Below are 274012 nucleotides of genomic sequence, written 5' to 3'. Positions count from 1 at the left end.
GCCCGCTGTGGGTGCCCGCGGTCGCATCCTCACCGCCCGCGGGCCTCGCACCGCGCGCCCGCAGCTGCCACGCCGCACCACCACCGGCACCGGCGCGCCGCAGGGGGCTGGGACCTCCCGCCGCCCGCGCCCACGTCGCGATCGCTCGAGGACCTCAGCTCGTGTCCCCGCGCCGCCCCCGCGCGCAGGCTCACCGGGCCCTCCCGCCACGCGCGCAGGTGCCCGCACGCCGCGCACTGGGGGCCGCCGCTGCCCGCCGCGCCCCACCGGAGACACCGGGGCGGGGACCTGAGTACCCGCCGGGGCTCGGCGCACTTTTCCAGCCTCGAGTCCGAGGTATGACGCGGCCTGGGGGGCCCCGCCGCCCCCTCGGTCAGCGCAGGCCACAGCCCGAGGGAGCACGCGGGGTGGACAGGACCCGCACGGGTTGGGAAGGAAGGAAATGGAACTGGCCGGACCCCGCCTGGAGCAGCGTCCTGCGCCCCTCGCTATGGGGGCACCTCGAGCCGGGGGGGATTTGGTCCCTCAAATCTCACCCAGCCTGGGAACAAGGGGATAGGGGTCTTGGAGGCCACTGGACTTTTTTTTAAACCCGACAAGGGCTTTTTAACGTCACCAGATGGGGCAGGAGGTGGTGGGGTCACGCCACGCCCGCGTCACTCCCCCACGCCTGGGGCCGTGGCCCCCACATCACTGTGCAGCTCCCCGGCCCCAGCCACGCCTCCGGGGAAGCCCGTTTTTAACCTTTCATCCATCGGGACTCAAAACTGTGAGACGCGTTCGCCAAACTGTGACCCCAGACCTTGGTCCCCGCCACACAGAAACCCCTGACCCCAGACTGTGACTTCCGACCCCTAAAAATGGTCATCCGACCCCAGACTGTGACCCCTGACCCCAAACTGTGACCCGAGCCCCAGACCGTTCCCCGACCAGACTCTGTCCCTCGACGTCAAACCGTTTCCCCCTCCTCCTTTTCCACCCGCGGTAGCTTTCCCCTCTTTCGACCTAGCACACGCCCCCAACGGAAGCCCCGCCTCCACTGCCCCAGCGTTGATCCCAACCTCCATCAGGCCAAAACTTCCCACCCTGTCGCACCTCACTACCAGCCCCAGGTGCCACTAATCACATGCTCTCCAAAGCCAACCCTTATTTGTGACCTTTCAGTGAAGACCCAGCAGACCCTCAAAAGCCTCCTCTTCCCAGATCTCCAGCCGGGTCTGGAGCTGGGTTGTGGAAGAGAGGGGTCTGGGAGTCCACACTTATCACCAACCTCCCTTCCCACTCTCCTGTCCCATATTGCAGTGTTTGGAATAAACCATGTTTTTATGCCTCCTCAAGCCCAATGTGAGCTCCGTGTCTGTCTCTTAGTCCCCCTCAAGCTTCTCTGGAGGAAATAAAAACAGAAGAGTCCCACAGAGGAAGAGGGTGCAGAAAGAGAATTCCGGCAAGAACAGAGACCCTGGAGGGGTGTGGGAGGTAAAGACTCAAAGAGGCAGTGAGAAAAGACCCTAAGAAGAGAAGGGCTGAGAAGGGGTTGGGGTGGAAGGAGAAGTGGGACAGAGAACTGAAGAAAGATCTGGGATCAAAACTTTTTTAGGATCAAGTCTAGGGTCCCATTCCTATGGCAACAGGTAATGAGGCTTGCTAGGTTCTCAATATCCTGTTCATGCAAGTGAGGAGCGTGTCTATTATACCCCAGCCAATCCACATATCTTGAATTCCGTTAATCTCACCAATGAGAACCTATTTCTAACATGTCATTATGCCAATTAGCCAAACCTCTGGTGCTGATGGGCAATAAAAAGAGCGGAAGCACTTGTAATAGCTACCTCCAGAGGGTGGACTTTCTGATTAAGTGCTTGCTGACCAGAGCTGCAAGGTGAACGCCTGGGGAGGCAACTGCCTGCCCCTAGAGGGTAGATTCAACCAGCTGATTTACACATATCATCCTGTCTACACTTAACCATTTTGAAGTAAATTAAAGCCTTCATAACAAGGAGAGGAGAAGAAACCGGCTTTATGGGTCCTCAGGAAGCAGAAACCTAGTCTCCTTGCCAGTAAGGGCTCTTATTTGCATACACGAATAATTAATTAGGTGGAAAGAAGGGGCTGGGAGTCAAAGGTGGAGGAGAGAGTCGCGGCTTGGAGCTCCTCTAGTTGATGAGGAAAACAGGCCTCCTGCAGAACTACAACTCCCAGGAGGCCTTGCCGCTGCTCTGCGGCAGAGCGCCCCAAAGTCATGGGGAGGGTATACTTTCCCCGGATCTGCAGGCCTCGCTATCCAGGCCAGGACGCAGTTACCTTAGCTTTCCTTCACCCCTCTCCCCATTGCCCTCTCTAATTGGTGAACGAGGAGGTTTCCAAGGTAACCGCGCAGTAGGGAGGATCCTCACAAGAAGGGAAGAGAGACCCGGAAGTGACGCTCTTACCTCGCGCCGGCGGCGGGAGGTTCCAAAGATGGCTGCGCGCAAGGGTCGGCGGCGCACGTGTGAAACCGGGGAGCCTATGGACGCCGAGTCCCACGACGCAGGGTCCAAGGGCCCGGCCCAGGTCTACCTACCCGGCCGGGGACCCCCGCTGCGCGAAGGAGAGGAGCTGGTCATGGACGAGGAGGCCTACGTGCTGTACCACCGAGCACAGACTGGTAGGCCTGGGCACCTGGAATCCTGGATCCTGAGGAAGGAGGGGACTGGAATCCTGGGTCCTGAGGGGGCAGTTGGTTCTGAGCTTTTAACTTAAGAGGCACTCTGAAAGAGAAGATTGGGGTGTAAGAGGGTTGACATCACACTCAAGAGGACTGAGATCCCTCTGTCCCATCCTAATTTTCCAACTTCTCCTTCCATCCCCAGGCGCCCCCTGTCTCAGCTTCGACATAGTCCGGGATCAGCTGGGAGACAACCGGACCGAGCTTCCGCTTACACTTTATCTGTGTGCTGGGACCCAGGCCGAGAGCGCCCAAAGCAACAGGTGAGTAAGACTGACGCTTTCCCAGGACCAGGGACCTGAGCCTCCAGCTCCCTCTTCCTCAGGACCTAGAAGTCAAGGTTTCCAGCCTCCTCCCACCCTTCTTACTAAGGATCCTGGCACCCGGTGCCGCATTCATGCCACACCTCCCCCAGATTGATGATGCTTCGGATGCACAATCTGCATGGGACAAAGCCCCCGCCATCCGAGAGCAGTGACGAGGAGGAGGAGGAGGACGATGAAGAGGATGAAGAAGAGCGGAAGCCTCAGTTGGAGCTGGCGATGGTGCCCCATTATGGCGGCATCAACAGAGTTCGGGTAAATACAGCACCAGCAGCCTGCCCTGCGTTTTCTGGAGCACACCCCCGCGCACCCACGCCCTTCAGCTCTTAGAAAAGCACCTGGCACATAGTTTTTTTGTTTTTGTTTTTGTGTTTTTGCGGTACGCGGGCCTCTCACTGTTGTGGCCTCTCCCGTTGCGGAGCACAGGCTCCGGATGCACAGGCTTAGCGGCCATGGCTCACGGGCCCAGCCACTCCACGGCATGTGGGATCCACCCGGAACGGGGCACGAACCCGTGTCCCCTGCATCGGCAGGCAGACTCTCGACCACTGCACCACCAGGGAAGCCCTGGCACATAGTTTTATATATTATAGTAATTGTCATTATGTGCTGGATGCTATAAGGTGTTTTTTTTCAGCAAACATCATTTGTACTAAATTTATTATTTATTTACTTATTTATTTGGCTGTGTTGGGTCTTAGTTGCGGCACACGGGATCCTTCATTGTGGCGCGAGGGCCTCTCTCTAGTTGTGGCGTGGGCTGTAGAGCACGCGGGCTCAGTAGTTGCAGCAGGCAGGCTCTCCAGTTGAGGCGCGTGGGCTCTGAAGAGCAAGCGCGGGGGCTTAGTTGCCCCGCGGCACGGGGATCTTAGTTCCCCGACCAGGGATCGAACCTGTGTCCCCTGCATTGGAAGGCAGATTCTTAATAGAGGGGTATTTTTTAATGTTCTTTTCTCTTCTGTAAAACGGTGAGAGTCACAAAGCTTACGTGATGGGGCCGGTGTGAGGATAAACTGAAATGACACAAAGCGTTATTTCAATAACTGAAAGTTATTCAGGTGTCTAGAAACAGCACTTGGCTATAACTTGAGATATATGTTTTCTGTTATTGCTCAGGGACTCTTGTGGGCTTGGGGGTTACTTTTGTGCTTCAGAGTTACAACCCCTTCTAATCAGGTTGATGTGAGAATTAAATGAGATGCTGTGTGTATAGTACTTGGAGCAGTGCTTGGCGCATAGTTCTTGAGAAGCATTTCCATTAAAGTATTACCGTGTCTCGGGTACTGTTTTAGACCGTGGGGAGTTAACGGGTTGCAAAAGGTCTCTGGCTCCTTGAAACTTACATACCAGTGGGAAAGGGAACAAGAAGAAACTAAGCATATGTGTGTATGTCCAAAGATGCTAAGTGTTGTGGAGAAAAATGAAACAAGGTAAGGGAGTTAGAGTCTTCTGGAGTGGGGTTGCCTCTTTAAATAGTGTGGTCAAGGAAGCATTCACTGATAAGGTGCCATTTGAACAGAGACCCGCAGGAAATGAGGGAGTGAGGCAAGGATATCTGTGGGAAGAGGTTTGCGGGCAAGGAAATAAGTGCAAAGGCCCTGGGGCGTACTGAGGAGTTTTGAGGGAAGCTGGGGAGAACAGTGCTGAATGGATGAGGGGGAGAGTGACAGGGTTTGGCAGGTGGGCACAGAGGAGACATTGTTTAGGGCCTTGTAGGCCAGTGTAAGGACTTGGCTTTTACTTGGGGAGAAACTGGGAACCGTTGGAGGGTTTAGAGTGAAGGATGGCAGGGATCTGACTTGTGTTTTAAAGGGATCCCTCTTACTGCTGTATTGAGAATAGACTGCAGGGAGGCAAGGGCAGAAGGACAGTCCTGTGAGGAGGCCAGTACAGGAATGCAGGGAAGGGTGACTTTGGTAGTAACACGAGTGACAGCAGCAGAGGTACTGAGGAAGGATTGGAAGTGTGGCATTTTGGGTGGAGCCAGCATAGGTGGTGGGTGTGAGGAAGGAGAGACAAGTGGGGAATGAGTCCTGCCGTTTGGGGCCCAAGGTGGGACCTCCAGGGAGGAGTAGGTGGCAGTGGGCGTTTAGGAACTTGGCTTTGGCCTTGTGATGTCTAAACAGTCAGTTCGATGTGAGCCTGGAGTTGAGGAGAGAGGTCAGGGCTAGGGGCTACTGGAAACCTTGAGGCTGAACAGGATCTCCTAGTGAGCAAAGGTAAACAGGCAGAGAGATCCGGAGACAGGCCTGTGAGCAGCCTACATTTAGACAGTTACAGAGACCAGGAGCCTGAACACACTTCCGGGGGCTTGTGGAATAACAGCCTCGATTCCTGGGAGTCCGGAAGGAGTTTTGTCCTCCCCGCACCATCATCTCTACCGCAGGGTGGGGAGTTGTCCCGGGTACCAAACTGCTCTTGCAGGCCCTGATTCCATTCCCGCAGAGGTTTCTGGGAGTTGTAGTCCCAGCCCTGGGTGGAGGGCGGGTCTGAGGAGCTGCAGTTCTGGTTCTGGGGGATGTTAGGGGCTGTGCTTGCCACCTGGAGCCTCCTGTCCCTCTCACCTCTGCTCCCCTTCTCCCTCCCCTCCAGGTGTCGTGGCTGGGTGAGGAGCCAGTGGCTGGGGTGTGGTCAGAGAAGGGCCAGGTGGAGGTGTTTGCACTGCGGCGGCTTCTGCAGGTGGTGGATGACCACCAGGCCCTAGCGACCTTCCTCCGGGACGAGCAGGCCCGCGTGAAGCCCATCTTCGCCTTCTCTGGCCACATGGGTGAGGGCTTTGCACTCGACTGGTCCCCTCGTGTGCCTGGTGAGTCCCTGGGGTGTGCAGTTAGCCCTGAGGGCTGGGTAGGAGCAGGGTCTACAGCAGGGGTGGGTGCTAAGGTGGGAGTGAGCTGTGGCCAGGCGGGACAGGGTCGTGTCCTGACTCCCCTTCGCAGGGCGCCTGCTGACCGGTGACTGTCAGAAGAACATCCACCTCTGGACGCCTACGGACGGCGGTTCTTGGCATGTGGACCAGCGGCCATTCGTGGGCCACACACGCTCCGTGGAGGACCTGCAGTGGTCTCCAACCGAGGACACGGTGAGGGAGGGCCGGGGGTCTGGACTCCTGTCGTGGGGAGGGGGGCAGGTCCTAATGAGGGGGTCACTAAAAGAGAGGGTAGCCCACCACTGGACCCCGGTCTCCAGAGTGGGGCGGGGGTGCACCAGCTTGCCTCCGACTCTGCCTGGTCCAGGTATTTGCCTCTTGCTCAGCCGATGCCTCCGTCCGCATCTGGGACATCCGGGCAGCCCCCAGCAAGGCCTGCATGCTCACCACCGACACCGCCCACGATGGGGATGTCAACGTCATCAGCTGGAGCCGCCGGGAGCCCTTCCTGCTCAGCGGCGGGGATGACGGAGCCCTCAAGGTCTGGGACCTGCGGCAGTTCAAGGTACTGTCCCAGCTGGACACCTGGGGCGGGAGAAGCCCCTGCTACCGGAGGCCACTAGGATTTGTGGGTTTTCCCTCCTGAGATGGTTTATACACGAGAGCTGGGAAGGCTCTCTGAATTGGGGTCCAGATGAGGAAACAGGCTCAGCGAGAGGAAGGCTTGGGGCTGCTGTGGAGTCGCTCCCTCTACCATCTGGAGATCTGACACGAGGGAAGGGGCTGGGTGGCGGAGACTACGGTTCTCATCTGCCCGCAGGGAGCCATGCGCCGGCCGTGCTGCCCAGGGACTCAAGGGCTTCAGAAGACGGTCATTTTTCTTTCCGTGATTTTATAGCTGAGAGCAGAGCCCAGCTCACTCATTTTGGGAGGGGGAACTGAGGTCCAGAAAGGACAGGAGCAGGTAGGATGTGACCACCCAGCTAAGCTTTGAGTCTGCAGAGCTGAGAGGGTCTCCAGGCAGGAGAAGTTGCAGCTCCTGGCCTCCCTCCGGACAAAGCCGTGACTTCATACACCTCTGGGCCTTCCCGGGATTGTCTTTTTACTCCCCCCAGTGTAATGAGTTCTACAGAATCAGCCCTGGGGAAGTTTCTAGAAATGGATTCCAGCCCCCCAGGCAGGTGCATGGCCAGGTCACAGGGCCAAAGTGGATTGGCCACTGGAACATTGGAACCACTTCTCCAAATGAGAGAGACACCAATCCCCACCAGCACCTCTGCTTTAGTAAAAGTGTCGTTCTTTACCTCAGCTCCCTCTGGAGCCTGGGAGTCATGCCGCTGCCCCCTTTAAGGCCTTCTAGAACCAGCGGGCAGAGAGCACTTGCAGAACCACGCCTTCCTTTTATAGGGAAGGAAACTGAGGCAGGCCCAGGGAGGAGCAAGGGTTGGGGTTTTGTGGCCTGGAGCTGGGAGGGGCTTCTTTGCAGGTGAAACCAAACTCCCAGCAGCCCCTGGGACATCACAGCTTTATTACCAGCTGTACTTTGCGCTCTGTCCCTTTCGGAGAACCTGCGTTTGTGGGGGGCACAAGGGGTGGAGCCCTGGTTGAACCCTAAGGCTGGAGAGGGGTGGGAGTCTGTGCCTGGGTCACCCCAGGCATCAGGCTGAGGGACTCAGAGGCCCTGACTCCCATCTTCCCATAGTCTGGCTCCCCGGTGGCCACCTTCAAGCAGCATGTGGCCCCCGTGACCTCAGTCGAGTGGCACCCCCAGGACAGTGGGGTCTTCGCGGCCTCGGGTGCAGACGACCAGATCACACAGTGGGACCTGGCGGTGGAGCGGGACCCCGAGGCCGGCGACACGGAGACTGACCCTGCGCTGGCAGACCTTCCCCAGCAGCTGTTGTTCGTGCACCAGGGCGAGACGGCTCTGAAGGAGCTGCACTGGCACCCGCAGTGCCCTGGGCTCCTGGTCAGCACCGCCCTGTCAGGCTTCACCGTCTTCCGCACCATCAGCGTCTGAGGCCAGCCAGGCCGCATCTATCTGGCCCTCCACTTGGGGACTGAAGGTGAAGTTAATTCTCCTGGAAGGGACTCGTTCAGATCCGTTGGCCAGCGCTTCTCCAGCAGGACTTAGTTTGGCCCATCGGCTGCCGTGATGGATTCTGTCTGACTTACTGTTTTTTGAAAGGACTCGGTTTGGTCCGGTGCCCCCCTTGCCAAAGGATATGGTTTGATCCATGGCTCTAAAACTAGGGCTTGGTTTGCTCCCACGATTCCTCCAACCAAAGGACTGGGTTTGACCCATGGCCCTATAAGACCAGTGGGTTTGACTCTGGTGACCCCTCTTGCCCCAAACCTTGGTTTAGCCCAGTGACCCCCTCCCCCGCCGACCTGTCAGAAGAATCCGTTGGCTTTTTCCCTGACGGGCCTGGCGTGGCCTGTGCTGCTGTGGACACTTAGTCAGCTGCAGCACTTGGCGTGACCCTTTGACCTCTCTGCCACTGGCCTCCCCCAGGGAACTCAGCTGCTTTACGGTGGATGGACCGAATTCAAGGAGTGGGTTCCTCCAGCAGAAGTTGGCCCTTGTCTTCCTGCCAACTGGGTTTGGCCACGACTTCCCAGGGAGAGGCCGCGTGGGGCCTTCTCCCCTCCTCCCAAAGGCAGGCACCGTGCAGTGGGGAAGAGATGGGGGCTCCTGAGGGGCAATAAAGGACCAGAATGAGGCCTGGAGTGTGTGAGACTCGTCCTTCTGCCCGCTGCCTCATGAGGAGGAGGGAGGACCTGGCCCCCGGCTGTCCCTAGGCCACTGGGTCCGACCCCCAGCCCATTGGGTGCTATAAGGTCCTGCCTTCCCGATGTCTTATTCCGTCTGGAACTCACTCTAGGTCTCTGGGGGGGGATCTCAGGTGTGCCTCCCAACTTTTTAAGGCTTCACCTCAGGCGGAACGCCCCCCGTGTCTCTTGTCTTTCCACCACTGCCCTCATGATCGCTTTCTCACCATCTCTTTGTTCCCTCATCTGTGTCCCCATCTTCCCGCATCTCCTGGCCCCCAAGCTCTGTCTCCATGCCCCCTCCCGCTGTGTCTTTCCTCTGCCACCGCCTCCTCTCCAGCCTGCTTGGGCCGAGGCCCAGCCGCCCTGCCTGGCCGTCCTCCCTGGCTCCCCCTCTGCAGCTCGGAGCTGGCCCCACCCCCTGCCCCCCCTCGGGCCAGGCCTCTGATCCTCCTGTGGACACAGAGGTCGGCACCCGGCACAAGGCCCCTGGGGCCGAGGACGGGCCGCAGCACCTCAGCACCCGCAGAGGCTCGCGTCGGCCCGAACAGAAGAGCCCCCGGCAGAGGGCATGGGGGTGGGCTGCCCCATCAGGTACGTGTCTCCGCACAGAGCCCCAGGGCCGGGGTCCTGGCTCGGAGAGCCGTCCCCGCCCCCAGCTTCCTTGCTCGGGGATCTGCCCCGGCACCTGCAGCCCGTCCTCACCGTTCCCCACTCAGTGACACGTTCCAGCCCCAGAGCGATCTCCCCCGCCCAGCTTCACTCCCCCCAGCTCTGAGCCCACCTCCGTTTTCTGCCTGTTTTCACTGTCTCCCCCGTCCCCCCCCATCCTGCGTCTCGTCTCGTCCCATCTCTCCCCCATCTGGCTCTGTCACCACAGCTCCTGTGTCTCCACTTCTCTTTGCTCGGTTGCTCCTAGGCTGCCTGCCTCTTTTCTGTCCCCCTCTCTCTCCGGGCCTCTGTCCCCTCTGGGTTCCTGTGACCCCCTGGGGGGGGTCTCCGTCCTTCCCTCCATCTCAGGGCTGCCCCTCCACACTCGCCCTCCCTGCCCATCTCTGAGCCTCTGTACCCTCGTCTGTCTTCAGTCTCCACACCACATCCCCTCCTGTCCATCTCTGCCCTCCAACCTGCTGCCCAGACCCCACTAGTGAGCGGGGGGTGGGGGGCTTGTGAGGGGACAGCCAGGGTCTCAGGGAGCGTGTGAAAGTGCTTCTGGGCGGAGGGGGGGTGGCACCTGGGGCGGGGCTTCTCAGCCCCAGATTAGACAGTGACTTTGACGTGAAGTTGATGCATCTTAAGCCCCGTGTCGCCTTTATATGGAAACATTAAGCTGCTCTCCCAGGTCAGGGGGAGGTGGGGGGGAGGACTTCAGGCTCTGGGTCCTCTTCTCTGGGGTCCTGCCGTTGCTGGTGGGAGGTGTGTGTGCCCTGAGGCCGAGTCCCATGTGCTGCCTGTGAACTGGGCCGCGTTGGATGCAGACAGGACCCCCCCAGAGGTGAAGGCCCCTCCTGTCTGCTTTATGAAATGGACGAGATCACATCTGCCTCACGGGGCTGAGGGTGGCACAGGAGGATTTAGGAAAGCAGAGTCCTGGGTTGGAAAGGCTCAGGACCAAAGCAGCAGCCCACCCCTGGCACTTTGTGGGTCTGGCCAGGTCTCTGAGCCCACTCCCCAGCCTGTGAACCGGAGTGATGATCCTGACCTCCCAGAATCCTGAGCAGCCAAGGTGAGCGGCGGGGTCTGGTGGAGTGCAGCGGGCGGGCTGCAGATACCTGGTGAGCCTGGCAAGGCCTGGGACATCGGTGCTCAGGAAATAGGAGTGTGCGATCGGGTAGTCTGCGGTCCGGTCTGTCACTCAGGCTTTGGCACCGAGAAGGCTGGATGGGAGTTCAGGGTTTGCTGTTCCTTGGCTGAGGGACCTGGCACAAGGGATGGACCTCAGCGCCTCAGTTTGCTTTACTGTGAGAAGCAAAGCCCCTGCATCCAAGGGTCCCTGCATCAGAGATGGGTGACTGTGTGTGAGGAGGCCCCTCCGGTCCCCCACGGCCCCTCCCCCATCATGTCATCAGGTGGCCCCTGAGAGGAGACTAGTGCATAGTGGGGACTTCCAGGCAGGAGAGGGCTGCAAATGTCGAGGTCAGAGCCTGGATTCTGACCTCAGACCTGCCCCCTTCAGCGACGAGCCTCAGTTTCCCATTTCTGGAAGAACGATCTCTAATGCCCAGAATAGTTGACGCTGAAAAAAAGAGAGTTGGGGCACATCATGGGTGCTGAACACAGCCAGGCGCGGTCCACTCTGACGTGAGCCTCAGCTTTGCCTCTGCAGTATGGGCCTAAGAAAATCCCACGTGGCGGAGCTGTCTGGGTGGTCAAGGACAGCAAGTGCAGAGCTCTGGGCAGGGGAGTGGGTACCTGTCGATGTTGAACTTGACATCAACTAACAACTCGCTTTCCTTGGAGTGAGTGCCCCCAGCCCTGCTAAGAAGCCCATGAGGATCCCCAGAGCCTGGCACAGGGGGCTTATAGCACCTAGGTGCTTGGTAGGTATTGATGGAACTGATGTGCAAAACATTTAACCCCTAGCCCAGACAGGTCCTGGAAGTCCCTCCACCACAGGGCCAGATGTTAACCCTGCAGCTGCTGGAGGGCAGTGAGGTCTGCAGGTCCATGCCTGGCCCCTCCCCTCTTCCTCTCCCTTCTCCTAGTTCAGCTGCTAAGATTCCCTCCATTTCTCAGATGAGGCAACTGAGGCTCAGAAAGGGATGTGACTTGCCACCAGTCATATAGCTAGTAAGTGCCCGAGCTGGGATTCAACCTACAACTGCCTGATTCAAAAGCCCAAGTTCTTTCTTCTGGATTCCTCTTCCTTTCAAGGTTTTTTTTTTGTTTTTTGTTTTTTAAATCCCCATTCCACAGATGAGCAAACTGAGGCTCCAGAAAATGAAGCCAGTGGTCCCAAGGCACACAGTGGGTCAGCAACTGAGTCAAGGTTGAGCCCTGGGTCTATATGACTGAAAGACCGTTCCTGACCTTGATGAAATCCAATTTCCCCGTTTTACAGCTGAGGAAACAGGTTTAGAAAGGTTTCCCCACGATTTGAGAGCCAGGGCCAAGCCTGGGTTTTACTGTATGTTTTTGTTTTTTTGTAACAGCTTCATTGAAATATAACCCACATACCATACAATTCACACATTAAAGTGTACAATTCAGTGTTTTTTTGGTATATTCAGAGTTGTGCAACCATCGCCACAATCAATTCTAGAACATTTTCATCACCCCACTAAGAAACCCCATTCCTCTGGCTATCGCTCCCCATCCCCCCATCTCCCCAGTCCTGGGCACCACTAGGCTATTTCTCAGTTTACAGATTTGCCCATTTTGGATATTTCATATAAATGGTACTACACGATATATGGTCTTTAGTGATTGGCTTCTTTCACTTCGCATGGTGTTTTCAAGGTTCATCCATGTTGTAGCATCTATCATGCCATTTTTAAAAAAATTACTGGGTAGTATTCCACTGTGTGGATAGACCACATTTTATTCATTCATTCATCAACTGATGGATGTTTGGGTGTTTCCATCTTTTGGCTATTGTGAATAATACTGCTATGAATATCTGTGAACAGTGTTTGTGTGGACACTTTGTTGTGTTTTGGTTTTTATTCTTAATTTTTGGCTGCACTGCATGGCATGCGGGATCCTAGTTCCCGGACCAGGGATCGAACTTGAGCCCCCTGCAGTGGAAGCACAGTCCCAACCACTGGACCGCCAGGGAAGTCCCCTGGACACTTATTTTTAATTCTCTTGGGTAGATACTTAGGCGTGGAATTGGTAACTCTTATGTTTAACCATTTAAGGAACTGCCAGACTATTTTCCACACCAGCTGTGTAATTTTACATTCCACCAGTAGCATAGGAAGGTGCCCATTTCTCCACATCTTTGTTAATGCTTTTCTGGTTTTGTTTTTTCTAATTTTTATAGCCATCCTAAGTGGGTATGAAGTGGTATCTCACTGTGGTTTTGATTTGCATTTCCCTGATGGCATAATGTTGTCAATTATCTTTTCCTATACTTATTGACTATTTGTACAGTTGACCCTTGAAAAACATGGAGGTTAGGGGTGCTGACCCTCTGCACAGTAGAAAATATGAGTATAACTTTAGAGTTGGTCCTCTGTATCCATGGTTCTGAATCCAAGGATTCAACAAACTGCAGACCATGTAGTACTATTGTAGTATTTATTGAAAAAAATCTGTGTATAAGTGGACCCTTGCAGTTCAAACCCATGTTGTTCAAGGGTCAACTGTATATCTTTTTGGAAAAATGCCTATTCAGATCCTTTGCCCATTTTAAAATTGGGCTTTTTCTTATTGAGTTATAAGGGCTCTTTATATGTTTTAGATACAAATTTCTTAGATACGATTTGCAACTATTTTTTCCCATTAGTGGGTTGTCTTTTCACTTTCATCTTAGTGTCCTTGGAAGCACAAGAGTTTTTAATTTTGATGAAGTTCAAGTTATCTTTTTTTTTCCCTTCTGTTGCTTGTGCCTTCTGAGCTTTTGAGCTGTAGGTGACCTCAGAGCCCGGTCTCATCTCTCCAAGCTGGAGTCACAGCAGCAGTTACCACTTAGTCTTTTTTTATTTTATTTTATTTTTTTTGCGGTACGCGGGCCTCTCACTGCTGTGGCCTCTCCCGTTGTGGAGCACAGGCCCCGGACGCACAGGCTCAGCGGCCATGGCCCACGGGCCCAGCCGCTCCACGGCATGTGGTATCCTCCCGGACCGGGGCACAAACCCACGTCCCCTGCATCGGCCATCGGACTCCCAACCACTGCGCCACCAGGGAAGCCCTTTTTTTTTTTAATTTTTAAAATTTTTATTGCAGTATAGTTGATTTACAATATTGTATTAGTTTCAGATGTACAGCCGTGATTCAGTTATATATGTATAGTTTTTCAGATTCTTTTCCATTGTAGGTTATTATAAGATATTGAATATAGTTCCCTGTGCTATATAGTAGGTCCTTGTTGTTTATCTCTTTTATATATAGTAGTGTGTATCTGTTAATCCCAAACTCCTATTTTATCCACCACCCCCACCTGCCCCTTTCCCCTTTGGTAACCGTAAGTTTGTTTTCTTTGTGACCGCTTAGTCTTTATTTTATGAGCATGGACTCCAGAGCTGGACTGCTAGCACTCAAATCCCAGCTTATTTCTGTACCTCTGTTTCCTCATCTGTAAAATGGGGCTGATAACGTCTACATTGTTGAGGTTCAAATATCTAAATTTATGTAAAGTGCTCACAACAGTGTCTGGTGCTGTATAAATGTCCGCTCTAGTTACTGTAGTGCTTGCTGTAACACAGTATTGCTATGGCTATAGTTGTGTTCCTGTTGTTGCTACACAACCATCTCCTATAGTATTACCATCAGTGTTTTTGTTTGTTTGCTTTGGCCGCGCTGTGCGGCCTGCGGGATCTTAGTTCCTCGACCAGGGATGGAACCTGCGCCCTTGGCAGTGAAGGCGCACGGTCCTAACCACTGGACTGCCAGGGAATTCCCCCACCAGTGTTGATGCTGTACTGTTCTGATTTTCCACCCATTTGCCAGATGAGGCCACTAAGGCCCAGGGAGCATGATGGCCAATGAGCTCCCCCATTTCCGGCAGCCCTGACGTGGCTGCCCGTTTCTTGTCCCCGCAGGTTCGGGGCGCCCGCCCCCCGCTAGGCCAAGTGGAGGGGGTGTCCCCGCCCAATGGGCCTGGCCAGGGCCCTGCGCCGCCTGAGCGGCGCCCTGGAGTCGGCGAACAATCGGGCGGGAGATGAGGAGCAGGCCGGGCCCGAGTTGTGCCGCAACGGGTGGGCGCCAGCGCAGTCGCAAGTGGGGCGGCGCCGCGGGCGCTTCGTCAAGAAGGACGGGCACTGCAACGTGCGCTTCGTGAACCTGGGCGGCCAGGGCGCGCGCTACCTGAGCGACCTGTTCACCACGTGCGTGGACGTGCGCTGGCGCTGGATGTGCCTGCTCTTCTCCTGCTCCTTCCTCGCCTCCTGGCTGCTCTTCGGCCTGGCCTTCTGGCTCATCGCCTCCCTGCACGGCGACCTGGCTGCCCCACCGCCAACCGCCCCCTGCTTCTCGCAGGTGGCTAGCTTCTTGGCCGCCTTCCTCTTCGCGCTGGAGACGCAGACGTCCATTGGCTACGGCGTGCGCAGCGTCACCGAGGAGTGTCCGGCCGCCGTGGCCGCTGTGGTGCTGCAGTGCATCGCCGGTTGCGTGCTGGACGCCTTTGTCGTGGGCGCCGTCATGGCCAAGATGGCCAAGCCCAAGAAGCGCAACGAGACACTGATCTTCAGCGAGAACGCCGTCGTGGCGCTGCGCGACCGCCGCCTCTGCCTCATGTGGCGCGTCGGCAACCTGCGCCGCAGCCACCTCGTCGAGGCCCACGTGCGGGCCCAGCTGCTGCAGGTGCGAGACAGTCCCGGCGGGAGACCACGCCTCCTGGTGGGCGGGCCCTTTCACGTGTTCGGGGGGTAGGTGTCCTGGGGGATGGTGGGAGTTGTAGGTCTAAGGGACAGGTGTGCGTGGAGCCTGGAGGGGATCTGGACTACAATTCCCAGCAGCCTCCTGGGGGCAGGGCCCCTTCCTCCCCACCTTGTGGGCTGAGGATGGCTCCCCGAGATGCTGTAGATGTAAACCCAAGGGAAAGGTCTCTGATCATTTCTTCCTGGAGGCCTAGACTTCAGACAGATTTTGAGACTTATGGAGCTCCCTGTGGATTGAGGATGGGCCCTCTATCGAATTGTGGGAAATCCAGACCTGCGAGGTCCACGCCTGGACGGTAAAGGCTCTGAACTACAATTCCCAGAAGCTTCTGGGGGCAGGGAAATTGCCCACCTGGGGTGGTCTGAGGAGGCGTTGTAGTTTTGTGGGTGGTGTAAACCACGGCTCAGGTTTACGATTCTCAGCAGATATTGTGGTACAGAGAGAGACCTGTGACTGAGGCCAGACCCCTATGGGCTTGTGGGAGATGTAGGCCCGAGGACGGGGTGCAACTCAACTCACACCTGCAGAGTCAGGGAACACAATTCTCCATGGCCTCTGGGCATCATTTGTGAGAGACTTCATTCCCCACCTCAGGGGCCCAGACTCTCCCACCAGCCTCCTGCTCAGAGAAGTACAGGGCAGTGTTTGGGAAACTCTTGAATTTTAGCGTCTCACCAAACAAACAAAAACAAACCCAAAACAAACAAAAAACTACAATTCCCATTGGTCCCTGGGGCAGCGACTCCTTCCAGCGCCCTGATGAAGGTGCCTTAGAATTGTGTTTCTAGAATTGTGGTCAAACCGCCCAAGCAAATTCTGGGGCAGCAGCTGCCCTTGCCTTGCAAGTAAAGACATTTAAGAACTCTGGTCTGGGGCTGGACTGGGGTGAGAGGGAGGACGGGGTTGTGGTGGGAACTACAACTCCCAGCAGCCTCTGGGGGCTCTCGGAGACAGTGGCAAGAGAAGGAGTCCCCAGCCCCCCACCTCTGTCTCCTGCTTGACTGAAACACCAGGATTCACGACCAGGAGGGACACTGTCTCTCCCAGAAGTCTTTGGGGTGCTGACATGGCCTGGGAAATGGGTATGGAACCAGTGGGTAGATGGGGTGAAACTGCCAACACCTGGCCGGGGCTTAGGCCCCCACCCCACACAAATACACAGACACACAAGGGGATGGAGGCAGTTGGTTTGGGGGTGTGGGTAGATAGCCCAGAGGCCAGCCTGAGGCAGTGGTGAAACATAGGCTGTTGGACCTAGATTGCCATGCTGGTTTATCTTTCTCTGGCCATATATTGAAAGCCATTTCTCTATCCCTCTCCTCCTTCTCCAATTGCTGGTTGGATGTCATTCTTATCTTCTGTTGTCTCTTTAACTCCGTTTCTGTCTTGCTGATTTCTGTGGGTCTATGTGAATGTCATTCTGTCCCTCTCTTTTTCTCTCCCCTGTCTTTCTCGGATTTCTTTCCTCAATCCCTGTCTGAGTCTCTGGGCCTCTGTCCTCTCCTCCCTGGACCTCCATCTCCCTCTCTCTGGGTCTCTGTCCTTCTCTCTTTCTGGCTTACCATCCCCCTCTCTCTGGGTCCATGTTCTCCCCACACCCCAACACCTACTGGTCTCTGCCCTCCTCTTTCTCTGCATCTCTCTCCCCTCCTCTCGCTGTCTCTGTCTCCATTTATCTCTCTGCTCCCTAATGTCTGTCTTTGGCCACTCGCCTTTTGCTACAGCCTCGCGTGACCCCGGAGGGTGAGTACATACCGCTGGACCACCAGGATGTGGACGTGGGCTTCGATGGTGGTACCGATCGCATCTTCCTTGTGTCTCCCATCACCATCGTGCATGAGATCGACTCCGCCAGTCCTCTGTATGAACTAGGGCGCGCCGAGCTGGCCCGGGCTGACTTTGAGCTGGTGGTCATTCTTGAGGGCATGGTCGAGGCCACAGCTATGACCACACAGTGTCGCTCTTCCTACCTCCCTGGTGAGCTGCTCTGGGGACATCGTTTTGAGCCGGTCCTCTTCCAGCGTGGCTCCCAGTACGAGGTTGACTATCGCCACTTCCATCGCACTTACGAGGTCCCAGGGACACCCGTCTGCAGCGCCAAGGAGCTGGACGAACGGGCAGAGCGTGCTTCCCACAGCCCCAAGTCTGGCTTCCCCGGCTCTCTTGCAGCGTTTTGCTATGAGAATGAACTTGCTCTGAGTTGCTGCCACGAGGAAGAGGAGGAAGAGGAGGGGGATGCGGCAGAGGCAGAAGACAGGGCTGCCAGCCCCCGAGTACTCACACCAACCCTGGCGCTGACCTTGCCCCCATGATACAAGCTGGTACCCCCCTATTTGTACCCCTTTCCCAGAGGTAGCAAGATGGAGAGATTGGGCCCTCTCCTGGGATGAGAGCAGGTGTTTCCTAAGACCAACAGGCCTGCTGGGTAAATTATTAGCTGGTGATATTCTGCCACATCTAGTGGACCTACCAATGAACATACTGGACCTTAATTCCTCTGAATTCTGTGCTCCCTCCTGAGACCCCTTTGTCAGCCCAATTCCTGAGTCTCCCCAGAGATAAGGGATCCAGAATTCTAGGCCACCGAAGAGGCAAGGACTGGTATTTCTAGATTCCTCTAGGTGGCTGGTTTGGTTTGTCAAGCAGGATCATGAAATGATCGTACAGCCCACCTCCAGGGGAAGAAGTCATCTGTTCTCAAGCAGCAGCAGAGATGAAGAATTTGTTGGTCTGAATTGACCTAAGATTCAAGGGACTGTTTCTTCTCGACTCAGCCAACCACATAGCAAGTCATTTTTTCTAGACGACCTAAGGAGGGAAAGTTATGGAATGCCCCAAGAATTCAAGACTATATTGATTGACCAATGACAAGGAATGTTGACTGCAAGTCAGGAAAAGACTTTGCGGTTGCAGAAAACCCCAGTGTTGAGATTCTGTGAATACAGATTGACCACAGAGGCAAGCACTGGGGATTCTAGAACAGCTGTGACCAGAGATTGGACTACTCCAGAAACTAAAGAGTTATGTTTCTAGAATGCACAAAACAATTGGAGAGTCTGTGGGTCTAGAAGGACTAAAGTGACAGATTGGGAGTTCTTGATAGGCGATAACTCCAGACCACTGGCTCTAGAACATCGAACCGAGGGGGAGCATCAACGCTCTACATGATCCACAGGCTTTGTGTCTTTTTTAAGTGCCATTCTAGAATGTCCAAAGGAATCAAGATTCTGTGGCTCTAGATTGATCACAGAGTCAGGGAAGGATTGGCAATTCTGATGTCTGAGGTGTGCTGGTTGCAGTTTGCCCAGTGGAGTGGAAACTCTCAATGAGGATAGATGACTGCTTTGTGGTTCTGTAATGCCAAAAGGAATCAAGGCTCCAGGGATCCAGAGTTGTCCGTTATCAAAACCCGGAAGTTCTAATCAGCTCCTAGAACTTGGCAGTTTGAGGAGGTGGACTCGGGACTTGACGGGCAGCATTGCTGGGCTGACCTAGAAGGTGAGGGCTCGGGTGAGACCCTGTGGGTGACAGGGCTAGTTATTGGGCAAGGGAAGGGAGAGGCCCAAGGCTGGTGAGTCTGCAGTGCTCTGGAATCTTCCACCTAGTGATGTGTGTCTATTTCTTAAAGATGTTATACATATGTGTATTATATATATATAATATAAATAAAGATATCTATCTATTTTTTCCTGTGTTCCTACAGTAGGGTTAGAAATTGAGCTTGAATTAGTGGAATGGAGCACTTTACAAAGATCCAGGAAGCTTTGCTCTAGACCCCAGCTCTGCCTCAACTAACTGTGTGACTTTGAGCAAATCACGCCCTTCTCCTCATCTCAGTTTCCCCATCTGTAAAAACGAGGTATTGGAACTTGAAGTTCGCCAAGGGCCTTTCCCCGAGGATGATTCCTCACTTCACTGAGCGTTGGATGGGGGTGAGGGTCCTAGAGATACCCTAGCTCTCCCTGGTGCTGGAATGCCTGGTCTTCTGGGGGCAACAGGGGTGGGAGATGCTCTCAGAGGCCAGGTCTGAACCTGGATGTCTGAATGACAGGGCAGGCAAGGGGGAGGGAGGGTTGTGGCTCAGGGCCAGAATCACCTCCTCTCTGGTCGAGCTTGGGGGCAGGGGAAGGAGGAGGTACCTCTGAATGTCAGGGGAATGTATGTATTTAGGGGGAGACTTGTCCCCCAGATTAGATCATTGGGAGCCCTGTGATGGAATGGTGTGTCTGGGAGTGTGCTTCTGGGGTACATACAGGCCCTTGGGTCTGGCCCCTGCCCATGCTGCTATCTACCTAAGTGCCCAGCAGGCTAGAAGCCAGCCGCAGAAGGAGCCAGTGCCAGGGAGGACACGTTCCCACCCCTGTGTCCCAGGACTGAGGGCAGGCACTGTCATTACCCATCAGCCTGCCCCAGTGCTGCATCAACCCAGGTCCCCCTTCTGGTTTCCCCACCTCCCTTTATCCTGAAGAATCCCCACATAATAACCGGATGGGATTAATTAGCTGGCTGCTACCCCAGCTCAGGGTGGCTGGGGTAGGTATCGGGGGCAAAGGAAACCCAGGCATGAAGAAGGGTGTTAAGTTGGGGGTGAAGGGACAGGAAAAGGGTTCTGTTTGGAAGGAGAGAGAGTGGGGTCAGGGCTGGTGCAACCTGGGTTCCTGCTAGGGAGGGCAGAGCTTGAGCCACTCATAAAGGTCACTGAGGGGATTAGGAGGCTCCGTGGCTAATCTGTCAGCTTAACCAGGTCCTGTCCCGGAATGTGTCCCCACCTGCCTAGCTCAGGGAAGGCGAGTGAGGACCAGGCCCAGACACCACCTCAGACCTGATAAGGGACCTGCCCGTTTCGGGGGTGCCCAATATCTCCTTCCGAGCCAGACCCCTGCACGCGCTTTGCCTGCAAGGAATGGGAATGAAAGGTGGGGGAGGGGAAATGTCCTCAGATGCGAGAGAACTTGGAGAGGAGGGAGGATTTTAAGAGCAAGAGTATGAGAGGAGGGGGAAGCGAGTCACAGAAGACAGAAAGGACTCTGAGAAGAGGGAAGGAATCAGAGGTGGGAGGATGCTGAGGAAAGGGGAATTGTAGCGGAGAAGGATGCTAAAATAAGGGGAGGACTTTTGGGGAGAGAGAGAGGAGACTGAGAGGCAGCCTGAGGCAGGAAGGCGGAGCCTGTGCTTTCACTGTATTTGGCCTTCCTCTGTTGTCCCGTTCTCCACGACTGAGACTAAAAAGCGCAGCATTTGGAAGAAAAAAATAAGTCTTTTGTTTCACCACTCCTTGACTCTGAAGAGGCTGAGGTGGATGGGGAGGTCAAGGGAGCGGGTAAGAAATGGGTCTGGAGATCGGAGGAGCCAGTACCCGGAGGAAGGAAGCCAAAAGAAAGCTGAGCCAAAGCTACTCCCGGTTGCGTGGCAACCGCTGCAGTCAAAAGCCAGCTGGGCCGGCTAGGAGGTGTGGCTCACGGAAATAACCGAGGGTCGTGGCCCCGCCCCCTGGCAACAAGCCCAACAAAGGGCCGCCCCCTAGCAACGTATTGCTAGAGGCGGGGCTCAGTTGACCTGGTATCCTAGGGCCCAGAGCCCTTGCGCAGGCGTAGTTCTCTCTGCTTCTGCTTAGTCCCACCTCCACGCAACTCCTTTCCGAGGCTTCTCATTGGTAAGCAAGCCAGCCAAGAGCCTTCTTTAGTTTCTGAGGCGGGGCCCGGCCCCTGCTCGCACTTCGATTGGCCCCACAGACCGTCTACCTCCGGCCGGACATTGCTACGTCTACTCCTTGCGCGTCTATTGGCCCTGGAGGACGATTCTTCGGTATCGGAGGCGGAGCAGACGAGAGGGCCCGCCGTGGATTTGGCGGTGTCAAAACGAGGGGCGGTCCCTACTGGCGGGGAGGTTGGGAGGCGAAGGGAGAGTCTTTTCAGCGCTGAGGACTGGCGCTGAGGAGGCGGCGGTGGCTCCCGGGGCGTTTGAGCGGGCTCACCCGAGCCCGCGGGCCAACGCGGATCCAGGCCCGACCGGCGGGACCGCCCCGGACTCCCCGCGGGCCTTCCTAGCCGCCATGGAGGACGGTGTCTATGGTAAGTCGGAGAGGGGCGGGGCCGTCTGGGAGCGGATGGAGCGTTTCGGCCCCAGCCTTCTGCCGCGAGCGTTCTTCCCGGCGCGCGCCCTGCGAAGCTGTTCGGCTCCGTCGTCACTTCGCTTTTGTGGGGCACGGGACGGGCTTCCGGCGGGGCAGGAGAGTGGGGCGTTCCAGGCCATTGTTTGGGCCGAGCCTGTTTCCGGTGGCAGCGGGAGGGGGTGGGAGCGGCGGAGGCGAGGCCGGGGAGGAACCATTCCCTCTGGAGGGGCCGGGCGAGCCCAGTGCCTGCTGGGAGAGGGGAGGGGGCTTTTGGGGACGCTGGGGTGAGGAGAGATCTTGAGGGCTACAGATTCCGCTAAGGCGGGGACGGGGGCCTTCGATGCCCCGCCCCCTTCCTCAACTCTTGCAAGCTGTCATCAGCTTCGCCTGCCATAGTTACTTTCCATGGACCCAGGAGTCCGGACACCCAGATCCACAGCTACCTCGCCAAGAATGGAGGCAGAAAACCAAGGCCTCAGCCTCCTTTCAAGTAATGGACCGAAGTTCAAGCTTCCAGCCCTTTTTTCCCCACAGACCTAAGAGTTCAGGCTCCCAGTCCCCTTCTCCCCTAGGACTAAAGAGTCTAGGTTCCTAGCCCTTCGTCCCCTGGACTGAGGAGTCCAGGCTGTACCCCGTCTTCCAGTAGACAGGAGGCTGGACTCTCATTCTCCTCCTGCCCCCGAACCTAGGAGCCCTGTCCTCCCCCAGATTTCAGAAGTCCACGCTCCCAGTCCCCAGAACTGACCTCCTACCCCTGATCCCCTCCTCCAGAACCCCCGGACCTGACTCCGGAGGAGCGGATGGAGCTGGAGAACATCCGGCGGCGGAAGCAGGAGCTGCTGGTGGAGATCCAGCGCCTGCGCGAGGAGCTCAGCGAAGCCATGAGCGAGGTGGAGGGTCTGGAGGCCAATGAGGGCAGGTGAGGGCTGGGGCAGGGAACCTGGGGGTCACGAGGCCAGGCCAGGGCCAGGGATGCCCAGGCATTGACCCTCCACCCTCCGTTCTCTGTCCCTGTAGCAAGACCTTGCAACGGAACCGGAAGATGGCAATGGGCAGGAAGAAGTTCAATATGGACCCCAAAAAGGTGCTTGGGGCCACAGCGCTGGGATCAGCCAGGCAGACATCCAGACGGGGGATTCTGGCATCTCTGTTCAGAAGTATGGTGCTTAAAGGTCTACCTTAGGTGCACGGACGTGGTCCTGATCCCTGGATTCAGATATTGGCTGCATTTGTTCCTGGGCTGGAACTTCCGCCCGGGGGGGTCTTCTTCCCCTTTTTGCTCATATTCTAGGGCCCACTTCTGTTGTCACCTGGAGTCCCCAGGGGGAGCTCGATTGAGTCTGGTAGGGAATATGGACAGAGATGTGTACAGAAGAGTGTTGACGAGTGCCATGACAGAGAGAGAGAGAGGTACCAGGGCTGTGGACACTCAGGGCAGCAAGCCTGGTGGCATCAAGGAGGGCTTCCCTGAGGAGGGTATATTCGGGTCAAGTTTGAAGGATGAGTTAGTATTCACCAGGTGGAGGAAAGATGTTTGTTCGTTCATTCAGTCATTCATTTTACACCCATTTCCTGAGGCCTCCCTCGGGCCTGCCCCTCTGCTAGGCAATGCTGAGGACCCAGAGAAGAGTTTGACCTTGCCTTGCCCTCAGGGAGCCCCTAGACATGGATACCATGATCCAGAGTGAGATAGCCACAGTGGTGGCCCTCGTGGCATCAGGAGAGCCTGAGAAAGCCTTAGTCCAGCCTGAGGCTTGGCCCTCACAGCCCTTGGTGGACTGCTGTCTACTAACAGTTTCCAACTTTATTCTTCTTGTCCAAAGCAATGGTAGTTTGTTCAGTCATTCAGCAAACATTCATGGAGCTGCTGTTCCTTGCCAGACCCTGCTTCCCGCGGGGGGGGGGGGGGGGGGGGGGGGGCTGGAATTAACCAGGCAAAGGCAGAGGGAACAGTAGATGCAAAGGCTAAGACGTGGGACGGATGGTATTTAAGGACCTGGGAAAAGCCTGAAAGTAAAACTCGGCCCCACTCCGTTGAGGGTGGGGGTGGCTTTGGAGGCTCTGGTTTCTGAGGATGTGGGGGGAGGGGCGTGGCTTTCTGAGTACCCAGCCCTGAGACCCAGCTCCCACCCCCCAGGGGATCCAGTTCCTGGTGGAGAATGAACTTCTGCAGAACACACCCGAGGAGATCGCCCGCTTCCTGTACAAGGGCGAAGGCCTGAACAAGACGGCCATCGGGGACTACCTGGGGGAGAGGTGAGACCTGCCCCCTTCCCCCCCCCCGCCCCCCCCCCCCACCTCCTGCTTGGCTTCTCACCTCGGCCCCATGCACCCAACTCCTCCCGAGAAGAGGCCCTGATAGATCAGCCTTGTGACTGGATTTTGACAAAATGGGCTGACAGGAGTCTGGGGGAGCCTGGGACCTTCTGGGGAACCTGGGAACCATCTGTGAGCGTCTGGGGGGTGTGGGACCTTTGTGGACATGTGGGCAATGTGGGGACCTTCCATTTAGGTCTGGGGACAGTGGAGAACATCTGTGGGTGGCGTGGGAGCGTGAGAATGGTGTGTAGACAACTGGTGTGCATGGGAATGATGTGGACCGCTAGGAAGTGGGGCACGGGACGGGCTGGGATGCTTAGGGATTGTGTGGACATCTAGGGTGTGTGGAACTTTCTGGATATCTGCAGTACAGAGACCGTCTGTGGACATCTGGGGTGCATAGGGACTGTTTGGGGAGTCTGGGGGTCACCTCTAGATTTCTGGGGATTGTCTGTGGACATCTGGACTGCATGGAGATGGTCCGGGTATCTGGCATTGTGGGGATCGTTTTGTGGACATCTGTAGTGCACTGGGATTGTCCATGGACCTATGGGGGATGGGGGACCATCTCCACAGGGCATCTGTGGAACCTGGGGCTCATCGGAGAGAGGTGATGGCCAGCAGAGCACGTGTTTGCTGCATTTCTCCCCACTGAATAGAGGTCCAGCCACACCAGGGTTCTCGAGGCAGACAGTCCTCCCAAGAGCCTTCTGAGTTTCCCTGCCCTGGTGCCAGGCCTGTGATGGGGGCTTGGCCAAAACTTTCACCGGCTACAGGGGTAGCCTCTGTGCAGAAGAGGGGGCGCAGCCTCCCCACTCCTTCGCCTCCTGTCCACGCCCACCTCCCCACGCCCCTTCCTGCACGTGACTTTGTCCCTGTCCTCCCAGGGAAGAGCTGAACCTGGCAGTGCTCCACGCCTTCGTGGATCTGCATGAGTTCACCGACCTCAATCTGGTGCAGGCCCTCAGGTGAGAGGGACGAGGCTGGGAGGGCAGGAAGGTGCCTGTCAGGGCTTTCTTTCCAAGTGATGATCCCTACTCAGCACAAAACAGCAACAGAAATTAGGGAATGGATTGCCTTTACATGACACCAAAGTCCACGGTGGGGCTTCCTCCCGGCATACCTGTATCCAGGTGCTCAAATGCTGTCAGAAGGACAACTTTCTCCTTCTCTTGATTGTGCTCCCCATGGTGTGGGCATTGCTCGCCACAGACCCTCCTCCCACATGATAGCAGAAGGCCCTAGCAACCATCAGACCCGTTCAGCAACCTTAGTAGAAAGAAGGAGGGTGTTTCCATATAAATCCACCAAAAGTCTCATGGCCGATGCTCAGTGGTCAGATTGGCCACAAGCGTGGAGCTCTCATTGGCCAGTTCCTATCACGGGGACTGAGAGTGGGGAGCGGGTCCTGCCAGTCCTGGCATCGACACCCGGCCCCTCTCTGACGCAGGCAGTTCCTCTGGAGCTTCCGCCTCCCTGGAGAAGCCCAGAAGATTGATCGGATGATGGAAGCCTTTGCCCAGCGCTACTGCCTGTGCAACCCGGGGGTTTTCCAGTCCACAGGTGGGGGCGCAGGCTGCTGGGTCCTGGGGAAGGAGGGAGCTGGGGGCTTGACCTCTCGGGTCCTGGGGGCCCATATGCCCCAGTCATCACCCCCTGACTGTCCAATGCAGACACGTGCTACGTGCTGTCCTTCGCCGTGATCATGCTGAACACCAGCCTTCACAACCCCAACGTCCGGGACAAGCCGGGCCTGGAGCGCTTTGTGGCCATGAACCGGGGCATCAATGAGGGCGGGGACCTGCCTGAGGAGCTGCTCAGGGTCAGGCCCCCCCCTCCCCCTCCCCCAGCGCCCTCAGCCCTGTCCCTCTTCCTGCCGCAGACCCTCCTCCCTGCGGGTCTCCTAGTGCCTGAGCTCCCCACCCGGGATCATCGTCTCGCCCGTGGACAGCGTGGTCATGCCAGCATGTCCATTTCTTTCCTCTTTCTCTCTCTCTGGCTGGCTGTCTTGTCTCTCTCTTTCTCTTTTCTGTCTCTCTCTGGCTCTGTGACTCTTTCAGGGTCTTGGTGTGTCCCATTCTCCACCTGCCTGTCGGTCTCTCTCAGAACCTAGCAGCTCTTCCTATGTCTGTGTTTCCACATATTTTTTTAATCTTTCCTCCTCTTTCTCCTCCCTGGGGCTCCCTCCACTCTTCTGCCTTCTGCTTCCCTTTTCTCCCGGCCTCCTCCCTCCCTGCACCATCCCATCTGCCGTCCCACCCATGGTCTCATTGGCTCCCTGGTTGCTGGAGCCCCCTCCCCACTGCCAGGTAGCCCTGGGAGGGTCCCAGGAGCCTGGGATTGCTGACCATGCCTTCGCCCCTCAGAACCTCTACGACAGCATCCGAAATGAGCCCTTCAAGATTCCTGAGGATGATGGGAATGATCTGACCCACACCTTCTTCAACCCGGACCGGGAGGGCTGGCTCCTTAAGCTGGGTACGTCCCTTGCTGACTCTGCTGGCTGCCTCTGCAGGGGGGAGGTTAGTGGGTCCCAGGCTGTGGACTCAGCTTCTCACATACCCGCTATGTGACCTTAGGCCAGCGATTCCACCTCTCTGAACCTCAGTTTCCACATCTGAAAAATGGGCCGAAAATGAGTTCAGCCCTGTGTGCCGGGCCCAAGCCCAGGGCCGGGCTTGTATTCAGCGCTCCCTCACCCCTTGTGTTCACCCATGCATGTTTACGGAACCCCTTCTTTGTGCCAGGCCCTGGTTTAGGCACTGAGGACACAGCCGAGAACCAGATCGCCCAGTCCCCATCTGGGGGGAGAGTGTTCACTCGGGATGCTCTCAGCTGTAGTGAACAGAAAATAGCCCAAGGGGTTGGGATGCCTGGGAGCCTGTTACCTCACTTGGAGGGAACTCCTGGGGGTCCGAGGCAGACCGACTATGACACTCTTGCATTTATCCCCATGGTATGTTACCTCCTTATCAGCCCAGTAGCGTAGTGGCTGTTCTAGGGGCGTCGTACCTCCCCAGAACATCTCCCTTAGTCAGAAAAGAGCCTGCAGAAATGAGGAAAAGGGTCTCAGAGTACCCCGGTGGACTTCTCAGCTGGTTGGATTGGTTCCTGGTGGGGGGCGGGGCCGCACCCAGGCTGGCTTAGGTGAATCGGGAGCCCCTGGCCCCGATGGGGTGGATGGGGCAGGGGCCAGCGACCCTTGGAACACGTGGCACCGGCAAATTCAGGGTTAGTTAGCGGAGGTCTGACAGGTACAGCTGGCTGAGGACTGGAGTGGTTCTCAACCCTGGCTGCCCAGAGATTCACCCGAAAACCGCAATGGCCAGTCCACAGACTTGTGACTGCTGGGGGCAGGATAGGCCATCAGTCATGTTGAAAGCTCTCCAGGTGGTTCCAGTGCATGGCCCAGGTTGAGAGCCATTGGCTCGGAGCTGGGCCTGGTTGTAGTAGGTGCCCTGGGAGGGTCAGCGGTGGCTTTTTTTTTTTTTAATTTGGCTGCGCCAGGCGAGCTCCTTAGTTGCGGCATGCATGTGGGATCTAGTTCCCTGACCAGGGATGGAACCCGGGCCCCTTGCATTGGGAGCGCGGAGTCTTATCCACTACACCACCAGGGAAGTCCCAGCGGTGGCTTTTTAATGGAGGAGCAGTGAGTGACTGCCCCAGGGAGACAGAGAATCTGGTGAGGAATTATAGTCCGGCGTCGACTGAAGGCAGCCCAGACAGTGGGAGGGCCCAGAGGAAGCTTCCAGCCTGGCACAGGGTCAGGGCAGGACTTTGCTCCGTTCACATCTCATCATCCACACTGCCTCCCCCGCCGCATGGAATTCTGCTCCTAAATGGAGGAATCGCTTCTCCAGCCACAGTAGCAGGTCCCTGGTGCATAAAAAATGCGAACCACTCCTTCCAGACAACTTGCTGGGGTGGAAGGATTCCTGAATCAGCTCCGAAGGAGGTCTGCGGAGTCTGGGAGGAATTTAGATTCTTCAAGGAAGGCCAAATGGTGCCCCTGGCAGTGAGTGGGTGGGAAGGAAAAGCAGGAGGGGCAGCTTCCTGAGGAACTGGTTCTCTTCCAAACCGCGCCCAGCAGTAGGAATCCTGCCCATTTCTTGGATGAGGAGATTGAGGCTCGGTCACTGTCCAGCAGCCACTGGGCAGAGGTGGCCTTGGACCCAGATCTCTGACCAGAGCACGTCACAAGGTCATTAGAAGAAGGCACCTCTTAAACACTGAAATACAGGAAAGGGAATCTGTGGTGGCTATATTCACAAAGGTGGTTAATAGAAGTCATTATTACTGCAGTTTAATCCTTGCGGGATCATAGGGAGCCCAGAAGCGGGTCACTTGGAAGCAGGAAGGTGTGGGCTGGAGTGGGTCTCTAGACTGGAGTCCACAGAGGGCAAGTGGTTGTCCTAAGGTCACACGGCCAGTTTGTACTGGTGCTGACATGAGTCCCCAAGCCCACCTTGGCCCACCGACTGGGGGTTTTGTCTTCTGCCTCGTGGGGATGACTTCCCTACAGAGACATCTTCACCGTGGCAGTGGAAGGCCCTCCTGGCCTGGGATACACGCTAGGGGGTGGGCCGGAGCTGGGCACTGGCGCAGGAGGTGCTCTTGGCCGCCTCAGTGCGGTTCAGCATCCTCAGCCTTCCGGGGTGGGAGAGGGTCAGGCCATTCCTCCCTCATGTGGATGTAACTGGTTTTCTTCCCTCTCTCTCCCTCCCTCCCTCCTTCTCTGCGTGTTTCTCTCTGCTGTTTCTGTCAATCTCTGTGCCACCCCCTGCGCATCCCTTCCCTCCCCAACCCTGCGGCTCTCGGGGGCACCCCATTCTTCCGCCTTCCCTTCTCGCCTGGTCCTGCCTGCTTTCTCGCTGTCTGCCCCAGGAGGTAGGTACAAGGCCGGCCCGTCCTTGCTCCCCGACATGACACAAGGGGAGGGGGCTGCCCTGGCCTCGGGCCTATAGCTGGGGGGCTGAGGGCCCTGACCCGAGTCGACAGACAGGCTTAGAGAGTGTAGAGCCGCAGGCTGGGGGTGGACCGGTTCCCGGGGCCCCGACATCACGCCTTGTCCTGCTCGTCTTCCCACGCATCGCTCTGTCCGAGGCCCTGACAGCCCCACCTTCCCTGTGCTCGCTCTGTCTCTCACCCCCCACCCGCCCCCGTCCCCGCCCTCCCAGAGGTCCCATCCCCCTGTTGAGCCCAGGCCCCCTACCCCCCTTCCCTTCCAGGGGGCCGGGTGAAGACGTGGAAGCGGCGCTGGTTTATCCTCACGGACAACTGCCTCTACTATTTTGAGTACACGACGGTGAGGGCGGGGCCAAGGGGCAGGGGGCCGGACTCCCGAGTCTGCGGGAGGCAGGGGCTGGGGGGTTGGGGGGAGACTGGAAGTCTGAATCCGGTCAAACTCGTTGTCTCAGGACAAGGAGCCCCGAGGAATCATCCCCTTGGAGAATCTGAGCATCCGCGAGGTGGACGACCCCCGGAAACCAGTAAGACCCTCCCTGTGCCCCGTCCTGCCGTGTCGGGGGGTCTCCCCTGTCCCCAGGGCTGGCTCTTCCCAGCTGCCCATCGTCTCGTGTCTACCCAGAACTGCTTCGAGCTCTACATCCGCAACAACAAGGGGCAGCTCATCAAAGCCTGCAAGACAGAGGCAGATGGCCGGGTGGTTGAGGGGAACCACATGGTGTACCGGATCTCGGCCCCCACGCAGGAGGAGAAGGACGAGTGGATCAAGTCCATCCAGTGAGCCTGCGCCCCGGAGTCCTTGGGGAGGGGGTGGCCGGGGGCCCAGGCCCCTCGGCCCTCACCCTGGGATCCCGCCCCTTCTGCAGGGCCGCCGTGAGCGTGGACCCGTTCTATGAGATGTTGGCTGCGAGGAAGAAGCGGATTTCCGTCAAGAAGAAGCAGGAGCAGCCCTGACCCCCTGCCCCCAACTCTATTATTTATTACGGAGCTGCCCTGCCCGGGTGGCCGGACCCCCGGGCCCTGGGGCTGCGGATCCCGGTTCCCCGTTTGGAAAACTCGTCTCCTCTAGCTCCTCTTTCATTATTTGTAATTAATACGCTGTTGGTAATCTTATGAATTATTTAACCATTCGCGGCCTGCGGACCCCTCATCTCTTGGGGTTGGTGGAGCTGGCCTGGTAACGCGTGAAGAAAGGGTGCTGTCCGTGCAGCCGAACGAGCCGGGCGTCTCCTGGATGGCTCAGTTCTGGTTTCACCCATAGCCCGCGGGGGTGGAGTAAAGGAAGAAGTTTAACTGGGTTGGCGTGAGCGTTGTATTAGAACTGAAGGGTGCTGAGAATGCAGGTATGCAGAGCTTCCGGGGCGAGGTCTGCCATTCATTCTAGACATTACTTGACAGCCAGGCGCCGGGCAGACACTCATCCCACCTTTGCTCTCATGGGCTTGTGGTCTTTGAGGGGCAACAGATAATATCTGATCGGCTGGGCTAGAGGTCAGTGGTGTCGGGAATAGGTTGGGACCAGTGTAGGTGGGGCGGGGCTTTGGGGCCAAGAGGGTGGGACTCTGGGCCAATGGAACCGGGTTTCTCAGCCACTAGAGGATCATCCTTTGGAAGACATTTTACACCACGCAGGGGTAGTGCTGAGAACCGGCATTTTTATGACATCTCCTTTCCCGGGAATCTGACCGCTTGCAGAAGTGTAAGGACCGCATTCTTTGAGGGTGAAACCTTGGGGGGTGGGGTACCCTTGAGCCCCAGGTCCAGGCTTGTCCCCCTTTGCCTTCCAGCTTGGGGTGTGCGTGGTGTCCCCAAGGAACAAAAGCACGTGGATCCCGAGAAGGGTGTCGGGAGACCCCGTCTCTCTCCTACGTCCAGATCTGCAGCTGAGGAGGATTTAGTACGAGAAACCACAACTCCAGACAGGCCCAGGACCAAGCCCCTGCTGCAAGGGAAGCCTGTCGTCCCAGGGCGTGCCTGAACTGCAGTTACCCTCCGTGTCCCCAAGGGATCTAACTCCTAATTGTTGAGTGCTGCCAGTGGGGTGTGGAAGATCCCGGGTCTCAGGCGTTGACCCGGCCCCGCCCTTGGCCACAGACATCAGCGGGTGTGAAAGCTCCTAATCGCTGTAACAACTCCAAGGTGGTGCACCCAGCCCTCCCGGGAGACTGCCAGACTACAATTCCCAGCAAGCTATGCGGCGCTGGCCGCGCCACTGTCGGGAGAGCCATTCTGGAGGTCTCCTGGGAAATGTAGTTTCTTAAGACTCCCATGTTGGGTTTCCCTTCGGCTGATCCCCTGCCCCCCACTTCCTCAGGTTGGGAAACAAGGCCCTGCCTGACCGCTTCCACCCCAGGGGCTGATGGGGAATGAAGTTCCCAAATGAGGAGATGGAATTCCCAACTCCTCAAAAATTCCACAGAAATGGAGTCATTGACCCAAGAAAGTCATGGGAAATGAGGTCCTGGGTCGATGGAGGGTCCCACCACTGTCTCCCCCTGTGTTGCTCTGCTCCATGGAATGAACCCATAGGTACCGAGTGCCTGTTGTGGGTAAGTAGCTGGCTCAGTGGAGATGCCCCAGAAGAGCATTCCAGGCAAAGGCAACAGCATGTGCCAGGGCAGGGAAAGGCACATTGTGTCGGAGTAGCTGACAGCATGTTGGTGTGCCTGTACGGTGCTGGTGGAGTGGGGCTGGGGTGATGGGAAATGGAGGAAATGCCTGGGCCCAATCATTTGGGGCCTGGACAGCCATGTTAGGACTTTGAATGTCCTCTTAGCTGATGGGAAGCCATCCAAGGTCATGACACAGGAGAGTGATGTATTTGGGTTGATGTTGCAGGAGGGGGCCTTTGGCTGTTGCAGGAGAGTAACTTGGAGGTGAGCAGGGGCAGTAGCAGGGAGGTAAGTTAGGAGGCTGTGCTGTCATTCTGGTGTAAGAGGGTGTGGCCATAGACTTGGAGAGACCCGGACCCGCAAGAGTCCTCTTGGAAGAGGAGCCAGCAAGACTTGCTGAGGGCTGGGTCAACTCTGGGATTCTAGCTTGAGCAGCTGGTGAATGGCAATGTCATTTACTGAGATGGCTAAAGAGGGGATTTATGGGGGGAGAAATCAGTGGTTCTGTTTTAGCCAAATTAAGCTGGAGATGCCTGTGGAACATTAAAATCAGACTCCAGTCTCCTCAGAATTGTCCTTCAGTTTTGCCCCCAATCCGTCTTCTCCCCAAGGATGGAGAATTCTGGCTTTCAGCTCCCTCCTCTCCCAGGACCTCATACTCCCAACCCCCTTGTTACGGGTTGAACCATGTCCCCCACAAATCCATATATTGAAGTCCTAACTCCCAAAACCTCAAAATGTGATCTTATTCCAAAATAGAAGCATTGCAGATACAATTAGTTAAGACAAGGTCATTAGTGTGGGCCCTAATCCAACTTGACTGGTGTCCTTATACAAAGGGACATTTTGGACACAGAGACACACATGCAAGGAGAGAAGGCCATGTGATGACGAAGGCAGAGATCGGGGTGATGCTTCTGCAAGCCAAGGAACACCAAAGATTGCCAGACAGCCACTGGAAGCTAGGAGACAGGCCTGGAACAGATTCTCCCTTAGAAGGAACCAACTCTGCCGACACCTTGATCTTGGACATCTAGCCTCCAGAACTGACACAATAAAGTCTGGTTTAAGCCACTCAATTTGTGGAACTTTGTTACAGCAGCCCTAGTGAGCTAATACACCCCTTCACCCTCAGACCCAGGAAGTCCAGGCCCCCAGCCCCCTCCTCCCTCAGACCCAGGAGCCTAGGCTCTCGCTGCCTAACCTGGCTGGGTTCCATGCAGCACCCACCCTGGGCAGACATGTTACAACATCAGTTCAAGAACCACCAGATCTATCAGAAGTGGCAGTAGGGGACAGAGGCAAAACCTAATCCTCTCATTCGCTCTTTCTCCATCGCCCACAACTTACATGTGACCCTAATGCTCTCATCATCTTAATTCCTAAGCCAGGAGTCCACACAGCATCCCAGCTGGGTCCCCACTCCTGACCCCTCCCTCGTCCCTCATCCAAACTGCTTCCTTCATATACACAAATGAATCTGGTACCAAGGTGACGGCGGGTGGGGGTGGGAGGAAGACAGGTTGAAGCCAGGAGATCAGAGATGCAATGACAGACCCAGTCAGAAGAAAAAAAGACAAAGATGGACACAGAATCAGTCAAGAGACCAGGACAAACTGAGAAAAAGAAATCGAGACAAAAACCCGTGGCAGAAAGACATAATAGAGACAGGAAGGTGACGGGGACACGCAGACAAGGAGAAAGAAGTAGAGATGGGGTGATACTCAGACGAAGAAATAGATGAGAAGAAAGAGGCTGAAGACATGGGATGGGAAAACAAAGACAGAACTGGGACCGGGTGAAATAGGGAGATAAAGGGACAAAAAACAGAGAGAAATTTGAATGGAGAGGTTCAAGTAGGGGGAAGGCAAGAGAATGTCAGACAGGTGGGTGGTCACATGAAGAAACAGGTAAACTGAGGCACAGTTACCATGGGCAGGGAGATAGATTCTGACCCTCGAGGCAGAGGGTCTGTGCCTCGAGGCACAGGCAGTGCCGTTCTGAGGTGTGTGGGATGTGGCCATGATCCAGTGTGGGTGCTGGCAGGTCATTTCTGAGCATTTTCCTCACCAGCACTGGCCCTGGGACAGCTTCTGGCCACCTTGCAGAAACCCAGCTCTGACCATAACCTGCCACCTTCCCGAACCCTCGCCGGCTCCTCGTCACCTCCTGAACTGTAAGTTGAGGCTGCAGCAGAAGTTGGTGATGCCGACACCAGACTGAGATCCAGAGAAGCGGAGAAGCCGGGGGTCTCGCTGCCACACAGGCATTTCTGCCTTTCTGAGCCTCGATGTTCCTGTCAGATGGGGCTGTGAGGATGGCCATATCTCCTGGACAGCACCCAGTCCCTGCAGCCTCCCCTCTTCATCTCCCGAAACACACACATGCCCCACGTTCCTCCAAAAAGTTGTTTTTTGTCTTTTTTAAATAATGTGAAAATGCCACGCGAAGGTTTGAACCAGAGGCCCCTCCAGGGGCCAGGCTGGGGTGGGAAAGGGGAGACGCGAGATGGGGGGGTCCAGGTCCCTGAAGCCTTCGGCCCCTGTCTGGGGCTGGGAGTGGGTGAGGAGGGGCCTCCACTGTGCAGAGGGGCTCCAGGCCCTAAAGAGTTCAGTTCAGTTCCGAGAAAGGCGGCTCTCCAGGGAGGGGTGAGGGGCGTCCTGCCTCATTTGGCACCGAGGGGGTCAAGGGGCTCAGGGGAGCCGTCCGGGGGGCTGGGGGGCGGAGGGCCAGGGCCTCCTGTTTGGCACATGGTGGGGGAGGGGGAGGGCCCGGTCTCGGGGGCCTCCCCGGAGGCGGCGTCTGTGGTGGTGGCAGTGGCTCCATCGTCCACAGAGGATTCTACTCTCAACCCCTCTTCTGGGGGTGCAGGGGGGTCAAGTCTTCGGGGAGTCAGTTCTCCACGGGGCCTGAGGATGGAGGGAGAGGAGAGAGAAATGGAATTACTGGGCAGAAAGGCTCATGGCTTCTGGCTTGCCGATCGGAGTGAAAACCAAGCCCTCACCATGGGGAGCGCCCCACCTGATCTGCTCTGTCCTTTTTCTGTCATTTACTCCCGCCCCCGACTCACTCTGCTCCAGCCACCGTGCTCTGCTTCCTTGCTGTTCCTCCAAGCACAGTCCCACCCCAGGGCCTTTGCACTGGCTGTCCCAACTGCCTAGCATGCCCTTAGCCCTTCCCATAGAACTCAGGCCTCCGTCGCCATGCCCCCTCTTCAGGGGTCTTCTCCGGGCCATTCTCAGTCAAGCAGTCGTCCCCCTCACCCCCCAAGGTCATTCTATCTCACTGCACTATAGTGGGGGGAGGGGTTGTTTGTTTTTTTTGGTGGCGCCGCATGGCTTGTGGGATCTTAGTTCCCCGACCAGGGATTTCACCTCGGCCGTGAAAGCACTGAGTCCTAACCACTGGACTGCCAGGGAATTCCCTTCCACTATAGTTATTTTCTTTCACATTTCTCCTCTGGGATAATCTCAGTCATTGTCTGCTTGCCCCTCTAGACTGGAAGATCAGAGAGGATGGGACTGCATTTGGTCACTGCTGCATCCCCAGCACCCAGTAGAGGCCCTGCAGAAAGTGCCGTCCCACCAGACTTTCCCACCATGATCCCTTCTCTCCCGGCAGAAGGAGAGCCTCCCACCCATACAACACATCCAGAAAACCAAGGTCTGTGGGGTGGAGACTCTCAACCAGGGCTACCCACCGGGCACCCTCCCACTCCACCTCCCACTTCTCACCTGAGTGGCCTGGGTCAAGTCATTGCCCTCACTTCCAGTCCCTGAGCCTCAGTTTCCCTCCCTTTAAATGGGGAGCATGACCCTCGTGTCCTTTTCAAAGGAGTAGGGAAACTCTGGGATTCCTGGCATCACTCAGCACCCAGGGAACGTGTGTGAAGTGGGCAGAGCCACCCCCCAGCCGTGGTCTTGAAACCAGCTCAGCAGCTTCCCAGCCCAGCTGCGGAATAGCTAAGGACTGAGTAAAGGGATTTGCGATTTTGTGTGATCGGGCCCTCCCTCTCCTCTCCAGGTGAGCAAAGGTGAAGTCATCCTGGATTGCTGGCCCTATGGGCCTCAGCCCTGACTCAACACTTGGCTGGTGTCCCCACGCCCTGGAACCCACCTCACCCTGTCCTCTGGGGGGCCTCTGAGAAGACCTCTGGGAGGAAGTGACATTTGGGGGTGAAATCTGAGGATGTTGCCAAGTGAAGGGTCAACCCTCAGCCCATCCCTCCTGCCCTTGACTCTGTATGTCCTCTCCTCTCCCCCTTGGAGCCTTGCCTGGCCTCCTCCGCAGCCTCCCTGCCTCCACTGGCCCCCACAAGGCCCAGGAGAAGTCTTCCTACACCCGGGGCTGATGCTGCCCCTCCCCAGCTCACACTCCTCCCGTGGCTCCCTAGTGCCCCCAGGACAAAGTCCCCACCCCTCCGCTTACCCTCAAGCCCTGTGGGGTCTGTCCTGCTCTCTCTCACTTCCCACACCCACCCCCCTCCACCCAACTCTGCAAGTAACCTCCAGACACACCCGCTTCCCTTCTGTTCCATGAATCAGCCAAGCTCTCTCCTGCCTCAGGCCCTCTGCAAGCTGTCCTGTCTTCTAGCACGCTGTCCCCTTCCCCTTCACCTAGTTAACGACAACCAACCCTTCAAGTCCCCGGTTAAAGGACCCTTCCATCACCGAGGACACAAAGCCCTTTCCTCTTGTCATCTGCTTTCTCAGCAACCCTGAGTTGGCACTTATTCACTTACTGTGGGACTGTGGGGCAGTGCTGTGGGTAGGGCGGAGGGGGGGCTCATTGATCTTGCCCAGCATGGAATCCCATGAGCCCAGTACAGCCGATGCAAGCATCTACTTCATTAAACGCAGTAACAGCTACCAGTTAAAGACCACTGCAGCTTGCAAGGGGACGATTAAGCCATTCAATCCCCTTAACAAACTTAGGAGTTAGATCCTGTTATCCTCCTCGTTCTACAGAAACTGAGGTACTACAGAGAGGGAAAGCGACTTGCCCTAGGTCACCCAGCCAAGAAGTGGCAGGGCCAACACCTGAACTCGGGCACAGTGTAGGGGAGCAGGTATGGAGTCCCCCCTGAAAAGAGCCAGTTGCACCTTCCCTCTACTTAGTTCTGTCCTCTGGGAACACCTCCACCCGCCTGGCCCAGTGCAAGCCCTGTATGCAGGGATGTTCTCCTAAGGTGGTGGTGAGGATTAGCATTATGGCGTAAGTGAAACGCAAGAAGGGTACCTGACAAATGCTGACTACTGGAGTGGACACAGACTCAGAGGCCAGGCAGCCAGGGTTTGTGCCCCGGCTCCTCATGCCTCTCTGTGCCTCAGTTTTCTCTTCTGTAAAATGGAGATGAGACTAGAATACACCCCATGGAATCATAGGGAGGATTAAATGGGGTAAGATGTTGCAAGCACATTCTAGGGTCTGTGAGAGTGCTTGCTGTTATTGCTATGGTGCTCCCTGGCCATGTCCTCTCTGCTCTGGTTCATGCTAACCAGCTTTGAGCCCCCTGGTTTCCTCTGGCTTCTTGTCTGCCTCTGATCAACCTATGCCCCCCAAAGGAGATGGGCTCAAAATCCACCAGGTACCAGACAGGAATCTTAGCACAAAGATGGGGCAAAGATCGGAAAGAAAAAGAAAGTAAGAGGGGGAGGGAGGGAGGGAGGCAGGGAGGGAGGCAGGGAGAGAGAGAGGGAGAAAGAAAGACAGAAAAGAAAAGAAAAGAAAAGAAAGAAAGAAAAGAAAGAAAGAAAAGAAAAGAAAGAAAGAAATGATTTGGGGCTTCCCTGGCGGTCCAGTGGTTAAGGGGGCGCGGGTTCCATCCCTGGTCGGTGAACTAAGATCCCACATGCCAAGGGATGTGGCCAAAAAAAAAAAAGATGGGCAAGACTCAGAGGGGATCCTTACAGAAGGGAAACTGAGGCTCAGGGAAGGGCGTGATTGCCCAAGCCCATCTGATGGACACCTCTTGGTCTGAGGGGGTTCCAGAGGTGGGTGGGGTTTCACTGGTGAGCAGCCAGACTGAGAGAGGGGAAGGAAGAAACTGGGAGAGAGGCAAAGAAATTCAGAGAGATGGGGACAAGAAAGTGGGAGAGACAGATGGGGAGAGATTGGCAGACGTGGGGCAGGACCAAGGGTCTGAAGCACGATACCTGCGGGCCGGGCGTCGGGGGCCCGGGCGGGGGGCCCCGGGGTCTCCAGCGCAGGCGAGACGGAGAAGCGGGAGAAGCACAGGGGGGGGCCTGGAGGGGGGAGGAGGGGGAAATCCTCCGCCCACTCGAAACTGCCTCCTAGCATTGGGGACGGGGGGGGGGTGAGGAGGGAGAGGAGAGGAGAGGACGCGGTCAGACCCTCAATCACTTCTTCAGCCCTCCGACCCCGCCCCTCAGCAGGCCCCGCCCGACGCTGCCCTTCCCATAGACCCCGCCCCCAACTCTGCCCCGCCCCGGCCCTCACCAAAGCCGCTGTCGTTGCTGGGAAACCCATCTCCGGGGGTGGCGGAGTGGGGAAGCGTCGGGGGCGCTGGGGGCGTTGACGGGTCCGTGTCCCCCTCGGGGGGGCCCTGGACACTCAGCTCGTTGGTTGGCGTCTCCTATGAAGGCATATTAGGGGAGGCAAGAGGGGGCGAACCGTCACATCGCACTCACTACATCCCAACAAGCAACAAACCCCGCTAACATTTCTGGGCTTCAGGCATCCCAATTTACAATCGCTCTCTCTGAAGATCCCCTAATCTGCCTTCGAAGCCTCAGGCCAGCTTTAACCTCCCCCGGCTTGAAGTTCCTCCCCCGACCACGGAGTCCCGCCCACAGCTAAGCAGTCCACTGCAGGAATTCTCTCCCGGCTCCTTAACGCGCTGCCTCCACGGAAGCCCCTAACCCAGGACTGTCTCCGTAAGTCCCGTCCCGTCTCCATGACCCTTACTCACGTCCTAGATCTCGGCCACAGGCGTCCAAGTGCGGGCCCCACAACTACCTGCTCCTATGGTCCTCCAAACCCTTAACCCATTTTGAGCATCTCCGGACCCTCCCGCGAGCCCCTAAGCCCCGCCCTCTGAAGAGGCCCCGCTCCAGTTTGTTTCAGTGCCCTAGGCCTCAGCTCTTGACCCTGTTCTCACTCATCTCAGAACCTTAGTATGCCCCGCCCCAGGTTCATCTAGACACGGCCCCAGTCCACAAGCACTACACCGCCCTGTTTTTCTCTTCAACAGTAACCTCTCAGGCTAGTTACTTTTAACACAATCCCCAACCCATCTCTCTTAGCCCCGCCGCAGTTTATTAGCTGTGTCCTATCCCTGAACCCACTACTGCACTTAGTATCTTAACACTACAAGCAGCATCTCTTTAAGCCCTACCTGCAGCTTCTCCATGGCCCACCCCTAGTGGATAAGATCCCCTCCATCCTGAGCCGGCCCCTCGGCCTCCACAACGTTAGAGCGCTGGTGCAGAAACCCCATCCCGAACTTCACTAGGCTCCGCCCCCACCATACAGACCACGCCCTAATCCTCTCACTTTCTCCTTAGCCTCTGACCACCAGGTACCGCGCTTTCCTTCCGGATCCGTTCTCACCTCCAGGCCTCTCCCTAGCCCTCCAGCACCTTCCCCCACCCCAGGCCCCACCTCTGCTCTGGACTCGGCCCTTCCCCTGGCCCCGCCCCATCCCCAGGCCCCGCCCTCACACTCAAGGACTCATCCTGCCCTATTTCCCTAGCCAGTCTCTCCCCAGGCTCCGCCCTCACCCTGCAGGCCCCGCCCCTACTTGAGGCGCGGCCTTCCTCCAGGCCCAGCCCCATTCCCTGGCCCCGCCCTTACACTCAAGGCCTCATCTGGTCCTTCAAGTCCCGCCCCATTCCCTGGCCCGCCCTCACCCTGCACACCCCGCCCCCAATCTGGGCGTGGTCTTCATCCAGGCCCCGCCCCTCCCTAGACCCAGCCCCGGGGTCCTGCGCGGGGGCAGCCCACCTGGTCGAAGAGGTAGACGGTCACGTCCCCGTGGAAGGAGACCATCTTGCGCTTCCTCTCCAGCTCGCTGTCCTCGGGTTCGTCGGCCCCGCGTGGAGACTTGAGCAGCCCCCGCAACGGGCGGGCCGCGTCCGTGTCGGCGCTGCTCACCACGACGGGCACCGGGGCTGCCCGCGCTCTCCCGGGGCCCCGCGGCCCCGCCAGCGCGCCCGCCGCTGCTGCCTCCTCGTCCTCCTCCTCGTCCTCGTCCTCGTCCTCCCCGTCCTCCTCCGACGGCCCCGACGCCCCCGCCCCGCCGGCCTCCCCGCCAGCTGCCCCGGCGTCCACGCCCTCCCACGGGGGTCGCCGCGGGCCCGGCCCCGGGAACGGCGTGAGCGTGAGCGGCGGCAGCGCCAGCGAGAGCCGCGAGAGCTTGGCTGCGAGGGGAGACACCCGGTGAGCTCCTGTTCCTGGGGAAACTGAGGCATGCCCTCCCGCCTAACTCTGTGTCCTTAGGTAATCTCAGCCACAGTCTGGGCCTGTTTCCACCCTTGTGAACCAAAAGGCTGCACTGTTTCCACCCTTGTGAACCAAAAGGCTGCACTGGGAGTCTCCAAGCAGAAGGGTAGCGGTCTTCCCCCTACTCCAGTGCTTAACCCTCCCCGTGGCTCCCCAGTTCCCACAGCACAAAGCCCCAGTTTCTCCCGGGGCCACGAGGCCCGAGTGCCCTGGCTGTGCTGACCTCTCCTGGTTCTGTCCCCACCTCATTCTGGCTTGACCTCCATCCAACCATATGGGCCACATCCCCATTCCTCCCACCTCTGAGCCTTTGCATAGGCTGTTCCCTCTGCCTGGAACTTCCTTATCTAACTCAAGTCCTATTCATCGTCCAGCTCTGTCTGGACTTTCAAAGCCTTTGGAGATCTACCAAGAGGTCAGGCCAGGCAACCCGCTCTGCACCCCATAGTACCAAGCACCTCGCCTTCCTAGCGGTTGATCTCAGTATAGAACTGTAATTCTGTGGCAGTGTGATTAATGTCTGCCTTGCCACAGAACAGAAACTGAGTTGGGCTCATTCTGGCTGTGTCCCCAAACCCCAAGCACATAGAAGTACTCAGTCAATATTTGTGAATAAATGTTCCCTGCTACACAATGTTGACCAAGGTACTTTCTTTCCCTTTTTGGCACTCAATCGCCAGAAAATTGGGGTGTCTAGCCATCTCCAGGTCCTTTCCCTGCCCTAAGACTCCTTGATCTCAGCCTGCTGGGGGGGAAGGACTTCAGGTCCCTGGAGGAGGAAACCTCACTTCAAATCCCAAGCCTACCCTGCTCTCTTGCTGTGTGTCCCTGGGCAAGCAGATCCACCTCTCTGAGCCTCTGTTTCCTCACTGGTAAATGGAGGGGCCACTCATTCCTCCATTACTGCATAAGTGAGCTGTGTGCCAGGCCCTGTGGGGGGCGATGGTGGGGATGAGAAGAGGGTCAGGGCAGGGCAAGGAGAAAGATGTATGTGGACCGAGTCACTCTCCACCCCTCATTCACTCAACTCCAGCTTCACCAGCCTTTTGCTATTCCATGAACATGCCAAGTTAATGCCCATCTCAGTGTCCTCTACCTGAAACATCCTTCTCCCAGATGTCAACCTGGCTCACTTCCTTCATGTCTGCTCAGAAGTCACCTCCTCATTGAGGCCTTCCCTGACCACCCATCTCAAGGTGATGGGGTGGAGTGGGGCTTTATAGAGGAAGCTATCAAGGGCTGTGGATACCCAGAGGAAGGACAGGGTGACAGTCTTTCGAAATCAGGAAGGCTTCCCAGGGAAGGGGGAATTTGAGTGGGGTCATGAAGGATGAGTAGGAGTTCACTGGATTTAAAAAAAAAAAAAAGAAAAGCATGCTATTCCCAGTCTCTTCGCACCCAACAACACCGACCCACCCCACCCCCGCTTCAGATCCTCTGAGGCATCTTAGTTGCTCATCCCCTGTCATTTTCATGCTGCCCAGGGTCTTTCCTGACACAGCTGGTTGCAAACTCCCCACAACAACCTTGAGGAAGTGGTAGTTTTCTAATGCCATAGGTTTGAGGAAGGAAGGTTCTGTGCTCAGTCCCCTTCCTGACCTTTCCCTCTTGAGCGTCAGGCTCCTCTGGCAAACAGAGATAATAACCCTTCCCTCAAGTGTGGCTGTGAGGTTGCCAATATAAAACAGGCCCAGTCATTTATAACTTTCATACCAGTATTTAAGGAAATCAGGCCTCTGGATGATTCCAGTGGAACCACAGTCCCTATGTCCACATCTAAGCAGGGGCTGTGTATTTTACTCTCCATTTATCTTCTCTTAAATTGTCCCCTCTCTATGACAAACTATTTCCTGTGTTCCTATCAAAACTCAGTTTCCAGAAAAGGCCTTTCTACTAGGCTTTCAAGCCACCAGTACTGGGGTGGGCAGGGCAGGGTCTGAGGCTCCCTGGGTCTCAGCCCTGGACAGCTCAGGGCCTGGTGCACAGGAGGCCTGGCACAATAAATAGATGCCTCAGCTTGTTGGAAAGTTTAAACCAGAGATCACGCACTGGCAGCCCAGCCCACAGAAAGGCTTTTTTTGAGTGGTTTCAACCATTATACACCCAGAACTCTGGCTTAAAGGGGGAAAGCAGCAGATTTGGCAACACCAGGTGGGCATTCCTGAATGGAGCTGAGAAGTAGCTGCATTTCCTCCCCAACTCCTACCCCACGTCTCCCAGCTCTCATTCATTCATTCATTCCCACCCGTCATTCATTCCCTTATACTGTCTGACCCCTGTGGGCATCTGAGTTTGCATCCCCTAGTTGACGTGAATTGTGATGTAACAGCAGGTGCTTAGAAGTGCCAGGCGTTGGGCCAAAGGCTTTGGAAGTCCTAACTCATTTAACCCTCACAGTCCTATTAGGTAGGCGCTATCCTTGTCATCCGTTTTTGGCAGATGGGGAAACTGAGGCACAGAGAAGGTCATCTGTCCAAGATCACAGCTAGGAAGGGGCAAAGCCAGGATTTGAGCCCAGGGAGTGTGGCTCTAGGGTCTGCACTTGTCACCATCAGGCTGACCTGTCTGGTACCTGGGAGCCTGAGCTTCTCAACTGCACCCTACATCTTGGAAGGAGCTGGGCCTCGGCCCCCAACCGCGCTCCCGTGCTCCCAGCAGCCTGCTCACCTTTGATCTGCTCGCTGTTCCCCTGAGGGGGTCCCAAGTCCAAGAACAGTCGTGGCATCTCGGGGCCCTTCCTCTCGGGCTTGGGGGGGTCCCCGTCTTCGTTGGGTGCTGTGTCTCCGCCGGCTCTGCTGTCTGGGACCCCGGGCTCTCCCTCGGAGGCTGCCTCCGGCCTGGCTCTCTGGGGCGCTGGCTCCGGCCTCGTCGGCTGTGCTTCCAGTGGCGGTGGAGGCGGCTGTGGCCTCGTGCTGTCGACCCATCCGGCCTTTGCGTCCACGCCGCTTCCGAGGCCGCCGCCGGGGGCCATCCCCATGCCCACTGGGGCTCGGACCCCACTCCCGAGGTCCAGCCTCCCAGCCCCGGGGGCTCTCGGTGCCCCCCCAGTCTCGGGGGCTCTCCTCTCGGTCCCGGGTTCCAGCACCCCGCTCCTGAGGGCTGGGCCAGTGGGGCCAGGGGCTGTCTCCCCGCCGTTCAGGGCCAAGACCACTGCGCCAGGTGCCAGGGCTCTCTCCAGCAAGGTCTCTGGGGCTGGCTCCCCGTTCATGGGGGCTGGAGCCCCACTCTCGGGCATCTTCTCCCAGGGCCCTGGGGCTCTCCAAGGCCCAGTCTCTGGCAGCCTCTCCGGGTTCCTGGGGAGTCTCAGGCCCCCATTCTCTGACACCTCCTCGATCTTTGGGGGTGTCAGGCCCCCATTCACCAGCACTTGCTCTTCTCTCGCCGGGGACCCCAGGCCCCCATTCTCCAGCACTTTCTCCTCCCTCCTTGGGGGTGGCAGCTCCCCATTCGCCAGCACTTGCTCTTCTCTCTCTGGGGACCCCGGGCTCCCATTCTCCGCCACCTTCTCCTCGACGCCCAGGGCTCTCTGTTCCCCGTTCTCCAGCACTGTCACCCCGTTCACGGGGAGGCTCGGGCCCTCTTGCGGGCTTGGGGCTTGCTTCCCGCTGTCCAGGACTGTGGGGCCCCTGCTTGGGCCCGGGGCTTTCTCTCGGTTCCCGGGGCCTCTCGCCGCCCTCCTGGGCCCTGTCTCGCGGGCGGCTGCCCCCTTCTCCCCCAGGAGCTTCCTTGTCACGTCCTCCCGCAGGGACATCAGCAACTGCTCGGTGCTCACTTGAACTACGAAGGTCGGCTTCTCCCGGGCCCCCGGGAGCGGGAGGGGACCCGGGTCTGGGGGTGGCCGGGGCGCTCCCGGGTCGGGGGGCTCGGGGGGAGCCCGTGGTCGAGGGACCCCTTCCTCCTCTGCTGCCCCCCCACCGGGGAAGGCTCCCTCGGGGGAAAAAGGGGTCTCGGTCTCGTAGCCGCTGTCGCCCGGTTTGGGGCCCGGAGACGACAGGCCTGAGCCGGGACTGGCCACGGCCGAGGGGGGGTCGGGGGACACGGCCGGGTCCGCGGGGGCCCGAGGAGGTGGCGGCGGCGGGGGGGGAGCGGGAGGTGGCCCCCGCCCGGGGTACTGGGGCGCCGCCGCCCCCATGAGGGGGTCCAGAAACTCGGGGGGGGCCGAGGCGGGGGGGTTCAGGGGCAGGTCGGCCAGGGAGCCCCGCTCCGCCCGCAGGGACGAGTCGTCCTCGGGGGGATGGGGGCAGCCAAGAGCAGGGTGGCCGCCCCAGCCGGCGACGGCGTCCCCCCGCTCCAGGGGCAGGCAGGAGCAGGCCCCCTCGCGGCTGCACAGGGGACAGGGTAGGGGGCCCCGGCGGCTGGGGCCCCCCCCAAGGCTGCTGCTGTCTTCCCCCGGGGAGCTGCCTTCCTCCTCCTCCTCCTCCTCTTCGGCCCACGGGGTGGCCCCCCGCTCCCCCAGCACCTCGGCGGGGTCTCCTGCCAGGGTCTCCCCGGCGCCCCGGCCCTCGGGGTCCCAGCCGCTCAGGAGGAAGCTGCCGGAGGCTGAGGACTGGGCCGGGAAGGGCCGGGCCGCCGGGAAGAGGGGGGAGGCCCAGGTCTCGGACACCAGCTGGGGGACCTCGGGGGGGGCCTGGGGGGCCTGGGGGGCAGGCACTCCTGGGTCCAGGGGGTCCCAGTCATTGGGGAAGAGGGGCTCTGGCGGGGAGCCATGCTCCTCGAGGCGGATGTAGTATTCGCTGCTCACGGAGGGGCTGCGGGCGCTGATGACCGGCAGCACGCTGGGCGTGGACAGCGCCTCGTAGAAGGGGTTGGAGGGGTTGGCGTGGGGGGCCGGGGGTGCGGACGCCGGCTGCCAGGTGGGTGCCCCCCCGCCCCGACCGGCCCCCCGCCGCGCCTTCTCCCACAGGCACTCAAGGTTGAGGCCACGGCTACTCTCGGTGACCGTGAGCACGTCGTCCGGGTCAGCCCCAGGGAAGCCATCCAGAAGGGGGAACGGAGAGGACAGGGTCCCCGGGCGGGGCACGCTGTGCTGCGGGGGCCAGGGCCAGGGGAAGGGACCATCTCGGGGGGGCGGCGGCGGCGGCGGGGGCCTTGGGGGCCGCTCGGAGAGCAGGTAGGTGAGCTGCAGTTGCAGATCAGAGGCCGAGGGGCGCTGGGCAGGCGGCCGCCAGCAGGACTGCAGGATGTCGTACCTGGGGGAGGGGGAGGAGGCAAGAGTGAGTAGGGCAGAGTCCTGGGGGGGGGGTCACTGGGGGTGGGCAGAGACCAGGAGAAAGTGGGGGGCAGAGACCCAGGGAGAAGAGGACCAAGACCCAGAGAGAGGGGGGAACAGAAACCAGAGAGAGGGAGACAGAGACCTAGAAGAAGAGAGGACAGCAAGGCACATGTGCAGAAATGAGGGTTAAGGCGGCCTTCGCGTTTGGGTTACAAGTTGTGGAATCAGAGACAAGCAAGCAGCAGGGGTCTTCTAGGGTTGGAGAAACTAGGTTCAAACTCCAGCTGTCACTCCATGCCTCAGTTTCCCCATTCCAAGTAGTGGATGCTGGCGGAAGGGGTGGGGACGTCCCCACTCCATTCTAGGGCTGGCAGCAAGTGGTGCAGTTGTGGATGGGGGAGAGTGTGAAATGACGCGGGGGATTCTGGGATCATCCTGGGGTGGGAGGTGGAAGGTCAGGGGTCCGGGGTCAGGCCCCGCCCTCACCAGTAGTCCCCGTAGGGCAGCTTGAGCCTCGGCCTGGCTAGCTTGACGTGCTGCTGACGGACGACGAAGGCGAGGACCTCCTCGTCTGATAGGTGGCGGTAGGGCTGTGCCCCAAACTCAAACAGCTCCCATAGGGTCACCCCTAGGGACCTGCGGGGAGCAAAGGGCAGAGGAAGGTCAGAGCCCTGCCCTGACGGGCCAGGGGGCCTCCCCTCCAGGCCTCAGTTGCCCCATCCGTAGAACCTGTGACCCTTCTGCCTTCCTTGCCCTCCTCGGCCGCCCCCCGGCCCGGGCCCCTCACCAGATGTTGCTCTCACGGCTCTGGTCCACCACCATGAAGGTCCCGTGCAGCTCCCCGAGGAGCTCGGGCGCTGCCCAGCGCAGCGGGATCCACAGGCGTTCGGGGGTCAGGTAGTAGTCCTCCTGGGTGTGGGCGGCACGGGGCGCGGTCAAGCAGGCCGGGACGCCCCCCGCCCCCTCCCAGCTCTGATGGAGGCCAGCCCTCACCTTGTAGTTGCTGTGCGCCAGCCCGTAGTCTCCGATGCGCACGGTGAGGTCGGAGGTCAGCAGGCAGTTGCGCAGGGCCAGGTCGCTGGGGGCGGGCGAGGGGGGCGAGGTAAGAAGGGGGTAGCTTGGGGAAGCCCGCCCCCCCTTCCTAGACCCCGCCCACTTTCCCGCACTGCTCCCCTTCCCTCTTCTTTTCCTCCCTCCTCCTCTCCTACCTTGACTCCTCCCCCTCCCCTGACTCCTCCCTCTCTTCTGTGACCCCTCCTCCCTTCCTGACTCCTCCTCTACTCTCCTGACTCCGCCTCTTCCCCCTGACCCTCCTGGGCTTTCCCCCCTTTTTGTGTCTCCCACTCAGGCCTCCTTCCATCCTTAAACCCCTCCCCTGTGGCCTCACCATCCACCCCCGTAGCCTGGCCTCTTTCCCCTAAGTAGTCCCCTCCCCCCCCATTCCTCCCGGTGGCTCCCGGGCTGCCACCTGTGCACATAGTTGTGGGAGTGGAGATGTGCCAGCCCGCGGGTGATCTCCAGGCCCATCCTCTGCAGTGTCCGCAGGTCTCGAGGGGGCAGCTCAGGGGACAGGCCCTCGGGGGGCCGCTGGGCCCGGAGGTAACGCTTCAGGTCCCCCTGGGAGAGAGGGCAGGGAGGGGTCAGCACCACCGCCCCCTCCCAGGCACCCACACCAGGCAATCCGAGGCGAGGATGGGATGACCTCTGCCCTCAGTGGGCAGCCCCCTCTGGGCCTCAGTTTCCCCTGCTGCTCAGAAGCGCACAGGAACAGCACCCACCCACCTCATGCGCTAGTTCAGGGTGCACCACCTGGGGAGTGAGGACTCATCTACAGAGATGGCAGTGCTTGTCACAGGTGTGGCTATGATGATGATGATGATGTCATTGCTGCAGATCCCTAGGAACTGCCCTGAGCCCTCACCCCGCCCAGCTCCCGGCTCTGCCTCCCCTGCCCCAGACCCTCACCAGTTGACAGAACTCCATAATCAGCAGAAAGGGCAGTGTCTCCACGCAGACGCCCAGGCACTGAAGGACGTTGGGGTGCTGCAGGCTCCTGCGAGGGGAAGGGGGTTGCCTGGGTCAGGAAACAGCCCCTTCCATCCCACCCCAGCTCTCTGTCCCACCCAAGCCTCCCAGCAAAACCAAACTGTTGCTTCAACCTCTTTGGTCTCAGTTTCCTTACTCCTTTCCCACATCCCCACCTCAGGACCACCCCACTGTCTCCCAGTCCCTGAGCCAGACCCCCAGGCACCTCCTTGCCCCTCCTTCTGGCTCACCACCCCCTCAGCCTTTCTTCCTGCCCCCTGACTCTTCCCCCTCCCCTGCCCTCCCTACAGCCCCAGCTCAAGCCTCCTCACCTCCTGGACTCTCTTCTCAGCCTCCTGCCGGCCTCCCTGCCTCCAGTCTCTCCCTTCCAGTGTGTCCCTGACCTGATGCCCACCTGCTTACGACCCTCCATGGCTCCCTGGTACCCTGGGACAGAGCCTGGCTCACTCCTCGGTCTTTCCGGCCCCTCTGCCTTCCCCAGTGTCATTCTTCACGCCTGTGTACCTCTCTCCAAACGCACAGGTGCCTGCTTAGGCTCCAAGCCTTTTGCATGTACGCTTCCCTCTGTGGAGAACACTCTCCTCTCATCAAAGTCCTCCTCATCCCTTAGTTTCAACATCATTTCCTCAAGAATTGTCACTGTCCCCTCCAACACTGGGGGATACCCCTCTTTTATCCTCACATTGTGGGTAAGAGTCAGGCTTGGGGGTCTGAATCCGGTCTCCTTCTTTCCCAAGTGTGTAACCTCACAGAAGTCATTTCACCTCTAGATCTGATCTAACACGGGAGCCACCGGCCATATGTGACAACTGAGCTCTCGAAATGTGACAGAGGTAGCTGAGGGAAGACATTTTGAACTTGGTTACATTTTACTTAAGACGAATTTAAATAGCCATAGGTGGCTAGTGCCTGCCAGCACGGGCCTAGAGAGAGACAAGCAGGGAAGCAAGTAAAAGGATGAAGTAATGACAAACTAGGATACGTGTTATGCAGAAAATACACAAGTTGATGTGACGGAGCATTCCAGGGTCCTCCTTAGGTGGGGGAGGGAGAGAGGGAGTGTGTGTGTGTGTGAGTGTGTATGTGTAAGGGAAGGCCTTTCTGTTCTGAGACCCAGGAAGGGCAAGGGTTCCCACCATCTGAAACTGGGGCTGGGTGAGGCAGGAGGGATATTCTAGACAGAGGGAACAGCAGGACGGCGGTCCTGTGGCAGGAAAGAAGCTGGCATGTGGGAGGGTCAGTGGGGAGACCGCGTGGCAGGGGGTGAGAGGGCTGGTGGCAGGAAGGGAACAGGGCTTGTGGGCTGTAGGGACCAGTGGGATTTTGTCCTGCAGGCCGCAGAAAACCATGGGAGGTTTCAGAGGAAGGGGCTAAGAAAATCTCTGGGCAAAGCTCACTTTTACAACCTTCTGATAAGAGGTCCCCGTGTATGCGCCCTTTCCATGACAGGGCACTCACTACCCCACAGGGCATTCATGTAACAAATGTTTATTTAATTCTTGTCTAGAAGCCCTTAGAGTGGAGGGGAGACCAGGCAAGGGAGGGACAGGGTCCTGCCTTCCCAGACCTCCCAGTCAAATGGGGACAGAGGTGGGAGGACCCTGGTCTGTGATTCTGATTCTGTCCTTCCTCACGCACAAGCAGGGGCCTGAGGAAGGGAACCACCATGAGGTACCCAGTGCCTAACACAGGGTCATCTCGCATCCTCTCAGCTGCCCTCTACATGAGGCTGCTCAGCCTTCCTGGACTCACTTTCCAGATGAAAATACTGAGGTTCAGAGTGGAGAGGGGCAGGTCTCCAGCTCAGCTTCTGTGCTGTCCCCTCGCCTTCATCACACTGCCTTCATTTCCCCAGCTCTGTCCCAAGGAAGAACCTGAGGCTCAGGGAGGGAAACTCTCTGGACTGAGTGGCACAGCCAGGAAAAGGTAGATGGACGATTCGAATCCAGATCTGACCCCACACTGCACTCCTCCCACTTCCCAACGTTACCTTCCTGAGGCACAAACTCAGATATTTGGGCCTTCCGAGCCCCACATCCAGCGAGAAGTACCCATACCTGTACGGCTGTGCTTCTGAGATGAACTTGCGCTGCTCCAGGGGCCCTGCGCTGGCTCGGAGCTCCTTTACCACCACCTGGGCTGGGGTGTAGTCCGAGAAAATCTCTCCCAGGATCACCTGATCAAGGGGGACCCAGGAGGCAGCGCCTGTGGTTTCCCCAGCCCCATCCCAGGGACCACCCTCCACCCCACCGTATGGCTCCCATCTTCCCCCTCTTTCCAGCCTCTTCCTTCAAATCCCACCACCCTCGTACTCCCACCAGACGCGGGGTTAGAGACTCACAGGCCCAGAGTCCGATGGACGCAGGGACGGGTGGAAGGATGGACAGACGGACGCGTGGAGAGCCGGATGGCGAGGCGGAGTGGTCAATGGAGTGAGGAGGGAGGCGCTGACCGACAGGTGGCGGGGGGATGGAGTGGACGGGAGTGGGTGAGAGGTGAACAGAGGGGAGGGCAATGGGTGGGCTGAGGGGGGCAGGGGGACGAGGCAGGGGGCAGATGAGTAGTGGTGGGAGCAGGGGGGATGACACAGAACAGGAGCATCGCCCTGGATCGTATGCACCCTCCGCCGCCCACCCCCAACCCCACTTAATTACCTTCCCGAACCAGCCACTCCCAATCTCTTGCAGGTAGCTGAGGTGCTGGCGGCTAAGGCCCAGGGGGGTGGTCATGTCTGGTGGGGGGCAAAAGGGAGAGGCACCTGAGCCTCTCTCCCCTCCCAAGTGCCAACAACACCCCTCAATTCAGTGGGGACTGGGGTCAAAGCAGACACAACAAATCTCTTTTCATTGGCTGCCCCAACATTCCACGATGGGATCTCTGCCTCCTCATTGGCTGCCCACAAGTTTCCAACGTCCAATCTGTCCTTCCCTTTGGCATCCCAAGCTCCTATGACATGACTTCAGCCTGCCATCGGCTACCTCTGACATTAAGATCTAGGCTGACCTTACCATTGATTGCCCCACAAGAATCCCCAAATCTGGTTGTGGATGAAGCAATGGCTTCTACCAAGATGTTCTCTGACTTCCTTCAGGCTGCTTCCAAGATTCCGGGGCTCCCACCTCTGCCTTTCCCCTTGGCTGCCTTGGGCCTCTGCTCCCTGTTCCCTGAGGGAAAACTCTCAGGGCCTTCCACCCTGTCCCGTGGGGCCATGAGGCGCTAGTCAGGGTGCGGGGCAGTACCTGAGTGTGATGGCTGCGGGGCAGGCATCGGCAGGGAGACCTCGGCCAGAGGGAGAATGTAGACATCAGGCAGCGACTGTGAAGAGGAGGTCTCTTCGGCGGGGGGAGTGTACTCTCCGGAGCAATCCTCCCCTTCTGGGTTCTCAAACTCCTGGGGCCGGGAGGGGGGAGAGGGGGAGAACACAGGGCTGAGACATGCCATGGTCCTTCTCATCAATACTATCCCCATCTTTCTCATAACTGCCCCCCGATCCCAGTCCAATTCCCATCCCAAGGCTCTGGACCTTGCCATAACTTCAGGCCTGAAGGGCTCTCAGACTCGCTACGCCGCTCCCCCTCCTACCACCTGGATTGAGGGGGAAAGGACTTGCTGGCGTCTTCCTCCCGACCTTGAATCCCCTCATGCACCTCACCTTGAAGCCGACATCGCCCCGTTTGCAGCACAGACAGGTGAGGAGGAGGAAGATGAAGGCCAGCAGGCCAGAGCAGGAAATGAGGACCACGGCATAGGGAGGAGCCAGAGGGGCCCGGCCCAGGGCGAATCCATCTGTGGGCACAGGACTGGGCTGGGGTCCCGGCTTCAAGGCCCTGGTTCCCGGATTCCTTGCCCCTCCTCATCTAGCTAGTCTTCACTACAACTCCCATGATGCTCTGCAACCAGGGCCCCTTGGCAGAGGAGCCGGATGGCCCAGGGCATTGTGGGAGTTGTAGTTTGGGGCCTTCTCAAGTGGTTGGGTTGGGGGTGGGGTCCCTCCTCTCGCCCCAACCTGGGACTCCCCCCCATCACCTCACCCCCAGGCTTGGATGAATTTCAGTGAGGACTGAGGGAAGGAGGAGTAATAGTGGAGCCTGGAGCTCTCAGAATTTAAAATACGCTCCCACAACAGCCTTCTTACCCCCTGTTTGGGGAAGAGGATGAGCCCCCAACTGCAGGCTGGGAGAAGATTCTTGCCCCATGCCGGAACCTCCTAGTTACGGGGGTTGAGGCTTGTTTCTTTTAGGGACGCTTGGAGCACACACATGTCCTCTGTTCCCAACCCAAACCCCTGAGAAGGCAGCTCCGCAAGCCTTGGGTCTCCCCCAAAGCTAGAGACAGCCTCCAATGCTGTGTCCCCCTTAGAAACAGTATTCCTCTCCTCTGTCCCCAATTCTCCCAGAGGCCCTGTCCTTCCCCGGCTCCCCGCACACACCTGCACACATGCGTGTGCACACACACATGTTGCCCGAACGGACCCCCTCCCCACCCAGCCCCCAGCCTTCCTCCCACAGGCCCTGCTAACACAGGCACCGTCCCCGCGGCTCCCCAGGCCCTGGCTCGCTGCGGGAAGACGCCACACAGGTGATGGGGCCAGAGCCCCGCAGACAGACCTCCAGGGCAGGCCGGGGTGGGGGTGGGGGCCGCTGGACAGCCGGATGGCCGGACAGACTTACCTGGGTGGGCCGGGGACGCCAGGCAGCCGGCGGTGGAGACGGCCGCGAGGAGGATGAGGGCGCCGGGGGCAGGCATCTTGTCGAGGATGGAAGGGAGGTGGAGGTGGTGGCGGCTGGGGAGGAGGGGGGGGCGGGCCCTCAGCCCCCAGCCATGGGGACCCGCGCGACCCTGGCCTCCCCCCAGCCCAGGAGAGGGGCAGGAGACTCAGGACAGGGGGAGGGAGGGGCTGCTTACTGGCTCAGGTACCCCCCTCCCCCTCTTTGAAGGGACAGACAGATGAAGGGATGGAGAGGCGGACAGAGGAGAGGAGCTGGGGAGCCGGGGTTGCTGGGGGGGAGAGGGTAGGATGGGGGGGAGAATGAGGGCCCCGCCCCCGAGGGCAGCCGGGATTGGGGGAGCAGAGAGCCTGTCAGAGGAAGGGTGGGAGGAGGGAGGATGGAGGGAGGATGGAGCGTCGTCATGGCAACTGGCTCCCCAGTAGCATTGGCTGCCAGGAGGGAGGGGAGGGGGAGGGACAGACAGGGACCAGCAGACCCTTGTGTGGGGGGGACACAGGGCCCACAGTGCCTGGCCTGGACACTGCTGTGACATGCTACCAGCAGGGACACGTGTGCTCCGCGCCACGATGCAGATGTCAGGCAGGCACACACAGCCCACACGCGGCTGACACACGTCGCAGAGACCCTCATAGACAAGCACATCACATACAAAGGTGGACAGCTATCGGCAGACGGGGACACGTACACGTCACACACAAAGACGCAGGGATGATAGGCTGCACTAAGAACGCACAGGCAGGCCGGCCCCCTGCACAGATGCACCCGGCCACGCAGGAACGTCAAATGCATCACAAAGACCCACACATGCCACAGACAAAGTAAAGCCCCAAATCCACAGACACACACGCCACAGACAAAGATCCACACAGACACCACGGTGACGTGTCAAGGTACAAAGTCACGAACACAGACATTCCACAGACAAATGGGCAACAAAGAAGACCCACAGACACACGCATCACATACACAGATAAACACACACACATGCACATCATACAAATACGCAGACATCACTTGCACGGAGACATACACGTGACACACACTAACACAGACACAAGTATACCATGCACGAATATACACAGACACACAGCAGATACATGGAGAGACCCGCACATCACATATGCAGCTACACACACACAACACACACACATATATAGATACAGATACATCAAAGACACACACGTCTCACACAGACCCATTTCACTCACATGAATACACAGAGACACATGTCACACACCCAGATACACATGTACAAGCACAACTCACACATGGATATAGATGCACGGCACATTCAAAGACTACACAAAGCTACAAAAGTCACCTACAAAAATACACATAAATATATTACACTGATACATACATATTACATACACATATACACAGTGACACACATTTTACATACAAGAAACACACAGAAGCACACACATTGAACACACAGATACACACATTGCGTACCTCAACATACCTGGGCACACACATCACAGATGTACACAAATTTCACACAAGGTTACAAAGACACAGTACCCCACCGTGGTCACATATCACATACGCACAGGCATACAGAACACATACAAAGATACACACAGACACACGCATCACAAATACCCACATTTCCTATGAGGTTACATAGCCATTACACAACATAGGCACTTGCCTCATACAAAAGATACATGATCATAGTTTATTTATTTATTTTATGAGCATTTACTGCACGCCAGGCATTGTTCTCAGCGCTTTACACATATTACTTTTAAATCCTGACATCTGCCTCCGAGACAGGTTCTTTTATCATTCCCATCGTACAGATGAGGAAACAGGCACAGCGAGGAGCAGACATCTGCCCCAAGGCAGCCGGGAAGTGGCAGATTGGGGACTGGAACTCGGTCCGTCAGGGACACAGACAAAACAGACAAGGACGCACACATCACGTGCCAGGCCGCCGCCGTCTCGGGGTCACCCTCCCCCACCCCCGCCCCCGCACAGCACCCCGAGCTGCAGACACACCGGAAGCACGGACGCCCACCCTGCGCGCGGACGTCTCTGTAGTCAGTGAGCCCCTGCGATGCGTCCCTCCCGGCTGAGGCTGGGCGGGAGCTGCGCATCTCAGGCGCAGTCTCACTACACACAGCGGAGGCGACCCAGACACCCCATCCCCAGAAGGCCCACCCCCGCCCCCCGCCCCCAGTAGGGGTCGAGGACCCACCGGGTCCAAAACGCGCAGCCGGCGCGCTCAGAACAGGCGACCCGAGGGGAGGGGGAGGGAGAGAGGTTCAGTGAGGCTCATTGGAGAAACTGAGGCAGGTTCATCAAACCAGGAGGGGTGGTAGGGAGGGGGTGCCGGGACCAGGGCTGCAGGGTGGACTGACCATATGCAGGTAAAGAGTACGGAAGTGGGGGCTGGGGGATAAGGAAAGATGCAATTATCTGCCAGGGTGGCTGAAGGGCACAGACCCTGGAGAAAGCAGAGGCTCATGGGAAATGTAGTCCCAGCCCTGAGACTTGTGGGAAATGGAGTTCTGGTTCATCCAGAAGGGAGGCTCGGGTTAATCGTCACCTTCACCCGCCCGCGCCCCACCCAGAGGAAGCAGCGGGTAGGTGAAGGTAGCAGGAGGCGGGTCACAGCTGCCTGAGTCTTTGGAAATGACGTGGGCAGAACTCTTGAGTCCTAGGGAACGGCACAGGTGGGGTTGAAGTCCTAACTCTGTCCCTGGTTTGCTGTTAGTTCATTTATTCACTCAACAGACGTTCATTAAACCCACTGTGCTCAGCCAGACCCTATGCCAGAATTTGGGGGTGCAGCACGGAAGAAGTCAACCCCTTCCCTGCGTTGACTTTGGGTGTGGGTAGGTGCATGTCACAGGGACTTGTGGAAAGTCCTCTAGAGTTTTTCAAACTAAGAACAGTAAGCCATTACCGAGGGCTGGCATCAAGCTTTTGGGTTGTGACCAAAGTTTTTTGAAAAATAAGATAGAATAATCTAGAACATCTGGAGGAAATATATATATATATATATTCCTCCTGCCCCCCCTCCCCCTGCTCCTCCATTGGTCACAGGAAAAGAAACAAGAGAGTACACGATAATAGCTGAAATACCATCTGAGAGAAAGTGACATGAAACTGAGGCCCGTGGGAATGAGCCAGAGAAAAGGAGAGGGAACAGTGTGTTTGGGCAGAGGGAACTGCAAGTGCAAAGAGGAAGGTAGGAGGTGGCTATTGGGGAGGGGGAGGAATGAGCACAAATATTTAGTTTGTTCTCATCGCAGGCCAGGCACTGATGCACACCCGCCCTCACCGGCCCCTTCCTAAGATGGAGGCAGACCCAAACACACCAGCCTCCTATTCACTTCTTGAGGCCTGAAGGGCTGTCCAGCCTCAGAGCCACCCCCAGTGCTATTCCCTCTGCCCTAGTACTCTTTTTTTTTTTTTTTTTTTTTTTTTTGCCCTAGTACTCTTTGCCTTGCTCTCCTCCTACCTCTTTCCTTCCCCTCACAGATCTGGGCTTTACTGTCACCTTTCAAGGAAAGCCTCCCCTGACTCCTCCCCCAACCTAAATTACATCCCTCCCATCCTCTTTCTTATTGCATTTAGCACTGTTAGAAGTTGCATGTCTGTGTTCCAGTTCCAGGGAAGTCCAAGAACTATACAATTTAAATGGGTGAATTGCATGGGATGTGAATTTTGTCTCAATAAAGCTGTTGAAAATTGCTTCAGAGGGCTTCCCTGGTGGCGCAGTGGTTGAGAATCTGCCTGCTAATGCAGGGGACACGGGTTCGAGCCCTGGTCTGGGAAGATCCCACATGCCGCGGAGCAACTAGGCCCGTGAGCCACAACTACTGAGCCTGCGTGTCTGGAGCCTGTGCTCCTCAACAAGAGAGGCCGCGATAGTGAGAGGCCCGCGCACCGCGATGAAGAGTGGCCCCCGCTTGCCACAACTAGAGAAAGCTCTCGCACAGAAACGAAGACCCAACACAGCAAACATTCTTGGGGGCCGTCTTGGAGGCTGCCTGCTGCAATCTGGGACCAATATCACATGGGGTGCAAATGACTGAAAATTATCCAGCCCTGTTTGTCTGTGACACTCAGCTTTCAGACCTATGGCTGAAATGTTCCCAGTGGCCAGTGACACTCCTGACAACCCCCGGGGGACCTGCTCTTTTCCCGTGACCTTGATGCCCTTTCTACATCCATCTGGCTGTCCCCATGTCATCTGGCTTTGAGCTTGTGTGTTTTCACGTCTGCTATTAATTTAAATGAGGCAGAGTCTACCCTCTGAATGCAGAGAATGAAAAGTTGTGGGTTTTGGGCTTCCCTGGTGGCGCAGTGGTTGAGAGTCCGCCTGCCGATGCAGGGGACACGGGTTCGTGCCCCGGTCCGGGAAGATCCCACATGCCGCGGAGCGGCTGGGCCCGTGAGCCATGGCCGCTGAGCCTGCGCGTCCGGAGCCTGTGCTCCGCAACGGGAGAGGCCACAACAGTGAGAGGCCCGCGTACCGCAAAAAAAAAAAAAAAAAAAAAAAAGTGTGGGTTTTATGTACCTTTAGTATAAAGGGAAAAGAGTACCTGCCTACAGTGCTCCATTGGTTTGACAAAGGCACCTCGTCAAGTATGCCTTTCAGGAATTCAGAGCTGGCAGTCAAAACATGATTAGCAGCAGATAGGAGAATTCAGGGGCATGATTACATTGCTGGGTGGGGCTGCAGGGCAAAAGGGCCCCGGTTTTGTTTTGTTCTGTTTAAATCTGGTGCTGGATAATTGGTGTGTGTACTTAGAATTAATTCATGAAACTGTTCACTTCTGAAATGTGTTCTGTTACATATGTACTTGGTAGTCCAAACTTTATAAAAAACTTTATTGCCAGGGAAGCAACTTATCAGATAAGATAACTCATTAGTGTCTCAAGTTTTTTAGAAACAGACGTGCCTGGTGGTTATGTGAGGCAATTATACTCCAATAAAGATTTTTTTTTTTTTTAAAAAGAAGGGCCTGGTGGTTAAGAGCCTGGGCTGTCTGCTTTTGAATCCCTGCTGTGCCACCAAGGCTGTGTGGCTTTAGGTAAGTTACTTAACCTCTCTGACCCTTAATTTGTATATCTATAAAATGAAGGTAATGCCTTTCGGGCAAAATTGCCTGAGATAAAGAGAGGAAAGCATTTAGTAGAATAGCTGTCACAGAGCAGATGTTGAATGCAGGATACCACTGTTTTGTTTGTCATAGTTGTGATAAACGGGTAAAGAGATGGAAAATGCAGAACCACTATGCCAATAAAAAATGGTCAAAGGACATGAACGGAAAAGTCACAAGGCAGAAATACAGTGGATTACAAGGCTGTGGAAAAGCATCTACCCTCAGTATTAATTGTCTTAATGGTACGTATTGCTTTCTGAAATGCCCTATCCACTTAGTTATTTACTTATTTACTGTTCATTCATCTCCCCTCCCTTCATCCACTAGAATGAGTCTGTTTTGTTCATTGCTGCCTCTCCAATGCCCAGAACTGTGCCAGCCTTGTAGCAAGTGGTCAATAAATATTTACTGACTCAATGAATGAATATAGAAATGAAAGCAAGACTGAACTTTCCCTGACCAATAGTCAAGCTCTAATAAAATTATAACATTCAATAGGGAAGATGTGGTGACGCAAACTCTGCCTTACTGTGCTTATTGTAAACAAGTGGAAATTATTTTAATCTTTCTAGAAACTGAGTTGGCACTCGTACCCAGTAATTCCGTTTCTGGGACTCTGCGGGAAGGAAATAATGTAAGATCTGCACAAGAGTTTGTGCACAAAGATTTTCTCTGTTGCATTATTTGTATCAGTAAAAAAAAATAGGTACAAAAGATATTTATAATACATTTATATATTTATAATAATAAGCTTTAGAGGAAAGGCTCTGTAAATCATGGAATAGCAATGTTATGGAATATTATGCAATCATTTTAAATGAAAGGGAAACATGTTTTTGCGATATATTAAGTAAAAATAAGCAGAAAGTGGAAGTGCTGTGTAATGTATTCTCAACAAGAAATGGAAGAAAACGTTTCAATTTTAAATTATTGGAAGTCCCCATAGCCAATAATGGGGTCAGAATCACCAGTGGTTTTGCTTTTCCATCTTTTGCTTATCTGTAGTTTCCAAATTTTCTACACAAACATGGATGCGATGTTTTTGGTAACCACAAAGAAAGAAAATCATTTTCAGAGAGAAGTCTTTACTTCCTCTGACCAGTCAGGGATTCAGTTCTGGTGATGGTGGAAGGAATCCAAAATGCAGAAACAGCGCTGGGCACACACATAATTATCCCAGAGAAAACCTGGCAATGAACCAAATGTCCAACTAGAGGGAATTGAGGAAGTAAATCATAGTCCACCCAGAGAAACCTAGGGAGGCATTAAAAGTTATGTTTATGAAGAACCTGAAGCAGCACGGCAAATATTTGTGTTGAAAACCGTGTGTAAAACAGCAAGATGTAAAATGACACGTGCAAAAAAGAAAAAAGAAAAAAATGACGTATGTAGTATCATCCCCTCTGTGTGTTTGTATATGCACTTATGTGCGTGTGTGTATATATATATACACATACCCACACACATGTATACATACATAGTGCTTTTTATATACATACACACATACATAACATAGAGGCACAGAGGGGATTTTATATACACACATACAGAGGGGAATGAACATATATATATAATGTATATATATATAATGTAAACATAAATGTATATACATTTTTATATTATAATTTTATATTATAATTTTATATTATATTATTATTATACAAATTTATATTATAAATTTATATTAGATGTTTGTAGATTTATATTAAAATTATAAATTTTATATTTATATAAAATATTCATATGTATATATGAAATTAGGAGACAAAAACATGATGTTAACAATATAATTTTACAAAGATAAAAGCTTTAAAAATAAATATGTCAGAAAATGCCTCCTGGTTATTTTTTGGTGGAGGACCCCGGGGGGTTAATCTTGCCTCTTCAACTTTATAGAGAAAGTCCCTTGGCCACTCCACGTCTTTCCTGGGGGACAAACTCTTATTTTTTTAAAAATAAATTTATTTATTTTTGGCTGCGTTGGGTCTTCGTTGCTGCCCCCGGGCTTTCTCTACTTGCGGAGAGCGGGGGCTACTCTGCACTGTGGTGTGTGGGCTTCTCGTTGCGGCGGCTTCTCATTGCGGCGGCTTCTCATTGCGGCGGCTTCTCATTGCGGCGGCTTCTCATTGCGGCGGCTTCTCATTGCGGCGGCTTCTCTCGTCGCGGAGCATGGGCTCTAGGCGCACAAGCTTCAGTAGTTGTGGCGCACAGGCTTGGTTGCTCCGCGGCACGTGGGATCTTCCCGGACCAGGGCTTGGACCCGTGTCCTCTGCATTGGCAGGCGGATTCTTAACCCCTGCGCCACCAGGGAAGTCCCTCCAGGGGGACTTATTCTTGTCTGTAGGATCAACCGTCTCCTCACGGTTTTTTTTCCCCTAGGTATTTCCCGCATATTTAAATCTTCATAAATATACATTTTTGTAGGGTTTTTTCCACCTAAACATTGTATGGCGTCCTGGATGAATTGTCCTGCAACTTGCTTTTATCACTTAATAAGCCTCAGAGAACTTAATCTATCACCAGCACCATCTTGCGATTTTAACCTGCCGCATCGCATTTCATAGAAGGGCGAGTATCAGTTTATTTGATTATTCCCTTATTGGCAGCACCTAGGTGGTTTCAAATGCTTTTGCTGTGACCAGCAACAGCGCAGTTAACATACTTGCACATCCTGCCGTGGGTTAATGTTCAAGTACGTCTCTAGGGAGATTCCAAGAAATGAAAATGCAGGTTGGAGGGGCATGAAACATGAAAAGGTTCAGGGGCCATACCAGCGGCCCTCCAGGAACACTGCCCTTTCCTCTTCCTCCTTTTTTGTAATTGTCCGATTTTCCATTTTAAGCCTGTGTTTTCATGAAAACAAAAATAAGGTGTGATTTGGAAGAATGCAATTTGCACTCCATTTTCTGGGAACAAGTCGAGGCTATCCCTAGACTGATGGACAAAGTTCCTCTATCCCCCTCTGGTGACTCCCCAGTGTGTTGAGTGTGATCTGGTCCTGTCTCAGGTCTGAGGAGGGGGATTCAGGTCCCAGACACATTGCCCCAACTCCACCCACAGAGAGGCTCAGAGCAGAGTCTCAGGAAACGGAGATGCGGCTGGGGCTGTGTCTCTCCTTAGGTTCCAGGACTGGAGTCCCTCAACCACATTGCAGAGGGGCAGTAGGTGAGAGGGCAGGACCCTTGATTCCAGAGTCTGGGAATATCATAATTAAGCTTGGTCTCCCCAACCCATCGCTGGTTCCCTGCTTCTCACTCAATCTTGAAAAAGACCAGCTCATTAGTTTCCTATTCCTGTTGTAACAAATCGTCTCACACTAAGTGACTTAAAACAACACACATCTATTCTCTTAAGAGTTCTGGAGGCCAGAACCTGAGGAGAGGGTCGTGGGAACCCCCGATTTATAGCTGGCTGGTTGGAAGTACAGGTGACCTGTGACTGGTGTCTGAAGTCAGGCCAGTCTTCTGGGACTGAGCCCTTAACCTGTGGGGTCTGTGCTGACTCTGGGTAGCTGGTGTCAGAATTTAATTGAATTGTTGAACACCCAGTTGGTGTCTGTAGAATTGGTTGGTGTGGGGGTGGGGGTAGGAATATATATTTGGTTCAGAAGTATGAGTAGAGAACGTTTTCCTTTACCCCTTTTTTACTCACATTAATATAAAATATTTCAAACTCAGAAAAATCAAAAGGATTATACACTGAACATTCCATACCCACCCTTTATATTCATTGTAGAATTTTCACTCCATTTGCTTTATGGCTTATCTTTCCACCCACCTTTTTTTTTTTTTAATTTATTTTTGGCTGCATTGGGTTCTTCGTTGCTGTGCGCGGGCTTTCTCTAGTTGCAGAGAGCGGGGGCTACTCTTTGCTGCAGTGCATGGGCTTCTCATTGTGGTGGCTTCTCTTGTTGTGGAGCATGGGCTCTAGGCACGTGGGCTTCAGTAGTTGTGGCTCACGGGCTCAGGAGTTGTAGCTCTTGGGCTCTAGAGCTCAGGCTCAGTAGTTGTGGAGCATGGGCTTTGTTGCTCTGTAGCATGTGGGACCTTCCCAGACCAGGGCTCGAAACTGTGTCGACTGCATTGGCAGGAGGATTCTTAACCACTACACCACCAGGAAAGTCCCTCCATCCACTTTTTAAAAAATTAATTAGTTTGTTTATTTATTTATTTTTGGCTGTGTTGGGTTGTTCATTGCTGTGCGCGGGCTTTCTCTAGTTGTGGCGAGCGGGGGCTACTCTTGGTTGTGGTACACTGGCTTCTCATTGTCATGGCTTCTCTTGTTGCGGAACACGGGCTCTAGGCATGCAGGCTTCAGGTTGTGGCACGCAGGCTCACTAGTTGTGGCTTGCGGGCTCTAGAGCTCAGGCTCAGTAGCTGTGGTGCACGGGCTTAGTTGCTCCGTGGCATGTGGGATCTTCCCAGGCCAGGGCTCGAGCCCATGTCCCCTGCATTGGCAGGCGGATTCTTTTTTTTTTTTTGCGGTATGCGGGCCTCTCACTGTTGTGGCCTCTCCCGTTGCAGAGCACAGGCTCCGGACGCGCAGGCTCAGTGGCCATGGCTCACGGGCCTAGCCACTCCGCGGCATGTGGGATCTTCCTGGACTGGGGCACAAACCCATGTCCCCTGCATCGGCAGGCGGATTCTTAGCCACCGTGCCACCAGGGAAGCCCCCTCCATCCACTTTTTAAACTGAGATATAATTCACATATAACATTGTGTAAGTTAAGGTGTACAATATGATGATTTGATACATTTCTGTGTTGCAATATGATTACCACTGTATCGCTAACTAACATCTCTATCACGTCACTTGATTATCATTTCTTTTTTGTGGTGGGAACAATTAAAATCCAGTCCCTTAGCAGCTTGGAAGCTGATAATCCAGTATCTTGTCTGTAATCACTCTGCTCTATGTTAGAGCTCCAGGACTTATTTACCTACTAGTTGCAATCATTTGTTTCAAGTCAGATTTATTGAGGTATAATTTACGTAAAAATCATACAATTCCATACAATAAAACACACCCTCTTAAATTACATGGTTAAACATTTAAAGTATACAGTTGAATGAGTTTGTTTCCATTTATTTACTTACAGCTTAATTGATGTATAATTAACATACAATAAACTGCCCATATTTGAAAGTGCACAATTTGGTAAGTTTTGACATATGTGTACCCCTGCGAAGCCATCACCACAGGCAAGATAGTGAACACATCATCACCCCAAAAGTTTCCTGTGCCCCTTTGTAATTCCTCCTTCCTACCCAACTCCCCCATCCCCAGGCACCCATTGACCCGCTTCCTGTCACTCTAAATTAGTCTGCGTTTTCTAGACTTCTATATAAATGGAATCATACAGAATGTTCTATTTTTTGTCTGTCTTTTTTCACTCAGCAGAATTATTTTGAGGTCTGTCCACGTTTTTGTGTGCTTCAGAGGTTCATTCCTTTTTATTGTTGAGCAGCGTTCCACGGTCTGGCTCTGCTACGCTTTGCTCGTTCATTTGCCTGTTGATGAACGTTTGGATTGCTTCTCGTATTCGCTTATAATAAATAAAGCTGCTATGACCATTCACGTCTGGGTCTTCCTATGGACGTGTGCTTTTATTTCTCTTGGGTAAAGACCTAAGAGTGTAATTGCTGGGTCATATGATAAATGCAAATGTAACTTAATAAGAGTAGGGAGGAAAAACATTTCCTCCATCCTAGGTTCTTTTGGCTGGTCCAATCGTTAAATTCAATGAACACAAATCAACAGGAGAAAAACCAGTTTAATTCTGTGTGTACGGGAGCCTTACATAGACGTGACGGGCTCAAAGGCAGTCAGGCAATTAAGGCTTATGTGCCATCCTGAGCTAAGGAGAAGCGGGTAGGGGCCGGAGGCTTCAAAGGGAAGGAAGGTAATTCACGGGAAGATGGGAGATGTTTGGTTAACATGTTTGGAAAGACAATGGGATACAGAAAGGAATTTGAACAAACAGGCCCTGGCCGGCTCCCCCCAGCTTCCACACTTACTCTTACCCTTTGTAGTTATCTCTGGTGATAGCTTTCTTCCTGGACCAGGCTCCCTATCTGAATTCTTTTAGACAGTTAAGGAAGAGGTAAAAAGCATTTCTTGGGTCTGTTGGGCCTCGATTTTCTTCAGCTTAAAATAATCTACATACCAAAGTGGCACATTCTGGGGCAGCCTGCCCTGAAACTTCCTTGGAAATTTCACATACAAAAAGCTGAACGGGTAGAACATTCCATTATTTCATTGAATGAATCTTTTAGTCTTGAAAATAGGTCAGTTTGATTAAACAGTTGTATCTCGTTTTTAGGAGGTGGTGGTACAGCTGGGCTCCCAAAGTTAGGCCTCTACTGCATGAGAAATTGGGTATTTAATAAGGCGTTTCTATGGAAACAAAAGAAAAACCATGGTTAATGATTGGAGAAGATTATAATCCCTGTTTCTGAGTTCTGAAGTCAGACAATTGAGAAGATTTCTACTTGTTGGGCTCAAAGCATCTTCAGATGGAGTGGGGACAGGCCGTGGCAATCTGACAGGTTTTCTGGTTTGTAGCTTGAATGTCTCTGGTGATCTTTCTGTGTGGTCACATTGCTACAGGCCTGAAGAGTGTCCATATGTGAGCTGTTGTGGTTTTTATATTAAGTTGTCCAACTTTAGTTGGCATGGCTTTGGGAAAAGGACAGTTTTAGTCTTCAGTGATTCCAAGTCAGAAGGGTAGGAAGAAAATTGGAAATGTTAGTGTGGAGAGTAGTCAAATATTGGAGGAAACTAGATGAGTTCAGGCTCTAGTTCAGTGTACAGGTAGAAAACAAAATATCAAAGACAATTAATAGAACTAGAATCTAATATCCACACTTGTGTATTATAGTGTCTACTGAAATATAATTTTTCTCTCTACAATCACTCTCATTTCTATCAAAGATAACCATAGTGAGGGCTTCCCTGGTGGTCCAATGGCTAAGAATCCATGCTCCCAATGCAGGGGACCCAGGTTCAATCCCTGGTCAGGGAATTAGATCCGACCTGCTGCAACTAAGAGTTTGCATGCCACAACTAAATGATCCCTCACGCAGCAACTAAAGATCCCGTATGCCGCAACTAAGACCCAGTGCAGCCAAATAAATAAATAAATAAACAAACAAATAAATAAATATTTACAAAAAAAGATAACCATTGTGGCCTCTCCCGTTGCGGAGCACAGGCTCCGGACGCCCGGACGCACAGGCTCAGCGGCCATGGCTCACGGGCCCAGCCGCTCTGCGGCATGTGGGATCTTCCCGGACTGGGGCACGAACCTGTGTCCCCTCCATCGGCAGGCGGACTCTCAACCACTGCGCCACCAGGGAAGCCTTCATATTGGACTTTTAAAAGCCTCTCAAGGCTAGGAAGTCAAGCCAAAGACTTACCATCAGACTTTGCCTGCCAAACTTATAGATTTGGGTCAATTCCTCTCTTCTCAGGGTCCCCAGAATAGCCTGAGGTTCCTGCCCTGGCCAGGAAGTGACCTTCCTTACTCAAGGCAATACCAACTAGAGGTAGAAAATACCACACTTCTGCAACACATATATATAGACACACATGACCATGCAGACAGATGCAGAGACCTCATAGCTTCTATTTTAAACTTTCAATCATGAGATGGGTATTTGTGGAGAAGATATTTAAGGTTTTGTTACCAAACCAGGTTTGTTTGCCTGACACAGAGCAAGACAAAATGTTGAGATGCTGAGGTTTCCCTCAGAGAAAGAATTTATTCAGGAGGCAGCCAAGCGAGGAGACAGGCGAACAAGTCTCAGACCCACCTCCCCAAAGGTGAGGGGCTTGAGATATTTATGGAATAAAGGAGCAGGGTGGTCTTGGGAGTGGGGAAGTTTACTGGAGATAGAGAAAAGTGAGATAACTGGTGTTCCGTGCAGGCATATCTGAGTCACATGCTTCTTCATGGGATGTATGTTAAAAAATGGAAGTGCTTAGCATGATGTGAGGGTGGAGTTTTTGGCTTGCTGATGTCAAAAAGTCATTCATCAGACACCTGCATAGGCCCAGTTTTAGGGTCAATGGTCCCAACCAGCCGGCTCCAGGTTGAACTAGACACAGCTGACTCCAAGTTCCTGGAAAACAGCTCCAACAAACATCTTATTGTTTAAGCTATGTGAAGCTTAGAGGGTATGTAATTTATAACAAAATAATTAAGGCAAGCTTGCTCAGTGAAGGTGGGCTACAAGCAAAGGGGTTTTTAGCAAGCTGTAAGAAAGTCTCAGGAATGTCTGCTAACACCTAACTGTGTTAGCACACATGTTCAGGATGGATTATTTAACTCTATGGGGCATGGGTTTAGTTTGTTTTTTTGTTTGCTTGTTTTTGTTTTGAATTCTAGATAAAAATTCCTGGAGAAGTCTAGGTAAAACATTTACATCTCAAAGGCACAGAGGAAGAATGCAAGCACTTCCTAGAAGGGCTCTTGTTCCCTTAAGGCCAGAATTTTTACAATATTTATAAGCCTATTGAGATAAGTGGGGAGACTTGGGGAGTGATAAAATGGGTAAGTGCTCTTTGAGTTGTGTTTGGAGCCTCACCTCTGATACCGTAAAGACTAGATTTGTAAAACATGGACAGTTTTTTAAAATCCCTTGAAGAATTCTGTTGCTGCCAAAATGACATCAAAGAACTGATAAACCCATTCACCTATGTTGGAATGTTTTTCTTTCTCTCTGGAAACATTTAGCTTAGGGGAAATGGCCAAAAAGATTCTATCAGTTTCTGAATGTCAGCTTCCAATTTGGCCAAATTTCTGATCATAGAGTTATGAAATCCTCGTCAGGTTTCATCTGGGACAAACAGTAAATATTTGTGGCAGTATTTTTTAAATTTTATTTATTTAATTTATTTATTTTTGTCTGCACTGGGTCTTTGTTGCTGTGCGCGGGCTTTCTGTAGTTGCGGTGAGTGGGGGCTGCTCTTCGCTGCGGTGCGCGGGCTTCTCATTGCAGTGGCTTCTCTTGTTGCAGAGCTTGGGCTGTAGGCGCAGGCTCAGGAGTTGTGGGGCATGGGGCTAGGTGCTCCGCGGCACGTGGGATCTTTCCGGACCGGGGCTCGAACCCGTGTCCCCTGCATTGGCAGGCGGATTCTTAACCACTGCGCCGCCAAGGAAGCCCCTTTGTGGCAGTATTGAAACTGTGCAACTCAGGTGGGACTTGAACCCACGGTCCGCGACTCGAACCCAGCCAAAACCCAGATTGGGACTTGAACCCATGGTTTCCTTAATTGAAGTCACACACCTGGTCTCAAGACTTAAAAGGAAGCTCAGGTTCTTGATGTCTCCTTGTGGAAAGAATTCAGTGAGAGACAAAGTGATAGGTAAGAAGTGGATTTATTTAAAGAGATACACATTTCATAGACAGAATGTGGTCCATCTCTAAAGGCGAGAGGCCCCGGAATATGGGGTGGTTAGTGTTTACGTGCTGGGTGATTTCACAGGCTAACGAGTGGCAGGATTATTTCAGCTATTTCAGGGAAGGGGTGGGTCGCCACCCATTTTTTGGCCTTTTATGATTGACCTCTGAACTGTCTTGGTGCTGGTGGGTGTGTCATTTAGCATATGCTAACGTATTACAATGAGCGTATAATGAGGCTCAAGGTCTACTGGAAGTTGAATCTTCCTCCATCTTGGACCTAGTTGGTTCTAACCAGTTTACGGCATGTCCTATGGCTACGTCATTCATTTAAAGGTTGTGCCCTGCCCCCTTCCCTCCTGTTTCACTATTAAACAACCCATGGACTCAAGAGGCATCCTCAGAGTATGTACAAGATGATACCTTCACAAGTTCTAGAGTCAATCCCAAAGATAGCCAAAAGGAAGAACTGACAATGTGTATGTTCCAGACGGGCAGAAAGCCAAGCTAATTTCCTAGGACACAAAACAAGACAACCAAGAAGGCAGTAAATATCCCTGGGAGAGAAAAGGACAGTAACCCATGGGTCCGGATTTGGAAAGAAAGTGGCAATATGAAATTTTATTTTCCTCTCTTGACTGGGCACTACAAGTAGAGATTCAGGATGATCTTGGGTGGCTTCAGCCTGCAGTGGTTGGAAGCAGGAGTTTAGTTCCCTGGCCAGAGACTGAAGTCAGGCCCCGGCAGTGAGAGTGCTGAATCCTAGCTACTAGACCACAAGGACCAACAGCCAGTGACAAGGCTCTGGCCCATCAGCTTTGTAGAAACGAATTTCCACAAAGAGATGGAAATTAGTGAAACAAGTAAAGTGTTTATTAGGAGGAAAAAGAGTACAGTATGTGTGAATAGGCACACACCAGCGGGCTCAGAGAGAGAGTCGAGCCCTCGAGGTAGTTTGAATCATTTATATGGGGCATTTCTTCTGGGTTTCCTTTGGGCAATCATCTTGCTTTGTCTGGCTCTGAGTCTGTATTTGGTGTATCTCAGGGTCCTCCCATGTGTGTGTGTACATCTCAGCCAAGATGGATTCTAGCAAAGAGGCCTATGGGTAGGTGGACATCACTTACTATGGGGTGGTGCCCTCTCCCTTTTTGACCTCCGAGGAGCCTTTCTATGCATGTGTAGTTGGGAAGGTCTCCTTGACCTTGAGAATGAGAAATATGTGGTCTCCTTATCTCTTATCTGGGCAGGGCTCAGCTCGTCTCTCCTGTTATTATCTTCATCTTGGATTATCTGTCCACAGGGTACAGACTCCAGCTGCTCAGCCGGGGGCCCATCTATCTCCTGCCTCAAGGAGAACTAACTCTGGGAATTCCCTGGTGGTCCAGTGGTTAAAGACTCAGGCTTTCACTGCCATGGACCAGGTTTCTATCCCTGGTCGGGAAACTAAGATCCCACAAGCCATGTGGTGCAGCTAATAATAATAATAATAATAATAATAATAAAAAGCAAGTAAGGAGAGCTAACTCTGGTAAGAATTCTAAACCTTAGTTGTCTTCTGCTAGTTTTCCCAGAATCCCATCTGCAGGCTCCAGTAAGCTACCAGAAGTTGGCAAGGTTTTGTTAGGAGAACCACTGACAGAAACTGCCTGCCCTGGACAGCCATGATAATAATCACTTGCATGGGTTATCTTAAAACAGGAGGTCCTGGTAAGGAACGTGGAACTAACAAGCTACCACCAAGTGGAAGAATTCAGGAAAGGTCAGAACGAGAGAGGAGACGCCCGTCCCTATGTCCTACCAGCCTCCCAGAATCCTTTTCGCCAGAATCCATCTTGGCTGAGCGCAATGCACGCGCCACCAGGAAGGACCCTGAGTCGGAATGATTGGCCAGAGACAACCGGGAAACTAACCCCATTGCTGAAACTGTGCACCTCAGATTGAGACTTGAACCCACGTGGCTGGGACTCGAACCCGGCCAAAACCCTGACTGGGACTCAGAACCACAAGGCCAGGACTCGAACCCGGCCAAAACTCAGATTGGGACTCGAACCCACGTGGCCGGGACCTGGCCCAAACCCACGGTCTTCCAACTGAGATCACACACCTGGTTTCAGGACTTAACGAAGCTCAGGTTCTCAACCTCTCATCGCAGAAAGAATTCAGTGAGAGACAAAGTGATAGGCAAGAAGTGGATTTATTTAGAGAGAAACACACTCTACAGACAGAGCCTGGGCCATCTCAGAAGGTGAGCAAGGCACCAGGGTATGGGGGTTGTCCGTTTTTATAGGCTAATTAGTGGGCGGAGTATTCCAGCTATTTCAGGAAGGGGTGGGGATATCCAGTAATTGGGCCACCGCCCACTTTTTGATCCTTCTGGTTGGACTTGGAACTGTCATGGCACCTGAGGTGTGTCATTTAGCTTGCTGATGTGTTACAGTGAGCATATACTGAGGCTCAAGGTCTAGTGGAAGTCGATTTGTCTGCCAGGTTGGACCCATTTGGTTCTAATCACTTTATGTCATGTCCTCCGGCTATGTCATTCTTTCAAATGTTGTGCCCTGCCCCCTTCCCTCCTGTTTCATAACCTTAAAACCTGAGACTGTGATCCACGTGGCGGAGCCGTTCTCCTGGGTTCCCTTACTATGCTGCTGTCTGGCCAGGCACCCCTTTCCAATAAAGTCTCTTGCTTTGTCAGCAAAGAGACTTTGTGTGTCCTTGGACAACTCATTTCTGAGTGTTAGACAAGAGCCCACTCTCAGGCCCTGGAAGGGGGTCCCCCTTCCTGCAACAGTTTTCCATTAATTTTAATTTTAGTCTCCCCTTGGCTGTTTAAGGGAATAGCAGAGTAGTTCACCAGAAAATACCTCAGAGTTCCATCAACTCTGGGAGGCGCCCATACGGGGACCGTCTTTTGAGGGTAGATACGGGAGCATCTGTAAGGCAACGAGCTTGACAGACTTTTGTTTAGCGTCTTGTAGTCTCTCTAGAGTGGACAGACAATTCAGACAGAGGATTGGTAGAAATGAAACCGAGCAGAGCTCTGAGGGGCCCTCCTGGGTACAAAAGCCCCTCTGTGTCCCCCAGTCCTTGTTTGTAAAAAGAAAAAAAAGAAAAAAAAGCGGGCTTTAGACTCCTAGGCCTTCCCTTTGCTCCAATGAGCAGACCAGCAGGTACTGATTAGGGAAGTGACGGAATGCAGAAACAAAGGAAAAACAGTCAAGAAACAATAGTTCAGTGATAAAACAGAGCCCTAGTTCCTCCTCAAGGGATATACATAACAATCTGATACGTATCTTTGGGTCCTGCAGGAAGTAAGGTCCCCACCCAGGTAGAGGATGGTAAGTATTGAGACCCCAGACTGGTTGGAACCAGAAGGTTGATGACGGTAATGCAATGAGTCTTCTGCCCCACTAACAGAGCAACGAAGGTTGAGATGACAAAAACACCTTATGCCCTGGGACCCCTTATGATAAATCCCCCAAGAGCCGGCATAACCAAACAAAGAGCGCGCTGCTGGTGACTTTGTGTCTCAGAACCGCAGGATATTTGACTAGCCACCAAGATGCTTGCCATACATGCACTTTCCGGGTGGTGGACCCCAGAGAGAATATTCTCACTGGTCACAACGCTAAGTACTCAAGACGTAGAACGAGACAAAAGGAAAACCTCATCGGATTTTCTTTTTTTTTAATTAATTATTTATTTATTTGGTTGTGCCGGGTCTTCGATGCGGCAGGTGGGCTCCTTAGTTGCAGCACATGGGCTCCATAGTTGCGGTATGCGGTCTCCTTAGTTGTGGCATGTGAACTCTTAGTCGCAGCATGGATGTGGGATCTAGTTCCCTGACCAGGGATCGAACCTGGGCCCCCTGCACTGGGAGTGTGGAGTCTTAACACTGCACCACCAGGGAAGTCCCTGATTTTCTTATATGTACATAAACAGGTTTAGCTAAACCTTGGGTTTAATACCTGAGAGGGATGTGCCACTGGGCTGGGGATTGTGTGGCATCTTAAGGTCGGATCTTAACAAAGGGCACCGCGAAACAGAGGAAAGCTTCAAGTGAGCTTTATTAGGGAGCGCTCCCGGGCGAGGGTTGGGCAAGATTTTATAGGGGAAGAAGGGAAAGGGGTGTGGTGAATCTGGGAGGGCGCAGGGTATTCCTTATTTGGTGGTCTTTTCGGGTATCCTGGGGGACCGTTAGTCCCGCCCCTAGAAAGGCGGCAAGGCTGGGCTGGTTTCAAAGTCCCCAGGTCAGTTCCTGGAACTGGGTGGTCCGGAATGTCTCCAGGGCAGTTTCTGGAACTGGGTGGTCTGGAATGTCGCCAGGGCAGTTTCTGGAACTGGGTGGTCCGGAGAATTTCGTTCTGATGCACCCTGTGAATCTGATTGTGTTCCCCTGCCTCGGGCCAGTTGGCCTTATACATAGCTCACTGCACGGAAATTTTCTTGAGGTTGATGGGTGACCTAGTGTTAATCTAACCCATTCTGTGACCAACTTACCCTAACACAGGAGTCTTTGAGTTAGGTGGCGAGTATTCTAGTAGCTTTTTTTTGGCTGCGTTGGGTCTTTGTTGTTGCACGTGGGCTTTCTCTAGTTGCAGTGAGCGGAGGCTACTCTTCCTTGCAGTGCACAGGCTTCTCATTGCCGTGGCTTCTCTTGTTGGGGAGCACGGGCTCTAGGCGCATGGGCTTCAGTAGTTGTGGCTCACGGGCTCAGTAGTTGTGGCTCGTGGGCTCTAGAGCGCAGGCCCAGTAGCCGTGGTGCACGGGCTTAGTTGCTCCACGGCATGTGGGATATTCCCAGACCAGGGCTCGAACCCGTGTCCCCTGCACTGGCAGGCGGATTCTTAACCGCTGCGCCACCAGGGAAGCCCTCTAGTAGCTTTTAAGTGCTCAACCCATACCCACCAATTTCACGGCTTTAGCTTGCAAGATGTTCCTTAGCAACAGCCTTTATCTCATGTGTGCATTAACCCAGAACTAAGTTTGCCTAAAGAGACGCTGGTCTGGTGAGAAATGTGACCTCACCAGTCTGTGAGGCTGGCTCAAACGGCGGGCTTATCGGGCTTATGCCCAGGTTTTCCTCCTTATGACAAATGACACAACAGACAGAGGCAAAGAAAAACAGTGACTGTGGTGCTCCAAGGACATGGTGCTTCAAGGACAACCCTGCCTGAAAATGTTACACCCACTACCGGACTCTTAATCGCCCTCCCCATCATGTTGTAAAGGCTACGAAATTCCTGAGCCCACTTGGGCGATGCCCACCTGGGCAACGGGACCTATCCCCAATAAGGAAAGGCATCTGGCCTGTCCCACTCTCAACCTATAGAAGGAAGGTATATGTGCCTCGAGCAATCAGTAAACAAAATTTTCACCTCGGACCATTCTTTTGTTTTCTGGCTATAAAACCTGATCAATAGCACACGTTTGTGCTCGACTCTCCCAGGTTCCTAGAAAGTAGGCCCGCTGTTCTGGCAGCGACCCTTCCCTCTAATAAAGTCTATCTCCTTTACATTCGGCCTGGTGTCTGGAAATTCTTTTCCAACCCGCATTCGGACCATGACAGTGACCATTTCTGGGAGGAAAAGGATAAATAAAAACCAAGAGTAAGTGTAACAAATCTTCACCAGTCTCTATACCCAAGAAACTAGTTCCACAAATATTTTCTCCTGCTAATCTAAATTTAGAAATTAAAAAAAAGGAAAAAAAAAAAAGATCCTCACTGGACCTTCAGGCAGAGATCTGGGAGACTGACATGGTAAGAATTCTTACCTTCTGCCGGATTTCTTTCATTCTTTCTTTCTTTTTCTTTCTTTCTCTTTCTTTCTTTCTTTCTCTTTTTCTTTCTCTCTCTCTCTCTCTCTTTCTTTCTTTCTTTCCTTCTTTCTTTCTTTTTTAATATTTATTTATTTAGGCTGCTCTGGGTCTCCAGGTTTTAGTTGTGGCGTGCGGAATCTTTTAGCTGTGCCATGTGGGCTTCTTTGCTGCGGCACGCACGCAGGATCTAGTTACCCGACCAGGGATTGTGCGTGTGGAGTCTTACCCACTGGACCACCAGGGAAGTCCCTTTTTTATTTTATATATATATATATATCCACTAGTTTGTTGTGTTTTTAGATTTCACATATAAGAGATATCATAAAGTATTTGTCTTTCTCTGTCTGACTTCCTTCACTTAGCATAATGCCCTCCAAGTCTACCCATGTTGCTGCAAATGGCAAAATTGCATCGCTTTTATGGCTGAGTAGTATTCCATAAACCACATCTTCTTTATCCATTCACCTGTCGATGGACACTTCAGTTGCTTCCATGTCTTGGCTATCGTAAGTAATACCCTTCTGCCAGCTTTCTGTGCAAGGTCCCAGGATCTCTCAGCTATAGGAGCCTCAGAGCAAGCAGGAGCCAGTCAGTGAGGTTTGTCCCTTCATGATCACCAATTATAGGGAAGGAAAAAAATCTCTTCTACCCTTCTGGGTTCTTTTGGCTGGTCCAATAATTTAATTGAATTAAGATAGATCAACAGGAGAAAAACAAATTTAATTTTGTGTGTACGGGAGTCTCGCATAGACAAGAGAGGCTCAAAGACGGGCAATTGAGGCTTAGATGCCATCCTGAGCTAAGGAGAAGGGGGTAGGAGCCTGGGGCTTCAAAGGGAAGGAAGATAATTCACAGAAAGATGGGAGATGTTTGGTTCACAAAAGTTTGCCATGCCACGGAAAGCCAGTGGGACACAGAGGAATTTGAACAAACAGACCCAAGCTAGTTCCCCCCAGCTTCCATACCTACCCATACTCTGGTCATAGTTCTTTTCCTGGACCAGGCTCCCTATCTAAATTCTTTTTTTTTTTTTTCCTTTAATTTTCAAGTACTTGGGCCTCTCACTGTTGTGGCCTCTCCCGTTGCGGAGCACAGGCTCCGGACGCGCAGGCTCAGCGGCCATGGCTCACGGGCCCAGCCGCTCCGCGGCATGTGGGATCTTCCCGGACCGGGGCACGAACCCATGTCCCCCGCATCGGCAAGCGGACTCTCAACCACTGCGCCACCGGGGAAGTCCCCTATCTGAATTCTTTTAGGCAGTTAAGGGGGAGATGAAAAGGTCTTGTTCGGCCTTAATTATCTTCAGCCTAAAATAATCCATGTGACAAAAAGCAGCACATTGTGGGTCGGCCTACCCTGAACCCCATCCCTGACAAACTGTTTTCCGAACTGGCTGGAATATTTTGTACCGCCTCTAGCAGTATAGGAGAGCTTCAATTACTCCACATCCTGGCCAGCTCTTGGTCTTTTAAATCTTAGCCATTCTAGTGGTTATGTAATAGTCTACCACCAGTTCCAATTCCAATGTGTGGGTTCCCCCGCACCCCACCAAGCAATTCTCAGACACTAACTGGGTGTTCTACAATTCAGCTCAGTTCTGACACTGTCTACCTGGTGATAGTGTCAGATGCCACAAGTTCAGGATTCAGTGCTACAAGATCACCCCCCATGCCCACTTCAGACACCAGTTGAAAGCCTAGACTGCCACCTGTGCTTCAACTAGCTGATCAGAGGTTTCAGTGACCCTTCCTTGGGTTCGATTAATTTGCTAGAGCAGCTCACAGAACTCAGAGAAACATTTTACTGACTAGATCACTAGTTTATTATAAAAAAATGTAACTAGGGCTTCCCTGGTGGCGCAGTGGTTGAGAGTCCGCCTGCCGATGCAGGGGACAACGGGTTCGTGCCCCGGTCCGGGAAGATCCCACATGCCGCGGAGCGGCTGGGCCCGTGAGCCATGGCCGCTGAGCCTGCGCGTCCGGAGCCTGTGCTCCGCAATGGGAGAGGCCACGACAGTGAGAGGCCCGCGTACCGCAAAAAAAAAAAAAGAATGTAACTCAGGAAGAGCCACATGGAAGAGATGTATAAGGCAAGGTATGGGAAAAGGGCATGACGCTTCCAAACTCTCTGTGAGTACATCACTCTTCACAAACTTCCACGTATTCACCAACCCGGAAGTTCTCCAAAGCCCATCCTTTTGGGTTTTTATGGAGGCTCTTTACATAGGGGTGATGGATTCAACCATTGGCCACTGGTCATTGAACTCAACCTCCAGCCGCTGTCTCCTCCCACAAGGTCAGGGCTTGGATGAAAGTTCCAACCTTTCAATCACATGATTGGTTGCCCTGGCAACCAGCCTCCATCCTTAAGTGCTTTCCAAAAGTCACCTTATTAACATAAACTCTGGTGTGGTAGAAAGAGGTTTATTATGAGTATTAAGACAACTTTATCATTCTTATCACTTAGGAGATTCCAAGGGTTTTAGGAGCTCAGTGCTGGGAACAGGGACAAAGTGCATATTTCTTATTATAAATCACAATATCAAGGTATATGATAATCTTTTGATGCATTTCAGAGTTGCAGAAAAGAGTACACTCACATCTAACCCTTCAACAAGTATATCATTAACTAGGGCTCAGTGTTCACAGTTGTATTTGTCAGAACAGGGTGAAATTTACATAATGTGAAGTGTACAAAACTTAACTGGAGTTTCAAGAAAAATCTGACTTGTGTGACTCTTCCCTTTTGCTGTTCGCAATCTGAGGCACTGAAGAGCCTGGCATCTTGTCCTGTTTGGGACGTCCCACCTCCCGGATTTATCTCTCTCCTTGTAGATTTCTTTAGCTTGGACCCTCCCACTACCGCCACCAGTTTTGGGGGGAAACTGGAAGTTGTGTCTGGAGTAGGGCTTCTCACCCTTCCCCAGTTGTGACAACTAAAAATATCTCCAGACGTTGCCAAACGTTGCCAAGCACCGCCGGGCTCAACATTTGTGTTGTGAATTCTTCCTAGTTTGTTCTGAGAAGAGCTGTGGGTTCCTGGTGGTGAGGGCGGTGGGTGGACAGGATCCCTCCTGCAGGGACCACCAACCAACCAACAGGAGAGACAGACAGTTACACTAGGATTCTGGATCTTCTGACTTAGCCTGGGGAGTGGCTTTTAAAAAGTGTCCAGAGGATTTTGATGGGCAGCCAGGAGGAGAACTGGTGACCCCGAGCTACTATTGATTAAGCGTTGATTGTGGGCCAGGAAATGTGCAAAAACGTTTTTCTCCTCCAGCCCCGTTCACGCCTTAAGGTAACAGCACGGGCTGCCAGATTCGAATCCAAGCTGGACAAGTGATGTTAGCCCTCTGTGTCTCGGTTTCCTCATCTGTAAAATGGGCTTAATAATAGTGCCGGCCAGGGGACTTCCCTGGTGGTCCAGTGGGTAAGACTCTGCACTCCCAATGCAGGGGACCCAGGTTCGATCCCTGGTCAGGTAACTAGATCCCACATGCATGCCACAACTAAGGGTCCACATGCTGCAACGAAGATCCTGCATGCTGCAACTAAGACCCCGTACAGCCTAAACAAATAAGTAAATAAAGAAATATTGCCTTGGCCAAAACGTTTGTTCGGGTTTTTCTGTAACGTCTTATGGAAAAACCCAAACAAGTGTTTTGGCCAACCCAATAAATAAAAGTGCCGGCCACCTAAAGTCATCACAAGGATCAAAGGAGGATCTGTGTAGATCTCCTGGCTCTACCCCAGGCACTAAGTGCTACATAAGGGTTTGACAGATACATTAAAACTATGATTGTGTATCTTGGTATCACAAAAGGGTGTCCTTGTGCCTTGGCAAGGCGTGTCGGTTTCCCTGAGCTGGGAGAGAACCTGCCACACCACAGGGGACCCAGCTGCCTCCATCTCTCCATTCTGCTTGAGAGGCACTGTCCCCCCTCCGAAGCTTTGCCCTTGCTGTCCTCTTCGTCGTTTCTTCCCTTTTCTCTTCTAAGTGCTTGCTCAGATGTCACCATTTGGGTTTGAAATTGCAATTCAACTCAATTCCCAACCCACGGTCTCCTAGTCCCCCCCACCCCCGCTTTCGTTTCTTCCATAGCACTCTACTGACATGTTTATTGGACAGCTCTCCTTGCAGGGCAACCACATACCGTTATTAAGACTGTTCAGTAATATATTAATATTTAAAAAATTTCATTTGAGAAAGGGAGATGTGTCTTTTTCTAATTGACACAAATAGATACTAGATGCAGGGGACACAGGTTCGAGCCCTGGTCCGGGCAAATCCCACATGCCGCAGAGCAACTAAGCCCGTGCGCCACAACTACTGAGCCTGTGCTCTAGAGCCCGTGAGCCATAACTACTGAGCCCACGTGCCACAACTATTGAAGCCGGCACGCCTCGAGCCCGTGCTCCGCAACCAGAGAAGCCATTGCAATGAGAAGCCCGCGCACTGCAACAAAGAGTAGCCCTGCTCGCCACAACTAGAGAAAGCTCCCACGCAGCAACGAAGACCCAACACAGCCAAAAATAAATAAATAAATGTATTTTTAAAAATGGGTCTTCCTAAGCTAAAATCAAGGTTGTTTTTTTCTGGAGGTCCTAGAGGAGAATACGTTCCTTTGCCTTTTCCAAATTCCAGAGGCCGCCTGCATTGCTTGGCTTGTGGCCCCTTCCTCCATCTCCAAAGCCAGAAGCATAGTGACTTCAGTCTTTCTCTAACTCTGACCCTCCTGCCTCCCTCTGTCACTTGTAAAGACCCTGGTGATTACACTGGGCCCACCCAAATTACCCAGGGCCGTCTCCCCATCTCAAGACCCTTAACTTGATCACACCTGCAAAGTGCCTTTTGCTGTCTGAGGTCACATATTTTGGGTTTTGTTTTGTTTTGGCCATGCTGGGTGGCTTGGGCTTGTGGGATCTTAGTTCCCTGATCAGGGATGGAACCCAGGCCCCCGGCAGTGAAACCGCCGAGTCCTAACCACGGGACCACCAGGGAATTCCCAACATATTCTGGGATTAGGAGGTAGGGTCACTGTTCCGTTTTTGTTCCCACTGTATCCCCAGTGCCTGGAACAGCACGTGGCACAGAATAGGCCCTCTGTAGGAACTGCTGAATGAATGAATGGGACAGAAAGAGCAGGAAGGGCAGGATGGACGTTTGGTGGAGCGGGTTGTGTGGGGACTGAGGGTCAAGGAGGAAGTGCTAACCTCAGAAGGGAGTAGGGGCAGTGCCTGTTGCCCCGGGCAGGATGAGGGAAGGAGCAGGGATGAGCTGGACAAGCAGGGCAGGCAGGGCAGGAAGGAGGCGGAGAAATGAAGCAGCCACTGGGGCGTCCTGTTCTCCAGGACGTGAGCCTGCCTTCCACCCACCTACTCACCATCCTCTCCCTGGAGCTGGGCCCAGGCCTCCCTGGGGCCGTCTTAGGGAAGGGAGAGAATGTGGGGCGTAGGTCACGGGGATGCCCAACTGGCACAGCTGGTTTGGCCGGTCCTGGCATCTCAGCAGAAGAGAGCCCTGGGGACAGGGGAGGATGCTGCTAGGAGCTCCACCAAAAGTCGCGGGGGAGGGGCCGCTCCTTTGTTCTTGGATCCATCCCTGTGGACCCCAGACTCCCATACCTAACACCCCCACCCCGGGAGGCTCACTTGGCACTGTCCGTCCCAGCCTCAGGAACCAGGAACCTAACCTCTCCATCCCTAACCTCCTCCTCCCCCAGACCCAGGAGTCCAGACCCCCGGCCCCTCCCCCCTCAGCCCCAGGAGTCCAGACCCCCGGCCCCTCCCCCCTCAGACCCAGGATCCAGACCCCCGGCCCCTCCCCCCTCAGACCCAGGATCCAGGCCCCCGGTCCCTCCCCCCTCAGACCCAGGAGTCCAGACCCCAGCCCGAGCATCCCTCTCCAGTCTCTGTCCACCTCCAGGACCCCAGAGTCAGGGTCCGCAACCGTCCACTCCCCGGAGGAGCCGAGGTGTGGCTCCGCCCCCGCCAGTCCGGGCTCCAGGAGCAGGGTGGGCGGGGCGCCTGCGTGCGTGCGTGGGGTGGAGCTGGGTCTACGGTATCTGCCCTGGGGCAGGCTCCTCCATGGGGATGGAGTAATCGGGGTGCGGAGCAGAGAAGGAGGTTTCTGCAACGCTGCACACCCCGAGATGGACCCACTGATTAGAGGGCTGGGGGGAGGGAGCCGTGCCGGCTTGAGGTGTCAGCTGCCCTCTTCCCACCCCACCCAGCATGATTCTTCGTTTCCTTCCCAGAGAGGCCCTTGGTAGCCCTGGGGACAAGGGCACCCTCCGCCATCCATGATCCACCCCTTCCCCAGGTCCAGATGTCTAGGTGTCCCAGTTTCCTCTCCGTCTGGGTCACAGGAATCCCAGCCCCCATCCCTTCCTCCTCCAGGACCCAGGAGTCCAGGCCCTCAGCCCCTGTACTGTCTTCCTTCCTCATCCCATTCAAAGTCCTTGTTCCCAGCTCCAGGATTTGGGAGCCCTACCTCCAGCCTCTGCTCTCTGGGGAACCCAGCCTATAAGCACCCTCGCTGGCTTTTCAAGGAAAGGTCGGGCTCTGGAGGTGACAATGGCCCCGACTCTGTGGAAACATGACCTCGTGACCCAGTGACCTTGCTTTGCCCATGTCTGAGCTCCAGGAGCAAAACGACACATCTTGGGGCTTCCTGGAGCCCAAGTGGGGAGCCTGGGGGGGAGGCCAGGGAATTGGCATGGGGGGCCCAGGACTGGGGTGGTCGTGGCACACTTGAGAGCTCCCCATCTCTGCCCTCGGCCCTCAGCCCCAGCGGGGGGAGACCAGTTTCTGCTACCCTTTCACATTCAGTCCCTGAGGCTGCGGCAGAAGGGGGCACTACGTGTTCAGTGACACATGCGGATGACGTGTTCATCTTCCTGGGGGCTCCCAGGAGCGGAGGGCATGTCCTGACCAGCCCAGCCCAGCCCTACCTGGCGTTGCTCCCTGCGCCCTTAAGCCCCCAGGGATGGGTGTGAGTTCCCACCCATGGACCCAGGAATGCGCCCTATCCCTGGATGTCCCCTCTTTGGACTAGAAGGAATACCTCCCATCTGTCTGCCCAGCCTCTATGCCTTTGCCCCACCAGGCTCTCCATCTGGATGCTTTCTTCACTCAGGTCACTCACCTGGTGTGTTCCCCTACTGGGGCAGCCTTGCCCCTGGGAAACCATCCTCTTCCTCCCCAAGAGACCCGTATCTACAGGCAGGTTACCAAGCAGACAATGTCTCCCAGGCCAGCAGAATCAATTCAACTATTATGCTAGCCACGTGTGTCATTTTAAACTTTCTAGTAACCTCATTTAAAAAAAAACAGTGAGATTAATTTTAGAAATGTGTTTCATTTGATCCAATATATCCAAAATATCATCATTTCAACGTCATCAATACAGAGATTACCTGCGACGTATCTTACATGCTTCTTCTCAATTCCGATGCTCCGTTTCCCAGGGTTAAGTGAAATACAGTCTTTCCAAAGCATTCATGTTGTATTTAAGAGGAATTACATTGCTTCTGTTTTTAAAGTTAAATTTAAGTTGATTAAAATGAAATGAGGGCTTCCCTGGTGGCGCAGTGGTTGAGAGTCCGCCTGCCGATGCAGGGGACATGGGTTCGTGCCCCGGTCCGGGAAGATCCCACATGCCGTGGAGCGGCTGGGCCCGTGAGCCATGGCTGCTGAGCCTGGGCGTCTGGAGCCTGTGCTCCGCAATGGGAGAGGCCACAACAGTGAGAGGCCCGCGTACCACAAAAAAAAAAAAAAAAAAAAGAAATGAAATTGGAAATGTTCATTTCCTCGGTTACAGGTGTCACATTTCTAGTGCTCAATGGTACATGTGGCCAGTGGCTTCTGTGTTGGACAGCACAGCTCTATAAGCTGTTTCTACACACCTGTCTCATTTGTGGACGCAGTGCCAGGTCCTGATCTAGAGGAGGCTTCCCCAGATATTAGTCAGAGGGGTGGATGGATGGATGTTTGGAGGACAGATAGACAAATGGATGCTGAATGGAGGGAGAGATGGATGGAAGGAAGGACAGCTAGATGACTGGATAGATGGATGGATGATGAATGGATAGAGGGTGGATGGTCAGATGGATGGATGGATGGACAGTTGGATGGATGGATGGGTGGATGAGTGGATTGATAGGTGGACAGTTGGATAGATGGATGGATAGATAGAGGAATGGATGATTAAACAATCCCTGCTCCTCCCAGAACCTACCCACCCCCGTGGCGGCTGGCACTGGGTTTCCCACTCTCTCCTTCCCAACCCTTCCAATTCTCTTCCCTGTCCCCAGATGCCTAGGTTCCCCCCGCCAGATCCATTTCTGTGGGGTCAGTGGTCTCCATTACTGTCCCTCCCCTCCTGTCTCTGGGTAAGATGGTAAGATGCTACTCTGGTACCTTCTGGTTCCTCTTGCCACCTCCTTAGGAGTCTGGGCCCCTCTCCATCTATAATCAGGCTTTTCATCTCCCCATGCCCACGCCCATGTTCCGAAGAGACTCAGCCAACTCCTCCATCACCAATGCAACCCGTCACTCATTCCCCATCACCTGTGACAATTCACGCATTCCGTCAGCAGTGTTTATGGAACATCTGCCACATTCCAGGAGCTCCGCCAGGCACTTCCCTTGGGATACAATGGGAGACAAACAGATAACAAGCCCTGTCTTCATGGGGTTGACAGTCTGATGAGGAGACAGTCAACAAGACCAAAGATTAAAACATTGAGAATGTCAGATGGTGATGTGCGCTACTGGAAAAAACAAAACAGGAAAGGTGGGAGGAGAGGTTGGTGGGCAAGCTCGGAGGAGGTGAGACAGGGCAGACTTGGATAAAGGGAGACAGTGAAGCTCGCAGGTGTCTGGGGAACAGCATGTCAGACAGGGGAGCAGCAAGTGCAAAGGCCCTGGGGCGGGAGCATTGTGTATCTGGGCCCCCTTATTTTCTGGTCCCTTGCCCACTCTGGCACAGCCTCCAGGCCTGCCTTCTCCCTTAAACATCTTCCTTGAAATTCTCATTGGGTCTCCCTGGATCTCCTTGTTTCCCAGGGCTGTGCCCCCAAGTTCCCCCCGCCCAGTCTCCCTCAAGGATCTAGGCATTCTCTACCCCCTAGACTCTCCCTCTCCTCTGGAACTTGAGACTTCTGGCTGGCACACATGCTCTTCCCCTCTGGTTCTGTGGGGCCCCTGGGGACGGGGTTCAGGAGAGGTTCCCACAGGAGGGACAGGGCAAGGTTGTCACCGCCTCAGAGCTAGGAACAAAGGATCACTGAAGGCAGAACAAAGGTCAGGCAGTCCAGGACGGAAGGCCAGGCGGGATGTCTCGCTCAACCTCCCACAACCCCAACGTGGGAAACCCACTCAGCCCCAGACAGAGAGAGCTGGCACTCTTGATTTTCCCCCCTCCCTGTGAGGGAGCCCTTTTCACAGATGGGAACATCAAGGCTAATACTGTAAGTGGCTGAGGCATGGGAACTCCCTGGCGGTCCAGCGGTTAGGACTCTGTGCTTTCACTGCCAAGGGCACGGGTTCCGTACCTGGTGGAGAACTAAGATCGCACAAGTCATGCAGTGTGGCCTGCCCCCAACCCCGCCAAAAAAAGTGGACAAGGCAGAATTCGAACTCAGTTGTGGTGGTGTGAGGTAGGGGGAGGCTCCTCACATCACAACATCCTAGAGATGGGCCTTTGGGCAGATAAACTGAGGGGGCGTGATGCCCCAGGACATTTGTCTTCTGCCTGTTTTCGGAGTGAGGGTGGGCAATGCTCTGTGACCTTGGGCAAGTCACTCTACGTCTCTGAGCCCCCTTCTACACTGATTACATGAGTCTGACATGCCCCACCCCCCTCACCTACACAACATGGCAAACTGTTAATTGGTCAGTAAATAAGAGTTGTTTTTTTTTCTTTTTAAACAAACTTTTAATTTTAGAGTAGTTTTGTTTGTTTGTTTTTGTTTAAGCCCATTTATATGAAGATCAAAAGCCGGCAAAACTAATTTGTGGTTATAAAGGTCAGGATAGTATTAGCTTTGGGGAAATATTAATTAGAAGGGCATAACGGAACCTCCTAAATAGAGGTGTTTTTTTAAATTTTATTTTATTTATTGTTTATACAGCAGGTTCTTATTAGTTATCTATTTTATACATATTAGTGTATACATGTCAATCCCAATCTCCCAATTCACACCACCACCACCACCCCCCGCCACTTCCCCTCCCTTTTGGTGTCCATACGTTTGTTTTCTACATCTGTGTCTCTACTAAATAGAGTTTTAAATGATGATATTTTTGTATTTATTTATCCAACTGAAATTTCTCTGGCACATAGTAGAAAGATGAGAAGTTTCTAGAAAGAGTCTGTCAAAACGTTGTTTATCTCTGTGGGTAGAAGGCAGGTCCCAGGTATGCTTATTTTCTTTCTGGACTTATTGGCTCAGATAATTTTTTTTTTTAAAACAAGATACACACATTCTTTGTCCTATAAAAAGCAGTCATGGTTGAGAGTGGTTGAGAGTCCGCCTGCCGATGCAGGGGACACGGGTTCGTGCCCCAGTCCGGGAAGATCCCACATGCCGCGGAGCGGCTGGGCCCGTGAGCCATGGCTGCTGAGCCTGTGCGTGCGGAGCCTGTGCTCCACAACGGGAGAGGCCACAACAGTGAGAGGCCCGCGTACCGCAAAAAAAAAAAAAAAGCAGTCATTTCTGGTGAGATTAGGTTTGGGGACCAGATGCCAAGTGTCTGAAGGGTCAGGAGACCAGCAGGTGGAGAGGAGCTGGGTTTGGGTGGGGGACAGAGCAGAAGGGGACGTGGGCTTTGCGGAGCCTCCCGTGTGTCAGATTCTCCGCAAAGCATCTGAGAAACGTCTCATCCGGTCCTCACAACAGCCCGATGACGTGGGTACCATTTATGGGAGGAACTGAGGCCCGGGGGCTGATGGGACTAGTTTCAGGCCGCACAGCTGGGAGGTGCTGGAGCTGGGACTCAGACCAGGCACTGTGAGTTTCAAAGTCCCACACCAACCAGCTCTGGCCCTTATCTGTTGCATTTCTGTATCTCTCTGTGTCTCTCAATGTCTCTCACTATCTCTGACCCTCAGTGTTTCTCGCATTCCTTCAGCTTCTCCCTGTCTCTGTCGCTCTGCATGTTTCTCTGTCTCTTCCTCGTTCTCTCTGTGTCTCTTGCTGTCTCTAACCCTCTCTCAGTGGCCCCCTCTCTCCTGTTTGTGCCCCTGTGATCCTGGCTGCGTCTGTCCCTGTCTTTCAATCTGTTTTGACATGTGCCCCTTACAAGTGTCAGCCCGCCAGGGCAGTTTCTGTCAGTCTGGTTCCCAGCAGTGTTCCAGCCCTTAGAACAGCGCCTGGCAGACAGGAGGCGCTCAATCAGTATTTCTTGAATGGATAAAGGCATGAATGAATGAATGAACTCTCTGAGATGAGACTAGCTCTTTGATCAGATGAGCAAACTGAGGCTCCAGATGGGCACAGACATGCCCACAGCCACCAGCACGGAATGTTCCGGTGTGGGATTGTCTCTGACCCCCTGGACTCTGTCCCCAGCCACTGGCAAGATGCCCAGGAGGTGCCCATCACCCCTCCTCTACACCCTCAGAGAAGGGTGGCTCCCTCCTGGCCTCTCCCCACTGTCGGAGGCGTGGGTAGCAGCTGGGAGAACCGGCTGGATGCTGCCCCTCCCCTTGGGCGTGGAGGTAGGCACCTGGCGGGCTCCCTGCGTGGTAGACGCCACCGCCACACACACCTGCTCCCTGTGCCATCTGCTCCCAGCGCATCCTCCTCTCCCCACCCTCGCCCTCCTGCCATGGAAGAGCCTGCCGAGCCCGGGAACCAGGCTGCGTGGGACCCCTATGAGAAAAACATCTCGGAGATCAGGTGAGGCCCAGACCTGGGCACGTGCCGGCAGCGCCCCCGGAGGAGGTGGCCTGGGGGAAGAGCCAGGGGCCTCTGCAAAGGTGGCCCCCCGCCTCCTGGAGCCTCAGAAGCGTCTGGGCTGGGCTGGCTCGTCCACCCTGGAGTGCGGATCCTTCCTGCGAAGGGATTCGAGGACCCGGGCTGTGCTGAGTCACCAGTTGGGATTCTTGGGGTGTCTTGTCCGTCTCAGGGCCTTAGTCTCTCTGTCTGTCAAAGGGGTCCAGAAGCAGTTTGTCTGCCTGAGGTAGGACTGGATGAGAGAAGGGGCTTGGTGCATGGCGGTTGCCCGGGAAACAGGGTGGCATTTTGTACCCGCTTTCCTCCCAGACACAACCAAAAGCCCTTCAGATGGGGGTGCTTGCCCTCAAGGGACTTCTGTTCTGTTTGCGGGGGGGAGGATGGGAGAACAGAGGTGGACTGGGTTTGGATACAGCTGAGTCTCAGAGTCAGAGTCTGTGGCCCTGGAGGACTTGGGGACCCAAAGGATGGGTCTCCAAGACAGAGCTTTCCCTACCTCAGAAGTGTGACTCCTTTGTTCCTAGGAATGAGTCAGACACTTTTATTGTACCCACTTTCCAGATGGGGAAACTGAGGCTGAGAGGGAAAGTGATGGGACCATGATTACACAGCCAGAAGCAAATCTGAACCCTGTCCACCTGACCCCAAAGTCTGTGTTTTCCCCGCTCTTCCACAGCCTCAGTGATACCCCCTCCCCACGGCTCCATTTCTCAGAGGAGAAAGTGGAGGCTCAGAGAGGGCAGGCAGCCTGCCCAAGGTCACACAGTGAGCTGTTTAGATGATCCCAGCCCTCCATATCTTGCATTCTGCCAGGCAAGTCTCTCCTGGCCTCCCGAGCTCCTCCAGCCACCCCTGAATGTACTGTTCCAGGCTCGCCACTCCCCTCCCTCACCCTCATGCCCCAGACTCCAGAGACGAGCAGTTAAATTCTGCGTGTTGTGTGACATAGACAAGCCTCCTGGGTCTCTGGGCCTCTCAGGATGAGAGTGGCTACCAGGCTGGTCCCAGCTCTGTTGGAGGAAACTCCCAGCATTCTCTCTTCAGCATTCTTTCCTTTGGGCCTCTGGGTTCTGCCATTTCTCCCTCCTGAGATAAACCGGTTCCCTTCCTGGGTTCCCTTCCTGGGTTCCCTTCCTGGGTTCCCACATCTAGGAAGCCTTTTCTTCCCACCAGGCCCTGGGAGCCAACCTCTTCTTTGCTCCCGCACAGTCAGTTGGCCATAAAATCCCCAGCCCTTGCTCAGTGTGTGACCTTGATTCAGTCATTTGGCCTCTCCCAGCCTCAGTTTCCTCATCTGAAAAATGGGAGTGAATAACCCTCACCTATAAGACACTTCTGGACCGAAATTCTGCAGCCCCCTGGGAGGTGGCTTAAAATCTTCTTTTCCATGAGCTTCTGGAATCCCCTGGACCCAGAAGGATGCCTCTCATGAGGGCCCTTAACATCCCTTTTGGACTCTCTGCTGCAGGCCCCTCAGACACATAACGTCCCCAGCATTGTGTGGGAACTCAGTGGCTCCCCAGAATTATTCCTCCTCCCAGGTTGCCATCTCAGGGATGGCCCCATCGGTCACCAGGTCAGAACTGCCTCCCCCTCAACTGTCTTTGTCCCTTCCTTCCTCTCCCTCCCACGGCCTGTCACTCCCCAACCCCACTCTCCTGACCCCTGACTCTCTCCATTCTCATGGTCTCTGCTCAGGCTTCATCTTTGCCCTTGGAGCCTCTCCCTGGCCTCCATGCCTCCAGTCTTTCCCAGAGCTGCCCCTCCCCTCCTCCCAGTCCAGAGGCCCTCCAGGCCTTGGCACCCTGGCTTCTCCAGGTCAATCCCCTCCCTCACCTGCATTCCATCCACCCCAGCACTTCAAATTCCCTGGTTATACCTCACTATTCCCTGCCCCAGTGCCTTTGCATACATGGTTTCCTCTGAAGGGATTCCCAGAGAAGTCTTTTCTAAATCTTTAAATCTATCCTTGGCCACCCCCCTGCTCAAGTCCCTTCCATGGCTCCCCAGCGCCCACAGCGATGGTTTCCAAAACCTTTTTAAGATACAGATTCCTTTGTCCAGGAGAAATCTTACATCCAAACAGAAATACATAATAGAGATCAAAACAGAGCTGCTCTGGTTTAAAATGGGGGAGTGGGGCTAGGGTCCTGCTGCTGGCCTTTCTCCCTCTGTGGGAGCGCCTCTCTGCCCCCCAAGCCCCCTCCCCACCTTCCTTGCTCCATGGGCCCCACCTGGCTGCTTCCACGTCCCCTCCAGCCCAGATCTCACACCTTGAAGCCTTTGCACCTGGAATGACCTCTCTCCTTCACCTGGCGAACTCCTTCTCACACAATTTAAGATTCTTGGCCACCACAGGTAGGTCCCTGATCACACTTCTGGCTTCAAACCTGTGCCGTGGTACCAAAAGGCGGAACCGTTCACAGACAGGGACAGAGTTGGGACCACCTCTGCAGTCCTCTGCTTGGGGACCCTGTGAAGGCTCTGAGAATGATGTCAAGGAATGAATGGAGGAGAGATTAGGCAAGCTTTGAGCTGGAACTTGCAGGATGAGTCAGGGCTGGAAGACAAGTGAGGAGGGGCAGGGCATGCAGAGGAGGAGACAATAGAGCAAAAGGACAGCGGCTGCTGGAAGTGACATGAATGAGTCCTAATGTCAAGGGCAAGAAGCGATTCCCAGGACACTAACTGCAGCCCGACTCCATTTTTAAGCTCCCCGCCTCCCCCAAAACAAGAAAAGCTAAGCAATATATCATTTAAAAAATACAAGCATAGGGACCTCCCTGGCAGTCCAGTGGTTAAGACTTCGCCTTCCAATGCAGGGGGTGCAGGTGAGCTAAGATCCCACACCCCTCAGGGCCAAAAAACCAAAAACAAAAAGCAATGTTGTAACAAGTTCAATAAAGACTTTAAAAATGGTCCACATCAAAAAAAAAAAAAATCTTAAAAAAAAATAAAAACCAAACAAACTGTCTTTTAAAAAAAACAAGTGACCAACAGGGATTTAATTCGGATGGTGGGGAGGGGGAGAGGCCAGTGGGACAAGAAGGAGCTCAGAGGCACCTGAGAGACATATCACTTGGAACATTCTAGTTCATTAGTTCATAATTTGTTACAAATGATGGTTTCGATATGTTAACTGTGTTCCACGGAGACTTGTATGTATCAAAGGACCAAAAAGGGATCTTAAGGACAAAACCAAAATTTTAAGAGGAAAAAGTTAGAAGCAGGAGGTAAGCAGGACCCAGGCAGTTATACTAAGTTTCAGGAGGCAGAGGTGACACAGAGACAAACCCAGAAGATGTTAATCCCTAGAGAATCTTTTTAATGCTCACCTTGCTTAGTGTCTTCCACCTATTACCTCATTTAATCCTCACAACAACTGTTCGAGATTAAGCCATGAGAATGATTAACTATTATCATTCTATTTATGACGAAAGCCACTGAGGCCCAGAGAGGTTGAGTGACTTGTCCAAAGTCACACAGCTGTCAAGTGAGCTGTAGTCAGGATGTGAACCAGGACAGCCTGACTCTATCACAGCCTGGAAAGGGTGGACAGATGTGGAAGGAATTTGGGGATAAGCAAGATGAGGGGGTAGGAGGGTCAGGAGGGAACCCTGCGCAGACAGGAGGCTTAGTAGGTATCTTGTGCTCTGCTGCATTTCCTGGAATACCCCGTGCACTGGGCTGCACCTTGACCAGCCCTTTCTGGTGAAGGTCAAGGCCAGGAGAAGCCGAGCCAGCATTTGGACCTGTGGTTGCTGCTCCTCCCCTACCTCTGATCTTGGAGAACCCCAAACAAGGTCTTTTCAAATCTCACCGTTTTTCTGGCTGAAGTCACCAACACTGGTTTTACAGCCCTGGCTCCTCCTTCCCTGGGGAGGCCAAGCTACTTGGATGATTTTATGGCTATAGTTCTTCCAGTCACAGAGCTGCTTTTCCCAAGGGGAAGGGTGCCGCTAATAAAAAGGCAATAAACAAATAATTCCACCTGCGTGGAATCTGGGCAGGCAGAGAGGAAGTGGGGTTCTGGACCTCCACTAATAAATCAGGCGCCCTGGTGAGGATTAGAAAAAGATGCTCACAGCCCCACCTTTCCTTCTCCCCACCATTGGTCTCCCTGCAAGGGACCCAGGCTTGGAGAGTGAAGGGAAGGATGTGTTTCGGTTCCCTTGCTCTCTAGAGGCCGGGGAGGGGGCGGTAGGATGTGCGCCCACATCCCACTTATGCCTGCGGTCCTGCATAGGGAGCAGGAAGTGGGAACATCCAGGACACACTTGGAAAGAACCAGAGCAGCCCAGTTTGCCGAAGGCAGGCTCTGGGGGATGCAGAGCGGGACCCAGTGGGCCATCAGTGGCATCGAATGCTGAGGCAAGAAGGGAGACCCTGGTCTCACTGGGAGGCCTGAATCAGACACCCCAAGAGTGGCGTGGCCGGCTACTCACAGGGGGACCTGGACCAGGGACCCCGAGGTCTCTGCCACTGCAGACAAGAATGCCCGCGTCACGAGTCAAGCTACCCGCAGGAAGTCAACCCTGTGTTCAAATCCCGCCCATGTCACCCACCGGCTGGGACCCGCAGGGCAGACAGGGTCCGGCAGATAGCTGTGCATCAGTGAAATGGGTGTGGTGGGTGATGCCCCGGGACATGTCAGACTTGCCGTTCTCTGCTGAGTCAGGGATCACACGGTTTTCCTTCCTCCTTCTCTAATTCCCGTTCCTGAGCCAGGAACCCAGGTGCCAGGAAGGGTGGGGATGGGGTGAAAGATGGTAATAATTACAACTTTCCTGAGCGTTGGCCACACACCAGGCTTGTGCTCAGAACTTTGTGTGGCTGAACCCCTTCCGTTTCCACAACAGTCCTGTGAGGGCGATGATGTTAGGATTCCCATTTTACAGATGGGAAAGCTGAGGCCCAGAGAGGACTCGTACATCTGGGATTTGCTCCGGAGACCCCTCTCTTTACCTCCATGCTAGAGAAAGGGATCAGACAGGGGCCTGAAACTACAGGGAGGGGCTGCCCCTCTGTGGCCCCGTCACCTTCATGGGGTGGGGGTGGACGCTAGTCACCCCAGATGGGATCAATGAGTCTGTGGTCTGTCCACCCTCCAGCCCAACACTGCCCCATAGATACATAACCCGAGCCCCCTAGGTAAACATTTTCTTAGTCCCATTAAACAAAAAGTAAAAGAAACAGTTGAAATTAATTTTAATTAGAAGTTTTCTTTAACCTGTTATATCTGAAATATTCTTTCAACCTATAATCGATAGAAAAAAATATGAATAAGATACTTTAGTCTTTTCATAGGAAGCCTCTGAACACAGTGTGCACTTTCTCAAATCAGGTGCTAACCTTACATCAGAAAGATCTGATTTGCATTCAGTTCTCATCACCATTACAGCTGACAAAAGTCGATTCTCAGGCCTGAGCTTTTCCAAACCTGCATAAAAAAGTATTCTAATAATTGGGCTTCCCTGGTGGCGTAGTGGTTGAGAGTCTGCCTGCCGATGCAGGGGACGCGGGTTCGTGCCCCGGTCCGGGAAGATCCCACGTGCCGCGGAGCAGCTGGGCCCGTGAGCCATGGCCGCTGAGGCTGCGCGTCCGGAGTCTGTGCGCCGCAACGGGAGAGGCCACAACAGTGAGAGGCCCGCGTACCGCACACACACACACACACACACAAAAGTATTCTAATAATTGAATTGAGTGTCAGTGTTTCAGTTGAAATCAATAATAATTCAATAAAATTAAAAGTTGTGCCCCCTTCCGGGTTGTATGGGCCACATTTCAAGGACTCAGTAGCTACACGAGGCCAGCGGCTGCCATGGTACAGAACAGTACGTTTCCATCGTCAGAGGAAGTTCTATTGGATGGCATGGCTCCAGGCTGCAAAGGCCTCAAGGGTGGGGAGAGGTACATAGTAGGGGCTTAATAAATATACGTTGGAAGGGAGAGAGAGAGAGAGAGCATAAGGGAAGAGAGAAAAGTCGAGAAGAGCCTTCAGGCTAAAGGCACAGCACATGCAGAGTTCCAACGGTGTGGTGGAGCATGGCGTATGCAGGGAACAAGTTGAACTTGACAGCGGGAACAGAACAACACTGGCTGTGCTAGCGTGGGGATCGAGGGGAGGTGGGGCGGTGCAAGCTACCGGGCCCACAAAGAATCTGCTGGGCTTTGAGGGACAGAGCCAGGGATGCAGGACAAAGAACCCTGAGAATTTGAAGAAAGTGATTCATTTCTTTAGCTAGATTGTTCTCTATCACCATCATCATCATCAAAGTAATAAATCAAAAAATCATTTAAAAGTGTTTATAGATTTTAAATGTGCAGGAATAGCCAGGGAAGAAGAAAAAAAAAAAGAATGGGGAGGGAGAATTGACCCTATCAGAACTTAAAATCTATAAAGTTACTCTAATCCAAACAGTATGACATCCCACCCTATGACCCTGCAATTCCAATGCTACTTATTTGCCCGAGAGAAATGAGCATGTAGTTTCCACACGAAGACAAGTATGGTCACAGGGGGTTTATGCATATTAGCGGCACCCGGAAACAGCCATGAACAGGAGAATGGGTCAACACACCGTAATCTATTGATACAGTCGAACTCTACTCAGCCATGAAAAGGAACAAACTCTATAATGCACACACAAACATGGGTGCATGTCAAGAGTATTATGCTAAGCAAACGAAGCCAGATGCCAAGAGTACTTTCTATAAGTTGACAGCCCTAGAAAGCCTGAGACCAGCCAAGTCAATTTATGTGGAAAAACTCAGAAGAGTGGTAGCCTCAGGGTGGAGGTGTGAGCTAACTGGGAAGAAGCACCAGGAAGTGTTCTGGGGTGATCGACTATTTTATATTATGAGAGGGGTTTGGATTGCATGGAGGGATTATGCATTGGTCAAAATTCACTTAAAAGTAGGAGGCTTTGCGAGACAAAGTTCTAGCTGGCTGTCCACCCGTCTCTACATCATGGTCATTTCTATGTGGGGGAATTGCAGGCGATATTCATTTTCTTCTCTATTATTTTTTGTATCTTCCAAATGTTCTATATGTAATTTTCATAAGCAGAAAAATAATGATTCCAAAACTTTAGGTGATAATAATTTCCATCTGTTATTAAAATAATTGAAAACACGAAAAAAAAAATAGGACGTTTCCTCAACAGGAAAGTAATGTTCAAGATGGAAATGGGATATCTCGCAGCTATTAAAAACATTTTTTTATTGAATGAAAGATTCTTTAAATTCTATAGTGCTTTAAAATTTTCAAAAGTTTCACACACATGATTTCATATAATCCCATAATAATAACCCTTTTTAAAAAATCCCCTACCCCTGTGTTGTTCCTCCCCCCTTCCCTCTCCCCCATGGTAACCACTAGTTTGTTCTCTATATCTGTGAGTCTGCTTCGTTTTTGTTTTATTCACTAGTTTGTTGTGTTTTGGGGATTACACATATAAGAGATATCATGCAATATTGGTCTTTCTCTGTCTGACTGATTTCACTTAGCATAATGCCCTCCAAGTCCATCCATGTTGCTGCAAATGGAAAAATTTCCTTCCTTTTTATGACTGAGTAATATTATATTATATATATATATATATATATATATACGTATATACATATCACTTTTTTTTTTTTTTAAGTTGCGGCATGCGGGATCTTTTAGTTGCAGCATGCGGACTTCTTAGTTGCGGCATGCAGGCGGGATCTAGTTCCCCGAGCAGGGATCGAACCCCAGCCCCCTGCATTGCGAGTGCAGAGTTTTACCTGCTGGACCACCACGGAAGTCCTTATCACATCTCCTTTAGCCATTCATCTGTTAATGGACACTCAGGTTTCTTCCATACCACAGCAATTGTCAATAATGCTCTGGAAGCTGTTTTTAAAAACAAGGATTGTAGATCAGCTATACCCCAATAAAAATTAATTTAAAAAATAAATAAGACAAAAACAAGGAGATAGCTGCGGAGAGATAGCTGCAGATTTGAAAAGACTGCCATAGTAGAGTAACTAAAAAATAAGCAAGATGCAGAGTAAGGTCTGATATCAATATTGCTTAGAAGGAGGACGGGGACTTCCCTGGCAGTCCAGTGGGTAAGACTCCCTGCTCCCAATGCAGGGGGCCCGGGCTCCATTCCTGGTCGGGGAACTAGATCCCACATGCCTGTCACAACTAACCTGGAGCAGCCTAAATAAATAAATAATTAATAATTTAAAAAAAAAAAAAGTCGGACAAGCAGGAACAGAGAAGGAAGCTGAGTGTCCACACTGTGCTCGCATGTACTTCTACAAGTGCGGTTAAGGTACGCACCAAGCTGGTGGTATGGGCATCCCCAGAGGCTGGTATGGCCGTGCTGGGGGAGACCATTAACTTGTTAACAAGCCCAGATGATAATAAATACATATAACTTATTAATAAACCCAGATGATCAATAGATACAGAGAGACAATCCAATAATTTGTGATTTTCCCTTTTTTTTTTTTTTTAATTTTTTTTTTTGGTCCTGCCGTGCAGCTTGTGGGATCTTAGTTCCCCAACCAGGGATTGAACCCGGGCCACGGCAGTGAAAGCACTGAGTCCTAACCACTGGACCTCCAGGGAATTCCTGTTATTTTCCTAATTAGATCTTCTAAAAAGAAGGAAAGGTACACATGTGCCGTATTAAGGCAGTCTAGTAGGTGTTAAAAACATCCCCCCACTTCTGGATCTTAAGTCGGTAGAAGTTCATTTCAAACTCACATCCCAGCCCCACGTGGGCTCTCCTGGTGATGTGATGCCAGGCCCGGCTCTGCCATCCTCCACCCGTGACTCCCAAGTCCCCGGAGAAACCTCTCTGGTCCCACCAGCAACGGAGGCAGAGGGCTAGCACGTGGCAGTCACTGCCACTGTGTTCACCATTCAGAATTCAAGATGTGCAGAAGGGCATAAAATGGAAAATTCTGGTTCTCACAAACATCCCAGACCCATCCCCAGAGTAACCACTTCTAAGGTTTGCCTGCCAGAAAATTTTTCTCTATGTGTGTATCTTGTTTTTACTTACTTTTTTGTTTGTTTGTTTTTGTTTTTGTTTCTTGCGATACGCGGGCCTCTCACTGTTGTGGCCTACTCCCGTTGCGGAGCACAGGCTCCGGACGCGCAGGCTCAGCGGCCATGGCTCACGGGCCCAGCCCCCCCACGGCATGTGGGATCTTCCCGGACCGGGGCACGAACCCGTGTCCCCTGCATCGGCAGGCGGACTCTCAACCGCTGCGCCGCCAGGGAAGCCCTACTTACTTATTTTTATTTTTTAAACATAAGTAAGATACTACTTTATATCTGGCTCTGCCCCTTGTCTTTTCACTCTCTGTAATATCTCAGACATCTTCCCAAATAAATGCTGCCTCCTTACCCCTCCGATCTTTTGGAATTTTCATAATGAAAATTCCAAGACATAGAAAAACGTTGGAGGAATTATTCAGCATGCACCCCCTCTATACCCACTACTCCTAAATTTTTATTATACTTGTTTTATCATATATCTGTACATCTTTCTATCCATCCAGCAATCTGTATTGGTGATGCATTTCAAAGGAGTGATTTGCAACCATCAGAACATTTCACCTTAAACATTCCAGGCTGCATATTATGAAATAGACTTCAATACTTGTTTATGGGCTTTTTTTTTTTAATAGATGATGTTCATGTACAGGGCACTGCACAAACTTATGAAGTGTGCCATTTTGAGAAATACATGTGTAACCCCAATCCCTATCAAAACATAAATGCCTCCTTTTGAATGGCTGGATTCCAAGGTTTGCAGGCGGCGATTTATTCATCCAGTCCTGATTTATTTATCCAGTTTTCTGTTGTTCAGGTCCCTCTTACAATGTTGCAATTAGCATGGTGGTCCATATATCACCGGGCACTTCCTCAAGGTCACCCATCCCATAAATTTCTGGAGGTCACGTTCATTTGTGCATCCAACAGATATAATGGAGCGCTGCCTGCCTGTCTGATGCTGGTTCTTGGAAGTGGGACATGGGAGAAGCAGAATTTCTGTTCCCTTGTAGTTACTACTAGTGGGGAAGATTGATTTCAAGAAGTCAATAGACAAAGAAAATAGTTACTAAGTATTAAAAGGGCTATGAAAGAAAAGAACAGAGTGCTGAGAGGGGTAAAAATGCGCATGGACCGGGTGTGCTCTGCTTGAGTGGAGGTGGCCTGTATAACTTAAAATGTTGCCAAGTGATCTCCCAAAGAGGTTATTCTAATGTCTCCTCAGCGGCCGCAGATGAGAGCAGGAGAGTGAAAGAGCCCGGTTCTCTGCGCTCTGGCCAAGGCGTGAGTCACTCCACTGAGGTGGAGGTGGCCAGAGGAGATGGGGACGCTTGAGGAGATGGGGACGCTCGCCCAGATGGGCTCCAGGCAGCGGAATTTCGGGAGGTGAGGGAAGGCACTCCTGCAGGCGAGAGCAGCTCAGGCAAAGGAGGGCGGCCGCCACTGCACAAGGTGCCCTGGGAATAAGGCGCACTGAACCCAGCTCAGGCTTGAGGAGCCTTGAAAACGCTCTCCCGAGAAAGGCAGGCGAGTTGACCACAGGCACCTGCTGTGAGTCAGCAGGACAGCGGGGCTGCGGAAAACCTCCTCATGCGGCCGGATCGCATGCATGGACGGGCGGGGCCCTCTCAGAGGAGTGGGGGTCAGTTTCAGTCCCACAAGACCCCTGAATGCCAGCAGCCTGCCCTCTCCCCGCCTTTGTACACACTATTCCCTCTGGTACACACACTCACAGCTCTTCCCTCACCTCCTTCAGGTCTGCTCAAATGTCACCTCCTCGGAGGGCCCTCCCCTGATTCCATCGATCTCAAATTGCAAACCCTCCCAACCCCAGACGCTTCCTGTCCCCCACCAGCTTCATTTTTTCCATCACCATCCGATACACTACATTTTGAACATTCTGTGTTCATTTTATTGTTCATTCAAACATAAACTGCAATAGGGATTCTTGTTATGTTCTGATGTTTTTTGGTTTTGTTGTGTGTTTTGTCAGTTGTACTCACTTTCCTATCCCCCAGGGCCTGGCACATAGTAGGTGCTCAATAAATATCTGTGGGCCAAATGAATGAATTTGCCCCATCTCAGGCAAGACGGCCTAAAGCTCCTGGAATGGGGAGCTCTCTTTGAACATCAGACTGGGAGGTCCCTGGAAAAGAGGTCCCTGGTCCCTGCCCACCCATCACTGCTCGTTCATCAAATGAGACCAGAGAGGTTTTGAGAGTGACCTCGGGTTACACAGCAAATCGAAGGCAGGTCTGTAATACAGGCAAGGGTTGCTTCTCTGCACAACCCTGGGTAGCCAAGAGGGACGCTGGCCAACGGGATGTCTTGTTATAATAATGATTAATGGGCGTTAAGTATTGACATTTATATGAATGAGGTTTTTTTAAAAAAAAAAATCAATCAGTAAAATTGATTTGTGTGTGGGGGTGTGTGTATAGCTTTATGAATTCTAACACATGTATAGATTTGTGTAACCATCACCACAATCAGAATACAAAACTGCACCATCAGCCCTTTGTAGTCACACCCTCCCCCATCCCTAGCTGCCCTCTCCCCTCCCACCCCTCATCCCCACGGCTACTGATCTATTCCCCGTCCATATACTTTTGTCTTTTGTCAGAAATGACATATTAGTTTCCTATTGCTGCTGCAGTAAATGACCACAAATGCAACACAGATCTGTGCTCATACACTTCTGGAGGTCAGAAGTCTGAAATCAGCGTTGCTGGGCTAAAATCAAAGTGTTATCAGGGTGGCACTCCTCCCCTTCCCTTCTGTGCCTTTTCCAGCTCCTAGAGGCCCTGCATCCTTTGGCCCGTGGCCCCTTCCTCTGCCTCTTCAAAGCCAGCTGCGTAGCCTCTTCCGATCTCTCTCCTCTCTGACGTCTGCTTCCATTATTATATCTTCTCTCTCTGATTCTAACCCTCCTGTCTCCCTTTTACAAGGACCCTTGTGATTACATTTAGGGCCCACTGAATTCTCTCCCCATCTCAAAACCTGAACATAATCACAGCAGCAAAATCCTTTTTCTGGTGCAATGGATCATGTTCGCAGTTTCTGGAGACTGAGACATGGACCTCTTTGGGGGGTGGTCATCATTCCACCCACCACAGACATTACATGGAATTGTACAGACGGCGATCTCCTGAGTCTGTTTTCCTTCACTCCACCCAATGCCTTTGGGACCCATCTGTGCGGTGGTGAGTATCAAAGGTTGGCTTCTTGTCCTTGCTGAGTAGTACCGTGTGGTGTACATGAACCACTGTTTATCCACTCACCTGCTGACGGACATTTGCGCTGCTCCCAGTTTCTGGCGATTATGAATAGGGCAGCTATAAACATGCGAGTACAGACGTTGGTGTGAAAAAGAGTTTTTGTTTCTCTTGGGTGAACTCCCAGGAGAAGGAGAAACTCTGCTTTAAAATCTATGCTTATCTTAAGATATTTCATTGAGGTCTATGGATATACAATATCGAATAGAATACAATATAATGATAATAATTATAACATACACCTAGGAGTTAAATATTCCTGTGACCAAGGGGAAGGAGGTGGACACTGAGACTCAGAGAGGTCATGTAAGCTGCCTGAGGTCAAACCTAGGTCTTCCTGACCGCCCCCCACCCCCAAGACCCCAGAGCCCCTGCCCAGAATGAGCACACCTGAGGACAACTGTATGACGATTGGCGAGGCGCTACCCCATGGCACTGGGTGGGTTCAAAGCCCGGCTCTGCCGTCTGCCGCTGTGTGATGTTAGCCAAGTGACTTTGCCTCTCTGTGCCTCTACTTCCTCATTTGTAACGCGGGGATAGAAATACTATAGCGGGTAGCCTCCTAGAGTTGTTGAGGAAATAAACGAACTAAGGCACATAATGTAGTGAGGAGTGCCGGGCCAGGGGGCACTGTGAGTGTTATTTGTATTTCTTCATAAATATTGAGGGAGGCCCTCCGTGTTTTGATATGTTGGCAATCCAGACAGAACGCCCCCCCGCCCAGGCTACGGAGGGCCTTGAGCTCTGGGCCACGTGGGGGATGAACAGGAAGGAGAAACTGGAGGCCAAGAGACTCTGGAGGAGGCTGCGTTGAGGGTCCAGGGGGGCGAGGAGGAGACCTGAGCTGGACAGGGGTAGTGGGGCCAGAGAAGAAGAGCTAAGGCCTGGTGGACTGGGGGGTGGGGGGATGGGAGGAAGGAGGATCGCCAGGTTGGGCCATTCTTAGAGTTTCATGTCCTGGGGTCTCCCTAGCAGGGCAGGCCAGGCCCCTTCGAGGAGGCTAAGTACGTCCTTGGCCCACTGCCCATCATGTGGGCTGTAGCTCTGTCCGCTGTTCCTCCTGCGGCTGGTCTCTGCCCCAGCCCAGCTGTCACCTTCATTCCTCTGCTCCAACCAAGCAATAGCTGCATGCCAGGCCCTGGACCTGGCATGGGAAAAGAACAGGCTCGGAGCCCAAGGAGAGGAAAGGTCACCCCAGGGCCAGATTTAATTTACAAGGTGGGGAGAGAAGACACACAGCACCTGTTTGGGGACACACAGTAAGATTCAGTCAAGCAGGAAGCCAGGTGGGGTCTCCCCTCTCCAGCCGCCTGGCAGGAGGAACAGCTAATGCAAGGCCAGAGGCTGGAATAGTGCTTGGTGCACTGGGGGGCTTTGACTGGAGTAGGGGGATGTGGGGAAGGAGGGCCTGGAACAGAACTGTCTACGGGGCTGAGGTTCAAATCTCAGCTCTGCTCGGTACTTGCCGCATGGCCTTGGCCAAATCGCTTCCCCTCCCTCAACCTCCATTTTCTCACCTGTCGCCTCATAACATGCAGGGAGATCCCAGCTCTCCCCCAGTCACGTCTCGATTATTTATTAAACGTTGATGCTCAGTCATTTACTGAGCAATAGTTGTTCTCGGCCCAGAGGGCGCATGGTAAGGTCTGGACACTGTTGACCTGGAATGAGGCCAGGCTTTGGAAGTTTCTAAAGTCCCCAGAGGGGATTCTAAAATGCCCAAGGCTGAGAACCACCGAGGCAGGTGTTAGGAGGTAACAAGTGCTCTTTGAGTTTCCTTAACTTTTTTCCTGGTAACCCCCTTCATTCATTCAAACGTTCATTCATCACACATTCATTTATTCACACCTTCGTTCAATCACACATTCATTCATTCGCACATTCATTCAACCACACATTCATTCATTCACACGTTCATTCATTCAGTCAAATACTGGTTGGACACCAACAATGTGCCGGCACTGTGGATTCCACCCTGGCCTCCACCCTGGCCCCGCAATTTGGAGATTGTAAGTGCTGAGGGGGATGGCGGGACACCCTCATATTTATTCATGTATGCATTCAGTGACTATTTCAAGGACTCCTGAAGGGCACAGTATCTTTTCCTGGTTGGCAACCCCATTTTCCTCTCCGGTAAGCTGGGGAGAACACTTCTCCTTCAAGGAGCTGTTGGTGAGATCAAAGACAAAAATAGCGCTGCACGCTAAAGGGCGCTTCAGTGTCCTGAGCATTTATTAGGAGCCAGGGGCTTAATGTATATTATCCCTTTTAATCTTTAGGTAGGATTAAAACCTTGAGGTTGAGATTACTGTTATCTTCATGTGTCAGAAGAGGAAACTGAGGCTCAAAGAGGTGAGATCTGCTGCCCAGGGCACAGAGAGAGCACATGTGACCCACCAGAGCCAAGACCCAGGCACTTAGCAGCTAGTGACGGATCTGCCTAGTGACGGATGGCCTCACAGCCCCGCCCACTGGCCTAAATCCGCCTGGCAACTAGTGACATCACTAATTCTGCTGCCTGCGCTCAACCTATGACATCACTGAACAATAAAGTAATTACAATAAGCTGAGGGCCTACTGTGTGCCAAAGGCGGTGCCAAGCAGCCCCTCCTCTGGGCTCACACGATGCCCGGTGTTGCCTCTATTACTAAGTATAATCATAACGATAATTTTCGCCTGGATTTATTGAAGGCAGACCACAAGCCAGGCTCTATTTTAATCATTTTTATTTCTTTGGGTGCATTAAACCCTCCCACTATCTCTATTTTTTAAAAATTAATAAACATTTATATAGTGTATATTCCTATGTCAGGCCCCGTTCTAAGCACTTTTTACATGCTCACGACCATCCTATGAGGTAATGTTTACTTATTATCCCCATTTTATGGATGGAAGGACTGAAGCGCAGAGAGGATGAATGACTTGCCCACAGCCACATGACTGGAGAGAGGTAGGATTCAGACTCAGGTATTCCGGCTCCAGGGTTTATGCCGTTAACCAAGACACCATGCTACTTCTCCTATCCCTATTTTACAGTTGAGGAAACTGAGGCCTAGAGAGATTAAGCCCCAGGCCTCAGCTCTGCTAGAGAGTGCCAAAGTCAGACTCTGAGCCTGCAATGTCCAGCTCCAGAAACACAATATTTCTCACATCTGTCTTACTTAGGTTACTTAGAAACAGGGCCTGCAAAGCCCCTGCCACCACCCCTCTGAGGTGACCAGCCCTTCCTTCCTGGTCCCCTGGGGAACATCCCCCAGCCAGGAACAAAGGGGGCCTTTTCCAACAGACCCTAGACCACATGCCAGCTTCCTCCGTAGCCTCCCCCCGGCCCCGCCTTGGGACACTGCCCTTTGGAAACCCTGGCTGGGCTGAGCCTTACCTGGGCTCCCCAGAGCCCTCCTTTGACCCCAGGCAGAGGAAACAATTCTCTAGCTTTTGTCCTTCTCCTGCAAGCCTGAGCCTGGTGCCAAGCCTTGGAGAAATTCCCCATCCCTCAGATCTCTGAAGCTGGTGGAGGCCTTCAGGAAAGACACTGGGAGATCCCTGGGCAAGTCACAGCCTTCAATGGGCCTCAGTTTCCTCATCTGTCAACTGGGCGCACAAGGGAAAACTAACAGAAAAGGCCTGTGCAAGACAGCTGGGGTTTCACCTTCACTGGGCCCAGCACCTCGTCTCCATTTTTTTTTTCCCTTGCCTCATTTTTATTAAAAACAGTTGTTTTAGTGGGAAGCATAATTTTTTCCCTTTAATGTTTTATTCATTCATTGCAAGTTTTTTTTTTAACATCTTTCCTGGAGTATAATTGCTTTACAATGGTGTTTTAGTTTATGCTTTATAACAAAGTGAATCAGCTATACATATACATATATCCCCAAATCTCTTCCCTCTTGCGTCTCCCTCCCTCCCACCCTCCCTATCCCACCCCTCTAGGTGGTCACAAAGCACTGAGCCGATCTCCCTGTGCTTCCCACTAGCTATCTACTTTACATTTGCTAGTGTATATATGTCCATGCCACTCTCTCACTTTGTCCCAGCTTACCCTTCCCCCTCCCTGTGTCCTCAAGTCCATTCTCTAGTAGGTCTGCGTCTTTATTCCCTTCCTGCCCCTAGGTTCTTCATGACCTTTTTTTTTTTTTCAGATTCCATATATATGTGTTAGCATACAGTATTTGTTTTTCTCTTTCTGACTTACGTCATTCTGTATGACAGACTCTAGGTCCATCCACCTCACTACAAATAACTCAATTTCATTTCTTTTTATGGCTGAGTAATATCCCATTGTATGTATGTGCCACATCTTCTTTATCCATTCATCTGTCGATGGACACTTAGGTTGTTTCCATGTCCTGGCTATTGTAAATAGAGCTGCAGTGAACACTGTGGTACATGACTCTTTTTGAATTATGGTTTTCTCAGGGTGTATGCCCAGTAGTGGGATTGCTGGGACCTATGGTAGTTCTATTTTTAGTTTTTTAAGGAACCTCCATACTGTTCTCCATAGTGGCTGTATCAATTTACATTCCCACCAACAGTGCAAGAGTGTTCCCTTTTCTCCACACCCTCTCCAGCATTTATTGTTTGTAGATTTTTTGACGATGGCCATTCTGACTGGTGTGAGATGATATCTCATTGTAGTTTTGATTTGCATTTCTCTAACGATTAATGATGTTGAGCATTCTTTCATGTGTTTGTTGGCAATCTGTATATCTTCTCTGGAGAAATGTCTATTTAGGTCTTCTGCCCATCTTTGGATTGGGTTGTTTGTTTTTCTGATATTAAGCTGCATGAGCTGCTTGTAAATTTTGGAGATTAATCCTTCGTCAGTTGCTTCATTTGCAAATATTTTCTCCCATTCTGAGGGCTGTCTTTTCGTCTTGTTTCTGGTTTCCTTTGCTGTGCAAAAGCTTTGAAGTTTCATTAGGTCCCATTTGTTTATTTTTGTTTTTATTTCCATTCCTCTAGGAGGAGGGTCAAAAAGGATCTCGCTGTGATTTATGTCATAGAGTGTTCTTCCTATGTTTTCCTCTAAGAGTTTTATAGTGTCCAGTCTTACATTTAGGTCTCTAATCCATTTAGAGTTTATTTTTGTGTATGGTGTTAGGGAGTGTTCTAATTTCATTCTTTTACGTGTAGCTAGCTGTCCAGTTTTCCCAGCAAGACTTATTGAAGAGGCTGTCTTTTCTCCATTGTATATTCTTGCCTCCTTTATCAAAGATAAGGTGACCATAGGTGCATTGCAAGTTTTATTAAAGTAAAACACAAGTGCTGTGAACAGAGCTTCAGTCAATTGCCCAAGGAATTTTGCAGAGGGCGCGCCTTGTAACCAGCTCCGCCCCCATCTGCCCCCACTTCCCAGGGGTAAGCATCTTCCTGCCTTCTAACATCTTAGGTGATTTGTCCCTGTGTTTGAACTTCCCCTAATTTGAATCATATCATCTAGACTCTCTTGTGTCCTTCATCCCCTGTTCAACATTTTGTTTCTGAGTTTTACCTGTGTGGTGGGACCCTAGCCCTCTTTATAAATCCTCACAATATCTATAAATCCTCTTCACTACCCCGAAATGAAATCCACAGACAGTATAATCCACTTACACGCATAATTTTTCCCCCAGTTCGATGTATTGTCCTAAGTGTACCAGAAAGGACCGCAAATGGAAATTAGCACCGAGTAACGGCTAAGAATGGGCAAATCCGTGTTTCATGGGGCCTGAAGCTTATACTGTTTTGAGGGGATTCCCCTTAAGAAAAAGAATCAGGGGCATTCCTTGGCGGTCCAGTGGTTAGGACTCTGCGCTTCCACTGCAGGGGGCCCGTGTTCAATCCCTGGTCTGGGAAATAGGATTCCACAAGCCACCTGGCGCAGTCAGAAAAATAAATAAATAATTTTTTTAAAAAAAGAAAGAAAGAATCAGTACGTGTGACTGCAACATTAGGAAGAAGGAATGTTTGTTTAGAACGAGAAAAGAAATTACAGTGACTTGTCTCATTCTGAAAGCTGGCAAACACTCCAAATATTCCAGAAAAATAACACACCGGCTTCTGGCTTCAAACCTGAGTCTCCTCCTCCACCCCATACTTTTGGTGCCAAGCGCCCCTGGGCATGTGATAGCGTGATCCGACTTCCGTGTCCCCAGCCTTCCTGTCATTACTTGCGCCCAACTAGTGTCCCAGAAGCAAATCCTGCACCCAGCCAGCTCGCCATCCCATAACTACACACAGACATGACCGCAAACCTTGTAAATATCCCAGGAAAGTCCAATGAAATGTATCCCCAACTCAGCTTTACCTTAGCCAGGTCCCCAAAACACCTATCGCTCTCCCACGCCAGGGTCAGGAGATCTCGAGGGAGGCTGCAAAGGCAAGAGTGATCGAATTAAACGGATTGTTCTCAATACATCTCACTTTGGAAAACTGTACTTCCTTGTATGGTTATATGAACACATTGCAGGGTTTTGGGAAAAGCAGCTTGAGTGAGGGGTTTGACGCTTAAGACTGCCCCAGCTTCCCAGGGACTCCACATCTGGTTTTCGCAGGTGGCCCTGCCTCTCTGTGGCCGCTTAGGAATGGGCAGGGCACCTGACTCTTTGGCCTATGTCTGTAAAATGGGGGGTGCTGCCTTTCTGGAGGGTTGGGGTGAAGAGTAAACATGTGGAAAGCGCTTAGTCCCACTTTGCAGAGGTGAAGCGCTGCTTGTCCCGCCAGCTGTGTGGCTTTGGGCAAGTCACTCAACCTCTCTGTGCCTCGCTTCCTTCATCCAGAAAATGGGGATAATAATCATTGTCACCTCATAGGATTGTTATGGGGTGTTAGTAAACCATCCTCACTTTGCAGATGAGGAAAAGGGCGCAGAGAAAATTCCTTGCCAGCGTTCCACCAGCGAGCGGGGTGCACCTCGCCCATCTCCTTGCTTGCCCTCCGTCACCTGCCCCGAGATCCCTCCGCCACTTTCTGCCGCCATCTGTCCTGGAGGCCTCAGCTGTAAAGCTGGACCCTTGTGTAGGCTCCTGGGACCTCGAAGGACACTCAAATGCAGGCCCCGTGGGACTTCCCTGGCGGTCCAATGGTTAAGACTCCGCGCTTCCACTGCAGGAGGCACGGGATCGATCCCTGGTCGGAAAACTAAGATCCCGCCTGCAGCCGACCTTAAAAAAAAAAAAAAGCAGGCCCCCTGGCCCCCCACTCTCCCAGGGGTGACACCTGTCCTCGCCTCCTTCCCGGTCCTTACGGTGTCTCTCCCCCACCCTCCTACAGCCAGAATTTGTCAGGCGAATACTTCAGGTATAAAGGCATCCTCTTCCCCGTCGGCATCTACTCACCTGAGAGCATCAGCATCGCAGAGAACTCGGAAGTGCAGGACGATGACATCTTCATCATCACCTACCCCAAGTCAGGTACCCGCTGGGCCGGGGCAGGGGTGCTACGGAGAATGTTGTGGGTGATGAGAAGGGTACACTAAGGAGAATGGAAGAGGAAAGAGGGAGGGGGTGGGGCGGATGGGGGACGCCTTGGTCCGTTCAGAACCGAGGTGAGCTTGGCCTTTGCACTGGCAGGTCCCTCCGTCAGGGGGCACCCTTCCCACCAGATCCCTGTGGGCCTCGCTCCCTCCCTTCCACCGGGCTGGCTCTCACACCTACTGGGAGGCCTTCCCGGACCTCCCTGGCTAAAATAGCGTCCCCATCCTGTCCCTCTCTATCCCTTAACGCCCCTCATATTTTTCTTCACTGACGGCCACTATATCGTATTTTCATTTGTTGATTTAGTCTGGCTTCCTCACTAGAACATGGCTCAGTGAGTACAGATATTCCGGTTTGTCTTGATCGCGGCTGTGTTCTTTGAACCTAAAACAGTGCCTGGAACTTATTCAATAAATATTTCAGGAAGGAAGGAAGGAAGGAGGGAAGGAAGGAAGGAAAGAAAGATCTTAATTTTCTCCATTCGGTTACTGAAATTCTACTTACTGTTTGTCTACCACGTGCAGAGACACAGCTCTGAACAAAGGAGACGTTTGTTGGGAGATACAGGCTTCATTTAAACATGCAGTCACCTATATTACTATCTAATTAGGGTTAGGGTGGGTCCCCTCCCCGCCAAGGAAAGGTGAAGAGAGCATTAAGTGTAGGTAATAAGAAGGTCTGCGAGATAAGGGCAGGCTTCCTGGGGAGAAGATATTCATGCAGAGAGTTGGAATCTGCAGAGCAATTTGAGTGGGAAAGGGTATCCTAGACAGAGGGACAGCATGTGCAAAGGCCCTGAGGTGGGAGGTGGCTCGGTGAGTTTGAGGAAGCAAGAGAAGGTCAGTGGGACTGCGGTGGAGGGAGTGACAGGAGAGGCCCGGTGGCAGGGGGTGGGGGAGTTCTTCTCTAAAATGTTGGAGCTGCCTTCTTAATGTTTTTCAAAATATTTTTGAAAATTTTCAAAATATTATATTCACCTTTTCCAGCATAGAGTTTGATGAGGCTTTTTTTGCTTTTTGGTAACATTAAAAAAAATAATTCCCATACCATACAATTCACCCATTTGAAAGTGTCAAAATCTATGGCTATAGGATATTCACCAAGTTGTGCAACCATCACTACAGTCAACTTTAGAACATTTTCATCACCCCTAACAAGAAACTCCGTACCCATTAGCCATCACCTCCCAATCCCCACATCCACATCCCTAAGCCTTAGGTATCTGCTTTCTCACTATACGGATCTGCCCGTTCTGGACGTTTCAGGTAAATGGAATGATACAATATACGGTCTTCTGTGTCTGGTATCTTTCACTTAGAGTAATGTTTTTGAGGTTCTTCCAAGTTGTTGTCAGTGCTTCCTTCCTTTTTATGGCCGAATAATATCCCATGATATGGTTATACTCTATCCTGCTTATTCATTTATCAGTTGATAAACAATTAGTTGGTTTGTATTCACTCTTTGACTCTTAAGAATAATGCTTGTGGGAACATTGATATACAAATCTGTCTGTGGATGTGTTTTCATTCCTCTTGGAGTTCTATGAGTTTTGAGAGACATATACAAGATACACCACAATCAAGATATAGAGCAGTTCAGGGACTTCCCTGGTGGTCCAGTGGTTAGGACTTGGCACTTCCACTTCAGGAGGCCTGGGTTCAATTCCTGGTGGGGGAACTAGGACCCTCCAAGCCATGCGGCATGGCCAAAAAAAAAAGATATAGAACATTTCCATCACCCACCTAAAACAAACAAAAAAACCCTTCACAGCCTTTTGTGGTCAGCTCCTTCCTCAACCCAGCCCCGGGCAACCATTGATCTGTTTGCGGCCCCAATAGTTTTGGCTTTTCCAAAATGTCATATACATGGAATCATACCCTATGTAGCTTTTGAGACTGACTTCTTTCACTCAGCATAATGCATTTTAGATCCATCCAAGTTGTATTTTTTTGTTGCTGAGGAGTATTCCATCAGCTGGATGGACCACGGTGGGTTTATCTATTCATCTGTTGAAGGACACTTGGGTATTTTTCCAGTTTGGGATGAGTATGAATACAGCTGCTATGAAGCTTTGTGTACAAGTCTCTGCATGGAAATACGTTTTCGTTTATCTTGGGTAAATACTTAGAAGTGGGATTGCTGAGTTTATGGGAATTATGTATGCTTAACTTTATGAGAAACTGTCAAACTGGTTTCCATAGTGGAAACCATCTTGTACTTTTTGGCAAGCTGGTTTACCATCTTGCATTCTCTCCAGCAACATAGGTGGGCTCCAGATGCTCTGCTTCCTTGTCAGCACTTGATATTGTCAAGTTTTTTAAAAAGTCATTCTAACAGATGTGTTCTAGTATCTCACTGTGGTTCGAATTTGCATGTCTCTAGTGGCTAATGATGTTGAGCATCTTTTCAGGGGCTTACTAGCCATCATTATCTTTCTTGGTAATGGGTCTGTTCCACTTTTTTTTTTTTTTTTTTTTGCTCTTTTTAACTGGGTTGTTTGTTTTCTAATTATTGAGTTTTGAGAGTTCTTTCTATAATCTGAGTACACATCCTTTATCAGATATGCCTTTTGCAAATATTTTCTCCGAGTCTGTGGCTTGTCTTTTCATTTTCTTTTCAGTGTCTTCTCAGAGCAAAAGTTTAAATTTTGATGAGCTCCAATCGTCAATTTTTTCTTTAATGGATCAGACTTTTGATGTCACAGCTATGAAATCTTTTCCTAAACCAAAGGCTTAAAGATGGCCTTTATATTTTCTTCTAGAAGCTTTACAGTTTTCGATTTTACACTAAAGTCTATGATCTATTTTAAGATAATTTTTATGTGTGGTATGAGGTATAGATCAAGGTTCTTTGTTTGCATATGGTTGTCCAGTTATTCTAGCTATTTTTTAAAGTTTAAAATATCTTAATTTCTCTTTTAGAAAGTAATGCATTCATAGTTCAAAATTCAAGAGGTACAAAAAGGTTTACACTGTAACATCTCTCTTCTCCCACAGTCACCAGTAGTCTCTGTGTATCTTTCCAGAACTTGCATGTACAAAAAAAAGTGTACATAATTTTTTTTAACTTTTTTCCCACAAAGGTTAACACGATACACGCCATTTTGCCTCATCTTTTTGTTTTGTTTTGTTTTGTTTTGTGGTTGTGCCTTCTTTTTCCTTGTATTTTGATATCATCCTATCTTAGAACTGTAAACAAAAGCTTCCTGGTTTTTGTTTTTTCTTACAGTTCCATAGTATTGCATAACATTAGATGTACAAGAATTCTTGTTTAATTAGTTCCTCACTGATTAGCTTTTCCTGGTTTCCAATCTTTTGCATTTATTTTTTTTTTAAATTTATTTATTTATTTTTGGCTGCGTTGGGGGGTCTTCCTTGCTGCACGTGGGCTGGGCTTTCTCTAGTTGGGGTGAGCGGGGGCTACTCTTCACTGCAGTGCACGTGCTTCTCATTGTGGCGGCTTCTCTTGTTGCAGAGCAGGGGCTCTAGGCACACGGGCTTCAGTAGCCGTGGGGGCTTAGTCGCTCCGCGGCATGTGGGATCTTCCCGGACCAGGGCTCGAACTCATGTCCCCTGCATTGGCACGCGGATTCTTAACCACTGCACTACCAGGGAAGTCCCCAGTCTTTTGCATTTATACACCATATAAACTTTACACACAATGCCACATCTTGTGCAAGTGTCATTTGCACACGTATGCGTTTATCTGTAGAACAAATTCCTAGATATGGATTGCTTGGTCAGAGCCTCTGTGCGTTTGCAATTTTGATGAATATAGCCAAATTTCCCTCCACAGAAGTTGTGGAAATCTGTTCCCCAAACAGCAGGCTTTGTTTGAAATAGCTTTGGTGATAGACGGTAGTAGTGATGTTTGCACAACAATATGAATGTACTTAATGCCTCAGAACCGTACTCTTAAAAATGGTTAAATTGGTAAATTTCATGTTAGGTATCTTTTGCCACATACCCACAAAAAAAGAATTATTAAGTGGTAACAGGGGATTAAAACACCAAGGGGTAAAGAGAACCCTAAACAATACAGGAAGAGCCAATACGGGGCGAAGCCCCTCCCTCTAAGACTGAAGCAGAGAGCACCCAAGGAAATTTGCTTTGGGATGCGGGGCGGGGTGAGGGGGAGTAAGTGTCACTGGGGTCTACTGCACTGCTGGCCGCTGTCCATCACAAGAGCTGGCTGGGAGAAGCCCAGGAGAACCAGGAGGAGAAATCCCATCCTTCTGCAGGGTTCCTCTGCGCCCTCTACTGACACAGCTTCACATTGCGCTAGGTGGCAAAGGAGATCCGTTTACACAGCTCCAATGGCACAAAGCAGGGCAACCAAGAGTGGATTTGGAGCTGAGAGGCGATACACTGGGAACTGGCACGGGGTAGTTCTTAGAATCCAGGACAATATAATACTAATGCCAGGTGATTGTTCACATTACGATGATTTCTCATCTGACCTACCTGTAATCTCCTGGAATCCAGACCTGTGAACTGGGTCATGGATGAGATCCCTTCCTACTATGTGACGTTTATGGCTCTCTCAAGAAATCAAGGGCTTACCCCCATGAAAGGGCAGTGAAAAGAGCTGAGATTTCAAGTCTAGCCACCTGAATTCAGTTCCAGCTTCCTCTATGTATTAATGGAGTGCTTCAGAATCTCAGAAGCTGGACCCAATAGCAATTTATTTCTTGGGAATTCCCTGGCAGTCCAGTGGTTAGGACTCCATGCTTTCACTGCCGAGGGCCCGGGCTCAATACCTGGTCGGGGAATTAAGATCCCACAAGCTGCGTGGCGCCGCCAAAAAAAAAAAAGAAATTTATTTCTCATTCCTGTAAATTCCAGCTAGTGCTGGATAGATGGGGGGAAGTGGGGGGGAAATCCATGCAGTCTCCAGCATCCTGGCTCCTTCCATCTTCTGGCTCTGCCATCCCCAGGAGCCCCAGTTTCCACTGGCATCTCTGCACTCAGCCAGCAGGGGGCGGGGGTGGGGGTGGGGGTGGAGAGGAGGGGTCACGTGGCCGGTGTTTATGGGCCGAGTCTGGAAATGGCTGCACATGGCTGCCACCGCACTTCCTTGGCCAGAACTCAGTCCCACGGTCCCACATGTAGCTTCAGGGGAGGCTGGAAAAATGTCGTCCTGTTATATTCCCGGTAGAGAAACGAAATGGGGTTGGGTGGACAGTTGCCACTTCCAAGCTTTGCCGCCTTAGTTAGCAACTTTGTTTCTTTGAGCTTCAATTTCCTGCTTTGGAAATAAAGATAACCAACCCTAAGTGGGAAGAGGGAGGGATAAATTAGGAGTTTGGGATTAACAGATACACACTACTATATATAAAAGAGATAAACAACAAGGACCTACTATATAGCACAGGGAACTATATTCAATATCTTGTAATAACCTACAATGGAAAATAATCTGAAAAAGATATATATATATATATATATATATATATATAAAATATCTGAATCACTTTGTTGTACACCTGAAACTAACACAAGATTGTAAATCAACTATACTTCAATTTTAAAAAAACATAACCAATCCTAACTTCTGTGCTGTGTGAGGAATCCATGCATTAAACATATGTAGCAAATTGTACAATAATGCAACCATCATGAATTTGATTGTGTCCCCCCTTCACCCCTCCCCACCTCTGATTAATTTGCCCAATTCTTCCAACAGGCACAAACTGGATGATTGAGATCCTCAGCTTAATCCTAAAGGACGGGGACCCCTCCTGGATCCGCTCAGTGCCCATTTGGAAGCGGTCGCCCTGGTGTGAGGCCATCATGGGTGCCTTCAGCCTCCCCGACCAGCCCAGCCCTCGCCTCATGAGTTCTCACCTCCCCATCCAGCTCTTCACCAAGGCCTTCTTCAACTCCAAGGCCAAGGTGTGGGAGGATGGAGGGGAGTGTGTGTTGGTGGGGCAAAGTATAACTAACTGATGAACTCAACACCTATTTATTGAGGACCTACTGTGTGCCCGGCCCTGATCTAGAACAGCAGCAAATACACACACAAGGAACACCTGCCTTATGAGCCCACATTCTAAAGGGGACAGACAAAGAATAGATGGAGTAAATAAGGAAAAGATTGAATACATCCAAGGTGATCAGTTCACATCGAGAAGGAGGGGAACATGGGGGTTAGAGTTAGGGGTACGGGTTGCAATTATAAATAGGGTGGTCAAAGGAGGCCTCAGTAAGAAGGCGTGGTTTGAGTAAAGACCTGGGAGGTGAGGGAAGGAAGCCAAAGGGGGCGTCTGGGGGAAGAACATTCCCGGCAGAGGCACGAACAGGTGCAAAGGCCCTGGGGTCTATGTGGCATGCCTGAGGTCCAGCAAGGAGGACTGTGTGGTTGCATCTAAGTGAGCAAGGGAGAGAGGAAGAGAGATGAGGGCAGAGAGGTAACAGGGACCAAAATGTGCAGGGCTGTGTGCACTTCGGTGGGGAGTTTTCTTGTCGCTGATTGAGACAGGAGCCAGGGGAGGGCTCAGAGCCAAGCAGAAACAGGATCCAACTTAGGTTTTCACAGGCGCCCTCTGGCTGCAAGTCAGGGAACAGACCATCAGGGTGAGGGCAGAAGCCAGGTGCCAGGGAGGAGGTGACAATGGAGGCAAACAGGATGGTGGCCACAGGGAGGTGAAGAAAAGGGGCTGGGTTTGGAGTGTATTTGGAAGATGGAACCAGGAAGAGTGGCTGGCAGGTTGGATGTGGGTGTGAGAGAAACAGATGGGTCAAGGGTGACTGCAGGGGGTTTGGTTTAAGCAACTGGGAGGATGGAGCTGCCATGAACTGAGACGGAGAGGTTGTGGAGGAGAGGTTTGGGAGGAAGATGGTTCTGCTGTGACCCATCGACACCCAGGTGGAGGATGCCAATGGGCAGTGAGATAGACAAATCTGGATTTGACAGGAGAGATGTGGGCTGGACACATCTATTTGCAACCTATTGAGATGTGTATATATATATATGGAGAGAGACAGAGACAGAGAGAAACAGAGACAGACAGAGAGACAGAGACAGAGAAATTAAAGCCAGGAGACTGGTGGGATCACCAAGGAAGGAAGTGAGTATAGACAGAGAAGAGATCAGATTGCAATCTAGGGGTCCCCAAGACCACCTTCAGTCTCAGTGATTCACTAGAAGGACTCCAGAACTCAGCAAAGCTGTTATACTCACGATTATAGCTTATCACGGAGGAAGGATAGAGATTAAGGTCAATGAAAGGAAGAGGTGGGAATTCCCTGGCAGTCCAGTGGTTAGGACTTTGTGCTCACACTGCCGAGGGCCCGGGTTCAATCCCCAGTCCGGGAACTAAAGTCCCACAAGCCGTGTGGCGAGGCAAAAAAAAAAAAAAAAAGATGAAGGGAAGAGGTGCCTGGGGGAGGGTGAGACCAGCCACCAGCTTCAAGTTATCTCTCTCCCAGTGGAGCTGCATGGACAGTGCTCAGTCCTCCAGCAATGACATGTGACAACATACACGGAGTATCACCAAGGAAGCTCACCCGAACCTCGGCATGCAGGGTTTTTGTTGGAGGTTGGCCACATAGCCATGGCTGACCACCTGGGTGGCTGACCTTGGTCCTGGGGAAGGACAGATCTGATGCGGCTGGAGTGGGGTTAGTTGTGGACTATCAAGCCGGTAAACAGATTGGAACCAGGTGATCAGGGCCTTGAATGCCAGACCCAGGGTCTGGGACTCCACTCTGGGGCGCTGGAGAGCTGAGGAGGGCACGGTCAGCTCTGGGTACAGAAAGACCTTCTGGGGCTGTGTGGAGGCTGGGAGGCAGGGGAGGAGGCTGGGGCCTCCTCTGCAGGAATGGGAAGGAAGGGTGGCTGTCCTTCTCTTGGTCAACACCCCTCACCATGATCTCCCCTACCCTGAACCCCAGGCCTTCCTCTTCCACTCTTTATTTCCTGAAGCCAAATTGTCCCTCCACCTGGTCTTGAAACAGTCCCTCTCTTTTCCTAGAATGTGGTTGGAGGGAGCTCTCCCCTCCTGTGGATTGAGGTGAACTGATCCGAACTCCCATTAGCTAGGAAGTCCCTGGAGAAGTCTACCCTGAGTCCGTCCTGCTGCAGGATCAGAAGAGAGAGGTCTCGAGGGCACGAAACCTCGGGGTCTGACATCTTCTCCCCTCTTCCCAACACCCACACACAGGTGATCTACATGGGCCGGAACCCCCGGGACGTGGTGGTCTCGCTCTATCACTACTCCAAGATCGCCAGGCAGTTGAAGGACCCTGGCACGCCTGACCAGTTCCTGAAGAACTTCCTCAAAGGCGAAGGTGAGGACTGGGGCAGAGTGAGGTGGGGGGAGCCCCTAGTGGACAGAGGAGGGATAAGAAGGAGCTGGGGAGAGGCAGGGATGGGGAGCTTGGAGGGAGGCCTCCAGCTCTAAGGGGCCAAAGCCTGGGGCCATGTGGGGCTAGTTGGGCCCCTCTGAGCCCCAGCGGGGGGTGGCCCAGCTGCCCATCCCTCACCCTGCTTGTCTCTCTGCCCTCAGTGCAGTTCGGCTCCTGGTTCGACCACATTAAGGGCTGGATTCGGATGCAGGGCAAAGAGAACTTCTTGTTTATCACCTACGAGGAGCTGCAGCAGGTGATTCCCCCTCCCGCACCTCTACCCAGCGCCCCCTCACTCCTCCCTTCTTCACGCCCTCCAGCTCCCCTTCCCAGATGGCAGAGAGCTAAGGAGAAAAGGCAAGTGGGGAAGGAGGATTCGGAATGTGTGTGGGCACGATTTTCAGAACGGTGGTCAGGGGAGAGCCATGGAGCTATCTGGGGGAAAATGTTTCGGGCAGAGGGAAGAGCCAGTGCAAAGGCCCTGAGGTGAGAGTGTGATTGATGTGTTCCAAGGAGAGCAAAGAGGCTGGAGTGGCCAGAGCTGAGAGGGGGTAGGGTGGGAAATGAAGGCACAGAGGGGTTGGGACCCACAGTGAGGATTTTGGCTTTTCTCTGAGTAGGTGGGAGCTACAGGTGGCCTCTGAGCAGGGGACGTGATAGATTAAATGAGACGATACAAAACTGTGACCCATGGGAAGTGATGATGGTTTCACTATGGTTGTGACCTGAAAGGCAGAGGGAAGCAGTGGAAGGAGACAGCTTTTGGAGGCAGACGGGGAGCCTGTCTGGACCCCGTCAAACATCCCTGGGGCAGGCACCTGGGAGAGAGAGAGGCCTTCTGGCTGGGGCAATCAGGAAGGGCTGCCTGGAAGAAGGGACCATGCAGAATGACTACGACTTTGCCCGGCTGTAAGGAGGACGCTGGGCTTCCAGATGGACCAATCCACAGTGAACGTGTCCAACTCTTCTGTGTTCTTAACAAAGATCTGTTCTGAGAGGCTGGGAATCTAAGCGGTTCCCAATACCTGTTCCTTCACCAACGGCCCCAGACACGTTCTCTTCCTGTGTGTGCGTTTCATGTATTTTTCGTATCCTCCTTTTTGTTGGTACTTTGTATAGCAGAAAGAGCCTGGATTTTGGTGTTCAAACAGCCGTTAAAACCCTCTTTAAAATCTCAGAGCCTCAGAGGTCTCATCCTTAAAATGGGTGGAAAATGCTGGCTCAGAGGGTTGTTAAGGACCACAGTACCTGGCTTTGGCATATGGTAACCGTCTGACAAGGTACAGCAAAGTGTGAGTATAGTGTGCCAACGTAAGAGTAATTAGGTTCTGAGCAAGGGCCTATCTGATTAATAATAACCATAATAGCCAATGTTTCTGCCTCTCAAACTGCAAAATATGGTAATTTTCAAATGGTTCACCCCAATATTATTATCGCCCCCATTTTATAGAGGAGGAAAGTGGGGGCTTATAACCTCGAGAGAGTTGAGAAGCTGCCTGAGGCGCACAGCTCTTCACTGCAGACCCCATGGGTTTGGTTTTTTTTTTTTCCCACCCTGGTAAATCTCTTTTGATGGAAAGATCTAGAAAAGATTTCGGCATCACCCCTCCCCTCTGTTTTCCATCAAGCTTTGTTCTCTGAACCAAAAACTGGGCCACGCAGCCTGACCGAGCTTCTGGGCTGCCCCTGAGTGTGAGGAGCTGCCAACATGTTAGAATTTCTGGGACACGTCAGTGGTTCAAGAGGATAAAGGGATGGAGGCTTATGAAACCAAGAATGACCTGGAAAATCTGGGCCGTGGGGTCGGTGGAACTGACCAGAAGGCTGACTGTGCCGGGCGCTGCGTATCAGGGAAGTCAGGGAGATAGAAGAGAGGATTGTGGGCTTTGGAGACTCAAATCTGAGCTCCTCCTTGGCTGTGTGACCCTGGAAAGTGTCTTCCCCTCTCTGGGCCTCCAGTTACTGATAGGGGTAATGACAGCCCTCTGCCAGGCTATTGGGAGGATTGGCAAAATACACATGAGGGGCTTGGACTAGAGATCGGTACACAGTAGGTGCTTAATCCACAGTGACTGGAACCATCAGTCATGAGGGAGGTGATACTTGAGCTGCATTTGGATGGGTAAGTTCGTCAGGTGGAGAAGGGTGGTGCAGGGCATTCCTGGCAGCCCCATGCCAAGGCCTGCAGGGAGGAAAGCACAGGGAAGGAGAGGAAAGACCAGGCCACGCCTGTCCTTAAAAGCGAGGCCTGGGGACTGGGGCCCTGGGAAGCCACAGGAGGACTGGGAACAGGGGAGGGGCAGGGTGAGCTCTGGGTGTGAGGGACTGGAGGCAGGGAGGCCGGGGAGGAGGGTGAGGCGAGGGTCCAGAGGGAGAGGACAAGGCCTGGCCAGTGCTAGGGGCTGTGGGGACACAGAGCAGGGGATATGGCAGAGAGCTGAAGCAGGAGAGACCGGGCTGTTGACTGACAGGGGCAAGAGGGGGAGGGGGCAAGGGGAGGTGAGGCCGGGCCAAGAGTCTGGCTCTGGGTGAATGATGGGCTGTTCTGGGATGGGGACCTGGGGTGGGGGGCAGTTTGGGGCACAGACCAGTTGACACCCGTTTCAAACCTGAAAGAGGGTGACTCTCCATAAGATGCTGGACTGACCTCTGCCCCCTGCTGTGACCTCTGACCCAGGCCCACCCCTTCCCTCCCACCCACAGAACCCTCCAAAACCCCACACTGTCAAAAACCTTCAGAGGCCATAGCCCAACCCTTCGGCTTGGAGGTGAGGAAACTGAGGCAAAGAGGCAGAATCACCCAGATTCCAGGTCTGGGTTGGGAGTCAGGCAAATGAACTCTGGGACTGATGCTCCTTCCTGGTCTGGGCTCCCCTCACCTCCGCTGACTCATCCCCTGACCCCTCTCTCCTGCCCCCAGGATCTCCACAGTTCCGTGCAGCGCATCTGTCAGTTCCTGGGCCGGCCGCTGGGCGAGGAAGCGCTGGAGTCCGTCGTGGCGCACTCGGCCTTCAAAGCCATGAAAGCCAACACCATGTCCAACTTCTCCCTGCTGCCCCCCAGCCTGCTGGACCAGAGCCACGGTGCCTTCCTCCGGAAAGGTGAGGGGACTCTGGGGTTCCAAGCCCCATTAGGCCACTGCCCGGCTGTGTGTCTTGGGCCAGTTATTTAACCTCTCTGGGCCTGTTTCCCCAGCTGTTACATGGGGATGCTCCAACAGGGCTGCCTTCATGGGGTCACTGTGGACCCATGAATCCACACAGAGGGCTTAGCACGGGGCCTGGCACACAGCTGGTGCTGCGGATGTGCCTGCCGTCTCAGACCCACCACTCCCAGAGAGCTCCCCGTGGGAAGAAGACGCATCAGGGCGTTGCCATAGCCAGCTCTGAACGCTGTGAGGCTCTCTGGAGTCCTTGGGAATCCTTCTTAGCGTTAAAGTTCCCCCCAGAAATATTCAAGTGTTGGATTCCAGGCTGAGGGTGGGAGTGTATTAGTTTTCTATTCCTGCTGGAACCAAATACCACAAACATTGTGCCTTAAAAAACCACACACGGGGGCTTCCCTGGTGGCGCAGTGGTTGAGAGTCTGCCTGCTGATGCAGGGGACATGGGTTCGTGCCCCGGTCCGGGAGGATCCCACATGCCGCGGAGCGGCCGGGCCCGTAAGCCATGGCCGCTGAGCCTGCGCGTTTGGAGCCTGTGCTCCGCAACGGGAGAGGCCACAACAGTGAGAGGCCCGCATACCGCAAAAAAACAAACAAACAAACAAACAAACAAAAAAAAACACACATTCAGGGCATTTCCTGGCAGTCCAGTGGTTAGGACTCACTGCCGTGGCCCCGGGGTTGGGGAACTAAGATCTCGCACGGTGCAGCCAAAAAAAGAAAAGATTAAAAAGAAAACCACACACGCACACACATTCACTCCCTTACCATTCTGGATGTCAGAGGTCCAAAATCAGCCTCACTGGGCTAAAATTAAAGTGTCAGTACCGTGTTCTTTCTGGAGACTCTAGGGGAGAATTGGTTCCCGGCCTTTACAGTTTCCAGACCCGCCTGCATCCCTTGGTTCGTGGCCCCTTCCTCCACCTTCAGAAACATCTTCTACTCTCTGACGCTGACCCTCCTGCATCCTCTTATAAGGATGTTTGCCATTAAGCGTCAAGATCTTTAACTTAATCACATCTGCGAAGTCCCTTTTGCTGTGTCAGGTCACATATTCATAGGTTCTAAGGGTTAGGTCGTGGACATCTTGGTGGGAGCTCATTATTCAGCCCACCACAGGGAGCCCCCCAGACCTCACTAGGGGTGTCATGTAATGTGGTATATTTGTTAAAATTCAAAATACTGTGATCCACAGGGAGGGGGAAGGGTAAGCTGGGATGAAGTGAGAGAGTGGCATGGACATATATACACTACCAAATGTAAAATAGCTAGTGGGAAGCAGCTGCGTCGCACAGGGAGATCAGTTCCCTGCTTAGTGACCACCTAGAGGGGTGGGATAGGGAGGGTGAGAGGGAGGGGATATGGGGATACATGTATACATATAGCTGATTCACTTTGTTATACAGCAGAAACCAACACAACATTGTAAAGCATTTATACTCCAATAAAGATGTTAAAAAAAAAAATACTGTGATCCAAATGACTTTGGCCCCAGGATTCCAGGTAAAGGCTAGTGGCCCTGGTTATCCCATGCGATGAGAAACTTGAGGGATCTGAGTGCTCACCTCGGGGCACAGAGAACTAGCAAAGTCATGCCCCTTACCTTCTCGGTTGCTGTGAGGGGCTAAGGAGTGAATCCTGGCAAAGGGTCGGCATGCACTTTCCCCACTAAGTGCAGGGAAAGCACTGGTTCCCAGTGTCAGAGCAATACTGAAGGTAGTGGAGGCGTTGGAACACTGGAGCAAGGAAGCCCTGTTCTAGCAAGGGAGGTGAGGGACAGGGCACAGGGGAGGTGATACAGGGGCTGGGAAGGATGTGCAGGAATGCTAGGTGAGGAGGCGGATGTTCTGGGTAGAGATTTAAGAGGTCGGTGGAGGAAGGTAGGAGGTCTGCTGGAGGGAGGAGTAGGGCAGGAGGAAGCTGAGGGAGGGAGGGGGCAAGAATGGCGCCCAGGGGTCTGGCCAGGCGACTGGTTGCCAGTGTAAGTAAGTGTCAGCCATCATCGCAGGAGGGAAAGGGGCAAACATGGAGATGGAGGGGGCCGGGGGAAGGCCAGCGCTTCTTGCAAAGGGAACGCCATAGGCAAAGGCCAGGAGGTGGGAAAGAAGGTGCTGGGATCTTGGGGGCGGGGGACGATGCTCTGGATACCCCTCACCTCGGCCGTCCCTCCCTTCCCTCCAGGGATCTGCGGTGACTGGAAGAACCACTTCACGGTGGCGCAGAGCGAAGCCTTCGACCGAGTCTACCGCGAGCGGATGCGGGGGCTGCCGACCTTCCCCTGGGACGTGGACCCCGAGGACGCCGGTCCGGACCCCGACCCCAGTCCCGACCCGAGTCCCAGCCCAGACCAGGCCTCCGAGCCACCCCACCCGTGACCCTGAGAATAAACGCATCGCTACTGCCCCGGCTCCTCGATGCGCCTTGGAGGTGGCGTGCCGCAGGCGGGCGGCAGGGGGCGCGCGAGGGCGGACGGGGCGCCTCTGCCGGCCACCGAGGCCGGGGTGGGGACCCGAGCAGGGCACCCAAGGCCTGGGGAGGGCGAGGTCCGCTAACCCACCTGGCACGCCAGTGGGGTCGGTGATTCAGAAGCCTCTCCCAGAGGCAAAGGTGGGGGAAGGGAGGCCAGCACTGGGTACCTGACCCCCCTAGGGTCAGGGTGCTGCAGCCCAGACCCCTGGATCCTTGGGAAGCAGAGTGATGCCGACCAGGGCCCCTGGCTCCTTGGGGAGGAGGGTGTTGGGGCCCCGGACTCCTGGGTCTGAGGGAGTAGGGGGGTCAGGTCTGGACTCCTGGGTCTCCCATGAGACTGTGGAAATGCAAGTTTCTGGCACGAAGCAGCTTTATTCTGAGCAGGGGTAAAAGGCAGCCCTAACAGCTCCCCCCTTAGTGCCCACAAAACAGTTCCAGCACCTGCTGGGTCCCTCTCCATGGTCCTGACCTGTTCCCCAACAGGCATGTCCTCACCAATTTCCGGTCCCTCATGATTCAGCTCGGCTCCCCTGGTCGGGTTCTCTCCTCTCCTCGGCCAAGCTCAGTTTACCCACAGCTCCCGAGCATGGCAGGCGCAGGAAGCCCCCCCTCAGCCCCAGGGACGCCCCATCTTCACTCCACACAATTCCAGCATGGGGGCCACTCAGCCAGGCCTCTCCTCAGAGAAGTTCTGACCCGGCCGGAACACGATGTGTGCTGTTCTAGGATGCCAGCTAGTGGAGACCTTATGCCCATTTTCTAGGCTGTGACAATGAGGTCTAGAGTGAGCACCGGGCTTGCCCAAGTTCTAGAACAAGTGAAAAGAAAAGAAAAGAAAAAAAAATCCCTTCCACTTCCCAGACACTGAGGTCAGAAGCCTTGTTCAAGGTACAACAGTGAGGCAGGGGGGCTTTGAGCAACAGTTGTCCGACTGTCCTGGGACGGGGCCAGCCCCATTTGGCTTCGGCTCCTGTCAGCGCCGCCCCCTGAGTCCTGGCTGGGCGGCCCGGTCTGGCTGCCGGATGCCTCTGGGTTCTGGGAGTTTGGAGGCAGCATCTTCACCAAACCGCCTTCGGGTCGGGGACGGATAGTGGAGGCGGCGGGCAGGGATGAGAGGCAAGGGGCCACCCCAGGGCTGGGACGGGGCCAGGGGACCGGAGTCCGCCTCACCACCGGGGGCCCCTCCAGCGCCCCGCTGCCTCATCAGAGCCTTGGCTGGGGTGTCCTTGGAGCCCCAGAACTTCTTGAGCTGTGGAGGGAAAGAGAGGGAGGTGAGAGGAGGCACTTGGGGGCCCAGAGGAGGAAGGAGGTGAGACCGGAGGGAGGTGATGACGGAGGGGAGGGTGTGAAACTCCGAGGGGTCTCCAGAACCAGGAAGGAAGTGAGTGGGGAGGCCAGGGACGCCCAGACCTACAGAAGGGGCAAGGAGCTGCATCCCCACGCGCAGCTTTGCAGTGGGGAGGAACAGGAAGCAGCCGGCAGCTTCATGGGGGGAGCAAATATTTGCCAAGGGAGTTGATGCTGGGTGAGGGCGGCTCAGGACGGGGGAGAAGTGAGGACCTGGCCCTTGCCCATCCCTCTTCTCCCCTTGACCCGGGTGGAGGGAGATGATTCCTGGGACTTTCTCCCTCACTCTCCAGAGAGTCCTTGAGCTCCCACTTAGCAGATGGGGAAACTGAGGCTCAGAGGGGGCACAGCTCACAGAGGAACTGACCCCAGGTCTGTCTGGATCCAAGGAGAATCTACCGGTTTCTCCCACGTGGCTCTGCTCTTACCCTCTCCATAGCCCACTTCACAGCTGAGGACACTGAGGGCCTGCCCAGGGTTCCCCAGAGAACTGGGGCAGGCTCTGCCGGAACCCCAGTGTCTAAGCAGCTGGGGGAAGGGAGGGGAGACCCCCCTGACCTTCCCTAATCCCCTCCCCAATACCCCTAGCACACTCGAATCTAGGAAGCCAGCAAGCAGAGCATTTAAAAGTCTTGCCTGGGAGGCAACCAGGGCTAAGGTCCAATTCCTCCCTGGTGCCTCAGTTTCCCCATCTGTGAAATGGGTGGGTGGAGAGCTGTAATCACATCCACCTCATAGGGTTACATTTAACCACCTCTGCGAAAGCGCTTGGCACGGGGCCTGGCACGGGGCAAGGTGCCCGCAAAAGATCGTTGCTTTGACTTGGGCAAGTTAAACACAACCTCTCTGAGCCTCAGCTTTCCCATCCATAAAAGTGAGTGTAATAAGAGTATCGCTTCATTGCCCTGGGAAGATATCAGGAAATCAAAATAAATTCCACTTTGGGAATTTATTGTAATGATGGTGATTATTCTATTTCTTTCGATTTCATTGACTCCTCCTCCCAAGCAAACTGAGGATGGGGACACTAGCTCAGCCCATTTCCTTGATGAGAACACTGAGGTTCAGAGAAGGCATTTCTCCCCCTCCCACGCCCGGAGCTCTCACAGTTGGTGTATCTTGCCAGGTTTCACACCCAGGGCTCTCGGGGTCTCTGCCCAGTGTTACCAGGCGCTCCCCTGCCCAGCACACAGTAGGGATACAGGAAGTGGACGATGCGATTATGAACGCAGGGGAGCAGTTTTGTTTTTCCCCGCCCCACCCCACCCCCGGGGCCAGGCACATCGCAGGCGCTCACATGCCTCTATCCTCTTCCAGCTATTCTCTCTCAGGCCAGCCACCAGGTCTCACCTCATTGTCACCGTCACTAGAGCCTGACAGCTGGGACAGGCGGCTCAGGTCCCATAGGGAGCGGCTGTGCTGGGCCAGGGGGCCACTGGGGGTCCGGGCTCGCTGTACACTCCTCAGGATGTCGCTAAGAGCTGGCCCTGGCTTGGCCAGGGTCTCCTGCCTGTCCCCCTCGAAGACTCGGCAGGCGGCCAGGCGTTGGGCCAGCGAGCCATCAGGCAGTGGTGGCGGCAACAGGGGGGCCACGGAGCAGCGGCGGGCCACGTGATGCGGGCTGTAGGCCAGCTGCAACCCCCCCAGGGCTCTGACAAAGGGACCTGGGGTGGGCGCGGGCGGGAGCGGCCAGGAGGCCGCATAGAGTGTCCGGAACTCTTGGCTGAAGGCATCGGCGATCTCACCGGTCAGCAGGGTCACCAGGCCACGGTGCAGGCGTGAGTCACTCCATGTGAAGCTGGGGGGCACAGAGGTGGGGGTCAGGATCTCCAAGCATCCCCAGAAGCCTGGTCTGGCCCCCATCACCAGGCCCCAACCTGGTCCCAGGGCGGGCTCTGGGACCTCCGCCAAGTCCTGCCATCCCTCTGGCCTCAACATGCACCTCTGTAGAATGGGAACAATGAAGTACCTACCCCAGAGGGTTGATGTGAAGACAACATCAGTTAACATACTTAAATGATCATCTGGAATCAGACTCGAGTTTAAACCTGGCCTCTGCCTTGTCCCCATGGAGGGATGCCTCAGTTTCCCCCTCTGGAGAGAGATGGGATTCTGACACCCTCAGGGACTGAAGACTCAGCTGCTTCCTACAGTGATTGCCATTTATTAAGTGCTTGCTGTGTGCCAGGCTCTAGGTGTGCCTGCTCCCTGCCTCAGTTTGTTCATCTGTAATATGGAGCTAAAACGTAGGAAGATTAGAATCAGAGAACATGGGTCAGGCCTCCGGCCCAGGGCCTGGTAGGTGCCCAGCATTAAAAGCCTGCGAGCCGTGGTGAGCTGTGCCCTTACTATCGCTGTGACCACAGTGGCTGTGATTTAAAGCACTGAGCACAGGGCTTGGTACACAGCAGGTGCTCAGTAAATGCTCTCTTGAATTAAGTGAACCTGGACCCTTGTCCTGGCTCAGGGGACCTTGGACATATCAGTTTTCCTTCCTGAGCCTCATTCAGTTTGCCCATCGGAAAAACAGGCTCGCCCCGGGCTGTGTATCTTGCACGTGGCGGGACAGCACCCAGCGCCCAGCAGAGCGGATGAGTTCGCAGCCGAGATGATGAAAGTTGGTCTGAGCTCCCTTACCTAGGTGGAGCGGCAGTGTCCTTGCTCCCGGGCAGGTCGGCCGGCCAGCCTGCCCCTCAGATTGTGACACCCCTCCCCCACCTATGACCTCACCCCCAGAGCAGTCAGTGGGAACCCTGGCTGGGGTCTGTGAGGTCACCCCATTCTGCTCCACAAAGTCTCTTGTCAGGCAGCGGCCACTGGCTCATCTCCATCCCGGTGGAGTTTCTGAGACCCAAGGACTGGAGAGCCGTGGTCACAACAGAGCTTCCGAGAGGGATGCAGAGCACTGGGAACCAAGGACACGCCAGGTGCTGATCCTGGGAGACCAGAACCAGGGGTACAAGCCTTGCGGGCGTGAGGAGTGCCATTCAGCAGTTCCGGGAGGCCCAGGAAGCCTACTGCCTGGCTTGGGCACCGTCCCGCCGCCAGGCCACCATGGTCCTCGGCTGGCTGCTGCTTCTGGTGATGGCTCTGCCCCCAGGCACGATGGGCACCAAGGACTGCGTTTTCTGTGAGCTGACCGACTCCACGATCTGTCCCGGCATGCACATGCGCTGTGGCGATGACGAGGACTGCTTCACGGGCCATGGGGTGGCCCCCGGCGTCAGCCCCATCACCAACAAAGGCTGCGTGCCGGCCACCTCGTGTGGCCGTGAGGAGCCCGTCAGCTACATGGGCGTCACCTACAGCCTCACCACCAACTGCTGCACCGGCCACCTGTGTAACGGGGCCCCCCACCCCACAGGCGGCCGGATGGCAGGGGCCACCACCAGCCTGGCGATGGGCGCGCTGCAATTGCTCCGACATTTGCTGTGACCAACCTGGAGGGCAGGGCCCAGGACTGGTCTCCCGCCTGCGCTGCCCCCCCATGCCCCCTGCCTCCATCCCCTTCCCCTGTCAAATGGCCAGAGACCCTGGACAACCCCTTGTGGCCCTGGCCTCATCGTTCTAGGGCTGTCACCAGAGCCCAGCGCCCGACGAAGCATCAGGCCTGATTTAGTGGTGGGGAACCAGGCCTTATGGGTTTGACTGTGCTGTTGTATTTCATTGGTTCTAAGACGCGTATCATTTCACATTCTGATCAGGATGTTTCTTTGCTTTGGTGGTACCTTAGAGTCTATGAAATATGGTAAAAAATAAATAATAAACGACAGCTGACGTTTATGGAGCACTTCTTATGTTCCGTGCCAGGCATCGTTATCTCATTGAATCCCCAAGTGAAGCTGGGAACGTGGGTTCTCTTCAAAACCTCCCAGTCTCGGGAATTCCCTGGCGGTCCAGCGGTTGGGGCTCTGCGCTTTCATTGCCAAGGGCCCGGGGTTCAATCCCTGGTTGGGGAACTAAGATCCCGCAAGCTGCGTGTTGCAGACAAAAAAAAAGAAAAAAAGGGCTTCCCTGGTGACGCACTGGTTGAGAATCTGCCTGCTGATGCAGGGGACACGGGTTCGAGCCCTGGTCTGGGAAGATCCCACATGCCGCGGAGCAACTAGGCCCGTGAGCCACAACTACTGAGCCTGCGCGTCTGGAGCCTGTGCTCCGCAACAAGAGAGGCCGCGATGAAGAGGGGCCCCCACTCGCCGCAACTAGAGAAAGCCCTCGCACAGCAACGAAGACCCAACACAGCCAAAAATAAATAAATAAATAGATAGATAGATAGATAAAAGAGCCAAGCATTTGAAGCCCTTTAAAAAAAAAAAAAAAACAACCCCCCAGTCTCGGTGCTAGCGGTTCTCAAAGTGTGGTCCCTGGACTAGCAGCATCAGTATCATCGACCGGGAACTTGCTAGAAATGCCAATTCTCGGGCCCCATCCCAGCCCGGCTGAAAAGGAGCAGGGCTCAGAAATCTGTTTGCTTTTTTTTTTTAACAAGTCGTCCAGGTGATTCTGATGCCTGCTCAAGGTTCAAAGCCAGCAGCCTAGAGCAAAGGTCATCAAGTGGGCACTTCCGCCCCTCAGGGGGCACCGGGCAAAGTCTGGAGACGGTTTGCGTAGTTGTACTTGGGGAAGGGGGAACGCTACCAGCATCTCCTGGGTAGAGGGCAGTTCAGCCCAGGAAAGCCCCCCCACAGCACAGAGTCCTCCAGTTCCGAATGTGAGTAGTGCCTCCGTTGAGAAACCTTGCTGTAGACGCACTCACTGAACCATCCCATTGTCTAGAGGGCGAAACTGGAGCACAAAGAGCGGAAGTCAGTTATGCAAAGTCACACAGCCAGTAACTGTCCGAGCTAGGATTTGACCCCAGGCCATCTGACCCGGAGTCCACGTGCCCCCTGACATGCTGTTCCCAGGAAGTAAATGCTGCTATTTTCACACTTTCCAGATGGGAAAACTGAGGTTCAGAGTGGGGAAGGCCCAATGTCACAGAACTAAGAAGTCACGGAGCCAGGTTCCAGGGTCAGTCAGACCCCAAAGGGAGCAGAGGAGGGACATGAGATGGTCTGAGGGCTGGGCCATTTGCATACCAGCTCTGATTTTTTTTTTTTTTTTGAGGTATGCGGGCCTCTCACTGTCGTGGCCTCTCCCGTCGCGGAGCACAGGCTCCGGACGCGCAGGCTCAGCGGCCATGGCTCACGGGCCCAGCCGCTCCGCGGCATGTGGGATCTTCCCGGACCGGGGCACAAACCTGTGTCCCCTGCATTGGCAGGCGGACGCTCAACCACTGCACCACCAGGGAAGCCCCAGCTCTGATTTTTGTACCGATGCTCAGAGAGGTGGAGTTACTCACCCAAGGCAGAGCTCAGACTTCAATCCAGGTCCCCCTGGCTTGGAAACTCCCACACACCAAGTGAGAGCCCAGTTTTCCAGATGAGGAAACACAGGGGTCATAGAGATGAAGACTTACCCCCAAGCCACTAAACAGCCCAGCAGCAGGGCCAGTGCCAGCCTATTCTGCTACAGGACGCCTCCTCTCCCGAGCAGGGGGTTAGACCCATTTTACAGATGAGGAAAGAGAGTCTGGGAAAGGGGCTGCCAACTGCTGTCTGAAACCACTGAGGGACAGTTGGGGACAGGAGACCGGGCAGTGTGGTGGTGGGGGGGGTAGCCGCACCTGTAGGATCCTGAGATGACCCTCTCGCCGTCCAGCAGCACAAACTTTTCCCGGACGTTGCCGCTCACCTGCCGACACCAACGGCTCTGGAAACTGCAGCCCCGCACGACTCGGATGTCCAGGTTCTGGGGTGGGGGAGGCACGCCTTTGCTCAGGCTGACCCCCCAGACCTCCACCCAGTGCCGAGGGCTCAGGATCCCTACAGGCTGGTCTTAGCTAAGTGGCCCATGACTCTCTGGAAGGTTCTGTCCCAGCTTCCCCAGGGCCTCAGGGGTCTGTTGCAGATATTCCTGACTCAGAGGGACCCCATGAGAAGGCTGACCCCAGTTTCACCCCTGTCATGGGCATCACATCTCAGGGGACCCTCTCAGCTGGCATCCACCTCGATGACCCAGGGTCCCATGGAAGGGTCTTCGTCTGATGCTCCCAGTGCCAGGGCACTGGGGACTCAGGGGTCCCTCCTGCCAGGCCCCTACCTCAGTGGTCCAGGGGTTCACCCCCAGTTGCTGGGCCAGAATCAGGAAGGCAGGCAGCTGCTGGTGGTCTAGGAGCAGGTAGACGGGCACCCAGCGGCGTGTGGCAGCATCCACCAGGTCCGAAAGCAGGTCTGGGTCAGTGAAGACATCCATGACCACGGCCACCAGCTGAGGGTGGGGAGAGGGGCTGTGGGTGGAGCCTAGGGCTTAGGGGGACATGCAGAGGGTGACGTGCTCTGGAGGGTTTAAGGGCCCAGTCTCCATGGGATGTTCAGGGAGCCTGAGGGGGAGGCCCCCCAGACATGCACTATGTTCATGCAGTGCCTACGTGTGAATGAGAAGAAAACAGCCCTTCCTCGAGACCCACACCTCTAACTGCTTGAAAACTGTTATCATAAATCACACGTCTGCAACCGTATCCCTTGAGCTGTGACACTAATACATGGCTGCCCTGCTCCAGAGGTCAGTGGGCTGGAGGCCCTCGCAGGGCACTGTGGGCAGCTGCCCACCTGGGTCCTCGGGAGGGATGACCTGCCAGGCCACCACGGCGAGCTCTGGGGACTGGGGGGTGCTGAAGGCCTGGATCTTGCAGGCGGAAAAAGGTAGTGGTGATGAACCCTGACTCACGGGCCAGACAGCCTTGGTTCAGATCCCCACTCGGCCACGTACAGGCAAGAGACAATCTGCCGTGCCTCAGTTTCCCTATCTCCTCAATGGGCACATTAAGTCTCAACCTCACAGGGTCCTCCTGAGGATTAGGCAGGTTAACTCATATAAAGCACTTAGCATGGGAGCAGTAACAGGAAAATTGTTAAAGAATCGGGGGGACTTCCCTGGTGGCGCAGTGGTTAAGAATCGCCTGCCAATGCAGGGGACATGGGTTCGAGCCCCGGTCTGGGAAAAGCCCACATGCCGCAGAACAACTAAGCCCGTGCACCACAACTACTGAGCCTGTGCTCTAGAGCCCGCGAGCCACAACTGCTGAGCTCACGTGCCGCAACTACTGAAGCCCGCGCGCCTAGAGCCCGTGCGCCACAACAAGAGAAGCCACCGCAATGAGAAGCCCGCGCACCACAACAAAGAGAAGCCCCCGCTCACCGCAACTAGAGAAAGCCCGCGCGCAGCAACGAAGACCCAACGCGGTTGAAAATAAAATTAAATAAATAAATAAAATATGTAACTAAATAAACTGTTAAAAAAAAAAGTGCTGTCCAGGGGGTGCTGCAGGGGAGACATCTGGGCCCTCCCCCAAAGGAGGATGGAGACCTCCACCCTGGTGGTGGAAGTGGTAGAGGAGATGACTGAGACCAGGGGGGTCATAAGTAGGTCCAAGGGCCATGGATGCCTAAGGCACCCAGGTCCTGGGGAGAAGATGGGACCCCCCCCCCATATGTAAGAGGGAGAGTATGAGATCTGGGGGGTGTGGATGCCCAAGTCCTGGGGGCTGGGAGGTGTGGATTCCTGGGTTCCAGGGATGTGGACACACAAGTTCCAGGAGGGCACAGCTCAGAATGCCTGGCTCCCAAGTGATGTGTACTCACTCCCACATCTGGGGGCTGGCATGTGAGGATGACCGGGTCTGAGGAAGGGACACTAGGCCCTTGAGGCCCCCACCTTATGGGCGGCCTGGATTTCCTGGTGCACCAGCTCCTTGAGGGACGGTTGGCCCTCGCCAGGTGGCTGCGTGTACAGCTGTGCCTGGGTGATACCCTTCCAGGCTGAGTCCTCCGGCCAGCCCAGCCGCAGCATGGGCACCGGCTCCTCTGACTGTCCAGGCCAGTAGGTCAGGCTGCCCAAGTCCCCATCGGTGGCGGTGGCTCCCTCTGCTGCCCTGCTAGGCTCCTGCTTCGCTGCTGTCCAGTCCTCAGCCGTCGCCACCAGGCCCCGGAGCTCATCTCCACTCAGGAAGGGCCGCAGCCCCTCGCGCTGCACGCAGGCCTCAAACGCCTCTGCACCCTGGCTCAGCAGAGCCTCTAGCGCCAGCCTCTGGCCCTCGGAATACAGGAAGCTGGGAGTGGCCTCGGTCAGGGGCAGCTGCCCGGCCCCTGACTCTATTCCTCCCAGTGCTGCCAGCTGGGAGGCTGCCATTAGGCCGTTCAGGTGGGAGGACGGAGAGGCTGGATGTCCAAGGGCTTGGCCGTCTCTGGGCACTGAGCATCTGGGGGTCTCCCGACAGAGTCTGTGTGGCCGTGCAAGGCAGGACAGCCCTAAGTCCAAATGGCTCCCTGCACTGTCCCTGGCTTGCCGTCCTGATAATCACACTGCCCAAGCGACTAACCACCGGGTGCGTGGCTCTGCTCAGACCAACAGCCCACCGGCCATCTGAGCTTCCTGCCAGCCTCTGATGGTCTGGCTGAGCCTATGACTGGCCCTGCGTGTTGGTCAGGCTGACCGCCTGACACTGTCTCCAACTGTGCGATCCATCAGCTGCCCATCTCTGCTCCCCGACACCTCCAGCCCGCTGGCTACATGATGCCCCAACTGACCCTTCGGCTGGCTCAGGCTGACTTCCCCATCTTCAGGCAACAGGCTGTCTGCCCGTCTCTGAGCACCCAAATGTCCCTAACTAAAGGCAGGGCGAGATGCCTGTTTCTCCCTGGCAGTCAGCACATCTAACTGACCCTCTCTGGCTGTCTCTTTGTCTGGAAGACACCGATTGCTTCCAACTGACACTCTCAGTATCTGACCGCCGAGTGGGGCACCCAGCTGGCTCCGTTAGAACCGGTTTCTCCCGACAACCAGCTGGCTGGCTCACCAGCGCTCACGGGCTGACCATCCCGGAAGACTTCTCTTTGAATCTCCCCTCTCAGCCTCGGAAGAATGCACTCCAGCCCTAAACCTCGGTATCACCTTCCCCAGCTGGGGAACTAGGTCTGTCTCCTCTGCCGGTTGAGGACTCTGCTCCCTGAGCGTTCACACCCACTCAGGCTGCTGCAGTGGCGGATGCCCTCTACAGGGGGTTTGATTATCATGGAACCAGCCCATCTAGATTGAGGGGCCGACTAACTAGCCACAGTTCCTCAGACGGCTGCCCCTGCCTGTCTCCTGGGCCACCGGGTTGTTTCTGGCTGTCCTCTAATCAATGCTGACTCCAGCCTGGATTTCTGCCTTAATCCCACTATCTCCTGCTATCGGACCATCCACTTATTCCTAAACAAGGAACACCCTGCGTCTCTCCCTCCCAAGACGCCCCTTTGAGGATCCTGACCCTGCCTCTGGTGGGTGGACCCCTGATCCCTGCCAACAAGCAGCCCTCCTTCCAATCCCAGCACCCAGTCTGCTCCCTTCCTCCAGACCGCAGCGACCAGCCCTGCAAAGAGAAGGAAGGGGAATAAAGCCAGGCCACTCCCTCTCCCTCCTGCCCTCCCCGGACGCCCCCATTGCGTCCAGGTCTCCAACCCCTACCCCTCCTTCTCTTGCCTTTTCAGAGAACAGCCAGATCAAGGGCCTGGAGACCTCCTTTCATTTCTGCGGCTCTTCCGGCCGCCTCGCCTTATTCACCGGGTTTCTTCCCGGGATCCGGGGACCACGGCCCCTTGTGCAAACACAGGGGTAGGGCTGACACAGGCCCCTAGAGACAGAGGACAGTAAGGTCCCAGCTCCAGGAACACACTCAACAGGCTTCGCCCAGAGACTGACGGCCCGCCTGACTCAAGCTTCGGGGGAGGGGGAGCGCATCACCTATTCTTACGTGCCCCCTCCGCCACGGCGGCCCGCCCCATTTATACTTCCTGGTCCAAGCCCCGCCAGCCCTCCCGAGCAGAGATCCGGGAGGGGAGTGCGGTTCCTTTAAGAGTAGGCGCGGCTAACTGGAGAAAACAGCAGGTGCTTCACCACACACCTGGGAAAGAGGTGGGGCTTCGGCCTTAGATGGCTGCCAGGTTCCAACGGTGCAGCGAGGTCCAAGGGGGCAAACAGGCTTAGGGCAGTGACCACACACACCTGGGACGGTAGGCTCCGTCCCCCAGCACAGGTCGCCCAGCACAGCGGAAGGGGTTCACCCCAAAGGCTGGTCTCCCCAGAAAGGGGCGTGGCAACCATTCCCCCAAACAAAGGCGTTCTCACCGCCGGTTCTGATCCTCTCCCTCCCCCAACCCCGTTCCCCAATAATACACAAAAGGCCATTAGCATCCAAAATCTTTTTAATAACAAGGTAGGATCTGGGGTTAGTTCTTGTAGCCACGGCTGGCCCGTCGGCCTCTGGCGCGCTCGAACTTCCGGCCCTTGGAGCGTACATAGGGTCTGCAGAGAGAGAAGGGAGGGTGAGAAGAGGCACACGTTACAGACAAGTGAGGGACGCCCCCGCCACCTGTCTGGCTGGGAGCTCAGAAGAGAGCTGCTTGCTCTAACAGAGAAGCACAGGGACACCAGAAGGGGGCTTCGCTCAACCCAAGCAGCGTCAGTGGTGACACCAAGTCCGCTGCTGGAAGAGCCTGGCAGCGCAGGAAGCAAAACTGGCAGGAGTGGCTGCTGAAGCGCCTGCACTAGACCCTGGGGCCATCCACCTGGGCGCCCCAGCGCTGGACAGAATGCAGGCCCCACCACAAAGACGGGGACAGGCCCTGGAAAGCCTGCATCTGTGATGCTGGCTGTGCAGGGAGCTCAACACCCGAGGAACAGAACTTTAGGCAGTCTTGAAGGAAAAGCGGGTAAGAGGGTGGGGGAATTCGAGAGAGACCTGAGGCTGGACTAGTGGGAGAAACAGAAGCAGCTGGCAGCGTGGCAACGCCTAGACCTGCAGGCTGGGGTCCAGGGCTAGGTATACTCACTTGGTGTGGCTATGCGGGGTTCCTGGGGCTTTGCCGAAATGCCGGTACACCTCTCGGCCCTTGCGAGGACCTGGGGAAGGGAAGGAAGCAGTGGCTCAGGCTGATATGGGGGGGGGGGGGTGGGAGTGTCACTGACCGCCCAGGCCTGGCAAGGTAAAGGCTGCTAGCAGTCCCACAGCTCTTTACAGACCCCCTCAAGCCACTAAGCAGCACTCACCAGACAGGAGGACAGTGCCACAGCCCTTGGGCGAGTCCAGCGCCAACTGGTCGAAGGTGAGGATCTTGCCCCCCGCCTTGAGGATGCGGCTCCGGGCGCGGCTGCTCACTCGAAGAGCACACACCTGGGGACACAGAGGACAGGTGTGGCCAGAGCCCCCTGGAGGGCGACCCAGGGGCTGCTGGGACTTCCTGTCCACTGCCCAGGCCCAGCAGGAGTCCCAGCTGCTTCCTCGGCCCGATCACCACACCACCAACTACTGGAGGCAGCTTCCTGAGCTCACGACAGCCATTCTTACCACTTTACTCCTAGAAATCCCTTTAACACCGCAACCTGAAGCTATTATGTATAAGGAAACTGAGGCACAAAGAAATCCAGGACTTTGTCCAGAGATTACAAAGTGGCAGAGAAATCCAGGTCTGAACTCTGGCTGTCTGGGTCCAGAGCGAGTACCATCAGCTGGGCCCCAGAAGGGGCTTGTCCAGGGATACCTGCCATCAACAATGTGAGGGACAACCCCCCCCACCCTTCAACCCAGGCACGACGCCTGCCTTACCCAGAGGTGAGATGAGCCTGCCGGCGGCACGAGAAATTGAGCCGGGTCCACAGGAGCTCACCGTGACCCACCCAACACGCTCCTGAGCCCCCTCCCCGCTCACCTTCAGTTTGGGCACCTCCTGGACACGCACGTCGTCCGTTATAGTCCCCACCACCACAGCCGTTTTGCCTTCTCGGCCAGGAAGCTTCATCTTCCGAATCTGGGGCGGTGGGGATGAAATGCACATTAAACAAGTCCCTTGTGGTGGTTAAATCCAATCCCACCCATTCAGGCATCCCAAGGACCAACAGTTGTGTCCCGTTTGGGCTAAACCTACCCACGCCACACCTCTCAAGCTAGCACAAGCCTAATCTCAGGTCCAGTCTGGGAAAATCTCCAAAGAAAATACAAACAGATTCCTCCACGGTTCTCTCCTACAGAAAGCTTCTGACACAGAAGATGCTCTATAACTTGAAACCTCAGGAAGATCTCATAAAGCCACTGTAACCCACCCCCAGACACACACAATGAGAAGGAAAATGAGACCAAGAGGCCAAGCCAGTCCCATGCCCCCACTATTCAGCTACAATCAGAGGGTCAGAGCTCTGCACCCACCACTGGATGAGGTTAAGCCAGCTGATAGCCAAGCCGCTACCAGAGAGCTCCAAGCCCGCCCTTCCACCCGAAGTCCAGCTCCAGACACGATCCAGTCGCTCCCCAGGCTGGCTATGCCCTCCGCCTCAGCCCCTCACCATCCGGGAAAGGGACAGAGGTGGCCGGTTGCTGCGACTCATGAACAACCTCTTCAGCACAACTTGATTGAAGGTGGAGTTGGTTCGCCTGGCCAGAAACCTGTACAGCTGGAGGGGAAGGAAAACGAGCATTAAACCCGGGGCAGCCCACCCGCCCCCCTCCCTCCCTCTCAGCTTTCTAACGAAGGGGCAAAGAAGTGACTTAGGGCTTTGCCCCATCCCGTTAAGCCCACGGGAAAGAGCTGGCCTAGGTCCCTCCTGGCCAGGGACCCAGAAAATCCCCCTCCCCACTGGTAAACCAGCCCAGAGGCTGAAAACACTGGAATCTCCAGAAGCTAAGGGAAAGCAGCAGAGATTTGAGCCTGCCCTGAAGGCCCCTGCAAGGAGCCCGGGACCAATACCAGCATGGAGGCTCTAGAACTTGTATTGATATCTCCAGGGTGGCCTTGCCTAGAGGGCTTAGGCCCCAACCTCACCTTGACCAACAGCCTTAAGTAGATGTCCTGGCTCTTGGGCTCCTTGCGTCGAACCTTTCGGTCCTTGTTGTGGCGGATGTCAACTCCCTGCAGGGGTGAAGGGAAGACCATGAACCCAACTCTGATCCGGCAGATTCCTCACCCCATAAACAGTTATTCCTCACCTCTAAGAAACAGCTACAGCCCCAGTCTCTGGAGACAACAAATCCCAGATCACCACTGGGAACCCTCTGGGAAAATACTTAAAACTCCCCGGGCCTCAAGTGACTTTGTTTAAAAAAAAAAAAGGAGGGGGACGCCTAATTCTACACAAAAAGCCTTCAACACACGGCACACAGCACCGTGAAAGACCTTAACACAGCAGCCGCGTTAACCAAGTTTTCACTTCTTTAGAAACTATATTTTTCAACAATGTATTATTTAAGCTCCCAAACCTTGCTCCCATGCGTGGAGCGTTATCAAAAACATTTAAACCAAGGGCAGACTCCAAGTTCTTATAAAGGAAAGGACCCTTTTTTCTAGAATTTACTCTGCTTAGACCAACCCTAGAACGACCTCCTTATGAAGTATCGTTTCCCACAGTAGTGCTAAAACTGAAGGGAGTCCACGATTTCCACTACACCCCCTGCCTGCTTTCCTCCAAGTTTTTCAGGCTGTGTCATGAGTTATAAAGAACTACCTAATTATTAATTGTTCTCATTTATCCAGCACTTAATGTATGCAGGGACCCGTGGTGAGCACTTCCTTTGACTTATTTCTTCTCGAACTCACATCTTTGAGGCATAATTACTGGGTCTCCAATTAACAGATGCTTTCTGCGCACAGGAATGATGATACGGTGGGTAGGGAACTGAGACTCGAACGGAAGCCTGCCTGGCCCCCACACTAGGGCACCGGACGCTTGACACCCCCCCACCCCGCCCCAGAACCCAGCTTTTCAGGCTGGGGAGTGACGGATCCAGGGACAGCACAGGCAAGAGTGGCTGTGGGAGCAGCGCCTGGGTCCGAATCCTGGGTCCGAATCCTGGCTCCGCCACTTACTGGCACTGTGACCCCGGTCATATTACTTAACCTCCTTGCCCCTCGATTTGATCATCTATTCGATAGGACCTATAATACAGAATTATGGGAGGGGCGGGAGGTTGAGAACGCCCATTCCTGGTCTTCGGGCTCCCAAAATAGCTCCCCACAGCGGGAGTCGCCTCCTTCGAACACCCCGGAACCCCTGCCTCACTCTGGAACGTCCCCAGCGCGAGACCGCGGCGGATGGCAGCGGATGATCAAGCCCCGAACGCCGCAAAACGCGCTCACCATGATGGCGCCTCCTCCTTAGCCAGGTCCGGAAAGAGAGAACAGAACTAGGATGGGCGGGGAAAGCCTTCAGCGAGTGGCGCCTACGTGACGTCACACGGGCGCGACGCGGCGCTCTACCTTGACTCATGTCTCTCTATGGTGAATCGGAGGACCAGCTAGATGGGCGATTCCGGAATTGGGTGGAGGAACATCTAAAGGGGAACAAGCGCTACGCCAAGGAGGGAAGGGCCAGCACGTCGGAGGCCTCTCTGGCCCTATCCAGTCCCTGTTCTTGATAGTCTTCCGGCAGAAGGGGATCTCGGAGCCAGAGAGATGTCGCGCGGAGCTAGGAAGACGTGTCGTGCGGTGACGCTCTGGCCCGACGCCGAAGGCCTCTCTGTGGCTCCCGGAGGACCTAGAGGGCCGAGTATTGGAGGTGAGGAGGCGGGGCTGGCGGGGCTAGTCGGGACCTCGGGAAACCTCTGACCTCAGGCTTTGGGCGTTTCCTTATCAGGCTCACATCTGCCTTATCTCGTGCTGCGCTTCCCAGCTTCGGCCGCAGCTCTGGAAGTCTTACTTGAGGTCTAATCCGAGATCTTCTTGCTGCAGCCCAGTCTATGGCATTCTGTATTTCCACCTTTTAGGTTCAGCTTCTCCCTCTGCCCCCAGATGGCCCTTCCCTGAACCCTACTCAGCCCCTGCTACCTGGAGGCTGCTTTTCCCAGCCGAGAGATTCAAGTGGCCCAGCGGGTTCGGTTTGAGGGACGTGCAAGGTACTGGAGCACAGAGGAGGCAAACTGAGGCCCCCGGGGCTTGGGGGATGGGGTGGAGAGAGGGATGAGTAAAAAACTCCTGAAAGAGAGGGGAGGAGAGACTCAGAGGGAGACAGAGATTCAAAGAGGAGGAGGAATGGAGACCCAGAAGGGGAGTGGAAAGAGACCAAGGGTGGCGAAATGGTGACCCGGGGAGTTAGAAGACCTAGAAAGAGAGGGAAGGTAGAGATCCAAGGAGGAGAAGAGACAGAAAGATGGTGATACCATCTGTAACCGAATTCAATTCTTGGCTTTGCTACTTACTAATGGTGTGACCTTGGGCAACCTCTCTGTGATTTGGGGCAAGTCGTGTAACTTCTCTGTGCCTTACTTTCCTTATCTGCAAAAAGGGGCGTCTATTGCTGTTATTAGCCTTTACTGGATGGGACCAGATGGACTGGTTGGGGCAGTGATGAAGCTGACTTGTCCACTTGTTTTCGTGGAAGCCCTGCAGCACTGCTAGCTTGGCCTCCTTTCCTCTGCCCTCCATGCTCCTACAGGCCAGGCCTGCACCATGAGGCCTGACTCCTTGTCCATACCACCTTCCCATGGCCTCCGACCCAGGGCCAGGGTCTTACTGATGTGATAACACAGCAGAGGGCCTGCAGATGAATGGACACCTTGAAGCAGAGGAGCAGCAGGACCAGGTAAGTGTCCATCTGAAAGTCCAGATCACCATACGATGGAACACAGTTTCCTTCTCTCCTCCTTGACCCTGTTCCTTGGTCTTTGAGTCCCGGCCTCTTTGATTACTGTATCTGTCTTTCTTTCCCCTGGAGCCCTAAGCACACGCACTGTGTTTCCCTGTCTCTCCATCTTTCTGGGTTTCTGTCCCTCTCTCCGGGTTACTTTTTGGCACATGTTATCTGGTGCTGTTGTTGTTCTCAGTTGAACACTAGGTACATTGATTGGTCACCTGATATTATTCTTGCCATGATTTCTTTCAATTTCATCGTGTCTTTGCCTCTCTGTATCTCTGTCAACATCTTTGCTTTCTGTCTCTTGGCTTCAGTTCCTCTCAGCCTCTAATATTCTCTCTGTCCTTCACCCCTGACCTAGAGGTCTCTCTCAGATACTCCCAGTCTCTCTCCTGAGTCTCCGTCTTACCGTGTAACTGGGTCATTCACTGGGCAGATATTTATGTCATGCTGCCCCCACGCTAGCTTGTGCCCAAGGTAAATAGTTTGTGAATTAATGAGCCTCTCCTCCCTGGTTTTCATTCTGAAAGTGTCTGTCCCCATGTCTCGCTGTGTCCATCATTTTCTGGGTTTTCTTATGTCCTTACCTTGCACATTTTTTAAAATCTATTATTTATTTTATTTATTTATTATTTTTGGCTGCGTTGGGTCTTCGTTCCGTGGGCTTTCTCTAGTTGCCGCGAGGCATGTAGAACCCATGGCTCGAACCCATGTCCCCTGCATTGGCAGGCGGATTCTTAACCACTGCGCCACCAGGGAAGCCCACCTTGCACATTCTTAATTCCATTGTCTTTGTCTCTTTGTTTGTATCTCTGCTTTTCTTTATGTCTATCTCTCTGACTCTCTGTAACTGTCTGAAAAAGAGACAACACTCTCTCTTCAAGTCTCTTATTGCCTCTGACTCTGGTTCACTGTTCCCTTTTACTGTTTTTGCATATCTCTGGGTCTTTGTTAACTGTGTTAGGGTCATTCTCTATCTGCAGTTAAAGACCTTCTCCCCCTTGCCCCTTCTCTTTATAAAGTCAAAGGATGGGAGAGGCCCACTTGCCCTCAACAAAGATGGCGACAGGGGCTCTGGCCATGCTTCCGTGAAGCCGCCTCTGCTGCGCGTGTGCCCTCACCTACAATGGCGGCTGATCTCGCGAAGCGCGCTACCCCGCCCAGTTCTCCCGCTCTCCCGCGGCAGGCCCCTGCGCCAAGCTCGCGAGTCTGCTGGCCCCGCCCCCGCACGCTCTTATTGGTGCAACTTAGGCCGGCCTCGCGGCCATTGGCTGAGCGGATGCACACCCTCCCCCCCACCCCTGGGTCTGATGGGGGGCAGTTGGTGCTGACTTGAGTGGCCGCCTGGAGGAGGATCCGGCGTGTGAGGAGGGTCTGGGGTGTCGGGACAGGGACCCGAGTCAGGACGACTGAGGGAGCAAGAGGAACAGATACGCAGGCCCGGGACTTGGGTACTAGGGGTGTGGGATGGAGATGGAGAGCCAGAACCAGGACTGAGGGATCCAGGAATGAAAACCCAGGTCTGGAACTGGGGTGGGGATGGAGGGCCGGGACCCGGGGAACCGGAGACAGAGACTCAGGCTTATGGATTGGGGGGACCTATGGATGGAGACCCAGGCCCTGGTCTGGGGTACATGGAGGGTGGAGAGAATGGAGACCAGGCCAGAGACCTGGGGACCTAGGGACCAAGGCGCAGGCCCCAGAACTGGGGGAGATCTAGGGCTCTAAGTGGGGGGGGAGTCAATGCAAGTTTAGGGGTGGGGCTTGAAGAGCTGCCCAGGGTAGGGGGCAGAGGTGGCTCCTGAGAGTGAGTCCACAGATGGGGGTGTGTCTGGGGCAGTTCTGCGCCTGGGGAAGGTGAGGGGCAGGACTGATAGGTGACTGGGTGGGCGGGGCAGTGGGGAACAAAGGTGAGCTGGAAGGAGGAGGCAGAAACTGGGCAGAGGGCAGGGGGAGGGGACCTCAGGCCCAGCTCCCACTCTCTCCCTGGAGAGCAGGCGGCCAGACACCCAGGTCAGTGCTTGAGGTCCAGCTCTTGGCTCCTGTCCCTTGCAGGTGCCTGCGTGTGGCTCCTCTACCTCTCTGACCCCTTAGTTGCTCCATGTTACACCCCTTTCTCAGTTTCTCCAGCTACTACATCCCCTACCTCTTGCCTCTCCTGTCTGCTCTTTCTCTCCTAACTCTGTTGTCTGACTCTCAGAGGGCCTCTGGAGCCCCTAAACTCTCACTCTGCTCCCTAAGTATCTTTCATTATATTAGGTTTCATCTCACTGAAGCTGTTTGTCTCCTCTCAGTGTTTCTCTGGCTCTCAGACCTTTTTCTTTGTGTCTCAGTGCCTCTTCCTTGTTACTTTCTCCATCTGGAGTTGACTGTGTGTAGGTGTGTGGGGGTGTTTGTGTGTGTGTGTGTTCTGTTGTGTTTTTCTCTACCTTTGTATGTCTATTTATATGTCTCCACCATCCTGATCTCTCTCCTTTGCATTATTTTTCTCCAAAGTCCTTAATTGTCATCCAACACAATATGTATTTTATGTCTATCTTGTTTTCCTGTCTTCCGATTGGAATATAAACTCCACGAAGGCAGGGATTTTTGTCTGTTTTATTCCCTGCTGTGTTTGCTGGGCCTGGCACCATGATTGGCACATACTACTGAATAAGTATTTGGGGAATAAAGGAATGAATATTTGCATGCCTGGGTGTGGACCCTCCAGGATGCTGGCCTTCCTGGCCAGCTGACCTCTGCCCTGCGTCCTCAGTCTTCCCACACTTTGTCTGGGCCTGTCTGGTGCTCCCATCTTGCCTGTCAGCACCCCTCATTGTCTCCTCTTATCCACAGGCCCTGCCCCTGCTTCCCTCTGCCCACCATGGGGGTCCTGGACTCTGACTCCTACCCTCCTTCCTCCCCACAGAGGCCAGAGCAGGAGCTGACCTGGAGCTGGGGCCACAGGCCTAGGAGCGCCCTGGACAGGGTCAAGGCCATGGCCCCCCCACCGCCACTGCCATTGACCCCCAGCACCCCACTCCTGCATGGCGAGTTTGGCTCCTACCCAGCCCGAGGCCCACGCTTCGCCCTCACTCTCACACCACAAGCCCTGCACATACAACGGCTGCGGCCAAAGCCTGAAGCCCGGCCCCGGGGTGGCCTGGTCCTGCTGGCTGAGGTCTCAGGCTGCTGCACCCTGCGGAGCCGAAGCCCCTCGGACTCAGCAGCCTACTTCTGCATCTACACCTACCCGAGGGGCCGGCGGGGGGGCCGGCGCAGAGCTGCACGCACCTTCCGGGCCGACGGGGCGGCCACCTACGAGGAGAACCGTGCTGAGGCCCAGCGCTGGGCCACTGCCCTCACGTGTCTGCTCCGCGGACTGCCACTACCTGGGGACGGGGGTGAGGCACTGGGCGGCCTCTCTGTCCTAAGGCCACCTTGGTGTCTCCGCAGATCTCCCTCTGCGGCATCTCTGTGGGCATCTCTGTCTCTACTTTTCTGTGTGTCTGTCTGTGTGATGTGTCTCTCTGGGTTCATACTGAAAGAGTGATGCACAGACGGATGGGCACAGAAGGCAAAATCCCAGGCAGAGAAGGATTTGGGTCTGCTGCTCTCATGAGATTTCTGTCTCTGTCCCCTCCCCCCTTTCATGGGTCCTGACCACAGATGAGTCAGAGGCTCCCGGGCTGGTGAGAGCAGCCAAGTGAGATATGCTCAGTCACCACCCTGCATGACAGGCACTCGCAGAGGTCCCCTGGGGCGTCTCAGGAGCCCAGAGGTGGCCTCTAGTCCAGCTGTGGGGATTCAGAGGAGGCTTTCAGGCAGCGGCCCCCGCCTAGGGTACTCAGTTGGCACAGGAAGGTAAAGGTTCCAGGGTCCCCAGCCGGCGGGCCTTCCTTGGTCCTGGCTGGCTGGGGGTGAGGCCCTCACAGTGGAGTAACCTGTTCCTGGGTTCCAGGTGTTTGGGGGTGTGGAAGGTGGAAACCACAGCTCCCCCCCCCCCCAACTGTGAGTCCAAAGGGCTCCGGGATTAGACACCGGATCCCTGCCTTTGTCTCAGCACCTGGGAGGGGGGCGGGCTGTACACCTGGGCCTGAGCTGGTGAGGCCGGGGAGAAAATAACTTTCAACTCCCAGCAGGTTTTGATGCCAGCCCTCCACCACCTCCACTGGAGGCTACTTGCAGTTACTGGTTCTGAGGTGAGGGGCTTGGTGCCCTGACCTCTGTAGACTCCTTTTCCTCTCTCTGCAGAAATCACCCCCGACCTTCTGCCAAGGCCTCCCCGATTGCTCCTATTGGTCAATCCCTTTGGGGGGCGGGGCCTGGCCTGGCAGTGGTGTAAGAACCATGTGCTGCCCATGATCTCTGAAGCGGGGCTGTCCTTCAACCTCATCCAGACAGGTAAGGGCAGTGTCATGATAGAGGCGGGAGCTGGGGGCTAGGACTCCTGAGTCCTGGGGAGTGGTGGTTGGTCAGGGGTGGAACAGCCTGCCTCACTTCCTGGTTCCCCACCTTAGAACGACATAACCATGCCCGGGAGCTGGTCCAGGGGTTGAGCCTGAGCGAGTGGGATGGCATCGTCACCGTCTCCGGAGATGGGCTGCTGTATGAGGTAGGGTAGGACCACCCTGCCCCAAGCCTGAGCCCTGTGGGACTGCGGAGGCCAGGGCCAACACGCAGGTGTCTGGTCTCCCACCCTCCAGGTACTGAATGGACTCCTAGAACGCCCCGACTGGGAAGAGGCCGTGAAGACCCCCGTGGGCATCCTCCCCTGTGGCTCGGGCAACGCACTGGCAGGAGCCGTGAACCAGCATGGGGGGTAGGTGGGAGGAGCCCTCCTGGGATAACAGGGACCTGGTACATCTGCACCACATCTTCCCCTCAGCCAGGTCAGTCTGGCTGAGGGATGCTCCCCACACCCCCCAGACATTTTTGCCTGTCTTGTTCTTAGCTGTCTCCCTAGTGCCTAGAACTGTGCCTGGCACACAGGAGGCACTCAGTGAATGCTTATGGAATGAAAGAACTGACAGGGAACCTGGCTCAGTAAGAAGAGTCCGTCTGGAGGTGGCCAAATGGCTGCGGGCAGGCCCCAGGACATGCCCGGCCTCCTCTCCCCATTGTCTGCTGCCCCACCCGTCTGTGTGTTTCTCCTCCCCGCCTGGCACTGTGTATCTCACCCAGCCTGTTTGCTCTTTCCCACCGTATCCGTCCATGTCTGACTGTGAAGGTTTGAGCCGGCCCTGGGCATTGACCTGCTGCTCAACTGCTCCTTGCTGCTCTGCCGGGGTGGCAGCCACCCGCTGGACCTGCTCTCCGTCACTCTGGCCTCCGGCTCCCGCTGTTTCTCCTTCCTGTCTGTGGCCTGGGGCTTTGTGTCAGATGTGGACATCCAGAGCGAGCGTTTCAGGGCCCTGGGCAGTGCTCGCTTCACGCTGGGCACAGTCCTGGGCCTCGCCACACTGCACACCTACCGCGGCCGCCTCTCCTACCTCCCTGCCACGGTGGAGCCCGCCTCACCCGCCCCTGCCCATGGCCTGCCACGTGCCAAGTCAGAGCTGACCCTAGCCCCCGGCCCAGCTCCACCCGTGGCCCACTCACCCCTGCACCGCTCAGTGTCTGACCTGCCCCTGCCCCTGCCTCAGCCTGCCCTGACCTCCCCTGGCTCACCTGAACCCCTGCCCATCCTGTCCCTCAACGGTGGGGGCCCAGAGCTGGCTGGGGACTGGGGTGGGGCCGGGGATGCTCCACTGTCCCCAGACCCACTGCTGCCCTCGCCGCCTGGCTCCCCCAAGGCAGCTCAACTCTCACCCATCACCGAGGGGGCCTCAGAAATGCCAGCATCCTCTGGGCTCCCACCTCCCACCCCTGATGCCCGGGTAGCCATCTCTGCTGGGGGCCCACCTGACCACCTGCTCCCTCCTCTAGGCGCTCCACTACCCCCAGGCTGGGTGACAATGGAGGGGGACTTTGTGCTTATTTTGGCCATCTCACCCAGTCACCTGGGGGCTGACCTAGTGGCAGCGCCCCACGCGCGCTTTGACGACGGCCTGGTGCACCTGTGCTGGGTGCGCGGTGGCATCTCACGGGCGGCGCTCCTGCGCCTGTTTCTGGCCATGGAGCGCGGTAGCCACTTCAGCCTGGGCTGTCCGCAGCTGGGCTACGCTGCGGCTCGTGCCTTCCGCCTTGAGCCGCTCACGCCCCGCGGCGTGCTCACGGTGGACGGGGAGCAGGTGGAGTATGGGCCATTGCAGGCGCAGGTGCATCCCGGCCTCGGTACTCTGCTCACGGGTCCTTCAGGCTGCCCTGGGCGGGAGCCTTAACTCCAACCAAGCTTGGAACTCGCCCGGAGCGGGGCTTACATTCCTGAGGGGGCGGAGCCTGAGCTAGGGGTCGTGGTGTGGCTGCTAGAGTCAGGGCGGAGGCTACAGTGGTCCTGCCTGGTCTCAGGATTGCGCCCTACCCTAGGGGACCAGAGGTGATGCTGGAGGATGTCCCGAATTCCGGGGGTTGGGGTCCTGACGGTCACGGAGAAATGGGCTCGCCCCAAGGGTAGTGCCTGATCAACGAGGGCGGGTTCTCCAGACCCTCGAGAACGGCTCGTAGAAAGCCAGGTCGGCTGAGGGCGGAGCCTGTCTTAACGCGTAGTCCAGTGACGTGACCTGGAATGTACGGGCTGGGGAGGCCTTAGATAACCGGCCCCGTCTACTCCGGTGTCTCCACCAAGCTGGCCAATCAGCCCAGGAGGGGCAAGTTCCCCGGGCGGCGCTCCGATTTGCACTAATGTCCCTCCCCCCGTGGGTGGGGGCGGGGAAGTTCGTTTCCTCCGTCTTCTGTGCGTCCCCCAGCCCCAATCTTCAAAGCAATTGAAAAGGTCTATGCAATAAAGGTAGTGGCTTCATTCCTCTCAGGCCCTCGCCCCTTCCTCCATCCAGCAACCCGTGGGAGGGAACAGACTCTAGGCACTTCCAGCAGCTCCTGCCTTTTATGGACCGAAGCCCAGACCTGCCCATGGACTGCGGCCAGCGTGACCCGCTGGCCTTGAACTGGGGCCAGGGAGCTGCCTCCTCCCCCACGACAGCTGGCTCTGGGGTTCTCAAGATTTATTCAGGATCGTGTTAACGGAGGCGGTGGGAGGATGGGGTCCCCGACGTGCCGGGGGGCACACACTGAGGACCTTCCCCGCCCCCGCGAGGGAGCGGGGAGGCTCACTTTTTCTTAAAAATATAAATGTATTTATCTGCATCATCACATCCCTGGGGCACCCAGCTGGCCGGCCCGTGGGCCACAGGGCGGGGAGGGAAGAGGGCGTCACGGCGCAAGTCTGAGTGAGGCGGAGGAGAGCTCCACCTGTTGGGGTGGGGGCGGCCTCACAGGGCTCCGTGCTGGGCCTGGTAGCGGGACAGCACGGCGCGGTAGTGGGACAGCTCCTGGCGCACGGCCACCACCTCCTGCCGTAGCAGGGCGTTCTCCTTCTCCAGGAAGGCCGCCCGCACCGATATCTGGTTCTCCTTGAGCCTCCGGGCGTCGCGGGACCGCTTGGCTGCCTCGTTATTCTTGTACCGCCGGCTCCAATACTTCTCATCCTGGATGGGTGGGAAAGCACTGCGGTCCAGAGGGGCCCCGGCCCAGCGAGAGAAGGGAGGAGCAGCTTTGCTTCTGACTTCAAGGACCAGAGTGCACCTAAGAAACCTACCCCCCACCCCCACCCTGGGCTGCTGCTCACCCAGCAGTGGGGCCTAGAGGATACCCGATCTCCCCTGAATGGGTACCCAAGGATCTGGCCTTCTAGGGCCCCGGTTGCTATGGACAGCAGGCCCCTAGCAACAGCTAAGGCGTGAGATAGCCTCCCACCCCAAGCAACTGAGCTTCAAGTCTCCACTGTGCAGAGGAGGCCCAGCTCTTCTCACTTGACAAAAGGCCTGCAGTTAGCTCCTGGTTTGCTAAGGATTCTTGTTCCCTAGCAACAAGACCTTCAGGGTCTGAAGACTTCTCCCATTGAAAAGCACTGCCCTATACATCACCTTTCCAGATCCTGGTTGCTAAGGAAAGCCTAGGTTCCCTAGTGATGGGGTTTGGTGTCCCATAAAATCCTCTCAGAGCTGGGCCCTTCTGACCTTGCTGCCAAGGCAACCTCACCCCTCATTAGCAAATAAAAGTGAGGTGTAAGTGGTCCCAGTGACCACAGCCAGTCTCTGACCCACTGGCTTTGAATAGAGGCCAGGGAGCTGCCTCCTCCCCAACAGTCCCTGGTTGCAAACGGGCCTATCCTGAGACCTCCCCACACCATTATGTCTAGAGTTCTCCAGTCCTGGAATTGGGCTGTGGAGGAGGACCACTCCTTAGTACAAGGACGACCCAGAGCTCTGAAAGATGCCCCTCCATCCCCATTTCATTAGAGCCTAGTCCCTGCTAGCTAGGGTAAACCCACTCCCTAGCAACAAGGCCTCATGGCAAGAGAAACCACTGGTCTAGATTTGGTTTACAGGCCAGTACTCACTGCTTCAAGTAGTTGTGTCTTACACAAGGACACGCCAAAGTCTGTGAGACAAGCCCAAGTACTTCTTGTTAGGGAAGAACCCAGGACTGACAAAGACAGAATGCTAAAGAGATGCAGTCACTGCCCAAAGCACCCCAAATCAGAATGTGGCCCTGGCCGCTAATGAGAACCTGAGGCCTCTTAACAGTGAGTCCAGAAAACAAGGCCTAGAGGGGCTGGCAAAGCTTCATCCTAGGCAGATGCAGTTGCCCTGAAGGATGCCCCAGCTCAGAGATTCAAGGACCAACCCCTGCCTAGCTGGCTGCTCAGAAGAAACAAGCTGATATCACATTCCTAAAGGATGCTATCCTTAGCAACTGGGCCTGGTAGAGCCCGAAGCCTGCCCCAATGAGGGTGTTGGGTCCAACCGACAGGAGAAGCTCCAAGCCTGTAAAACTGTCCCAGCAGTGCTGGCTGAGTCCGAATCCCACAACGATACGGTTTGCACAAATCTCAAGCCCAAACCTCTGTCCCTGTGCAGCCCCTGGCCAAGGAGGACTGGTCCTTAGCTGTAGGTTAGGAGAATGTGAGCTAATCCCAAGTGAGAAACCCAGGTCTGACTAAAGAAAGGGCCACCGCTGGCTCTGGAGCCAGCACCCACGAAGCCTGCGTCCTACATCCAGCAATGCTCACCTTCTGCTCCTCTGGCACCTGGATCTTCCGTGCCTTCTTCATGATTGGCTGGGGCTTAAGTTCCTCCTCTGAGAAGCGATGTCTCCGAGGGTCAAAGGTCTCATGGCCGGGAATACTTGACAGGGCTAAATCAGCTGGGTCAGGTTCAAAGGTCATCAGCACCTCCACCGTGTCTGGGTCCACAGGGCTGGGTGTGTCCCGAGAGGTCAGGCCTTGGGGAAATAGAATGTGCCACCTGAGTGTGTATTTATTTTGGGGAGGGGGTTCCCAGAGGCTACCCCCTGCTCAGGTATCATATCCACCACAAGGAAGGCCCTTATGGGGTTTAACATAAAGCCTGCCAGGGATCAACCTCCCTAATATAAAATATGAAGGTTCCTTAAGCCACAAAGATGCTTAGAAATCATGAAACCAGCTCCACTTTTACACACAGGAACACTGAGGCCCAATCATATGTGACTTGCCCTAAGTAACACAGGAACCTCAATTATTGCTTCTAAAACCTCAGGACTTCAGTTACAGCGTTAGCTTCCTTCCCTATAGTCCTACCCTTCTTAACTGAATCCCCAAACAAAGCCTAGACCCCCCGCTGTTCAGAGAAAAGGAATTTAATGCACCGAAAAGACCTCAGGTTAGCTCTTTAAAGAGCTGCTAAGTCCAAAGAGTTAGGGACAAGAAGCATAAAGGGCTCTGAGGTTCCAGGTTGGTTCAAGCGTAAGAGAGGCCTGTACCTTTAAGAGAGAGCCAGCTGGGGCCAACCGAGGACACAGGTTCAGGGCCGAGTCACGTGCTGGCGCCTGCTTTCCCGCCCCGCCCCCCTGCCGCCACGGGCGCCCTCCTGTTCCCCAGTCCCGCCCCCTCCCGCGTGACCGCGCGTGCGCGAAGCACGAAGCACGGAGGAGGGAGGAGAGGACTCACGTGGCGCGGGAATGTGCGACTGGGAAGGGGAGGGCCCTGGTCCTGCCCGGAGGTCGGACCAGGAGCAGGTGTGTCCAGGAATCCCCAACCTGCAGTCCGCCCCTGGCTACCCCAAGGTGCCAGATGGAGCACACCTTTCCTCTTGCTCCCTGGGGTCTCCCAGCTCGAACCTTTCAACCGCCAAGGATCCAGACCCCTCTGCTCTCTAGGGAACACTCGAGAACCGACCCCCTCGATATTCTCAGGCCCCAAACGTCCTCGCCACTAGGATATACACGATTCTGGGACCCCAAGCCCCTACCCCAGGAATATAGAAAGCTCGGTCCTTGCCCCAATGGAAGACCCAGGATGAAGGTCCCTTCTGAAGGACTCCGGGACCCGGGGCGCCAGCCCCTCTCCACTGGGATGGGGGGGCCGAGGAGGCAGGGCTGCCAGTCCCTTTTGTCCTGGGGAAACAGAAGTCTGTGTCCGGCCCTCGTCTTCCTCCCTCGTAGAGGCCTAGGATTTCCGGTCCTACCCCAGTTCCACCGCTTCCGGGTCCAGATTCTGGGGTGCAGTCCACTCCCCAGTAAATAACTCCACTGTCCTGGGACCCCAATCCCTACTCCTCGAGTATCCAGAGCCTTTGTCCTCATGTCCCACGTAAAATTCACACGACCTCACCACTGAGCAGGCTTCCTGGAACTTGGGGTCCCAAGTCCCTCATCTCCTATAGGTCCAGGATACGCAGTTCCTGATCCATTAGGGGACACAGAATCCGGACTCCTCTCCCGACATCTCCCAATTAGGGGACCCGGAATTCGGGCATGCAGCCCCAGTCCCACCTTCCTGACCCCCAGATTCTCACAACCCCGCCCTCTGGAGTCCAAGCCCCGCCCAACCAGGGCCCTGCCCCGCCCTAGCCGTCGCACCTGCGCGGTGGCCGCCGGCGGCCCCGAGGGCAGCCCGGGCGGGGGCGTGCCCGGGCGAGGAGCGAGGGGAAGCCGAGCCGCAGGAGCCGGGCCCTGGGGAGGGTGCAGGTGTGCGCACGGGCGAGGGCGCTGGCGACGGGCCGCCGGGGGGCGGCGGGCTGGGAGGGAGCCCATGCTCCAGCAGGAAGGCGTCCAGGTCCACGTACTCCACGTCGCCGAACGGCAGCGTCCGCTCCCACAGTAGCGGCGCCAACAGACCCGGGCCGGGCGCAGCCCCAGGGCGTCCCCGTGGGGACCCGCCGCCCACTACCGCCCCAGCTGAGGCATCCGCAGGTCCCGCTGGCTCCAGGCCCGGCCCGGGGACCGTGGCTGCCGGCGGGGCCGCCTTGCGCTCCTTTTCCTTCAGCAGACCTGCGGGCCAGGGAAAGCGGGCAGGGTGGGGAGGAGGAGAAAGACGGAGATGAAGAAGCGACTCCGAGAGGAGAGAGACACGAGGAACGAGGAGATGGAGCCCCACACCGCAGAGATCCAGAGGGGGGGGGGCAGGAGGGAAGTGGGGGAGAGACCCGGGAGGGAGGGCAAAGACCCAGAGAGAGGAGGGGACAGAGGCTCAGAGAGGGAGAGAGACCCAGAGAGAAAAGACAAGAGACGGGGGTGGCGGACCGAGAAAGGGATAGAGAGGAAGGGAGACTCAAAAAGAGGGGAGGACAGGGACGCAAAGAGAGAGATGGGGACAGAGACCCAGGAAGGGATAGACACACAGAAGGGGGATGGAAGTTCAGACAGAGGTAGGTGGAGGGTTGGGCAGGAGAGATTTTAAAAATGACAGCTCTGTTAATTCCTCTGTAATCTACAACCCCCCCCCCACTCTCTGCGCACTGTACCCCCTCTTCCCTGCCCCCACACTCTAAGGGGCGGGAAGGGGGCTCTATTCCTGGGGCACATTCCTCATCCCTAGACTCCATGTGACCCCAGGAGGCCCCGCCCAAGCCCGTGTAACAACCGTGTGAGCATCCGACACACCCCCCTCCCTTCTCCCTGGACCCCAGGGGTCCAGACTCTCGGAACCAAAAGGAAGAGGGGGCTGGGGCCTAGAGTCTTGAATCCTGGGAGTGGACAGGCATGAGAACCGGTACTTTTGGGTCCTGGGTGCTGAGGGATCTAGGGGCCTAAACACCTAAGTATAATATTTGGGTAGATAAAGGTTGGGAGGATGGACTCTTGGCACGTAGGAGGTAGCTGTGGACCCTCCCGGCACTAAGGGAGTAGGGTGTCTGAGTTGGGCGAGATGGGGGCTAGAACTCACAGCTGGCTGGCTCTTTGGGCTTGCTGGTCCCCTGCAGAAGGCTCCGCAGCCCAAGCAGCGCTCCCCCGCCAGGGGGGGCCCCGGTCGGGCTGCCCAGCAGCAGGGGGGCCGGAGTCCTGTCGCTCACGGGCCGCGCCATCGCCCGGCACCTGCCCGCAGGCTCACGGGTTCATGGAGAGGCGAACAGCTGGCTTGCCAGTCAGCAGCACACTCCTGTGGTTCGGGCGAGTGTCTGCCCAGGGGCGGGCGAGCGTAGCTTGCAAGCCTCCAGTATCCAGAACACTGCAAATCCTAGGAGCGACGGGGATTTGCAGTCCTCGGTGCAGAAACGTGCAACTCAAGAGGGTCCCAGGAGACCATACAGTCTGGGTGAGGGGCTGATCAAATCAGGCGGCCGGCTCTTTGCAACCGAGGGTTCAAGGGGACACAAGGCGCTCCTTCTACAAGGTGGGTGAGCCTGGCTCTTGCAAAATCTGCAGCCCTCTCCTAGGAAGGAGGTTTGCAATCTGCACCAAGAGGTGTGCGCGGAGGGCCGGGGAGAGGGCAGGAGGAGGCGGCTGCCTTGAGGCGTGGCCAAAGCAAACTTCTTTCGCGGAAAAAAAAAAAAAAAAAAGCCAAACCAAAACACCCGACGCCACAGAGCGCACCCCTCCTCTCGGCCCCCGCCAGACTCCGGCCTTGCACCCCAGCCGCGTGCCTCCCTCCGGCTGAAAGCGCGGGCCAATGGCGTCTTGACCCCTCTAGACGCACAGCCAATGGGACCCCTGGATCCGCCAAGTCCTGGGAGTGCGAGAGAGGGTCTCAGTGCGTGAAGTTACCTTGCCTTTTGGAGGGAGGCGGGACCCTGACCTACATTCACCCAATGGGAGACGGCGTTGGGGGCGGGACCGTGACCCAGTTTGGGCCAATGAGGCAGACGGGAGGGGGAAGCACATGGCTTTGCGCGTGCTGCCTGACGGGGAGGGTGGGTAAAGGGGTGGGAGGGGAGAAGAGCCGCTTAAAGGAGCCGCGAATCCAAATGACGGGAAACGGGAAGCCAAAAAACCGAGTAGTGGGGTTTAGGAAGACGGAGATTGGTTTCTAGAAGAAGGCTGCTATTCTTTAATACCCAAATATTTCCCCGCCGCCCCTAGAATCAGACCACTGAGATACAGGAAGTATTCTGTCCCTTTAATAGCTTTGTTTTGGGGGTGACTCCCCCCCTTGTGGGGAGGCTTGGGAAAGGCAGGCGCAATCCTCGATGGGGAGTCTCAGCGACCATGGGGGGTACCATCCACTGTAAGATGACACGGGTGGGGGGCGTTAGTTTAGGGCACGATAGGATGGACCCTGAAGGGAGCATGCAGGGGGCGGGGATGGGGGTGGGTGGGTGGGCCGCCCGGGGCTCTACCACAGGGAGGGCTGCGAAGGGGGAACCGGAATGTACCAGGTTGAGAAGCTGGGGGAAATGGTTATACTGCACTGGGCTGAACCATAGGGAGGCAGCAGGAGGGTGGAATAGGGACATCCGGTTTCAGCATTCGTGGAACTACGTGAAGGTATTCATGGGTGGGGGGTATGGGCTGTACCATGTTGAGAAGCCAGAGAGGTAGACGTTAGATCACTGGGCTGAACCACGAGGAAGCAGTGGGGGGGAAAGGGGATTGTACCATGCTGTTTCTCAGTAAGGGAGGTGGGTTGTACCACATGAAAACAGGGAAAAGGATTCGGGCTGTACCATTTCGGAAAGCCATAGTAATAGGCACCACGGACCAGTACTTGATCGTACCATAAGGAAACCAGGGGGCTCGGGTTATACACCAAGTTGCAAGCAGCGAAGAAGACAAATCATGGACCAGCAATGGTCTATGACCGGGAGGTGGGTTGTACCACTTTGACACAAAGGGGGAAGGGAGAAAGAGCGAGTGAGAGCTCAAGAGGCTGGATCATACAGAGCAGCAGAGGGGGGTAGGACTGTATCATATTGAGACACCAAGGGGAGACACATAGGCGGGTTAGACCAAGACGTGGAGGGGGTGCAGACTGGATCATACCATGCAGACGGTAGTTGGGGCCTCGGCAGCGCCTCTCGGGGTGCCGGGGGTCCCTGTTGCCCCTCAAGGCCCTGTGGGCCAAGGGCTGCAGGGGCCGGCCGTTACCGCTGAGGCTCTGGAAGATCTGGGACGGAGGATTCTGGCTCAGGAGTCTCAGGGAGTGCATCTGCCGTGGAAGCGGGGTGGGAAACTGGGAGTGAATAATGAATGGTTCTGGTGACGTCACGCAGGAAGCCCTGCCCCCGAGAGCGGGTGGGCGGGGTCTTGCGCAGCCCCCACCAGATGCTCCAGGGTTGTCAGACTCTCGAATCCCCTCCAGTTCCCTCTCAACCGGGGGTAGGAGGGTAGGTGAGGCAAGGGGACACCCAGGCCAAGGAACGGGTTGGGGGTGGCAGGGAGGGCGCAATGGGCTGCCAGGGTCACCTGGAGGGAGGTGATATTTAGGGCCCTGTCAATGAGGATCCAGGTAACAGTCTCCGAGCAGGGTGGGGTGCTGAGAGAGCCCTGATAGGTGATGAAGCCAAAGGATTCGGGGAACAGGAGCTCCAGGCTCAGGTCTTGAAGAAAGTAGGCATCATCTGCGGGAATATCAGGTCAGAGTGAAGAGGGGTGCCCCTGCTGAACTCCCCTTTGTGCACACCCCAGCCCCACCCTCTCCACCCTCCAATGCCCAGGGACTTACTCTTGTAGGAGATGCGGGTGATGGTGTCCCGGTTAAGGAGGCGGCTAAGGAATGGGTTTGAGCTACCAGCCACCTGTGGGGAGGTATGAGGTGAGGAGATAGGAACCCGGAAGTCCAAGCCCCCAACTCCTTCCTCCCCTAGGACCCCGGAGTCTGGGGCCTTCCAGCCTCCCTCTTCTCAGACCCCAGGTTCCAGCCCCTCCCTCCCGAATCTTGCCTGGGCTTACATTGACAAAGAGGCTGAGAATGGCCAGGCCATTGGGGCCCCGGGAGGCGGCGCTGAGGTTCCCGTAGAGTTCTTGGTTGAAGTGGATGAGCTGCACCTGCGAGGGGAGCACAGAGAGTGGGGTCCCCTGGCAGACAGGGGGGACAGAATGGGCAATGGGTGCAGCTCTGGGCCTTTGGGGTCCCAAGTCAGGTTAAGGATTAGTGTTCAGGGTTGCGGGGGTAGTTCTGTGGAAGAGGATGGGATGAGGCATTAAGAGGAGGGTGAGGTGGGAGGAATTGGGTCGACTCAGGGTGAAGGTCGAGGGTCAGAGGTTATCAGGCATCACCTCAGCAGAGAAACCCTGGTGGTTGATCTGGTGTTCAGAGCCAGCTCCATCACGCGCTCCAAATAGCAGCCGCAGTTCACTGAGTCGGTGGCTATAAAGGAGGGGCCCCCCAGACACATTGACCACAGGCCGGGGTGCAGGCAGGAAGGAGACATGGCGACCGGTGTTGTACAGGGTTCCCCGGAGCTGTGGGAGAGGTGGAGGCCTTCACAGGGATGCAGAGAGAAGACCTTTTCCCTACTGTTTTCCATTCGTACATTTCCCTCTGCCAACAAACATTTAATCATTCAGCATAGTCTGAACACTAATGTCTTTCCAGACTCTGGGCTGGTCCATGGTAGGTGCTCAATACTGGTGAATTTAATTAACAAATATTTATTGAGCTGCTACTATGTGCCATGGATGCCAGGAAGAGAGCAATGAGCAAGTAGACAAAAATTCTGGGCCTCATGGAGCTTCTGCTCCAGTGGAGGAGAGACAGACAATAAATTCTGAATCATATAAGTAAATGCTTAGTTAATTACATCCTATGCTCACACTGGGGAGAACTGGGAGTTCTGATAAAGTATAATAGGACACCCAGGGAATTCCTTGGCAGTCTAGTGGTTAGGACTCTGCGCTTTCACTGCCAGGGTTTGGGTTCAATCCCTGCTCGGGGAACTGAGATCCTGTAAGCAGCACAGCCAAAAAAAGGGGAGGACGACCCATAGATTGGGATGGGGGTGGGGTGTCAAGAAAGGCTTCCATGAGGAAGTGACATTTGAATGGAGACCTGAAGGATAAGGAGGGGTTAGTTGCAAGGAGCAGGGAGAAGGGCATTCCAGAAGGGAGAACAGTCAGTGCAAAGCCCTGAGATGGCCTATTTTAGTGACAGTGAAGAAGCCAGTGGGACCAGAGCCCAGTGAGCAAAGGAGAGAGTGGTGATGGGAGCCAGATGGTGCACAGCCTTGTGGGCAATGATGGGGTATTTTGTATTTTTATTTAAATAATTGAATGTATGTAACACACTTGGCACAGTGCCAGGCACGTGCTACGTACTGTGTAAGTGTGTGCTGTTATTACTTGTCCTAATAGAAGGATTTTGAGTAGGAGAGAGTGGTATGATCTGGTTTGTGTTTTTAAACATCTCTCTAGCTGTGGGATGGAGAATGGATTGCAGGAGGCAGAGAAGCAGGCCAGCAAGGAGGCAATGGCACCAGTCCAGGTGCAAGATGATGGTGGGAGCAGTGGAGGGACAAGAAGTGAAATGCTGTTTAGCAAGAAGTCTAGAAAGGACATGGATGGGAAATGGGAGTGAGGGAGGAAATGAGATGGGGAATAGCTCTGAGACTTTTGGCTGAGTGAACGGTAGTGCCACCTCTTATGAGAAATGGTATTGCGGGACTTCCCTGGTGGTCCAGTGGTTAAGACTCTGCGCTTCCAGTGCAGGGGGTGCAGGTTCGATCCCTGGTGGGGGAAGCAAGATCCCACATGCCGCGGGGCGCAGCCAAAAAAAAAAAACCACAAATGGTATTGCAAAGCGGGCAAACGCATGGATTCTGGGACCACACTGCCTAGCTTTGAATCCCAGCCCTGGCACTCTCTAGGTGTTTGACCTCGGGTAAGTAACTTAACCTCTCTGTGCCTCAGTTTCTGCATCCATAAAATAAGGATAATAATTGTACCTATTTCATGGGGTTGTTGTGAAAATTAGAGGATTTATCAAGTTTGAAAACAGCGCCTGGCACACTGAGTCTGTTTTACCACTGATTCTAAGAGATGGGAAGACTAGGAGCCATGTTTGAGGAGGGAACAATTGGTGATCCACTGTGGAGTGTAAGTAGCCTCCTCTCCACCCCTTGTGTTGTAGGCCTCCTTCCCCAAGGCTAGCCTCCCAACTGAAAGCCCTGCCCCCCCACCTCCACTCAGGCCCAGCCCCAGTGGATTCGGTAACCCCGCCCTCCAGGCCCCTTACCTTCTCTCCCCCTGTGCTGAGTCTCAGCGGGGGCAGAAAGGGGTCATAAAGGACCCTCTTCAGCTCCACATCCACGGGGCTCTGTCGCTTCCCCACAGCACACAGACTCCAGGCTGCGTTCACCAGGCCCCAGAAGGGAGGCCCTGGGAGCAGGTGTGGGGCAGGGAGGAAAGGGAGTCAGAAATATGGACTGGATCCCAAGGCTGGGATCTGCTGGGAAGGCTGTGGTCTGGACTCCTTGGATCCCAGGAGACGAAGGGCTGGGAGTCTGGACTCCTGGCTTTGAGGGAGGAGGGGGCTGGGATCCAGAATCCTAGGTCCTAGAAGAATCTTGGAGGAGTTTCCTAAGGACCGCCCCGCCCCCCCCCCGCAACACCTCCAAGTCTCTTTGATCAAACCTATCTTAAATTGTCATTGGGGAAGGAACTACAACTCCCAGCAGCCCCTAGACTGCCAGCCTACCCATCCAGTGCCTGCCTGCCCCAGAGCCCATGGGAGTTGTAGTTCTTTTCATCTCACTTGTACCACAGCCGGATAATGAATGTAGTGGGGAGAAGGAATTGCAAGAGAGGGCTGGACGAGGTGGGCAACGGGGCCACTGAACCTCTGGTTCTCAGTAGGAGCCAGGACCTACCTGCCTCTTTCCCAGGAAACACACACACACTTTTCCAGCCCCACACTCCCTTACCTTCCACTCCCTCCCACTCACTACTTGAAATGCTAATGTATAATGTCCCATGCTGAGCCCCTCGGGTTCAGAAGCTGGGCCTCCTGAGGGAGGAAGGAAGGGGATGGGACTCCTGCGTCCTGCGGGGGTCGGGGGCGGGAAGGAGAGAACTCCTGGGTCTCAGGAAGAAAGCGCCCGGCAGCCCAGACTCCTGGGTCCCCGCCCTGGCTGCACCTGGCACGAAGTTTCCCTGGAGATTATCCTTGTAGCTCCACCAGTCCTCGGGGTCAGGTGCGGGTCCGATGTGAGCTGGGGAGAGAGCAGCCTGAACCCCTCTCCTTGGCACCCTTCCCCCACCCCAGTCAGGGGCTCCTGCCCCAACCCCCAGGCCTTACCTGCCGCCCCCAGTGCGGCCCAGAGTAGCAGCGCTCGAGGGGCGTTCAGACGAGCTGCACACCCCATCCCCGGGAGGCCTCGGGGCGACCCCTTCCCAATGCCCTGGCCCGCCCTCTCTCAGCTTCTTCCTCTCTTTGTGGAACCCCGACCCCTCCGGACTTCCAGCCTTCCTCTCCTACCCACAGGGAGTCCCAGTTCCCCAGTTACTGAGGCAGCCGGGGACTGAGACGCCCCCACGCCCCTACTCCGCTCTCCTCTCCTCCCTCTCTATGCCTCCCCTTCCTCTCCTCTTTTCCCGAACCCTCCTTCTCCCTCTACCTCCCGATCTTCCTACTCTCTCTGCCTTATGCTTCTCCCTCGGGTTACCTCTGGGTCTCTAATCCACACCCCCCTCTTCGTTCTCTTTTCATTACGCTCTCGCAAGCCACCTAACTCCATACCTCCATCCCGCTTCTCTCCCCTTCTCCTCCTCCTCCCTCGCTCCCGCTCGGCCTCCAGCTCCTCTCCCTCTCCCCACCTCCTCCTCTCCTGCCTCCTCGGTTTCTCCGTCTCTCTCTTCTCTCTCCTCCCTTCCTCCCTCCTCCCCCTCCCTCTCTTTTCTCTCTTGCTGTTATTTAATTTTTCTATCGTTGTTTGGGGGTGGGGGGAGCTCTCACAGCAGAAAACCCTCCTCCTTGGGCTGGCGTGGGTGTGTGTGTGGGATGCCCCAGGGGCAGGATGGAGGGGTCGTTGGGGGGATGGTCCCCAGCTCCCAGCCGCGCTGGGGCCATGGGGGCGGGGGTGGCCCGGACACCTGGGGCCCAAGAGCTGGCAGTTTCCATCCTCCGCAGAAGGGGGAAGGGGGGCGCTTAAGGTGGAGCTGGAAGAGTCCTCGGATGTCTTCCCTCTCAGGGCCGCTGGCCCCGGAGGATCCGGCGTCTCCCAGCTCGCGGGGACCCAGGTTGGAGCCTGCATCAGTGCCTGCAGCCCCCCGCCCAATGCATCACTCGGGCCTCCGCCAGGGGCTCCCTTAACCCGGTGGCGGGATCCCCTGGGAGACTGGCGCGCGATGTGGGCGGCTGACCAGGAGGGGGAGGCAGAGACTTGGAGAGGGAGAGAGAGAGGCTGGAGGAGCCGGGAAGGCAGAGAAGAGAGAGCAGAGGTGAGGTCAGGGAACAGTGGAGGCTTGGGAAGGGAAGGGGAGCCTGAGATGGATACGGAGAGCCGTGGTGGAGGGAGATGCAGGGTAGAGATGAGAGGGCAGGCTGGGGCGGTTGGGGGGCTGCTGGGGGAGGTGGTGGCGGCAGGAGAGAGAGAGACAGAGAGACTTACATACATTGAATGAAGGAGATACAGAAACAAATACACACCGAGAAGAGAGAGAGATACAGAGAGAGGGAGACCCCCCAGGATGACAGGGAAAAAATACAAAAGGAGACAGATGCAGATGGAGGCAGAGAAAGAGATACAGAGACCCACAGAGAGACAGATGTAGACACACAAACTTGGAGATAGAAGCAGAGAGACCTAGACAGAGAGAGAGGGAGGAGGGAGAGAGTCCCACATACCAGGTTAAAGATGGAAGAGCAAGATGTCAGGCAGGAGGTGTGTGGGGAGAGACAGAAACAGAAAAAGAGATCTAAAGACAGAGCGACAGAGAAACACTCACCCAGAGCAAGGGGCAGAGAGAGGAGGAGACAGAGAACGAGGCAGACACACGTGCACATCTATAAAGAGACGCACTCATGCAGAGAAAGAGGTATGAACAGAGACCAACAGATGGACAGAGACAGAGAGACCCAGATAGGGGGAGAGAGTCCCAGAAACAGGTCAGCTGACATGAAGGATGAGACTAAAGAGAATTCAGAAACACAGAGTCATTCAGGGATAGAGAATTGGAGATGGACATTCAAGGACCTGTGATGGAGGGAGATGGAGACACCCAGGAGAGTCAGAAATGGAGAGACAGAGAAAACACGAGAAAGAAAGGTATATTCATTATCCCTTGTCACATAACAAATTATCTTAAAACTCAGTGGCTTAAAGCTACAAATATTTATTATGTCATGGTTTCTGAGGGGTAGGAATTTTGGAGCAGTTTAGTTGGGTGGCTCTGGCTCAGATAACAACAGAGAACTCAGAGTCTCTCGTGAAGGTGCAGTAAGCTATTGGCCAGGGCTGCAGTCATCTGAAGGCTTGACTGGGGCTGGAAGGTTACTTCCAAGCTCACCTACATGGTACTTGGCAAGAGGCCTCAGCTGCTCACTAGGTGAGCCCCTCCATAGGGCTGCTTGAGTGTCCTCACAACATGGCCGCTGACTTCCCCCTCAGAGCGAGTGATTGGAGAGACAGAGAGAGGGAGGGAGAGAGACAGAGAGACAGAGAGACAGAGAGACAGAGAGAGAGCAGTGTCTTATATGACCTATGTCCAAAGTCACACATCATCCCTTTTTTTTTTTTTGGCTGCATTGCATAGCCTGCAGGATCCCAGTTCCCTGACCAGGGATTGAACCCAGGCCCCAGCAGAAAGCGCCGAGTCCTGACCACTGGACCGCCAGGGAATTCCTGACACCACCACTTCTTTATTCTATTCATTGGAGGTGAAACAGTAAGTCTAGCCCACATTCAAAGGGAAAGAGATTAAGCTCCTCCTCTTGAACAGAGGGGTATCAAAGAATGTGGGCTTATTTTAAAACCATCACAGGTGGGGAGAGGAAGAGAGAGAGGAATGGAGAGAGACGGACTCTTAAAGGCCCGTGAGGCTTAGAGGTTGGTGAGACACTTATTCAGAAAGGCAGGAATGTGTCAAGAGAGACTCTTGAAGACAGAGGGAGCTGCGGAGACAGGGAAAAGAGTCAAGACAAAGGAAACCAAAGCAGTAGTAGTAACAATAATAATTACAGTAATAGCAGCCAGCACATGAAGTACCTACTACATACCAGGCAAAGTTCTGAGCACTTTCTATGAACTGACTCATGTAATCATCACAGCCTCTCTATGAAAGAGAAGATGTTATTATCCCATTTTACAGATGAGTAAGCCAAGTCTCAAAGGGTTTGCCCAGAGTTATACAGGAAGGAAGCAAAGAAGGATGGAGAAAATATGATGGAGACATATGTGCAGAGACTACGGGGAAGTGGCAGGAAAAGACTGGCAGAAGAACCCAGCTCTGACAGACAAATAAATCAATAAGAAATGGAAGCCAGGGACTTCCCTGGTGGTGCAGCGGTTAAGACTCGCGCTCCCAATACAGGGGGCCTGGGTTCGATCCCTGGTCAGGGAACTAGATCCACATGCATGCCACAACTAAAGAGCCTGTGAGCTGCAACTAAGGAGCCTGCCTGCCGCAACTAAGACCCGGCGCAACCAAATAAATAAATAAATAAATGGAAGCCACGCTGATTGAGAGTTTTCTAGACACTGGGGCTGTACCACGCACTCTTTAGGTTTTGTTAACCCTCAAAGTTGCCCCATCAGGTGGGGGTTAGTATTAGCCCCATTATACAGATAGAACCCCGAGGCTCAGAGAAGGAAGTAACTCACCCAACATGTCATGGGTTGACTGATGCCTCCCTCCCCCCAAAAAGAGACATGCCCACTCAGAACCTGTGAATAGGACCTTATTTGGCAAAAGGGTCTTTGGAGATGTAATTAAGATAATGATCTTGACATCAGATCATCCCACATTGTCTGGGTGAACCCTAAATCCAGTGATAAGTTCTTATAAAATAAAGGCGTAGATAAACAACGGGGATTTACTGTATAGCACAGGGAACTACATTCAATATCTTCTAATAAACTATAATGGAAAAGAATCAGGAGAAAAGAATATAGACATATATCTACATAGATATATACATATGTACATATATAACCGAATCATTTTGTGCACATCTGAAACTAACAGAATATTGTAAATCAACTATACTTCAACTTAAAAAAAAGAAAAAGGGAAAAGAAAGGCGGGGGAGATTTGAGACAGGGGAGAAGGTGATGTGAAGACAGAGCAGAGATTGGGGTGATGCAACCACAAGCCAAGGAACGCGAGGAGCCACCAGGAGCTGGAAGAGGCAAGGATGGATCCTCCCCTAGAGCCTTCGGAGGGACTGTGGCCCTGCCCACACCTGGATGTCAGACTTCTGGCCTCCAGAACCGTGGGAGAATAAATTTCTCTTATTTTTAGCTGTGCAGTTTGTGTAATTTTTTATAGCCGCCTACCCCAGGGGTTGGGAGACATCATGAGAAAGACATGGAACTCATCACAGGGAGAGCCAATGAAGGAACCAGAGATACACGGAGGGAGAGAAGACAGACTGACATGACAGGAAGAGTAGGCTCTCCCCACACTTTGACTCTCCTCCTCCAGGAAGCCCTCCCTGACCTTCAGGCTAGGTCTGTGTCTTCTGTGGACCTTCTCAATGTCCTGGGTACCTCCATTAGAGCACAGATCTCATTAGGAGAGGGACTGTGTCCCTGTGTGCCCTTCCTCCAGGGCCCAGGCCTGACCCACCTCTGGGTCCCCGGCATCACCCTACATAAAGGACATGGGCGTCCTCAGGAGAGAAGTCGGGCGTGATTGAATGAGACGGTGCTCCTGATGTCTCTCCCTAGAGATTCTCACCCCTCCCATCAGCCTGGGAGACACTTGGGTTTCCTTCAAGGCCCAGGGAGGGCCTCACCTCCTCCAAGAAGTCTACCCTGACCTCTCAGGCTGCGCCCTGTGCTGCCCCCATTATTACACATCACACCAATGTGACTGTACCCAGGTCTCTCTCCTACCTCACCCTCCCAGACTGGGAGCTCCTCCAGGGCAAATCCGGGGACTGACTCAGGTCCTGGTCCCAGCATTTCCCAGGGAGAATTTGGGAGAATATGTTGAATGAATGAATAAGTGAGTGAATGAAATAAAATATAGGGACTGTGGCATTGCATTCAGAAATGGCTAAGAAAAAGATTTTCTTACATGGGGGTAAGAGGAAGTCTTCCAGTGTAGGTAACATTTTCCTGACCCTCTTTCTGTCCCCATAACATCCCAGCCCTGGCTCAGAACTCATCTTCTCCCACCAGGATCCTCCCTCCAGCCCCTCCCCCACCGCAGTCTCCCTCCCCCTCCAGTCTACCCTCCAGGGACCCCGGAGGGGTCTTCTACATTCAGAGTTGACCTCGCCTCTCCCCTAGTTATAGGCTTCCCATAGCTCCCCAGCACCTCTGGACAAAGTCCCCACCTCTCCACCTTTCTTGTCATGTCCAAATCCTTCCTCTGTCCTTCAAGACCTACCTCAGACGTCACATCCTCTGAGAGAAGTTTCCTGACTTGCAGGCTGTATTCAAGGCCTTCTTGGGGCTGGCCCAGTGAACGGAGCCACCTCTGTGATGGTCCATATCACATTTGTTTCTCATACAGGGCTGATCCTCTGGTCATAGACCACCTAGGGTTCCCCAGAGGCACTGGGGAAAAACTCAGGCCCTCAGCCTGGTCTTAGAGGCCCCACATGCCCTGACTACCCCCTATCCCCAGCCTCATTTCTCCTCTCTTACCACACCGGGCCCTCTGGCCTCTGGACCTTTGCACAAACTGTAACTTCTAACTTGGCCTTTCTTTCTGCCTCCTCTGCTGGGCAAATTCGTGCTCAGCTCATACGCATTTCAGGAGTCTGCTCTTTCAGGAAGCCATCAGTGATGCTGCGGTGGGCAGGGGCCTCTTCTGAATTCTGGAAGCCACCTGTGCTGCTTCCATTTTAGCAGCAAGACAGACTGGGCTCAATGCCCAGAGGCGGGAGGGAATGGCCAGGCCGGAGGTGGGTCCCAGATGTGAATTTCACGCCTATTCGTCTCAGGCACTGGGAACAAAGTTTGGGTCAAAAAGAACATATGCGGCTTGCCCCGCTCCTCACTTTTGTCTCCTACGTCCCCAAGTCCCCAACCCCTGCGTAGGAGGGAGCAAGGCCAGGACTCTCCGGGCCCGGGTGGTTCCCACAGCCCCTCTTGGCCTCCTCGCCCCTCCTTCCCTGCTCTTAACTCTCTGGGGGAGCCTGGGAAAAATCCTCCCGATCTGTGTTCTCACCTCCTGGGTTCGCCTCTCCTGGGGGATGTGTGGCCACCAGTGTTTAAATAATAAAAACAAACTCCAATGGCTCTTACTCTGGCCAGACACTGTTCTAAGCCCATTACCTACACAGGTTAATTCATTTAATCCTCATAATATGCCCTGTGGGTTACTTCCTATTATCATCATCATCACCACCCCCATTTCACAGATGAGAAAACTGAGGAATAGAGAGGGATTTGAACCCAGGCGGTCTGGCTCCAGAGGCCACACACTTCATGAAAATCGTCTCTAGAGCAGTGCCGTCCAATAGAAGTTTCTGCGATGATGGAAATATTCTTTATCTGCTCTGTCGGATATGTTATCCACCCACCACCAATGTGGCAGTGGCTACTGATTGGATAGCTCAGCTCTGGAGAACTAAGTTTGAATGCCGGCTACTTGCCAGCTACTTGTGTGATGGATGCTAAGTCTCCTTGCCTCTATCATTGCTTCTTTCTTTCTTTCTTTCTTTTTTTTTTTAAGACTTAGATTTGTGGGCTTCCCTGGTGGCGTAGTGGTTGAGAGTCCGCCTGCCGATGCAGGGGACACAGGTTCGTGCCCCAGTCCGGAAAGACCCCACGTGCCGAGGAGCGGCTGGGCCCGTGAGCCATGGCCGCTGAGCCTGCGTGTCCGGAGCCTGTGCTCCGCAGCAGGAGAGGCCACAACAGTGAGAGGCCCGCGTACCGCAAAACAATAAAAAATAAAAAAAGAGAGGAAAAAGAAGGAGGAAGAGGAGGAGGAGAAAGAGAAGAAAAGGCAGGAGAAATCTTAAGTGTGAAAGGGACTCGACTTACCATTATTGGCTTTGAAGATAGAGGAAGGGGCCATGAGCCAACGAATGCAGGTGGCATCTAGGCGCAGGGAATGGAAAGGAAACATTCTTCCCTAGAGGTTCCAGAAGGAATGCAGCTTTGTTGACACCTTGATTTCAGCCCAGTAAAATCCATGTTGGGCTTTGGACCTCTAGAACTGTCAGAGAATAACTCTGTGTTGTTTTAGCAGCTGAATTTGTGTTACTTTGTTATGGCAGCAATAGAAAACTAATACACTGGTTCTTCTCTCTTTCTGGGCACATAGGAGAATTCTGCTTTCCTGCCTTTGTGCAACTGTAATCCTGACTAATGAGCTGTGAGTAGAAGGGCTAGAGTCGTTCCTGGGCTAAAGCATCTATTTCTTTTTAATTTTTTTAATTAATTAATTAATTTATTTATTTTTGGCTGTGTTGGGTCTTCGTTTCTGTGCGAGGGCTTTCTCTAGTTGCGGCGAGCGGGGGCCACTCTTCATCACGGTGTGCGGGCCTCTCACTGTTGCGGCCTCTCTTGTTGCGGAGCACAGGCTCCAGACGCGCAGGCTCAGTAATTGTGGCTCACGGGCCCAGTTGCTCCGCGGCATGTGGGATCTTCCCAGACCAGGGCTCGAACCCGTGTCCCCCACATTGTCAGGCAGATTCTCAACCACTGCGCTACCAGGGAAGCCCAAAAGCATCTATTTCTTGTGTGGGACCATTCAATACCCTCTGTCTGTCTGTCTGTCTCTCTCTCCCCCCTCCTCAGTGATCAAGGATACCATGGGTTGCAGCTGGTGCAGTGACAAGACGGTGGATGCCTCTCAGCCTGGGTGCTTCAATGATTCTGTGGAAAATCGCCCCTTGCTGACTTGCATGGGACAGGTACATGAGAAAGAAATCAACTCTCGTTGTGTCAAGCCAACAGGGCTAGCCTAACCTGACTAATGGAAGTCCTTAATGAAGTACGGGAACTAGCTTGCTGCTATACAAGGCAGTGTGTTCCAGGAAGAGAGAAGGGCAAGTGCAAAGGCCCTGAAGCAGAGTGTTCTTGGTTTTTAAAGGAACAGGAAGGAGACCAGTGTAGCTGCAGAGGGGTGAGTGAGGGAAAGTTGTAAGAGGTGAGGTCAGGTATGGGGTGGGAGTGGATCAAGTAAGGCTTTGTAGAGCAGGGCAAGGACTTTGGATCTTATTCTGAGAAAGATGGGAAGACAAGAGTTTTGAGCATAGTAACAGCACGGTCCACTGGGGCCTAGGTCAGGGGTCTGACTTAGGTTTTAAATCATTATCCTAGCTTCTGTGTGAAGAAGACTCTAAGACGGTAGTGGGGAGACCAGTATGGAGACTACCTGTAATCCAGGCAAAGAGTGGTGATGGCTTGGATCAAGGTGGTAGCAGTGGACATGGTAAAAAAAAAATGGCTGAATTATGAACATATTTAGTAGGTGTAACTGAAGAAACCTCAGGTAGAGTTGGAGTTGGGACAGGCCTGTAGGGGGCGCTCTCAGATCCCACCAGGAGACCTCAATTAACAGGAGAGAAGTAAACCTACATCTGTGATAGGAAGTTACCTCTAGGTTACTATCAGAAGGAAGAAGAAAACTTCTCTCCATCCAGGGCAGCTCAGCCAGTCAGGCTGTAGCAGGCCAACCAATGTGAAGCCTCCATACTTTGGACTCCCAGTTTCCTCCAATGGACTCTTTGGTTATTATAGCCCCTCCCAACTCTCCTCTTTTCTCTATAAAAGCATGTTCCCCTTGCTTGTTCTCTGTATTTGCTTATGGTCACCCATCCTTGCATATCGCTGATTGTGATTTCTCTGCTAGTCCCTAATAAACTCAGTTTTGTTGGTAAAATAGCTGGCCAATATATTTTTAAAAATTTATTTATTTATTTTTGGCAGCATTGGGTCTTCATCGTGTGCAGGCTTTCTCTAGTTGCAGAGAGAGGGGGCTACTCTTTGTTGTGGTGCGTGTGCTGCTCATTGCATTGGCTTCTCTTGTTGCAGAGCAGAGGCTCTGGGCACGCGTGGGCTTCAGTAGTTGTGGCACGAGGGCTCAGTAGTTGTGGCTCGCGGGCTCTAGAGCACAGGCTCAGTAGTTGTGGTGCACGGGCTCTGCGGCATGCGGGATCTTCCCGGACCAGGGCTCGAACCCGTGTCCCCTGCATTGGCAGGCGGATTCTTAACCACTGCACCACCAGGGAAGTCCCTGGCCAATATATTATTAAAGTTGTAAGTAGATGTGAGGGTTAAGTAGTGGGGTAAGTGCCCGATTGAACTGATTTTGAGAAAGGATGGAAAGAGCAAGATAAAGAAATCTAGAACTTTTCTGAAACACACAACTCTTCTTAGAAAACCCCTTAAAGACTCCTAACTCCTGCTTCAGATATGCCCGCACCCAGGGCCCAGTTGGAAGCCAAAGGCAAGCCTCCCCATATATAGGATAGTATTGGTAGCTTGGGGGTCAGCCACCTCCTGAAGGCTATTTCCTGCCTTTCTTAGTCTCCTCTGGAGCATACCCAGAACATTGGCGGGAGGGTCTGTTCTCTCTGCCTAGCACCCAATGACATCATGGCCCAGCCTGACTCCCCATTGGCTAAGAGGCCTGCTTTTCTCTCAGGGAAAGAATAGGTTGCTCTCTAGGCACCAGTGGACCTTAAGTCATATCACTTTGTCTGAGATTCCTTCAAAGTACTAGCTCACTTTCTCTCCTACCAAGGTCACCCAAATTTGAAATTTTTTTGTTGATTGTGGGGGCAGAGGCCAGGGTGACAAGGAAGATCATAGGCCCTGACGGCCTTCCATTCCATAGTACTTAAGCTTCCTGCCTTTTTAACCCCATCCCTCTGGCCTGTAGGTACCCAGCTGTTGGGTGGAATCGAATTCTGCTTAGCACCAAGTGACGTCACACCACTCTGTCGCTCCCAATTGGCTATTCCCTCAGGAAAGGGTTTAGGCTGTGCTTCAAGACCAGGTGAACCCATGAGAACCCTCTTCAGATAGTCACTCAAAGTTCCATTATTCTTTTCTCAGAGACCATCCTGGGGCCATCAGAAACCAAGTGTTTCACAATGTGGAACTTTCTGGAAATCTGACACTGCTGTGCTTTCCTCAGGTGTATTTCCCGCCTTTTCTAGCCACCCTCCCCTCCCACCGGCTTTAACTAATCGTCAGGCAATATAAATCTGACTAGCACCCAGTGACGTCATACCAGCTTTTTCATTGGATTGGCTATTCTGTCAGAGAGCTGTAGCCATATTCGGCTCCACAGATTTCCTCGTGGCCTTCTTCCTTTGCCCCTCAGATACCCTCCCAGCACAGGTCAGGGGTCTGTAGCCGACTTTCCCCAAGAGTTGAGACTTTATTGAGGGGACTAGCTGCATAGGTCACAGGTCGAGTGTCCTAGCCAGAGACCAAGAGGTTTGCCGCCTTTATTTAAAAGTCCCTCATGCCTCCTCGGTGCTGGCACATGCAAGTGACGTCAGGGGCTCTGCGGCGTCTGATTGGCTTGCTGGGGGACGCACCGTCGAGGTAGAAGACTCCTCTGGCAGTTGCTTCCAGTCCCTTTCTTGGAGTTTGAGGCCGCCTGGCTCCGGCTCTAGATCCTGGGTTCGGGGCTCGGGGTCGAGGGCCGCAGGCCGTGGCAGCCCCCAGCGTGCTCCTCCTGCTGCAGCCGCCGCAGCGGCCGGGCCCAGCGCGGCCTCCAGGGCAGCGCGAGGCCATGGCGGTCGAGGACGAGGCGCGCGGGGTCGGGGCCGGCGGCCGCGCTGCCCAGCAGCAGGTAGTGGGTGGCGGGCCGCAGGCGCAAGCAGCCACAGGCCAGGTCGGCGCGGGGCACCCAGGCGTCCTGGCCGCCGCGGCGCACGGGCCACGCCGGCTGCTTGTATACAGCCAGGACGCGCACGGCCAGCCGCTGCCACGCCGGGCCCGCCGCCTCGGACGCCAGCACCTGCGCACGGAGCACTGCGGGGAGGGGAGATGTCAGGCCTGGGCGGTGGGGAGGCTCCGGGTCCCATGGGGTCAGTCCTGGTGGGGAGGGGCCCGGGGCCCGGGACCCGAGAGTGGGCTTCCGGGATCGCATCAGTAGGGAGAGACCTTGAACCTTTGAGGGTGAGAGGTCTGGGGGTCTGGCTGTGTGCTGTGAGGAGTGAGATCTTTCTGGGGAGATGGGTCAAAGCAAGGAGAGTGGGGCTTATGGAGCGATAGGTTGGGTCACAGGATTGTGATTGGGAAGGCGGGGGAGGTGGGGGTTACTCTGGAGAGGGAGGCCAGACAGGGCGAGGAACCCAGGGGCCTACCAGGAATATGCCAGATGGGGTGCTTTGGGGGTCATATTAGAAGCAGTGGGTACAGGGATTACTTAAAGGGTTAGAGGTCCCAGGAGGACCCTGCAGTGGGTGGGGCTGGGAACAAGGCCCAAGAGGCAAGTCCAGATCTCTAATGCCAAGGGGTCAGAAGGTATTAGGAGCAGACAGAGCCCTTGGAAAACAGGGGTATTGCCATGGGAGGGATCTGCATTTAGGATTAATTTGGGGGCCAGAAGGAGATCAGTCCTTGGAAGCTGAGGGTCGAGGTCATACTAGTGGTGATTCAGAGACGTGTCCTCTCTGAGGGGGTGAGGTGAGATGTGTTGGGAGCAGGACTCTGGCAGACAAGCTGGGTCTTTGGGGCAGAAGATCCCTGTGGGAGGTGGGGGGAGAAGCCTCCACCTTTGAAGTTCAAGGACACTAGTGGGCAGATGCTGAGCCTCAGGGAGGAGAGGTCTGGGATCCTATACCATTGAGGGAAGTAACTGGGACTGGGCTGAACTCATTGTCCAAGAGAGCCTGCAGCCACAGGCCCTGGGGTCGGGGGCTGGTGTGGACTGGTGGATTAGGGAACTGTGGGGTGAGTCTGTGGGAGTGGGGCTCCGATATCTCAGACCCTGATAGGAGGCAGGGGGTCTGAGACAGACAAGACGGTGCAAGGATCCCTTGCATTCAACCAGTTGCCCTTTCTCCTTCCATCCTCAGGAGGCCACCTCCCTCCCTCAGAGACGTCAGGCTGAAGGAGATCGTGAAACTCTGCAAGGCCAATAACATGGGGAGAGAGGAGACCTAGGACGGTAGGGAGCGCCCCTTCCCCACCGCCCCTTCTGCCCATTGTCTGCTGTCCTGTTAGGTTCTAGATCAGGAAAGGCCCTGTAGAGTCCAACACCCCTTCCCATTTAAGCTGAGGAAACTGAAGGCCAGAGAAGGGGGTGGCTTGCAGCAGATCAGAGCCCCTGCTGGCCCTTTTCCTCCCCAGCACTCACCGTACTCCTGCTGGCAGTACCTCCGAAGGCTCATGTGTACCCTGGTGTCCGAGATATTGCAGTAGTTTTGACACTGAGGGTCTGGGGAGGGTCAGGCTGCAGTGGGCTCCTGAGGCCTGGACTACAGCGTTCTGCCCCTGCCCATCCCCTGCATTTCATCTTGACGGACAGCTGGGGTGCCTGAACCCTTGGGGACTGGGCTTGGTGGAACACCCCTGGATCCCCACCTGGAGGCCCAGTCAGCCCATCCCTGATCCCTCTTGCTGCCAGGGGTTTCTAGGCCAGCCAGTCTTACCCGAGCTGTAAGCATGAGGGGTTGTAGCAAGGGTGGTGGTTGCCTCTGGAATTCCTGTGAAAGAGCAGAGGAGAGACAGGGCCTTAGTGCCTCCCATGCGCAGCCCGCTCCCCCCGAGGAAGCAGGCTTCCAGACCCCAAATGTCTATTCCCCTGAGGCCCAAGAGTGGAAGCACACTTCGCCTTTCTCCCCCAGGACCTGGAGTCCTGGTCCCTGGCCACTTTCTTAAGACTCAGAAGCCCAGGTCCCCAGCCCCTTCCTCCCTCAGACCCAGGTATCCAGGCTCCCACCCTCTTCGTCCCCAAGATGGAGGAGACTGGACTTTCAGTCTTCACCTCCCTAAGGACTCAGAGTCCGGCCTCCACTCTCTAGCTTCCGTCTCCTACGGAGCAGGTCCTCACAACACCTGCCCCCTGGAGATCTGGGATGTCTCCTTCCTACCCCCCTTCAGACTTGGGCCCTGTCCCTCAGGACTCACGCTGGCAGGGCATCCTTGGGGAGCGGCTCTGCTGGTAGCCAGGACCGCAGCGGCTGCATGTCAGGCCAGTGACCCCTAACTTGCAGGAGCACTGCCCACTGGTCTGGTTGCAGGTACCACCTGTCGCCCCGATAGGATGGCACTGGCAGGCTACATGAGGAGAGGAGCTGGGGATGTGCAGTGCAGGCTCCCAGCCTCTTCCTCCCCAAGGACTGAGGAGACTGGAATTCCCTGGCCACTCCTCCTCAGACCCAGGATCCAGGCCCCCAGCCCCTCCCCCCTCAGACCCAGGATCCAGGCCCCCGGCCCCTCCCCCCTCAGACCCAGGATCCAGGCCCCCGGCCCCTCCCCCCCCAGACCCAGGATCCAGGCCCCTGGCCCCTCCCCCCCAGACCCAGGATCCAGGCCCCCGGCCCCTCCCCCCTCAGACCTGCCTGCCTCCTTTCCCTCTAGGCTGGGCTTCAGGCTGCACTCACCCCTGCAGGCCTTGCGGCTGTTGATAGGCTGGCTAGGGTCCCTCCAGAACCCCGGCTGGCAGTAGTGGCAGTGCCGCCCGGCTGTGTGGTGGCGGCACCGCTCACAAACACCCCCACTCCGGCCACCCGACAGCCTGAACAGCTCAGAGTTGAACCTACAGCGTCGGGCGTGCTGGTTGCAGGAACAGGCTAGGAACAGGATGGAGTAAGGGCACATCAGGCCCGGCTCTCTGTTCCCCTTTCCCAGCTTTCTCCCCACTGCCCTCAGGAAAGAGACTGCCTGGGGGTCCCTAGGTAAGTGTGGGTCCTAGATGCTCTTCGTTGTCATCCTTAAAATGGGTGCACTGGACTGGAGCTGCATGAGCCCGAGAGGAGTGGTGAATGTGCTGGATGTCTGTGTAAAACCAGGGGGTGTAAAGAAGAGTGGCGGCTCTGGGCCTAGGCTGTGGAATCAGACCCCCGCGTGTAAGTGTCTCACTGTTTCCGTGGGCAAGTGACGACTCCTTTCCGTAGCTCAGTCTCCTTTGCTGTAAAATGGCATTTATAGTGTCTACTTCATGATCTTGAAATGCAACCACCTACGTAAACGGTGCTTACTTAACTCCGTACCCGACACAGAGCATGCCCTTGCCCGTTTAGCACATCCACGTGCCAGGCGCCATGTGCTGAGTGCTTGGCATGTTTCCTTCTCACAGCAGCTCTGTGAGACTGGGGCTGTCATCATCCCTATTTTATGGATGTGAGCACTGAGGCAGAGAGGCGAGGTCATCTGCCCAAAGAAACTCAGCTGAGGGGTGGTCAGAGGCAGGATTGCAGCCCAGGCGCCCTCCAGTGCTTCTCCTACAGCTCACATGAGGCCCACTTACCATGTACATCTTGCTGGGGAGTGTTGATCGGATTTTCAAAAGCAGCGGCTCTCAAACCTTACCGCTTATCCAGATTACGGGGGAAATGTTTCAAAAGAGCAACACAGATGCCAGGGCCCATCCCAGGGCTTCTGTGGGTCCAGGGGCCTGTATGTCTAGCAAGCATCCCAAAGTGAGATGCCGATGCAGGGAGTTCATGGACCACTCTTTGGAGAGATGAAAGGAGTTTTTGACTCCAAGAGGTTTGAGAGGCCTGTGAGATGCCGATGCGGGGAGTTCCTGGACCACTCTTTGGAGATATGTAAGGAGTTTTTGACCCCAAGAGGTTTGAGAGGCCTGGACTGGCAGGGCCCCAAGGAGTAGCGGGAAGGTCAGGGAGCTGGGACAGCTGTGTGTTCTTGGGAAAATGACTCCCCCTCTCTGAGCCTCAGTGTCCTCCCATCCAGTGGGGATCTCAGTTCCTCTCTCAAGGGATTTTGTAGGCATTAGGGATGGCAGCACTCTTGAGATTATCAATCAGTAGAGTTGGGCTTTGGATTCTATAAAGCCCACAGCTCCGCCACAGGAGTTAGTCTCATCCTGCCTGCCCAGACCCTTCTCCATCACAACACTGTTGGTCTGTTACCCAGGTTCGGAGGGTCGGCTGCCCAGCTCAGCCTGAGGGGATGTGGTGATCCACAGAGGGACAGCCTCCCCAGCTCCCAGGCCCTGTCCTCCCCCAGGATGGACCCCACCCCACCCTCAGGCCACGTGATTCTCCCCTCCCTCACTCCCCTGTAGGGGCATCAGATCTTACTGGTAGGAATGGGCCAACTGGACAGAGGCCTGGGATGATGAGAACAGCGGGTCAAAGGGGACCCAAGTGTGATGAGAACAGAGTGGGGAGCAGAGGACAGCTGGGATGGTCTGTAAGTTAGTCCACTCGACATTGCAGGAAGACATAGAGGGGGAGAGGGGCAAAGGATGTGCGAGGTGGAGAGAGAGGGAGGTCCAGGAGCGAGAGAATGGAGGGTGTGTGTGTGTGTGTGTGTGTGTGTGTGTGTGTGTGTGTGTGGTGTGTATCTATCCAGGGAGTGGAGTTAGCAAGGCCATGTAACACACTCAGACTCTAGCAAGGCTGCAGGCTGGAGGTGGGATGAGGAGGGCTGTCTCTGAGGAGAGCCGCTGGAGGGATGGGGAAGGGCCCAGACTCAGGCCCAGTCTGGAAGCCCTGAGGATGGGGGAGGGCATTGAGTGGGGCCTGGGGAGCTCTGGTCCAGCTGGAAGGCTGGTGGATGGCCCAGCCTCTCGGAAGACTTCTCTGAGTCCAGTCCCAGCACTGCCCCTTGCTGACAGTGAGACGTAGAGCAAGTGACACGTCCCCTTGGGCCTCACCCTCCTCGTCTGGGCAATGGTAACATTGGCGGAATCAGATAACTCTTCCTCCATGCCAGGTCCTGTATCAGGCTTTATTCTAAGGACTTTATTTTAACGTATTGAATTTTCACTACAGCCTGTAAAGGAAGGGCTGTTACTATCCTCACATTACAGGTGAGCCAATGGAGGCAAAGAGAGGTTTGGTCATTTGTTGGGGGTCACACAGCCAGGAAGCAGAGAAGCTGGGATTTGAGCCCAGGCAGTCTGGCTGGCTGCTGAGGCCATGCCCGTGTCTGCTGCCCGAGAACATCTAGTGTGACAGCACATAAAGGTGGCTGGCAAGGACAAGCTAAGACCCTTGGGCTTCTGCTCCTGAGCTCAGATCCCAGCCATGTCATTGCGCAAGGGACTTCCCAGCTCTAGCCTCAGTCTCCTCATCTGTAAAATGGGCCTGATGCAATACCTGCCCTGCACATAGTAGTTGCTGGATAAATATGTGTCTAATGAATAAATCCTTACCCCCTGTGGTTGATTTGATGATTCCGAAAATGTCCAGTTGCCCTGTTTTCCTACAGCCACTCAGTAAATACCACCTGAGCACCTGCGCCAAGCCAGGCCCTGGGCTGGGAGCTCAGGAAATGTTATCCATATCACCATCACCGTGATCAAGTGTCGGGGAGACGCTGGAGCCCCCTAATGGGCATGTAAGCAGCTGGAAGTCTGGGGACAGCACAGGTGGTGGGGAGGGAGTGGGCGGAAGCGAAGAGGGGGACTGGCTGGAGGACAGTATGGGGAGAAGCAAGGGGCATGCAGCTCTGGGGAGGGGGAGAACATCCTGCCCCTCAGGGAGAAGGGCCCAGCTGCTGGAGCCCTGTGGCCAGCTGGCGGGTCAGGGTGGGCCCAGGACTCACGCAGGCAAGGGTGAGGGTGCCGGGGCGTGGCAGGCCGCCAGGGCCAGTCGCGGTGGGATGGGCGGCAGCTCTCACACCCTGGGCCGGTGGTGTGGTGGCGGCAGCGGCAGCGGGGCGGCCGGTCACGGGCAGCACAGCGGGCTGCGTGGCCATGGCACTGGCAGCGGCCTCTCACTCCTGCTGCTGCCAGCCCTGCCTGGCCCCCGAGCTCCACACGGAGGTGACTGGCCACCACCCTGGCCTTAGGGCCCAGTGGGGCTCGGAAGGTCACCGTCTCGGGGCCTCCCAAGGCCCCCGGCCAGGCGGGTCTGCGCCACAGTGATCTCCAGGGCCCTCCGGTGGCCCAGGCGGCAGACAGGACCAGGGCTGGGGGTCCTGGGGTGCAGAAGCGCAGGCTGACGGACGTCAGGAGGAAGGGGCCACCCAAAGCCAGGGTCAGACTGCCATTGCAGGTGGCCCGGGGGCCGAGATCCGCCCCCGGGGAGGGGATGCAAGCCTGGGGACAGGAGGCAGCCATGCTGGCCAGCTGGGTCACTGGTGGGAGACAGAAGCGGGGGCGGCCCCCTGGATGGTAGCATGGGTCTGCGCTGGCCTGGCTCAGGAGGAGCAAGAGGGCAAAGGTCACTGGCATGGTTCTGGCGGAGGCAAGTACCTGGAGAGGAGACGAGTGTCTGGGCAGGGGGCCTCAGGCCGCCCTCGGGGGTCAGCCTCCAGCCCGCTCCCCAGGCTCCCTGAGGAACCCCAGCATTCCACCCCCAGCCCTGCCCCAGACCCCTCCCGGCTGCTTCTGAGCGAGGAAAATAGTTCCATCTGGGGAGAATTACTGTTTACATAACCCAAAGGGGAAAGAACGCAAGCAAAATCGAGAATTTTGCCTGAACTAATCCGTAGCTTAACACCCCAGAGCTATCCGTCAGTGTCGAGGGGCAGGGGGCCCTGGGGAGAGGGCAGGGAGGGGGGACAGATGGGGAAACCCAAAGAGGGGGCAAGGGGGAGAAAGGAGGAGCCGGGTGGGCAGGGGAGGGGGAGTTAGAGAAAGATGAAGACTTAGTGGCAAAGAAATGGAGAAAGGGGCCGACAGAGGCACAGACGGCAAAGACAGAGTCGCGAGGGCAGAGGTGAGTGAAGGGCAAGGGCCAGGCAGGGAGAAGGAACTGCGAGGAGAGAGGACGGACACAAGGGGAGACCAGGAGGCAACCAGAGTCCACAGGGTGGGGGGCAACGGGTCCCAGGGAGCCTGGGGGCTGAGACAGACAGGTGGGCAGGGGGCTCAGAGACACCTGTGAAGCAGGAGGAGCACAGGCAGGCCCGCAGGCCTGACCGGGGAGGCGGAAGGGGGCGGGGAGCAGAAGCAGGAGGCCAGGCCCATGGGGATTGGGATCAGAGTGGAGGCCCTTTCCCACGTGGGGCCCTAACCGTGTTCTCCACGCCCAGGGCACGGAGGGGGATTATCACCAAACAACCCAAACAACCAGGCCTCCCTGCCACCCAGCCCTAGCCTCCACCCGCTCTTAACCCTTTCTCACCCAGGTTCAAAGCCCCAAGAGCTGTGCTGAGGGACCCGATGGGGACGGGGATGCCTGGGGGCTGGAAGCCTGGGCTGGGAGGGCAGACCCCTGGTTTCCCCTTGGGGCTCGCGATGGGAGGACCCTGTGCTTGCATTTCTGATAACCTCTGCCCTCCCCACCCTCCACTGCCATCCTAGGCCTCAGGGTCCGGCAATCAGAGCCCCCGCATTCCCCTCCAGTCCTAAGGTCCCCAGAGCAGAAGGGGGAACAGATGTCGGGGGTGGCGGGTACTAAAGGAGGAGAGGAGACAGGGCAGGGCCAGATGCTAGGGCGTCCGCAGGGACCAGCAGTCCAGAGCCGGGGGTGGCAGGATCGAGGATGGACCCGGAGCGGAAATGCGCGCCCACCCACCCCACCGCCCCCCCCACCCTGGGCTGGCAGCCCCTGATGAGGAGCCCACTCGGGTCTGGGGGCCTTGGAGCCCTTCTGGGCCCCACTGTCCAGGCCCCTGGCTCTGAATCTGGACCCGGGTTTGTGCCCCAGCTGGGAGTCGAAGAGGTAGCAGTGGGTGCGGGTGGGTCCCGTTCTCCCAGCCTGATTTCACAGCCCGCAGCGTTCCCACCGCAGTCGCCTGGTGCGGAGGCCGCCTCCCCCGCCCCAGACGACGGGCGTGGCCCTCCGCACCTCCCGAGGAGGAGCCTGGCGCCATTTTGAGCTCTTGTGCCGGGCATTTGCCCCCGATCCCCGGCACCGGCCTTGTTAAGGGGCTCGCCCCATCTCCCACCTCCTCTCTTGCCTGGGCGGTTCACGCGGTACCGCTTTCTGGCTCCTAGTAGCCCGGGCAACCGGCTGCGTCCCACGGTGTTCCTGGGGGATCCAGACGCCACCGCCTGCCACTGGGGAGCCCAGATGTCCGGCCCCCAGTCCCTGCCCCTCTGGAGACTGTAGCCCACCCTGGCCCCCACTTTAAGGGGCAGAGTCTAGCCGTGTACCCACCAGGTCCAGGGTCAGGCCTCTTGCCTGGGCAGTGTGGGGTTCCACCTGGGACCCAGGCCCTTTCCCCGGCTTCTTTTGCACACACCCCACCCTTCACCCCTGTCGTCGTCCAAACCTGTGCCCTGGAAGAGACTGTCCTCTGCAGTCAGCCGCTCACGGCCCTTCCCTCCCGCAGGAGCTTGGCGGCCAGCGTGGGCTCTCGGGAGTGAGTGCAGAGTGGCTGTTCTCAGCCCCCGGGCTAGTAGGGGTTCTGGGCGGGAGCTCAGAGCAGAGCCTAAGAATCCAACACCACCCCGCCCCAGTCCCCTCGCCAAGGCAGCCACGCTCTCCCCGCAGGGACCCCGGGCAGCCACGCCACCCGGCGCTGTGTGGGACATGAGCGCCGTTGCCCCCCAGGGGCCCGCAGCTGGACAGCCCCGAGCAGGCTGGCCCAGAGGGCTCAGGCAGGTAGGAGGGGACGGCGGCCAGACGGCCTTCCGGGGCCTGGGGTGCGTGCTCCCCGCACACCCCGCCCCTGCCCCGCCGGCTCCTGACTCCTCGGTGCGGGCAGGCTCGGGCTCAGCCCCAGCACGTGGCGGCTGTGATCAGGAAGGGGCTGGCCTGCTGGGGAGCGCGCCGCCGTCAGGGCCGCTGACGCTGAGGCGGGACGTGGGCCTCTGGCTGTGTGACCCCAAGCCAGCCCCTCCTGCCCTCTGGAACCTTCTGTCCGCTGTGGGTCAACTGAGCATGAAGGTCAGTCGCTTTCAAGCCTTAAAAAGTCAGTGCTCTTTGAAGGGTCGCACCACCCACCTGGAAACCCAAAGACTTGGGCGGCTTTCTAAGGTGGTGGGGAAGGGGGAGGGGGAGATATGAATGCCTGGGACCTTGGTGGTTCTAGCGGCTGGAGGGAGAAGTCAGGGACCCCCGGGGGGGACTGAGCTCAAAGCGGATCCCTCCATGGCCAGTTTACTGTGAGGCCTCAACACTTCACTCATGACCCTTTCATGCAAATGTTGCCCTCAACTCCATTACATATCCGAATGGTTTTTTGTTTTTTTTTTTGGTCCGAATGGTTTTGACTAGAAAAATAACATTTTTCTTCACTTCCCCCTGAGGAAAGCAAGGGCCTCAGGAGGATGGGGCGCCACATTAGCTGCTGTGGCCTAGAGTGCATTGATTGTGGCATAGCGTGGGCCCGACCCCGACAGGGATTTGGGGACCCAGTGTCTGGGGCGGGAGGGCACAGCCAAGGCTCCCCTTGATTCTGGTTCTGGGTGACCCTCACAGCCGGCAGTGGAGAGGCAGCCCCGGGGGCAGGAGGCAGGGTGGGGACATGGGTAAGCCTCGGCGAGGAGGAGGAGTTAGCTGCAGGAGAAGGAGACGCCACCAAGTCAGAGGGGGACATGTGAGATCGCGGGCGGGCGGCCTGATGGACAGAGTAACTAGTGCAGTACTCGCCGCGCTGATCCATTCAGCTGGTGCTCACTGACTTCCTACTGTGTGTCTGACGCTCTGCTGACCGCACGAACACGTGCAGCAGCCCGTCCTTGCCAGGCTCACAGTCCAGAAAGCAAGATTGCGACAAAAAAGTAGGAAGTCATTATGTTCTAGAGAAAGATGGAAGGTGACAAATGCTTTGGAGCAAAAGCAAGTAGGGAAGTAGTTTGGGGGGCGGGGGGCAGGGGGACATTTGGGCTGAGACCTGGAGGAGGTGAGGGCAAGATGCCCACGTGGGCATCAGGGCAGGAGGACCCAGGCACAGGGAGTGGCCAGTGCAAAGGCTAATTTTGCTGTCAGAGAAAACTCAGGAAGAAGGTTTAGGTCTCACTTTATCCACCACCACCCCCTCCCCCCGCCCCAGGGACTAGAAGTTTCTTAAGCTAATATTCCCTGGAGGGAAGCTAGCTGTCTCACTTTTGCTTTTAATAGTCTGAGCTGCCTGAGGCGATTATCACCCCTGAAGGGGCCTGGGGTGGGGGGTAGAAGCAGAGAGCAGAGAGGAAACAACTCCCCGAATTGGGGAGGAGACTTTGGGGGGAAGGGGCAGTTCCTCAAGTATGGGGCACCTTTACCCTCACAGCGCCCCAGAGGCAGAACCTCCCAGGGCCACAGCTCTGAGGTGGGCTCAGCAGGGCGGGACCCACACCTCTGGGCTTCCAGAGACATCTTTCATCCCTATCTCGGTGACGGTGACGCAGCAATCACAGAGGCCCCAGGAGGCAGGGCATGTCAGAGCCCCTGAATAACTGCACTGGGAGTGTGCAGCTGAGTATCCCTTCCTCAGGACATAGTGGAAAAATCCAGGATCGTAATTATGAGCACAGATTCCCGAACCACACCGGTTTCAAATCCAGGCCCCACGTCTTTCCGAGGTGCGTGACCCAAAGCAAGTTTCTTAACCTGTCTGTGTCATAGTTTCCTCTTCTGTTAAATTGGCATAAAAAAGTACCTTCCTCATGGGAGATCACAAAGACCAAATGAGTGAAGATAGGCCTACAGTCTAATATCTGAAACTCTGTGGACCAGACATGCCGCAGAACCGGTGTTTTGACACCATCATGGGGTGCACAGGTTATATTTTATATTTTACAACTCCCCCGGCGGGGTCTGGGCAGCATCCCATAATCAAACATTATTGTTTCTGCAAGCAGAACACATGGGTGTTTGCTCCAAAATAAATGAAGTCTATGAATAGCGGCACGTCGGTTCAGATTTTGTCCCCGAGTGAATTCAACTCAGGTTGGGGTTTGCCAGCAATCTTCATGAAAATGGTCAGTAAGGAATCGTGGACCAGGATATAAGCGCTGAAACCAGTGCCTGGCTTGAGTCGGGAACCACAGAAGCACCAGCTTTGGTTCATTACTTCCTGTGGCTTTTCAGTTGTGTAGGCTCATGAGAGGCCAGGAGAGGGAGCTCTTGAGGCTGGAGGACAGAGGTGGCAGCCAGACTGGGCTACCTGATGTGCAGAGCCCAGTGCAAAATGAAAACCCGGGCTGCGTTGCTCTCGCTTATGGAGACTTTCTAGACGGCTAGAGCAGAGCAGGGACCCTGTGCAACTGCACGAGTCGCACACCGTGGAGGTGACCCTGGGTGGGTACCTCTGTCCTCAGCTGGTTTCTCCTCCCCAGTAGCCCTGGCTCCAGTCCCTGCTCAGCTTGCCTGCGGGCTTTGAGAGCGGCCTGGGGCTCTGGCTGAGCTGACCAGAGGCGGAAGCTCGAGTCCTCCTCTGCGCAGGACCCCAGTCCTTATCACAGGCTGTGTGATAAGGATTGGCTCAGAGTTGTCACCAGCCCAGCGAGAAGAGGGGCTCAGGGGCAGATTTAGTTTGCTTTTTGGAGACTAAAGCAGCGAGCAAGGCATTTCTTGTACATCTCAGGGGAGGGAGCGTAATATATGCTTCATGTGGTAAGAGTCAGCTGACCTCACTGGGAACCCACGTTGAATGTGACATCCTTGAGGAGGGCCCAAGAGTGTTCAGATTTCCCACAGGGGTCAGATTAATAAAGAGGAGCCCTGGAATCTAGGAGGAAGAGGAGGCGGAGAGTGGAGGTGAGGCCCACAGAGCCCTGACATTTAAGGGGGCCAGTGGAGGGAGAGATGGGGAGCCTGAGGGGGTGAGATGGAAGCCAGATGAGGAAGAGCGGGGGCCACACAATCCAGGGCTTCTGTAGGGGCCTTGGGGGTCTCCTGAGCTGCAGGCACTGGGACAGCCACAGGGAAACCACAGCTGCCTGGTCAGGGGAACAGAGGAGGGGAGAGGACACAGCAGGTCAGGACACACTGGAGACCCAGTGTGAAAAGACCATTTCTGGGAGCCCAGGGGAGAGCTGGAGGAGAGATGGACTGAAAAAGAAGCAACCCCTGAAGAAGGGATTCTCCACCCCATTACAAGGATTGGGGAAACTGAGGTTCATGGAGCCCAGGCAGAGGCAGGAGCTGGAGGGAGTCTGGGTAGGTTCAAAAGTGTAGGCTTCACTGAGCTAGCATGGCACGCCCACTGCGATCAACAAGACAGACAGTAGTGAGTGTTGGCGAGGATGTGGAGAAATCAGAGCCCTCATACGCTGCTGGTGGGAATGGAAAATGAGGCAGCTGCTTGGAAGCCAGTCTGCAGTTCCTGAAAGTGTTAAACACAGTTAGTTATCACATGACGCAGCGATTCCACTCCTAGGTAAGTACCGGAAGGAAATGAAAACTTAGGTCCACACAGGGATTTGGACATGCGTGTTCACAGCAGCATGATTCATAATTCCCCAAAGTGGAAACAACCCAAATGTCTAACAACTGATGAACTGATAAATAAAACGAGGGCTATCCCTGCCGTGGAATATTAGTCGGTGGTAAAAAGAAATCAGTGACGTACTAACACACGCTGCAACGTGGATGAGCCTTGAAGATATGACACTGAGTGAAAGAAGCCAGTCACAAAGCTACTTACTGTGTGATTCATTTATATGCAGCACGCAGAGTAGGTAAATCCACTGAGACAGAAAGTAGGTTAGCTGGAGGGAGGTGGCGGGGAGGATGGGAAGACTGGGGGTGGGGATGGCTAAGGGGCGCAGGGTTTCTTCTGGGGGTGATAAAACTTTTCTAAAATTAATTGTGATGGTTGCCCAACTCTGTGAATATACGAAAAGCTGTCGTACACTTTAAATGGGAGAATTGTATGCTATTTGAATATTATCTCAATAAAGTGGTTACCAACAAGAAAGAAGAAGAAGGGCTCATCGGAGACCTAACTATAAAAAAAGCTACATCTAGGCAGCTAGAGGTGGCAACACAGAGAGCATGTTACAGAGGCAGGAGGTGGGAACTGGCAGACCCTTAAGTCCTGGTCCGGGAAATGGCACAGTGTCACTTCTGCCACATGTGATTGGCCAAGGCAGTCACAGGCCCACCCAGAGTCAGGGAAGGGGCGTCCAAGACTCTGCAGCAGCTTGAATCCACCACATCCACTGACGGTAGCGGGAGGCACTTAGCGCTTGCCATGGCAGGGGCCCTTCCGGGAGCCCGGCATGCAGGGGCTATGGTTAGCCCCATTTTCTGGAGAAGACTGAGCCCCAGGGAGTTAACTAACGTGCTCCGGGTTGGCCAGCAGGAGGCAGAGTCTGCACCTGAACCTGGGCTTGTCTAGCCTCACAGTCTAGGTTCTGAACCTGTGTACATGCAGCCTTAATAGATTCGTGAGCTCCCAGGGATGCGTGTAGTAAACACTCTAGAAGTCTTTGTTTTCCAAGGCTTACACAGAGTGCCTCCTGTATGCTAGGCACTGTTCTAAACATGTTACAGATGAGCTAGTTCTGTTAGGTTGGACCATATGAAGCGGCTGTTTGTGAATATTGGCACTCTCCAATGGTTCAACTCTGTCATCGCTTTTTTTTTTTTTTTTGAGGTACGCGGGCCTCTCACTGTTGTGGCCTCTCCCGTTGCGGAGCACAGGCTCCGGACGCGCAGGCTCAGTGGCTATGGCTCACGGGCCCAGCCGCTCCGCGGCATGTGGGATCTTCCCGGACCGGGGCACGAACCCGTGTCCCCTGCATCGGCAGGCGGACTCTCAACCCCTGCGCCACCAGGGAAGCCCTCAGTCATTGTTTTTTAATGGGCAAGGAAACTGCGATTCAGGAGTAACTTGACTAAAGTCACACAGCTGGTAAGGGGTGGAGCTGGGATTTAAACCCAGGCCAGAGGGGTCCAGGGTCTGTGCTCTAAGACCTCCACGGTGGAGGCCACTAGACACGCCTGGATGGGCTGAGTGAGCCAATGAACAAGTGGTTTGGGGTGGGGTGAGCGAATGAACTCACGCCCCATCCCTCCTGAATCAAGTCGTCTCTCCTCCCCGCAGCCACCGTGAGATTCTGGGCTACTTGCCCTTCCTTGTCCACCATCTACTTCCTCTTTGTCATCTTTGCCGGGTCCACCATTTTCCACTGCCTCCAGCGCCTGGCCCGGGTGCCCGCCCCCAGGCCTTCCCGGGGTCACGTGGTCCTGTTCCCCAGACACCTGCCCTGGGGGGCATGTCCACCATCAACTCCAAAGGCCGTCTGGGGAACCAGATGGGGGAGTACGCCACCCTGTACGCCCTGGCCAAGATGAATGGGCGGCCGGCCTTCATCCCGCCCCAGATGCACAGCACGCTGGCCCCCATCTTCAGAATCACCCTCCCCGTCCTGCACGACACCACGGCCAGCAGGATCCCCTGGCAGAACTACCCCCTGAACGACTGGATGGAAGAGCGGTACCGACACATCCCGGGAGAGTACGTGCGCCTCACCGGCTACCCCTGCTCGTGGACCTTCTACCACCACCTCCGCGCCGAGATCCTCCAGGAGTTCACCCTGCACGACCACGTGCGTGAGGAGGCCCAGAATTTTCTGCGGGGTCTGCAGGTGAATGGGAGCCGGCCGAGCACCTACGTAGGGGTCCACGTGCGCCGGGGGGACTACGTCCACGTTATGCCCAACGTGTGGAAGGGCGTGGTGGCCGACCGGGGCTACCTGCAGCAGGCCCTGGACTGGTTCCGGGCTCGCTACCGCAGCCCACTCTTCGTGGGCACCTCTGGGCTCTGGGCCACCTGCCTCACGGGTGGGAACACCGTCTACCTGCCCAACTCCCCCTTCCACGTGGTCTTTAAGCGCCAGGTGGCCTTCCTGCCGAAGTGGGTAGGGACCGCAGCCAACCTGGGGCAGGCTAGAGAGAATGGCCCCTAGCCCTGCTGTCCCTGCCTCACCCTTGGGCCCAACAGCAGTGTGTGGGGTGCAGCGCATGGGCTTTCACGCCTGAGTTTAAATCCAGGCTGCTCTGCTTCCTAGCTGGGTGACTTTGGATAAGTGACTTAACCTCTCTGTGCCTTAGTGTGCCACCTGAAAAAACGGACATAATGCAGCTCCTCGTGAGAATGCAACGAATTCATGTAGTGTCTTGGAAACAGGTGGTAAGTGTGGACCACTAACATGTATGTGGTTGGCATGCCCTGGACATTTGGACTGCTTTGAAATGGAAACGTATTTTTGCCCTCTGCTTCTTTATAGATCCGGGAGCATGGAGTCCAAATACTTGGTACTTGCCTCCTTGGAGGGTTTGGCGATGAAACTCTTCCTGCCTTCAAGTAAAGAGGAGCTGGGTATTTTTGGCAGCTAAGAATTCAGGCTTGGGCTTCCCTGGTGGCGCAGTGGTTGAGAGTCCGCCTGCCGATGCAGGGGACACGGGTTCGTGCCCCGGTCCGGGAAGATCCCACATGCTGCGGAGCAGCTGGGCCCGTGAGTCATGGCCGCTGAGCCTGTGCGTCCGGAACGGGAGAGGCCACAACAGTGAGAGGCCCGCGTACCGCAAAAACAACAACAACAAAAAAAAAGAATTCAGGCTTTGGGTTTAATGGGGCCTTATCATGAAAGAATGTGAGGGAAAAGAGGATTTGAGAGCATGAATCTCAGGGAGATACTTTGGCGGGGAGGGGGCGTCCCCAGAACTGAGGATGGGGCATGGGAGGGCCTCACAGTGAGGGCAGGACTCAGCACCGGGCCTTGGTCCGCAGCAGCAAAGATGCCCAGAGCCCACATGTCATCGAAGCAGCAGGCTGACCACAGAGGGGCAGGGGCCTCAGAGACCGTGCCGTGGCCATGTCAGCAGTCACGCGTGTGGACAGGTGCCCTCAGGACCCAATGCCACTGTGAGAAACCCCAATATGGAGAAAAGATTAAGTGATTACAATACTCGTTTTCTTGTGTTTGGTATATTTTAAAGTATGGAGGTAACCAATATTTTTATTGACATACTACTCCTTTTTGTAAATTAAAAAAATTTTTAACACACAATTATTTATGTTCATTTAAATTTTACACCAAACATAGGTGCACTGGTTTAGAAAACATTTCAGTCACATCTCTTTCCTGTTTGCAAACCCTCTCCAAGTATCTTATTTATTTGAATTCCCATTTCTTGGCATACTTGTGAGGTTGAACACCTTTCCTTTCACATATTAGTAATATTGTACCTCCCCAGAGCCATTTTGGGCCCCAGTTTACTTCTTAAGTCCTTGATGGTGTCATCATGGTGTGGGGTTAAGGGTAGGGGGATGTTAAAGCAGGAGATTGGGACTTCCTTGGTGGTCCAGTGGTTAAGACTCCGCACTCCCAATGCAGGGGGCCCGGGGCCGATCCCCGGTCAGGGAACTAGATCCCACATGCATGCCGCAACTAAGGGTTCACATGCCACAACTAAAAGATCCTGCATGCCACAACAAAGATCCCGCACACAGCAACGAAGATCCTGTGTGCCACAGCTAAGACCTGGTGCAGCCAGATAAAATAAATATAAATAAATATTAGAAATAAATAAAATAAATATTATAATAAAATAATAAATTATAAAATATTATAATAAATATAAATAAATATTATAAAAATAAAATAGAATGAAAAAATAAAGAAACCAAGCAGGAGCAGGGTCTGAAGGGGAGGGGAGCTGGGGAGGGAGGTTCTGTGTTAGCTGTCTATTGCTGTGAAACAAATTACCCCAAAACTTATTAGCTTAAAGCAACAACAGGAATTTATCATCGCGTAGAGTTTCTGTGGGTTAGGAATTCAGGAGTGGCTTACCTGAGTGGTTCTGTTTGGGATATCCAGTGAGGTTGCTGTCAGGTGTCGGGTGAGGCCACAGTCGTCTGAAAGCTTTACTAGGGCTGGGGAGCCACTTCCACGGCTGGCAAATTGTTGCTGGCTCTTGGCTCTTGGTCACATCCTCTTGATGTGGATCTCTTTGGGGCTGCTTGAGTGTCCTTACAGCATGGCGGCTGGACTCCTCCAGAGAGAGAAACCCAAGAGACCAAGGTAGAAACTGCAATGCCCTTTACAACGGAGCCTTACCTTGTCACACAATGTCACTTCTGTCATATCCTGTCCATCACACAGAGCAGCTTGATTGAATGTGGGAGGGGACTACACAAGGGTATGATACCAGGAGGTGAAGATTATTTCAGGCCATATTGGAAGCTGCCGTATTAGTTTGCTAGAGCTGCTGTAGCAAAGTACCACAGATGGGGTGGCTTAAACCACAGACATTTATTATCTCATAGTTCTAGAGGCTTGAAGTTTGAGATCAAGGTGTCGGCAGGGCTGGTTCCTTCTGAGTACTCTTAGGGGATGATCTGCTCCGAGCCTCTCTCCTTGGCTTGCAGATGACCACTTCTCTCTATGACTTTACGTCCTCCCTCTGTACGTGTATGTGTCCAGAATTCCTCTTCTTGTAAGGACACGAGTCATAATGAATTAGGGCCCACCTAATGATCTCATTTTAATTTAATTACATCTGTAAACATCCTGTCTCCAAATACAATCACATTCTGAGGTTCTGGGGGTTAGGACCTCAACATAGGAATTTTTGTGGAGACACAGTTCAGCCCATAACAGCTCCCAGCCTCCATTCCCAGCCCTACCCCCTAGAGTCAGACAGGTTTTACTCCCTTTCCCTTTTTTCCTCCATTCTCTCAGGACCAGCCCCTTCTCAGGATAATTTACCTTAGCCAAGATCTTTTCGCAAATTAACTCTTTGGGAGAGATTCAAGCCAGAAGGATAGAGGAACCTCAGACCTGACCCCTGGCTGTCTGTCGAGTGTAACAACACCATCCGGGACTTCCTTGGTGGTCCAGTGGTTAAGACTGTGCGCTTCCAATGCAGCAGGTGCATTGGAACCAGGTTCAATCCCTGGTTGGGGAACTAAGTTACCACATGCCACAGAGCATGGCCAAAAAAAGAAAAAAGAAAAAGTGTAACAACATCAGAGTATAGAAGTGGATGGCAACTGTATCTCACATTTCAATAAAATACTCATGTGCTAGGTCTCTTCCTGTTGCCCCTCCAAATCTCATCTCCAATGTTCTCCCCCTGTTCTGTGCCCTGGGAGGCTGTCTGATGTTATCTGCTGTGGCCTGAATATTTGTGTCCCCCACAAATTCATATGTTGAAGCCTTAATCTTCAATGTGTTGGTATTTGGAGCTGGGGCCTTTGGGAGGGATTAGGTTGTAACAGTGGGGCCTTCGTAAATGGGATTGGTGCCCTTATAAGAGACATGAAAGAGATGTCTTCTCTCTGCCAACGTTTTATTTTTATAAAGGCAAACGTGCAAGTTGACCAGCCACCAAAATAAATTGCACTAATTCATTTAACAAACATTTATTGATCTGCGAACCAGGAAGTGGGTTCTCATCAGGAGCTGAATCAGCACGTCTTGGGCTTCTCAGCCTTCAGAACTGGGAGGAAGAAATTTCTGTTGTTTAAGCCACCCAGGTGGGGGTATTTTTGTTACGGCAGCCCAAACTGACCAACACAGTATCTGTGAGCTCCCCTGCCCTATGCCTTCCTGTTGGCTTGGGTCAGTGGGATCACAGACCAGAAATCGGAAGAGGAAGGAGAGTGAAGCTGGGACATTTATTGTCCCAGATCCATCCCGGCTGATCTAGAGGTGGTAACAGCTCCCCACAGTTGCTAGCCCCTGGGAGCTGTATTGTCTCTCATTGTTTTCCCTACACCCTACCCACATCTTGGTAAATTATCCTCTTTAACTCCTCTCATGTCACCTCTTATGAGTGTTCCATCTCCTTCTGGGAGTCTGAGTGAGTCCAGGATTTTGGTACTACACACAGAAATTCCCACGTTGAATCTGAAATGTCCACATTGCTCTGACGTTGAAACCACTAGCTGAATTTCTGGCCAGCTTAGTGGAATGAGGACTTGTTCTCAGTCAAAATCAAATTGACTCACAGAAAATAATGAAGAGAGGTGACATTTCTCACAGACCTGACTTGGAGGAAGAAGATGAAATCTGTGGAGCTGTCACAGCACCCACGGTGGGAAGCTGGGCGCTAGTTTCTTGCACATCTTTTCGTGCACATCCTGGGGACCTTTAGGTGCTGGGGGAAGATTCAGAAGACCCGTGCTCACAGCCACCCTCTCTTGTTACCTCCCAGGAGGTCTGCACCCAGAAAGGGCCCTGCCGGTGGGCAGAACAGGCACCAGCTGCCTCCAGGAGCTGAATGGAGTAGCTCAATATACCCTATTGAGCTCTGTTTAATCTAGAAGCTTGGGTGACCCAGCTCTGTTCCCTGTGTTTGAAGAGCCTTGGTGGACAAGGAAGTTTATACCTTTTATTTTATCAGGGCCAAAGCAGGAACTGGCCAGCCGCCAACAATAAATTATACTAACTCATTCAAGAAATATTTACTAAGCTCCTTCCTGGATTTGCAAGCCCAAACCAGAAGGTAGCAAGCCCTTCGACACCTTCCCCTTGTTCCTCACCAGAGGGGATACAAGGACGCCCAGAAGGACAGGGACTACTTAGGGTCTCTGAAGACAGAGCTCTCATGGCCCAGCGCTCCAGAGAGCATAAGCACATCGTGTGCGTTTGTTATGAGTTGAATTGTGAATTGTGTCCCCCTAAAAGAGATGTTGAAATCCTAATTCCCAGTACCTCAGGATGTGACATCTGGGAAAAGGGTCTTTACAGATGTAATTAGTTAAGATGAGGTCGCACTGGAATAGGGTGGGCCCTACTCCAGCACGACAGGTGGCACACAGAACGCCCATGATGACTGAGGCAGAGATTGGCGTCGGGCCTCCAGGAAGGTGAGAGAATAATCTCCTATTGTTTGAAGCCACCCAGTTTGCGGTACGCGATTATAGCAGCCCCACAAAACGAATACAGCGTTTAATGTGTATTTACTCAACGGACTGAACAATCTCCGGGTCAGTGCTTCTGGCTTAGCACGCAAACAGGTTACAGCCAGCGTGGGCACAGATGCCTTGGCCCAGGATCTGTGTTCCTGGTCAGAGCCTGGAACCCAGGGGCCATTAAGAGGACAGTGGGGCTGAGTCAAGCAGGGTGGGGCCTGGTTGAACCTGGGAAGCTGGCAGAAGCTACACAGATTTGGCACAGGAGTGACCTTACAGCGACATCCTTGCTTTGAATTTATAAGTCCCTGAAACGCTCAGAGCCCATTAAGATCGCATGAGCGTAATCTTTCCAGAAGAGACTCAGGCTTGTCCAACTATACGCCTAGACTGAACCAACCCAGATGGGGCTGGGTCCCTTGGGTCGCCTCCATGTGTTTATTTCAGCCCAGCCAGAAATAGACGCCTGGATGGGACAACCCTCTTGGGCCGGGAGGCTGGGTTTGCTAAATTAGGTTCCTTTCGCAGCTCAGCTAGAGCACAGGAGATCCACAGTTTTATTGCTCACAGGCTCCAGATAAGGCCCCTTCCTCATGGCCACTGAAAGAAAAGCCTCCGCATTCCCTCTTAAGTGCCGCAGCCCTTGGCAACCACCAGTCTGCTTTCTGTCTCTATGGACTTGCCTTTTCTGGACATTTCCTACAATATGTGGTTCTCTGGCCAGGCGTTGTTTTAACCCTCAGAGAGGTGAAGTCACTTGCCCAGGATCACACAGCTACTGAGTGTGGGAAGCTGACATCAGCAGCCCGTGGCCAGAGGGTGTGTGCACTTACCCACAGAGTCATGTGTCCTCTGAGTCAGCGCGTGAAGTCCATTCCATCCAGGGCTGAGTGAATGGAGTCCTTCCTTGCAGTGATCGCTTAACTGGGTGATGAACATGTTCTAAAATGAAAGTAGGGATGGGTGCAGAGCTCTGAATCCATTCCGATTTGGAAGCCACTGATCTCCAAGCCACTCAAAACCATTGAGCTGTGTACTTTATTTATTTTTCTTCCAGTTTTATTGGGATATAATTGACCTACAGCCCTGTATAAATTGTAGATGTACACCAGAGTGATTGGATTTACATATATCATGAAGTGATTGTCACGATAAGCTTAGTGAACATCCAGCATCTCATAGAGATACAAAATGAAAGAAATAGAAAAAAAAATTTTTTTCCTATGATGAGAACTCTTAGGATTTACTCTCTTTGAACTGTATACTTTATAAATGGGTGAATTTTATAGGATGCGAATTATAGCTCAGTAAAGCTGTTTTTTAAAAAACCTAGCTCCTGGCACACATACACATGTAGTGAGTATTAGCCATCATCACACACAAAGCAAAAGGTGCTGGGAATTCCCTGGCGGTCCAGTGGTTAGCACTCTGAGCTTCCACTGCAGGGGACACGGGTTCAATCCCTGGTCAGGGAACTAAGATCCTGCGTGCCACGTGGTGTGTCCAAAAAAAAAAAAAACCCAAAGCAAAGGGTGCTGTTATGTGTGGGCTCTGGGGCACAGACCAGTGGATTTTCACTTTTACATGAGGGTGTGTTGGTCGTGGTTCAAAGAAAAAACACAGCTTGAAGACTCTCCAGGAAATTATAATTTAGGCTGGGTATTATGTGATATTCAGAGATTACTGTTAATATTTAGATCTAGTAACAGCATGGGGTTTGTTATATATTTTTAAATATTCTCACCGGTCGGAGGAGCACCATGAAATGTTTACAGATTGAATGAGGAAGCCTGGGTGAGGTACAGATGCCCAAGACTGGTAGAGCGTTGAAAACAACGGGTATGTGGTCCTTTATTGTACTAGTCTGTCTACTTTTCTGCATGTTGTTAAATTTAAATTCCATAATACAGTTTTTAAAAATTTACCAAGGCTCCTTTTTTTGTGCCAGGGGACCAGCTTAAGAGAGGCCCGGCCTCAGTCCCCACCCCATAGGGCTCTCAGTCTGATGGCAGAGGCCACAGGTAACCTTGGGGATAGAGGCTGGAAGGATGTTGGAAGTGGTCCTTTAGTTTACGCTGAGTATCTCCTGCCCAGTGCAGAGCCCGCGGATGGCGGGGCGTCCAGGGAGCTTCCAGCGTTTCACCCTCAGCTCTGGATACCCATGCACCTTCCCTGTGGTCACAAGGGAGCATCCTGTCCACATACCAATATGCAGCCTTGGGCTCCACGTGCAACCTCCAACTCCACGGTCAATAAGCAAAACATGTCCTGGGCTCAGCTACCTATAAACAAGTTTTACAGCTACGTGCGTGTCTGGCAAAATGTTCAAAAGTCATGGGGCTGCGGGACAATCCTCCATCAAGAAACGTCTGGCATCCCAGGCCCTGGTTATGTAATGAGATAGTAGTATCTACAGGCAGACCTCGTTTTATTGTGCTTTGCTTTCTTGCGCTTCAGCAGATACTGCGATTTTTGCACGTGTGGCAACTCTGCATCCGGCAAGTCCATCAGCGCCATTTTTCCAATCGCATTTGCTCGCTTCATGTCTCTGTGTCGCATTTTGGTAGTTCGCGCCACATTTCAAACTTTTTCATTATTATGATGTTTGTTATGGTGATCTGTGATCGCTGATCTTTGATGTTATTATTACAAAAAGATTATGACTCGCTGAAGGCTCAGATGATGGTTAACATCGTTTAGCACTAACGTTTTTTCTTTTTTAATATTTATTTATTTATTTATTTTGACTGCGCCAGGTCTCAGTTGCGGCACGCGGGATCTTCTCTGCGGCATGCGGGACCTTTTTTAGCTGCAGCGTATGGATTTCTTAGTTGCAGCATGTGGACTCTTAGTTGCGGCATGCAGGCGGGATCTAGTTCCCTGACCACAGATCAAACCTGGGCCCCCTGCATTAGCAGCATGGAGTCTTGCCCACTGGACCACCAGGAAAGCCCCAGCACTAAAGTATTTTTAATTGAGCTATGTACATTTTTTAAGACGTAATGCTATTGCACACTTAATAAATAGACTACAGTATAGTGTAAACACGATTTTACATGCACTTGGAAACCAAAAAACTTGTGTGGCTCGACTTATTGCAATATTCACTTTACTTCAGTGGTCTCGAACCAAACCCTCCATATTTCCAAGGGGTGTCTGTACACATATGTACAGTCGCCACCTAAACACACGCTATAGATACGTACATAGAGGCTGGTGGGTAGTTACTGGCTTCCCTTACATTTCATGGACATCAGTCCAGGACACGAAGTTCTGAAAATCCTTTCCTTCCTCCCTCCCTCCCTCCCTCCCTCCCTCCCTCCCTTCCTTCAACAAATGTGTATAGGGCACCTACTATCTACCAAGAAATGTCCTTGGCAGTGAGGACACAGTAGGGGGCAAAACAGACATGCTCCCACCTCTCAGGGAACTGCCACCTTAATGCTGTGTAACAAACCACCCTGAAACAGAATGGCTTCAACTGCAGAATGTATTGTTTCTAAGTTATAGGGATTGACTGGGTGGTCCTTCTCTCCATGAGAGGTCATCTGAGGTCTCTCATGCAGCTGCCTTCAATGGGGAGCTTGGTTGGGACACTTGGGTCCCCTCCCTGTGGCCTCTCTCCTGAAGGATAGGTGGGCTTCCTCACAGCATGGCAGCTGCATTTCAAGAGAACACGGATCAGTGTTTGAGGAAGTGCAGAAGGTGTCTGTGCACGACCCTCTTTAGGGTCAGTACCATTGCAGAGGGGGTTAAACTCACAGTCACTGCTTACTAGTAATGGTCCACCCGCTGGTACCTCTCCCATGGGGCCTCACTGCTTATCCACAGCAATCTTCTGAAGCAGGTGCCAGGCTATTTTACAGGCCAGGGAAAGTTCCTCTCTCACCCAGAGTCCCCGAGCTTACATGTGGCACAGTCAGGATTCCAACCTGGGCCCGTGACACCCAGTGTGCCCCTCTTCTGTACTGCTTCCCACTTCTGTGCAGCTAGCCCCACGCAGGTGACGGCCACTTTCAGGTTTGTTAAGTAGGGGTTGGGCTGAAGGATGGCAAGGAGCCAGGGTCCCCGAACATCACGTCCTGGGTTCCAATCCCCCTCTGCCCACCTCAGCTGTGGGCTCCGAGGAAGGGCATGAATTCTCTACCTCGGTTTCTCCATCTCTAAGGGCAAGAGGTTCAAAAGAGTACTTGCTGTGTAGGCGTTGGGCACCCCTGTATTTATTCAACACAAACTTTGTTTTTTGAGTTTTATTTTATTTTATTTTTTCACATCTTTATTGGAGTATAATTGCTTTACAATGTTGTGTTAGTTTCTACTGTATAACAAAGTGAATCAGCTATACATAAACATATATCCCCAGCAATAGGGCTCCTGCGTTCAGGGGCCTACAGCCACTGTAGATATTATGATTCCATTATTATTGTTTCATTATCATTCAAGGTGCAGTATGAATATAAAACAGAGGGTTATGGAGGTTCTTCGTGGCTCAAGAAGTCAGACTACGCATTTTTTTTTAAATTTTATTTATTTTTGGCTGTGTTCAGTCTTCTTTGCTGTGCACAGGCTTTCTCTAGTTGTAGCGAGCAGGGGCTACTCTTCGTTGTGGTGCGCGATGAGAACATCGCAGTGGCTTCTCTTGCTGTGGAGCATGGGCTCTAGCGTGCGGGCTTCAGTAGTTGCAACACGCGGGCTCAGTAGTCGTGGTGCTCGGACTTAGTTGCTCCGCGGCATGTGGGATCTTCCCGGAGCAGGGCTTGAACCCACGTCCCCTGCATTGGCAGGCGGATTCTTATCCACTGCGCCACCAGGGAAGTCCCTTTCTTTGGCTTTTATTTGGCTTATTGTCTATCTCCCCAGTAGAATGTAAACTACATGAGAGAAGACCCTTGTCTGTTTTATTCACTGCTGTGTCTTCAACACCTAGAACAGCACCTGGCACTTAGTAGACACTCAACAAATACTTGTTGAATGAATGACTATCACCAGACAACTACATCCTTTCTTGAGCTCATGAGGAACTTTACAGAGCTCTATTCAGAGGACCCACCTGACCTACAGTTCTCCATAATCAAGTTTCTTAGGGCAAAGGAATCGATGGAGTCAAGATAATAAGATCATCCCGGTTGGACCTGTCTCTGATGAGTTCCCATGAAAGACTAAGGAAAGCCAGCTCCGGCAGCCAACACACTACACACATGTACTACCATGAAACAGCCAAAATTTTGAGGTGTGTAAATCAGACAGAATTCAGCTTCCAAAAGGCAGCTCAGGGTGACATTGAGAGCTGAACAAACGGACTGATTGAAAGTCAAATGTAATAAAACTATAGAACATGTAGTAGACGGAAAAATGCCCCTCACCCTCCTGCCCAGACGTCCACATCCAAATCCCTGGAACTTGTGAATATGTCACTTGAAGTGGCAAAAAGGACTGTATCTGTGTGTTTATGAACTGTGTCACAATGAGTCGTGGTCCTAAAAACTGAAAAGAACACAGGCCTAGAAAAGTCACATTGTTGAGGTGTGTGGGCTTTTTTTTTAAAATAAATTTATTTATTTTATTTATTTTTGGCTGCATTGGGTCTTCGTTGCTGCACGCGGGCTTTCTCTAGGTGCAGAGAGCGGGGGCTTCTCTTGTTGTGGAGCATGGGCTCTAGGCACATGGGCTTCAGTAGTTGCGGCACGCAGGCTCAGTAGTTGTGGCTCGTGGGCTCTAGAGTGCAGGCTCAGTAGTTTTAGTGCACGGACTTAGTTGCTCTGCGGCATGTGGGATCTTCCCAGACCTGGGCTCGAACCCGTGTCCCCTGCATTGGCAGGCAGATTCTCAACCACTGCACCACCAGGGAAGCCCCAAGAAGTCAGACCTTGATACCCAAATTACAAAGGCACTGGCCAGGCAAGGGCAAGAGAGGATTTGGGTATAAGTGACTTGGATTGAAACCTGCCTCTGTGTCACCTTCTCTGTGTGACCTTGGGCTTTCTCCTTGGCATTCTGAGCTGGGGTGTCTGAAAAGAGCAACGCAGAAGTCGAAGCAAGACACCTGGCTGCTGAGGCTTGGGGAAGTGTGCGAGGAACTTACATCGAGGCCAGGCTGGGCAGAGGAGGGTTAGGGCCAGTAAGATTGACGCCGAAAACTCAGCTTCTGTGCACGCAATCGAATCAAATCTCAGAGACAGAGTTTTGGGTGAAGTATTAGAAAAGAATAGCTTTATTGCTTTGCCAGGCAAAGGGGGACACAGTGGGCTTGCGCATCTCAAAACGGTGTGTCCCAACCCGGGGGATTCGGGTGAGCAGTTTTCTAGCAATGGTTCAAGGGCAGCGTTGTTGAGAAGGATTAGGGTGTGTGAAGGGCCTGCACTCCTTTGATCTGGTCTCAGGTGGTCTCCTGATGAGATTTTCTGGTTCTTTTAATCTGGCCTCAGGTGGTCTTCTCTGGAATGAAGAATGCTAACATCTTCCATTTTGGGTGGGTTTTAGTTCTGTAAACAGCTCAAAGGTATTGTTATGTGTATCCCTTGAGGGGGAACCAGGACACTGTCCCAAGGCTGCACTATTGTTTCTAGACTATTCCTCCCTTGTCTCTGCATCCCCTCCCTTCCCTGATTAGCATCTGTTTGAACCTGCCCTTTGGAACGGCAGGGAAGGGAACACAGAAAGGCTCTTGTGCCCAGGAGCCCCACAGGGTCCTGCTTGGTTTCAACATCACAACTGATAATGGCAATAATCAATTTGCCACTTTAAAGTATATGATACAGTGATTTTTAGCACACTCATAGTCTTGTACAAGCATCAGTACTATCAAATTCCAGAACATTCCCATTCCCTCAAAAAGAAACCGGTGGGCGCAGTGGTTGAGAGTCCGCCTCCCGAAGCAGGAGACGCGGGTTCGTGCCCCGGTCCGGGAAGATTCCACATGCCGCGGAGCGGCTGCGCCCGTGAGTCATGGCCGCTGAGCCTGCGCCCGTGAGCCATGGCCGCTGAGCCTGCGCCCGTGAGCCATGGCCGCTGAGCCTGCGCGTCCGGAGCCGCAGTCATTCCCTATTCCCTGCCTTCCCCAGCCCCTGACAACCACTGACCTACTTTCTATCCCTCTTGGTTTGCCCATTCTGGACATTTCATATAGATATTCATACACTATGAAGCCATTGGTCATGGTGGGAGTTGTTACACTGCAGAAATTGACAGTTGCTACCAAGAAGGGTTTTCTTCTGCAGAGAACTGGTGCTGCTAAGACAGGAGAGCAGAAGGGTTAAAGACAACAGTTCTCAAATGAGGAGTACTGTCCCCCAGGGGGAATTTTGGGAATCCATGGGGACATTTTTTAGCTGTTACAATGGTTTTCCGACACTAGCACAGCACTTAGTGACTGAGGGCCAGGACTACTGAAAGTTACAAGGGGAAGAATCAACCTGCATCCCCACGGCTTTTGAACAACTGTTAGACATTCGTACAGCTGAAAAATCTGTTTATACGTTTCTGAGCCCTGAATCCGCTTTGCATGTATTATAGGTAATTCCACCCACCCCTGCTTCTTTTTTCCACGTCACTGAATCGTTGGGGAAACCGGGTCATTTGTCTTGTAGACTGTGTCCCACTTTCTGGACTTGGTCAATTCCATCCTTGTGGTGTTGATTCACGGCAACTTTATCCTCCTTCCTCCTATTTTCTGAAAACTGGCAATTACAGTGAGAGGCTTGATAGGATTCAGGTGTTTTTTTTTTGTTTTTTTTTTGGCAAGGGAAGGCTGAGGGGGGCATTTGTAGATGGTGCAGGGACCTCCTGTCACTTCACGGGGTAGAGGTGCTGCTTGTTCCTCTTTCAGTGTTAGGACTGCTGGGGGCTCTGCTGATGCCTGCCTCACCCCTCCCCAGTAAAATTCTTCATCAGTCTTGCGCCTGAGTGTGGCAGAAGCATTGCCTGGACCCATGATACACCATTAATGTTATCGAGTGAATCGGGTCCCGCTGCTCGCCACTTACAAAATCAATACAAACGTTGACAGCAAAGGAAAGGTGCCTTTAATCAGAGTGCTGGCAATCTGGGGAGATGGTGGACTCAGTGTCCCCCCAAAAACCACTTCTGAAGATTCTGCCATGAAACTTGTAAGGGAAAGAGGGAAGTAGTCCCAGTTAATCATTGAGATGGGGGTCAGAGTCATCACCATCATCCAGCTGTGTGCAGGCTTGTGGACTCTCGTAATCTTCCTCTAGATGTTATCTTGTTCACACAGTTTGGTCACACAGTTTGTTCAGGAGATTACTGAAGGGGAAGCTAGGGGAGAGATCTGGTCATCTGTTAATTCTTCATTTCTACTTCTTTGATCCACGGAAGGAACCGACAAGTTAGGCAGAGTATTATGCGATTAAAAGATGTGAAAGGTGTACTTGGGCTGGAGATGAGTTGAGCATGAGGATGCCTGAGTTTAAAAATTAATTATAATATAGCTTTGCTAAAGTGACAGGGAAGGGCTTCGCTGGTGGCGCAGTGGTTAAGAATCCGCCTGCCAATGCAGGGGTCACGGGTTCGAGCCCTGGCCCGGGAAGATCCCACATGCCGCGGGGCTACTAAGCCCGTGTGCCACAACTACTGAGCCTGTGCTCTAGAACCCGCGAGCCACAACTACTGAAGCCCGTGCACCACAAATAGTGAAGCCCGCGCGCCTAGAGCTAGTGCTCTGCAACAAGGGAAACCACCACAATGAGAAGCCTTCACACCGCAACGAAGAGTAGCCCCCTGCTCGCTGCAACTAGAGAAAGCCCGCGCACAGCAACGAAGACCCAACACCACCAAAAATAAATAAATAAAATAGGTAAATTAAAATAAATAAGTAAAGTGAGAGGGAAAGGGGCTGAGGGTAGTTTCCTGCAAAATGCTTGCTCACACCTGGACCCATAACATACCATTAAGAGATGCAAAATGGTCATTTCCTAAGGGAATCTTTGTTGAAATAAGGGAAACTGAGAAGCGTTGCTACTTGCCAAGTGTTTTCCAAGATTCCGTCCTGCCTGGTTTCATATTCCAGCGTCTCCAACTCTCTAGCCATGTGGCCTTGGGCAAGTTACTTCGTCTCTCTGTGTCTCAGTTTTCCTCTCTGTACCAGGAGAGGGTGCCCCTCTCAAGGAATTGTGAAGATGGGATGAGTTTGGTTGGCCAGGTAAGTGCTAACAGTTGTTTGCCAAGTTAAATAAATGTAGGACGCTGAGACGACTGAGCGGGGAAGAGCCGGGCCCAGCAGAACTCTGTTCCCCCTCCTCCAGGCAGCCTTCCGGGCCAGCGTCCTGGTAGCGCCCAGGGAAGTGGGAGGGGCTCCGGGCTCACCTGGCTCCAGCTCCCGCCTCCCTCAGGCTCCGGGTAGATCCTGGGCGGGTTTCGGCCACAGGTGCTGGGAGGTTCGGGAGATTCTGATTGAGAAGTCAACCCGAGGGAACGGAATGCACTGAGCTGCTCGCGGAGCCACTTTGTCGTCCAGCCAGAACCAGGTGAGAGATGGCGACTGGGAGTTCTCCCTGCATCTGCAGCATGCTTGTGTTTACACACACACACACACACACACACACACACACACCACAGAGAGCTGGGAAGAGACTTGATCCCAGGGATTCAGCGGCAAGTGGAGACTCAGTTCGCCGGGGCGTCTCCGGAAGCAGAGGGTCCATCCCTCCCAGCCCAGGCGCCCACCGCCTCTGCCCCCCAGCACACCGGCCACCTGACCTCTCCGTCAGCCCCCAAGCCAGCCGCCCTCCTCGGCTCCCATCACCTTCCTTCCTGGCAAATCTATTACTTGACCTCACCTCCATCCCCTCTGTCACCACCCCTCTCCCCTGCCCCACCGAAGGCCACCAGCTCCCTCCCTCCCTCCCGTCACCCGGTTCCCCGGAACCGAGGCAAACTGAGAACGAAAGGCCAGGATGGGGCCCGCAGTAACTGGAATGTGCTGGTCCCACACGGTAGGCTGCTCGCCGACCCCCGAGAGACGGACGGCAGGACCCTGGTCAGAGAGTGCGGGCTGCAGGCTCCAGCCCCAGGCAAGCCCCCCGCCGGGGAGGTGAGCGGATCCCTGACTCCCTGGATTCTATCCTAAGTCACCGTTTCCTTTCTAGGCCGAGCAGAACGCTGGGGATTTCAAAGTGGTAGCCTCACGTTGTTGTCTTAAGCTCTTCCTCAGCGTTGTGATTATAGGGTGAATTTCGGTGACAGGGATGGACAGGGCAAAGCTGCCTGTGCCCGGCGGCGTGGGTGTGGAGGGGATCCTGCAGCTGGGCAGGGACTGAGCTCAAGGAATCGGACACGCAAATTACAGGGTGTGATGGGACTGGGTTTCAGGTTGGGGAGAGTCGGGGTTTTGAGCAGAGGAGCCGGTAGGGTGAGCTCTCACGTGGGGACAGATGGCGGGGGGGAGGGGAGGCACGGAGGCTCCGGCCAGACTCCAAGAGGGGAGGGGATGAGGCCAGGCCTGGGACAGAGGGAAGTGGACGAGAATGAGAAAGTCTAAAAGAAGCTATCAGCAGATTTGGGTGGCCCCACTTTTCTGAGGGACTTGGAGGCAGAATCCCCCTGCCAAGTTAGGGCAACCCCTCACGGGATGACTCCCAGGGGACCGGGACGGGGGAGGGGGGGAGCGAGGGACCTTGACTCCTCCTCTCACCCCTCCCTGAAGGGTGTGATGCAGCTGGAAGGACTGAGGGCAGGTAAGGAGATGGACTTCCTGACCTCAGAGGACTGAAGGGAAAGGCAGACTCCTCCCCTTTGTCAGAAGCTGTGCAGCCTTAAATTCTGACTGCAGCTGTCGGCTTTCCCCAAGAGCTCACCTCCAATGACCCCGACGATGTCAGGAGGTGCCGATTTCCAGGTCTCCTCCCCCCCACCCCCCGCAGCCCTGGCCTTTCCCCAAACCTGCCACTCACCCGCTCTCTGACCGGTCTCTGAGCCCCAGTTTCCTTAGCTTTTAAATTGGTGTGTTTACGATCGCAAGATTGTTGTTAAAATTCAGCAAGATAACTGAACTAGGAGGAAGGGGAGTACGACGACAGCAGACAGGACGTTTGGTTCGAGCCCGACATAAATGTGAGTTTGGGGTATTAACCCCGCTCCAGATGAAAGGAACAGTCCGTGTGGTCCAGCATTCACTCCACAGCCCTGCAGAGAGGTGCTGTTATTATTATCCCCACTTTTTGGATGACGACACTGAGAGGCCCTTGGTCAAGGTCACACAGCTAATCAGAGACTCTTGCCACACCCCACAGAGCTTCTCTCCAAACCTAAATCTTTCAAAACCTCGCAGCGTGGCCCCCTACTCCCAGACACTGGGTTTCACCCTGTGAGGCTCTCCCCACCTCTTCCTCTTCTCCCCGAAGCCTCGGCCAAGGTCATGGGGTTGAGTTCTGGAGGTCAGTGAGGCTCCTCAGCAGTGGCCAATCCCCCTTCCTGGGTGGGGAGGGGAGAAGCAACCAGGTAGACTGAGAGACATTGTTCTAGAACATTCTGCATTTCCTTTTACCTGGTCTTTCTGTCTGCTGTAAACAAATTTCGAAGGAACATTCAGGGGCACCCGCTGCCGGTCCAGAATTGAAGAGGTTTGATTGTGAAGGTCTGTGCTTTTAATATTCATTTTTTTTAACCTACTAGGTGCTGGGAAATGGAGACCAAAAAAAAACAAGGGGGGGATATAGGAAAATGAATGAGGCAGGGAGATGCTGGCAGGGACTCACTGAGGAGGGAGGAAAAAAAAAAATGGGGCCAGACAGGGACTGCATTCTTACCGCGTGTATTTCCTGCTATGTGCCGAGCCCAGCTTCCGAGGGCTGTAGGGGACACACAGGGGACAAGATGGACACTGTCCCTTCCTTCACAGGAGGAAGTGTGTAATAAAGACACTGAGACTGAGAGATCTCGAAAGGGGCTGACCTAGAGAGAGAGAGAGAGTTGGGGCAGAGCAGGGGCTGGAGGTGGGACCCAGTCGAGGAAGATCCATCCTGCCCGGCGGCCTTTTTCTCTCTCCCTCTCTGCCTCTCCCTCTGTCTCTTCTGTTGTCATTCTATTCCTGTCTCTGTTTCTTTCTGTGTTTCTCTTTCCCTGCCTCCATCTTTCTCTGTCTCAGTCTCTTTTTGTCTCTCTCTGTCTCTCTCTCTCTGTCCCTGTCTTTTTCTCCATTTCTTTCTACTTCCCTTTCTCTTTTCCTGTCTTTTCCCATCTCTCTCTCTCCCTTCCTTCCTTCTCTCTCTCCCTTCCTTCCCTCCATCCTTCTGCCTTCCTACAAGCATCCCCCTTGGCCCCCGTTGTTCCATGTCCCAAGCTCGGCAAATCTGGAGCCAGACAGAGGCTCCAAGTCTTCTCCTTGCCCTTCAAGCTGGAGGAAGGAAGAGAAAACCGTGGTGGGGAGAAGGCAGAGGCCACTCCACAAGGAGCTTTCCTCCTCCTCCCTCGATGCTCTCTCTTCCTTCCTCCAGCTTTCCGGTCCTCAGAGGGTTCCTCTCCCCCGTCAGGGGCAGAGTCTGAGGAATCCTGTGGGGATCTGGACCCGAATGAAAGTGCTGTCGTCTCCAAGTCCCCGAGTCAAGTACATTCCATGCAGGGCTGAGTGAGCGGAGGCTTCACTTTCAGTGGCCTTGAGAAAGCGGCCTTATCTGGAGCTTGTGCTCAATAAGGCTGAGACTTTCGTGAGCCAAAACCGAGCTTTGAAATAAACCTTATTCACCAAACCCAGCCTTCCTGGCTCCTTCCTTTCAATGCGGAAGGGGCTAGAGGAGGTTGGACCACCCAGAAGTCTATTTCTGGTTGTGTCCGACACCTGGGGGCACCCAAAGGTCCCACACCCCCAGCTGAGTTGGTTCAATTCAAATCCAGGCATCTAGTTGACAAGGCTGAGTCTCTTCTGGAAAGAGAACCCTCCTGTGATCTTAATGGACTCGGAGGGTTTCGGAGGCTTATAGATCAGAAGCAGGGATGTTGCTACCTTAGGTCTCGTGCTAACTTTTCTCAAACATAATGAACCCTAAAGGACCACACCGGCATAGCTTCTGGAAGCTTCCCAGCTTCAATCAGGTCACAGCTAGCTGGATGTAGCCCCAGGGTTCCCTTCTTAATGGCCATTTGGTTCAACAGTTTGACCAGGAACACGAGCTCTAGACCAAACCAAACAGAAACCTTTATCTCTAACCTACTTTGGTGCAGAGCTTCCAGGATATGCTGCGATTAAAGCCTGCTCAGGAGGAAGGGTTTTTTTTTTAACCTGGGTGGGAACCTCATATTCACAGAGAAGGAGGAGGGAAGTCTTTGGAAGAGCTGAGAGAACAGAAAGCCATCTTTCCCGGGACTCCTCCGAGATATCGGCATTCCCATTCGCTCAGAGTCCAAGCTTGCTGAGTCAGGGGCCAGACCTGGACTTTCCCTGCGGCGACATGTGTTGGTCCAGCCTAGACTGCAGAAGGACAAAGCCCCGCAATCATTTCTAGATGGGGTCTTAGCAACAGTAAGGTGTTAACTGTGATGACGTTAAGTAAGGATTCTTCTGCTTTTCCTTGCTGCCTTCTAGCCACGTAATGGGGAGTCAGAACCAATTCATTTCCTGCTTTTCGTTACTTGTGCTCTGCAACCTCATCCTTTCGGGGCCTTTGATTCGTTCTAAACAATCTCAGCCAATAGCTTAATTAACTGCTTCACTCTACAAACCACCGCGTCAAGATTTATGACCCAAGATGGGGAATCCTCAGTGCCCTGGACCTCCTATAACGATGTCGCAGGAGAATGTGGTGTGAGAGGATTGTCACGTCCCAGGTCTCGGGTGAGTCTCTGGGACGGGCCACCAAGTGAGGGTCCTTGGCTTTGCACAGGAAAGAATTCAAGAGCAGGCCATAGTAAAGTGAAAGCAAGTTTATTTTGAGAGATACACATTCCATAGGCAGAATGCAGACCATCTCAGAAGGTGCGAGTGGCCCCAAGATATGGGGTGGTTAGTTTTTATGGGCTGGGAAATTTCACAGGCTAAGAAGTGGGAGGATTATTCCATCTATTTTGGAGAAGGGACAGAGAGTTCTAGGAACTGGACCATCGCCCGCTTTTTGGGCTTTTATGGTCAGCCTCGGAACTGTCGTGGCCCCTGTGGGTGTGTCATTTAGCATATGCTAATGTATTACAATGAGCATAGAATGAGGCTCAGGGTCTACTGGAAGTTGAATCTTCTGCCATCTTGGACCTAACTGGTTCTAACCAGTTTTTTTTTTTTTTTTTTTTTTTGCGGTACGCGGGCCTCTCACTGCTGTGGCCTCTCCCGTTGCGGAGCATAGGCTCCGGACGCACAGGCTCAGCGGTCACGGCTCACGGGCCCAGCCACTCCGCAGCATGTGGGATCTTCCCGGACCGGGGCACGAACCCGCGTCTCCTGCATCGGCAGGCGGACTCTCAACCACGGCGCCACCAGGGAAGCCCCTAACCACACCCTGTTTTTCTCAATGGCTGTGTCATTCTTTAATGACATTCTTTAAGGGTGTGCCCTGCCCCCTTCCCTCCTGTCTCAATACCATAGTGAGTCCCATGTGTTTTCAGGAGGCCTGTTCTATGCAACCACCCTAACTCCTGGAACTAGCTTCTGTTGTAACCAGAGTTGAAAGGAACAGGTTGTATTGTTCAAATATAAGCAGATTTTCTGGGATTTCTTGATCAGGAGTTGAAGTTCCTTTGAGGTGTCTGCACATCTCTTCAGGTATCTTCTGGTTACTGGCTTCCTCTGCTTCAGCCTGCACTGATATGTCCCAGCCACACCTACCCCTACTCTCCCTTTCAAGATTACCTGCTGTGGTGTCACAGAATGATCTTCGGTCTTTGTCCCCAGTTCCTGGCACATAACACCTAATATCCTTGGCATTTTCTCATTGATAAGTGATAGGACTTGATGAGGCAACTGTTGCCAGGCCTCTAGATGGCTTCAGGATGGCAGCTGGTCAGCAGAAAGACCAAGCCTTCATTAGAGGATTGGCCCTTTTCAGCTCTGAGGAGGGGAGACGGACCAGAGATTGAGCAAATCACCAGTGGCCAAATGATTTAATCAATCGCACCTACATAATGATACCTCCACAAAACCCCTAAACAGTGGGTTTCAGGAAGCCTCTGAGTTAGCAAACGTGAGCTAGGAGGGTGTTCTACCCCAAATCCAAGGGGACAGAAGCCCTGTGCTCAGACCCTCTGGACCTCCTCCTGTGGGCCTCTTCTGACTACTCATTTGTCTCCCTTATAATTAACTAGTAAACATAAGTAAAGTGTCTTCCTGAGTTCTGTGAGCCATTCTAGCAAATTATCGAGCCTGGTAGTTTCCTGGTCATGGGAATCCCCGATCTATGACTGGTCAGTCAGAGTATGAATAGCCCTGGACTTGTGACTGGTGTCTGAGGTTGGAGGCAGTCTTCTGGAGCTGAACTGTTTCACTTGTGGGATCTGATACTAAAGTCCAGGAAGACAGTGTCAGATTTGACTTGAATTGTTGGACACCCGAATGGCCTCAGGAGGAAAAAACTCTCACCTACCAACTGCCTTCTGAGCCTTTTAATAAAAATACTCAAGGGCTTCTCTGGTGGCTCAGTGGTTGAGAGTCCGCCTGCCGATGCAGGGGACATGGGTTCGTGCCCCGGTCTGGGAAGATCCCACATGCCGCGAAGCGGCTGGGCCCATGAGCCATGGCCGCTGAGCCTGCACGTCCGGAGCCTGTGCTCTGCAATGGGAGAGGCCACAACAGTGAGAGGCCCGCGTACCGCAAAAAAAAAAAAAAAAAAAAAAAAAAAAATACTCAAAAGAGTGAATTGGCCAACTCGTCTTTTAGAGCCAGCCTACACCTGTCAAGACCTTAACCAAGGAAAGGAGAAGCCACTGTGGAGCCAGGCATCTATCTCAAGTTCAGTCATCTCTGGCCGGGAGGGTGGACAGGTCAAGCTCTTGATGAGCAGGGCAATTTCCCATCAAAGGGGATATAGATAGGCAGGGCATGCAGAGATGGACATCTCTAGAAACTGGATCCCGGGCTTCCCTGGTGACGCAGTGGTGGAGAATCCGCCTGCCAATGCAGGGGACACGGGTTCAATCCCTGGTCTGGGAAGAGCCCACATGCCACAGAGCAACTAAGCCGGAGCGCCACAACTACTGAAGCCCGCGCGCCTAGAGCCCGTGCTCCGCAACAAGAGAAGCCACCGCAATGAGAAGCCCGCGCACCGCAAAGAGTAGCCCCTGCTCGCTGCAACTAGGGAAAGCCTGTGCACGGCAACGAAGACCCAACACAGCCAAAAAAATAAAAACAAATAAATAAATTTATAAAAAAAAAAAGAAACTGGATCCCCGGTAAATAGTAGGTTCGTACACTTGAACTCATTATATATAGACAGCTACACATGTATACTTACAGTCTATAAACACCCACATTTCAACATACAATGTGTATACACGTAATGTATGCATAGCGTCACGTATACACACATGCTATCTGTGCACCGTCACCTGCACACCATATATGTAGTACACACCCCTATATGTACACAATACAATTATCACTCAGAGATATTTTGAGTTTGGTTTCAGACCACCACAATACAGCGAATATTACAACAAAGTCACACAATTTTTTTTGGTTTCCCAGTGCATATAAAAGTTGTGTTTACCCTGTACTGTAGTTTATTAAATGTGCAATAGCTTTATATCTAAAAAAATCCAATGTACATACTTTAATTAAAAACACCTGATTTAAAAAAAAAAAGACCTGGTGAATGAAAAATAAATACTGTATTAGAGTTAAAAAAACAAAAACAACAACAAAATACCTGGATGCAGGACTTCCCTGATGGTCCAGTGGTTAAGACCGTGCTGCCACTGCAGGGGGCGCAGGTTCCATCCGTGGTGGGGGAAGTAAGATCCCACATGCCGTGCGCTGTGGCCAAAAGATAAAAAAAAAGAAGAAGAAGAAAACAACTTCATCAGTCTAGACACTTAAGATCTGCATACTTTATGTGTGAAATAAAAATTTTAAAAAACGCCTGATTGCTAAAAAATGCTAACCATCATCTGAAAATGCAGGCTTGCCACAAACCTTCAATTTGTAAAGAATGCAGTATCTGCGAAGTGCAATAGAATCAGGTGTACGTGTGTATACACAGCCGTGCAATACAATGTACACGTGTCCATTCACCTGCACACAATTCCACACTCACATACGTACACAGCATATAAATACCCATATCTACTCATACAACGCACATGCCATGGGTGTCTATATACACATGTAAACATGCACATATGAGTCCAGTGGAGACACAGCCACATAACACACACTCCAGAGCTGTACCTGCATACATGTAACCCGAGTATTCACACTCATTTCCGTGCACATGCAAAGCAGACCCACACGTACATACGTCCACGCGATGTCTGCCCGGACAACTGCGCCGCCAGCTTCATGCACTAGCCCATGGCCTCCGTCCCCTGAGCTAACCGTTTCCTGCTCTCCCTCTCCTAACAGCCATGCTCAGCACACAGGCACCTTTCTTCTTCCCCACGGCCCCCTTCATCCTCTTTGTCTTCACGGCTTCCACCGTATTTCACCTTCAGCAGAGGCTAGTGAAGATTCAGCCCACATGGGAGTTACAGACGCTGGAGCTAGCAACCGAGGAATCTCCCTCGAGCCCCCAGCGGAGCCCCCGGCCAAAGGGCATGTGGACGATCAATGCCATAGGCCGCCTGGGGAACCAGATGGGGGAGTACGCCACCCTGTACGCCCTGGCCAAGATGAATGGGCGGCCGGCCTTCATCCCGCCCCAGATGCACAGCACGCTGGCCCCCATCTTCAGAATCACCCTCCCCGTCCTGCACGACACCACGGCCAGCAGGATCCCCTGGCAGAACTACCCCCTGAACGACTGGATGGAAGAGCGGTACCGACACATCCCGGGAGAGTACGTGCGCCTCACCGGCTACCCCTGCTCGTGGACCTTCTACCACCACCTCCGCGCCGAGATCCTCCAGGAGTTCACCCTGCACGACCACGTGCGTGAGGAGGCCCAGAATTTTCTGCGGGGTCTGCAGGTGAATGGGAGCCGGCCGAGCACCTACGTAGGGGTCCACGTGCGCCGGGGGGACTACGTCCACGTTATGCCCAACGTGTGGAAGGGCGTGGTGGCCGACCGGGGCTACCTGCAGCAGGCCCTGGACTGGTTCCGGGCTCGCTACCGCTCCCCCATCTTCGTGGTCACCAGCAACGGCATGGCCTGGTGTCGGGAAAATATTGAGGCCTCCCGTGGGGATGTGGTCTTTGCCGGCAATGGCATTGAGGGCTCACCCGCCAAGGACTTTGCATTGCTCACGCAATGTAATCACACCATCATGACCATTGGGACGTTTGGGATCTGGGCCGCCTACCTCGCAGGTGGAGAGACCATCTACCTGGCCAATTATACCCTCCCAGACTCTCCCTTCCTCAAAGTCTTTAAGCCAGAGGCAGCCTTCCTGCCAGATTGGACTGGGATCGCGGCAGACCTGTCCCCACTCCTCAAGCACTGATGTTAGCTGGTCCATCAGCACTCCATTCCCCTCTTCTGGATCCCCCAAGATCTGTTCCAAGGTATGAGAAGCACATTATTACATGTTCCAGAACACTGCCCTCTTGTACCATAATGCTTCAGGCTGCAAGTAACAGAAGTCCCAACTAACTTGTTTAAATAACATGTTCATGTGTCTCACACAACAGGACCAGAGGTGGCACATCTCCAGGGTTAATTTAGCAGCTCAACCAGACCCCAGTTCTGGGACTTCCCTGGTGGCGCAGTGGTTAGGGGTCTGCCTACCAATGCAGGGGACATGGGTTCGAGCCCTGGTCCAGGAAAATCCCACATGCTGCTGGAGCAGCTAAGCCAGTGCACCACAACTACTGAGCTTGTGCTCTAGAGCCCGCGAGCCACAACTACTGAGCCTGTGCACCACAACTACTGAAGCCTGCGCGCCTAGAGTCCGTGCTCCGCAACGAGAAGCCACCGCAATGAGAAGCCCACGCATGACAGCAAAGAGTAGCCCCTGCTCACCGCAACCACAGAAAGCCCGTGCACAGCAACGAAGACCTAAAGCAGCCAAAAATAAATAAATAAAATAAATATTTTTTTAAATAAAAATAAGTCAAAAAAAAAAAAAAAGACCCCAGTTCTATCCATCTTGTTGAGCTGCCATAATCTCTTAAATCAGCTCCCATGTGCTCCCCGTGGTCCCAAGAAAGCTGCCACCTACTCAGGTGTCACACAGATATCCTTTTCCCAAGGCAGCAAAAAGAGGTTTGTTCTTATCTTAGGTCCCTTCTGAAGAGTGTGGGAAACCTTCCAAATCCTCCAGCAACTGGCCCCATGTCTCATTGACCAGAACTGTGTCACATGCCCCCTGACCCCTTGTAAGGCATGGTGAAGGAGAGCCTGGGATTGACTTAGCTTCAGATCAATAAATCTTTGCCCCCTGCAGCTGGGGAGTTGATCAGCTTCCTCTGAAGGACATGGTGGCTTGCAGTAAGAAAATTGGGGTGCTCTTACCAAGGAAGAAGGGAGGAATGTCTGTAGGGTGCAAAACAGGGAAGCCCTGGATTATTGTGCAAGTTGGTCACTACACAAAGGTCCCTAGACAAGGAGGCAAGTGGGGCTTAACTAGAGCCTACAGTCTGCTCTCCAAGCCATGTGTCCCTGGGACTGTGTCCACCCAGAGGGCTCACTTTTTTCTAATTAGTCCATCCAGAGTGGGGACCTTTTGCCCAGTTTTTACAAGAGAGCCATATTGGCTAGTAGTTGGTGTGAATCCAAGACCTTGTGCCCCACCTCTGCAACCCTGGCTTCTGGGGACCACGACGATTATTGTTGAGAACTCAGAGACCAGCATGGCTCAATGAACTTGACGAGAGTCTATTCATTCTTTTAGTAAATACCTGTAGTGATGAACCTAACACGATCCCTGCTCTCAGGGACTGCGTTAACAAAACATAGTGGCTTCAAGTGACAGCAATTCATTCTTTCCCACCAGTCTGTGGGCTGCTGGGTGATTCTCTGCTCCAGTGCAACGCTGGCTGGGTGCTGTTACGCAGCTGCACTTAGTGGTGCTCATTTGGAATATCCTGCAAGACAGGATAGCTTGGACTCCCTCACAACATGGCTTTCAAGCTGTTTGCTGAAACACTTACTCTTGGAGCCCTCAGTCGTCATCATCATGTAAGAAGTCCAGCCACCTGAAGCGACCATGCTGTGAGGAGGCCCAAACTCAGTGAGAGGCCACAGAGGAACAGTCTTAGCTGAGGCCAGCTTCAAGTCATCCCAGCCCACACATCAGACATGTGAGTGTAGAAGCCTCCAGATGATTCCACAGTTGTTCCAGTCAACCTAGCGTTTAGAGTGATCCAGCCGAGGTTCCCGACAACATGTCGCAGAGACAAGCCATATTCCTGATTCACAGATTCTGTGAGCACAGCATTCTGATTGTTTTGTGCCACTAAGTTTGGGGATAATCTGTTAGGCAGCCATAAATAACTGGATAACAAACTAAATAGATGAGTCTCTGCATTTGCAAAATCTTTTATGACTTTGGCATGAAGGAGGCCAACATGCATATCCTCACCTGACTTGAGATCCCACGTGCAAAGGTCCTGGGGCAGGGCGGGGCGGTAGTCTAGTTATACATGAGAGTGAAATGAGACCAGTGTGACTGGAGCACATGGAGACAGATATAGGTGGAGAAGTTAGCAGGGTGGGACCATGAAATGCCTTGTCGACCATGATGAGGACTTTGGGTTTTATTCTAAGACCGATGGGAAGCCATCAGAGGGCTTTAATTTAATTAGGGGAGTGATATGATCTGATTTGCTGTGTGGACATATCTGGCTGCTATGTGGAGAGAGGGCTGTAAGGGCAAGGATGGAGACAAAGAGACCAGTGAGAAGGCTACTGTAACACTTCCAGCATGCAGAGATGGTGGACCACGGAGGTAATGGTGAAATAGAAGTCTCATTTCAAGGGCCCAACAGAAACTCCTAGTGTCTCTCTGCCACAGTTTGACATTCCTGAAAAAGATAATCTGATGGGCTCAATCGGATTGATATCCATTGACTCATCCACCATGAGTCAATTACCTGAGGTCATGGGGGTGGGTCACCTAATACAAACACGACCACCATATTTGTAAGGGAGCTGATTCAAGAAAAGGTAATGAAAGAATACCCTAAGAATTGGGAAGATGCTGGGACTTCCCTGGCGGTCCAGTGGTTAAGACTCCACGCTTCCACTGCAGGGGGCACGGGTTGCATCCCTGGTGGGGGAACTAAGATCCCACATGACGAACGGTGTGGCAAAAAAAAAAAAAAAAAAAAAAAATTGGGAGGAAGCTCCAAAAATGGGTACAGAGGAAAAAAAGGTTTGCCACTCACATTTCAGTGACTGAAGAAAGTCACGTGGTCATACCCAATTTCAAAGAGGTGTCGACGAAAACTTAATCAGTGGACCTAAGAAAGAAATGGAAAATTTTATTTGGGCCAAATTTGAGGATTATAACCAGGGAAGAGCATCTCAGAAAGCTCTGAGAACTGTTCCACCGGTTAGAAATCAAGGCACAGTTATATAAGTTTTTTTGAGACAGAGAGCTGTACATCAAATGATGTGTTATTGACAGTTTCCATAATCCGGATCTAAGCGTCATCCTGGTGGGTCACGTGACGCCTTACGAGATCAAGAAGGAATGTTATCTTTTTTTTTTTTTTTTTTTGCGGTACGCGGGACTCTCACTGTTGTGGCCTCTCCCGTTGCGGAGCACAGGCTCCGGACGCGCAGGCTCAGCGGCCATGGCTCACGGGCCCAGCCGCTCCGTGGCACGTGGGATCTTCCCGGACTGGGGCACGAACCCGTGTCCCCTGCATCGGCAGGCGGACTCTCAACCACTGCGCCACCAGGGAAGCCCTCCAGCCTTATTTTATACAGCTTGAATGGGTGGTGGTCACTGGACCAGGTTTTGCTATTTAAAACAAAAGAAAAGAAATTCTATGTTCATTTATTAATTCAGCATTCTCTATTTTCTTCATGTACATTTAAAAATGTATTGGGGGGCACATTTTACATGCTTCTAAATTAAAACAACATCATGGTTAGTCATAGTTTCCCCAAATGTCTGTGACAACATCTCCCCTCATTTCAGCCAACCAAGCCTTCCCCTGCCCACCCCCATGTCAGTAAATGGCGCTGTCCATTTACTTCAACCAAACACTTAATCTTACCCTTGATTCTTTCTTTTACATTTTATCCACCAGCAAGTTGTCAGCTTTACCTAGAAAATATACCCTGAATCTGATCTTCTCTCCTTCCTTTACCATAACCATTCTGTCCAAGTCACCACCGTCTCCACCTGGACAGGTGTAGAAGTTTCTTTAAAAACAAACTAAACATTTTATACATAAAATAGAGAGTGTAGAAAATGCCCATCACGCAATTCAATAATTTCAAAATGTCCCCATTCTTCTTTCATCTATGCCCCTCATCTTCCCCCTTTTTACTTTATGCAAATCTCAGACAGCAAATTTTTCCATGCATGAATTCTGTATCTCTAATGGATGAGGAATTAATAAAAATATAACCACATAAATATCTAAGACAATTTTATAATAATATGTTAATATCGTCTATCAGAAGTCTGTGTTGAAACTTTTCTGACTGTCTCAAAAATGTCTTATTACTGTGTTTGGATCCAGATCTAAACAAACTTCACGGGAGCCGCGGAGGTGAGCGCAGCAACAGGGGTGCGGAGGGCAAAGCGGAGAGATTCCCGCAGAGGATCGGTGCCGACAGGCACTCACCAGCCCGAGAGGCTTGTCTGCTCACCCGCCGGGGCGGGCGGGGCTGGGAGCTGAGGCTCGGGCTTCGGTCGGATCCCAGGGAGAGGACTGGGGTTGGCGGCGTGAACACAGCCTGAAGGGGTTAGTGCGCCATGGCTGGCCGGGAGGGAGTCCGGGAAAAGGTCTGGAGCTGCCGAAGAGGCAAGAGACTTTTTCTTCCCTCTTTGTTTCCTGGTGCGCGAGGAGAGGGGATTAAGATCGCGGCTTAAAGGAGCTCCAGAGACGGCGCAAGCCGCTGCTAAAAGCGCAGACCCCAGAGACGGGCATGAGACGCTAAGGCTGCTGCTGCCGCCACCAAGAAGCCTGTGTGCGAGCACAGGTTACTATCCACACCTCCCTTCCGGGGAGCCTGTGCAGCCCGCCGCTGCCAGGGTCCCGGGATCCAGGGACAACTTCCCCGGGAGAACGCAAGGCGCGCCTCAGGCTGGTGCAACGTCACGCAGGCCTCTGCCGCCGCAGGCTCGCCCGCACTCCGTGCCCACCCCCACCCCCCCCCCCCGCCCGGCCTGAGTGACCCAGAGCCCCCGAGTCAGCGGCTCCTTTAACCCCGTCCTGTCTGAGCCAAGAACAGACGGCCTCCGGCGATTTACATGCAGAGGCGGGGCCAAATCCAAAGCTGAACCCCGGGAACTGTGCGAACAAAGAACAGAAAGGGAAATTTCTCCCAGCAGCCTCAGGAGCAGCGGATTAAATCTCCACAATCAACTTGATGTACCCTGCATCTGTGGAATACCTGAATAGACAACGAATCACCCCTAATTGAGGAGGTGGACTTTGAGAGCAAGATATATTATTTTTTCCCCTTTTCCTCCTTTTGTGAGTATGTGTATGCTTCTGTGTGAGATTTTGTCTGTATAGCTTTGCTTTCACCATTTGTCCTAGGGTTCTGTCCGTCCGGTTTTTTTGTTTGTTTGTTTTTACTTTAAAAATAAAAAAAATTTCTTAATAATTATTTTTTATTTTAATAACTTTATTTTATTTTATCCTCTTTTTTTTTCTTTCTTTCTTTCTTTCTACTTTTTCTCCCTTTTATTCTGAGCCGTGTGGATGAAAGGCTCTTGGTGCTGTAGCCAGGAGTCAGTGCTGTGCCTCTGACGTGGGAGAGCCAACTTTAGGACACTGGTCCACAAGAGACCTCCCAGCTCCACGTAATATCAAACGGCGAATATCTCCCAGAGATCTCCATCTCAACACCAACACCCAGCTTCACTCAACAACCAGCAAGCTACAGTGCTGGACACCCTATGCCAAACAACTAGCAAGACAGGAACACAACCCCACCCATTAACAGAGAGGCTGCCTAAAATCATAGTAAGTCCACAGACACCCCAAAACACACCACCAGACGTGGACCTGCCCACCAGAAAGACAAGATCCAGCCTCATCCACCAGAACACAGGCACCAGTCCCCTCCACCAGGAAGCCTACACAACCCACTGAACCAACCTTAGCCACTGGAGACAGACATCAAAAACAGCGGGAACTACGAACCTGCAGTCTGCAAAAAGGGGACCCCAAACACAGTAAGATAAGCAAAATGAGAAGACAGAAAAACACACCACAGATGAAGGAGCAAGATAAAAACCCATCAGACCTAACAAATAAAGAGGAAATAGGCAGTCTACCTGAAAAAGAATTCAGAATAATGATAGTAAAGATGATCCAAAATCTTGGAAATAGAATAGACAAAATGCAAGAAACATTTAACAAGGACCTAGAAGAACTAAAGAGGAAACAAGCAACAATGAACAACACAGTAAATTAAATGAAAAATACTCTAGAAGGGATCAATAGCAGAATAACTGAGGCAGAAGAACGGATAAGTGACCTGGAAGATAAAATAGTGGAAATAACTACTGCAAAGCAGAATAAAGAAAAAAGAATAAACAAACTTCATCCATTGCCTTTGGTTGACAAGTGTCTTAAATATCTTTTAATCTATAATGATCCCCTTCCTTTTCTTTTAAAAAAAGCCATTAATTTGTTATGAAACCAAGTCATTTGTCATTTTCATTTGGCTGGTTGAGTCCTCTTTCTGTCATTCAACATGTTCCTGTGTTCCCTGCATTTCCTGTGAACCAGAGTTAGAGCTAAAAAGTGTGTGTGTCAGGGACTTCCCTGGTGGTCCAGTGGTTGGGAGTCCACCTTCCAGTGCAGGGAACTCAGGTTTGATCCCTGGTCAGGGAACTAAGATCCCACATGCCGTGGGGCAACTAAGCCCACGTGCTGCAACTAAGATCTGACGCAGCCAAAAATAAAATAATAAATATTTTAAAAAGTGTGTGTGCATGATTCTGTATCACAATTATAAGAAAGTTATGCTGTAAAAAAAATATTAAAAATATACCTCAAGGAATGAATTTGATCTACATTAACCAGCAGTGACAATGGACCAGTGAGGTAATAGTGGAACTGAGGCTAGAGACCAGTGAGATTACCAGATTTCAAGATTTACCATAAAGGTAAACTTACGACAGAGTGTACCGACATAAAAGATAGAGAAATGGAATCCAATAGTGAGTCCAGAAACAGACCACATATATATGATCACTTTATTTATGACAAAAATATTAACACAATTCAGTGGGGGAATGAAAGAGCTTTTCAATAAATGCAAGATAAAGGCCATATATGACAAACCCACAGCCAACATCATTCTCAATGGTGAAAAACTGAAACCATTTCCACTAAGATCAGGAACAAGACAAGGTTGCCCACTCTCACCACTATTATTCAACATAGTTTTGGAAGTTTTAGCCACAGCAATCAGAGAAGAAAAAGAAATAAAAGGAATCCAAATCAGAAAAGAAGAAGTAAACTGTCACTGTTTGCAGATGACATGATACTATACATAGAGGATCCTAAAGATGCTACCAGAAAACTACTAGAGCTAATCAATGAATTTGGTAAAGTATCAGGATACAAAGTTAATGCATAGAAATCTCTTGCATTCCTATACACTAATGATGAAAAATCTGAAAGAGAAACTAAGGAAACACCCCCATTTACCAGTGCAACAAAAAGAATAAAATACCTAGGAATAAATCTACCTAAGGAAACAAAAGACCTGTATGCAGACAACTATAAGACACTGATGAAAGAAATTAAAGATGATATAAACAGTTGGAGAGATATACCATATTCTTGGATTGGAAGAATCAACATTGTGAAAATGTCTATACTGCCCAAAGCAATCTACAGATCAATGCAATCCCTATCAAATTAACAATGGCATTTTCCACAGAACTAGAACAAAAAATTTCACAGTTTGTATGGAAACACAAAAGACCCCAAAGAGCCAAAGCAATCTTTTTTTTTAGTTTATTTATTTAATTTATTTATTTTTGGCTGCATTGGGTCTTCGTTGCTGTGCAGGCTTTCTCTAGTCACGGCAAGCGGGGGCTACTCTTTGTTCAGGTGCACAGGCTTCTCACTGTGGTGGCTTCTCTTGTTGAGGAACACAGGCTCTAGGCACACAGGCTTCAGTAGCTGTGGCACGTGGGTTCAGTAGTTGTGGCTTGTGGGCTCTAGAGCACAGGCTCAGTAGTTGTGGCACACGGGCTTAGTTGCTCTGTGGCATATGGGATCTTCCTGGACCAGGGCTTGAACCCGTGTCCCCTGCATTGGCAGGTGGATTCTTAACCACTGTGCCACCAGGGAAGCCCCAAAGCAATCTTGACAAAGAAAAATGGAACTGGAGGAATCAGGTTCCCTGACTTCAGACTATACTACAAAGCTACAGTAATCAAGAGAGTATGGTACTGGCACAAAAACAGAAATATAGATCAATGGAACAGGATAGAAAGCCCAGAGATAAACCCATGCACATATGTGTTGTAGTTTTCTTATGACAGGGCCGAAAGCAAGCTCGTCACACGAGATGAATTGTGCCGAAGCACAGCAGTAGAGGGCTGCCGCTCGCTCAGGCAAAACAGCGCCATCTGTCCTGCTGTGGTAGCTTTTATTAAAGCATTATCTATGTTTACATTTTAAGACTTGTTTTCTTAACATTTCAGAAATGTCAAAGCAGCAAGATATGCTTCTATTGATTATACAAGCAATAAAGGGCTTTCTTGAAAACATGCCATGCTTCGTCCTTGAGCGCAAAAGCAGCACAAAATTCCCACCATTATTTTGATTATACTGAAGTAGCACAAGGACATTTCCTTGCGTTCCCACCATTCTGATTATACTGAGGACATCTCATGGATCAGTGCCCAAAGAACCCAATGCTTATTCGCAGGCTCCTGGTTTGCTGTGGATGGAGGGGGGAGCTCAAAGCATTCAGGACTGTTCACAGTTCTGGCTTATTCGCATGCCCCCAGTTTGCCGGGGGTGGGGGGGCTCAAACCAATCAGGACTCTTTGCAGTTCTGGCTTATTCGCCAGCCCCCAGTTTGCTGGGGGAGGGGGGGGTGCTCATGGGTCACGTCTCCTTTCCATGTCCTCAGTTATTCCACTATACATATGGTCACCTTATCTTTGATAAAGGAGGTAAGAATATACAATGGAGAAAAGACAGCCTCTTCAATAAGTCGTGCTGGGAAAACTGGACAGCTACATGTAAAAGAATGAAATTAGAACACTCCCTAACACCATACACAAAAATAAACTCTAAATGGATTAAAGACCTAAATGTAAGGCCAGACACACTATCAAACTCTTAGAGGAAAACATAGGCAGAACGCTCCATGACATAAATCACAGCAAGATCTTTTTTGACCCATCTCCCAGAGAAATGGAAATAGAACCAAAAATAAACAAACGGGACCTAATGAAACTTCAAAGCTTTTGCACAGCAAAGGAAACCATAAACAAGACGAAAAGACAACCGTCAGAATGGGAGAAAATATTTGAAAATGAAGCAACTGAGAAAGGATTAATCTCCAAAATATACAAGCAGCTCAATATCAAAACAACAAACAACCCAATCCAAAAATGGGCAGAAGACCTAAATAGAAATTTCCCCAAAGAAGATATACAGATTGCCAACAAACACATGAAAGAATGCTCAATATCACTAATCATTACAGAAATGCAAATCAAAACTACAATGAGGTATCACCTCACACTGGTCAGAATGGCCATCATCAAAAAACCTACAAACAATAAATGCTGGAGAGGGTGTGGAGAAAAGGGAACCCTCTTGCACTGTTGGTGGGAATGTAAACTGATACAACCACTATGGAGTACAGTATGTGCGTTCCTTAAAAAACTAAAAATAGAACTACCATATGGCCCAGCAATCCCACTACTGGGCATATACCCTGAGAAAACCATAATTCAAAAAGAGTCATGTAACACAATGTTCACTGCAGCTCTATTTACAGTAGCCAGGACATGGAAGCAACCCAATTGTCCATTGACAGATGAACAGATAAAGAAGATGTGGCACATATATACAATGGAATATTACTCAGCCATAAAAAGAAACGAAATTGAGTTATTTGTAGTGAGGTGGATGGACCTAGAGACTGTCATACAGAGTGAAGTTAAGTCAGAAAGAGAAAAACAAATACCATATGTTAACACATATATATGGAATCTAAAAAAAAAAAAAAAACTGGTTCTGAAAAACCTAGGGGCAGGACAGGAATAAAGATGCAGACATAGAGAATGGACTTGAGGATGTGGTGGAGGGGAAGGGCAAGCTGGGACAAAGTGAGAGAGTGGTATGGACATATATACACTACCAAATGTAAAATAGATAACTAGGGCTTCCCTGGTGGCTCAGTGGTTGAGAGTCCGCCTGCTGATGCAGGGGACATGGGTTCATGCCCTGGTCCAGGAAGATCCCACATGCCGTGGAGCAGCTGGGCCCGTGAGCCATGGCCGCTGAGCCTGTGCGTCCGGAGCCTGTGCTCCGCAATGGGAGAGGTCACAGCAGTGAGAGGCCTGCATACCGCAAAAAAAAAAAAAAAAAAAAAAAAATAGATAACTAGTGAGAAGCAGCCGCATAGCACAGGGAGATCAGCTCGGTGCTTTGTGTCCACCTAGAGGGGTGGGATAGGGAGGGTGAGAGGGAGGGGATATGGGAATATACGTATGCATATAGCTGATTCACTTTGTTATACAGCAGAAACGAACACAACATTGTAAAGCAATTATACTCCAGTAACGATGTTAAAAAAACTAATATTAAAAAAATCATAATCATTTTAAAATAAATAAATAAAATAAATAAATAAATGCAAGAAATCCTATACCCATAGGGAAAAAGTAAGCCTTGACCCCTACCTCACACCATGCACAAATGTTAATTCAAGATGGATCACAAACCAGAAGGTGAAAGCTAAAAGCATAAAGCTTCTAGAACAAAACACGGAAGAAAAGCTCATGACCTTGATGTGGGCAAAGGTTTCCTAACTAAGACACACACAAAAAAAACCCAGTAACCATAAAAACATTGGTATGTTGGATTTCATTAAAATGAAAAACTGTGATTCATTAAAAGACTCTTTTCAGACTTCCCAGGTGGTCCAGCGGTTAACACTCCTTGCTTCCACGAGAGGGGGTGCAGGTTCAATTTATGAGCTGGAAAGTTCTGCCTACCACAAGGTGTGGCAAAAAAAATAAAAAATAAAAAGCTAAAGAAAAAAAAGACTTTTCATGTTTGCAGTATCTACATTTAACAAGGCTCATATGCAGAAGATATAAAGAATATCTATAAGTCAATAAGAAAAAGACAAAAGCTTCATTAGAATACATGGGCCAAAAAAAATTGAACAGATGGGCTTCCCTGGTGGCGCAGCGGTTGAGAGTCCGCCTGCCGATGCAGGGGACGTGGGTTCGTGCCCCGGTCCGGGAAGATCCCACATGCCGCGGAGCGGCTGGGCCCGTGAGCCATGGCCACTGAGCCTGGGTGTCCAGAGCCTGTGCTCCGCAACGAGAGAAGGCACAACAGTGAGGGGCCCGCGTACCGCAAAAAAAAAGAAATTGAACAGATGGTTTGAAAATGATGATAAGCAAATGTCAATTAGCACATGAAGATATGTGTTCATTTTCAGGTTGATTATTTTCCTTCCCCCTCCGTCACTGTCCCGAGATCTACTCCTAACTGTTTCTTTTTACAGCTCACCCTCTCTACCCCATAGCTGAGGGAAGGGGGCGATTCTCAGGTCACTTTGGATTCTGGAGGCTGACTGTATGTGGTGGGATATTAGGATAGGAGGTATTTCCTCCTGGGATTCCTTACTACTGCATCTCCTGTCATTACCTAGGGAATTATTCTGACCCCGCAACCTTACATTTCTGCTTTTTTAGCCACTCAGTTGGGGGTACTTTGCTACAGCAACCTTAGGAAACTAAAAGTACCTAAGAAAGTGGGGAGGGGAGAGGGTTGTTTCTGGTGATTTTATGGAGTTTCTTCAGTGAACCAAGCTTCAGTAAAAGGCTGGCTGTTGCCCTGTCCATTTTAATTTAATTAATTATGTTCATGGTCATGGGGTGTTCCTTCCAGGAATTAGTTTTCCTAGGGTTCTATCCATGGCCCATTGTTCTCCCTGGGTGATTTCATAGTTTCACATGCTGTATTTTGATGACTCTCACATTTTATTTTATTTTATTTTTTGCGGTACGCGGGCCTCTCACTGTTGTGGCCTCTCCCGTTGCGGAGCACAGGCTCTGGACCCGCAGGCTCAGCGGCCATGGCTCACGGGCCCAGCTGCTCCGCGGCATGTGGGATCTTCCCGGACCGGGGCACGAACCCGTGTCCCCGGCATCGGCAGGCGGACTCTCAACCACTGCGCCACCAGGGAAGTCCTTGCTGTTCTTTTTAAATCTGCATTGTGTAGTAAGCATCTTTCCACTCTCTTTCGGTAGTTGCAAAAGATTCTATTGTATTCCTCAACTATGGCACATCCATACTCCACCTGAAGGTTTTTAGGGTGTTTGTTATTTTTTGCTATTACAAATAATGCTGGGGAGAATATCCTTGTCATTATAGTGTGGGAAATCTTTATGCATGCATACTAATATTTCTTTTAAAGGATATATTATTAGAATTGAAATTTCTGGGTCATGAAGTGTGCGTTTAAAATTAACTATGCTGTATAACTTGTGAAAAAATTTATAGTCTGTCCAACCCCATTTATATTCTGTCCAAGCCCATTCTCCCACAGTCTTGCCAAAGGTGGATATTACCATCTTTTACAATTTTCTCCGATTTCTTTGAGGGAAAACGGCACCATCTTCAATTACATTTCTCTTTGAATGAGGTCTCTTTTAGTCTTTTTATCACTTCTCCTGAGCTTTGAAGTCAGTCTGCTAAGCGAGATTCTCCGATTCTAAAACTCAGTAGGCCAAAGTGAATTGAGTCATTCTTCACTTTGCTCGCCTTGAAGCTATTTCTCTTTTGCATGTTTTCTTAACAGCCACAGCAAGCCTTCTGCAGCAACCCAGCCCTGAAACTTACTTTTAGTTCTTCTCTTTATTTGCCTTCTGTTCATTACGAAGTCCTGATTATTTTTTTAAATTCTAACATCATACATGTGAAACATTCATAAAATGCACAGTTTAAAGAATAACGGGTCTTCCCTGGTGGTGCAGCGGTTAAGAATCTGCCTGCTAATGCAGGGGACATGGGTTCAAGCCCCGGTCCAGGAATATCCCACATGCCGCGGAGCAACTAAGCCCATGCACCACAACTACTGAGCCCTGTGCTCTAGAGCCCACGAGCCACAACTACTGAAGCCGGCACGCCTAGACCCCGTGCTCCGCAACAAGAGAAGCCACCGCAATGAGAAGCCCGCGCACCGCAACAGAGAGTAGTCCCCGCTTGCCGCAACTAGAGAAAGGCCGTGCAACGAAGACCCAATGCAGCCAAAAATAAATAAATAAATTTATTAAAAAAAAAAAAAAAAGAATAACAGGGCAGGGACTTCCCTGGTAGTCCAGTATGTAACACTCCGTGCTCCCAATGCAGGGGACCTGGGTTCGATCCCTGGTCGGGGAACTACATCCCACGTGCATGCCGCAACTAAGAGTTCACATGCAGCAACGAATATCCTGCGTGCCACAACTAAGAGCCGGTGCAGCCTAAATACATAAATAAATAAATAAAAAGAATAACGGCAGAAACTCCCATCCAGATTAAGACCTGGTGTGTCGGTGGACCCCAAGACCGCTCTCGGGTTCAATGATCTGCTGGAAGGACTCACAGGAAAGCCGTTATACTCATGTTTGTGTTTTATTACAGTGAAAAGATACAGGTTAAAATCAGCAAAAGGTGCACAGGGTAGAGTTCAGGAGAGACCAGGTGGAAGCTTCCAGTTGTCCCTACCAGTGGAGTCATATGAACAGCACTTAAGTCTCCCGGCAACGATGTGGGACAACACATACTAAGTATTGCCAACCAGAGAAGCTCCCACGAGCCTTGGTGTCCAGGATTTTTACTGTGGGTTGGTCGTGTAGGAATGGCTGGATGCCCATGGGACTGACCTCAGCTACTCAGTCTCCAGTACCTCCAGAAGTTAAGCTGATACCATGTGGTCCAAGGCCCCGAGTAAACAAAGACACTCTTATCAGGTAGGACAAGCCAAGAGCTTAGAGGTTATGTCCCAGGAGCTGATCACTGGTCAGTCCTCTCTTTGGAATGTGCAGGGTTTAAGCACCCCAAGACTGTTGAGTTAACCCTTTACTGCACACCAGGGAGGCTGTCAGGATACGGAAACACCCAGAAAGCCTCTCTCCCTCCACTGCAGTTGATGGTGATCCTCACTTTTGTTGGCATATTTCTACCTTTCTTTATCCTTTTCCCATCTCTGGATGTGTCTGTAAACACAACCATTTTGTTCTGCTTGGTCTTTATTTCCCAGCTTCAGTGAATACAATTTATAACATAATATCCACCCGTTTGAGAGCAGCATTATTCATAACAGCCAAAAAGGGGAAACAACCCAAATGTCCATCACCTGCTGAAGGGATGAACAAAATACGGTGGATTCATAAAATGGCATATTATTCAGCCAGAAAAACGAGTGAAATACTGGAACCGAAAGTGGGGGTCTGGCTGCTCACCGCTCAAAAGCTAATAAAGAGGCAAAGTTGGTGGAAAAGAAAGTTTGCCTTATTTTCGATGCTGGCAACTGGGGTGGGGGTGAGGGTGGAATTCTGTCCAAAGGCCAACTCGCCCCCCTTGACAATCAGTGGGAAAGAGCTTTTATAGACAGAGGGAGGGGGCTACATGCAGAAACAGCAGTCAGCTCTGACCGTCATCTTGAAATTGGTCATTGGTGGTCTGACCAGCATCATCTTGATTGTTTTAAGTACGGTTAGTCTTCAGTTCCAGGGTCAGTTTGTTCCCATTTCCTTGAGGACAACTCTCAGAATTATGGCAGCTTATGTCATGGCTACACTCTGGTCATCATGTAGTTAACTTCTTCCACCTGGTGGGGATTTCAGTATCTACAAGATGGATCACAGGACATGACTCAGAATATTATCTATAGCCCTTGAAGAGGAACTAAAGGGCCTTGACTTTGCTTAGTGACTAAGCTATTACTGTTTTGTCCTGTTTGACTGCTTTTTTTGCTTCTGCATCTTCTCTCTTCTCTGATTAAATTTATTCTTTGGCTAAAGGTTTTCCACAGACAAAAGGCAGGCAGAGGACATGGCGGGGAAGGACCATACGGTCCTGCTCCATTTTAATACTGTACATGCTAAAACATGGGTGAACCTTGGAAACATCATGCTGAGTGAAAGAAGCTGAACACAATGGACCCCATGTGGCTCCATTCATATGACATATCCAGAACAGGCAAATCCAGAGACAAAAAGTAGATTAGTGTTTGCCTAGTGGGAGGAGCAGAGGTTTGGGAGGAAATGGGCAGTGACTGCTAATGGGTATGGATGGGGTCTCTTTTTGTGGTGGTGAAAATGCTCTGATATTGATTGTACTGCTGGATGGGCCACTCTGTGAATATACTAAAAGGAACCACTGAGTTGCTTCTGTTACTGAACCTAGCTTGGGTCTGCCTGCCCACGTGGAGTAAAGACAATCTACTGACACCGGGTTGTGGTGAAGGCAAGTGCAGTGTTTATTGCAGGGCACCAAGCAAGGAGTCCAGGCAGCAAGTGCTTAAAACACCCGATGGATTTCAGGGAAAGGTGTTTTGTTGTTGTTGTTGTTGCGGTACACGGGTCTCTCACTGCTGTGGCCTCTCCCGTTGCGGAGCACAGGCTCCAGACACACAGCCTCAGCGGCCATGGCTCACGGGCCCAGCCGCTCCGCGGCATGTGGGATCTTCCCGGACCGGGGCACGAACCCGTGTCCCCTGCATCGGCAGGCGGACTCTCAACCACTGTGCCACCAGGGAAGCCCAGGGAAAGGTTTTTAAAGACAGGGTAAGGGAGAGGGGCTGTGGGGTGCGTGATCAGCTCTTGGACATTCTCCTGATTGGTTGGTAGTGAGGTAATTGGGAGTCAACATCATCAACCTTCTGGTTCCAACCAGTCTGGGGTCTACATTCTTGTGGGCAGCATACAATTAACTTCTTCCACCTGGTGGGGGTTTCAGTATCTGCAAAACAGCTCAAAGGATATGACTCAGAATATTATCTATAGCCCTTGAGGAGGAACTAAAGGTCCTTGACTTTGTTTAATGGCTAAACTATTATTGTCTTGCTAGACTGTTTTTCCTTTGCTTCTGCATATCTCACCTCTCTGATAAAATTTATTCTTTGTAACTCGGGGAAGGCCTAGGAGGCTAAAGTGTTTCTACAGACAAGAGGTATGTGGAGGACATAGGGGGATCTGTTCCGGGAAGGCTCCATAGGGTCGTGCTTGGTTACACCTCCTGGTCACTTTAGTTTTGCCTTTTCTAGAATCATAAAGAATCGTTCCATGTTTAGTGTTTTGTGTTTGACTTCTTTCACTTAGCCTCGTGTTTCTGAGATTCATTCATATCCTTGCAGGCATCAACCATTCACCACCTTTTCACCGCTGAGTAGCATTGCACTGTGTGGGTGTCCCATGGGGTGCTTATCTGTTCACCATCTGATGGACATTTGGGCTCTCCCCAGTTTAGAGCTATAATGAATGATGCTGTTCTCAACATTTGTGTACAAGTCTTTATGCAAACATGTTTTCACTTCTCTTGGGAAAATACCTAGGAACCTGGTCATCTATGAGGTCAGAGAGAAGAAACGACTTGTCTAGGATCCCCAGATAGGGAGGGGCTGGGTTCAAAGTCTGAATGAAGGTTTGGCACTGAAGCAGTTTGCCCAAGGGAAGGAAAGAGCCTGTCTTCTAGAGAATAAATGTTCACAATTCCCATTTCCCTCTTTTCCTCCCAGTTCAGCCATCTAACGCCCCCCTGCCCTGGCTCTGAGGTCTTCATCACCAGGCTGTCTGAGGTATGGGAGTCCCCATCACCCACCATCAGGGATAAACAAGATTTGAGAGAAACAAGAGGTAACAGTGGACAGACTGAAAATGAGATAGCTGGACAACACCAAGGGCAGGGCAACCCTCGTACACACACGGTGGTGGCATGGGGGGACACAGCCATTTGGCAGAGGAGTGGAAATCAAATCAATCCTGTGGGGCGGTGACAGTCACTGACACTTAATGAGCACTTACTATACGCCAGGCACTGTTCTAAGCACCTTACACAGGTCAACTCATTTATTCCTCACACCACCCACACAAAGTACTATTGCCCTTGTTCCTATTATATGAATGAAGAAACTGAGGCACAGAAAGGTTAAATGGCTTGCCCTAGGCCAGGCAGCTAGTGATGGAGAGATAAGTCCACACAGGTAAATCTGGCCCCAGAGATGACCCTCAACCACCAAGGCACCTGCTTCTGTGTCAAGCTCTCCTGGGTGTGTTTCCCAGAGAAATTCTCCCACAGGTCCCTAAGAGGCTGTGCTCGATGATGGTTGGTGGAGTTGGGAGCTGGGGGGTGGTCATCTCTGGTGAAGCAGAAAGAAAAAAGAAGGTGGATGATGGGAATTCCCTGGCGGTCCAGTGGTTAGGACCCCATGCTTTCATTGCTGAGGGCCCAGGTTCAATCCCTGGTTGGGGAACTAAGATCCCACAAACTGCGAGGCCAAATAATAATGATGATAATAATAATAATAATAACGTAGAGGTAAAAGGCAGAATAGAATAGAAGTCAGTGATTGGAAGCAGCCAGTTAGCTATGTGGTAACAGAGAAAGGAGGGAGAAAGAGAGATACGAAGGGAGGGAGGGAGAAATGGGGTTGGGGGGCAGGGAAGAGAAGCAGAGGGAAGGAGAAGGGGGAGAAAGGCAAAATATATTCTTCTCCAGTCTACCCAATGAATATGAATGTACCTTTCTGGGGAATACGTCTATAAAATAAATTGGTAATTTGTCAAATATATTCTTGGTGTTTTTCATGCTTCCATTGAGATCGTGGGATGGCAGCATGGTGGGGGGAGGGGTCCCCATCTGACCTCATCCTCCCCCCAGCTCCCCCATAGGTCCAGCCCTCATTTTTCCCCACCCCCTTGGGGGAGGCCCAGTCCTTGCCTCAGGGGCAGGAGGAAGTAGCTGACATGTCTGGAAGAGGGCTGAGGGACAGGCCATGGAGAATGCAGGACCCAAGCCCGCCCCTCAGACTCTGGACTCAAACCTGCACACTCCTCGCAATCCTGGGTCTGTCTTTCAAATCTCCACCTTCCAGAGAATTCCTTAGCCGCCCCTAGCCCTGACTCTCTTTGAAACTGCACACAGGGCCCACAGGCTCTCAGCCCAAGGCCACCCTCCTCTGGACACAGAAGAGATGGGGACAGAGTGAAGACACAGAGGCAGGCAAAGATGGGAACAGACTGATATAGGGGTATAGGCATAGAAGTGTCAGAAGGGAAAGAGAGACAGAGGAAGACCTGCCAGACCCCTTCTGAACTTTCCAGGGCTGACTGTACCCTTTTCCCAGCAATTTTCATCCTGATGTGAAGGGTCCTGTAGGACTCGGCCGCCACCACCTCTTCAGCCCTGAATTCTGCCGCAGCACCAACACCCACCTTTTATTCCAGGAACCCTGACCTCACAAGTTTCCCCAGGTGGCAGCGCCCTTTACACCTTCAAGCCTTTGCATGTTCTTCTCCCTCTACAAGGATGCTGTCTTCCAAGAGGTTCCTCTGACCAGCTTCTCCTCACCCTTTGCGTCTTGGCAAAAATATTTTCTCTGACCACCCTGTCCCGTTCCCCTGCAGCTTCTGGTCACTTTCTAGGAGTCACGCCCCTCCTATTCCTTGTACCTTTGCCATGAAAATACCTATCACCCTGCCTTGGGACTCTCTTTGCAAATGTCTGAGCTTCACCAGAGCAGAGATTGAGGTTCTTTGATTTTTCAACCCTGAGGGTACAGGCTGTAGACATATTAATCTGATTTAAAACCCTACTCCAGGGGCTTCCCTGGTGGCGCAGCGGTTGAGAGTCCGCCTGCCGATGCAGGGGACATGGGTTCGTGCCCCGGTCCGGGAAGATCCCACATGCCGCGGAGCGGCTGGGCCCGTGAGCCATGGCCGCTGAGCCTGCGCGTCCGGAGCCTGTGCTCCGCAACGGGAGAGGCCACAACAGTGAGAGGCCCGCGTACTGCAAAAAAAACCCCAAAAACTCTACTCCAACACCTCCTGTCTGTGTGACACTGAGCAGGTCGCTCTCCTTCTCTGATCTTTAATTAATTCATCTGGAAAGTAAGGAGGACAAATTCTACCTGATTGGTTTGGAAGACATCAAAGATTCCCTTTGCCTCATGGTAACGAGCATTTGTTCCCTTCCATTTTTGTCTTGGATCCTCAATGTTCACCAGAGTTTACACACTTCGAGGCACTAGAATTGTCGATCAGCAGCTAATAATGGTGATTAATGTTTATCATCACACGTCACATGCCAGGTCCAGTTCATGGACATTCTCAGTGAACTCTCTCAGCCACACTTGGCTGTAGGTACAAATAAGGAAACTGACATGACAGCAAGCCAGGGGAAGTCACTGGTTCTAGGTCCTGTAACACATAACTAATCCACTGTACCTTCCCACCTGTAGTGGACACTGTTGGCAGCCTGCCCAGGTCCCCTCAGATTCCTCTTACCAGGTCTGTGCACCCAACACCCGGCTTCTGTGTGCTTTATGCATTAATCATGGCTTTTTATTTCTGTATTTCTGGTGCTTTGACATCTGGGGCCTTGCTGACATTGGAGGGACTGCCCCTCCCAGGGCTAGCCAATTCCTAGAGGTAATAAAGGACTGACATGTAAGTATGCCTTTCACATGCAAAGCAACCAACCCAGAGCCCATACCCCCAACCACTTCCTTTATGGCATTCTATACTTCAGGTCACTTTTCATCTGCCTAGTCACCCCAGGGCCAAGTTCCAGGCAACTGGGGACAACCCTTACACCCCAGAGCCTGCTGAAATTATTCAAACTAGACAATCCTAAGCTTACCCTGCCTCATCTGTTCCTTCCCAAGGAAACCACAGTCAAGACTCTTGTCCAAGTTTCTCCTCTTCCCCTCTAACTCCTGACCGACCCTGGTGCCCTGCAGAGCTTGGCATGCCCCCTTCCTTTGGGATCTCTGAAAATAACAAACTATCTTTTCAATGGCAATTGTCTCCCGATCTACTGGCCTCACCATACCTGAATGATAATAAATCTATATTTTAAAACAGTTTGCTGCTAAGGGCTTACCCTGCAACCTTGTTCCCAAGACTGCCCTTGAGCTTGAGGTGCCTGGAGTTTATATCCTGGCCCCTTCTTGTGACCTGTGGCCCATGACTGCCTAGAGGGGTGTAGTGGCAGGTCTCCGAAGACAGTGCCCAATGACCACGCCCCCGGTATTCATACATTTGTGTAGTCTTATCCCATATCATATTCAGCCTGGGCTACCTTGACTCGCACTAACCAATAAGATGTGGTGGAAGTGACGTTGTGCCAGTTCCAAGCTTAGTCTTTCAGAGACTGGAAGTTTTTGCTTCCTCCCCTAGGAATGCTCACTTTGGGGGGCCCTGAGCTACCATGTGAGGGGTCCAGCTACCTGCTGGAGAAAGGAACCACATGGAGAGGGAGAGCACTGAGACCAAACCCAGAATGAGAGAAGTCCAGATATCCCACAGCCCAGTAGGGTCAAGCCTACTAGCCATCCCTGGCCAGGTGCCAGAGGCACCTGAGTGCGCCATCTGGGATATTCCAGCCCAGTTGGGCCCTAAGAGGACTGCAGCTTTAGTTGACATTATATGATGCCTCACTGAGCCCCGTCAATCCATGGAATTGTGAACAATCACAGACAGGAATTAAGACTCTAAATTTAGGGGCGGTTTGTTATTCAGCAATAATAAACCCAAACAGGGATCTCCCTTTGCCTCAAAAGCCCAGTTCCCTTTGCCTCAAGGAGGGAAAGACTCTACCACTTAATTTATCCTGCAGAGCTCCCCATGGGATCAGGCTAAGGCTGGGACTTCACCTGAAATCGCATTCTAGCTAGTCTTCTCCCCCATCGCTGTCCTGTTTCATCTATTCCTTCATTGGTTTCTCCTGGGAGCATTTCTTTCCCAAGTCATGGATACACAAACCTTGTCTCAGACTCTGCTTCCGAGAGAATCTGACCCCAGTTGTGACACATCTGATTTTTCTCATCTCCAATCAGAAGCCAAGGGTCTGGCAGACTATTCTCTCTCCCTACTCTTCCCTGTCCCTCTCCTGCATCCAAAAAGCACAGACCACCTTCCAGACTCCCCAGCAACAGGCATCCATCTAGTCAGTGGGATGGGGGGATGAAAGTGGGAACAAAAACATCCAGGAGTTCTCTGAGGGGAGCAGCAAGCAGCTTGTTTTGCCCTGGTCAGCAGCAAATGAAACCTCTTTGCCCCCAACCACACAACCATGGAGGGGATCACATGGAGGTCAGGCAGAAGTCAGGAGGTTGGCATGTCAGCAGCAGTGCAGGGGCCAGGTGGGCATGAGAGTTGTCTCTGATTTTGTGTCTGTGGTGGGAGTGATTCTGCTAGTTGTTCCAACCCCTCCCTCAGGGAGTCTATCTCTGTGGCCTCTCCATCCCCACCAGTTCACAGTCCCTGGAAACCCCAAAATCCATCACCATGGATCCTCCAGCAGGTCCCACAGCCTGGTGCCACTGGAATCAGATAAGTCAGCAGAGAAAATGCTGGGGGCTGGGGGGCCACAGCCCAGTGGGGGACCCCCACTCAGAGCCTCCAGCCAATCCAAGGAGTCGGTGGGGCCCCTGGGAGAGGGGGATGGGGAGTTCGTGGGGGATGGGAGCGAGGAAGAGAAGACAGATGAGAGGCCTTCAGAGTCCGGGGAGGGGGACAGCAAGTCGAAGGAGCCGGGGAAGTCCAGGGGAATGGGGGGCAGCATGTCTGTAGGGAAAGGAATGAAGCGTGAGCTTAGGAAGGCAGGGATCCGGACCCCAGCTCCCTATTCGTCCTTTCCAGGAGTCTAGGCCCCCAGCGCATTCCTCCCTAGGACTCAGGAGTCCAGACACCTCAGGAGTCCAGATACCAACCTATTCCTCCCGCGAACACAGAAGCCCAGAACCTCGGCCCCCTTTCCCCCCAAATCTAGGACTTCGGCTCTTACCCTCAGGCTCCACCTGATCCTCCAGGATGTCACTGATGCCCCGGTTCGGAAGCAACTGTGGACGGGCAGAACTGGCGTGAACCTGGGACTCCAGCCTGATCCTGACTGAGACCCTAGGCCCGCTCCCTCTCACCTGCGCTCTGCGGATCGCTTCCTGCAGCTCCTCCTCCAGTGTCAGGGCTGTCGAGGCTGCTGCTGAAGAAGGAATCGGTACTGGAGCTGGAGCTGGAGCTGGAGCCTGAGCCGTCGATGCAGCCGGAGCCGGAGCAGGAGCCGGAGCCGTCACAAGGGTTTCCGCGGCAGGTGGAGGGGGCAGCGAGTGAGATGTCTGACTCGGCTTCAACTAGAACGGCGAAGAGGGCGAGTTCCTTTAAGCCGTGCCCACGGGGAGCAACCCTATCCACTCGCTACCTGTGGCTCCACCTCCTGGTCCCGGCCCAGGCCTTCACTCATCCATGGCTCCCTTCGGCTTCGCCCCCTATTCTTTCATTGGCTTCCCTTCCCTTAAGATCCTCCCCCTTTGCTCTTAACCGCGCCCCCCACACTTTATTGGCTATTCTTTTCTCGACTTCCCGCCCCGTCCCGCTTTGTCTTCTCCTCATTGGTCCATGCGCGTAGTCCCGCTCTCACCGAGCCCGGCCTCCCAGCGGCTCCCAAAGCCTTGCGCCTGAAGCGAGGCCAGGGAGCACCCGCCGGACCTTCCTCGCGCCGCGGCTTCGGCCGCTCGCGGGGCGGGGCGCCACCGCGCATGCGCTCCAGGAGCATCGACTTGGTCCCAGACACTGGGAGGCCCCGCAGGCGCAGCTGCTGCCGGAGCTCTGAGACCTAGGGAGGGAGGCGGAAAGAGGCCGTGCTAGGCGGGCTCCGGGGCGCAGGTGGTGGGGAGGGGGAGGTTGGAGCTGGACATTTGGAAACCGAGAGAGGAGGGACTGGGGACCCTAGGTCCTGGATCTCCAATGGAGCAGAGGCTGCAAGGTTAGACTTCTGGGTCCCCACTGAGCGAGAGGGCCAGCCTGGGAAGCTACTCCCCAAACTCACCGTCAGCTCCTCCAGTTTGAGAGTCTGAAGTTCCAACTTGTGTGGAGAGGGCGAGGGGCTGGGGACTCCTGGTGGGGAGGGAGTGAGGGGACTGAGCTTCATCCTGGCGAGAGTTGTGAAGGGAAAACAGGTTAGAAGGAGCAGAGAGAAAAGGCATTCTGGAGTCCTCAAAGACAGGGGCTCGTGAAGATGCAGGAAAGCAAGGGACCTGAGTTCTGAAGCTCCGCGAGAACAGGGGAGGCTAGTTCCGGTGCCTGAGAGACGAGGAACCGCGGCAGGGGGCGGGGGTGGGGAGGAGGTGGCTCAGGCTCTCGGGGATGAGGTCAGGATTTCTGGGAACTGAAGGAAGAGGGGCCGGGGATTTGGACTCTTGCGTCCTGGGGGAGGAGGGAGCTGGGGGCCCGAACTTCCCAGAGAACAAAAACAGGGGTCATACCTAGGAGGTGGCTGCTGTGAGTTTGTCCATTCCCATGGAGGTGGTCCAGGGGGACCCAAGGCCGACCCTTCAGCCTGGGGGTCTGCCCTGGACCCTTGTCTCGGCTCTGGGGGCATGTACTGGTGGTATGTCAAGTTCTTCTTGGGCTTGGGCTCCCTCCAATGTTGGGAGATCTTGGAAGACTCCTGAAAAAGCAGGTATGACGTCAAATGCTTCTGCTCCATTCCCACTTTCCTGCCCCAGAGCCCCATGAAAAGTACGGGGTCGGCTTGTCCCCATCAGAGAGGAGCAAAATGGGCAGCAGTAAGGAGGACCAAGGCTAGACTCTCAGGGGGACTTCCCTTCACTCTGGTCGAGACTCACCTTCTTCAGGGACCGCCAAGGGTAGTGTTTTGGCTCAGGGAGAAGGACCCCAGGGCTGAAGAGGAAAGGCGCTGGGCTCGAGGGTGAGGCTGGGGCCGGAGCCAGAGCCGGGTCTGCGGCTGAGATCCATGGATCTGGATCCGAGAATGGAGAGGCAGCAAAGGACCCTGAGAGGCCTGCAGGCAGCAAGCCAGGCAGGGAGAAACAAGGCTGCATGGGAAGGAGGACCCTGGAGGCCCCACCGCCCCCCCGGGTGCAAGAGGACAGAGCCAGGGAGTGAAACCCAAGTGGCAGGAGCTGGTTGTCTGGACTCCTGGATCTAAGGGCAGAAGTGCTAGGGACCCAGAATTTTACATTCTGAAGAAAGGCAGGAATCTCCTCCTCAGTCACCGAGGGGTGTGGTAGCTGAGGATCACAGATTCCTGGGGTTTTGCTGGGACAGGGGTGGGACCAGCACTCCTGGTTCTTGGGGAGAAAGAAGCTGAAAGCCACATCCTGAGATTTGTATGTGTGCCAAGTGTGGGGTGTGGGATGCCTGTCTTCTCCAAAGAAACAGGATCTGGATCCATGCATTTCATTGGAGTGGGAAAAGCCCAAGAGCAGGAAGAAAAGCTCCTAGGGGTGGGGCAGCCAGGGATCTGTACTCCTGGGTCCTGGGGAAGGGCAGGATGGGATTGCAATGTACCCTGGGGCATAGGCGCTGAGGCTCCGGAACCGAAACAAGATGTGTGGCAGCTGCACTCCAGGGTGCCCCAAGGGAGTAGGGCCGCCATCCCCTCCCTTTCAGGGCCCACACTTACTCGTGTCCTGATAGCGTCTGTGGATCCGAAGCTGGAGGACTGTGGAGGAAGGTGGGAGGAGAAAGGCGGGAAGGGAGTGTCCAAGAGCCTGGCCTGGCAGGCGAGTGTGAGCTGCAGTTGTTGGCGGGACACGTGTGCCCAGCCCCCTTACACACCCCGTGCAGGCGGGTGGGCGGGCAGCCTGCTCCCTTCCAGGGCCTCCTGCTTGTTCCCTGCCAGCACAGCGCCGAAGGCCAGAGCCGTTCTGGGGCCAGGAGCCAGCCAGCGGTGCAGGCAGGAGGCAGCCCTGCCCCCAACTCCTCCACCTGCCCCCTTCGTCAGCTGATGCCCACCCCATCCTCCGCCCAATCACCATCTTAGTGTTTGTACCTCGCCCCCTTTCATCCCCACACCCCATTTTGCACACGCCCACTCCCTTCTGCACTACCTCTGGGCCTCCCCTCAGTCGCCCCCTTTGCACACCCACCTTCAAACACGCATTTCCCTGGCCTCTATTTTTGCATCTACAGCACTTTTGTGCACTGATACCCTTTGCCACTCTTCATCCTAGGCTCACTGTCTCGGCACACACCCAGCCACGTTAACGCATTCAGAATTTGGCCCCCAGTTGTGGAGCAAGGATCTCTCTTTGCACATTTCTTTGTACACGTGCACTCTTTTGCACACTCCTTGCTCTTTGGTTACTGGTGTCTTCGCACCCACCCAACCACAGAAGCAGACTCATTTGCACACTCAAGTACACTCTGTCTACTCAGGACTTTACCTCCAGGTGTATCCACTTGCACACTTTTCACCTGTGCTGGGACCTGAAATGCAACCTTTGCCGCTTTCAAGGCTTGAGAGCTCATTGTCCCCTTGCCCACAGTTCCACACTGGGCGCTCCTCCGATTTGCACAGGTGTCAATTTAAGCCCCTGTTCCTTTGCAGTACCTGGTCCTCTGCACACCCACCCCTAGCCGCCCATTCCCCACTATTCACGTGAGCATTGCACCAGCCATTTGCACACTCACTGTCAACCACAACTCCACCCCTTTGCTGGGGCCTCCTTTACATAAATAATCTCTTGCACAGAAAACACATGCCTTTGGCATGTGTCACCACCCCCCTCCCATGTCACCCCGCCGTGCGGACTCCCAGACTCCCTTCCCTACGTGCACAGAGAGAAGACTCTCACCAGATCGGAACTTGGAGCGAATGATTTGGGAGCGCTGGGAGGAAGCTGCCAGGGTCATTGCCAAGGCTGGGATGGGCACCTGGACTGGCGGGGAGAGCAGGCCCCCCACAGGAGGCAGGGTCAGAGTGGAGGTCAGGAGGCGTCCCTTGCATGTGAACACAGCAGGGAAAGGGCCTGAGGAACTTAGAGATGGGAGCGGCCTTGAGCCATGACTTCTGGATCCTGGGGGAGGAGGGGGCTGGGTGCCCAGACTCCTGGGTGTGAGGGAGGACGCGCTGAGGGCCCCAACTCCTGGAGTCTGGGGGAGGAAGGACCTCAGATCTGGGACTCCTGGGTCCTAAGAAGGAGGGCACTGGTGGCCTGGACCCCGGGTCTATGAAAGGAGAGGGAGGAAAAGGGGGTGAAGGGAAGGAACTCAATACTCTAAGGGGCCTAGAATCCAACAGCCTTGATCAAGAGGGGAAAGGGGACCCGATAGGTCCCTGGGGAATGGAAGGGTCTCTGCCACCTGCACTTGAGAAGGGCGTGGGTGGGTGTCAGCCGCCACGGTCTGTGGGGAAGGGACTAGGATCAGAGAGGTGACAGAAGGGTTAAGGCGGGTTCCCCTCCCACCCCCCACCCCAGGGGCTTCTCACCAGGTGGGCTCGGCTCAGCTGTGCTCTGGAGCGGGTTGAGTCCCGCAGTCAAGGCTGGAGGCGGCAGGTTCCGCCCTACCGGCCTGGGACCGCCTCGTACCCCCCTTTTGGGGGCGTGTCGGGAGCGATGGAGAGGGGCGGGGGGAGACAGGAGCCCCTCCTGGCATCCTGAGAAGGGGCGGGAGCACGGACTGGGAGGGCCTGGGGCGGGGCGGAAGTCGGGGTTCCCGGCTCGCTCCTCCTCCACGTCCTGGGGCTGCGGGGTCGAAAGGGGCAGCGGCGGGAGGACTGACAGAAGCAGGTGCCAGGAGAGGGGCTCAGGGTGAGCAGCAGCGGCAGGTGGTCGTGCCCCGTCCCTATAGGCAGGTGCCACCTGTCGCTTACTTTTTCCCTGACGCAGCAGCCAGAGTCGGATTCAGGGGAGGGAAAAGTTCAAACTGGAGCCCCGAACTCCTGGGTGTGAGGGAGGAGGGGGCTGGAGACCTGAATTCCTGCGTTTGAAGAAAAAGAGGCAGAGGCTTGGACTCCTGGGCCCGAGGGAGGAGTGCGTTGCGGGCCCATACTTTCGGATGTGAGGGAAGAGGGATTCCAGAACAGGGACAAGAAACGTTGAGACTCATCAGTGTGCCCGACAGGCAGAAAGGTCCAGAAGGGGCTTGGGAACCCAGACTCCTGGGTCTGAGGGAGGAGGCTGGAGTATGGGCTATGGAAGGTCGAAGGGAGCGCTGGCTATTTCCCACTGGCAGGACTGAGGGCGTGATCTTTGGCAGAACAAGTTTAGGGCTCTGTCCTGAGATGCGTGGGAGGCCACAGTGCTCCTGGATTGGATTACATGCAAGAGGGCAAGCTGAGGCCGTGGCTATAAATATCACGGAGGATTCGGCAGGAGCCCAATGCTCCAGGCAAGGGCCCTGATGCCTTATTCCACAGAAAATCATCACTACCGCTCCCGAGTCTTAACAATAGAGGCATTGCCAATACCACAGATACCTTTATTGTTCCTGGCACTCAAATTCCCAAACCCATCTTCCCACGGTCCCATCCTCTACTACCCCAAAACTCAAACTCCCAGCATTCCACGCGGGGAAAAACTACAACTCCCAGAAAGCTCTGCGCTCAGACAGGCTCTAGACTCTAGAGAAGCCGATGAATTTTCAAGGTTCGCGCGCTCGTTTGCTATTGGTTTTCAAGGAGGCGTGGCCACGGGAGGTCCGTGGCGGTGATTGGCCGGCAGTTCCTGCTGCTCAAGATCCCAGAGGAGGCGGCGGAGCCTGCGCAGTTCACGGTGCAGGGCGTCGTCCGTCACAGGACCGGTGAGGCTGAGGCGCGAGCTGCCCAAGGGCAGGATGAGGGGAGGATGGGAGGAGAAGCTTTCGAAGATGTCCCCTATGAGACCGAAGAAGTCGGAGTTAAATTCTGAAAATGGGCGTGAGGCAGCAGTGTCGGGGATAGCCGAGACTGCGTCACGCCCGAAGAAAGGAAAAAAACCCCGGCAACTACTAGAGCAGGGTCCCCTCAAACGCGACTCTTGGGAGTCCCCAAGCATCATGGGAGCTGTAGTTCAGACTATGAAAGGCCACCGTTGCCTGGGAAACGGGCGATATAGTTGGGTTCTTGGGTCCATTAGGGAGGAAGGACTGGGAACTTCGTTGTACAGTTTCCTTAGAGTGGAGGGGCCTCGAACTCGGCCTCCTAGGTGAGAAGGAAAGAGGGAAAGAGGGGGAAAGAGGCTGGGGACCTGAACCGCTGCGAAAAAAATAAGGAGCTGGGGGCTTGAACTCCTGTATCCTGGGATCCTGCACTTAGATCCCGGGGCAGGAGAGGGTTAGGGGTCCAGAATCTTGGACCAGGAGGAAGGAGTTGGGGCTATGGATCCCTAGGTCCTGAGGATAGAAGAAAGGTGACAGCCCCAATGCCTCTGTCCCTATTTCTCCTCACCTGTGTCCACAGCATCTCGCTCTGCAGGGGGAGGATCCCAGGCAGGTGGAGGCCCGCGGCCAGGACCCAGCTGGTAGTGGCTGAGCAGATGGTGGAGCTGAGCAGGGGTCAGCGTGGGGTGGTCAGTTCGTAGGCTGCTCCATGAAGCCTGGTGGGAAGATGAGGTGAAAAATCCACGATCATTATGGGGCAGCTGAGAAATCCTAAGAGGAAGGCCCTTCATAGAAGAGGGCATGGATGTAGTGGGTAGACAGTGATGTCTGTGCAATGTTTTCCAGGTACTGTGAGACATGGTTGTCACCAAAGTGATAGTGGGAAAGGGCATACTCTCAGCTTTAAAAAAGAAAAATGTGATTTGCTTTGGAATACATGAGGAGGTAGGAGTAGGCAGGGGTGGAGAAGAAACAAAACTGACCATTAGTTTATGTTACTGTGTGCATAGGTGTTCATTATTCTACTGTGGCTACTTTTTGTAACTGTTTGAAAATTTCTGTACCTAACCTAGATCTAGGCAACAGAATCATCACTGTGGTTAAAACAAGAAACTCAACCCAGATTGCCTGGGTTCAAAAGTCCCAGGCTACTCATTACCTTCTCGCAAACCCTGTGCCTCAGTTTCCTCACCTGTAAATTGGGGGAGAACAGGAACTACCTAACAGGGTTGTTAGGACGATTTAATATGGCAAGATTGTAAAGTACACAGAACTCTGACTGGTGCTTATTAAATGCTCTGTAGAAGTTTGATAAATAAAAGTAAATAAATGAAATCAAGTGACCTAGCCTGCCTGATTCTCAGTTTCTTTGTCTGAACAAAATTGTCAATTAATAACCTACTTCACGAGGCTTAGTCAGCATTCAGTGAGAAGGGCTAAACACAGTATCTGGCGTGTAGTTTATGTTCAATGAATGTTTTAAACGTCACATTCCTTGGTCCCATACCAGACTTCCTGAATCAGCATGTCTGAGGGAGGGGACCCTGGAAACTATTATTAATAAGTCCAGCTGGGATTCAGATGCAGCCAAAATTGGACATTTATGTGGCTGGCTTCCTTCTAGCTGCTGATGCATCACCCATGGTGTCTGAACTGGGACTGGGGATACCATGGAGTCCAAGGGGAGATCCAAGGGTAAGCTGAATACAGAGGATGGATGAGTGGGATTGGGGACTCAGAGGTCAGGGGTCAGGAGTCACCTTGAGCAGGGAGGTGCGAGGCACACAGAGCAGGTTCACAGCTATGGAGAGTTTCCGGAAGAACTCAGTGGCAATGTCACCCAGCCCGGCCCCCTGCAGCCAGTCCAAGACAAGGTCCAGGTTGGTTCGGATTTGGACAGCTCGGGACCATTGATAGAAAGGTCGGCCTTGACCTGTGGGGGAACGGTGTGAAAAGCAATGGGTGCACAGACTCTGCCCTCCTGCCTCCCAGACCTTTCCTATTCTTCAGCTTGGGATCTGGAGCTTCCTCTCCAGAGTCCCTAAAGATGAGGCCTGAGCCTCTGATGTGTCTTAACTGATGCAGGTCTCAGTGGCTCCTGTCTCTGCTTCCCGGACCCTTTCCAGACCAACCCTCACCTCGTTCCATCAGCGAGTTGAGAAGGGATGCATTGGAGAAGAAGAACAAGTAGCCAAAAGTCTGAGACACAAGGTCCGGGTGCAGCTCGCACTGGCTGGTCAGTTCCAGGGCAGCTTGAAACACGCCCAGGGTAGGTCTCAACCCTGGAGGCATGGCCCCCAGCTCGGCTCCAGGCCCCGGCAGCTCTGCCCCAGCTGTGAAAGGGTTACTATCCAGGAGAGCAGGCAGCGTTGAATACAGAGTCTGAGGAGACACAGACATGCAAACAAGGGATCGGACTACAACTCCCTGGAAGCTACAGGGTAGTAGAGCATGAAGGTACTGGGGAGCTCCACCAAAGGCTTCTGGGAATTGTAGTCCATTCTACCTTCAACATCCCAAAGGTCTCCATGAGCAAAATCCTACTTTCCAGATAGGTTCCTAGCATTCATCAGGCCTGGGATACCTCAAGTTTAAGAAAGGCTTTCCAGAAGTGTCTTGGGTATTTTAAGACCACCTCTGATGTAGTTCTCAACAGAGACAGCTCAAGGAGGACAAAGGACGTTGAAAAAAGAGGCTCCCTTCAATCAAAGAATTATTTATCCAGAATTCCCGAAGGAAAGGAAAAGAATGGAGAGTCAGGAAGTGGGAGTGGGGTGGCAGGTAGCCAGTGGAAAGTGAGATCAGGCCAAGGACAGGAAATGAGGTCAGAGCCAAAGAAGAAATAAAACCACACTTGGCAGGGATGTACAGGAAGTGAAGCCTAGGAGGAAAGGGCTTCACAAATCAAGGCTGCTCAAGGAACATAGAGACTACCTGTCCCAAAATATCCCCTTTCATTCTACAGATAAGGAATGAGGCCCACCATAAGACAGAAACCCTGAGAATTCCAAGAAGCAATATTAAGTTCAGGAGTGCGGGTGGTGGGACTTCCCTGGTGGCACAGTGCATAAGACTCCATGCTCCCAATGCAGGGGGCCCAGGTTCAATCCCTGGTCAGGGAACTAGATCCCACATGTGTGCTGCAACTAAGAGTTCACATGCCAAAACTAAGGAGCCCACCTGCCGCAACTAAGGCCCAGCACAACCAAATAAATAAATATTAAAAAAAAAAAAAGAGTGGTGGTGGGGGACTGGGGCAGGAAGCAGGCCCTACAGGATGGGCACTCCAGGGAGAAAAAGGCTTGTGGCTCAGAAAAGGGAATGAATTCAAAGCTATAGGAAGTGAGGTCAGCAAACACAGAAAGTGAGGACTGAATAAAGAGGTTTAATTTAAATGACAGTGCCTAGTATTATTTGATCTATATCTATCTATCTATCTAACTTATCAGTGACTTAAGACTGGACTTAGAATAACAGTAGCTTGAGAAAGTGGTAACAGTGATATAACCAGGCAGTGAAGTCAGCCTATGAGGAGGGGATAGTTGCAGAGACAGGAAGAGAAGTCAGGAAGGCAGGAAGTGATGTAAGCTCAAACAGGAACTGGTACCAGAACAGCAAAGTGCGAGGTGGGGGAGGGGCTGGGACATGGGAAGTGATGTCAGAAGCAGGAAATGTTGCTAGGTCAAATAAGAAGTGACACCAGATGTAGTTCATGTGATGTAGTTCAAACAGGAAGTGATGCTATACCAAACAGGAAGCAGGGATCAAGGCCAACCTTGGTGAGGTAGTAGACAGACTGCTGGAAGGTACACATGATGACCTCATCCAGGAGGGCCATAGCCTCGTCACACAATTCCAAGTCATTGCAGAGCTGTGGGTCTGAGGACAGGCATAGGAGTGAGAGGGAGAACCAGAGGCTGCCAGGCAGAAGCCCAGGTCCCCAGGTGCAGGGAACGGCAGGAGGCTTGGACAAGCATGGGCCTGGGTCAGAGCTCACCCTCCTGGTCGGCCTCCTTCTCCATCTCTAGCACCTTCTCCTGCACAAAGCTCAGCAGCTCCGTGGTGTTGGCCATCCATAGCATGAGTGGCCGCAACTCCACAGACACAGCCTCAGGGGTCAAAGGCACCTCAGGAACCCCCTCAGGGTGGCTGGGAAAAGGGGAAGGGACTTGGAATCCTTGCCCAATTCCCCCCCCCAAATATGTCCAAGCCCCGAGATCTGGGTCTAACTGGGGTCAGAGTCCAACCCTCATTTCACAACTAGAAAAGTTGAGTCCCAAAGAAGCTTGCACTAAAACATGCAAGGAAATGTGAACATAGAACTGGCTGTGAATCCTGACCCCCACATCACTCTAGACCCTTCTCCCCAGAGTTTCTCTTACTTTTCTGGCTGACGGTCTCCAATTTCCTTAATCTTTTCCTGTGGAACAGTAAGATCAGAATTAAGGTGAGGTGGATGAGGAAGAGAGGCCTATGAGTTAATGCCCTGAGTTTTCCTTTTTGACAAGAGACTCTCCCCAATTTTCAAATGGACTCTGATCCTCAAGCTTCAGAATAGTCAATCCTCTTCTTACAGTTTAAAACACACACACCTATGATTAATGGTGGTCTGTCTCCCTTTAGGTCTACTTCTGCTCAAATGGAGTTTCCCCCTATTCAAAAACAACCTCCTAAACCTGTCTTCTAACTAGGCCCCAGCTCAATAGGATGGAACTTTCCCCGCCTCCCCCACCCCCAACTCTGAATGGCTTCTCCCTGGCAGTTCCATCTGCTGGTCCAGTGGGTTTGTTCTCACTCGCCTCCAAGAATGGTCTCGCCCACTACGGCTCCAACCTTCAGGGATCTCTTCCCCTACCCCATCTCCCAGGATGGTTTCTTCCAATATCCCCCGGCTGCAAAGATAGGTACTACTGTACTGTCTTCTCTTAAAGCACTGTGGATTAATCCACAGCTCCCAGCATCCCTTGGGGCCCCTTGCTTAATAGCCCAAGCCCCCTCCTGAGGTATCCTGGGAGATGTAGTTTTGCCTGCCCAACTACGGAACTAAGGTTGGAGGTGGCTAGAGGAGGCTCGGGAAAGGAGTTGGGGCGCAGATGGGACTGGACGCAGGTTGGCAGTGCTCACCCAGACAGCCTCCTTGATGAGACGGGCCAGGCGGCCCAGCAGGCGCGGCAGGTGGCCCAGCTCCAGCTCCCGAGCTGAGTGCTGCACACACAGCGCCAGCAGCGTGGCGGGCCCCAGGGGCGGCAGGTCCCCGGCACCGGCGGCCGCGGCACGCACGATCTCACCCAGCAGCGCCTCTTCCTCGCGCGGCCGAAAGCGCAGCACGGGCTCGCGGCCGTCCAGGTAGGCCGCTAGTGCCTCACCACGCTCCTGCAGGCCACGGCCACACAGGCGGCAAGAGAAAGCCCAGCCGGGGCCCGGCGGTGTGGCCCCGGGGCGTGCGGGCAGCCACGGAGGCCTCGCCGGCCCCGCGCCCCCAGCGCGGGGGTCCTTGTACATGAACAGGAAGTGCTCACCGAGCCCCAGCAGGTCGCCCGGATGCAGCTCAGTCTCCCGCAGCAGGAGGCACCCATTGTGCGTGACCGGGGCTCCCCGTGATGGGCGCACCATCGCCGGGGGCTCAGGACCTGCGCGCACTGTGCAGTGACGCGGCAGGATGTCCGGGGCGTTGAGAAAGGTGTCTACATACGGGGCTGGGGACCCGCCGCGGGCCGAGGAGTTCCCACCCCGGCCGAACACGTGCTGCTCCCGAGTCATCACATACACCACGAAGTCCTGGAGGGAAAGTGAAGATGCACTAAAGGACACCACTCCAGGAGGACTGGATGCTTCTGAGGAAATCCCTTACCCACAGTTGACCAGATCCCTTGAATGAGCACTTCCAAGGAGATCTCCTGGGATCCCAAAGGACTCACCAATTACCTCCGACCTCCCATGAGTGGACTCTTCAAAGGCACTTCCTATGGTGAACTGTCCCATAACATCCATCCTGAAGACTGGATACGAGGAAACCCCTTTCTTGACATGGGCTCTACCATTTCCCTCCCTCAAAGAATGGATGCTTCCCGGGAGATCTTTTTCCAATGGATTCTCCCATCTTCTCACCTCCTCTGAATGGACTCCTTCAAGCCAATCCCTTCCTACAGTGGATTCTCCCATAACATCCATCCCAAAGAATGGGTGCTTCCAAGGACACCACATCTCCATTACTAAAATGGACTGTCCCACTACCCTCACCCTCTAAGAATGGACCTTCCCAAGGAAACCTTCTTTCTCCTAGGAACTCTCCCATTTCCCTACCCTAGTCCCCACTTGCCCATCATTCCACCCCTGTGATGGAGGCTTTCAAAGACATTTCCCCTTCCAATAATAGTTTCTCTCAATATTCCCAAAGCAAGGATACCTTTAAAGAGACTTCCCCTTTGAACAAAGGTTTCTTCCATTATCTCTGCCCCATGAATGTACACTTCCAAGGAGACCCACTTTCTGTAATGGACTCTCATTTTTTCCCACCCCATGAATTTACTTCCAAGGAGCCGTAATTCTACAACGGACTCACCTATTCCCCCCACTCCCAGGATGGAGGATTCCAAAGACACTCTCCCTCCCATCAACGGATGCTCTCAATATTCCCATCCCCAAAAAGGACGTCTCCAAGGAGATCTCCATACAGTGGCACTTCTAGTAACCCCATCTTATAAATAGATGTTTTCAAGGAGACCCTCTTCTTATAATGGAGTGTCCCATTTCATCCACCAGATGAAGAGGTGCATTCCAGAAGACCCCTTCCTAAAAATGACTCTCCCATCTGCATCCTATAAAAATGGAAGCACTCTGTCTGACCCCCTTCCTAAAGTAGACACTTCTGTTCCCCATTCATGTCTGAGAAAACAGTCATCCTGATATCCATAAATCCCCTCCCTACACTGAACTCTCTCCCACTACCTCCACCCCATGAATGCACATTTCTAAATTTCCTTACTACAATGTATTGGTTCATTTGCCTCTTGAGAAATATGGATCTTTCCATATTTCCATATTTCCATATTTCAGAAGATCACCTTCTGAAGGTAGAATCTCCTATTTTTCATCCCTGTCTGGAGGAATGGAATGATCCTGACTACCCGAACCCCCTTTTTACAATGGGCTCCCCTGTTCCTTAACCCAAGAAGGGGTTCTTCCACTGCACCTCATATGAACTCTCACATTACAGACACCCACGAATAGATGAATGCAAAGAAATTCCTCTCTACAAGAGATTCAACAATTACTCCTGTTCCCAAGGAACGGACACTTCCAATGAAGCCTCTTACAAAGAAATTTCTCATGAATCCCATCTGAAAGAATGGATGTTTCCAATGTTTCCCTCTCTTCCCATAACGTACTTTCTTATATTCCCAGAATAGATCCTTCCAATTTGACCACCTTTCCTAAATAGAGCCTCCTTTTCACCAACCTTGTCTGGAGGAATGGGCTGTTATAATATATACAAACCCCTTCCTACAATGAACTTTCCCTGTCCTGTTGCCCCAGCAAGGAAGAATGAATTCCTCCAATGCAAGTTCTTTGAATAGTTTTAACCTCTCACCCATATACACAGCCAAGTGACCTAACCCAGATGGATCCCTCTCTGAGAGTAAAAATGGAACTGTTCAGTAAACTCCACCACCTTCCAGAGTGGGCTTTCCCATTGATTCCAGTTGTACCTGTTGAGCTTGGCTGTACCACTGTTACCCAAAGGTGGACAAAACCATAAGAATGATTCTCCTAATTATCATACACACACACACGAATATTTCCAATAATACATTACATTTCTTTAATGAAATAACTTACCACTGGCCCCCAACCACTAATCCTTTCTTTCTCTAGTTCCCCAACACTCAAACAAGTTCTCCTATTGCCACTCATATATGTAAAATAAAAGTATCACTACCACCTGTCCCCATCAACAATGTTCACAATCGTTCCAAAGTAAACCATCAACTTTAAAAAATGATTTAGGGACTTCCCTGGTGATCCAGTGGTAAAGAATTCGCCTTCCAATGCAGGGGACTCGGGTTCGATCCCTGGTCGGGGAACTAAGACCCCACATGCTGCGGGGCAACTAAGCCCGCGTGCTGCAAAGTACGGAGTCCGCGCGACACAACTAGAGAGAAGCCCTTGCACCGCAACGAAGTGTCCGCGCCCGCAACAAGAGATCCCGCATGCCGCAACTAAGACCCAAGCCCGCCAAAAATAAAAATTAATTAATTAAATATTCTTTAAAAAATGATTCAATCCACTCCTCCTAAGACAACATAGGCTTACCCCGAACAAGATTCCAGGCATCAATCAAATTATCTCCCTCCCCAGAAGATACTCTTCCATTACTCTCCCTCAAGAAAGAGAGGCCTCCAAGAAGATCTTTCTAAAATAGGCTCTCCCAGGAGTTACGGCTGGGCATGGACTAGTGGTTAGAATTCCGGGCTTTCACTGCTGTGGCCCGGGTTCAATCCCTTGTCGGGGAACTGAGATCCCGCAAGTCGCACAGTGCGGGAAAATAAAATAAAATATAAAATAAAGTGGGCTCTCCCATTCTCCCTGGAGGAAGACACTGCTTTCTCCCAACTTTGAAAGAAATGAATCATCGCCTACTTGCCCCTCCAGTGAAATCCTTCTCCGACATCTATCTCCACCACTCCCATTCTCTTCTCTGATATTATCTCCTACTCTGGAACCTGGCTGGGACCGTACCTTCCAACATACCTGAAACTAACGCGACCCACGGGATTCTGGGAGTTGTAGTTTTGCCGCCCATTCAACCAAAGGGTGGGGCATAGGTCTCTCTCGTTAGGTCAGGTTGCGCTTACCTGGGCGTCCTGGTAGCCCTGCAGCAGCAGGAAGTAGGGGCGGTTGCTGGGGGCCTGGATGAGGCACTGGGTCAATTGATCGAAGTCGCCGGGGTCTACAGGTCCGATTTGGGCATCGGCTGCCCCTGGGGCCATGCTAAGTGCCTGCTGCCTGCGCTCCTGCTGCCGCCGCCTCCGACCCTGCAGACTGAGCTCCGATACGCTGCGCCGCAAGGACAGGTTTTCCGAGCGCTCCTTGCCCCCGGACCCAGCCGAGGGCCCTGACCCCGACCCCGGGCCGGGACTGGCCAGCGCCGCCCCACCTGACGCCGCGCGGGAGCGGTTCTTCTGTGGCCGCCACGAGGGGGCGCCCGTGCCTGCCGAGAGAGATGGAGAAAGATGAGACAGAGACTGGAAAGAGCTAGAGATTCTAAAGACAATTGGCTGCAAAGAGGTGAGGCTGCTTCCCACATTTAGGTTTTTGCATATGCTGTTCCCTGTGCCTGGAACATACTTCCTGCTTGACTCCTACCCATCTTGTAATTTCAGCTCATAAATTCATTCATTCTGGGCTTCCCTGGTGGCGCAGTGGTTGAGAGTCCACCTGCCAATGCAGGGGACACGGGTTCGAGCCCTGGTCTGGGAAGATCCCACATGCCACGGAGCAACTAGGCCCGTGAGCCACAACTACTGAGCCTGCGCGTCTGGAGCCTGTGCTCCGCAACAAGAGAGGCCACGATAGTGAGAGGCCCGTGCACCGCGATGAAGAGCGGCCTCCGCTTGCCACAACTAGAGAAAGCCCTCGCACATAAACGAAGACCCAACACAGCCCAAAATAAATTAATTAATTTTTAAAAAATTCATTCATTCTTTCAGTTAATATTTTTTGAGCCCCTACTATGTGCCAGGCACTGTTCTAGGCACTAGAACTGTTCACGAAGAACCGAGAAGATACTGCCCCAAGGAAAGCAGAAACCACCTCCTCTTGAACACCTTTCCCTGACATTCCAAGTCGAAGCAGAGAAGGGCACCACTGGCACTCCGAACTTTGTCACACACAGCCCTGGCATCTAGTAGGTGCCCAGTGGAAATGAGCTGAATGAGTGAACTGATGTTTTTCTCACTGGGCTGTGAAATCTAGAAGGTCGGGAACTTGTCAATGTCCCCACTGTATTCCCCCAGGGCCCTAAATAATGTGTGGCCCACAGAAGGTGTTCAGTGAATGCTTTTTGGAAAAAAAAAAAAAAGGAAAAGAAAAAAAGACAATGATGGTTATAATTGCATTCTTTATTTAGCAACTACTATGTGCCAAACCCTGTGCTAAACCCCTTTATATGCATTATATCATTGAATCTTCGCCTAGGATTTTGCTGGGTTTAACCGGCGAAGAAAGCCCATGAGTGTAACTGCTACACCACTCTATCTCTCAAAGGGAGACTCGGGAACAGAAAAGCTGTGAGAAGGCTCCCTGAGCAGACACTATCTTTGTGATCCCAGCCCCACCCCTGCCAGACTGTGCCCCCTCCTTTGTTATTTCATCACAGGTGCACCTCCTGTTCCAGGCCAGGCCTTCTCAAATACTAGGCCCCCAAGTAGCCTGGTCGTTGGCCAATACAAATACCGCTTCATTTCCGGTGCACCACCCTCAGGCCCCCACTCAGGCTTTGCAGCCAACCCAGCCTAAGGTCACCTGGTCCAAGGCCCACCCTTCTGAAGCTCCGCCCTTTCTTAGGCCCTGATCTAATAGCCCATTTCTTCACCTTCCAAGCGCGTCCCCCTTCTAGCTTCCATTCACATAGGCCCTGCCCCTCACGAGCCAATTCAGCCTACTACTGAGAGGCCATCTGCCATCAGGACCACTCATCTGCCCCGCGCAATATCTCTGCCTTCCTATTACTCCATTCCGAGGCCCCGCCCCGGCATCGCAGGCCCCGCCCATCAACTCTGCACCTATCCCAAGAGCAAAGTCCTCGGGCCTAGGCCATCTGGCTGACCTAGGTCCTGCCCCACCTCCGCCTTCCCCTAGACCCAGTGCTATAGGTCCCGCGCAGTCCCCGTCCCGCGGACCCCTCCCCCCGGCGCCCGCCATCCTGTCCCAACAGTCCCTCAGGCCCCGCCCACACTGGCTCCGCCCCAAGTCCCACCCATCCCTCCGCAGGCCCCGCCCCCAGAATCCGGCTTCCCCACCCCACCCACCCCCCAGCTCACCGTCGCCGTCTGCCGCTCCGAAGGCCTCCTGCTCCAGGCGGCGCGCCTCCTCGCGGCCGCGCAGCTCGAAACGCCGCGCCCAGCCGGGCCGCGCCCGCCAAAGCTCCTGCACCAGCAGTGGGCGCTCCGAGTCGCCCAGAACTCGCAGGTGCTCCGCCCGCCACTCGCCGCTGCCAATGGTGCCCGCCGCGGGCCGGCCCAGCGCGTCGCACAGCGCGAAGGCGTCCACGCAGCTGCTCTCGCCGGGGCCGCTGCCGGGGCTGCCGGCCAGACCGTAGCGCTCCAGCGCCTCGGCCACCAGCTCGCGCGCCGTGGAGCGCGCCGTGGCCAGCACGCTCTTGTAGTTGGCGCCCGAAGCCAACCCGGCGCCGAAGATCTTGAGGACCCCCGGGGGCGCCGTGGCGCGGGCGGCCAGTGGCGGCTCGGGGGCCACGCCCGCCGCCAGCTCCGGCAGCTTCTTCTCGCTGGCCCAGCGCTGCGCGGCCCCCGGAGTCCCGGGGGCTCCCGCGCCACCGGACCCCGTGGTCCCCGAGCCCCGAAAGAGCTGAGAGATGCGCTTGGCGCGGCTCCCTGAGGCTCCCCCGGCCGCCTTGACCGCGCCCACTCGCCGCAGCTCCACGTGCGGCGGCGGCGGGGGCAGTGGCTCGCTGCTGCGGCTCCCCGTGTCCGAAGACGAAGACCTGGGAGCCCACCGGCGAGCAGAGACACGGGAGAGAGATCCAGAAAGACATGCAGAGACGGGGGTAGGGGTTAGAGAAAGAGAGAGGTGGGCAGAGACCCAGAGTGGGGGGGGGGCGGGGAGGAACAGAGACCCAGAAAGGGAGGGACAGACACCCAGAGATAGTGGGGGACAAACACCCCCAGAAGGACGAGAGACGCGAGGTGTATAGAGATGGGGGGTGGCGTGGGCAGAGGCCAGAGGCAAAGAGAGAGCGAAGGAGAGAAAATAAATAAATAAAGGCGAGTCCCACAGAAGGAAATTCCAAGAGGTGAGCAGGGAGAGGAGGAAGGTGAACCAAACCGCTACTCCTACTGTGTCCCTATCCCCGTGTCCACTGGCCTAAGCCCATCTCCAGGCCCAGCACTTCCCTCACCGGACCCTATATCACTGGGGCCCACTGTCCCCTACCGCCTGCCATCTCACTTGCCCATTCAGGACAGGAACTGGAGCCAACTCTTTCCGGTTCCCTGGCATTACCCAGTGCAGGGACTGGGTCATAAACAGGGACAGATGGGAGGCAGGTGGGGCAGGGGCAGGAGCCGTGAGGAGGTGGGTACTCACTTGACAGAGACAGCGCTGGGCCAGCGTCGACCCAGCTTGGCCAGTTGCTTCCTGGGAGAATTGATCCACAGGCCCACCGGGAGATGGAGCTTCCCAAAGCGGGGGCTTCCGCCCTCCTTCCGCTCACCAGATAGCATGGCCCTAAGGGAGGGTGGATAAAGCCCCGGCTCCTGAGGCCTTGAGAGGTAGGGATGGGGTGAAGGGGGACCTGGACTCCTGAGTCAGAGGGAGGAGGGGTCTGGGACCCAGCCTTCAGAATCTGGGCAGAGGAGGGGATGGGAGCCCGGACTGCTGGTTGCTGGGATAGGGGGTAGCTGGGGACTGACTCCTGGGTCTGAGGGAGGAGGGTGCTGGACTCCTGGGTCCCCAGCTCTTACCCTGCTTCGGGTCCCGGCAGCACCCGGGGGCCCTGGCTCCGCTTGCCCTGGTTGGTTCCTGACCCCGCTGCTCCTGTTCAGCCTTTGCCTCTGCCCCAGCTCCCAGCACTGGGTGGGGGACAGGAAAAGGCAAGAGGAAACCGGCAGGAAGAGCGGGGAGGGGGCGTCCTGTGAGGGGACCGGGCCTGGGGGAGGAGACCTGGGGAAGGCTGGCCCGGCCCCACTCCTTGATTCTGGAATTACATCGCAGCCAGTTGGCCCCTTCCAGGACCCACAGGACCAGGTTCCCAGCCCCTCCTCCCTCAGACAGAAGACCATCCCCAGGCTTCCCTAGGGGAACCAAAAGTTAGAATCAGTCCGGAGGAGTGAGTCAGATACTTAGACAACCAGATAAATATTTATTTTCTCCTTGATTCTTTGGCCTTTTCTTCTGAAACCTCAGAGTCCTGAGCAGCTCCACGGCCAGTGCTGAACCAGGAGGACTTTATGAAATCGATCACTTTCCCAGACCGAGATAAAAGTATCCTGGTTGGGGTACAAATAGCAGAAACAAGGTTAGGTTCTAATGAGGGAGGAACACCCCTCTCGGCTTCCCTATGTTTGATCTTATTCTAGCAGTTATCCAAGCTTCGCCCTCCTAGGTAAGCCCCGCTCCCGGAGGAAGTCCGGCTCTCAGCGCTCCTTGGCTGGAGACCCCCTTCTGTATTGGGTAGTTGGAAGCCCCCGCCCCTCGCTCCAAGCCCTGCCTTCTTCAGTGGGCGGCTCACACGGTGGCAACACTGGCTATCAGCACGACAAAGCCCCAGATCAGCAGCCCGACCAGGCGGCTCCTCAGTACTTTCTCTGGCTTCGGAGACTGTGACTGGAGGGTTGTGGCCGTCTGGGGGCGATCCAAAGTCACCTCACCCGGGGCCACCTCATCCTCGGTTTCAGTGTCTGGTGACGGTATCTCCTCCACGATTCTTTTGGGCAATACTGATAGAACAGGGTTAAGGAGCAGTCCTGGGAGGGCGCGAAGGTCCTGCCAAGGCCAAGGCAAGCTCTCCCCACAGTAACTTGCCCCAGGACCCAGGCCCTCCGGGACATAATTACGCCTCCAACTGCGTGAAGCCCAAACACACCCACAAGGGAGCCCTGGCCCAGTGGCCAGAGGCCACACTCAGGACAGGAAGCCATACCCTCGTGGCCTGAAACCACACCCCGATGGGAAGTTATGCCCCATAAGCCACGCCCCTGAAGCAGGCCACTCCCCTGAAGCCGCCCCCACACACACACCAGGACCCTGAATCCCACTTCTCTCAACTCCCCAGCACTGACCTGTGACATGAAAATAGATGATCGTGGCTGGACTGGATTGCACGGAGCCCAGCTCGCAGCGATAGGTGCCTGCATCCTTTGGACGCACCATGGTCTTGGTCAGCGTGGGCTCCTTCCCCTTGGACATCAAGGTCTCAGAATTGTTCCCCCAAACCTAAACCCAAGCTCAAGGGGTCACACAGGCCTGGGGAATTCAGGGGTTGGGGAGTACAGGGGTGAGAAGATCATGGGGCTTCAGGGTGTACTGGTCAGGGCATGGGTTCCCAGGGGATCAGAAGAAGCCAAACTTGGTAGGTCATGGGTCATGGGCATTATGGGTGCAGGCCTGTGGATACAGGGGCCAGGGGGCTCATGCAAGCCTGATGGAGTTCAAGGGTAACGGGAGTCTCCCACCCTGTAAAAGCTGTAATCGGTCAGGCCTTGAGAGAGTTTATGCCAGTTGAGCTCACAGTCCAGGATCATATCTTCCATCTGATGGACCTTGACTTTGCGCTCTGGGAATAGGCGGTTACTGTGGGATGCTCTTTCACGGTTCTGGGCCCTCTCCCAACCCCCTTCCACTTGGTCTCGCCCCGCCTTTTCTTGTTGGCTGTCTCCAGTCTCCGACCTCTTTAGACGCTTGATCTCTCCTCTGGCTCCGCCCCTCTTGCGCCAACCCCTCCGGCTGGGCCCAGCTTTCTCACCTCCGCAATTCAAGGACTTTCGACAAGAGTGAACCTGCTTCTGGCAGGTACTGCACCAGATCAGAGGCTGCAACATCAAACCTGAAGGGGCAGGTTCGAGGCGGTGTTCTCCCACTAAGAGGCGGGGCTAAGAGGAGAGGGCAGGGCCAAGGGCTGGGGCGGGCTCAAGAGCCGAATCCTGAGGAGGTCAGCCTGCGGGGCTGGGCTAGAACACAGCCCTGTAGGAAGCCGGTCTAACCAAGCTCAGTAAAGAGTGCAAAAAGTATATGCCCGCTTCCCAAGAAGTCCGAGGTGCAGAAGGAATACGGGAGACCCAGGAACCTCTCCACGTGGAGAATGAAAAAACACACAGACCCAAAAGAGGGAGGCTGGGTATTCACGGGGCAGGGATGAGGGATAGAGGACCAGTTCCCATAATCCCGACTCACCACATTTGTTGGGACAAAACGCTGCCTCGGTATAAAGAATTAAAAAAAAAAAAAATCAGATTTCTACGTTAAAGGGGATGAGAGAGGGGGTGAAGGAACAGGCTAGGGCTGGGGCTCTTGAGTTCCAGGAAGGAAAGACTTGGGTGTCTGGACCCCTGGGTCTGAGGGAGGAAGGGGTTGGGAGAGCTGATGGATGGGACTCGGAGAAGCAGAAGGCTGGGGTCAGGGACTCTTGGACTGTGAAAAGAGAACGCTGGGATGCCGGCCTCCCATCTTCTCTCACCCGTTTTTTGAAACTGAGCAGCGTAGCTGGCAAAGTTATCCTTTGCCAGGTGCAACGTCCACAACAGCTCCTTCACGAAGAGCTCGCCTGGGAAGAAGCAGGATGACGCAGAGGAGTCCCCACCCCCACCCTCCTGCTCCTCCCAGATGTGAGGCACAGGAAGTTGACCTCTGCCTGCAGAGCGTGGCTTTTGGGTCTCCTCAGGGAAAGACAATACAATTTAATGACCACTTAACATAATGCTGGCCACTGGGTTAAGCAACAACTGGGATGAAGGCTGTGTTATGGTTTCCATTTTAGAGGTGACAAAGCGCTCAACGCCACACAGCTAGGAAACCGGCAGAGCCAGAATTTGAACCTAGGCAGTCTGGTTCCAGAGTCCAGTACCTGACCACCAGACCAGGTGTCACCAGCAATCACTTCCCTGAGAGTTTCTGGAAGCCCCTCTCCTGCCCCCTCTGTGCATTTACCTTTTACATCACTGTCCGTGATGCGTTTCAGATCCTTCAGCAAACTCCAAGCTGCCTTTTCCAGTGTGGCCTCATCTGTGGGGGGAGATAAACCCCAGATTCCAAGCATTGCTGTCTCATTGGCTCACCTAGTCTTAGAAACTACAACACCCACGGGGCCAATGGGCAAGGATTGGCCTGGTAAAGGGATTAACCCACGCCGTTGCCTTCTGGGAGTTGTAGTCTTATTTATTACATATGGAATAAAATTGCAGGATAAAAGGTAGGGAGAACAGTATTTGCCAGCCCGGGGGAACCCCAGAATCTGCATCCCAGCCTTCTCCATTCCCGAAACCAGGAGACTGTACCTCCAGCCCTTTCTCCCCAGCACCTCCCAGTAATCCTAGCCCCAGACCCTTCCTTTCCCAGGACCCAGGAGTCGCACTCCGCCCTCACCAACGACCCCCATATAGGAATCCTCGTCAATCGGCAGGTCCTTGAAAGCTTCCACTGCCTGCTTTACCCTTTTCATCACGTTTTTGTGATGCTTGGCCTCCAGGTGGCCAGGCAGGTAATCCGTCTCCAAGGAGTTCAGCGCCTCCACGACGTTTGGATCACACATGACACAGCCCCGGGCAGGAAGCAGGCAGCCGGCCAGAGCCGCCACCAGGAGGGGGAGCCGCCACGGCCCCATTGCGGCCAGAGCGCGCAGTTCGCGCCGAACTCCGGGGAGGCTCCTCTTACCCCAAACCGAGAAGGTGAACGCTAAACGGAGAGAAACCCTTTCCCGAGACTAATGGAGCCCCAATCTGCAGGGCGCACACTTCTCATTAGAAAACCGAGGAGTCCCGAAGCACTCTAACAGCCGCAGCCCGACCTTGACTCCTGACTGTTGCACCTTCCAACACTAGGGTTCGCTGAAGAGTCCAGGTTCTGAGGGCTTTCAGAGAGGAAGAACAGGCCACTCCTTCCACTCTTTTTCCCTCGACCAAAATTAAAGATTTTGGCGGAGGAGGGTGGTGAGGGTGAGGTTGGTTGCGTGGTATAGACAGTTTTTAACTGGGGCTCACAGCCACGGTTCGCCCCTTACTAATAGGAACTCCCAAGCCTCTGCCTTCCGGCTACCCACGCAGGGCCCCAAATTCCCAAGAGATATTCCCTGAGGTTTCCTTGGCCCCGCCCAGAAGCCCAACTCTTAGCCTGATTGGACCGCAACAAAGGGAGGCCCCGCCCATAGTTCCATGATGTCACAGCCCCCTTTTCAGCCTAGAACTTTCCCAGAGTCTACCGAAGGGGGCTCACCCTGGGGGCTCTGGTTTCCAAGCTAAGGAAAGGGCTTCTAGCCTTGAATCTCCGCCTCTCTCTGGGCCCCAGGACCCAGGCTTTTGGCTAGCTGCCCACGGCCCTCGGAAAACTGTCCTCTAGCCACGAAAACGTGGGAAGTGGTCCTTTCTAGCCCTAGGACTACAACTCCCAGAAGGCCCTGGGGTCTCTCCGTAGGAGATTACTGCAGACAACCCCATAGCTTTATGGGAAATGTAGTTCAAGAATTGTAATGTTGGGACTTCACTGGCGGTCCATCGGTTAAGACTCTGCGCTTCCACTGCAGGGGACTCGAGTTTGATCCCTGGTGGGGGAATTAAGATCCCGCATGCCAAGCAGCGTGGACAAAAAAAAATTTTTTTTTTAAATTATAATCTTTGCTCACTCCCCCATCCACCCCTCCTTCTTTCTCCAGCCTCGGGCTGGATGCTGAGGTCCCAGGGGAAAGAGAGGTCTGGAGGCCAGTGCTGAGAGTCCGGGAAAGGAATTGGGTCTCTGAGACCATAACTCACACAAGTGCACTAACAAGAGAGCAGGAACAGTATCCCAAGACGTGAGAAGTGAGAGTCCCCGGAAGCTCCACATCTTTACTCCTACTCACTTACACACACCCTCATGCACACGAGACTCAAAAAAACCTGCAGAGGGCTCCCTGGTGGTGCAGTGGTTGAGAGTCCGCCTGCCGATGCAGGGGACACGGGTTCGTGCCCCAGTCCGGGAAGATCCCACATGCCGTGGAGCGGCTGGGCCCGAGACCCATAGCCGCTGAGCCTGCGCGTCCGGAGCCTGTGCTCCGCAACGGGAGAGGCCACAACAGTGAGAGGCCCGCATACCGAAGGGGAAAAAAAAAAAAACAAAACCCTGCAGAGATGGGTTGGTGATGAGGATTTTTAATTCATACTTCCCTCTCTCCCACCTATGGCAGCTGAGTAGGGACTGGTCCTCCAAAACTCCCTGAGAAGACTAGAAAAGGGCTTAAATTCTCAGACAACTCTGTGATTAAAGTGTCTACCTTCGCTTCCTTCAAAAAGCCTCAAGGGAGTCCTGAAATCTGAGTCAAGAATCCCATCCTCTTTGGCCAGACGCTGTGCTCCTGCCTGGGTTGGAGACCAGTCTTGGGTCTGCATACCTTCTGATTCTTTCATCCCTGACTTACCCAAAGCCAGATTTAGAGGCTCTGTGAATTCAGGGGCAGAGAGTGGTTGGCAAGGGGCACAGTACCTGCAGCTTTCTGCAAGCCCACAGGGCACCCTTACGCCAGCTGACTTCCAGTAAATCAACCCCATTGTTACCGAGTCCAAGCTCGCTGCATGACAGGCCAATAAATTGGGAGATGAAGTGTTGAGGAAAGGAACAGTGACTTTATTCAGAAAGCCGGGTGTTTGAGAAGAGGGCAGATTAGTGTCCTAGAGTACCATCTTATGGGGCCTGGATGCTAGTTTCTTTTATAGAACAGAGAGGGGGAGGATGTGACGAAGTAAAGTAAAAAGGCCATAAGTCTTGCAAAACATCTCCTGGCTTGGCCAGCATCGGGGAGGGGGTGTGTTAATTTCTTCTTTCTTGCAGTCCTTCATGGGTGCGTGGGCAGGATGTTTCCCTGTGAGCTGAACAAAGGCACTTTGGTTTAACATTCAGTCAGAGGGGCAGAGTTCCCCATGCAGACCATCATGTATGCTTATAGCTATAGATAGCATCCTTTTAGTGATTATAGTAACAAAAGCAAGGGAAAGCAAAAGTTAACATAAAAGAAACATCCAACATGGAGTCAGATTTTGTTCTTCCCTGTTACACCATCACTCCCCAGCAGCCCAGCTGCAGAGGAGGAAACTTCCTTAACTGGGTAAAGCAACAGGAACTTGGAGCCAAGATGTGCATGTCTACCTTTGGCAGTTTTGAGCTTAAAAAAAAAAAAATGGTGTCCCTAGATCTCTGCAGAGCCTTGCTCCTTAAGCTGCAGCATTCAGCAGCATCCCTTCCCCCACCCCTCCCATGTTTTAGCATATCTGTGGTTTTTCAGGGGCTGAAATGTTGGGTAAAGTTCCGCTTGTCACACAAACTGCCCCAGCTACAGAGAGTTTGTCGTCCATCAACCTTTCTAGCAGTGGTGAGGTGTTGGGCTGCTGGTTTTACCTTTGTTAGTTTCTTTGCCAAGCTAATCTGGAATTCCAGAATCCCAAGCCCTCTGGAAGGTCCCCACAGGGTTCTTTACAGGCATTAGAGCTGACCCTCTCCGGAAAAAATCCCTCCTCTGGAATCACGCCAGAAACACAGAAGGGAAGTTGGTGAGTGCTTGCTATAGCACATCGACGAGTTCCTTCTGTCCTGATGACCCAGGGAAGAGAAATATCTCTTCTCAAAAAGACCAGGATGGTCAATGCTGGAACAGGGAGTTCCCTGTTCCTGGTGGGGCAGTGATCTAGAAGTACTCTGGATATGGGCTGGGAAGAACAGGTGGGCACTGTGCATTCTAGAACTTCCAAGAGCTTCTGCAGATGTTGCCAGCCATCATGAAAAGATCTTCCATTGATTCTAGAATGTTCTGGCAGTTGCAGAAAGCCAGCCCCCCTTTTTCTCCAAGTCTAGCCAACTAGAATCACTCTAGAAATGGGTGTCCACCAGCTGCAGGACCACCAACTTCTCCAGAAGCTGCTGGGCTTCCAGAGATACATAACACTGGCCCTAGGTTGATCAGACTGTTTCAGAAAGTCTCCCTGCTGCTCAGTGCTCAGCCAACATCTGGAGTGGAGTCAAGTCTGCATTAATGCCCACCCACTCAGGCAGGAAGGCGGCCTTGGGTTTAAAGATATTCAGGAAGCTGGAGTTAGGCAGGGTAAAGTTGGCCAGGTAGACGGTGTCTCCACCAGCCAGGTAGGCGGCCCAGAAGCCAAAGGTGCCAATAGTCATGATGGTGTGGTTGCATTGTGTGAGCAGCGCAAAGTCCTTGCTGGGGACATCTTCTTGCCCATCGCCAGTGAAGGTCACATCCCCCCGGGAGGTGTCGATGTTTTCCCGGCACCACTCCATGCCGTTGCTGGTGACCACAAAGATCGGGGCTTCATGCCGGGCCCGGAACCAGTCCATAGCCTGCTGGAGGTAAGCGCGATCACCCACTACACCCTTCCAGTGATAGGGCATCACCTTCACGTAGTCCCCACGGCGCACGTGGACACCCACGAAAGTGCTCGGGCGGTCCCCCGTGCGGCTGAGCCGGAGCTGACTCAGTAAACTCTGGGCCTCTCGCCGAAGGTGGTCGTGCAGTGTGAACTCACTGCGGATCTGTTCCCGGAGATGATGGAAGAAAGTCCAGGAGCAGGGGAAACCTCTGAGCTTCAGCCAGGGCTCCTTCAGTTGGGCGTACTCCTCCGACATCCAGTCGTGAAGCTCCAGCTCCCGCCAAGGTGTACGGCTGTTCACCTCAGGCGCCAGCACGGGCAGGGTGATGCGGAACACGGGGGCCAGGGTGGCGTGCATGGCAGGCTGGATGAAGGCCTGGCGGCCGTTGAGCTGGGCCAGGGCCAGCAGCGTGGCGTACTGCCCCATCTGGTTCCCAAGCCGGCCGTTTGGGTAGATAGTCCAGGTTCCTGAGAGGGAAGCAGGATGCTTGGGACAGGAAAAAGCGGCGTTGGGGTTTATGGGTGTGCCCGACAGGCAGATGATGGCCACAGGGGATGTCACTGGGTTACGGTCTGGACATAGGGCAGACAGGCCTAAGCCATTGTGAAAGAGGTCTTGGCGGATGTGGAAGAAGAAGATTGAGGTAAAAACACAGGTTAGCAGGAAGGTCAGACAGAGGTGACGGAGCCTGGGTGCCCACATGGCTGCAAGGGAAGAAAAGTGAATTACGAGATACTCGAAGCTTGAGAATGAATGTCAAGGAGGAGAGGCCTGAGAGAAAGGAAACTCTAGGTTTGGAGACCTGGGTCTGAGGGAAAAGGGTATCAGGGCTCCTGGATCTGAATTAGGAGAAGCTAAGGGCTTGGAATCGTGGCAGATGGAAGATGGTGAAAATTAGTGGTTTCCAAAATAGCAATGGTCCAGGACCCACCACCTTGTCCTCACATCTTGGAATTTCACTCTCCCAGGCTGTAAGGTCCACTGACGTTGGACAGTGTTCCCCCAACTTCTTTCTCAGTGAACCTGTGTGTGAGGGGCAGAGTCCACCAGGGAGGTGGCAGGAAGCAACGGGCCAAGTAGAACATGAGAGGCTGGAGGTCCAGGCCTGGATGGGGGATCTTGTTTCCTGGAGAAGCAGGAGTTGGGGGTCGGGGTGGAGGAGACTCCTGGGGGTCATAGGGGGTTAGAGGTTGGGGGAGCGCCTCCTGGGACTGAAGGCCCGATTCCTGGGTCCGAGGCATCTGCATTTCTCACTTACCTGAGCTCCACAGTCAGCTTGGCGTGAACGGAGCGTTCCGGCCCCAAGTGCAGCCCACATCCGGCGGCCCCCGGAACCCTGGACTCCAGGTTCCCAGGCCCGACAGCCCTCCCCCTCCACGCCGCCTCCCCCGACTGGCTGCGAGGGCTCGGGAAGCGGAGGTGGGAGAGGGGACGCGGTCCGGAGGATCCCAGCCCCGCCCCTCCCCGGCCGGCAGGTAGCTCGGAGGCGGAGCCCCGCCCCTTCCCTGGCGCCGAGCCCCAGCTCCCAGTTCTAGGGCCGCAGCCCCCGCCGTCTGCCCTCCCCCGGACCAGGAGACCCACGCCCCAGCCCCCCTCCTGCCTGACATCGGCCAGCGAGGGGCAGCCTACCTGGCCTCCTAGCAGCCCATCCTTCCGTGGACACCGTGATCTAGCGCCCAGCTGCAATGCTGGACTTCGACCTCTCCCTCTTCCCCTCCAGTTTCTGGGTTCACCATCCGCCCTGTGTACCAGGATGCGCCGAGTCCGGCCACGGCCCAGCGGCTTCCGCCCCCTGTCGCGTCCTCCCGTGGAGATGCAGAACCTGTTAACCTGGCTGCTCCATGGGCGGGTGCAAAGCCTCCGCCGGCTCTGAGTCCCGGCGTGAGAGCCTCTGGCGGGAACGTGTCCCCGCGCCCACCAGGGGCCGCCGATCCCCCCTCCGCCCCACCCACCCTCAAATTCGAGAGTCCCGGCTCCCAGTCTCTCCGTCTGAGCGAAGCCTAGCGTCCGGCACCTGACGGTGAAGGAAACGTCCCGCCTCTCCCGAGAACAGGAACAGAGAAAGCAGAAGTGGAAGAGAAACTCTCTTCCACAGAGGCCGAGGCAGACCCGGCTAGGAGCAAAAGCCTCCCTCTTTTGCAGACCTGAGGCGGCTTCCCTCCACCGAGGCTTTTTCCCGCCAACCCCCAGCCTGGCCCGAGCGGTCTGACCATTACCATTCAAGAAAGCAAAGACCCAGGAATTGGACTTGACTCTCTAGAGATCCGATCATAATTTCTCCAGACCCAGGATTCCCAGCCCCCAGCCCCCTCCTCAGAATGAGAAGTCCGGGCCTCCAGTCACCTGCCTCCTTCAGATCTGGTGTTCAGACTCTTGCACGTTTAGGTTCCAGGAAATTGCCCAACCCCTCATTCCCTTTGGCATCTTGGGTCTAACTTCTCCCTCCTGAGCCTGCGTCAGTTGTCAACTCTGAGTCAAAGATTCTCACCCTCCCCCCACTTCCCCAGGCTATTCTGAGGGCACAGGTCTGATCTTGGTTAGCTTCTCTGGTGAAAGAAACATCAGGATTGCATCAGGGTCCAGGAGGAGGAGGCTGGGATGTTTGGTGTGTGAGTGCCTGGGCTGGGATTTGTGGGCAGGTTGGTCTGAAGCTCCCACACCAGGACTCCTGTGTCCTTGAGGAGAACGCTTGGGTCATGCAGCACTTGCTGCTTTCTTAATGACCAAGGAACCTCAGTGTCTGACCCCCAGAAACCCAGAAAGTCAGGTGAGATGCAGAAATGCCAGAGGAACCTCAGTGTCTGACCCCCAGAAACCCAGAAAGTCAGGTGAGATGCAGAAACGCCAGTTGTGGGACACCATCTGCATCAGTCAGGCAGAGAGGTGGATCCCAGCCCCCTTCCTGCTCAGACTCAGGAGTCCAGGCCTCCAGCCCCCTCCTCCCTCAGACCCAAGAGCCTGAACCCCCAGCCTCCTGCTTCTTCAGACCCACAAGTCTGAAACCCCAGCTCCCTCCTGCCTCAGACCAAACGGTCTGGGCCCCCAGCCCCTTTCACTCAGGTCCCACTTCATCACATTTCTATCCCCCTGATGCCTCAGACCCAGGAGCCCAGGGCCTCAGCTGGAAGGACCCCTGATTGCATCATCCGATCAGGCTGACCTGGCCACCGTGGAATTCTAGCATCTGCCATGTGGGTCAAATATCAAGGGTCAAGCGTCGGGAAGGTGATTGGGCGGGTCTGTCTGGGTATAAATTCTGGAGTATCTGCATTCTTCCCAAGAGATTTGGGTGTCCTGTCAGCTGTAAATCTACGTGCAAGAGGACCCAGGCATTTCAGCTACCAGAGAAGCCACCGTGAATCTGCTCTCCCCGACAACCAGGCTCCGAAACAGAATCTAGACCATTCAGGTCTTCAAAGTCCAGACCCCATACCTCACTTGAAGACGTGAACCATTGATGGGCTGGGACAAGACCAAACTCGAGCACCTGGGACTGTGGGTCCCTGTGCTAGCTGTCCTGCTGGGACCCTGCCAGGCACATCCCATTCCTGACTCCAGCCCCCTCCTCCAATTTGGGGGCCAAGTCCGCCAGCGATACCTCTACACGGATGACGCCCAGGAGACGGAGGCCCACCTGGAGATCAGGGCTGATGGCACAGTGGTGGGGACGGCCCGCCGGAGCCCCGAAAGTGAGTGTAGGGGTAGGGCCTGGTCCTGAGGGAGGAGAGAATTGGGGGCTGGCCTCCTGGGTCTGAGGGAGGAGAGGGATGGGCAAAGGCCTTCTGAGTCCCTGATCACTTTCTCCTCTCAGGTCTTCTGGAGCTGAAAGCCCTAAAGCCAGGGGTCATTCAAATCTTGGGAGTTAAAACATCCAGGTTCCTGTGCCAGGGGCCAGAGGGGAGGCTGTATGGATCGGTGAGTTTCCAGGACCCCTGTCCCTGTGCTCCACCCTTCCACTCCCCACCCTCACAGGCTGGGGGACCATGTTTTGCACCTTTGACCTTGGCCAGGCTTGGCTCGATGCTCTCTGCATGCCCCGACCTCGCCACAATCCCTGGAGGGGGCAGCTGTTGTCATCCATGTTCACAAGAAGAGGAAACTGAGGCTCAGGCAGGGCCACCACCGGCCCCAAGTCACAAAACCTGTGAATGACAGAATGACCTGGGAGACCGAGTCTTGTGACTCGTAACCCATGCTGACCACACAGCCTCCTACAGACCTGACTCATGCTGGGTGCAGGGTCACTCTGGGAATCGATGGCCTGTAAAGTGAACATGACCTTGGGTGCTAGCCAGATGCCCCTGCCAGGCCTTAGAGAGCCTCCACTGATCCCTGGGCTGGAATATTCTTCTCTGTGAAGTGAGGGCAAGGAGGTGAGCCTGGCGGGACTGCCTAGGGGTAAAGGAAGAGCCTGCTTCTGTGGTTTTGAGGAAGGGGCTGGGGACCTGGACTCTGCATCTGAGGAAGGAGTGGGTTCCCCGGCTCCCCAGGAGTCCCGGGACTCCCACATCCTGCTGGAGGACAGGACTCTGTGGTCTGAAAGAAGAGAGAGCTGGGGGCCTGCACCCCTGAGTGTGGGAGAGGATGGAGCTGGGGTTCCTGCAGGAGGAAGGTGTAGAGGAATCCCACGTCTCTGATCTTTGTTCTCATCCCCTCAGCTCCACTTCAACCCCCAGGCCTGCAGCTTCCGGGAGCTGCTTCTTGAGGATGGATACAACGTTTACCAGTCTGAGGCTCTTGGCATTCCCCTCCGCCTGCCCCCGCACCGCTCCTCCAACTGGGACCTGGCCCCCCGGGGACCTGCTCGCTTCCTGCCACTGCCAGGCTTCCTCCCGCCACCCCTGGAGCCTCCAGGGATCTTGGCCCCCGAGCCTCCCAACGTAGGTTCCTCGGACCCCTTGAGCATGGTGGGACCTTCACATGGCCGAAGCCCCAGCTACACTTCCTGAAGCCACAGGCTGTTTATTACTGAGTCTCCTCTTTATTTATTGTATTATTTATCTTATTTATTTTCTTTTTTTTCTTACTTGAAATAATAAAGAGTCTGAGAGGAGGATCAGAGTGAGCACACGTGTTTGAGGGAGGAAATGGGGTCAGCTTCCTTGTCTCCCCTTGCCCACCCCCGCATTGCCACAAGGCTGTGGGAAAGTCCCAGCCTTTCTGCCCCCCCTCCCCTGGCCAGCCCTCAGATTTCTGCTCCACTAAGTTGTTCCCAGGGACTCTGGACTATCCCTGCCCTTTGACAGGACAGGACTTGTTATTCTCCCCCTCCCCCTCCCCCTGTCCCCAACCTTGTGTTAGTGTTGTGGAACTATTTCTCTGAGGTAACTCAATAACGGGGGACATTTTTAAAAAATGACACAGCAGACCCACAGCCTCATGGGAAATGTAGTTTTCTGGGTTCATTTAGCACTAGGAATGGAAAGACATCTTGGTCCTCAGTGCTGGGGCAAGGACTCTTGGATTCTGGGGGTGTAGTTGGTTCTAGGAACACACTCTTGGGTCCTGAGGGATCAGTGGGCTGGGCACCTGGACACCTGGATCCTGGAGAACAGGGGAATAAGAACCTGGGCACGCTGGTCTGAGAGAGGAGGGGCTGAAGATTGGGAGTCCTGGGTCTCAGGAAAAGGACCTGAGAATCTGAATGCTTCCATCCAGGTGCTTATGGACTTTGGAGTGTAATGACTGTCACAGAATCCAGTCTCAGTGAGCACGTTGCCCATCTTCCTCCCTTTCCACAACTTAGATCTCAATATTGCTGTGCAAGTTATTTCCTGGTTAGGAAAGATTTGAAGTCAAAGATTTAGACTACATTTCACAGGGGTGGGTCAGCTTTGGCTGGACCCCAGGTGTCTGACTGACCACTGCAGCCTCACAGGAGTTGTGGCCTCAAGCCCTTGATCTAAATTCCAAGGTCCAAGTGAGAGGAACATCTCAGTCAAAAGGAATATAAGTGTGGGTCCCAGAAGGTCATGGGAGGGATTCAATGCCTGGAGAAAATGAAGGTCTGTGTCTTGTAGAAAATACAGTTTCCCACTCCGATGGAACCAGACTGGCTCAGTCAAGGGAGAGTTCTCACTGGAAACAGAATCTGAAATGCCACAAGGGGGCGGGGACCCAGAAAGAGGGAATCAGACAGGGAACCCGCAAAATGTGTTCAAACGAGCACCTGTCACTCGGTCTGAGCACTTTGAGCCCCCAACTTGTAGTGCCTCCTTTCTGGTAGAAGCAGGTTAGTGTCCCCTTGTCCAAAGACCATCCTCTGAGGTTGCTGCCTGACACAGGGCTGCCGATCTTCCTCAGGATCCACCTCCTTATCTCCAAATGCTTCTAGACTTGACTCCTGGCAGCCTCCACTGGGTGAGGTACAAAGCGTGATCAGTGAGGGACTATGACACGCACCAAAAGAATTGCAAGATCTTCCCCTTGAAATTGACAGCAAACTGGGCAGCCAGTCTGGGAAGGGGAGCTGGTAGATGAATTGATTGACAGAGAGTCCAGATTCCAGGGTGAGCTCTAGGGGCTGGGGGGTGGCCCTAGTTTGCTCTTTCGTTGGCCGGAACCTGCACCCCAAGTGGTCTAAACTTGAGATGCTGTAGAGTGGCTGTTCTCAAAGCGTGGCCCCAAACCACCAGCATTAGCACCACCCGGGAACTTGTTAGAAATGCACGTTCGGGAGCCCAGACCTATTGAATCCAAAATTCTGGGAGAAAGGCTAATTCATAGGGCCAGAAATCAGATTAGTGGCTGCCACCAACTGGTGGGAGAATGGAATGAGGATTTATTAGTTTCCTAGGGCTGCGGTAAGAAAGTACCGCAAACTACAGGGCTGAAAATAAGAGAAGTTTGTTCTCTCACAGTTCTAGAGGCTAGAAGTCTGAAATCAAGGTGTCACCAGGGCAATGCCCTCTCTAAAGGCTCTAGGGGAAGATCCTTCCTTGCTTCTTCCCAGCTTCTGGTGGTTGCTGACAATCCTTGGCATCCCTCGGCTTTAGACAGAACTCTCCTATCTCTGCTTCCATCTTCACATGGCCTTCTCCCCAGTGTCTGTTTCTTCTTACGAGGGTACCACTCTAACCCAGTATGACCTCACATTAACTTGATAAAGACCCTATTTCCAAATATGGCCACATTCACTGGTTCCAGGGGACGGGCATTTCCAGGAGATGCTATTTAACTCAGTACACATCTCTATATGCAGTTGCCACAATCCATCTTCTCTTGCTCACATGTAAGTAACTGAGGAATTTGTTTGGTAGGGAGTGGGGTGGCCAGGATAGCTTTCTTAGCCTCATCATTCTCATAGTTCACTCTCTGCTGTTTCCATACAGTATGAAAAAATACGACCTCTCAGCATAGCCACATTGCCAATATTTCAGAGAGAGATATACCTCCTCTGTTTACTTCCCCCTGCCCCCCAGTACCTGAACCTTTTCTCTCCTTTACCCCCAGAGTTCCTGCCACAATCAATCTGGGTTTTGCTTCCATTCGTTTTCACAAGAATAGAGCTTTGTCCAACCACTAAAAAGAAAGGATAATTCTGTAACGTGATAGATGCTAATTATCACTACAATACCAATCATATTACAATATATAAATGTATCAAATTAACATGTTGTATACCTTAAATTTATACAATATTATCTGTCAATAGATTTCAATAATAATTTTTTTTAAGTATGGAGTTTTGCTCTTCCAAAAGAGAGATTCTGTTGAGTAATTCTGAGACCTCTGAGAACCCAGACCACCCCAGCACGCCCCAACTACTAATGGGAGCCTGTGAAGCTTCCCACACACAAACACACACACAATTTTTTAAATATTTATTTATTATTATTATTTTTTTTTGGCTGCTTTGGGTCTCAGTTGCGGCATGTGGGATCTCTCATTGCAGTGCGTGGGCTCTTTGTTGCAGCGTGCAGGCTTCTCTCTCTAGTTGTGTCGCGTGGGCTCCAGAGTGCATGGGCTCAGTGGTTGCGGTGCCTGGGCTTAGTTGCCTCAAAGCATGTGGGATCTTAGATCCCCAACCAGGGATCGAACCAGCATGCCCTGTGTTGCAAGACGGATTCTTAACCACTGGGCCACAAGGGAAGTCCCACTCCCCCAATACACATACACACACACACACACACACACACACACACACACACACCATTTTGCTGTTGTTCTCAGATTATCTCATCAAGTCCTCAGCTATGAGGGCAACCTCTCTCTAGAGGTGAGGACTGGTGGGAAGTTTCCAATCTTCATAGCACTTTTTTTTTTTTTTGCGGTACACAGGCCTCTCACTGCTGTGGCCTCTCCCGCTGCGGAGCACAGGCTCCTGACGCGCAGGCTCAGAGGCCATGGCCCACGGGCCCAGCCGCTCCGCAGCATGTGGGATCCTCCCGGACCGGGGCACGAACCCGCGTCCCCCACATCGGCAGGCAGACCCTCAACGACTGCGCCACCAGGGAAGCCCCATAACACTTTTGCTCGTTTCCTTTTCTTCCTGTACTGGCCCTGGTTTGGCCTCACCCACTCATATTTCAGGGTTCATGGGGCTCCACTGTCTGCTGGTTTTGTAAAGCATTGTTTGTGAGCTTCTACTATCCAACTGGCTCTCCCGGGGCAGGGGGGGGGAGGCGTGGAATTTGGGAAGATTAAGAAACTCTGCTGCCTAAATTGAATCTAATCACAAGGAAACATCAAACAAATTCCAGTCGACGACCGACAACCGTCTGCAAAACAACTGGCCTCGACTCTTGGAAAATGTCAAGGTCAAGCAAAAGATGGGGAAACTATGTATATGAACAGAGACCAGAGTCCGCACAAGGAAATGCAGTTCGTTGAGTAATCCAGGTGATATCCTGGATATTAACAAGACACGATGAAATTTGAATGAGTTCTGAACTTTAGATAGCAGTCATTTATCCATGTTAAAATTTTCTGGGTTTGATCTCTGTACTGCGGTTATTAAACAGAACGTCCTTGTTCTTAGCAAATACACACTGAAGTATTTCGGGACAAAGGGGCATGGTATCTCCAATGTTTTCTCAAATATTTCTGGAAAGGTAAATACATAATAATATATAGACATAGAGGGTGAATGAGAAAGCAAAAGGGGGCGGGAATAGCGATAATCGGGGAGCCCAGTTAGTTAAGGTTATATGGAGTTCTTTGTACAAATCTCTTTTTTAAAAAAATTAATTAATTTATTTATTTTTATTTTTGGCTGTGTTGGGTCTTTGTTGCTGCGCGCAGGCTTTCTCTATTTGCGGCGAGCGGGGGCTACTCTTCGTTGTGGTGCATGGGCTTCTCATGTGGTGGCTTCTCTTGTTGTGGAGCACGGGCTCTAGGCGCACGGGCTTCAGTAGTTGTGGCACACGGGCTTAGTTACTCCGCGGCATGTGGGATCTTCGCGGACCAGGGATCGAATCCGTGTCCCCTACATTGGCAGGCAGATTCTTAACCACTGCGCCACCAGGGAAATCCCTACAAGTCTTTTTTTAAATTGAGGTATAGTTGATGTACAATATTATATAAGTTGCAGGTGTACACCATAGTCATTTATCATTATAAAATATTAGCTGTATTCCCTGTGTTATACAATATATCCTTGTAGCTTATATATTGTATACATAGTAGTTTGTACCCCTTAATCCCCTGCACCTATCTTGCTCTTTGTATGAGTCTTGAAACTTTCCATAAGTTCAAAATTATATCAGGTAAAAGTTACTCCTACCCCAAAGAAATCCATGCTACAGCCCCTATTGCTATCTTGCTTCTTTCCAAACATCCTTCAAAATGCATCAATGAGCTTCTAAGAAGAAAGACCAATCTCCAGGTTCTCTCCCCATCCCACCCGTGAAAGAAAGAAAGACTGAAAGGAGGGAAGGAAGGAAGGGAGAAAGAGAAAAGAAAAAAGACAGAAGGAAGGAAGGGAGAAAGACAGAAAGAGAAAAGAAAGGAAGGAAGGAACAAAGACAAAAAGGAAGGAAGGAAGAGAGAGGGAGAAAGAGAGAAAAGAAAGAGAAAGAGGGCTTCCCTGGTGGCACAGTGGTTGAGAATCCGCCTGCCGATGCAGGGAACGCGGGTTCGTGCCCCGGTCCGGGAGGATCCCACATGCTGCGGAGCGGCTGGGCCCGTGAGCCATGGCTGCTGGGCCTGCGCGTCCGGGGCCTGTGCCCCGCAACGGGAGAGGCCACAACAGTGAGAGGCCCGCGTACCGCAAAAAAAAAAAAAAAGAAGAAGAAGAAGAAGAAAGAGAAAGAAAGAAAGGGAGAAAGAAAAGGAAGGAAGAGAGAAAGGAAGAAAGGAAGGAATAAAGGGGGTGGGAGGGAGGGAGGAAGGAAGGAAGAAAGAAAGGAAGAAAAGGAAAGGAAAGACGGTGAAAGCAAAGGTGAGAGAAAAGGAGGAGACAGAAGGGGGAAAAAAACATAAGGAATAAGTGAAACTCCAAGTGGAAAGTGTGAATCACCACGCGGCTTCCTGGAATATGCTGATTCTGTGATAGGGACAATTTTCAAGGCGAAGCTTAAAGGGCCACAACTTCAATGAAAGCCTGGTGTTTGAAATCCCACCAACCCACATACAGTGGAATGTTATTCAACCTTGAAAAGGAAGGAAATTCTGAAGCATGTTAACATGGATGTATCTTGAAAACATTTTGCTAAATGAAAGAAGCCAGACACACGAGGATAGATACTGTATGATTCCACTGATAAAAGGTACCTAGGGAGGGGCTTCCCTGGTGACGCAGTGGTTGAGAGTCCGCCTGCTGATGCAGGGGACACGGGTTCGTGCACCTGTCTGGGAGGATCCCACATGCCACGGAGCGGCTGGGCCCGTGAGCCATGGCCGCTGAGCCTGCGCGTCCGGAGCCTGTGCTCCGCAATGGGAGAGGCCACAGCGGTGAGAGGCCCGCGTACCGCAAAAAAAAAAAAAAAAAAAAAGAGGTACCTAGGTTAGGCAAATTCATAGAAACAGGAAGTAGAATGGTGGTGGCCAGAGGAAGGGGGGAATGAGGAGTTATTGTTTCATGGGTACAGAGTTCCAGAGTGAGGTGATGAAAAACTTCTGGAGATGGGTGATGGGGGTGGTTTCATAACAATGTGCATGGACTTAATGCCCCTTAATGCCCCTTAATGCCCCTTAATGCCCCTTGTAAGCAGTTAAAATGGTCAGCTTTACATTATGTGTATGTCGTCACATTTTTTTTTTTTTTTTGCCATACCGCACAGCTTGTGGGTTCTCAGTTCCCCAACCAGGGATTGAACCTGGGCCATGGCAGTGAAAGCCTGGAATCCTAACCACTAGGCCACCAGGGAACTCCCATCACAATTTTTTTTAAAATCCACCAAACTACACTAAGAAAAGTTCAAGGAGATTTTCCTGTTTCCATTTGGGGTCTCAGTGGAAGAAACATGGTTCTCTGTTGAAAACTGTGTCGCCACCAGGCCAGTCTCACATGGAAGGGGTTTAAAATCAAACTCAGTGGTGGAGGCATTCCCAAGACGAGAAATTAATAGTATCGATATTGGGCTAGGGATAGCTCTAGGGCTTCTGGCTAAAGCAAAGCAAAGCAAAGCAAAGCTTCTCTGGATACATGCTGCTCAACTACATCATAGAAGAAGTCTTGAAAGAGCTCATAATCCAATGTCACCAAATACACAAGGGAACTAGGCGCATGGTAGATGCCAGCAAATGTATTGAATGACAAGGCTAGAGAGGCTCGCCCCACCCCGTCTTGCAATAACTTTAAAGGGTAGAGCCGTGAGAAGAAAATGACTGTTCAAGATCTTTTTTATAAAATTATTATCTAATACATACAAAATGCAATTTACCATCTGAACCATTTTCAAGTGTACAGTTCATTAGTATTGAGTGTATTACCATTATGATGCAACCAATCCCCAGAACTTTTTCATCTTGCAAAACTGAACCTCTGTACCCATTAAACAATGACTCCCCATTCCCCCCTCCTCCAAGCCCCCGGCCACCACCATTCTACTTCCTGCTTCTATGAATTTTACTACTTTAGATACTTAGTATAAGTGGAAACACACAGTACTTATTTTCTGATTGGCTTCTTTCACTTAGCAAGATGTTTTCAAGGTTCACCAGTGTTGTAGCAGATGTCAGAATTTCCTTCCTTTTCGGCTGAATAATATGCCATTGTATGAATAGACCACATTTTGTTTATCCGTTCACCTATCAATGGGATTTAGGTTGCTTCCACATTTTGGCTATTGTGGAAAGTGCTGCTGTGAACATGAATGTACAAAGATCTCTTTAAAAAAAAACCCTGATATCCAGAATTGTATTGCTGGATCATATGGTAATTCAATTTTTAATCTTTTGAGGAATTGCCTGTGATGGTTAATTTTATGGCTCAACCTGACTGGACTAAAGGATGCCCAGATAGCTGGTAAAACATTATTTCTGGCTGTGTCTGTGAGGGTATTTCTGGAAGGGATTAGCATTTGATTCAGTAGACTGAGTAAAGACATCCACCCTCATCAGTGTGAACGGGTGTCATCCAGCCCACTGAGGGTCCAAATGGAACAAAAAGGCAAAGGAAGGGCAAATTCTCTCTAGCTCTTCTTGAGCCAAAACATTCATCTTTTTGTACCCTTGGACATCAGAGGTCCTGGTTCTCAAGCCTTGAGATACCAGGCTCCCAGGTTTTCAGATCTCTGGCCTCAGAATGAGTTATACCACCCACTTTCCTCCTCCTCCAGTTTGTAGATAGGAGACTGTGGGACTTAACCTCCACAGCTATGTGAGCCAATTCCTATGATAAAATCTCCATATACACATATATATATAGTATATATCATATATATACTATATGATACATATATGATATATATACTCTACACTGATGTATTTTAGCTGTGGAAGTAGTCAGCGAACATTTAGAGGAAAGTTGATTGAAAATTAACTAATTCCCAAAAGACCCCAAATTGCTGTGAACATTTATGTGAGGTGATATTGTAGATTTGCTTTGCATTTCCCTAATGATTAGTGATGTTGAGCATCTTTTCTTTTCTTTTTTTTTTTAATGCAAAGCGCTTGCTTTATTTATTTACTTATTTATGGCCATGCCACATGGCTTGCAGGATCTTAGTTCCCCAACTAGGTATCGAACCCGGGCCCCCTGAGTGAAAGTGCCAGGTCCTATTCACTGGACTGCCAGGGAATTCCCCTGAGCATCTTTTCACACATGTATCTTATATATGTATATCATATAGATGTATATGTATATCTTCTTTGGGGAAATGTCTATTCAAGTCCTTTGCACATTTTTAAATTAGGTTGTTTGCTTTTTGTTGTTGAGTTGTAAAAGTTCATTCTGTTTTCTGACTACTAACTCCTTATTAGATATATGATTTGCAAATATTTTCTCCCGCTCCATAGGTTGGCTCTGTAGATCGTGTCCTTTGATGTACAAAAGTTTTTAGTTTCGATGTAGTCCAATTTATCTATTTTTACTTTTGTTGCCCATGCTTTTGCTGTTATATTCAAGAAATTCTTGCTAAATCCATTGTCATGAAGATTTTCCCCTAAGAAAAGCTCTCTTCTAAGAGTTTTAGGTCCTTGATTTAATTTAATTAATTTATTTGTTTGTTTGTTTGTTTGGGGCTGCGTTGGGTCTTCGATGCTGCGCGTGCGCTTTCTCTAGTTGCAGCAAGCAGGGGGCTACTCTTGGTTGAGGTGTGCGTGCTTCTCAGTACAGTGGCTTCTCTTGTTGCAGAGCTGGGCTCTAGGGCGCATGGGCTTCAGTAGTTGTGGCACGTGGGCTCAGTAGTTGTGGCGCCTGGGCTTAGTTGCTCCGCGGCATGTGGGATCTTCCCTGCCCAGGGCTCGAACCGTGTCCCCTGCATTGGCAGGCGGATTCTTAACCACTGCGCCACCAAGGAAGTCCCTTGTGATGAGATCTTTTAACGTCAGAAGAGCTTTTGTGTTCAGGCTCAAATATTCACAACTATTCAGTTTTTTGGTAATGATTAATTAATTTTCAAACAATCAACTTTCCTCTAAACATTCACTGACTACTTTGACAGCTAAAAATAGCAAGCCGTGAGTTTCACAATTTCAGATTTCCCAAAACATTTGAACATGGATTGCAAATTTCATCAACAAACACAAATCTGGGATCTCAGATTCCCTTAAATGAGTTAAGAACCTTGAAGAGAAGAAAAAGAGTAGGGACTTCCCTGGTGGTCCAGTGGCTGAGACTCCAGGCTCCTAATGCAGGGGGCCCAGGTTCGATCCCTGGTCTGGGAACTAGATCCCACATACATACTGCAACTACGAGTTCACATGTTGCACCAAAGATGCTGCGTGCCGCAACTAAGACCCGGTGCAACCTGAATAAACATATTTTTAAAAAAGAGAGAGTTAGTGTAGCTTAAAATTTATTTTAAAAAAGAAGAAAAAGAGTAATGCAATCCTTTTTTTTTTTTTTAATGAAAGCAAGTTTATTGAGAGAGATACGCATTCCATAGGCAGAATGCGGTCCCTCTCAGGAGGCGAGAGAGGCCCAGAGTAATACAGTCTAGATCATATTTTTCGCAAGTCTAATATAACAGATTCTCACAAATGTTTTAAATACCTTCAATTTTAGTATATGTGCTGCCGAAGCGAGCACTAAATACCTTCAAAGACACAAGTAGGAGTACAATGATTACCACATTGATCGGTTTCCTTACAGTCAATTGTTTACAAATATATTTATATCATGGATATAAATTTGTTTCTTCAATACCTCGATTTTGATCGAAGATTTTGATTCAACAATCTTGATACTTACCTGTGATATTTCTTACCTACAAGAGAGTTAGTCTTTGCTCCTCTACCAGCTGAGTTAACAGTTTGACCATTTGATGGTTGAAGATTCGGACCTGGGATCCCTTCTAAATTGATTCTCATCAAGCTTGAGTTCCAGGACAATTAGACTCTATTATGACTCCATGACTGCATGAATTAGGAAATTGACTTGAGTGATCCTGATTTATTTCCCACAGCTGTTTTTTCAGAGTGTCATAGCTTTGTAGTACAGCCTGAAGAACATGTTTTAAGAGTCATATCATTTTATAAATTTATTTATTTTATTTTTGGCTGCATTGGGTCTTCATTGCTGCGAGCGGGCTTTCTCTAGTTGTGGCGAGCGGGGGCTACTCTTCGTTGCGGTGCGTGGGCTTCTCATTGCGGTGGTTTCTGTTGTTGCGGAGCACAGGCTCTAGGTGCACGGGCTTCAGTAGCTGTGGCTCGTGGGCTCAGTAGTTGTGGCACGCGGGCTCAGTAGTTGTGGAACACGGGCTTAGTTGCCCCATGGCATGTGGGATCTTCCCGGACCAGGGCTCGACCCCGAGTTACCTGCATTGGCAGGCAGATTCTTAACCACTGCGCCACCAGGAAAGCCCCAAGAATCATATCATTTTAATAGGCTATTATTTAGCAGCTGTTTGTTCCGGAGCCTTCCCTGTTAAATATGTGGAATATGTCCTCTTTATTTTGCGCACACGGTGAGCCTGTTTTCCCTCTGTTTGTTCTCGGGAGGCTGTGCTGCTGTCTCTTTGGTGTGAATCTCACCTTCCAACTCTGTGACCCCTTTTGACAACTAACCAGAGTGGCAGGGAGGACCTGGCAGGAGACGGGGAGCCAGGACAAGGGGTCAAGGAACTTCTTTTCCAGCTCCAGTCTGCATCTTGCCGGCAGCCACAGGCAACAAGGGTTCCTGCTGCTTTGGGCGCTTCCAGCAACAGCCAGCTGCATGGCCTTGGCAGGGAGATTTCCAATTTCCTTGGACAGAGGTACTATCCCTCACAGGCCAGAGCACCTGCTGCCTGGACCCCCCTCCCCAGAGGTCTGAGTTCTACCCTGCAGACAGCACTCCTCCAAGCTCCTGCATCCCCAAGGGTTTGAGCTGCTTCAGGTCACTCCTGACTCTACCTCAGAAGGCAAGTCTTGTTTACTCTTCCAGCCTCCTGGCACGTGTGTAACCAATTCCCTTTAAATGAACTCCCTGTATTTTAAATACCTGGAGTGGGGCTTCCCTGGTGGCACAGTGGTTAAGAATCCTCCTGCCAGTGCAGGGGACACGGGTTCGAGCTCTGGTCTGGGAAGATCCCACATGCCGCAGAGCAACTAAGCCCGTGCACCACAACTACTGAGCCACATGCCACAACTACTGAAGCCCACATGCCTACTGCCTGTGCTCGGCAACAAGAGAAGCCACTGCAATGAGAAGCCCGCGCACCGCAAGGAAGACCCAACGCATCCAAAAGTAAAAAAATAAATTAAATGAATAAACAAATACCTGGGGTGGTTTCTGTTTTCCTCAGCAGACCAAGAAACTTGGTCTGGGTTTCAGTTCGATTGAAAGCCTTTGGTCAATTTTGAAATCACAGCTTATCTTTCTAATAAAGCTTAAGACCTACAATATTAACTACTGTAAAATGAACATGCTCTAATGTCTAAAGACTTTTTTTTAAGGATTAGAAATGAAAAAAGCCAAGGCATTATTAAAAGACCAGGCAGGTGACTTCCCTGATGGAGCAGTGGTTGGGAATCCACCTGCTAATGCAGGGGACACGGGTTCGAGCCCTGGTCCGGGAAGATCCCACATGCCGCAGAGCAACTAAGCCCGTGCGCCACAACTACTGAGCCCATGTGCCTAGAGCCTGTGCTCCACAACAAGAGAAGCCACCACAATGAGAAGCCAGCACACCACAATGAAGAGTAGTGCCCGCACACCACATCCAAGAGTAGCCCCCGCTCGCCACAACTAGAGAAAGCCTATGCGCAGCAATGAAGACCAAACACAGCCAAAAATAAATAAATAAAATAGATAAATAAATTAAAAAGATGCATCCTTATTTCAGAGGTTAAAATGCGCCCCTTAGATCAATGAAGCAGGGTATAGCAGATATTCTGCCTGTTTGATTCATTTTGCCCTTTCATGGCATCCAAGCTAGCAGGTGGCTGCTTTACCTATGCAAGACTGAGTTGTAAATTAGAGCGTCAATATTTTGAAATATTCAGCAGGAGAAAGTTCCATTGAGGTTAAAATCCATTTGCCTTATCACAAGAACTGTCAACATTACTTTTGCCAATGAAAGAAAAGGGAAAGCTGTTAGGTTAATTTTTAAACTTTTTACCCTGACATATAGCATAAACACTTACTACATAAATAAAACTGAAATGTATGGTAGATTAGTTTCCTAAAGTTGCTGGACCAAGGTATTATTAATTGGGTGCCTTAAAATAACAAGAAATTATTCTCTCACAGTTCTGGAGGCCAGAGGTCCAAAATCAGAATCACCAGGTCGAAGTCAAGGTGTGGGGACTTCCCTGGCGGTCCAGTGGTTAAGACTCCGCGCTTCCACTGCAGGGGGCGTGGGTTAAATCCCTGATGGGCGAACTAAGATCCTGCATGCCGCAGCACCATGCAGTGAGGCCAAAATATTTTTTTAAAAAAAAAGAAAGAAAGAAAGAAATCAAGGTGTGGGCAAGGCTATGCTCCCTCCAGAGGCTCTTAAGGGAGAATCTGTTCTTTACCTCCTCCAGCTTTTAATGGTTACCAGCAGTCCTTGGCTTGTGGCCACATGACTCCAATTTTCAAGGCCAGCATCTTCAAATCTCTCTCTGATCCATCTTTACATCACCTTCTCTTCTGTGTGTGTCAAATATTTCTCTGCCCCCCCCCACATAAGGATACATGTAATTGCATTTAGGACCTGCCCAGATAACCTAAGATTATCACCCATCTCAAGATCACTAATTTAATCAGATTTGCAATCATCTTTTTTTGTTATATAAGGTAACATTTGGTGGTTCCAGGAATTAGGACTTGGATACCATTTACAAGGACATTTTTCAGCCTACCACGTACAATTTAAGAAATAGTATGAAGCAAACTCCTTAGCCACCACCAGCCAGGTTAAGCAATAGAACATTGCCTCACCCAATTTCTTCCCACACACACTAGAGGAAAATTGCTGTATAGTCTAATCATGAGAAAATATTAGACAGACTGAAACTGAAGGGCATTCTGCAACATACTCAGCCAATAGCCTTCAAAACTGTCAAGGTCATGAAAGACAAGGGAAAACTGAAAACTCACAAATTGGAGGAAACTAAGGACATAGGACAACTATATACAATGTAGCATCCTCGATGGGTCTTGGAACATTCAAATAAAGCCTGTCGTTTTGTTAATAGTATCATGCTGTTAATTTCTTAGTTCTGACGAATATACCATTGTTATTAGTTTGTCTGCATTAAGGGAAGCTGGGTGAAGGGTATAGAAGTTTCTGTACTAGCTCTGCAAATTTACTTACTAAATATGAACTTATTCCAAACTGAAAAGTTGATTTGTAAAAAAATCAGTACCCCACCAGAACGGAAAGAAACAATGAAAAAACAAAACACACACAAAACCCTAAACTAAACTAAAAATATAAACAAAACTGAAAACACCAGGTGTTTAGCCATTCATCTGTTGATGGACACTTAGTTTGTTTCCATATCTTGGCTATCGTACATAACGGCTGCTATGAACGTCAGGGTGCATGTATCTTTTCAAATTCGTGTTTTTGTTTTTTGAGGATATATACCCAGGAGTGGAATTGCTGGGTCATAACGTGGTTCTATTTTTAATTTTCTGAGAAGCCTCCATACTGTTTTCCACAGTGGCTGCAACCTCCTGTGTACTTTAAAACCTCTCTAGATTACTTATAATACCTAATACAATGTAAATAGTTACAAATACCATGTAAATGCTGTGTTAATAGTTGCCAGCAGGCAGCAAATTCAAGTTTTCAATGAGTCCACTAATACAAAACAGCATGAAAACAAAAATCTCACAAAACAGCGTTGAGTGAAAGAAGTCCTATTCTATTTCACTTTCGCCTCTCAGACGTGGCTGGTAGGGGCGTGAATTAATACATCAGCAAATCCTGTTGGTCTGATCTTTGACCTGCACCCAGAATTCTATCACTTCTTGCCCCAGCCTGCCTCTGCTGCCACCCCCGTCACCTGGACTCTTTCCATTTACAGCAGGTCAAGGTCCTTTTCGGCTCCGGCCTCTTTCCTGGCTCTGGGCTCAGTCCTAGAAAAGCTTTCATGCTCACCGTGGGCTTACAAGGCTCTGAAGCATCTGGCCCCTCTCGTCTTCGCCCTCATATTCCACCATCTCCTGGCTTGCTCACTCCGTTCCAGACACACTAGCCTCCTCCAAGTTCCTGGGACACATAGGGCACCCTCCAGACTTAGGGCCTTTGCACTGGCTCTTCTCTTGGCTTGGGTTGCTCTTCCCCCCAGAAGCCCTCAGGGCTCACCCCTCACCTGCTTCAGGTGGCCTCTCCAATGCCACTTTCTGCAGGGAATGAGATGATATTAGGGAATTGTTAATTTCATTAGGTGTGGTACAAGGATTTATAGCAGAGGAGAATGTCCTCATTGTTGGAAATACAAAGTGAAGCTGGGGGGTGGAGGGAGTGAAGATGTGTGAAATGAATTCTAATCTGGTTCAACAGATATAGAAATATCAGACAGGGCTTCCCTGGTGGCGCAGTGGTTGAGAGTCCGCCTGCCGATGCAGGGGACACGGGTTCGTGCCCCGGTCCGGGAAGATCCCACGTGCCGCGGAGTGGCTGGGCCCGTGAGCCATGGCCGCTGAGCCTGCGCGTCCGGAGCCTGTGCTCCGCAACAGGAGAGGCCACAGCAGTGAGAGGCCCGTGTACCACAAAAAAAAAAAAAAGAAAGAAAGAAATATCAGACAGAAGAAGCAAATGTGGCAAATTGCTGAATGCTGGTGCTGGGTGTAAGAGTGAACTGTACTATACTTTCTACTTTTCTGTACATTTGACATTTTTCCTAACAAAAAGGTTTTCTAAATGACACCTAAGTGAGGCTTTTCCTGACCACAATATTTAAAATTATACTTCCTTCCAGTACTCCATCATCTTTCCCTGCTTCATTTTTTTCCATAGCACTCATCTTTAACATACACGCATATGAGTTGTATATACTTTATAATAAATATATACATTTAAATGTACAAACATATTATACTTCATGAAATATAAATGAACTTCATGATATAACACCTAAACATAGTATACAAGTATGTAAATGCTTACTAATATATAATATATAAATACAGACTTTATAATATAATATATATACTTTACAAGAAATATAAATATGTAATATATAAATATACTTATATAAATATACAATAGAAAGTATATAATCTGTAATAGTGATTTTACCAATGTGTGGTATTTACTCTTGTCCCCTGCTGGATCTCCAATCCAAGCCTAAGGGCCTGGCACACCGTAAGCTCTTAAACAACATTTGTGGCATGAATTAATTCCCCTTCCCGGGCCTCAGGAGCAGGATCAAAGTTCCCTGGGAGCAGGTGGTTGTTCTCCTGGGATGTTACGGTGCCCGGAGGGCAAGGTCGCATTTCCTCTGCTCTGTGTGTGTCTAGCTGGATCCCACCAACTTTTAGTGCCCTTTTGCTCCCGGTCGCTGCCTGGTCCCGGACAGTGTGACACACTCATGAGCACTTCGCTCATGGGCTTGTTGGGAGATTAAATAGGCACAGTTGTCCTATTTAATCTCCCAACAAGTCCATGAGCGAAGTGCTATTATTATTCCCATTTTATAGATGGGGAAACTGAGGCTCAGAGAGGGGGTCACTTTGCCCAAATCCACACAGCTAGAAAACGGAAGAGTTCAGATTTTAACCCATAGTCTAGCCGCGAAGTCCACGTTCTTAACCACTAAACCTTACTTCCTGGGGAGGGCGAGCGGAGGGGTGTGGGTTAAGTCTAACGTGCTTTGCACCCTCTTGCCTTTAATAAATTTAGTTTCTTGGAAGAAACATTTCCTGGCCACTGGGATTTGAGTATGTGTGTGGAGAGGGATCCCATTAACCCTCCCTGGCTGCTTGGCCTGTCCACCTCCCAATAACGAAGGCCCGATGCCACCTGGGTCACTTTCAGCATCCGCAGATTTCCACCGACCCAGAGCCGCGACCTGAGGCCTAAGCCTAGCGACCACTGACGTCATGAGATTTCAGCCATCCGATTGGCTACGCTTTCTGCCAGCTTCTCCGTCAACTGAGAAATTGGCAGGGTGGGCTGGAATAGGGATTCTTAATCAGGAGTTATGGATCAGGGCTGGACTCCTAAATCTTTTGAAATCACATGCAAATTGTGGGCATATAGCATAAACCTTGATTTAGGATATAGGCGCGGGTTGGTGAGGGGCTGTGGGGAGAGACATCCTGAGTTACCCAGCCCCTTATCACTGAAGTAACATGGGCAGAGAACGTCTGAATCTTAGCATTCCCATCTGTAAATGGAGAGGAAGGAAATAGGGTAGGTGCCTAGTGCCCGTTCAGAGAAAGCCTCGGTAAAATGCTAGCTATTATTTGACTATTATGGGCAGCCTTTAGCATTCTGTACATTTAACGCATTGTGCGTGTGTGTTAAAATTCATATAACATAAAATTCACCATTTTAACGTATACGATTCTGGGAGTTCCCTGGCGGTCCAGTGGTTAAGACTCGGCACTTTTTTTTTTTTTTTTTTTTTTTTTTGCGGAACGCGGGCCTCTCACTGTTGCAGCCTCTCCTGTACGTGGCATCCTCCTGGACCGGGGCACGAACACGCGTTCCCTGCATTGGCAGGCGGACTCTCAACCACTGCGCCACCAGGGGAGCCCCCTTTGCCTCTTTTTGATTTGGGTTGTCTCTCAAGTTGTAGGAATCTAGTGGAAGGAGCAGGGAGTTGTAGGAGCCTTTATAGATTCTGGATCTAGACCTTTATCAGATATATGATTTGCAAATATTTTTCCCGTTTGTGGGTTGTCTTTTCACTCTCCTAATAGTATCCTTTGATGCACAAAATTTTTAATTTTGATTAAGTCCAATTTATCTATTTTCTTCTTCTGTTGCCTGTGCTTTTGGTGTCCTAAGAAACCATCGCCAAATCAAAAGTCATGGCGATTTATCCCTAGTTTTTCTTCTAAGAGTTTTATAGTTTTAGCTCTTACATTTAAGACTTTGATGATTTAATTTTTGTATCTGGTATGATGTAGGGGTACAACTTCAGACTTTTGCATGGAGATATCCAGCTGTTCCAGCACCATTTATTGAAGAGACTATTCTTTCCTCCATTGAATCGACTTGGCTCCCTTGTCAAGAATCAACTGGCCGGGACTTCCCTGGTGGTCCAATGCATAAGACTCCATGCTCCCAATGCAGGCAACCCGGGTTCAATCCCTGGTCGGTGAGCCCACGTGCATGCTGCAACTAAGACCCAGTGCAGCCATAATAAATAAATATATTTTTTAAAAAAATCAATTGGCCGTTGATGTATAGATTTCTGGACTCTCAGTCTACTCCACTGATTTCTATGTCTTTATGCCAGTACCACACTCTTTTGATTACTGTAGCTTTGTAATCAGGTTTGAAATCGAGAAGTGTGAATCCTCCAACTTTGTTCTTTTCCAAGATTGTTTCCGTATGTGGGGTCTCTTGCAATTCCTTATGAAGTTCAGGGTCACCTTTTCCATTTCTGCAAATAAAGGCTGGGTTTTTGTTTTGTCTTGTTTTGGGATTTTGATAAGGATTGAATTGGATCCCTAGATTTCTTTGGGGAGTATTGTCATCTTAATAATATTGTCTTCCAATCCATGAATGCAGGACACCTTCCCATTTATTTATGTTGCCTTTAATTTCTTTCAGCCATGTTTGTCAGATTTCAGTGCATGAGACTTTTCTCTCCTTGCTCAAATTCATTTATATGTATTGTATTCTTTTTGATGCTATTGTAAAGGGAACTGCTTTCTTAATTTCCTTTTCAGATCGTTCATTGCTAATGTAAAAAATATAACTGATTTTTGTGTGTTGATCTTGTATCTGCAACTCTGCAGAAATCATTTATTAGCTCTAAAAGGTTTTTTTTTAATTTATTTTTTGGCTGTGTTGGATCTTCATTGCATGTGTTTCTCTAGTTGCAGCGAGGGGGGGGTTCTGACACTTTTTTTGTGTGGATCCTTTAGCATTTTCTATGTATAAGATCATGTTATCTGCAGATAAAGATAGTCTTACTTCTGCCTTTACAACTTAACTGCCTTTTATTTGTTTTTCTAGCTTAATTGCTCTGGATAGAACTTCCAGTAGATTTTTGAATAGAAGAGGCAAAGGCAGCATCATTTTTTGCTCCCGATGTTAGAAGGAAAGCTTTCACTCTTTCACCATTGAGTGCAATATATGCTGAGGGCTTTTCTTAAATACCCAAACCAGTGTTTCTTTTCTAAAAAAAAGTATTGAAATATAGTTGATTTACAATGCTGTGTTAATTTCTGCTGTACAGCACAGTGATTCAGTTATACATATATAATATATACATTCTTTTTCATATTCTTTTCCATTATGGCTT

General features: G+C 52.9%; 20 protein-coding genes across 45 annotated transcripts in view; 10 read left to right on the top strand and 10 right to left on the bottom strand.

The window, feature by feature from the left end:
• GRIN2D (glutamate ionotropic receptor NMDA type subunit 2D) overlaps window positions 1-1314 on the top strand; it is a 28979-nt gene extending 27665 nt beyond the window's left edge. Inside the window, exon 12 of the mRNA XM_060000512.1 lies at window positions 1-1314. This exon is cut by the window's left edge and continues 990 nt beyond it. Within this exon, the coding sequence (XP_059856495.1) occupies window positions 1-342 (342 nt within the window). The 3' untranslated portion in view covers window positions 343-1314.
• Window positions 1315-2447: 1133 nt separating this feature from the next.
• GRWD1 (glutamate rich WD repeat containing 1) lies at window positions 2448-8616 on the top strand. The gene is made up of 7 exons (XM_059999224.1): window positions 2448-2644; window positions 2850-2967; window positions 3120-3282; window positions 5620-5833; window positions 5964-6106; window positions 6261-6458; window positions 7596-8616. The coding sequence occupies exons 1-7, from the start codon at window positions 2458-2460 to the stop codon at window positions 7911-7913; spliced, it is 1341 nt and encodes a 446-aa protein (XP_059855207.1). The 5' UTR covers window positions 2448-2457; the 3' UTR covers window positions 7914-8616.
• A 533-nt stretch (window positions 8617-9149) lies between these two features.
• On the top strand, window positions 9150-18813 carry KCNJ14 (potassium inwardly rectifying channel subfamily J member 14). The gene is made up of 3 exons (XM_060000971.1): window positions 9150-9259; window positions 14371-15130; window positions 16933-18813. The coding sequence occupies exons 2-3, from the start codon at window positions 14423-14425 to the stop codon at window positions 17518-17520; spliced, it is 1296 nt and encodes a 431-aa protein (XP_059856954.1). The 5' UTR covers window positions 9150-9259; window positions 14371-14422; the 3' UTR covers window positions 17521-18813.
• Window positions 18814-21059: 2246 nt separating this feature from the next.
• On the top strand, window positions 21060-32289 carry CYTH2 (cytohesin 2). 5 transcript variants are annotated; one of them, XM_060000704.1, is made up of 15 exons: window positions 21061-21279; window positions 22092-22239; window positions 22338-22404; window positions 23458-23576; window positions 24527-24607; window positions 25090-25202; window positions 25313-25461; window positions 26006-26118; window positions 28866-28944; window positions 29057-29128; window positions 29227-29381; window positions 29471-30303; window positions 30392-31153; window positions 31443-31504; window positions 32056-32289. In XM_060000704.1, the coding sequence occupies exons 1-12, from the start codon at window positions 21261-21263 to the stop codon at window positions 29556-29558; spliced, it is 1203 nt and encodes a 400-aa protein (XP_059856687.1). In that variant the 5' UTR covers window positions 21061-21260; the 3' UTR covers window positions 29559-30303; window positions 30392-31153; window positions 31443-31504; window positions 32056-32289. The 5 variants fall into 5 exon arrangements, with proteins under 5 accessions (XP_059856691.1, XP_059856687.1, XP_059856689.1 ...); XM_060000708.1 differs by having other exon boundaries at window positions 21060-21279; window positions 26006-26117; window positions 28868-28944; window positions 29471-31153; XM_060000706.1 differs by having other exon boundaries at window positions 29471-31153; window positions 31443-31480.
• A 1684-nt stretch (window positions 32290-33973) lies between these two features.
• Window positions 33974-51749, bottom strand: LMTK3 (lemur tyrosine kinase 3). Its single transcript, XM_060000725.1, has 15 exons — window positions 51608-51749; window positions 50590-50723; window positions 50177-50327; window positions 49592-49668; window positions 48995-49113; window positions 46857-46944; window positions 46360-46508; window positions 45885-45969; window positions 45679-45800; window positions 45378-45527; window positions 42347-44868; window positions 39182-39597; window positions 37676-37811; window positions 37372-37509; window positions 33974-34125 (listed from the first exon to the last, which is right to left on the bottom strand). Exons 1-15 carry the CDS (start codon window positions 51681-51683, stop codon window positions 34109-34111), a joined length of 4380 nt encoding a protein of 1459 aa, XP_059856708.1. The 5' UTR covers window positions 51684-51749; the 3' UTR covers window positions 33974-34108.
• A 32030-nt stretch (window positions 51750-83779) lies between these two features.
• Window positions 83780-117660, top strand: SULT2B1 (sulfotransferase family 2B member 1). Its single transcript, XM_059998947.1, has 7 exons — window positions 83780-83922; window positions 103546-103685; window positions 109434-109642; window positions 111913-112039; window positions 112258-112352; window positions 115017-115197; window positions 117441-117660. Exons 1-7 carry the CDS (start codon window positions 83852-83854, stop codon window positions 117632-117634), a joined length of 1017 nt encoding a protein of 338 aa, XP_059854930.1. The 5' UTR covers window positions 83780-83851; the 3' UTR covers window positions 117635-117660.
• Window positions 117661-118184: 524 nt separating this feature from the next.
• On the bottom strand, window positions 118185-127307 carry FAM83E (family with sequence similarity 83 member E). The gene is made up of 5 exons (XM_059999569.1): window positions 126834-127307; window positions 125220-125387; window positions 124744-124868; window positions 120426-120873; window positions 118185-118977 (listed from the first exon to the last, which is right to left on the bottom strand). Exons 1-5 carry the CDS (start codon window positions 127305-127307, stop codon window positions 118702-118704), a joined length of 1491 nt encoding a protein of 496 aa, XP_059855552.1. The 3' UTR covers window positions 118185-118701.
• On the top strand, window positions 122130-122510 carry SPACA4 (sperm acrosome associated 4). Its single transcript, XM_060000722.1, has one exon. The coding sequence runs from the start codon at window positions 122130-122132 to the stop codon at window positions 122508-122510; it is 381 nt and encodes a 126-aa protein (XP_059856705.1).
• A 2036-nt stretch (window positions 127308-129343) lies between the features above and the next one.
• On the bottom strand, window positions 129344-133352 carry RPL18 (ribosomal protein L18). 2 transcript variants are annotated; one of them, XM_059999155.1, is made up of 7 exons: window positions 133283-133352; window positions 131972-132058; window positions 131496-131603; window positions 130865-130963; window positions 130206-130329; window positions 129989-130058; window positions 129344-129461 (listed from the first exon to the last, which is right to left on the bottom strand). In XM_059999155.1, the coding sequence occupies exons 1-7, from the start codon at window positions 133283-133285 to the stop codon at window positions 129386-129388; spliced, it is 567 nt and encodes a 188-aa protein (XP_059855138.1). In that variant the 5' UTR covers window positions 133286-133352; the 3' UTR covers window positions 129344-129385. The 2 variants fall into 2 exon arrangements, with proteins under 2 accessions (XP_059855138.1, XP_059855137.1); XM_059999154.1 differs by lacking the exon at window positions 133283-133352 and adding an exon at window positions 133013-133048.
• A 156-nt stretch (window positions 133353-133508) lies between these two features.
• SPHK2 (sphingosine kinase 2) lies at window positions 133509-141615 on the top strand. Of its 6 annotated transcripts, XM_060000414.1 has the most exons (8): window positions 133509-133700; window positions 133909-134037; window positions 134577-134723; window positions 137683-138157; window positions 139008-139157; window positions 139274-139368; window positions 139460-139575; window positions 139984-141615. In XM_060000414.1, the coding sequence occupies exons 3-8, from the start codon at window positions 134685-134687 to the stop codon at window positions 141074-141076; spliced, it is 1968 nt and encodes a 655-aa protein (XP_059856397.1). In that variant the 5' UTR covers window positions 133509-133700; window positions 133909-134037; window positions 134577-134684; the 3' UTR covers window positions 141077-141615. The 6 variants fall into 6 exon arrangements, with proteins under 6 accessions (XP_059856397.1, XP_059856396.1, XP_059856399.1 ...); XM_060000413.1 differs by lacking the exon at window positions 133509-133700 and having other exon boundaries at window positions 133723-134037; XM_060000416.1 differs by lacking the exons at window positions 133509-133700; window positions 133909-134037; window positions 134577-134723 and adding an exon at window positions 136130-136137.
• A 129-nt stretch (window positions 141616-141744) lies between these two features.
• DBP (D-box binding PAR bZIP transcription factor) lies at window positions 141745-147863 on the bottom strand. The gene is made up of 4 exons (XM_060000419.1): window positions 147061-147863; window positions 145755-146165; window positions 143926-144137; window positions 141745-142339 (listed from the first exon to the last, which is right to left on the bottom strand). The coding sequence occupies exons 1-4, from the start codon at window positions 147197-147199 to the stop codon at window positions 142124-142126; spliced, it is 978 nt and encodes a 325-aa protein (XP_059856402.1). The 5' UTR covers window positions 147200-147863; the 3' UTR covers window positions 141745-142123.
• A 315-nt stretch (window positions 147864-148178) lies between these two features.
• Window positions 148179-153874, bottom strand: CA11 (carbonic anhydrase 11). The gene is made up of 9 exons (XM_060000686.1): window positions 153346-153874; window positions 153185-153259; window positions 152284-152426; window positions 150330-150515; window positions 150003-150098; window positions 149776-149848; window positions 149517-149671; window positions 149094-149259; window positions 148179-148336 (listed from the first exon to the last, which is right to left on the bottom strand). The coding sequence occupies exons 1-9, from the start codon at window positions 153410-153412 to the stop codon at window positions 148311-148313; spliced, it is 987 nt and encodes a 328-aa protein (XP_059856669.1). The 5' UTR covers window positions 153413-153874; the 3' UTR covers window positions 148179-148310.
• Window positions 153875-163649: 9775 nt separating this feature from the next.
• On the bottom strand, window positions 163650-172629 carry NTN5 (netrin 5). 3 transcript variants are annotated; one of them, XM_060000542.2, is made up of 7 exons: window positions 172493-172629; window positions 169874-170525; window positions 166741-166929; window positions 166265-166414; window positions 165787-165840; window positions 165492-165572; window positions 163650-164161 (listed from the first exon to the last, which is right to left on the bottom strand). In XM_060000542.2, the coding sequence occupies exons 2-7, from the start codon at window positions 170502-170504 to the stop codon at window positions 163797-163799; spliced, it is 1470 nt and encodes a 489-aa protein (XP_059856525.1). In that variant the 5' UTR covers window positions 170505-170525; window positions 172493-172629; the 3' UTR covers window positions 163650-163796. The 3 variants fall into 3 exon arrangements, with proteins under 3 accessions (XP_059856525.1, XP_059856526.1, XP_059856527.1); XM_060000543.2 differs by lacking the exon at window positions 165492-165572; XM_060000544.2 differs by lacking the exon at window positions 166265-166414.
• Window positions 171760-179362, top strand: LOC132417019 (galactoside 2-alpha-L-fucosyltransferase SEC1-like). Its single transcript, XM_060000631.1, is given in 7 exon segments — window positions 171760-171911; window positions 172009-172101; window positions 172215-172325; window positions 172434-172820; window positions 174894-174898; window positions 178199-178360; window positions 178363-179362. Coding segments are annotated over 7 exon segments (1611 nt in total). The 3' UTR covers window positions 179064-179362.
• Window positions 179363-193403: 14041 nt separating this feature from the next.
• On the top strand, window positions 193404-208126 carry FUT2 (fucosyltransferase 2 (H blood group)). 3 transcript variants are annotated; one of them, XR_009517739.1, is made up of 3 exons: window positions 193484-193500; window positions 201513-202610; window positions 202737-203012. XR_009517739.1 is itself a non-coding variant. In XM_060000545.1 (2 exons), the coding sequence occupies exon 2, from the start codon at window positions 201515-201517 to the stop codon at window positions 202547-202549; it is 1035 nt and encodes a 344-aa protein (XP_059856528.1). In that variant the 5' UTR covers window positions 193484-193500; window positions 201513-201514; the 3' UTR covers window positions 202550-202668. The 3 variants fall into 3 exon arrangements, 1 of the variants encoding a protein (XP_059856528.1); XR_009517740.1 differs by lacking the exons at window positions 201513-202610; window positions 202737-203012 and adding an exon at window positions 206745-208126 and having other exon boundaries at window positions 193404-193500; XM_060000545.1 differs by lacking the exon at window positions 202737-203012 and having other exon boundaries at window positions 201513-202668.
• A 15329-nt stretch (window positions 208127-223455) lies between these two features.
• MAMSTR (MEF2 activating motif and SAP domain containing transcriptional regulator) lies at window positions 223456-229044 on the bottom strand. 5 transcript variants are annotated; one of them, XM_060000541.1, is made up of 10 exons: window positions 228897-229044; window positions 228262-228345; window positions 227088-227126; window positions 226288-226463; window positions 225925-226109; window positions 225489-225591; window positions 225081-225275; window positions 224584-224793; window positions 224451-224505; window positions 223456-224230 (listed from the first exon to the last, which is right to left on the bottom strand). In XM_060000541.1, the coding sequence occupies exons 2-10, from the start codon at window positions 228317-228319 to the stop codon at window positions 223947-223949; spliced, it is 1305 nt and encodes a 434-aa protein (XP_059856524.1). In that variant the 5' UTR covers window positions 228320-228345; window positions 228897-229044; the 3' UTR covers window positions 223456-223946. The 5 variants fall into 5 exon arrangements, with proteins under 5 accessions (XP_059856524.1, XP_059856521.1, XP_059856523.1 ...); XM_060000538.1 differs by having other exon boundaries at window positions 224451-224793; XM_060000540.2 differs by having other exon boundaries at window positions 224451-224793; window positions 226288-226421.
• Window positions 229045-229874: 830 nt separating this feature from the next.
• Window positions 229875-243100, bottom strand: RASIP1 (Ras interacting protein 1). The gene is made up of 12 exons (XM_060000278.1): window positions 242968-243100; window positions 242591-242731; window positions 241309-241988; window positions 239122-239477; window positions 235391-236044; window positions 234649-234686; window positions 234264-234415; window positions 234042-234145; window positions 232405-232648; window positions 232027-232199; window positions 230835-230982; window positions 229875-230282 (listed from the first exon to the last, which is right to left on the bottom strand). The coding sequence occupies exons 2-12, from the start codon at window positions 242725-242727 to the stop codon at window positions 230083-230085; spliced, it is 2886 nt and encodes a 961-aa protein (XP_059856261.1). The 5' UTR covers window positions 242728-242731; window positions 242968-243100; the 3' UTR covers window positions 229875-230082.
• A 251-nt stretch (window positions 243101-243351) lies between these two features.
• IZUMO1 (izumo sperm-oocyte fusion 1) lies at window positions 243352-247236 on the bottom strand. Of its 5 annotated transcripts, XM_060000282.1 has the most exons (9): window positions 246584-247236; window positions 246149-246223; window positions 245679-245765; window positions 245396-245416; window positions 244968-245048; window positions 244678-244778; window positions 244285-244438; window positions 243735-243942; window positions 243352-243492 (listed from the first exon to the last, which is right to left on the bottom strand). In XM_060000282.1, the coding sequence occupies exons 1-9, from the start codon at window positions 246819-246821 to the stop codon at window positions 243366-243368; spliced, it is 1092 nt and encodes a 363-aa protein (XP_059856265.1). In that variant the 5' UTR covers window positions 246822-247236; the 3' UTR covers window positions 243352-243365. The 5 variants fall into 5 exon arrangements, with proteins under 5 accessions (XP_059856265.1, XP_059856262.1, XP_059856263.1 ...); XM_060000279.1 differs by having other exon boundaries at window positions 244678-245048; XM_060000280.1 differs by having other exon boundaries at window positions 244678-245048; window positions 245399-245416.
• Window positions 247237-248797: 1561 nt separating this feature from the next.
• On the bottom strand, window positions 248798-253024 carry FUT1 (fucosyltransferase 1 (H blood group)). Of its 4 annotated transcripts, none has more exons than XR_011246325.1 (4): window positions 252908-253020; window positions 252194-252366; window positions 249581-251268; window positions 248798-249054 (listed from the first exon to the last, which is right to left on the bottom strand). XR_011246325.1 is itself a non-coding variant. In XM_060000761.1 (4 exons), exons 1-4 carry the CDS (start codon window positions 252834-252836, stop codon window positions 250169-250171), a joined length of 1449 nt encoding a protein of 482 aa, XP_059856744.1. In that variant the 5' UTR covers window positions 252837-253024; the 3' UTR covers window positions 248798-250168. The 4 variants fall into 4 exon arrangements, 3 of the variants coding, with proteins under 3 accessions (XP_059856744.1, XP_069396369.1, XP_059856743.1); XM_060000761.1 differs by adding an exon at window positions 251510-251690 and having other exon boundaries at window positions 248798-251268; window positions 252194-252305; window positions 252781-253024; XM_069540268.1 differs by having other exon boundaries at window positions 248798-251268.
• An 839-nt stretch (window positions 253025-253863) lies between these two features.
• FGF21 (fibroblast growth factor 21) lies at window positions 253864-255531 on the top strand. Its single transcript, XM_060000762.1, has 3 exons — window positions 253864-254253; window positions 254376-254479; window positions 255223-255531. Exons 1-3 carry the CDS (start codon window positions 254022-254024, stop codon window positions 255511-255513), a joined length of 627 nt encoding a protein of 208 aa, XP_059856745.1. The 5' UTR covers window positions 253864-254021; the 3' UTR covers window positions 255514-255531.
• Window positions 255532-274012: the final 18481 nt, after the last annotated feature.

The sequence above is a fragment of the Delphinus delphis genome, chromosome 20 (assembly GCF_949987515.2).
Source record: "Delphinus delphis chromosome 20, mDelDel1.2, whole genome shotgun sequence".
Lineage (NCBI taxonomy): Eukaryota > Metazoa > Chordata > Mammalia > Artiodactyla > Delphinidae > Delphinus > Delphinus delphis.
The sequence above is the reverse complement of the archived record's forward strand: the minus strand, read 5'-3'. Positions and strand labels throughout refer to the sequence as shown.

Bases quoted from the DNA above. Each gene is read 5' to 3' on its own strand.
- KCNJ14 (XM_060000971.1), top strand. From the start codon at position 14,423: ATGGGCCTGGCCAGGGCCCTGCGCCGCCTGAGCGGCGCCCTGGAGTCG. The intron at 15,131-16,932 runs GTGCGAGACAGT...CTTTTGCTACAG, and splicing joins TGCGGGCCCAGCTGCTGCAG to CCTCGCGTGACCCCGGAGGG.
- LMTK3 (XM_060000725.1), bottom strand. From the start codon at position 51,683: ATGCCTGCCCCCGGCGCCCTCATCCTCCTCGCGGCCGTCTCCACCGCC. The intron at 50,724-51,607 runs GTAAGTCTGTCC...CTGTGCCCACAG, and splicing joins GGCGTCCCCGGCCCACCCAG to ATGGATTCGCCCTGGGCCGG. The intron at 49,669-50,176 runs GTACTGCCCCGC...GCCCCCCACCAG, and splicing joins CCCGCAGCCATCACACTCAG to ACATGACCACCCCCCTGGGC.
- NTN5 (XM_060000542.2), bottom strand. From the start codon at position 170,504: ATGCCAGTGACCTTTGCCCTCTTGCTCCTCCTGAGCCAGGCCAGCGCA. The intron at 165,573-165,786 runs GTAAGACTGGCT...GACCCTCCCCAG, and splicing joins CCCTCATGCTTACAGCTCGG to ACCCTCAGTGTCAAAACTAC. The intron at 164,162-165,491 runs GTGAGTGCTGGG...CCCTCCCCGCAG, and splicing joins GTACTGCCAGCAGGAGTACG to TGCTCCGTGCGCAGGTGCTG.
- FAM83E (XM_059999569.1), bottom strand. From the start codon at position 127,307: ATGGCAGCCTCCCAGCTGGCAGCACTGGGAGGAATAGAGTCAGGGGCC. The intron at 124,869-125,219 runs GTAGGGGCCTGG...CCCCCACCCCAG, and splicing joins TGAACCCCTGGACCACTGAG to AACCTGGACATCCGAGTCGT. The intron at 118,978-120,425 runs GTGAGACCTGGT...TTCCCTCCACAG, and splicing joins CTAGTGACGGTGACAATGAG to CTCAAGAAGTTCTGGGGCTC.
- SULT2B1 (XM_059998947.1), top strand. From the start codon at position 83,852: ATGGAAGAGCCTGCCGAGCCCGGGAACCAGGCTGCGTGGGACCCCTAT. The intron at 83,923-103,545 runs GTGAGGCCCAGA...ACCCTCCTACAG, and splicing joins AAAAACATCTCGGAGATCAG to CCAGAATTTGTCAGGCGAAT. The intron at 112,040-112,257 runs GTGAGGACTGGG...CTCTGCCCTCAG, and splicing joins GAACTTCCTCAAAGGCGAAG to TGCAGTTCGGCTCCTGGTTC.
- CA11 (XM_060000686.1), bottom strand. From the start codon at position 153,412: ATGGGGTGTGCAGCTCGTCTGAACGCCCCTCGAGCGCTGCTACTCTGG. The intron at 152,427-153,184 runs GTGCAGCCAGGG...ACCTGCTCCCAG, and splicing joins CCAGGGAAACTTCGTGCCAG to GGCCTCCCTTCTGGGGCCTG. The intron at 150,099-150,329 runs GTGATGCCTGAT...CTCCCCTCGCAG, and splicing joins ACCAGGGTTTCTCTGCTGAG to GTGCAGCTCATCCACTTCAA.
- RPL18 (XM_059999154.1), bottom strand. From the start codon at position 133,033: ATGACCGGGGTCACAGTGCCA. The intron at 130,964-131,495 runs GTGAGGGGCTGA...CCACCGCCCCAG, and splicing joins CTCTGTCCCTTTCCCGGATG to ATTCGGAAGATGAAGCTTCC. The intron at 130,330-130,864 runs GTGAGCGGGGAG...CTGTGTCCCCAG, and splicing joins AGGAGGTGCCCAAACTGAAG to GTGTGTGCTCTTCGAGTGAG.
- CYTH2 (XM_060000704.1), top strand. The intron at 25,203-25,312 runs GTGGGGGCGCAG...TGTCCAATGCAG, and splicing joins GGGGGTTTTCCAGTCCACAG to ACACGTGCTACGTGCTGTCC. The intron at 26,119-28,865 runs TACGTCCCTTGC...CCCTTCCCTTCC, and splicing joins GGCTGGCTCCTTAAGCTGGG to AGGGGGCCGGGTGAAGACGT.
- FGF21 (XM_060000762.1), top strand. From the start codon at position 254,022: ATGGGCTGGGACAAGACCAAACTCGAGCACCTGGGACTGTGGGTCCCT. The intron at 254,254-254,375 runs GTGAGTGTAGGG...TTCTCCTCTCAG, and splicing joins GGCCCGCCGGAGCCCCGAAA to GTCTTCTGGAGCTGAAAGCC. The intron at 254,480-255,222 runs GTGAGTTTCCAG...TCATCCCCTCAG, and splicing joins AGGGGAGGCTGTATGGATCG to CTCCACTTCAACCCCCAGGC.
- GRWD1 (XM_059999224.1), top strand. From the start codon at position 2,458: ATGGCTGCGCGCAAGGGTCGGCGGCGCACGTGTGAAACCGGGGAGCCT. The intron at 3,283-5,619 runs GTAAATACAGCA...CCTCCCCTCCAG, and splicing joins GCGGCATCAACAGAGTTCGG to GTGTCGTGGCTGGGTGAGGA. The intron at 6,459-7,595 runs GTACTGTCCCAG...ATCTTCCCATAG, and splicing joins GGGACCTGCGGCAGTTCAAG to TCTGGCTCCCCGGTGGCCAC.
- MAMSTR (XM_060000537.1), bottom strand. From the start codon at position 227,442: ATGGTGATTGGGCGGAGGATGGGGTGGGCATCAGCTGACGAAGGGGGC. The intron at 225,276-225,488 runs GTGAGTTTGGGG...CTCCCTCCCTAG, and splicing joins TCAAACTGGAGGAGCTGACG to GTCTCAGAGCTCCGGCAGCA. The intron at 224,794-225,080 runs GTGAGAGCGGGA...TCGCCGTTCTAG, and splicing joins CCGCTGGGAGGCCGGGCTCG to TTGAAGCCGAGTCAGACATC.
- SPHK2 (XM_060000414.1), top strand. From the start codon at position 134,685: ATGAATGGACACCTTGAAGCAGAGGAGCAGCAGGACCAG. The intron at 138,158-139,007 runs GTGAGGCACTGG...CTCTCTCTGCAG, and splicing joins GCCACTACCTGGGGACGGGG to AAATCACCCCCGACCTTCTG. The intron at 139,158-139,273 runs GTAAGGGCAGTG...TCCCCACCTTAG, and splicing joins CTTCAACCTCATCCAGACAG to AACGACATAACCATGCCCGG.
- RASIP1 (XM_060000278.1), bottom strand. From the start codon at position 242,727: ATGCTATCTGGTGAGCGGAAGGAGGGCGGAAGCCCCCGCTTTGGGAAG. The intron at 234,416-234,648 runs GTAAGAGAAACT...CCCTTTTCCCAG, and splicing joins GGAGACCGTCAGCCAGAAAA to CCACCCTGAGGGGGTTCCTG. The intron at 234,146-234,263 runs GTGAGCTCTGAC...GCCTGTCCTCAG, and splicing joins GAAGGAGGCCGACCAGGAGG to ACCCACAGCTCTGCAATGAC.
- FUT2 (XM_060000545.1), top strand. From the start codon at position 201,515: ATGCTCAGCACACAGGCACCTTTCTTCTTCCCCACGGCCCCCTTCATC.
- SPACA4 (XM_060000722.1), top strand. From the start codon at position 122,130: ATGGTCCTCGGCTGGCTGCTGCTTCTGGTGATGGCTCTGCCCCCAGGC.
- FUT1 (XM_060000761.1), bottom strand. From the start codon at position 252,836: ATGATCGGATCTCTAGAGAGTCAAGTCCAATTCCTGGGTCTTTGCTTT. The intron at 252,306-252,780 runs GTAATGGTCAGA...CCTGGTACACAG, and splicing joins GGTCTTTGCTTTCTTGAATG to GGCGGATGGTGAACCCAGAA. The intron at 251,269-251,509 runs GTGAGGACAAGG...CTTCCCTTGCAG, and splicing joins GGAGAGTGAAATTCCAAGAT to CCATGTGGGCACCCAGGCTC.
- IZUMO1 (XM_060000279.1), bottom strand. From the start codon at position 246,821: ATGGGGCCGTGGCGGCTCCCCCTCCTGGTGGCGGCTCTGGCCGGCTGC. The intron at 246,224-246,583 runs GTGAGGGCGGAG...CTCCCCCCACAG, and splicing joins TTCCTATATGGGGGTCGTTG to ATGAGGCCACACTGGAAAAG. The intron at 243,493-243,734 runs GTGAGCCGCCCA...TACCCCAACCAG, and splicing joins ATAGCCAGTGTTGCCACCGT to GATACTTTTATCTCGGTCTG.
- DBP (XM_060000419.1), bottom strand. From the start codon at position 147,199: ATGGCGCGGCCCGTGAGCGACAGGACTCCGGCCCCCCTGCTGCTGGGC. The intron at 144,138-145,754 runs GTGCGACGGCTA...TATTTCCCCAAG, and splicing joins CGCCGGCGGCCACCGCGCAG to GCCTGACCTCTCGGGACACA. The intron at 142,340-143,925 runs GTGAGCATTGCT...CCACCCATCCAG, and splicing joins AGGTGCCAGAGGAGCAGAAG to GATGAGAAGTATTGGAGCCG.